The sequence below is a fragment of the Pristiophorus japonicus genome, chromosome 4 (genome assembly GCF_044704955.1).
Source record: "Pristiophorus japonicus isolate sPriJap1 chromosome 4, sPriJap1.hap1, whole genome shotgun sequence".
In the NCBI taxonomy this organism is placed as follows: Eukaryota; Metazoa; Chordata; class Chondrichthyes; family Pristiophoridae; genus Pristiophorus; species Pristiophorus japonicus.
The window spans coordinates 159,362,844-159,651,201 of NC_091980.1; the positions used below are offsets into that span (position 1 = coordinate 159,362,844).

The window sequence follows — 288,358 nt, forward strand, 5'->3', positions numbered from 1 at the left end:
TATCGCAACTCTCTGTTTTCTGTTAGTTAGCCAATCCTCTATCCATGCTAATATATTACCCCCAATCCCGTGAACTTTTATCTTGTGCACTAACCTTTTATGTGGCACTTTATCGAATGCCTTCTGGAAATCGAAATACACCACATTCACTGGATCCCCCTTATCCACCCTGCTCGTTACATCCTCAAAGAACTCCAGCAAGTTTGTCAAACATGATTTCCCTGTATTAAAACCATGTTGACTCTGCTTGACTGAATTATGCTTTCCCAAATATCCTGCTACGGCTTCCTTAATAATGGACTCCAGCATTTTCCCAACGACAGATGTTAGGCTAACTGGTCTATAGTTTCCTGCTTTCTGTCTGCCTCCTTTTTTAAATAGGGGCAATACATTTATGGTTTTCCAATCCGCTGGGACCTTCCCAGAATCCTGGGAATTTTGGTAGATTGCAACCAAAGGATCCACACTCTGCAGCCACATCTTTTAAGACCCTAGGATGCAAGCCATCAGGTCCAGGGCACGTGTCCGCCTTTAGTCCCATTATGCTGATGCAAAATATTTGTTCAAAGTCTCGTGCCATTTCCTTGCTCCCCATTATTACTTGCCCAGTCTCATCCTCTAAAGGACCAACATTTACTTTATACACTCTTTTCCTTTTTATGTATCTGTAGAAACATTTACTATTTGTTTTTATATTTCGTGCTAGTTTGCTTTCATAATCTATCTTCCCTCTCTTTATTTTTTTTTTAGTCGTTCTTTGCTGGGTTCTCAATCCTCTGGCCTCCCACTAGTCTTGGTCACTTTGTATGCCCTTATTTTCAATTTGATACCATCCCTTATTTCCTTAGTTAGCCACGGATGGTTATCACTTCTCTTACAGTCTTTCCTTCTCATTGGAATATATTTTTGTTCAGGTTTATGAAAAACGCCTTAAATGTCTGCCACTGCTCATCAACTGTCCCACACTTTAATCTATTTTCCCAGTCCACTTTAGCTAACTCTGCCTTTATACCTTTGTAGTCTCCTTTGTTTAAGCTTAGGACACTGGTTTGAGATCCAACTTTCTCACCCTCCAACTGAATTTGGAATTCAACCATGCTATGGTCACTCATTCCTGGAGGATCCTTTACTAAGAGATTGTTTATTAATCCTGTCTCATTATACAATACCAGATCTAAGATAGCCTGCTCCCTGGTTGGTTCCGCACAACATGCTGTTCAAGGAAACTATCCCGGATACACTCTGTGAACTCTTCCTCAAGGCTACCCTGGTCAATTTGCTTTGTCCAATCAATATGAAAGTTAAAATCGCCATGATTATTGCTGTTCCTTTTTTACATGCCACTATTATTTCTTGATTTATACTTCGTCCAACAGTGTAGCTACTGTTAGGGAGCCTATGGATTATGCCCACCAGTGACTTTTCCTCTTATTATTCCTTATCTCCACCCAAACTGATTCAATATCTTGATCTTCTGAGCCAATATCGTTTCTCACTAACGCACTGATCTCATCCTTTATTAACAGAGCTACCCCACCTCCTTTTCCTTTCTGTCTGTCCTTCCAAATTGTCAAATATCCCTAAATATTTAGTTCCCAGCCTTGGTCACCTTGCAACCATGTCTCTGTAATGGCTATCAGATCGTACCCATTTGTATTTATTTGTATCGTCAACTCATCTATTTTGTTGTGCATTCAGATAAAGAGCTTTTAAATTTGTTTCTTTACCATTTTACCATCTTCTACCTCAACTCCACTTTTCTGCACTATCCCCATATCTCTTGATTCCCTGGGGTAGAGAATTCCAAAGATTCACCATTCTCTGAGTGAAGAGATTTCTCCTCATCTCAGTCCTAAATGGCTGACCCCTTATTCTGAGACTGTGACCTCTGGTTTTAGATCCCCAGCCAGGGGGAAACATCCTCCCTGCATCTACCCTGTCAAGCCCTGTAAGAATTTTCTATGTTTCAATGAGATAGTAATGAGAAGGCATAATTTTAACTTGCGTGTCCCTCAATAATTCGCCTATGATGGAGATTCACATCCGTTCTCTTTTATTGCACGCCCAGCTTACTCTGCTTTCTTTTTCTTCAGATCAAGATGGGATCACAATTGTAGCTGCCTTCTCGGTCAATTCTGTTTCTCTTTCCCTCCCCTGTAATTCCTCCTCTCCCTTACCGTCCGCCATGTCCCCCTCACCCCCCCTCCCCCCCCCTCCCCCCCCCCCCCAAAATCCAAAAGCTTGTCTTTGCATTCATTTCCAATCTTTCTGTGCCTCTTGAGTTTAAGCTAGCAGATGACTGAAACCACTGAAAAGTGTGACTTTTATTAACTTGTTAAAAGTGGTAACTGAATGTAATGTAGCATATTGGTGTAGCAATGGAGTCAATCAAAGTGTGCTACAGCTCGGGTTTAAACATGTGGGAGCTCAGCATCTGGATTGTGGAATAAAAATGTACACAATGGCACTTTTGCACTGTTGATCCAGTCCCTTCCTGGTAGGCAAACCACTATTGCCTGCTAAAAAAGATGGACACGGGCAATTTTAAGTTGTTATTCAGCGGACGCAGTTCCACAATGTATCGAGTCCAAATTGCACCGTTCATACTGTGAGCAAGTTTCCGAAGTCTGTCAACGGGAAACAACTGGACAGGAGTGAGGTTCTTTCAGGCCATGGACCTCATGATGGAAGGAGGAGGCGGGAACAGAGTCGTTGATTTATGGGCTAGTAATATGGCAGGTATAAGCCAGCTGAATGCTCAGAATAGCAGCCAGACTTCTCAACGAGTCTGGTTGCGGCGCTAGTGCCACCTTACTTGCTATTCAGATATATTTATAGGTACTAGGGGTTGGCCATTTAAGGCAGAGATGAGGAGGAATTTCTTCACTCAGAGGGTTGTGAATCTTTGGAATTCTCTGCCCCAAAGGGCTGAATCTCTGAATATATTCAAGGTTGAGATCGATAGATTTTTGGAGTCTCGGGGAATCAAGGGATATGGAGATCGGGTGGGAAAGTGGAGTTGAGGTCGATGATCAGCCATGATCTTACTGAATGATGGAGCAGGTTCAAGGGGCCGTATGGTCTACTACTGCTCTATTCTTGCTGTCGAATGCAAGCCGTGGGATTAGTGCCACCTTATTTATACTGGCAGTACTGTCAAACAAGGGCCTGCCTCCACTACCATCGCTGCGATGCAAATGCAGTAACAATGGTTTTCTTAGAAGTTGGGTCGTCTACATATCTTCAGCAATTGGGAGATAGTGAATCCAGCAGATGTTCCTGGTAACTTGAAGGGAGCATATGAAATATATAAACATCAGTGTTTTTGTATATGCAGTAATGGACAATGATTATAAACTAAAATCAAAAATCAAAAAATCTTGCATCGTAACGTTTTTGACAAGCCTTCAGTGGTTATAGAATGATACAGCACAGAAGGGGGCCATTCAGCCCATCGTGTCTGTGCTGGCCCTTCAAAAGGGCTGTCCAATTAGTCCTTCCCCATAGCCCTGTAAATGACTCCTTTTCAAGTATATATCCAATTCCCTATTGAAAGTTATGATTGAATCTGCTAGCACCACCCTTTCAGGCAGTGCATTCAGATCATCAGAAGTTTTCAGTTACTTTGCAATTTTTAAACTGTTTTTACTTTAGATGGAGCAGGAGAAAAGAGAGAGAACATGAAGCAAAACTAACGAACATCTAACGCGATTCCTTTCTCTCTTCTCAGTCACACACGATTTTGCTAGTGCAGCCCACCAAAAGGCCAGAAGGGAGAACATATGCTGACTATGAGTCTGTAAATGAATGTATGGAAGGTGAGTCTCACTCCCATGTTTTGTCTACATCTAATAGCACCTTTCAGGTCATCCCAAAGCACTTGCAGCTCCGTCAGTACTGCACGGTAGTGCCAGCGTAGATCTTATGTTCAATTGCCTGGAGCAGAACTTGAACCCACAAGAGTAAGGAAGCCTTACTACAATTGTACAGGGCCTTGGTGAGACCACACCTGGAGGACTGTGCACAATTTTGGTCTCCTTATCTAAGGAAGGATATACTTGCCTTGGAGGCGGTACAACGGAGGTTCACTAGCTTGATTCCTGGAATGAGAGGGCAGTCTTATGATGAGAAATTGTGTAGAATGGGTCTATACTCTCTGGAGTTTAAAAGCATGAGAGATGATTTCATTGAAACATACAAGATTCTGAAGGGGATTGACAGAGTAGATGCTGAGAGGTTGTTTCCCCTGGCTGGAGTGTCTAGAACTAGGGGACACAGTCTCTGGGTAAGGGGTAGACATTTAAGACAGATGAGGGGGAATTTCTTCACACTCACACAGAAGGTTGTGAATCTTTGGAATTCTCTGCCCCAGAGGGCTGTGAATGCTGAGTCTCTGAATATATTCAAGGCTGAGATAGATAGATTTTTGCAGACTAGGGAATATGGAGATCGGGTGGGAAAGTGGAGTTGAGGCCGATGATCAGCCATGATCTTATTGAATGGCGGAGCAGGTTCGATGGTCTGTACGGCTTACTCCTGCTCCTATTATGTTCTTCTGACTCTTAGGCTAGAGTGCTACTCTGAGCCACAGCTGACACCTAAGGATGGGCTGGTATTTCAACTTATGGTTCTCATTTAGTGGGCACCTCATGCTGTGCCTTTCTCACACCCACCTCCCACAGTTAAACATTAAACCGAGGCCTCGTCTGCCCTCTCAGTTGGACGCAAGAAACCCCGCGGCACTATTGGAAGAAGAACAGGGGAGCTCTCCTCAGTGTCCTGGCCAATATTTATCTAGGATGCACCTTGATTTCAATAGTATTTTTAAAATGTATTAAAACAGTTAATTTTGTGTCCAAAAATTGGGACATTTCAAACTATTTGAAAGTGGTTTGCTTGTTTACAATATATTTAATGCCTCGCAGTCTCATCTAATGTTTCTCCTTGGTCAGATGATAAACTGGCAGATAGCAATACTTTTAATGGTGTCAGTTTATGCCAAGCATCCCCATTGATTTGCCAGTCATTTAATCACTAAAATCGTTTAATTTCTTGCATTTCTACCTGCTAAACTGGCCAAACATCTTCTGCCAAGTCAGCTGGTTAGGATTGTGAGCAGTGGGGTTTGTATAATTCCCTTGCATTTCACACCAACACTGCATCTGTTATGTACTCGGGTGAATTGTGCAAAATCTGACATGCATGGTGATCAATGAGCTGTGTGTCAGTGGTGATTAGTAGATTAGGGCTCATTACACAAGACTAGGGCTCCTGGGGTTTGGGGTAATATACTAGCACAGATTGAGGATTGGTTAACGGACAGAAAACAGAGCAGGAATAAACGGGTCATTTTCAGGTTGGCAGGCTGTAACTAGTGGGGTGCAGCAAGGATCAGTGCTGAGGCCCCAGCTATTCACAATCTATATCAATGACTTGAATGAGGGGACCGAGTGTAATAGATCCAAGTTTGCTAATGATACAAAGCTAGATGGAGCAGTAGGCTGTGAGGAGGACGAAAAGAGGCTGCAAAGGGATATAGATAAGTTAAGTGATTGGGCAAGGAGGTGGCAGATGGAGTATAATGTGGGGAAGTGTGAAATTATCCACTTTGGTAGGAAGAATGGAAAAGCAGACTGTTTTTTAAAAGGTGGGAGACCAGTTAATGTTGTTCAGAGGGATTTGGGGTCCTTGTACACAGAAAGTTAACATGCAGGTATAGCAAGTAGTTAAGACAAATGGTATATTAGCCTTTCTTGCAAGGGGGTTGATATACAACAATAAGAAGGACTTGCTACAATTATATTGGGCTTTGATGAGACCACACTGGGAATACTGTGTGCAGTTTTGGAACAAAAGAAATAGGAGCAGGAGTGGGCCATTTGGCCCCCGAGCCTGCTCCGCTATTTAATAAGATCATGGTTGATCCGATCTTGGGCTCAGCTCCACTTCCCTGCCCGCTCCCCGTTCTTCTTACTGAAGGAAGGATATACTTGACTTGGAGGTGGTGCAACTGAGGTTCAGTAGATTGATTCCTGGGATGAGATGAGATTGGGTAGAATGGGCCTACTTTCTCTGGAGTTTAGAAGAATGAGAGATGGTCTCATTAAAACGTATAAAATTCTTAGAGGACTTTACAGGGTAGATGCTAAGAGGTTCTTTCCCCTCACCAGAGAGTGTTGAATTAGGGGTCGGCCATTTAAGATGGAGATGGAAATGTCTTCACTTGGAGGGTTGTGAATCTTTGAAATTCTTTTACCTGAGAGGGGTGTAAATCAATGGTCCCTCTAATGTTTTCCCTAAAGGACTGGGCGGGGCGGGGTAGGGCAGGCAAAGCCTGATTGCATCCAAAGCAGAAACTCTATCCCCATATACACACACACATATATTTGATATATTTTAAAAACCAGCCTGTCTACTTCACAGAAGGACAGCAAGGCTGTGAGGTAACCTCTTGCTTAAAGTGCCTTAACAAAGCACTTCAACTTTGTCTGAAACTTCAATCCTTGAAACTTGCATCTGGTCCATCCCTGATTTCTTTTGTCCCACCTTCAGCTGCCTAGGCCCCACGCTCTGGAATTCCCTCCCTAAACCTCTCCACCTCTCCTTAAAATCTGTTTCTTTGATCGAGCTGCTGGTCACCTGTCCTAATATCTCCTTATGTGGCTCGGGTCAAATCTTATCGGATAACACTCCTGTGAAGCAGCTTGGGATGTTTTACTACATTAAAGGCAAAATCAAAATGCAAGTTATTGTTGAATATGGAGAATAGTCATTTTTGTTGTTTAACTGGTCCCCAAGTGCTTGGCTCCCGTGGCATACAGGACAGCAGTAAGTGAGTCCCACTGCCTATTGCAGGTGAGGCTCTGTTTTGTTCCTAGGGTGTATTTCAGTGTAAAACTAGGGAAGTAATCCAATCGAAGAGAAATTCATAGTACTCGCTGTATAAAATTATAATTTAAGAGATGTGCTGTAAAACCTGTAATACATTTGATGACCATTTGAAGTTCATAGAATCGAACAGCACAGCCACTCGGCCCATCATGCCTTTGAATGCTATCCAATCACTTGATGCATGGGTGTAAAAAGCTGAAGCTGCACTTAATGAGTTTTATGAGCTAATGGTGCCTCGTGTGGTACTAAACAAGGAAAGACCCAAGTTAGATCATCTTCAGTTATCTGCTCTTTGTGGAGAGGTTTTTTAAATTATGAAGGGGTTCAACAGAGTAGAGGTAGAGAGGATGTTTCCACTTCCGGGAGGAGACCAAAACGAGGTCATAAATATGAGTCACCAATGAATTTAATAAAGGAATTCGGAAGAAACGTCTTTCTCCAAAGAGTGGTGAGACTGTGGAACTCACTACCACATGGAGTAGTTTGGGCGTCTAGTATAGATGCATTTAAGAGGAAGCTAGACAAATATATGAGGGAGAAAGGAATAGAAGGATATGCTGATAGGGTGAGATGGAGTAGGGTGGGAGGAGGCTTGTGTGGAGCTTAGACTGGTTGGCTGAATGGCCTGTTTCTGCTGTACATTCTATGTAAAACTCTTTGGACTAGAAATTAGTTTGGTTAGCGCTGCTAATGGGGTGCTAAGCACCGAGCGGCGCGCTGTCGGCGCCTGCCGCTAACTTTAGTGAAGGTTTAACGGTGGCGCTGACCGTTTGCGCTGCGCTCGCTAGCCTTGCCCACTTGGTGACATCATCGAGTGTGCAACGCCTCCGTCGCCCCACATTTGCAAAATTCAGTCTTTCCCCTGTTGCTGACACTGGCAGGGGAAAGCAGTCAGTCTAGCAACGATCCCGGGGCGATATCGTCCAGAGTGCAAGGTAAAGGCTGAAATTCAACTTCTTCAACTTTTATTTATTTGTTGCAGTCATGGTGGATGAGGTTTACTGAATTTTTCAACAGGATTTTCTTTTTTATCTTTCGGCGTTAGGATCCTAGCGGCAAAAATTGAGTAGGCCTCCTGCGCTATCGCTCAGTGAGCGCCTGAAAAGGAGAGTGGAACGCTTCTCTTAGCACTCCACTCTCCTCTTGGGGCGATACAACTGAATATCCCACTTTCAGGTGGCAGACATCGCCCGGTTCTAAAGGTAGCAACTGACACCTCTAAGCAGGCGGTATCGAATTTCTAGCCTTAAGAATATTTATGTAAGTTCACTCTTTCTTTTTATTGTATTTTTCATCTTTGATTCTTGGTCTGCCTCCTCCCCTAATCTTTGTTTGGCTTGGAGCAGAGAGGATGGGTGTATGTTAGCCCCTCCCAGGCCAGTATAACCAATTCTGGGCACCACACCTTAGAAAGGATGTCAAGGCCTGAGAGAGGATGCAGGGGAGATTTACGAGAATGCTATCAGGGATGAGGGACTTCAGTTATGTGGAGAGACTGGAGAAACTGGGATTGTTCTCCTTAGAGCAGAGAAGGTTAAGGGGAGGTTTAATAGAGGGGTTCAAAATTATGAAGGGTTTTGCTCGTCAATAGGGAGAAACTGTTTCTGGTGGCAGGAAGGTCAATAATCAGAGGTCACAGATTTAAGATAATTGGAAAAAAAATCCAGAGGAAGATGAGAATTTTCTGGAATGCACTGCCTGAAATGGCAGTGGAAACAGATTCAATAATAACTTTCAAAAGGGAACTGGAAAATTACTTGGGGAACAATTTGCTGGGCTATGGGGAAAAGGCAATGTGGGACTAATGGGATAGCTCTACCAAAGAGCCAGCATAGGCACAAAGGGCTGAATGGTGGCCACCTGTACCGTAAGATTCTATATCCTGAGTTACGGTGCCCAAACACTTGGGCTGTCTGGGACAATGTTAATACTATCTGGGGGGAGCTTTGCTGCAACAGAGATTGGTGAATACCTGGATTGATTCCAACCGCTGACCTCGATGAGGCCTTGAAATGAGCTGCTTTGAAGTGGCTAATAACTAATCTTGAGTGAGGAGCACGGAGCTTAAATGATGATGTTCATGCCTCAAAATTGCTTTCTGGTTTCAGTTTAATTCTTGTTTTAATGGGAGGGCAGTGAGTTGCTCCCCTCTGATTGTTGGTGTGGGCTTGGCCAATCCAAGTGTTGTATGTTGATCTGTAATGGTAACCATGTCGGTGACAGCAGAGGATTACGATTTGGGGCGTTGACTCTGCCATCTAGCGGCTAGGTTTCCAAACTGAGGGGCACGGGAAGAGAGGTTTGAGCGGCTGATGGATTTTTATATTGGTATATTCCTGGTACTGTATCATAGAATCATAGAATTATACAGCACAGAAGGAGGCCGTTTGGCCCATCGTGCCTGTGCCAACTCTTGAAAGAGCTGTCCAATTAGTCTCACTCCCCTGGCCTTTCCTCACAGCTCTGCAAAATATTTCCCTTCAAGTATTTATCCAAATCCCTTTTGAAAGTTACTATTGAATCTGCTGCCGCCACCCTTTAAGGCAGTGCATTTGAGTTCATAACAACTCGCTGCGTACTAATTTTTTTGCCAACCGTGGTTACCTAGACACTTGAACCCATAATCCAGACTGACACTCCAGTGCAGTACTGCGGGAGTGCTGCACTGTCTTTTGTCTGGGAAGTTAATCCGAGGCCACACCTGGAGCAGTCGCTTAGGGCTTTTAATGTGGTTTGATGTAGGATGCCCCTCTTCTCCAGTTTCCAACATTGTTAAGCCTCCCCACTGGATGATGGCCCCAGAGCGTGCCTTGGGCCCGTGGAACTGAACCCCCAGCAAATTTTCAAACACATGTAAAATACTGCGGGTGTTGGAAATCTGAAATAAAATCAGAAAATGCTGGAAATACTCAGCAGGTCGGGCAGCATTCATAGTAGAGAGAGACAGAGTTAATGTTTCAGGTCGATGACCTTTTGTCGGTAATGGAAAAAGTTAGAGATTTAACAGTTTATAAGCAAGTATAGAGGCTGAGAAAATGGAGAGAGGTGTGATTTTCACACACATTCAGGATGGGGGAATGAGAGAAGGGGGAGGGTGGGGTTAAGAGAGTAGCTCGACCACCGGGAAACAAGTGCCAATGATTTGTATTGCCTGGAGTAATGGCTAACTGGCTGGTTTATAATTCTAGTGTGGCTGTCATGAACCTCCTTTAATATTAGTTCCCCACCTTGTAATACTATTGACACAGTCACAAAGTATTGAGCCAGTGGGGTTAATGAACCTTAAATCGATTTAATCAGCGGCCAGGAAAGAATCTGTCATGTATCCTACATGGCTACTGGTTGTACTATCACCAGGGGGCACAGCAATGGGAGACTTGTAGGTTACCTGTACAGGTGTGTCTGGCCTAGTATAAAAGGCAGGCCACCAAGTGTGATCCTCACTCTGGAGTTATCAATAAAGGACTAAGGTCACGACAGTTCAAGTACAACACATTGCCTCGTGGAGTCATTATCAGAGCATTCAAGAACATAACAATTGGCAACGAGATTACGGACTTTCACGCAAAAATGGCTAACCTTGGTACATTGCAGCAGTTCGCCGATGGTGATGATTGGGACGCCTTTGTGGAGAGGCTTGACCATTTCTTCACAGCAAATGACCTGGCAGGAGACAACCCGGCCACACTGGCTGGCAAGCGCAGAGCTATCCTGCTAACTCGTTGTGGACCCACCGTCTATGGCCTTGTCAGGGACTTGATGGCACCAGCGAAGACAACGAGCAAGACGTACGAGGAGCTCATAACACTGATCCATGAGCAACTCAAGCCCGAGGAGAGCATCCTCACAGCCAGACACTGGTCCTACATCCACTGACAGCCCGAAGGCCAGGAAATCGTGAAATACGCTGCAGACCTCAGGAGGCTGGCGGCACTGAGTGATTTCAGCGACCACCTCACCGGAGCGCTGTGGGACATTTTTGTCATTGGAATCGGCCATGAGGGCCTTCTTCATAAGCTACTGTCGGCAGATACCACAGTCACACTGCAGAAGGCCATCTCTGTGAGCCAGGCATTCATGACCTCGACCTGCGGTTCTAGGCAGATGACTCATCCTCAGGACTCAAACCCAGCAAGTACTGTGCACAGAGTGGCACCTTTTTGAGGCTGGACTGTAGAACGCGAACCTCCTCAGGGAAGCGAGAACAGGCCCACGAGTCCGCCGAGGGGGGCTAACAGAGTAGCCCCATGCTGGCGTTGTGGAGGGAATCACAGGGCACACCAGTGCCATTTTAAAGACTATGTTTGTAAAGGCTGCAGCACAAAGGGCCACCTCCAGCGAATGCCTAAGAGAAATATGGCTCACTGTGTCAATGAAGAGTCTGCTGATGGCCATGAATCCATAGCGGATTATGAAACGATAGGCAGAGAGGCAGCTCAGCCCCATGACGAGGTATATAGCATGTTTACCTGCACCACCGAGTGTTCCCTGTTGAGAATGGAAGTCGAGATAGATGGCGTTCCAGTCTTCATGGAAGTGGACATGAGGTCGAGTCAATGATTCAAGAAGCCTTTGAGAGGTTATGGGACAATCGAGCTGAACGACCCAAGTTGGTCCCGATTCAGGCAAAGCTGCGCACCTACACCAATGAACTTATCCCAGGCGTTGGTAGTGTGGATGTAAAGGTACTCCATGATGGCGCGGTGCACAAGTTACCTCTGTGGGTTGTTGCAGGTGATGGACCAACGCTACTCAGAAAAAGGTGGATGCGGAAGATCCATTGGAAGTGGGAAGTGGGAAGACTTCACCCTTCCAGCGATCGACATCCTCTGCGCTCAGAGGCGAAATAAGCCCTCACCTGAGGTTGGATCCGGCACCAGAGAGCAGACCAGCACAGCACCCGAGGCACAGACCGCTCAGCACGACTGCGTGGAGATGATCCAGCTGAGACGACCCGAGCGCACCTTCCAGGCTCCAGTGGTAGGACTCAGGAGGAAAAAAATCAGATCAAAAGGCGACTTCCCAGCTTTGGTGGCAGAACCCAGGGAGAAGAGGATCACCGCAGTCGACATAGTGGATGGAGGAAAGATGGCGCCCGAACCACGAGGTGATGCGCTGAAGAAAAAGATGGCGGCGGCCAGACCACGAGGGGCAGCGCTGATGGAGCAACACATGGTACCAAACGGAGAAGAGGATTGGAGTAAAGATAGCAAAGCTCTCTTAAAGGAGGCCTGCAACCCACCACACTTAAAGGGACAGTTCCACACACTCAAGCAATGTAATAGCAACTGTGAGTTAGAGGTAAAATGTGTAACTGATGATCAGAGTTGTGTACATTCAATAAGCAAGGAAAAGTTGCGCGATTGCGATCATGTAAAGTGTGTAATTGACGATCAGAGTTGTGTACATGCAACAAGCAAGGAAAAGTCGCACGATCGGAGCTACAGGATATTCACAATAAGTAATGAAACGTTGTGCGATGTAGGATTTCAACTGCACACTGCCAATGCAGCGGGCAAACACCCATCAGGAGCACATGGGTCCAGCGAGCTACCCACGCTGTAGCCTGCATTCCTGGGACCAGAGTTATGCACCATGGAGTGTGGCCACAAACAGCCAATATACACGATCTGCGGAGCAAGTGATCTCAGGAGGGCAACGGCACCGGTATCGATACCCTGCCCCTGATGGACTCCGCCTCTGAGGCACCCAATGGCACCAACCGCACGGACCTGAAAGAGAAAACTGTGCTAAGGCGGCACTTGTATAATTTGTGTTTTTAGTGCCCTCAAAAAAAAAACAAGGGGGCACTTGTTTGAAAGTGTTTGGAGTGTGCCTCCCCCCCGCCCCCCTTTAACCAGGGGGCACTTGATTAAAGTGCACAACTAAAATAGTTGTAGAGCTGTTGAGGCCTGTTCCTGGGCATGGCCAAGGTGGCCATTAACTGGTCCAGGCAGCAGGCGGTCGAGGGGGTCGTTCAGCACGACTGCCTGCCTCTCTTCCGCGGTTACATCTGAGCCAGGGTGTCCCTGGAGATGGAGCATGCGGTGTCCACCGGAAGAAACATAGAAACATAGAAAATAGGTGCAGGAGCAGGCCATTTGGCCCTTCGAGCCTGCACACCATTCAATAAGATCATGGCTGATCATTCGCCTCAGTACCCCTTTACTGCTTCCTCTCCATACCCCTTGATCCCTTTAGCCGTAAGGGCCATATCCAACTCCCTCTTGAACATATCCAATGAACTGGCATCAACAGCTCTCTGCGGTAGGGAATTCCACAGGTTAACAACTCTCTCATTTCAGTCCTAAATGGCTTACCCCTTATCCTTCTGTGTCCCCTAGTTCTGGACTCCCCCAACATCGGGAACATTCTTCCAACATCTAACCTGTCCAGTCCCGTCAGAACTTTATATGTTTCTATGAGATCCCCTCTCATCCTCTAAACTCCAGTGAATACAGGCCCAGTCAGTCCAGTCTCTCCTCATATGTCAGTCCTGCCATCCCGGGAATCAGTCTGGTGAACCTTCGCTGCACTCCCTCAATAGCAAGAATGTCCTTCCTCAGATTAAGAGACCAAAACTGAACACAATATTCCAGGTGAGGCCTCACTAAGGCCCTGTACAGCTACCATTTGCCTTCTTCACTGCCTGCTGTACCTACATGCCAACTTTCAATGACTGATGTACCATGACACACAGATCTCATTGCACCTCCCCTTTTCCTAAATGCCGCCATTCAGATAATATTCTGCCTTTGTGTTTTTGCCACCAAAGTGGATAACCTCACATTTATCCACATTATACTGCATCTGCCATGCATTTGCCCTCTCACCCTGTAGTCTCTTAGCGTCCTCCTCACAGCTCACACTGCCACCCAGCTTAATGTCATCCGCAAACTTTGAGATATTACACTCAATTCCTTCATCTAAATCATTAATGTATATTGTAAATAGCTAGGGTCCCAGCACTGAGCCCTGCGGCACCCCACTAGTCACTGCCTGCCATTCTGAAAAGGACCCGTTTATCCCCACTCTCTGCTTCCTATCTGCCAACCAGCTCTCCATCCACGTCAGTACATTATCCCCAATACTATGTGCTTTAATTTTGCACACCAATCTCTTGTGTGGGACCTTGTCAAAAGCCTTTTGAAAGTCCACTGGTTCTCCCTTGTCCATTCTACTAGTTATAATCCTCAAAAAATTCTAGAAGATTTGTCAAGCATGATTTCCCTTTCATAAATCCATGCTGACTTGGACCGATCCTGTCACTGCTTTCCAAATGCGCTGCTATTTCATCCTTAATAATTGATTCCAACATTTTCCCCACGACTGATGTCACGCTAGCCGGTCTATAATTACCTGTTTTCTCTCCCTCCTTTTTTTTAAAAAGTGGGGTTACATTAGCTACCTCCAGTCCTTGGGAACTGATCCAGAGTTGATAGACTGTTGGAAAATGATCACCAATGCATCCACTATTTCTAGGGCCACTAAGTACTCTGGGATGCAGACCATCAGGCCCCGGGGATTTATCGGCCTTCAATCCCATCAATTTCACGCCTAATAAAGATATCCTTCAGTTCCTCCTTCTCACTCGACCCACTGTCCCCTAGTATTTCCGGAAGGTTATTTGTGTTTTCCTTCGTGAAGACAGAACCAAAGTATTTGTTCAACTGGTCTGCCATTTCTTTGTTCCCCATTATAAATTCACCTGAATCTGACTGCAAGGGACCTACATTTGTCTTCACTAATCTTTTTCTCTTCACATATCTAAAGAAGCTTTTGCAGTCTGTTTTTATGTTGCCAGCAAGCTTCCTCTCATACTCTATTTCCCCCCTCCTAATTAGACCCTTTGTCCTCCTCTGCTGAATTCTAAATTTCTCCCAGTCCTCAGGTTTGCTGCTTTTTCTGGCCAATTTATGTGCCTCTTCCTTGGATCTAACACTATCCTTAATTTCCCTTGTTAGCCACGCTTGATTTTTACCTATTTTATTTTTTACTCCAGACAGGGATGTACAATTGTTGAAGTTCACCCATGTGATCTTTAAATGTTTGCCATTGCCTATCCACTGTCAACCCTTTAAGTATAATTCGCCAGTCTATTCTAGCCAATTCACGTCTCATACCATCGAAGTTACCTTTCCTTAAGTTCAGGACCCTAATCTCTGAATTAACTGTGTTACTCTCCATCTTAATAAAGAATTTTACCATATTATGGTCACTCTTCCCCAAGGGGCCTCGCACAACAAGATTACTAATTAGTCCTTTCTCATTACACATCACCCAGTCTAGGATGGCCAGCCCTCTAGTTGGTTCCTCGACATATTGGTCTAGAAAACCATCCCTAATACACTCCAGGAAATCCTCCTCCACCGCATTGCTCCCAGTTTGGTTAGCCCAATCTATATGTAGATTAAAGTAGCCCATGATAACTGCTGTACCTTTATTGCATGCATCCCTAATTTCTTGTTTGATGCTGTCCCCAACCTTACTACTACTGTTTCGTGGTCTGTACACAACTCCCACTAGCGTTTTCTGCCCTTTGGTATTTCGTAGCTCCACACATACCGATTCCACATCATCCAAGCTAATGTCCTTCCTTACTATTGCGTTCATTTCCTCTTTAACCAGCAACGCCACCCCACCTCCTTTTCCTTTCTGTCTATCCTTCCTAAATGTTGAATACCCCTGGATGTTGACTTCCCATCCTTGGTCACCCTGGAGCCATGTCTCCGTGATGCAATTATATCATATCCGTTAATTGCTGCCTGTGCAGTTAATTCGTCCACCTTATTATAAATACTCCTCACATTGAGGCACAGAGCCTTCAGGCTTGTCTTTTTAATACACTTTGCTCCTTTAGAATTTTGCTGTAACGTGGCCCTTTTTGCTTTTTGCCTTGGGTTTCTCTGCCCTCCACTTTTACTTTTCTTCTTTGTATTTTTTGCTTCTGCCCCCATTCTACTTTCCTCTGTTTCCCTGCATAGGGTCCCATCCCCCTGTCATATTAGTTTAACCCCTCCCCAACAGCACTAGCAAACACTCCCCTTAGGACATTGGTCCCGGTCCTGCCCAGGTACAGACTGTCCGGTTTGTACTGGTCCCACCTCCCCCAGAACGTATAAGATTCTGACGGGACTGGACAGGTTAGATGCGGGAAGAATGTCCCCGATGTTGGGGAGGTCCAGAACCAGGGGACATAGTCTTAGGATAAGGGGTTAGGCCATTTAGGACTGAGATGAGGAGAAACTTCTTCACTTAGAGAGTTGTTAACCTGTGGAATTCCCTACCGCATAGAGTTGTTGATGCCAGTTCATTGGATATATTCAAGAGGGAGTTAGATATGGCCCTTACGGCTAAAGAGATCAAGGAGTATGGAGAGAAAGCAGGAAAGGGGTACTGAGGGAATGATCAGCCATGATCTTATTGAATGGTGGTGCAGACTCGAAGGGCCTACTCCTGCAACTATTTCCTATGTTTCTATGAACTGCTGATTACAAACACATTTATTTTAACAAGTTCAGGACAACCTCTACACCTGAAGCCTTTTCTCTGGTGCAGACAGACATGCTACATGTTTGTAGAATGTTCTGCTTTGGAACTGAGACACTTTGCTGGGACAGAAAGAAAGAAAGACTTGCATTTACATACACCTTTCACAACCACCAAATATCTCAAAGCGCTTTACAGCCAGTGAAGTTCTTTTGGAGTGTAATGTGGGAAACGCAGCAGCCAATTTGCGCACAGCAAGCTCCCACAAACAACAATGTGATAATGACCAGATAATCTGTTTTTGTTATGTTGATTGAGGGATAAATATTGGCCAGCACACCAGGGATAACTGCACTGCTCTTCGAAATAGTGCAGTGGGATCTTTTACATCTACCTGAGAGAGCAGATGGGGCCTCGGTTTAACAACTCACCCGAAAGACGGCATCTCCGACAGTGCAGCACTCCCTCAGCACTGCACTGGAGCGTCAGCCTAGATTTATGTGCTCACTGGAGTGGGACCTGAATCCACAACCTTCTGACTCCGAGGCAAGTGTGCTACCCACTGAGCCATGGCTGACACAGGGGTAGAAGGAGTATTTTTTTTCAGATGGAAACATTGCACATATAAAATTGTAATCCTTCACTTTCCGCCTTCATTTATTAGGTGTATGTAAGATGCATGAAGAGCATTTGAAGCGAATGAACCCGAACAGCTCGTCAATCACGTATGGCATTAGCCAGCTTTTTGACTTCATCGATGATTTGGCTGATCTCAGTTGCCTTGTGTGAGTATAATACTCTGAATACATGGCTCAAATTAACCATTGAGTAATGCTCTCAAAGGAATTTCAAAATGTCGATATATGGAATAGCACTTCACTGATTTCTCTAGCCCTTGATGTATAAAAGCATCAATGCTGCTCAGAATATGGAACAGCAGTCTTCTGTATCTGGCAGTTATATAAACAACCACTGGATGGTGCAAACACCCTGCCGGGTGATGCTACTGTTGACTGAATGACAAAGGGCTTTAAATTGCGTCCTCTTTGGGTGTATGATGTGCGCACGCTCCTGAAAAGGCCCCATATGTTCCGGGTACGCATGCACCTGAACCCAGCACTTGCGATCGCGCACCTCCCAGGGAGAAGGGCCTTCGCGGGCAGAGATTTGGGCTATTTGCCCAACTCCTGCCCAGCGAATGTCCTGCAAACTCCTATGCCCGGTAAAAGCAGATATACGGCCTGCTTTTACCAGTATAAGAATTTTAAAAGATAGAAAAATTAAATGTTGTCACTAAATTTTATATTTAAAAACCCTGTCCATTAAGGTAAGTTTATTTTTTAATCCTATTAAAACATTTTTTTTTAAATCAAAAAAATAATTGTTTTTCTATATAATTTAATTTAATTCAATTTCAATTGATTTTAAATATGTTTTTTTTTTATATATTGTGTTTTTGGGGGTATCCCCATTCATAGTAATGGGAGGTCCCTACAAACGGAACTCACCATTATTATCAATGAGAATACTCCCTGTTCATTGGTGGTCCAGGCCCACGTGATCCCAGGTTGCGCTTACGTTCCTGGGATGTGTGATCCCACACGCTGGGCTTTGCATCACAAGTGTTTGTTCCTCCGGGACCACCAGGTACTTTCGTAAAAAAAATTCAGTCAGTTGCACCTGCCCACAGGAAGCTTCCGACTGCAATTTCTGGCCCAATATTTACAGCACAGAAACAGGCCATTCGGCCCAACTGGCCCAACTAGCCTCCTCCCACCCTACTTAACCCAACCCCATCAACATATCCTTCTATTCCTTTCTCCCTCCTGTACTGGTCCAGCTTCCCCTGAAACGAATCGATGCAATTCGCCTCAACCACTTCTGCATTCTAAATTACAATTATGTGCTCTCTTGAATGAAACTGTGCATTTACACTGTATCCCAAAGACAGTTAATATTAAGCCTTCTGTTTGAAGTTTTAACGTAGCCAATCGGTGCTGACTCATTTTTGTGCAGAGCAAATTCCGGGAAAGGCTGAATGCTGTTCAAAAATAAATGAATAGTGTTCAGTGTTTATGCTCCACAAGCATTGCAAGGCTGTTGTCAGAAACATAGAAAATACGTGCAGGAGTAGGCCATTCGGCCCTTCGAGCCTGCACACCATTCAATAAGATCATGACTGATCATTCCCTCAGTACCCCTTTCCCGCTTTCTCTCCATACTCCTTGATCCCTTTAGCCGTAAGGGCCATATCTAACTCCCTCTTGAATATATCCAATGAACTGGCAACAACAACTCTCTGCGGCAGGGAATTCCACAGGTTAACAACTCTCTTAGTGAAGAAGTTTCTCCTCATCTCAGTCCTAAATCCTTAGACTGTGTCCCCTGGTTCTGGACTTCCCCAACATCGGGAACATTCTTGCTGCATCTAACCTGTCCAGTCCCGTCAGAATTTTATATGTTTCGATGAGATCCCCTCTCATCCTTCTAAACTCCAGTGAATACAGGCCCAATCGATCCAGTCTCTCCTCATATGTCAGTCCTGCCATCCCGGGAATCAGTCTGGTGAACCTTCGCTGCACTCCCTCAATAGCAAGAACGTCCATCCTCAGATTGGGAGACCAAAACTGAACACAAGATTCCAGGTGAAGCCTCACTAAGGTCCTGTACAACTGCAGTAAGACCTCCCTGTTCCTGTACTCAAATCCCCTAGCTATGAAGGCCAACATACCATTTGACGCCTTCACCGCCTGCTGAACCTGCCAACTTTCAATGACTGATGTACCATGACACGCAGGTCTCGCTGCACCTCCCCTTTTCCTAATCTGCCGCCATTCAGATAATATTCTGCCTTCGTGTTTTTGCCACCAAAGTGAATAACCTCACATTTAGCCACATTATACTGCATCTGCCACACGTTTGCCCACTCACCTAACCTGTCCGAGTCACCCTGCAACCTTTTAACGTCCTCCTCACAGCTCATACTGCCACCCAGCTTTTGTGTCATCTGCAAACTTGGAGATATTACACTCAATTCCCTCATCCAAATAATTGAGGTTACAATCAGTGCACCACTGGAACTGTAAAACACACTGGATAAGGTCGGCTTGTGCTCCGTGATGCTTGGGGGGTCCAGTATATATCTCTCCCATGACACACAAAGCTTTACTCTCGAAATGCACAGCAGTTGCGATATTCCACGCAGTTGCGATATTCCACCCAGTTGACACTGGGTAACAAATCAGCATACTTGCTGAGGGGAGCGGAGTCAGTGACTGAGGTGCCATTATTCAACAGCAACCTGCATTTATATAGTGCCTTTAATGTCAGCTGTGGCTCAGTGGGCAGCACTCTCCCCTCGGAGTCAGAAGGTTGTGGGTTCAAGTCTCACTCTAGGGACTTGAGCACAAAAATCTAGGCTGACACTCCAGTGCAATGCCGAGGGAGTGCTGCACTATCGGAGGTGCCGTCTTTCAGATGAGATGTTAAACCATGGGATCTTTTACATCCACCTGAGAGAGCAGGCGTGCTTGTGTAAAGCGCCTTGGGACGTTTTACTAAGAAAGAAAGAAAGACTTGCATTTATATAGTGGGAGCTTGCTGTGCGCAAGTTGGCTGCCGTGTTTCCCACATTACAACAGTGACTACACTCCAAAACTACTTCATTGGCTGTAAATTGCTTTGAGACTTCCGGTGGTCATGAAAGCCTCTATATAAATGCAAGTCTTTCTTTCTTAATAAAACGTCCCAAGGTGCTTCACACGAGTGTTATTAACCAAAATTTGACACCCAGCCACATAAGACATTCGGCCAGGTGAGAGGTAGGTTTGAAAGAGCATCTTAAAAGGAGGAGAGCGAAGTGGAGAGGTTTAGGGAGGGAATTCCAGCACTTCGGGCCTAGATGGCGGAAGGCACGGCCGTCGATGGTGGAGCGATGGAGGAGGGAGAAATGCACAAGAGGCTAGAATTAGAAGAACATAGAGGTCTTGGTGAATTCTAGGGCTGGGCGAGGTTACAGAGATCGGATTGAACAAGGCCATGGAGGCCCTCTTCTTCAAGGCTGCCTTGCTTTGCCAATCGTGCAAACGTGAAATTCATCCAAACGTCTTTGCCAAATTCTAGACAACAGCATGTCTTGTTTTTTTTTTGGCAGCTATTTTAATCTTGTCAAGACTAAATTTGTCTTTATTTAAAGTCTGCTTAGCCTTCTTTGCTTCTTTCTGTTGAACATTTTTAACAAATGATTGCTGGTGGCGGGGCGAATGGCAATCTGCAGAGCTTCTCCCTCCCCAGTATCTGGAACATTGTAACCCACCAGGGTGCATATATGTGGGCTCTTTAAATAGTTATGAGTAAGTGCACGTACCATTAAAACTGGTCTCTTGCGTAAAATTGTGTTCCATGGCGGGAGGGGGGTTTAGTCTTCTGTGAATGCAGATGTTGTGCCAATACACCTCTAGTGGTTGCTCTTGGGTTTTTAAACAATTTCCCAATCAATCAGCCCTGCGTATAGTCAATGCACTTCTGTTCAAATTTAGATACCCAATCGTTTCGATCCAGCCCCTGATGCCACTGGCCTCCAGGCTGCTTCCTCCTCCATTTGAGGCCACTTGTGCGTGCTCCTGATCAGCTTCTGTGGCTGCTGCCAATTCCCATCCCTGTGCTCTTTCAGATTTGCAAGAGTACTAGCTACACATTTTATATATTTAAATCAGGTCACTAAAGCAATGCTAATAAACCATTTCCTGCATAAACCACACTGAAAAGTGCATTTTACAATCCACGAGAGAAATGCGGTACGCCAAGCTTCGAGGGCCTTCATTACTAACATCGTGTTGTGTGGAATTCGTCAAGCAGGTTTAGCATTGGAGGGCACTTTATAAAAGGCACTTGGTGTGCAGATAAGTACTGCTGAGTGGTACTATAAAATGTTACAATCTGATCCAAAATTACTGGCCTTTTTATCGTGATTGGTTCTGATTGAAGTGAGCTGTTGGGGATTGTGACTTTGTGCATTATTTAACTCTTCACCTGTCTAGCTATTTTGGCTCTTACTACTGGGCAAGCACCACAGAACAATGGTACCTAACTGCCGATGTTTCCACTTGTTGGGGGGAGACCAGAACTAGGGGGCATCAATATAAGATAGTCACGAGTAAATCCCAATAGTGAATTCAGAAGAAATTTCTTTTGACAAAACCAGACAATGGTGAGTTCTTTGGCAGCGTCTCCCAAACACATGACTTCTACCACCTAGAAGGACAAGGGCAGCAGGCGCATGGGAACACCATCACCTCCAAAAGTCATGCACCATCTTGACTTGGAACTATATCGCCGTTCCTTCATCGTCGCTGGGTCAAAATCCTGGAACTCCCTCTCTAACGGCACTGTGGGAACACCTTCACAACAGGGACTGCAGTGGTTCAAGAAGGCGGCTCACCACCACCTTCTCAAGGGCAATTGGGGACGGGCAATAAACGCCAGCCTTGCCAGCAACACCCATATCCCTGGAACGAATAATTAAAACGTGTGGAACTTGCTATCACAGGGAGTGGTTGAGGCGAATAGTATTGATGCATTTAAGGGGAAGCTAGATGAGGAAAAATGGAATAGAAGGTTATGCTGATGGGGTGAGAGGAGAGCACAAACACTGGCATAGACTGGTTGGGCCGAATGGCCTGTTTCTGTGCTGTAAATTCTATGTACTGTTGATGAGACACCTCTATGGATTGCTGTGACTGGATGGCAGCCTATTTCATAGATGATTGGGATCAATCTTCTTTTTTTCTTCTCCCCTCACACTAGATTTGGGTCAGACGTGTAAAATCCAAAATAGCGCAGTTCCCCGACTTCAAAATGGTAACTTCCATCCAACTTCAATCTAAACCTGATGGGCAAAGAGTCACCCAGTGCAACACTAAGCCAAACCCACCAGACTTTGGGTCTATGCAGTTTTCCTTGGCATTAAGGCTAGGGTAAGGACACCCTTGTGGGAATATGTGGGAATCCTGTACGCCACCTTCAAGAACATAAGAACGTAAGAAATAGGAGCAGGAGTAGGCCATTTGGCCCCTCGAGCCTGCTCTGCCAATCAATAAGATCACGGCTGATCTGATCTTGGCCTCAACACCATTTCCCTGCCCGCTCCCCATAACCCTTGACTCCCGTGTCATTCAAAAATCTGTCTACCTCCACCTTAAATATATTCAATGACCCAGCCTCCACAGCTCTCTGGGGTAGAGAATTCTAAAGATTCACAACGCTTTGAGAGATGAAATTCCTCCTAATTTCTGTTTTAAATGGACGAACCCTTATTCTGAAACTATGCCCCCTAGTTCTAGATTCCCCAATGAGGATCTGCATCTACCCTGTCAAGCCCTCTCAGAATCATATAAGTTTCAATAAGATCACCTCTCATTCTTCTAAACTCCAATGAGTATAGGCTCAACCTTTTTTCATAAGACAACCCCTTCATCTCAGGAACCAACCTTGTGATCCTTCTCTGAACTGCCTCCAATGCAAGTACATAATTCCTTAAATAAGTAGACCAAAACTGTACGCAGTACTCCAGGTGTGGTCTCAGCAATACCCTGTACAGTTGTAGCAGGACTTCTCTGCTTTTATACTCCATCCCCCTTGCAATAAAGGCCAACATTCCATTTGCCTTCCTGATTACTTGCTGTATGCTAATTTTTTATGGTTCATGCACAAGGAACCCCAGGTCTCTCTGTACTGCAGCATTTTGTAATCTCTCCCTACTTAAATAATAATTCAAGGTGAAAGGAGAAAACTGGATGTCAATTCCAAACTGGAAATGAGTTTGTCAATGTGGATATTTTTAAAAGAGTCGGCAGTTACCCAGTGATGCTCGTATCAGGGTCCTGAGCTTGATCAGAGCTGGGGGGAGCTAACTAAGAAGCAGAAACTCGCGTTTGTGTAACAATTAAAAGGATATGATTGCTTCAGCACATGGGCTCATGAATGCATGGCTGCTGATGGTAATTTACTTCCCCTGCATAATAACCACCGTCAGTTCATCCTAATTGCTTGGCGGGGTTACCAATCAATGCAACTATCAGAAGTGATCCCTTTTCCCATGTGGAGGGTTAGAGGGGAGAGGAAGGAGGGCACGGTATTGATCAGGAGAGAAAAATGGATGGCGAGACACAGTAATCTCCTTCCCGGTAGTTCTTGGTGAGGTCTCAAGAACATGAGAATAGATCTAGTTGAAAGGTCAAAATAGGCTAGATTCTAAAGATGGTGCATGAACAGAGAGACCTGAGGGTGTACATACACAAATCTTTGAAGATAGCAGGGCAAGTTGAAAAGGTTTAAAACTTTTTTTTAAAGTATATTGGAGCCTTGGATTTATAAATAAAGACATGAGTACAAAACCAAGAAAGCTATGCTAAACCTTTATAAATCACTGGTTAGACCTCAGCTGGAGTATTGTGTCCAATTCTCAGCACCACACTTTAGGAAATATGTCGAGGCCTTGGAGAGGGTGAAGAAAAGATTTAATTACTTACAAGAATGATTCCAGGGATGAGGTACTTCAGTTAGAGACTGGAGAAGCTGGGGTTGTTCTCCTTGGAGCGGAGATGGTTAAGGAGAGAGAGTCAATAGAGGTGTTTAAAATGATGAAGGGTTTTAATAGAGTCAATAGGGAGAAATTGGCAGAAGGGTCGGTAACCAGGGGGCACAGATTTAAGGTCATTGACAAAAGAATCAGAGGGAGATGAGACATTTATTTTACTCAGCGAGTTGCTGTAACCTGTAACGCACTGCCTGAAAGGGTGGCAGAAGTAAATTTAACGGTAACTTTCAATAGGGAAGTGGATAAAGGGAATTGTTCCGTATAATTCTATATTTTCCACTTAAGTGGGTTGTGGTACCTTTTTGGCCTGTGAGACATCCATGTAGCCAATGCCCCTGGCTGTTACCGTCATCATTATCCATCCGTTTGACAGACTCCTTGGTCTTTCAACATAAGAAATAGGAGCACGAGGAGGCCCTTCGAGCCTGCCTTTCCATTCAAAAGGATCATGGCTGATCTTCTACCTCAATTCCACCTTCCCGCACTTTCACCATGTACTTGATTCCCTTCGTATCCAAAAATCTATCGATCCCCGCCTTGAATATACGCAACGACTGAACATCCACAGCCCTCTGGGGTAGAAAATTCCAAACGTTCACAATGTTTTGAGTGAAGAATTCTCAGCTTTAAATGATCCCTTATTCTGAGACTGTGACCCTAGTCCTAGACTCCCCGGCCAGGGGAAACGTCCTCCCTGCATCTATACTGTGAAACCCTGTAAGAATTTTTCATGTTTCAATGCGATCACCTCTCATTCTTCTAAATTGCAAGGGAGGCCACTTCAAGCCTTTGCGAAGATTGGCTTCAGTGAGCATTGAAGACCAGCCTTGGCACTGCTGTAAATTCACAAACTCTCAATACCATCTTTTCCCTAATTACGTTGGCCGCAATCAGTTGCGGAGGCTATTGCGCTATTTAAATGCGCCACTGGGTAGCAGGGACAACTAAGAATTCCTTTCATCTACCATAGCTATGGTACAAATAGTTGACTTATTTCCTTAAGTTGAGCATGATTGTGGTATTCCTGCCTATATATGGATGGAGGTATTGTGCATTTCCATCATATCCGATGGGGGGATGGGCGAGCACTTAATCTTTCATTGAAACTTCGGACTTGCCACATGGGATTGGCTGATTATCAGAAATGGGGGTTCAACACAAGCCAGGGTCTGTTTTCTAGACCTTGATACCAGTCAGGTCTGGTCTGTGGGTTGGAAAATGAATTTTCCAGTCTCTGCCTCAACGTCGAGGACTAAATAGACGCAGATTACCGCACTGTCACATGTCCGCAGAGTACGAATGGGAAGTGATGGGTGGGAAAGAGAGTAATTGTTTGGGAGGTGGGGGATAAATATGTCTATCTGGAATGTGACTGGAATCGGCATCTTTTGTTTCCTGTGTTTTTTCTTATTTTGCCTCTCTCCATCCTCCCTTTTTTTCTTCCTCTCCATCTTCCTTACTTTCCAGTTCCCCAAGTGTCATTGCTCACAATCTGAGAAACAGCTATCAGGACACGGGCCAGTGAGTGTCGGCAGACTATTCAACTGTGGATGGGATTACGCTTCTGTGCGAACTCCTGACAATTGGCATCAGTGTTCCTTGCTTTTCCTACAAACCTCCCACATCCAAATCCAGGGCTACCGACAGCAGCTGGAGTACCCATCATCAATCTAACTGTCTTGTCTGCGCTCTAACCAACTGTAACCATTGGGATAGGGAGAGGGGGTGGACTGACCGGCTCACTGATCTCCCATTGCTGCTAAATTATCATTGCAGCCTCGTAGTCGATTAATGATCTTTTAATACTTCTTCTAGATCAGCACGTTGATCAATACTTTACTTACTCCCATCATAATGAATTTAGGAGGGCTGAGTCTGTGACAATGTTATTAGGCCCACCACCACCTTCTCAAGGCCAATCTACGAATGGGTAATAAATGCCAGCCTTGCCAGCGATGCCCACATCCCGAGCATGAATTTTTAAAATCATTCATCACAACAACAACTTATATTTATATAGCACCTTTAACATAGTAAATCATCCCAAGGCGCTTCACAGGAGTATTATGAGATTAAAAAATTGACACTGAGCCACATAAGAAGAAATTATGGCAGATGACCAAAAGCTTGGTCAAAGAGGCAAGTTTTAAGGAGCGTCTTAAAGGAGGAAAGAGAGGTGTGGGGAGGGAGTTCCAGAGCTTATGGCCTAGGCAACATAAGGCACGGCCACCGATGTTGAGCGATTATAATCAGGGATGCTCAAGAGGGCAGAATTTGAGGTGTGCAGATATTTCGGTGGGGGTGGGGGGGGGGGGTGCTATGAGGCTGAAGGAGATTACAGAGATAGGGAGGGAATAAGAACAAGGGACGGCACTATATAAATGCAGTTTCCTCTCTTATAGTGAAGGGAGAGCCTCTTTACGGACATCTGGTCCGCAGTTTGTTTATTTGAATTATTAAAGAAATAACTGCAAATGTTTATTTGATTGGCTCATTTCCCGTAAAGATCTACTGGGCTGTTGTTTCCTGTCCAACTCCCCACCACCCCCACTCACGTCTAGCTGTCAGTGTTCAGAGTTACTGAACCACCGAATTTTGGGTGGATTTTTCCAATTGTTTCCACTATTCTGTGATTTGGGCCTTTGGGAGTAATTGTTGTGAAATGTATTTTCTAACGCCCTCCCACCTTCAAGGTGGAAAAAGGGTTTTACATCTGACCACAATGACCGTAGTCTGCTACCAGACCTCTGGCCGTTTTGGTTTGGGTTGCAGGAAAGACACCCCTTGCTAGTTTGGTTGGCAAACCTATTACAAGTGGAGGGATTGGAATTGGCTGAATGTTTGACTTCCCCCTGACCCCCTCGTGTGTGCAGGAGACACTTGCATTTTGAAACAGGTTTCAAATTCAAGGTAATTCATGAGAGTTGGTGTAATGTCTCGTAGGGAAGGAAACCTGCTGTCCTTACCTGGCCGGGCCTTTATGTGACTCCAGTCCTACACCAACATGGTTGACCCTTAACTGCCCTCTGAAGTGGTCTCGCAAGCCCCTTGGTTGTATCAAACCGCTCAGCAGTTCAAGAAGGCGGCCCACCACCACTTTCTCAGGGCAACTAGAGATGGACAATAAATGCCGGCCTTGCTAGTGACAACCACCTCCCAAGAATAGTTTTGGTCATTGTCCAGTGAGGAGTAGATTGAGTAGACAAGGCCCATATTCTCTAGCGTTTAGAAGAATGAGAGGTGATCTCAATGAAATATACACAGTTCTTACAGGGCTTGATGGGGTAGATGCAGGGAGGATGTGTCCCCTGGTTGGGGAGTCTAGAACCTGGGATCACAGTCTCAGAATAAGGGGTTGGCCATTGAGGACTCAGAGGGTGGTGAATCTTTGGAATTCTCTACTCAGAGGGCTGTGGAGGCTCAGTCTTTGAGTATATTAAAGACAGAGATCGATATATTTTTTCGATATTAAGGGAATCAAGGGACAGTGGAGTTGAGGTAGAAGATCAGCCATGATCTTATTGAATGGCGGAGCAGGCTCGAGGGGCCGAATGGCTGACTCCTGCTCCTAATTCTTCTGCTCTTATGCATAATAAAAAGCAACCTGCTGCTTCATGAATTGCTGATCTGACTCGTTTACAATGTCCCCTAACCCCCTCTGCAAAAGATCGCTTGTTTTCGCCATTCTTGTCGTGTTCTTGGCTTATCTCGATCTGAAGTATCATCCAGTTGAATAGAGTGGGTAGGTGTCCTTTTGTTGTTTCAGTTGAGGAAACAAAGCGAAGAGTCATCACCAAGAGAGAAGACAACGTAATTTGGGAAGTAGTAATGAGGTGATGCCGAGCTTGGCCTTTAAACACTTGAAGAATTTGTGAAGAAGGGAACGCTGACTGAAATGAGGGGAAGGAAGAGCATAGTGTCAATAATAAGTTAAGGAAGGTGGTGAGGGAGTTGGGAGTGAAGATTGCCTGTCTGATGATCAACTTCTTCATGTAGCCCGTCCATGGGAGTATGGGAGATGCTCACGTGTTTACAGCATGGAAGGTTGCCATTCAGCCCATCGATCCTGTGCAGGTGCTTGCTCTTGAAGTCGGCATGGTATCCAGTCTGGGGCTTTACAGAGTTGAGAGTTGGCAGTAAAATATCGCCTCTAGTCATCTTCGGCGATGGTGAAGCTGGTCGCTCTGCCTCCTCAGTCACAAAACATAGAGCTAATCCTTCGAAAGGAAGTAGGTGTTCCTGTTGGCCTTCATGGCCAGCTCCTGGTCATGGAACATTTCTTGTTTCTGTGTGTGTGTGTTAAGCCCTATTCAAGGGATTCGTAGGTTCTCTGCTTCATAGGAACATAGAAATTGCTAGATGATAACAGACTAAGTTCGCCTTCGACCGTACTGGTAGTCACATGGTACAGCGATAATGGAGTTGTTGGCCAATCACAGCAATTGATCTCTATCAGTTGGTCTGCAACAAACCCAGGCGAGGAGGTGGGTGGGGTGGCTTGACCCATCCACCTCCACGGAGGTGTGTGGGGGACCTGACCCATCCACCTCCATGGCACGAACCTGGTATTGCAGTACTTCCAGGAACGGTGCAGTGGCTCTAGGCCTTTTGGCTAAGAGCATTGGCGCAGAGTGATCCTTGAATGGGCCCAAGGTGACCTCTGGCGTTTGTGATTTGACAAAGAATTGGAACGATTGGCTACGAATTTCAAAAAAAAAAGGCGAGGAAAGCCCCAGGGGTGGAGTGCTTTGGGAACCACAGGTCCTCAGTCACCTGTTCCTCTGGAGCACTGCACTCCCCACACGCCATGTCTCAGGTTACTGGATCCCAAAATGTTATTTTTGGAGCTATCCTCTCTGTACTTTGGTGACCGGAACTATACCAAGTATTCTAAGTCCGGCCGCACCAATGATCTATAAAATGGCAGGATTACCTCTTTGGTTCAATACTAACCTTTTAATACATCCCAACATCTGATTTGCCTTGCTCACTGCCGCCGAGCATTGCTGCGACAGCTTCCATTGATTGTCGAGCATTTTCATGTACAGTTTGAAACTCAATGTGTTGCCTTCAGTCATTGTTACGAAGCATCATTGCTGAAAGACGTGTGAAATCTAATTTGTGGCATTTTCTCTCTTCTCCCCCAACCTCCCCTCCAACCGGTAGTTATCGAGCAAACACCCAGACATACCAGCCCTACAACAAGGACTGGATCAAGGAGAAGATTTACGTCCTGCTGTGTAAACAGGCCCAGCAAGCGGGGAAATAGGTGGAGTCCCCCCCCCCCCTCAACTCATGTAGAAGGCACTTCCAGAGTCTTTGTGTTCAAGCAGAACGGCGATTCCTCACCTCACGGGAGACCAGAACAGTATTGGGCAGCAGTCAGAGTATGCGATCGGTCAACAACAAAGGTACTTTGTACTGACTTGTAAATGCAAGACAGTGGATTTAAGCGCGGTTTTGAATTCTTCATCAGTGAACATCGTACCTATAGTCTGCACTGGTTAGTGGATAAATGAAAGGTTTGGTTCGTATACCTTGTTTTAGAGTGTACTGTTTCCAGTAAAGCACAATACACAGGCACATCTCTCTCTCTCTCTCTTTCTCTTTCTCTTTCTCTTTCTCTCTCTCTCTCTCTCTCTCTTCCAATTGGCTTTCTAGTATGGTGTGTGTTTTTTTAAATCTGCGTTCCACTCTCTTACACTGGGAGCTTTTGGAAAAAAAAGTGCATGAAGTTACTTTTATGTTGAGAGCTCCTTATACTGTCTGCAGTTTAATTTATGCACGTTTTTTTGTAATTTTTGACGAGCAATAAACTTTCACACAATACCATCTCTTGTTTTTATTTTTTAAATCCATTAAATTGGCACTACTTCATGAGCCATCCTCTGGTCTCCCACTAATCCTGGCAATTTTATATGCCATTGTTTTCAATTTGCTACCATCCTTTATTTCCTTAGTTAGCCACGGATGGTTATCTCTTCTCTTAAAGTCTTTCCTTCTCACTGGAATATATCTTTGTTGAAAGTTGTGAAATATTTCCTTAAATGTCTGCCACTGTTTATCAACCGTCTTACACTTTTTAATTTATTTTCCCAGCCCACTTTAGCCAACTCTGCTTTCATACCTTTGTAATCGGCTTTATTTAAGATCAGGACACTAGTTTGAGATCCAACTTTCTCACCCTCCAACTGAATTTGAAATTCAACCATGATATGATCACTCTTTCTTTTACTATGAGATCATTTATTAATCCTGTCTCATTGCACAGTAACAGATCCAAGAGAGCCTGGTCCATCATCATCAACATCATCATCATAGGCAGTGCCTCGAAATCGAGGAAGACTTGCTTCCACTCTAAAAGTGAGTTCTCAGGTGGCTGAACAGCCCGATGCGGAAATTACAGTCTCTGTCACAGGTGGGACAGACAGTCGTTGAAGGAAAGGGTGTGTGGGGAGCCTGGTTTGCCGCATGCTCCTTCCGCTGCCTGTGCTTGTTTTCTGCATACTCTTGACGATGAGACTCGAGGTGCTCAGCACCCTCCCGGATGTTCTTCCTCCATTTTGGGCCAGGGATTCCCAGGTGCCGGTGGGGATGTTGCACTTTATTAAGGAGGCTTTGAGGGTGTCCTTGAAACGTTTCCTCTGCCCAGCTGGGGCTCGCTTGCCATGTCGGAGTTCCGAGTAGAGCGCTTGCTTTGGGAGTCTTGTGTCGGGCATGCAGATGATGTGGCCCGCCCAACGGAGCTGGTCGAGTGTGGTCAGTGCTTCGATGCTGGGGATGTTGGCCTGAGCGAGAACACTGACGTCGGTGCGTCTATCCTCCCAGTGGCTTGACAGGATCTTGCGGAGGCAGCGCTAGTGGTACTTCTCCAGTGCTTTGAGATGCCTGCTGTATATGGTCTACGTCTCTGAGCCATATAGGAGAGCGGGTATCACTACTGCCCTGTAGATCACAAGCTTGATGTCAGATTTGAGGTCCTGGTTTTCAAACACTCTCTTCCTCAGGCAACCAAAGGCTGCGCTGGCACACTGGAGGCAGTGTTGGACCTCGTCATCGATGTCTGCCCTTGCTGATAGTAGGCTTCCGAGGTATGGAAAAATTGCTAACGTTGTCCAAGGCCACGCCTGACCCTTGGTTTGTTTCACAACATACTGTTCAAGGAAACTATCTCGGATACACTCTATGAACTGTTCCTCAAGGCTACCCTGGCCAATTTGATTTTTCCAATCAATATGAAGATTAAAATCGCCCATGATTATTGCCGTATCTTTCTTACAAGCTCCATTATTTCTTGATTTATACTCCGTCCAACAGTGTAGCTACTGTTAGGGGGCCTATAGACTACACCCACCAGCGACTTCTTCCCATTATTCCTCATCTCCACACAAACTGATTCTACATCTTGAACTTCTGAGCCAATATCATTTCTTACTACTGCACTGATCCCATTCTTTATTAACAGAGCCACCCCACCTCCTTTTCCTTTCTGTCTATCCTTCCGAATGATCAAATACCCCTTGGAGCCAGAAATGGAAATGGACAATGTTGGAACTCTGCACCACTCATCTCTGTGTAATATATCCTCACAAAAATGGGCAAGACTAAAAGGACTTGCATTTCTATAGCGCCTTTCACAGCCTCGGGACGTCCCAAAACGCTTTACAGACAAAAAAGTATTCTTAAAGTGTCGTCATCGTTGGTAGGTAGGAAACGCGGCAGCCAATTTGTGAACAGCAAGATCCCACAAATCGCAATGTGGTAATAATAACCAGATGTTGGTTGAGGGATAAATATTGGCCAGGAGGGGAGGGGGGTGGGGGGTGCTCCACCTATTTCCCCGCTTGCTGGGCCTGTCTACGCAGCGGATGAAGATCTTCTCCTTGATCCAGTCCTTGTTGTAGGGCTGGTATGTCTAGGTGTCTGCTCGGTAATTACCGGTTTGGCGGGGGCGGGGAGGAGAAGAGAGAAACACTACAAATTAGATTTCACGCGTCTTTCAGCAACATGCCCCCGCTCCTCTTCGAATAGTGCCATGGGACCTTTTACGTCCACCTGAGAGGACAGACAGGGCTTCCGTTTACTGTCTCATCCGTAAGCTCCGACAGTGCAGCACTCCCTCAGTACTGCACTGGGAGTGTCAGCCCGGATTATGTGCTTGTGTCTCTGCAGTGAGTCTGGATCCCGCAACCTACTGATAGAGGCGAGAGTGCTGCCCACTGAGCCAAGGCTGACAACATAATCAACCAAAAAAGTTGTACTGGCAGTAATAGCTTGTTCTAACCTCTAACCTCAAACTGTCAGTTTATCTAAATACTTGAGGTTAAAACTGCAAAAAAACCCAATCTAATATAACTAAAGTGATTTCTCAGTTTTAAATCGGAATTCGCCACAGATGCTCCCTCCCATTCTATGCTAACACACTTTCTGAAATGAATCACATGGCACTTTACAACTAGGCCTCCTTAGAAATCATAGAAATTTACAGCACGGAAGGAGGCCATTTTGGCCCATTGTGTCCGCGCCGGCCGACCTAGAGCTATCCAGCCTAATCTCACTTTCCCGCTCTTGGTCCATAGCCCTGTAAGTTGCAGCATTTCAAGTGCACATCCAAGTACCTTTTATATGTGGTGAGGGTCTCTGCCTCTACCACCCTTTCAGGCAGTGAGTTCCTTACCCCCACCACCCTCTGAGTGAAGATATTTCCCCTCAAATCCCCTCTAAACCTTCAACCAATTACTTTAAATCTATGCCCCCTGGTTGTTGATCCCTCTGCCAAGGGAAATAGGTCCTTCCTATCCACTCTATCCAGGCCCCTCATAATTTTATACACCTCAATCAGGTCTCCCCTCAACAACCTCTTCCAAAGAAAACAAACCCATCCTCTCCAATCTTTCCTCATAGCCAACATTCTGGATTGCTTGACAATCCATTTCGAGAGGTGAGCAAAGCTACTTGATATATAACATAAGAAATAGGAGCATGAGTAGGCCATACGGCCCCTTGAGCCTGCTCCGCCATTTAATACGATCATGGCTGATCCGATCATGGACTCAGGTCCACTTCCCCGCCCGCTCCCCATAACCCTTTATGAGATTTATCATCCCATTATGGGGGGTTGTGATCGAGTAAATAAGGAGAACTTGTTTAAAGTGGTAGAAGGGTCGGTAACCAGAGGACACAGATTTAGGATAATTATTAAAGAACCAGGCGGGGGATGAGGAATTTTTTTTTTAACGCAGCGAGTTTATTGTGATCCGGAATGCACTGCCTGAAAGGGCGGTGGGATCAGATTCAGCAGTAATTTTCAAAGGGAATTGGATATATACTTGAAAAGGAAAAATGTATGGGGAGCAGGGGAGTGGGACTACATGTCTAGCTCTTTCAAAGAGCCCGCACAAGCATGATGGGCCGAATGGCCAACTTCTATACTGTTTGATTGTATAGCTATAAAGGCTTGAGGGATGACGATGCCTCCACAAGATCCTACAAATCCCCTGGGGGGACAGACACACCAACATCCCAGCATTGAAGCACTGACCACACTCGATCAACTCCGCTGGACGGGCCACATTGTTCGCATGCCAGACATGAGACTCCCAAAGCAAGCGCTCTACTCGGAACTCCTTCATGGCAAACGAGCAAAGGTGGGCAGAGGAAACATTACAAGGACACCCTCAAAGCCTCCTTGATAAAGTGCAACATCCCCACCGACACCTGGGAGTCCCTGGCCAAAGACTGCCCGAAGTGGAGGAAGTGCATCCGGGAGGGCGCTGAGCACCTCGAGTCTCGTCGCCGAGATCATACAGAAACCAAGCGCAGGCAGTGGAAAGAGCGTGTGGCAAATCTGTCCCACCCACCCCTTCCCTCAACAACTATCTGTCCCACCTGTGGCAGGGACTGTGGCTCTTGTATTGGACTGTTCAGCCACCTAAGGGCTCATTCTAAGAGTGGAAGCAAGTCTTCCTGGATTCCGAGGGACTGCCTATGATGATAAAGGTTTGAGCTGACACATTATCTGGAATGAGCCAGTCACAGTTTCATGTGTTGCCCAGCTGCCAGAGTCCAATTTATATAACGAGCGGCCTTGTGATGTCCAAGTCTTTTAGGCTGCTGCCTTAGTCACTTCAAGTGAGGCCGTTTCTTGATTGTATGAGCAGCTCTGGAGGCTGGCCAAAACGACACAGACTGACGCGTGTGTCTTGCTGCAGTGAAGGTTGAGGAATGTAGCTTGGAATCAAATAATAAATCACCCATCTCCTGTATTCTATCTTGTTTATTTTACTCGAGCACTGATTGATGATAACCTCATGGTTAAGAACTTCTGAGCAACAACTGCAAAGGTTGAATTAAAATGTATATATTTCCTGATTAAATTTTTTTCCCTGGCCCCCACCCCCAGCCGCACTCCTCCCTCTTCCCCCTCACAGTCGCTAGCCTGTGCTGTGTTTGGCATTTCAACTGTGGGAAGCATCACACCCGTACCTGCCCTCCAAGAGTAATCTGAAGAATGATCCCGGGTGGGGTTCCTGGTCATGGGGCCCCTACTGCGATGTCTGGTGTCAACAGCTGCCATGTATAGCAACTCACCGAGGCTTCTTCAGCAGCACTTCTCCAACCCACCACCTCTACCACCCAGAAGGACAAGGGCAGTAGGCGCATGGGAACACCATCATCTCCAGGTTCCCCTCCAAGTCACACACCATCCTGACTTAGAGATATATCGCCGTTCCTTCATCGCCGCTGGGTCAAAATCCTGGAACTCCCTCCCTAACAGTACTGTGCGACTGCACCACACGGACTGCAGCGGTTCAAGAAGGTGACTCACCACCACCTTCTCAAGGGCAATTAGGGATGGGCAATAAATGCCGGCCTTGTCAGTGACACCCACATTCCAAGCATTAATTTTTTTAAGTATACTAATTAACTGGGCTGATTTAATGATTCTATTTAAGCTTTAACTAATTAAATTCAGCTCCCTTGCGGTGTTGGGCAGTGGCATTGAGACATTGAGACATTGACCACGCTCAATCAGCCACATCGTCCGCATGCCCGCTGCTAAACTCCCGAAGCAAGCACTCTACTCGGAGCTCCGCCATGGCAGGCAAGTCCCAGGTGGGCAGAGGAAAAGCTTCAAGGATACCCTCAAAGCCTCCTTGAAAAAATGTAACCTGAGAATCTCTGACCCAAGACTGCTCAAAATGGAGGAGAAGCATCCGAGAAGACGGCGAACACTTTGAGTCTCTTCGCCGGGAGCACACGGAAGCCAAGCACAAATAGTGGAAGGAGTGTACGACAAACCAAGCACCCCACCCACCCGTCCCTCCAACCACCATCTGCCCCATCTGTGACAGAGACTGTCGATCCCGCATTGGACTCATCAGTACCTAAGAACTCAGATTATTGTGGAAGCAAGTCATCCTTGACTCTGGGGGACTGCTTAAGAAGAGTTGCTCAAAGCTATTTAATAAATCCTTTTGAATATTTTTTAATTGTGACACGAGATTTATCTTGGTCTTCCAATAATTCCCGGTCAGTGAACGCTTCAGCCAATCAGTGACGGTAAAGTTGTACATTTGGGAGGGAAAAAACCCAAAATGGCCATAGTAGTACACGGCACTCCAGAGAAAGGATGGTACATGTCCGTTTGTGCGTGAGGTCTCCTTTAGACAACTCCAGCAGCGCCTGTACTGAGCCGTGTTGAGGCTCCTGTCCAAACTTTTCCAGTTGCCGTTCAGCCAGCTGTCAGCCATTATTTTTTTCACCTTGTGTCTACAGTGAAAATGTATTACACACATTTTTTTTTAAATCCTTTTCCGCTTCCAAGCCCATGCAGGTTGAATGGGTGCAGTGCGGCTTCAGGTGTCACGTGACCTGCAGCAGCTCCCACTGTTGGTTCTCGAGCTGGGGCTGACAGGGTGCGGTCCCCACCCGCTTGGGTTCGGACTTGACCGCTTGGCTGTCCAGGCAGGCGCCAGTCACGAGCTGTTGGATTGCCGATCCCTTCAGCTTCCATTTCTGGAATCAACAACAAAGGCATTGTTACACACGGCGGATAAAGAAAGATCTTTAATTCTTGGAAACTACTGGGCAATTCTTCAGTAACCAGGGGGCATAGATTTAAAGTAGTTGGTAGAAGGATTAGAGGGGAGATGAGGAAACATTTCTTCAACCAGAGGGTGGTGGGGGTCTGGAACTCGCTGTCTGAAAGGGTGGTAGAGGCAGGAACCCTCATCACATTTAAAAGGTACTTGGATGTGTACTTACAGGGCTACGGACCCAGTGCTGGAAGGTGGGATTAGGCTAGGATGCTTTATTTCGACAGGCACAGACACGATGGGCTGAATGGCCTCCTTCTGTGTCGTAATTTTCTATGATTTTATGATCTTTTTACACGGTGCCTTTCATGATCTCGGGACATCTCAAAATGGTTTATAAACAATGAAGTACTTTTGAAGTGTAGTCACTGTTGCAGTGTAGAAAACGAGACAGCTAATTTGTGCACAGCAAGTTCCCACAATCAGCAATGAGTTACTGACATTTTGCTGATGTTGGTTGAGGGATAAATATTGACTGGGGCACTGGGGAGCACTCTCCTGCTCTTCTTTGAAATAGTGCCATGGGATCTTTTACATCCCCACCTGAGAGGAGATGGGGCCGCAGTTTAACATCTCATCCAAAAGCTGGCACCTCCGACAGTGTAGCATTCCCTCAGTACTGACCCTCAAATAGTGCAGCACTCCCTCAGTACTGCCCCTCCGTCAGTGCAGCAGTGCCTCAGCACTGTCCCTCCGTCAGTGCAGCGCTCCCTCAGCACTGCCCCTCCGACAGTGCAGCGCTCCCTCAGCACTGCCCCCGCCAACAGTGCAGCACTCCCTCAGTATTGCACTTCTGACAGTGCAGCACTCTCTTAGTACTGTTCCTCTGACAGTGCAGCACTCCTCAGTAATGTTCCTCCGACAGTACAGCACTCCCTCAGTACTGCCCTTCCGACAGTGTGGCACTCCCTCCGTACAGCCCCTCCGACAGTGCGGCACTCCCTTAGTACAACCCCTCCGACAGTTCAGCACTCCCTCAGTACTGCCCCTCCGACAGTGCAGCACTCCCTCAGTACTGCCCCTCTGACAGTGCGGCACTCCCTTAGTACTGTCCCTCCGACAGTGCAGCACTGCCTCAATACTGCGCTGGAGTGTCAGCCTGGATTTTGTGCTCAAATCTCTGCAGCGGAGCTTAAACCCATGACCTCTGTCTCGTATGAGAGTGCTCCACTGAGCCACGGCAGACCTCTCGTCCTGTGCTTCTATTGATAGAATCTAATCTCTGGTAAGTGAGCTCACTTTTAGGTATGTGAACTTCAAATAAAAGTGCGATAGAAAAATAAAACACACACAGTAGATAATTCTTTCATTCTATTTATTATCTTTTCAAAACTGTTGGCAACAACCTTCAACTAAGACAGTTCCATCTGTACTCCCATATTGGCATTCGTTTAATTGAAAATACCTCTCTCAAGCCTAAAACCCATTAAAATGATCTGGCCTGTCAGCATAAATAAGATTTAATATTGAATAAAATTGAAACAATGTGTGTGAGGAGAATGGGACTTGAGCACACTTGTGCAGGACTAGATTGTGGTAAGGCTAACATTAACGGGCTGAGACAAGAAACTGATGACTGCAAACTGGTCAAAACTGTTATTGGGTGAAACTGTGGATGAACCCAACACAGTGTGCTGCACTCGCTTATGATTGTAACAGAGGTAGGTGTTACAATCATAGGCGAGTACAGCACAAGAGGAGGCCATTCGGCCCATTGAGTCTGCGCCGATTCTTTCGACATGCAATACAATTAGTCCCACTCCCCCGTTCTTTCCCCACATCACTGCAATTTTTTCTCCAAGTATTTATCCAGTTTCCTTTTGAAGGCTAGTATTGAATCTGTATCCACACCACCCTATCAGGCAGTGCATTCTGAATCTTAACCCATTATTACACAAAAAATATTCCTCATGTCGCTTCTGGTTCTTTCGCCAATCGGCTTAAATCTGTGCGCCCTTCAACCATTGTGTCAGCTGTGGCTCAGTGGGTAGCACACTTGCCTCTGAGTCAGAAGGTTGTGGGTGCAAGACCCACTCCAGGAACTTGAGCACATAAATCTAGGTTCACACTCCCAGTGCAGTGCTGAGGGAGCACTGCACTGTCGGAGGTGCTGTCCTTTGGATGAGACTTTAAACCGAGGCCCTGTCTGCTCTCTCCGGTGTCCTGGCCAATACTTCTCCCTCAACCCACATCACTAAAACAGATTATCTGGTCATTATCACATTGCTGTTTGTGGGAGCTTACTGTGCGCAAATTGGCCGTCACGTTTCCCACATAACAACAGTGAGTACAATCCAAAAGTACTTAATTGGCTGTAAAGCGCTTTGAGATGTCCGGTGGTCCTGAAAGGCGCTATATAAACGCAAGTCTTTCTTCTCTCTATTGGAAACAGTTTCTCTTTATTTACTCTTTCAGAAACCTTCATGATTTTAAACACCTCTAACAAATCTCCTCTTAGCCTTCTTTGAACAAACCCAGCTTCTCCAGTCTATCAATGTAACTGCAATCCTTCAACCCTAGAACCATTCCAGTCAATCTCTTCTGTATCCTTTCCAAAATCCCTTTAAAGAATTAGACACACTGGCCCTGAAATTCCAGTCGGAGGCTTCCTGCGGGCAATTGCCTCCGACCAGATAATTTTTCTGAAAGTACCTGGTGGTCTGGGAGGAGCGTGGGATTCCGGTGGGGAGGCCTTCTCTTCCCGCGCTGCAAAGCGCGCTCCCGTCCTCCAGGTTCCCACGCGGAAGATGCAGTCACGTGTGACTGCTCAACCGATCATGTAATGTATTCTCAGTTAATAACAATGGGAATTCCGTATCTACGAGTTCTCATTGTTTTTTTTTTCTCAATTAATAACAAACCCACTAACGCCAATTAAAGAATAAAAAACACACCTCACATAATTAAAATTAATTGAAATTAAAGTTAATAAATATCTTAGAAAAAATAAATGTTTTCCAAGTTTTTAAAACGTTTTTTAAATTATGGTTTAAAATAAATTTAACGTAGTGAGCAGGGTTTTTAAAAATAAAATGTGTATTTTTAATTTTATTTTTTATTTTAAATTTTATCAGGCGCAAGAGTTTTGAGGACATTAGCTAGGCAAGATATGGGTAAATCCCGCAATCCTGCCCATGCAAATGTCCTCGCTCCCGAGATGCGGATGATCTGTCAAGCTGGAGCTTGACAGGTCGGAAAGCGGCTTTTGCGATGCCTTCCCGGGTCCGTACACACTCCGTACGGACCCGGGGAGGCTGGAATTTCTTTCAGCTGGGGCCAAACTAGTGTTTTATATAGGTTTAGCATAACATCCTGGCTTTTGCACTCTATGCCTTGGTTTATAATGCCTGGGTCCCAAATGCTTTATTAACTGCTTTGTTAACCTGTTCTGATAACTTTAAAGATTTGTGCACAAAGACCCCTCAGGGAGCTATCTGTACACTGATCAATCACACTAATAGGTGTAGTCTACCTAATAGTTGAAGGGACGTGGTGGAGGAAATGTGCAGACACATTAGGGAAATGGATAAAAAACATAGAATAATAATCACGGGGGATTTCAACTACCCCGATATTAATTGGACAGAGAGGTAGGTAAAGGGGATAAGAGAATGGAGTTCCTACAATGTGTACAGGACTCCTAACCCAATATGTAAAAAGCCCAACAAGGGAGGATTCGCTATTGGATCTAGTAATGGGGAATGAACCAGAGCAGATAAGATAAGTAAAAGTAGGGGAACAGCCAGGCAATAGTGACCATAATATAATACATTTTAAGATGATAATTGAGAAGGACCTAAGTATGACGAAAACCAGGGTAATAGATTGGAGAAAAGCTGATTTTGAGGGGTTAAGAATACAATTAGGGAAAATAAAATGGGCAAGAATATTGGCAAAACAAGATGTAGAATAGCAATGGGAAACATTTAAAACTGTGTTCAACAGAGAGCAGGAAAAATATATTCTGCTGAAAGATAAGAACAAACTAAACACTAATAAGAACATAAGAAATAGGAACAGGAGTAGGCCATATGGCCCCTCGAGCCTGCTCCGCCATTTAACACGATCATGGCTGATCCGATCATGGACTCAGGTCCACTTCCCTGCCCGCTCTCCATAACCCCTTATCGTTTAAGAAACTGTCTATTTCTGTCTTAAATTTATTCAATGTCTCAGCTTCCACAGCTCTCTGAGGCAAGAAGAAATTTCTTCTCATCTCAGTTTTAAATGGGCGGCCCCTTATTCTAAGATTATGCCCTCTAGTTCTAGACTCCCCTATCAGCGGAAACATCCTCTCTGCATCCACCTTGTTAAGCCCCCTCATAATCTTATACGTTTCGATAAGATCACCTCTCATTCTTCTGAATTCCAGTGAGTAGAGGCCCAACCTACTCAACCTTTCCTCATAAGTCAACCCCCTCATCTCCCGAATCAACCTAGTGAACCTGCTCTGAACTGCCTCCAAAGCAAGTATATCCTTTCGTAAATATGGAAACCAAAACTGCACGCAGTATTCCAGGTGTGGCCTCACCAATATCCTGTACAACTGTAGCAAGACTGCCCTGCTTTTATACTCCATCCCCTTTGCAATAAAGGCCAAGATTCCATTAGCCTTCCTGATCACTTGCTGTATCTGCATACTAACCTTTTGTGTTTCATGCACAAGTACACCGAGGTCCTGCTGTACTGCAGCACTTTGCAATCTTTCTCCATTTAAATAATAACTTGCTCTTTAATTTTTTTCTGCCAAACTGCATGATCTCACACTTTCCAACATTATACTCCATCTGCCAAATTTTTGCCCACTCACTTAGCCTGTCTATGTCCTTTTGCAGCTTTTTTGTGTTCTCCTCACACATTGCTTTTCCTCCTATCTTTGTATCGTCGGCAAACTTGGCTACTTTACACTCAGTCCCTTCTTCCAAGTCGTTAATATTGATTGTAAATGATACTCCATGGATGAATAAAGTCATAAGGGAACAATTGAGGGTAAAGAAAGTGGCATACATTAAGTACATTGACAGCAGGGGAGTGCATGATAAGGGAGAATAAGAAGAGATTAGGAGAGAGGTCAAAAAAACAATTAGGAAGGCAAAGAGGAACTATGAAATTAAATTATCAAGGAACATAAAACAAAGTAGTAAAATATTTTACAGGCACATCAATAAAAAAGGAACGTTGGGATGGGAATAGGGTCATTGAGGGATAGACAGGATAATACCATAGGTAACAATAGAGAGATGGCAGAAATATTAAATAATTATTTTGCTTTAGTATTTACCAGGGAGATAGAACAGGTGGACATGACATTGGATGATGAGATGTATAATGAGATAAATGCATTTAAAATTAAAAAGGGGATATATTAAATGAACTAATCAAACTCAAAGAGGATAAATCCCTGGTCCGGATGGATTGCATCCACGTATTTTAAAAGAATCTAGGGAAGAGATAGAGGCCTTACTACACATTTGTTAGCAAACGGTATAGTGCCAGAGGACTGGCGGATAGCTAACGCAATGCCTCTATTTAAGAAAGGGGATAGAACATGTTCAGGGAATTACAGACCAGTCAGCTTAACATCGGTGGTAGGAAAAATAATGGAATCCCTATTAACCAAAAATCTAGAAACCAAAAATATTATAATGAATAGTCAGCATGGATTTCAAAAGGAAAAGTCTTGCTTGACCAACTCATTGAATTTTTTGATTTAGACCTTGGAATCAACGATTTAGACCTTGGAATCAAAAACACAGAAGCCGAAATTGCGCCTTCCCTTAATGTTACTGCTGGAAATCGGCGGCCATGCTGCAGAATGCAATGGCGCCATTTTGAAAATTCCACTCCTGCGGTATCCCGGTGGTAACCCACTCCCCCCACTACCACTTCACTGCTGCCGATCCGTCCTAAGTGGGTCACCGTCGATGTGCCCCCCGAACGTGAAATTCCATTGAGAAAATCTTGCTGCCGCTGCTCGGTGCCACCAACAGCTTTTTCTGCTGGTGCACTGTGCTTGGAGTGCTAGCAAAATGGCGGTGCGGCCGTCATCTTATTATTGTCGTCCGACTGCCAGGTCTGGCTGACAATTATGCCTCCGGGTTCGGCCGGGCCACCAACAGGCAGCCTGGCACTCCCTCTTGGGTACCAGGCCGCTGGCCCAGCCAAACCCCTCCCTGGTGGCCCAGTGGACCGAACTTAAGAATGGCAGCGGCTCTCTCCTTTAAGTGAAGGGGAGCGACGTGACACGCCAGCGTGGTGATGTCATCAGCGCCAGGCCTGCCCCCCCAACTTCCGCCCCCTCTAGTGTGCGACCTTCCGCTCACCGCTGCACTTCCGCCCCCATTATGACCGACTTCCAGGCCGCTAGAAAAAAAAAAGCCAAGGAGCGGAATTTCGCTCAAGAGGCCACGGCATCAACTGCAACTGCAACTAAAAACAGCTGAAACAGGATAGGTGCGCCACGCATCTGGCAGTGGGCAATTTCAGCCCCACAATTTCTAAATGTGCGGATGACACCAAATTGGGGGATAGTCAATACTAAGGAGGACTGCAACAAATTACAGGAGGACATTAATAAACTTGTAGAATGGGCAAATGAAGTTCAACACAGATAAACGTGAGGTAGTACATTTTGGTAGGTAGAATAGGGAGGTCACTTATTACTTGGAGGATGCGAGTCTAGGTGGGGTAGAGGAACAAAGGGGTCTGGAGTATAAATACACAAATCATTAAAAGTTGCGACACAGGTTAGCAAGGCCATTAAAAAAGCAAACCAGGCACTAGGGTTTATTTCTGGAGGGATAGAATTGGAAAGTAGGGAAGTTATACTAAACCTGTATCGAACCTTGGTTAGACCACACTTAGTGTACAGTGTATAGTTCTGATCGGCATGTTATAGAAAGTATAGAGAGGCACTGGAGAAGGTGCAGAGAAGATTTACAAGGATGATAGCAGAATGCGAGGGTATACATATCAGGAAAGGATGAACAGGCTGGGTCTCTTTTCTCTTGAAAAAAGAAGGCTGAGGGGTGACCTAATAGAGGTCTTTAAAATTATGAAAGGTTTTGATATAGTGGATACAGAGAGAATGTTTCCACTTGTGGGGAAGAGCATAACTAGAGACCATCAATATAAGATAATCACCAAGAAATCCAATAGGGAATTCAGAAGAAACCTCTTTACCCAGAGAGTGGTGAGAATGTCGCTGTTATGTATTGTCCAGGTACATTAAATGTATGGTTACAATGGTGCGCCACAGAGGGCGCTGTGGTGGGAGACCTGAAAGTACCTGCAAGACAGAGTATAAAAGGCTGCCCACCACACCTGAGAGGCACTCTGGAGTTACACAATAAAGGACTAAGGTCACAGCAGTTACAACAACACCAGACTGTGTAGAGTCAGTGATTTGAGTGCTACATACATCACAGTCGCTACCACAGGGAGTGGTTGAAGCGAATAGTATAGATGCATTTCAGGGGAGGCTAGACAAGCACTTGAGGGAGAAGGGAATAAAGGGTTATGATGATTAAAGAGATAGATGAGGAAAGACTGGAGGAGGCTCAAGTGGAGCACAAACGCCGGCTTAGACTGGTTGGACCGAAAGGCCTGTTTCTGTGCTGTATATCCAATGTAATCCGATATAAATCTTTTATTCCATGGGCCTCAATTTTGCATGTGGTACTTTATCAAATGTATTTTGAAAGTCCATATATACTACATCAACTGCATTGCCCTCATCTACCCTCTCTGTTACATCATCAAAAAAATCAATCAAGTTAATCAAGCACGATTTGCCCTTAACCAATCCGTGCTGGCTCTCCTTTATTAGTCCATGCATGTCCAAGTGGCTGTTAATTTTCTCCCGAATTATTATTTCTAAAAGCTTCCCACTACTGACGTTAAACTGGCTGGCCTGTAATTGCTAGGGTTATTCTTCTCCCATTATTTGAACAAGGCTGTAACATTTGAAATCCTCCAATCATTTGGCCCCATCCCTGTATGTAAGGAGGATTGGAAGATTGTGGCCAGCACCTCTGCAATTTCTACCTTTACTTCCCTCAGCAACCTAGGATGCATCCCATCTGGATCGGCATGTCCACTTTAATTACCGCCAGTCTGTTTAGTATCTCCTCTTTATCTATTTGTATCTCATCCAGAATCTCAGCAACCTCCCTGTTCTACCATGGCATTGGCAATGTCATCTTCCTTGGTAAACACCGATGCAAAGTACTCACTTAGTACCTCAGCCGTGTCTACTGCCTCCATCAATAGTTCTCCATTTTGGTCCCAAATCAGTTCCATCGCTCCTCTGATAACCCTTTCACTGTTAATATGCCCAGAGAAGACCTTTGAATTCCCTTCAATGTTAGCTGCCAATCTATTCTCATACTCTCTTTTTGCCTCTCATTTCTTTTTTCACTTGTCCTCTGTCCGTTTTACATACAGCCTGATTCTCCCTTGGATTCTCGAGCTGACATCAGTCATACACTGCCTTTTTCTGCTTCATCCTACTCCTTCATCACCAGGGGGCTCTGGCATGGGTTGCCCTACCTTTCCCCCTCGTGGGAATGTACCTCGACTGTACCCCAACCATCTCCTCTTTAAAGGCCGCCTGTTGCTCCATTATATTTCTGCCTGCCAGTCTTTGAGTCCATTTTACCCGGGCCAGATCCCTCCTCAATCGCTAAAATTAGTCCTCCTCTAGTTAAATATTTTTTTCTAGATTGCTCCTTGACCTTCTGCATAACTAATCTAAACCTTACGATACCAAGCTCTCCAACTATGACATTCTCCACCTGATCCACTTCATTCCCCAGGACTCGATCCAGCAATGCCTCCTTCCTCTTTGGGCAGGAAACATACTGATCAAGAAAATTCTCCTGAACACACTTCAGAAATTCCTCCTCTTCTCTGTCCTTAACACAATCACTGCCCCAGTTCTTTACGTGTCCCATTACCACCCTCTTTCGCCCTGCGCCACCATCCCACCTGTCATCCAATCACCTTTGCCCCCTTGGTCTCCCCACCCCTCCCGGCCCCTGTACTCACCCAAAGCCTGCCGCAACTACAATGTTCTCCAGCCCTCATGAGCACCCCCAGCACTCCCTGAGTGCTATCAGGACAGGTGACCAAACCATAATTTGGCTTAATACAGGACCAATATATACTCCTAAAGGGAAGACCTCAACTTACCAAATAAAACAGCCATGATCAACAAAAGAGGTGAGAGATAATGTAAAACTAAATGAAAGAGCATATAAAAGTGCAAAGAATAGTGCAGATCCAGGACTGGGACACATATACAAAAACAGTAAAGAAAGACAAAACAGATAGAGCTGCAAAAGGGGAATTGGAACTTGGAAGGATTTCAAGATGAACACTTTTTTTTACAATTATATTAGAAGACAAAGGATAACCAACATAAGAAATAGGAGCAGGAGCAGGCCATTTGGCCCCTCGAGCCTGATCTGATCATGGACTCAGCTCCACTTCCCTGCCCGTTCCCCACAACCCTTTATTCCCTTATTGCTCAAAGATCTGTCTATCAGTTTAAATAATCTGGAAATTAAAAAAACTGGTAACAGTAATGTTGACCATGAAGCTGTCAGATTATTGTTTAAAAAAAACCCAACTGGTTCACTCTGCTCTTTTCGGGAAGGAAACCTGCCGTCCTACCCGGTCTGGGCCTATATGTGACTCCATTCCCACACATGGGGTTGACTCTTAACTGCTCTCTAGAGTGGCCTAGTAAGTCCCTTAGTTGAATCAAATGATTCAAGAAGATAGCTCACCACCACCTTCTCAGCTCGGGATAGGCAATAAATGCTGGCCTTGTTAGCGACGCCCACAGCCCGAGAATAAAGGGTTGGAGGGGGAGGAAGCTGGGATTGAACCTACCTTGAGTCATAAGAACATAAGAAATAGGAACAGGAGTTGGCCATTTGGTCCCTCGAGCCTGTTCCGCCATTTAATACGATCATGGCTGATCTGATCTTGGCCTTAACACTTCCGCCCACTCCCCATAACCTTTGACTCCCTCATTGTTCCAAAATCTGTCTATTTCCACCTGAAATGGAAATAGACTGACATTTCATCTTGGCAGGAGATGGGGATTTGGCCCATTGAGGCAGCTCAGTCTTAAAGGAATACTGCAGGGAGCTTCATGGGATCCAATAAACCAGTGATCCCTGCTGATTTATATGTTTTAACGTCTCCACTAAGTAACCATTTTCCATCGTAAACTGGAGTTTTTAAGTGTGCCTCCTGCTGCCTAACCATTGCTGCTTATTGGGCAATGTGACATTTTGTTATAAATATAAACCGCCTGTGAAAGCTTGTGTCGCAGGAAGCCTCTGGCACTTATTTTCTATTAATAATTGGCATGTACCACCACGCAATACTGTAGAGTACAGGCTTCTCTAACTTTCAGTATTAAGGCAAAGATATGAGGGCTGAAATTCGGTGGTTTGTGCCACCCATTAACGCCGGAGAGGGAGCCGCTAACGGGCCGCTAAGCACCAACCGACGCAGCGGTGTGCTGTTCTCACCTCCCGAAAACTTCAGCGGAGCGATGGGGGCGGCGCTAAGAGGTGCGCACTCTCACACCACCCATGTGGTGACGTCATCGAGCGTGCAACACCCCCCTTGGTATGGTGGCGGTGAAATGGAATTGGATGGCCTGCTTTACCGGCAGGCGCTTTTCTCGACAGGGAAAGCGGTCAGTATAGCGGTGATCCTGGGGCGGTGTCGTCCGGAGAGCAAGGTCAGTTGTGAAATGTAATTTATTTAACTTCTATTTATTTGTGGCAGCAGTGGGGAAGAGTGGGTGTAGGTCATTGATATTTTCACTCATATTTTTTTTCTCATCTTCAGACCTCAGAATGCCGGCATCCTCGTGGCAAAGAATTGAGTCGGCCTCCTGCGCTCCCGCTCCGTTGGCGCCCGAGGACGAGTGTGCAACGCTTCTCTTAGTGCTCCACTCTCCACTTTGGGGGAAACAACTGAATTTCGTACTTTGAGACGGCAGACATTGCCCGGCGCTAAAGTTAGCGGCCAGGCGGTGTCACCACCTCAATGCGGGCAGTAACGAATCTCCACCCCATCAAAACTAATTCATGGTGAATTCTTTATTCAATGAGTTTCATTTAGTAGATTCACTAGTAGTTTCTCCTTCCAATGTGTAGTACTTTCTGCCATGCTAAATTTCATCTACTATTGTCCTGCCCACTGACATCAGAAGGGTCGATGTCTGGTCCATGCCGAGTGCAATGTGCGTCAGCTGTGGCTCAGTGGGTAGCTCTCTCCCCCGAGTAAGAAGGTTGTGGGTTCCAACGGCAGAGAGCACAAAATCCATGCTGACACTTCAGTGCTGCACTGTCGGAGGTGCCATCTTTTCGATGAGACGGTCAACCGAGGCCCTGTCTGCACTCTCGGGTGGGCGTAAAAGATCCCATGGCACTATTTGAAGAAGAGCAGGGGAGTTCTCCCCGGTGTCTTGGCACAAGCAAAAAAAATGTTCTCATTGGCTCTCCATGATCACATGACCTGATTGCTGATTGGTCCCCTTGGAGGATAAGACACACCCAGCATTTTCTCTGGAATGTGTCATTAGAACTGCCCAGCCTATGGTAATCAGTGACTTTGCAAAGTATAATTCGAGCCATTCTGACTGCCGACACCAGACAGGATAGAGCTCACTCAGCCTAGCCCAAGTTCCTGAGCCGCCCCCCCCCCCTCCAGCCCAAGTTCATGCCCCCCCCTTCCCCCACCCCCACCTCATGCCCCCTCCCCCAGCCAAAGTTCCTGCCCCATCCCTGCCGAAGTTCCTGACCCCGCCCCCTCCAAGCCCAAAGTCCTGAAGATAATCCAAAAGCTAGCTCCTCACAATACCGGCCCCACTTCCGGTGTTGGGTTTGAGGAGTCTGCGTGCGCGGGGGCGCAGAAGGACGCTCAAAAAACTAATGCAAATAATCACTCTGAAAAAAATTAGAAGGAACATTGGATGCCACCCTCCCATTCCTCATGACTGGACGTTCAGTTGCTACAGGTACCCGCAGACTGTCTCTCACCTGCCTGCCATCCCCTTGGTTGCACAGTTCGAGTACGACGCGAGATCCGATGGAGAAGTTTGTAATCGCCACACACTTGTCCAGCTGCTTGATCAGAGGTCCGGACAATACCCATTCCTGAAAATAATCAAACATCCAAAACCCAGTCAGAGCTGCAGTGTTACCTGAATTATAATGAGAACATAATCACATCAATTTCTAATATCTTTGTTTATATAATATATAAACTTTTTCTTCCCAGTTTTCTTCCATCCTCTCCCGAAGGCACCAACCTGTACTGGGGAAGGTCTTGGGCACCGGGAATTCTCTGTGATTAGCAGACTATTCGCCCACAGAGCACATTACAACCGAATTTGAACCCGTTATTGCCAGTGATGAGCGAGGAGCCTATCTGATTTATTTTGCCCACTCTCCCTCACTCTCAGTGGGGCTACCAAGACTTAACTGTACTGCCTCATACGCTCCCTGGTGGAGATCTGCAAACTCAGAACAGACCAGGCCTCAAATCTGGATGGTGCCGTTACCCGCTAGGCCAACAGCAGTGTTCAATTTACTCACTCCACCTTCTTTCGAATAAGAAGTTAAACTGAGGCTGTGTCTGCTCTCTCAGGTGCACGTAAAAGATCCCATGGCACGATTTCGAACAAGAGCAGGGGAGTTCGCCCCGGTGTCCTGGCCAATATTTATCCCTCAACCAACATCACTAAAAAACAGATTATCTGGTCATTATTATATTGCTGTTTGTGGGACCTTACTGTGTACAAATTGACTGCCATAAAGTACTTTGGGACGTCCTGGGGAAGTGAAAGGTGATATAGAAATGTAAGTCTTTCTTATTCAGAGTAAGAAAAGGGAAAAATCACGTGTTCCCATTCCTGATCGCTCTGCAATGTGTAGGTATGGATACCAGCTGAGAACAAGTTCAGATGAGCTACCTGTCACAAACAATAGCCTGCTGACAGTTCCCTGGAATCTCCTGCAGCCATACAACTCTCCAACATCTCTGCGTGCCTCCAATTCTGGTCTTTCCGGCATCTTCGAGTTTCATCGTCCAACCATTGGTGGCCGTGCCTTCAGCTGCCTAGGTCCTAAGGTTTGGAATTCCCTTCTTGAACCTCTCCGCCTCTCTACCTCTCTTTCCTCCTTCAAGAAGCTCCTTAAAACATACCTCTTTGACCAAGCTTTTGGTCACCTGCGCTAATTTCTACTTATGCAGCTCGGTGACAATTTTTATCGCATAATAATAATAATTTTAATTTATATAGCGCCTTTAATGTCGTAAAATGTCCCAAGGCACTTCACAACGCGATAGATATTGACCATTGAGGGAAAGAGAGAAAAAGCGGGAGAAGGAAGTGTAAAAGAGGTAAAAGGCTTAGGTCCGAAGTGGCAGCCAAAATGCGCACGCAGAGTGACACAGACGAAAAACGAGAAAAAAAATTCAATTACATTGTAAATAATACAATGAGTATACAATAGTAAAATCAGTATAATAAAGATTAATTATAATTAAACAAAATTAAATAATATATACAATAATTATAAATTAAGTTAAAATTAGAAAATCAGCAATTGAAGCAAATTTAATAGGTTTTTTAGCTTTCTTTAAAATTCATTCCCTGTTCATTGGTTCTTCCATATTAATTGAATCAATCACCGTACTCCATCCTTGTGATGTCAATGTCATTACTTTTTATTTCTCATTTTGATCCCTTGAGAGATCCATTGAGGCTCCAGGCTCAAAACTCCTTTCAGCTGCTCCAGTCTCGTGCTGCCTCCGTTGTCAGGGAGCAAATTTTTTTTGAAACTCCCTCCAGTTGCTCCAGACTCAAGCTGCCTCCGTTGTCAGGAGCAGCTTTTTTTGAAACTCCCTCTAGCTGCTCCAGGCTTGAGCTGCTTTCGTTGTCAGGGTGCAGCTTTTTTTGAAACTCCCTCCAGCTGCTCCAGACTCAAGCTGCCTCCATTGTCAGGAGCAGCTTTTTTTGAAACTCCTTCTAGCTGCTCCAGGATGGAGCTGCTTCCGTTGTCAGGGTGCAGCTTTTTTTCAAACTTCCTCCAGCTGCTCCAGGCTTGAGCTGCCTCTGTTGTCGAGAGGCAGCTTTTTTTGAAACTCCCTCCAGCTGGTGCAGGCTCGAGCTGCCTCCGTCGTCATCTTTCCCGCAACTCCATGTTAAAACCCCTCCAGTCAGGTTTCTGTCTCTGCACAGCACTGAAATGGCCCTTATCAAAGTCGCAAAAATGAATAATAGTCCTGTGAAGCGCCTTGGGATGCTGCACTATGTTAAAGGCGCTATTTAAATACAAATTATTGTTGTTGTTATTGACTATCAAAACCCTTCATAATTTTGAACACATCTATGAAATCTCCCCTTAACCTTCTCTGCTCTAAGGAGAACAATCCCAGTTTCTCCAGTCTCTCCCCATAACTGAAGTCCCTGATACCATTCTAGTAAATCTCCTCTGCACCCTCTCCAAGGCCTTGACATCCTTCCTAAGGTGTGGTGCCCAGAATTGGCTATATTGGCCTTAGAGGGGCTAACATACACCGATCCTCTCTGCTCCAAGCCAAACGAGGACTAGGGGAGGAGGCAGACTAAGAATCAAAGATGAAAAATACAATAAAAAGAGTGAACTTACATAAATACTCTATAAAAGTAAAAGTGCTAGAAATTCGGTATTGCCCGCTTCAAATCACTTCTTAAAAACTACTTTTGGTCTCCTGTCCTAATCATCATCATCATAGTCGGTCCCTCAAACGAGATTGACTTACTTCCACATGAGTTCACAGATGTTTCAATGAAGGACCCGATGTTCCAGTCCTGAACTCCAATTGAGGGGGTGGAAGATGCCTGTGCGTGGATCTTTTTAACATGTGGTGACCATTGCACATCAGCCACCACACGGGCTTGACCGAGTTAGGCCTTTATCCAGTGGCAAGGGTTAACCAGGATGACTAGAGATCTGCTCTGCTGCATGGACCACAGTTGTATGTAGCAAACCCAACAAGGGAGGGGATGGAACAGGAATAAATGTTCTCAATTGGGGAAGAGCCAATTTTTCTAAGCTCAGATGTGATTTAGCCAAAGTGGGCTGGAAACAGCTACCGGAAGGTAAATCAGTGTCAGAGCAGTGGGAGGTATTCAAAGAGAAGATCCTGAGGGCTCAGAGCAAGTATGTTCCCTTAAAGAAAAGGGTGGGACTAACAAATCTAGAGCCCCCTAAATGTCAAGGGCTTACAGGGTAGGATAAAGAAATAAAGGAAAGCTTATGACAGATACCGAGGGCTCAATACTGCAGAAACCCTAGAGGACTATAGAAAGTGCAGGGGTGCAATTAAAAAGGAAATTAGGAAAGCAAATTAGACATCATGAAAAATTTTGGCAAGTAAAATCAAGGAAAACCCAAAGATGTTTTATAAATCCATTAAGAGCAAGAGGATAACTAAAGAAAGAGTGGGGCCTATTAGAGACCATAAAGGTAATCTGTGTGTGGAGACAGAAGATGTGGGTATGGTTCTTAATGAATACTTTTCAAAAAAAGAGAGGCAATGCAGACATTGCAATCAGAGAGGAGGAGTGTGAAATATTAGATAAAATAAATATAGTGAGAGAGGAAGGGGTTTAGCAGCTTTGAAAGTGGATAAATCCCCAGGCCTGGATGAAATGTATACCAGGTTGTTAAGAGAAGCAAAAGAGGAACTAGCAGAGGCTCTGACCATCATTTTCCAATCCTCTCTGGCTACAATCCGTTTGGCTCAGTGTCAAATTTTGTTTGATCACGCTCCTGTGAAGTGCCTTGGGACGTTTTACTACATTAAAGGCGCTATATAAATGCAAGTTTGGGAAAAGAGGGGAAGAAGGAGCTGGATTCGGCACCTCACCTGGCTGTAGGGAAGGCTGCTTTGTGTCTCCGTGCACTGCCCCAGGCTCAGGATGATGTTGCCTGTTTTGTGAGGGTCGCGAGACTCCACGCACTTTCCTCTCTGTCTCATCACAACCGTTTCAGGCACTTCCTTTTCTGGGATTCTGAAGCAAAAAAATAAAGATGTGCAGGTTGTTCAAAAGTACCGCACTCAAGTCATGACAAACTGGATAGAGCGCAGAACCTGAGCAAATAAATATCTTGTACAACATGGATACATGTGTGACACCTATAATCGGCGTGAAGAGACTTCAAAGAATCAACGGAGTGTCATTCTGGGAATGTTGAGGTATGATTCCCACACAAACACTTCTACAATATCTCCACATGCTCCCATTATTAATTACACGAACCTGAAGGATGACAAATGGTTTCTGACAGCTGTTGACTCCCAATGTTGTAGCCGTTTTGTTGCCAGCCTCTTCATTTACTGTCTCAAGGACACATTGGTACAGGTCTGGGAGTAGATCGTTTACCAAATCATCAGCTGAGCGAAAGGAAATGTTGTATAAAGCTCTGGTTAGACCCTGTCTGGAGTACTGTGTTCAGTCCTGGGTACCAAACCTCAGGAAGGATATATTGGCTGGAGAGGGTGCAGGGCAGATTCACCAGAATGCTATCAGGGCTAAAAGGGTTACATTATGAGGACAGGTTGTATAGACAAGGCTTGTATTCCCCTGAGTATAAAAGATGAAGCGCTGATCTAATTGAGGTGTTTAAGATGATTTGATAGGATAGGGATCTAGCACAAGTAGACTGAAAAAGGTGATTGCAGGGTAAAGCAGTAATGGAGCATTGGAAGGTATTCAGGAAAGATATAGTTCAGGTACAAACTGGGCATATTCCTTTGAAGGGAAAGATAGAGCATCTAAAGCAAATGCATCCTGGATGACAAAGGAAATAAAACAGCAAAAGGAGGCTTATGACAAATGTCAGGAGCAAGATTTAATAACCAGGAAGATTTATGGAAAATGCAGGAGGGAATTGGAAAAGTTAATAAGGGTGGCAAAGAGGTTACAAGAAAAGATTAGCAGGCAACATTAAATTGAACATGTAAAGTGTAAGAGATTAGCTCGGGAAAAAGTTGGGCCTATTAAGGACCCAAAGGGAAATCTTCATAATAGAGGCAGAGGATATGGTTAAAGTGTTAAGAACATAAGAATTAGGAGCAGGAGTAGGCCATTCGGCCCCTCGAGCCTGCTCCATCATTCAATATGAGTATGGCTTCTACCTCAACTCCACTTTCCTGCACTATCCCCATATCCCTTGATTCCCTTAATATCCAACAATCTATCGATCTCGGTCTAGAATATACTCAAAGACTGAACCCCCACAGCCCTCTGGGGTAAGAAATTCCAGAGATTCACCACTCTCTGAGTGAAGAAATTTCTCCTCATCTCAGTCCTAAATGGCCAACCCCTTATTCTGAGACTGTGACCCCTGGTTCTAGACTCCACAGCCAGAGGAAACATCCTCCCTGCATCTACCCTGTCAAGCCCTGTCGGAATTTTGTGTCAAATGAGTACTTTGCATCTGTCTTCACAAAGCAAGCGGATGGTGTGAAGGTTACACTAAAAGAGCAAAGGGAAGTTATGGACAGGATAGTAATAGATAGAGAAGAGGTACTAAAAGATTAGCATTACTGAAAGGCACCTGGTCCGGATGGATTGCATCCTAGGTTGCTGAAAGAAGCAAAGATAGAAATAGCAGAGGTATTGGTCACAATCCTTCAATCCTCATTGGGTTCAGGAGTAGTACCGGAAGAATGGAGGGTTGCTAATGTTACAGTACGACTCGAGAAAGGGGAGGGGGATAATCCAGGAAACCAAAGGCCGGTCAGCCCAACATCAATGGCGGGGAAGTTATTGGAAACCATTATCAGGGACAAAAGAAACATTTCATTTGGAAAAGCCTGGGTTAATCAAGGAAAGCCAGCATGGATTGTTAAAGTCAAATCGTGTCCTACGAACTTGATTGAATTATTTGATGAGGTTGATCAAGATAGTGCAGTAGATGGACTTTCGGAAGGTGTTTGACAAAGTGCCACACAGAAGACTGATTAAGAAGACGGAAGCCCATGGAATTGAGGGAAAGTGGTGGTATGGATACGGAATTAGCTCAGCGACAGGAAGCAGTGGGTGGTAATGGATGTTTTTCAGACTGGGAGGTGGTTTGCAGTGGTGTTCCACAAGGATCAGTTTTGGAACTATTACTCTTTTCAGTTTTTATAACCGACCTAGACTTGGGTGTAGGGAGCAGCATTGTAAAGTTTGCAGATGATATGAAACTTGAGAAAGTAGTAGATAGTGATGAGGAAGGACATATTTGCCTTAGAGGTGGTGCAACAAAGCTTCATTAGATTGATCCCGAGGATGAGAATAGGCCTATGAGGAGAGATTGAGTAGATTGGGCCTATACTCTCTGGAGTTTAGAAGAATGAGAGTTGATCTCATTGAAACATATGATACTGAGGGGGATTGACAGGTTAGAAGCTAAGACGTTATTTCCCCCTGGCTGGAGTGTCCAGAACTAGGGGTCATAGTCTCAGGATAAGGGGTCGGCCACTTAAGACTGAGATGAGGAGGAATTTCTTCACTGAGGGTTGTGAATCTTTGGAATTCTCTGCCCCAAAGGGCTGTAGAGCGGGGGAGGGTGTGGGGGAGGGGGTTGTCAGCGGCATGGAGTGGGTCGGCAGTTGTGTGTGTGGGGGGTGGGGTCAACATTGGAGCATGAGGGGGGGGGGGGGTTGGCATCATGGACTGGAGCAGGCGGGGAAGGTTGGCGGTTCCGGGTCAGGGGTCGGTGGCTGGGAAAAACCTGTGTTGATGACCTGCAAAAAAGGTAAGTTAAAGTTTTTATTTTTTAATTCTTTTTCAGCGATTTAGTAGATAAGGGTTTTGTGAATTTTTGTTTTTTGGCATTTTTGGGGCTGTTTTTCCCCCTCCCTAGGCAGCAGGAATTGGTTTTAACAAATGTCCGGATTTCTGAACATTTTCCAGACGACCCCACCACAGATTGGCCCGGTGTCCGGATTCCGAAACATTCCAAATTTCGGAACTCCGGATTTCGGACGCTCAACCTGTATAAGAAATATGCTTATATCAGAATACTTATAATTACCATTGAGAGAATTGTTACAGGAGGTATTTGACAATAAACAACATTTTGAATATATTACTAATCGAGCTCCCATGGCATTATACAAAGAGAAGCAAGACCCAAGTGTAATGGTTAGGTGAAGTGGGGTTAGATGTTGGATGGTTCAGCCAGGGCATGCAGCTCAAAGTCATTTAAAGTCACTGCAGCCCCGCCACTGGCAGGAGGGTGTAATTGCAGCATGACAAGCTGCCATTATAAATGTGGACATGGGATTTTACAATGGCCAAAGTTGACCAAAAAATGTGATATTGGGACAAAATACAGTTTTGTAGGCAAGAAAACCTTGCAGGAGCAAGCTTTTTAATATGTTATCTAGGCATATAAAAATATAAAATATGCTTTTCATAGAGATGGCGGGTGTAGTCTGGAGGATACAGCTTACGAGTTCTCTGCTCGTGAGCAGAGTGTGTAATGGGTTGTATTAGTGTGTTTATTAATCAGACATCTCTATCTCGAGTCCCAGGATGGATGAGTATCATAAACCCCAATAATTAGCCCTCAATCAACAAAACAAAAAACAGATTATCTGGTCATTATCACTGCTGTTTGTGGGAGCTTGCTGTGCGCACGTTGGCTGCCGCAATTCCCACATTACAATAGTGACTACACTCCAAAAGTACTTCATTGGCTGTAAAGTGCTTTGCAATGTCCGATGGTTGTGAAAGGCGCTATGTAAATTCAAGTCTTTCTTTCCACAATGGGTAAATGGAGAGCAGCAGCACCTACCTCAGCTCGGGATAGATGTTCTCCAGGTACCACTGAAAGGACTTGCACAGTAGCTTCCTGCGGAGTTGGACTCGATCGGCAATACTGAAACAGAGGGCGCCAAGTTACAGAGTGGCCAAACAGCTTCATTTCTGGATCTCCCTAGCGCAAATCGAGGGTTGGAGCTTACAGCCAAAGGATGCAACACAGCAGCTCGTTGAGCCCCACCGCTACCCAATCATGCTTGCGCCTTGTGGGAGAGAAACTAGACAGAACCCTTCCTGACTGAGCCGGAAATTCCCAGGCTCTTTCACCTTGGTCTTTCAATTCCTGGATACAGAGAGGCACCGGTGGAGCAGAGAGTTGATGAGTAGGTCATATCTGGTCAACCATGGCTCGCTCGGTAAGCACTTCTGCCTCAGAGTCAGAAGGTTGTGGGTTCAAGTCCCATTCCAGACACTGGGGGAGGGGCTGAAATTGTCCACACCTGGAAATGGGGCGCACCTCCCGTGGTTCATCTGTTTTACCGGCGTGGTGGTCTCTTGAGCGAAATTCCGCTCTTTGGCTTTTTTTCCCAATGAAATGGAAGTCGGTCATAATGGGGGCGGAAGTGCGGCAGTGAGCGGAAGTTCGCACACTGGAAGGGGCGGAAGGAGGGGGGCGGGCGGAGTGTCTGCTGCTGTCAGTCGTCACAGTGCCGCGTCACCACGGCTCTCCCCTTCAGTGAAAGGAGAGATCGGTGCGATTATTTAAGTTCGGTCCATTGTTCCACCAGGGAGGGTTTCGGCCGGGCCAGAGGGGGTGTCAGACTGCCTGTTGGCGGCCCAGCCGAACCCGGTGGCATAATTGTCAGCCCGATCTGGCAGTCAGCTGACAAAAAAAAAGATGGCAGCTGCGGCAGTGCGTCCTCCCCTTTAATGGCAGCCGCACCGCCATTTTGAGCACACGCCAACTCAGTGCACTGGCAGGAAAAGCTGCCGATGGCACCGAACGGCGGCAGCAAGATTTTTTCGGTGGAATTTCGCCATCGGTGGGTGGGGGGGGCAACATTGGCAGTGCACGCGCTGATGATGCACTTAGGACAGATCGACAGCTGTGGGGGGTGGGGGGGGGGGGAGCGGGTCACCGCCGGGATACCGCAGGAGCGGAATTTTCCAAAGGGTGGCCATTCCACGAAAAATCGGCGGCCATTGCACTCCACAGCATGGGCGCCAATTTCCGGTCATAAGAGGCCTTAAGGGAAAAGGCAATTTCAGCCCCTTGGAGTGCACACAATCTAGGCTGGCACTCCCGGTGCAGCACTGAGGAAGTGCCACATTGCCAGAGGTGCCGTCTTTCAGATGAGCTGTGGCCATTAAAGATCCCATAGCAAGTTTGAAGAAGAACAGGGGGCATTCTCCCGATGCCCCGGCCATCATTCATTGCACCAAAAGCAGATCAGAATCAGCCAATTGTGGCGGGATCGCACTGTGCACAAAATGGCTGCTGCTGTTTTCTAAATAATAAAAGTCACTGCACTTTGAAGCAACTCCTTGTTTTGTGAAGCACTTCAATAGGGTGCTATCCTGAGTCACATCCCGCATAATTATGAATGCAATGCATTTAGAAGGGAGAGGCAGAAGCTATGAATGGAAAAGAAGTTGCTTGAAGATTTTGCAGACTTACTTTCCGTAGGCCTTGCCAACAGCTGAGGGTCTGGCTTCATAGTAGTACTGTTTATAGTCATCCATCCAAACCTCCACCGTCCTCTTGGTGTTCCTTAAACACATGCAGATGCTCTTCAACATCTTAATAACTTTCTTAAGCATCAAAAGAAAGCAGAAAGGTCTGACCACTAATTACACGTTGCCACGTGATCAATGACGCCAAACATCCTGGACTAATTAGCAGTAATCTAATCATCCTATTCTCCTCGCTAAAGGCCCACCACCCCTCCCCTCTGACTCACTCACCATCTTAGGACTACTTTCTGTCTCCTCCTATGACGTGTTTGTGGTGAGGGGTGGAGGCTGCGGGCTGCGGTGGGGGGGGGGGAAAAGAGAGATCAGCCATCCCGTGGGAACCCGGGAAATTGTCTCCGGCGAGGTTAGTCAGTATTGAGGTGAGGGGGATCGAGAAACTGTTGAAATTCTCGACTTGACTTGCTGGGAACAAACCATTTTATCAGCCAGCGTCAGAGGAAGGCTGCCTCTATTCTGCCCGAACAATGTGTCTTTGCCCCACACCTTCAGAAGAGCAAACTCTCTACTACGCTATTGGTATACTTCCAGTTACCGTCTTTGTGGCCTCTCCCTTGTGAGTGAGATTGCTGGCACAAAAGGAGCATTTTAACACCCTCACCCAGCAGGAAGAGGTCAAGATGGCGGGGGAGGTGGGGGGGCAGAGGGAAAGGGTTTACATCATGTTTCTGCTCCCCCAACATCCTAACTTGCCTGACATCGGGCATGGGAAGAACACCCGCCACAGAGGAGCGAGGGGGGCCGAAGTTAAGCAACAAAGTCACATCCTGGATGCGCGCGCCAATATAACCCTCCCCTGATTGCTGAATTTCTCGATTCCACCCCCCTCCCACCTCCAATACTGACTAACTTCGGCAGGGACCATTTCCCGGTTTCCCAGGGGATGGCTGATCTCTCCCCTTACCCCCCCCCCCCCCCAACCACACCACAGCACCCCTCCCTCCCACCGCAATGCCCCTCCTCCCACTGCTGCCCCCCCCCTCCACCGCAGCTATCCCCCACCACAGCACCCCACCGGGGCACCCCCCAACCGCAGCCCCCCCTCGCCGCTGCTCCTCTCCCCCCACACCGCAGCCCCCCCTCACCACAGCGCCCCTGCCCCCCACCGCAGCGGCCCTCCCACCCCCCCCCCCCCCCCCCACCGCTTTGAGGGGAGAAAGGCGGCCGGGGTGGGTGGGGAGAAGGCGGAGTGGAGGGCAATGGGATGGGCAGAAGTGGCGGGGGGGGCGTTGAAGGGAGATTATCTCTCACAAAAGGTAGGTACAGCAAGGAATTATCAGGGCCAGAGTGATCTGGTCTAGTTTCAATCACCTTGGGGCAGGGTGGGGGGTCGGAGAGGAATTTCCCAAATATCCCCCGCCTCAAATTGGCCTAGGTTTTGACATGTTTTCTTGCCTCTCCCAGGAGATCATATAGTTTTGGTTGAGGTAGGGATTGTATATATTGTACATATACACGGTATTACAATTGTGTGGGAAGGACTGGATGGCCCAGATTGTCTTTTGTTGTCCATCATTGCTCGTATGTTCATTACTTAATTTTAAAATGTATTTATTTATCAGTTCATGGGATGTGGGCATCGCTGGCAAGGCCAGCATTTAATGCCCATCACTAAATGCCCTTGAGAAGGTGGTGGCGAGCCGTCTTCTTGAACCGCTGCAGTCCCTGTGCTGAAGGTCCTCCCACAGTGCTGACTTTGTCATAGCAGTAGGCCATTTCAGAGGGCAGTTAAGAGTCAACCACGTTGCTGTGAGTCTGGAGTCACATATAGACCAGACCAAGTAAGGACGGCAGATTTCCTTCCCTGAAGGACATTAGTGAACCAGATGGGTTTTTACAACAATCCGGTAGTTTCATGGTCACCATTGCTGACTAGCTATGTAATTCCAGATTTATTTAAGTTAATGCCAGTGCTACTCTCAGAATTGCGATAGAGGATAATGTGTCATGGTCCCACTGTGGTTGGTAGTTGGGAGAGATCTCAATTGACATCTGGGCTGAGGGCCTTTCAAAACACATCTTACACATCTCCCAATTCTTCTAAGCTGCAAATAGGAACAGTAGGAGCCTCTCCAGCCTGTTCCGCCATTCAGTTAGATTATGGTTGATCTGTATCTTAACTCCATCTACCCGCCTTAGTTCCATAACCCTTAATACCCTTGCATAACAAAATCCTATCAAAATACACCATCCTCCTCCTCCTTAGGCCCTCACTGCGTTGCAACTGAGACTTATCACAAGCCGTCCCTACTCTCACTCAGGAACCATCGAGGGTGCCGGACACTGCCTGCTTACCTTATATAAGTGAGAGCATTGCCCTCGGGGAAGTCGTATGGGTGCCGCTTGCGGAAGACATGCCCCACGCGGCTGCACGGGACAATCTCCAAACTTCCTCCACACATCCAGACACGGAACGACAGCTCTGGAAATGAGCACAGGAATGGCTGGGTGAAAAAAGTCCCAGGTCCATCTCGTTCGCCTTCAACAATCCTGGTCGTCACATGATACAGCGATAATGGAGTTGTTGACCAATCACAGCAATCGTTCTCTATCAATTGGTCTACAACAGACCCAGACACGAGGTGAGGAAAGCCCCAGTGGTGGAGAGCTTCGGGAACCACAGGCCCACAGTCACCGGTTCCTCCCCAACACGCCACACTCCCCACACGCCATGTCTCAGATTACTGGATCCCTAAAATGTTATTGTCTGAAAGAAATCTATCTAATTGGCATTTGAATGAGTCAATACTAACTGCTCCCATCGTCTCCCCAGGAAGCCCCTCGCTCACTGAAATATCGTTTCCGCAGATTAGTTTTGAATTTACCCTCTTCCAACGCAGGCCGTGTTCTGAACACAGTAACACAGCTTGTCATGGTCGACATTAACTGGTCCCAAAATGGTGCTGAGGGAACAAGATGTCACAGAACAGATTGCACCAATGGGCTGCAACCACAGCTGCCTCAGAAGCTTCAAATGCCTTGTGCAATATTTCTTTCCTTGCAAATATTAATCTGTCCCCACAATCAACTTCCAACCAAGGGGATCCTCCGACGGCCAACAACAACTTACATTATATAGCATCTTTAATGTAGTGAAACATCCCAAGGCGCTTCACAGGAATGATTATCAAACACAATTTCACACCGAGCCACTTGAGATATTATGGAAAGTGACAAAAAGCTTGCTCAAAAAGATAGGTTTTAAGGAGCATCTTTTTAAAAAATTTGTTCCGGGATGTGGGCGTCGCTGGCAAGGCTAGCATTTATTGCCCATCCCTAATTGCCCTTGAGAAGATGGTGATGAGCCGCCTTCTTGAACCGCTGCAGTCCTTGTGAAGGTAATCTCACAGTGCTGTTAGGGAGGGAGTTCCAAGATTTTGGCCCAGCGACATATTTCCAAGTCAGGTTGGTGTGTGACTTGGAGGTGATGGTGTTCCCATGCGCCTGCTGCCCTTGTCCCTCTAGGTATTACAGGTCGGGGGTTTGAGAGGTGCTGCTGAAGAAGCCTTGGCGAGTTGCTGCAGTGCATCTCCTAGATGGTACACACTGCAACCACGGTGTGCCGAGGGTAGAGGGAGTGAATGTTGAGGGTGGTGGATGGGGTGCTTTGTCCTGGATGGTGTCGAGCTTCTTGAGTGTTGTTGGAGCTGCACTCATCCAGGCAAGTGGAGAGTTGTACCTTGTAGATGATGGAAAGGGTTTGGAGAGTCAGGAGGTGAGACACTCGCCACAGAATACCCAGCCTCTGACCTGCTCTTGTTGTCACAGTATTTATGTGGCTGGTCCAGTTAAGTTTCTGATCAATGGTGACCCCCCAGGATGTTGATGGGGTATTCGGCGATGGTAATACCATTGAATATCATGGGGAGGTGGTTAGACTCTCGTTTGTTGGAGATTGTCATTGCCTGTCATTTGTGTGGCGTGAATGTTACTTGCCATTTATCAGCCCAAGCCTGAATGTTGTCCAGCTCTTCCATGTGAGCATGGACTGCTTCATTATTTGAGGAGTTGTGAATGGAACTGAACACTGTGCAATCATTAGCAAACATCCCCAGTTCTGACCTTATGATGGAGGGAAGGTCATTGATGAAGATGGTTGGGCCGAGGACACTGCCCTGAAGAACTCCTGCAGCGATATCCTGGGGGTGTGATGATCGACCTCCAACCACTATCTTCCTTTGTGTTAGGTATGACTCCAGCCAATGGAGATTTTTCCCCCTGATTTCCATTGACCAGTTTCACTGGGGCTCCTTGATGCCACACTCTGCCTTGATGTCAAGGGCAGTCACTCTCACCTCGCCTCTGGACTTCAGCTCTTTTGTCCATATTTGGATCAAGGCTGTAATGAAGTCTGGAGCCGAGTGGTCCTGGCGGAACCCAAACTGCATCGGTGAGCGAGTGCCACTTGATAGCACTGTCGACGACACCTTCCATCACTTGATATCACGTGGAGTGAATCAAATTGGCTGAAGACAGGCATCTGTGATCGTGGGGACCTCAGGAGGAGGCCAATATGGATCATCCACTCGGCACTTCTGGCTGAAGATGGTTGCAAACTTATCTTTTGCACTTAAAGGAGGAGAGAGAGGCGGAGAGTTTTAGGGAGTGGGTAGGGAAGTGGAACTGAGTCCATGATCAGATCAGCCATGATCATATTAAATGGTGGAGCAGGCTCGAGGGGTCAAATGGCCTACTCCTGCTTCTATTTCTTATGTTCTTCTGTAATCGGGGATGTTCAAGAGGCCAAAATTGGAGGAGTGCAGAGATCTCAGAGGATTGTGGGGCTGGAGGAGATTACAGAGATAGGGAGGGATTTGAAAACAAGGATGAGAATTTTAAGATAGAGGTGTTGCCAGTCCGGGAGCCAATGTAGGTCAGCGAGCACAGGGGTGATGGGTGAGTGGGACTTGGTGCAAGTTAGTACATGGGCAGCCGAGTTTTGGATGTGCTCAAGTTTATCTCCAATATTGACCCCAATCTCGAGAGGAGCATGATACCCTCCGTACTTTCATTCCACGTTGTTCTTGTCCTGTTTTGTTTTGTGCTTCGATGAGGAATGTTCGTGCTGGGGAATTGAGACACATGCCCCACCCTGCTTTTTACCCAACGTTAGTATCAAGCACTTCCAGGTCAGGTGTGGCACAGCCAGATGCCGAGTGAAGCTCCCTCTAGACTGCTCCAAGCTCTCCCAACCCTCACACCATCATCAGCCTTGGCCTTTAGCCACCAAATGGTGGACAGTTTTACTTTTTTAACAGCTATTGGGAACCCAAGTTGATCCTCCGATCAGGATCCTGACTAAAATCATTAAACCTTTCCCAGCTACAAGTGCCAGCCGTGGCTCAGTGGGTAGCACTCTCACCTCTGAGGCAGAAGTTTGTGGGTTCAACTCCCACACTAGACACTTGAGCCCCATAATTCAGGCTGACACTCCAGTGCAGTGCTGAGGGAGTATAAAATCAGGGAAGTCTTGCTACAGCTATACAGGGTATTGGTGAGGCCACACCTGGAATACTGCGTGTAGTTTTGGTTTCCATATTTACGAAAGGATATACTTGCTTTGGAGGCAGTTCAGAGAAGGTTCACTAGGTTGATTTCGGAGATGAGGGGGTTGACTTATGAGGAAAGGTTGAGTAGGTTGGGCCTCTACTCATTGGAATTCAGAAGAATAGGAGGTGATCTTATCGAAACATATAAGATTATGAGGGGGCTTGACAAGGTGGATGCAGAGAGGATGTTTCCACTGATGGGGGAGACTAGAACTAGAGGGCATAATCTTAGAATAAGGGGCCGCCCATTTAAAACTGAGATGAGGAGAAATTTCTTCTCTCAGAGGGTTGTAAATCTGTGGAATTCGCTGCCTCAGAGAGCTGTGGAAGCTGGGACATTGAATAAATTTAAGACAGAAATAGACAGTTTCTTAAATGGTAAGGGGATAAGGGGTTATGGGGAGCGGGAGGGGAAGTGGAGCTGAGTCCATGATCAGATCAACCATGATGATATTAAATGGCGGAGCAGGCTCAAGGGGCCGTATGGCCTACTCCTGCTCCTATTTCCTACTTCTTATGTTCTTAAGTGCCGCCTTTTGGATGAGACGTTAAACCGAAGCCCTGTCTGCTCTCTCAGGTGGATATAATAGATGTCGTGGCACTATTCAAAGAAGAGCAGGGGAGATCATCTAGCCATCAAATTACAACAGTAAGCGGCAATAGCAGCTCCCCAACTTTCAGAATGAATGCACAATAAGCATTCATAATAACAAGAAATAGGAGCAGGAATAGGCCCCTCAAGCCTGATCCGCCATTCAATAAGATCATGGCTGATCATCGACCTCAACTCCACTTTCCCGCCCAATCTCCATATCCCTTGATTCCCCGAGAGTCCAGAAATCTAGCTATCTCAGCCTTGAATATATTCAGAGACTCAGCATCCACAGCCCTCTGGGGCAGAGAATTCGAAAGATTCACAACCCTCTGAGTGAAGAAATTCCCTCTCATCTCAGTCTTAAATGGCCGACCCCTTATCCTGAGACTGTGACCCATAGTTCTAGACTCTCCAGCCCGGGGGAAACAACCTCTCAGCATCTATCCTGTTAATCCCCCTCAGAAACTTGTGTGTTTCACCTGCTAACAGACACCTACAAGAAAAAAAAGAGAATAAACACAAGATCTCACCAAAATTTTCACCACCCCAAATGTCCATCTGCGTGTCATACTTGCCAAGGTGGTTGAACCAGGATTTATTAATGACAAAGATCCCTCCGGCAATAACCGGAGTCCTGCAGAAATAAAAGCAGAGGTGTCACTCATGGGTTCTAATCCCAGTGGCCACAAAACCCAGGCCGACACCCCTCCAGTGCAGTGCTGAGGGAGCGCCGCACTGTCGGAGGCGCCGTCTTTCGGATGAGATGTTAAACCAAGGCCCCGTCTGCTCTCTCAGGTGGTTGTAAAAGATCCCACGGCATTTATCCGTATGATGAAAATCGATCGTCTACACTCCCATTCTCTGTGCACTCAAAGAACCTTCACGGGAGTTAGCAATTTTTGCTAAAATACAGTCGAGTATTTGAAGCGGAATCTTTCTTTTGTTACAGATCCACGACGTGGGAGGTTAAGTGGTTGTTACTCTAATGCCATCTGGTAGAGTTCACTACCCTCATGGCCATGATACGTATCAAGGGTCCATACCCACGGGAACAACTTGACTCTTTCCTCCGCAGCTGTGGCTCGATCTGGTCCGTCTGTCCACAGATTTCTGTTTTTATTTTTATATTTCAGATTTCTGCAAATTTATAGAGCCCGAATTTGGTGAAGGCCCCCGCCTGCCCAAGTGCTGCCCAAAGGACCACTGAGGTCCCTGACGGTTCTTTGGGCGGGGTTTTCATCGCCCAGGTCCCTCGAAGGTCAGCGGGTGGCAAATCTGCGATGTACGCCACCAATCTGGGTGGCAGCGGGCGAGAGGTCTCATTCTCGGCAGCAGAGGCGCTTGCCGCCCAAGTGCCGCCGAGGATGGAGTCGGGCCCAAGGAGGGTCGAAGACCTAAAAATAAAAAGCATCAAAAACAAAAAAAAACATCTGATGACCTTCAGGGGACCCCATCCAGGTAAGTCCCTGGAAAGAAATAATTTAAATAAAATTCATTAACCTTTTTTACAGCATAGCGCTGAGGACAGAGCTGCCTACACTCAGAGGTCCACCGCGTCCTGCCACTGACTCCCGCCGACTCCCGCCCGCACCAATCCGGCATCTCGGCGGGCAGAGGTGTACTTACGCGCATCGGCCGTCCGCTGACGTCGGCGGGCACTTCCCGGCGGCTCTCCCCTCCCGCCCGCTCCAGGCCACGTCGAAAGTGGCACTGGGCGGTTCGGGCAGAGGAATGTGGGTGACAGTGGACTGCAAGGCCATCAGTTTGTCTTTTTAAAAATATTTATTTAATAATATACAGAACAGAGGTGCAGAAACCAGCGGCAACAGTCTGGAGTGGGGTTTCGACCCCAATCCAGGCTCTGTTTAGATTCAGTGGGTCAGACCACAGTATCTGCAAGACGTCCATAACTGGATGACAGCCCCATGTCCCTCCCGCTCAGGGAGATCGCAGCACTGAAATAAACCCATAACGAAAGGTGCATCACCCTAAATAACCAACTATTCCTTTCGTCAACTAGAATGACAACAGTGTGGTCCGGGGAGTGGGGGGTGAGAGGGTTAGAAATGTGAGTTGCTAGAAGGCTGCGGAAGGGCTGTTGGAGGACAGCTGGAGGGCTGCTGGAGGGCTGCTGGCATCCATTGAGCCAAACCCAGGAGGGTTCCAGTACACGCCCCGGGTTCCATGCTGCCTCGAGTTCTCTCCCCCCACCCCCTCCACCGTTGTCCAGCCCGGGCCCTGGGTCACTCGGGGTCATTTTAATGTTGGGTAATGTAAAATGGGCAATATTAAATTGACCGCCTGTTATACAGCATGCCCGATTATCCATTTGATCGAAGTCAACGGAATGTAAATTGTGGGAGGTGTATAATGGGCGGCCGATTTGATATTCCCCCGGTTGAAACATCGGCCACAGTTACAATGACCCACCCATGTGCCAACCAAATACAGGCCGGCTGATTTAAGACCGTGACATCCATTTGGCCGACTGAATCCCGAAGTGAACGACGTGCGTTCCTGGCCCTCTCACCCAGTGCTTACCGGATTGATTCGGTCGGGTCCGACCTCACCATCTTCTGTTCAATGGGCATCTGTTCCCATTTAAAATGCAAACTCCAGTCAAATCCTACGAGGGGGCAGGGGAGGGAAAACAACAAGGTGAACATAATAAAACCGCGCTGAGAGACCACAAGAACTGTTGCCGAAATTACTTCACAAGATTGGCACAGCTGAGGGAGGCCACTCAGCCAATCTCTTAGCTCAACCATCCAGTTCCTTACCTTTCCCTCTTCACATCATTTAAAACAAAAATTATTCCTGGGATGTGGGCGTCGCTGGCAAAGCCGGCATTTATTGTCCATCCCTAATTGCCCTTGAGAAGATGGTGGTGAGCCGCCTTCTTGAACTGCTGCAGTCCGTGTGATGAAGGTGCTCCCACAGTACTGTTAGGGAGGGAGTTCCGGGATTTTGCCTCAGCGACAATGAAGGAACGGCAATATATTTCCAGTCAGGATGGTGTGTGACTGGGAAGGGAACGTGGAGGTGGTGGTTGGTGTTCCCATACGCCTGCTGCCCTTGACCTTCTAGGTGGTCATGAGTGTGTACCGTGAATTAATCCGAGGTTTTCTTAGGCAGTTCCCCGGAGTCGAGGATGACTTGCTTCCACACTAATGTGAGTTCTCAGGTGACTGATGAGACCAATGCGGAACCTACAATCTCTGTCACAGGTGGGGCAGGTGGTGGTTGGAGGGACGGGTGGGTGGGGTGTATCCAAGGTTTACCCCTCCCTCAGCAGACCATCACAAAACCCACGATCAGTCTGTCAACTCAAAGAGGCAGAAACCGTTGGGGAAAATGAGAGTCACATATGTCAGGTCAAATGCTGAACCGTAAGGAACTGAAATTTGGAGACATTTCCTGGTTCAATTTGGCAAATGCTTAAATTGCTTTCCGGTCCAGACCCTAGTGGTTCACGGCAGTCTACACTTAAAAAATATTCCCACACGTTGAGGAATGAGACAGAGACCTCGGATGTTCGCATTTTCTCATCCTTCTCACATTCCCAGCATGGAGGGGCCACCTTTCGAATGGGGCGTTAATCCCACACCGAGTCTAACCAGCTTAGCTGAACATAAAAGGAAAGTCACTGCCGTCTAGCTTCAGGAGATAGGAACACAGGAACAGGAGGAGGCCATTCAGCCCCACAATCCCGTTCCACCATTACAAACATAGAAATTTACAGCGCAGATGGAGGCCATTTTGGCCCATCGTGTCCGCGCCGGCCCTTGGTCAGCAGCCCTAAAGGTTACATATAAACCTATGAACAATGGCGGAAAGGCAAAGAGCACCCAGCCCAACCAGTCCGCCTCACACAACAGCGACACCCCTTATACTGAAACATTCTACACTCCACCCCAACTGAGCCATGTAATCTCCTGGGAGAGGCAAAAACCAGATAAAAACCCAGGCCAATTTAGGGAGAAAAAATCTGGGAAAATTCCTCTCCGACCCATCCAGGCAATCGAAACTAGTCCTGGCCGTATTCGATTCCCTGCAGTACTTACCATTATATCTGCACCAGCCAACAAAAGGTCATCCAGTCTAATCCCAATTACCAGCTCTAGGTTCATAACCCTGCAGGTTACTGCACTTTAAGTGCCCATCCAACCATCTCTTAAAAGTGGTTAAACAGCTTCCCCCTGGTTCTGTAGTTTAGTTCCACTCCAGCAGGGAGCTTGTTGATTGTGAGGTGGAGCATGGCGGCGAGGAAGATTGAGAAGAGGGTTGGAGTGGTAACGCAGCCCTGTTTGAGCCCGGTCCGGACGTGAATTGGGTCTGTAATGGATCCGTTGGTAAGGATCACGGCCTGCATGTCGTCGTGAAACAGGCAAAGGATGTTGACAAACTTTTGGGGCATCCAAAATGAAGGAGGACGCTCCATAGACCTTCATGGTTGACAGTGTCAAAGGCCTTTGTAAGATCGAAGAAGGCCATATATAAGAGCTGGCGCTGCTCCCTGCATTTTTACTGCAGCTGTCGCACTGCAAAGATCATGTCCCTTGTGCCCCGTAGGGGACGAAATCCGCATTGTGATTCCAGGAGGGTTTCTGCATCTGCATTCAATTAGATCATGGCTGATCAGTATCTTAACCCCATCTACCCGCCTTGGTTCCACAACCATTAAGAACCTAATCTAAAAAACTATCAATCTCCATTTTACAATTTTCAATTGACCCCCAGGCTCAGCAGCTTTTTGCTGAAGGGAGTTCCAGATTCCCACTGCCCTTTGGGTGAAGAAGTGCTTCCTGACATCACTCCCTGAACGGCCTGGCTCTAATTTTAAGATTGTGTCCCCTTGTTCGGGACTCCCCCCACCAGAGGAAATAGCTTCTCTCTATCTACCTGACCAAATCTTTCAATCATTTTAAGCATCTCAATTAGATCACCCTCAATCTTCTATACTCGAGAGAATACAATCCTCGTCTATGCAACCCGTCCGTATAATTTCTCCCATCAGAGGAAATACTTTCTCTCCAGCTGCCCTATTAATCCCACTAATCATCACCTTAAACACCTCAATTAGATCAACCCTTAATATAGTCTCACAATGCTTGGTCTTCACACCCAGTGTGTCGGAAACACCCTGGTGTGACGTGGAGTTCGAAACATAGAAAAAAACATAGAAAAAAACATAGAAAATAGGTGCAGGAGTAGGCCATTCGGCCCTTCTAGACTGCACCGCATTTACCATTGGACTGTCAGGAAACTTTACCAAACTTTCAAATGTTTAATTCTTTTCGCCAGCAGCACAACTTTCTCCTCCAACTTTAAAATGTAAGCGGCCTTCCAATGCCAGTGAGTGCAGCACCCACAGAACTCTTTGGGCCCTGTTTTGCGACACCTGTTAGTATCTCCTGGGGGGCGCTAACAGGGGGCATAAACCGTTTTCGCCGGGGTGGGGTAGTGGGCGCTACTGGCTCCTGCGAAATGGCGCGGGAGTTGGCGGAGGCGCTGCCACGATAGCACCGCATCTTGCCGGTAGCACCGCAGTCGCGATGATGTCATCAGCGTGACCCCTTAGCGCCGCGTGCCGATCCCTTTCCGCCCTTGCGGTGGAAATTCCCCTGCGTCCCGTGGGGCGCGAAGTGGGCCAATCTCCGCTCGCGGGGTGGAAGTGGAAGGGGAGGTCGGGAGCGCCCCTCGCCCCCCCCCGGGCTGCCATCTTATCTGTTTGCTTCACTCACCCGTCGGCCCCTTTTTTACTTCCTCTGGCGAGGTTCGGGTGAAGGCTGCGGCCTTGGTCGCACGCCGCCGTGGAGGCCAGCAGAGGCCTGGCAGAGTGCGCAGCGACCCTCTCTTTTAAGTGAAGGGGAGGGGCGTCGAACCGTGTAGCACTGCCAATCGCGCCCAGTATCGCCGTGGAACCCGCTCCATCAGAAAGTGGGGCACGCAAGATTGCACTCCACGCCCTGTGAGGGACAGTAACTGCAATTTCGCGGCCGGGGCGGGTCTTCCGCATCGGACGCAGCAAGTCCCGCCCCGATCCAGTCACCACCCCCAATCGGGGCTCCGGTGGAATTTCTCCCACTTTGTTTTCCATGATCAGGAAACAATGCGGAGCCAGCAGTATAACTGGGGTCTGCTGATCCTGCATTGCAATAAAGAGGAATACAGGCATATCCCAAAAGTAAATTACATATCAGCCATGGCTCCCTCTCTCCTCAGTCAGTCAGCTGAGATCATTATTGGGGCTGATACTGCAATTTGTTCATGTTTTATTGATGTTGATTGAGGTATAAATATTGGCCAGGACACCGGGTATAACTCCCCTGCTCTTCTTCGAAATAGTGCCATGAGATCTTTTACATCCAACCAAGAGGGAAGACGGGGTCTCGGTTTAACGCCTCATCCGAAAGACGGCACCTCTTTCAGTGCTCCCTCAGTACTGCAGTGGAGTGTCAGCATAGATTTTTGTGCTCAAGTCTCTGGAGTGGGACTTGAACCCACAACCCTCTGACTCAGAGGCGAGAGTGCTACCCACTCATTATCACTTCCACTCTAAAAGTGAGTTTCAGGTGAAGTGAACAGTTTAATACAGGAATTACAGTCTCTGTCACAGGTGGGTCAGACAGTGGTTGAAGGAAAGGGTGGGTGGGGAGACTGGTTTTCCGCACACTCCTTCCGCTGCCTGCGTTTGATTTCTGCATGCTCTCGGTGACGAGACTCGAGGTGCTCAGCGCCCTCCTGGATGCTCTTCCTCCACTTAGGGCGGTCTTTGGCCAGGGACTCCCAGGTGTCGGTGGGGATGTTGCACTTTATCAAGGAGGCTTTGAGGGTGTCCTTGAAACGTTTTCTCTGCCCACCTGGGGCTCGCTTGCCGTGTAAGAGTTCCGAGTAGAGCGTTTGCTTTGGGAATCTTGTGTCAGGCATGCGAACAATGTGGCCTGCCCAACAGAGCTGGTCGAGTGTGGTCAGTGCTTCGATGCTGGGGATGTTGGCCTGGTCGAGAACACTAACGTTGGTGCATCTGTCCTCCCAGGGGATTTGCAGGATCTTGCGGAGACATTGTTGGTGGTATTTCTCCAGCGCTTTGAGATGCTTGACGAGATGCTACCCACTGAGCTACAGCTGACACTCAAGGCCATGTATAAAGTTTCAGTCCAAGATCTCATTGATCTGCAGCTATCTCAAGGTCCAGGTGCTCACAGGTCTTGCTGTTCTGATTCCCCAGTGAACCAACAGTGCGGGGAAAAAAAAACAGGCCCTTCCAAACCTCCAGTTCTCAAAATTCACACAGGAGAAACAAGCAAATGAGGAATATAAACCCGAATATTGTCTGCATTGCCTGGACTTCATGGGTTGGACTGGTGGGGTCCCATGTGGACACTTTGCTCACCCCTGGGACAAACCCTACCTAGAATTTCTCCAAACATGGCACCAACAACAATATCAAATCGCTATTCTCCAGATTTATTCCTTTCCCTGTCGGGCTTGTCTCCAGTGAGTAATTTAAGTCACTTTGTGTTTACAGTCGATTCTCTGAGTCACTGCCAGGAGTCACGGGTACAATGATTGAAAGTTGCAGAGGAAAGTAAACTCAGAAAGCTGTTCCCCAGATCTTCCGGGTGCTGTTAAACAATGTTAGCAACTTGTATTTATTTAGCGCCTTTAACGTAGTAAAAAGTCCCAAGGCACTTCGCAGGAGTATTAATAAACAAAGTTTGACACCGAGCCACATAAGGAGATATTAGGTCAGATGAGGACACAAGAACGTAAGAATTAGGACATACGGCCCCTCAAGCCTGCTCCGCCATTCAATAAGATCATGGCTGAACTTCGCCTTCAACTCCACTTTCCCGCCCGATCCCCATATCGCTCGATTCCCTTAGAGTCCAAAAACCTGTCTATCTCAGCCTTGAATATACTCAATGACTCAGCATCCACAGCCCTCTGGGGCAGAGAATTCCAAAGATTCACCAGCCTCTGAGTGCAGAACTTCCTCCTCATCTCGGTCTTAAATGGCCGGCCACTTATCCTGAGACTATGCCCCGTAGTTCTAGACTATCCAGCCCAGGGGAAACAACCTCTCAGCATCTACCCTGTTAATCCTCTTCAGAATCCTATCATTTTCAATGAGATCACCTCTCATTCTTCTAAACTCCAGAGAGCATAGGCCCATTCTACTCAATCTCTCATAATAGGACAGCGCTTTCATTCTAGGATTCATCTAGTAAACCTCCATTGTACCGCCTCTAAGGCAAGTACATCCTTCTTTAGATAAGGAGACCAAAATTGCACAGTCATCATCATCATAGGCAGTCCCTTGAAATCGAGGAAGACTTGCTTCCACTCAAAGTGAGTTCTCAGGTGACTGAACAGTCTGAAACGGGAATTACAGTCCCTGTCACAGGTGGGACAGACAGTGTTTGAAGGAAACGGTGGGTGGGACTGGTTTGCCACACGCTCCTTCCGCTGCCTGTGCTTGTTTTCTTCATGCTGTCGGCAATGAGACTCGAGGTGCTCAGCGCCCTCCCGGATGCTTTTCCTCCTCTTTGGGCAGTCTCTGGCCAGGGACTTCCAGGTGTCGGTGGGGATGTTGCACTTTATCAAGAGGCTTTGAGGGTGTCCTTTAAACGTTTCCTCTGCCCACCTGGGGCTCGCTTGCCATGTAGGAGTTCCGAGTTGAGTGCTTGCTTTGGGAGTCTTGTGTTGGGCATGCGGACAATGTGCCCTGCCCAACGGAGCTGATCGAGTGTGGTCAGTGCTTCGATGCTGGGGATGTTGGCCTGATTGAGGACAATGATGTTGGTGCGTCTGTTCTCCCAGGGGATTTTCAGGATCTTGTGGAGACATCGTTAGTGGTATTTCTCCAGCGATTTGAGGTGTCTACTGTACATGGTCCACATCTCTGAGCCATACAGGAGGTCGGGTATCACTACAGCCCTGTAGACCATAAGCTTGGTGCGAGATTTGAGGGCCTGGTCTTCGAACACTCTCTTCCTCAGGCGACCGAAGGCACAGTACTCCAAATGTGGTGTTACGAAAGCCCGGTACAATTGTAGCAAGATTTCCTTACTCTTGTACTCCAACCCCCTTGCAATAAAGGCCAACATACCATTTGCCTTCCTAATTGCTTGCTGTACCTGCACGCTAACTCTCTATGTTTCCTGTAAGAGGACAGCTAAATCTCTCTCAACACCAACATTTAATACTTTCTCACCATTTAAAAAATGTTCTGATTTTCTATTCTTCCCACCAAAGTGAATAACCTCACATTTCCCCACATTATACTCCATCTACCTTCTCTTCTTCTTAGGCAGTCCCTCGTATCGAGGATGACCCACTTCCACCAAAAAGGGATGAGTTCACAGGTGTTTCAATGAAGGACCTAATATTCCAGGTCTCGAACTACATCCTGAAGGATGGAAGATGCCTGTGCGTGGATTTTTTTGACCGTTGCACACCAGCCATCACACGGGCTTGACAGAGCTAGGTCTTGGTCCAGTGGTAAGGGTTACTCAAGACGATTGGCGAGCAGCTCTGCTGCATGGACCTAGTGTGCACACATATCGCAGTGTGGGCTGACCTGTGCTGCCCTTGGGCCCTGGCCTCTTCTGGGCCCTGAACTCACGCCTCTCCTGGGCCCCAATCACATCATTCTGCAATCTCTCGCCGTTTCTTCACCCCAACCTCGCCGCTTCTGTTGTACCTGCCCACGCTCCAATCAGCGACCTGGATTATGGTGATGTCCAATCCAGTCGCCCTCTTCACAGTCTGCCACCTTATTGCCCACTTACCTAACCTGTCTATATTCCTTTGCAGATTCTGTGTGTCCTCCTCACAGCTTACTGCCCCCCTAGCTTTTTATCATCAGCAAATTTGGATACGTTACACTCGGTCCCTTCATCCACACCATTAATATAGATTGTAAATAGCTGAGGTCCAATCACTGATCCTTGTGGCACCCCACTAGTTACAGTCTGCCAACTGGAAAATGACCCGTTTATCCCTACTCTCTGTTTTCTGTCCATTACCCAATCCTCTATCCACGCTAATATATTAACTCCATGAGCCCATATTTTGTTTAACAACCTTTTATGTGGCACCTTTTCGAATGCCTTTGTGAAAAGCTTGGTCCAACAGATAGGTTTTAAGGAGCACATTAAAGGAGCGAGGTTGAGAGGTGGAGAGGTTTAGGCAGGGAATTCCAGAGCAACCGGCTCAGGCACTTGAAGGCACGGCCACCGATGGAAGGAATCAGTTATGTGCAAGAGGAACGCAGAATTGGAGATCTCAAAGGGTTGTGGAGCTGGAGGAGATTACAGAGATAAGGTGGGGCGATTTGAAAACACGGATGGGAAATTTAAATTTGAGGCATCCATGAATATGGGTCAGCGAGCACAGGGGTGATGGGTGAATGGGATTGGTGCAGAGGTATTGATGAGCATTTCTGCCCCAATCAGAGCAGCTAAATAAAGCCATTGAACAATTTCTCCAGAGCAGTCCGGAGGTGACTCCAGTCGTCCTGGCCTGTCTTTATTTTCTTACAGTTCAATGACCTCAGACGTAAAAATGTATCTGCAATTCTTCGAGAGAAATGACAAGATACCCTTGTGCAACAATTCTGTAGTTAATGCACAAATACATCACCATACGCTAGTACTTTGACAGATAATATATTTACCAGTTTTATTCTAATTCTATGGGGCCCAGCGCCCCAATCGGGGGCAGTAACTTTTATCAGCCAGCCCGGATGTCCCTCCCCCGAAGCGGAATTGGGCATACGCGCCCCTCCACGGAAGCAGAGCACTGTCTGCGATACTCTGTTACCTTGGGGACGCTTCCGGGGCGGGAGCGTGGCGGTGAGTCCAGGAGGCCAACGCTACGCGGAACAGCGTTGACGCGCTACAACGCCCATCCATGTCATTTAAAGGGGAGGGCCACTGCGTACACTGCAGGCCCTTTAGTGGCCAGCCGCTGGGCAGGCAGGCACGTGATCAACCGAGCCAGTGGCCCGGCACCCATAGCGGAGTGTCAGGCTGCAGGATGGCGGCCCGCTCGATGCGAGGGCCGCCATTGTCGGGCCGACGCAAGAGTCCGCCGACAAAATAAAATGGCGGCCCAAGGCGTTAAAGGCCTCCAATGGTGGCCGGGACTTCAGCTGCCTGATCCCGAAGCTCTGGCGTGGGGGGGTGGTAAGAGGTCGATGCGCACGCCGATGATGTAATAGCCTGCTGTGCGTCAGCCTGTGGCCCTAATCGCGAGGCGCGGCGCTATCGGCACAGCGCAATCCAAACCTCCGGGGCAATTTCCCACGAGGCGCAATGACACCCCCTCGCCTGGGCGAAAACTCCATTGCGCCCCGATAGCAACTCTCGGAGGCACGAAAACGGGGCTATAAAAAGGGGCAATTTTGGGCCACATAGAATTTATCAGCACCATGACAGTTAATGGTTCTCTGATCCTTCATTGATCTTCCAAAACTCCAACCAATCCCTCCTAAACACTCATCCTCCTCCCTGGATCCACGCTCTGGAGATGGAGACTCACCACTCTGCTCTCCACTCGTCTACCCTCTGTTATAAGCTCAGCTCTTCTGTGAAACTCACTTCAGGCCCTCTTTCTCCCCCACCGTTCAACTCCCGATTACTCCGCTATCTCTGCTGGTCCAAATCCTGGTTGTCCTCCTCAGTTCCCCTTCCTTTCAAAGCCACCATTATCAGTCCTCTGTCGGCTGAGGGGCGATCGAATCAAGATTCAATAGGGCGGATAAAGAAAACTATTGGCCCTGGAATCCCGACCTCCCTGGGTCCGTACTGAGTGTGTACGGACCTGGGAAGGCATCGGAAAAGCCGGTTTTCATCGCACAATGCGCATGCGCTGATAACCGGCTTTTCCGATCTGTCAAGTTGGAGCTCAGGAGCAAGGACATTTGCATGGACAAGATTGCGGTATTTACCCATATCTTGCCCAGCAAATGTCCTCGAAACTCTTGCGCCTGATAAAAGCCGGCGCATAGCCTACTTCTACAGGCGTAAGAGTTTAAAATCATACAAAAATATAATTAAATTTAAAAAACACGTATTATTTTTAAAAACCCTGCCCACTATGTTACATTTATTTTTAACCATAATTTAAAAACTCAAGAAAAAACATGATCTTCTCAAGATATTTATTAACTTTAATTTCAATTCATTTTAATTATGTGAGGTGTGGTTTTATTTTTTTATTCATGTGTTTATTGTGTTTGGGTTGTTTTTTTTCTCATTAATAGCAATGAGAACTCGCAGATATGGAGTTCTCATTGCTATTAATCAGAAAGCCATGGAATACTGTACCTGATTGGCTGAGCAGTCACACGTAGCTGCACCTTCTGCGTGGGAACCTGGAGGACGGGAGCACGCTTCGCAGCGCGGGAAGAGAAGGCCTCCCCACCGGAAACCCACGCTCCTCCCGGACCACCAGGTAAATTCATAGAAATGTTTCAGGTCGGAGGCAATTGTCCACGGGACGCCTCCGACCGCAATTTCAGGGCCATTAGCGATGGTGGGGGAGTCCAGAACAAATCTTAAAATTGGAGCCAAGTCATTCAGGAGTGAAATCAGGAACCACTCCTTCACACAAAGAGTAATAGAATCTGGACATTGTTCGCATGCCGGACACGAGACTCCCAAAGCAAGCACTCTACTCGGAACTCCTTCACGGCAAACGAGCCAAAGGTGGGCAGAGGAAACGTTACAAGGATACCCTCAAAGCCTCCCCGATAAAGTGAAACATCCCCATCGACACCTGGGAGTCCCTGGCCAAAGACAGCCCTAAGAGGAGGAAGTGCATCCGGGAGGGCGCTGAGCACCTCGAGTCTCGTCGCCAAGAGCATGCAGAAATCAAGCGCAGGCAGCGGAAAGAACGTGCGGCAAACCTGTCCCACCCTTCCCTCAACCACTGTCTGCCCCACCTGTGACAGGAACTGTGATTTTCGTGTTGGGCTGTTCAGCCACCTAAAGACTCATTTTTAGAGTGGAAGCAAGTCTTCCTCGATTCCGAGGGACTGCCTATGATGATGAGCAGAATCTGGAACTCTCTCCCCCAAAAGGCTGCGGATGCTGTGGGGACAATTGAACATTTCAAAACCGAGAGCGACAGAGTTTGATTAGGTCAGGATATCAAGGGACATGGAGAAAAGGTGGGAGGAGGGGGTTGAGATACAGATCAGCCGTGCGCTAATTGCATGGCGGGCCAGGCCCGTGAAGGGCACTTCCCCGGTGCCACCTCAACCCTAAAAAGACTCAGCTTACCTTCCTGCCCACCCTCGGGGAGGAGGGGAAAGGAAGACAAATGTTTCGTTGGGAAGTAATGGTATTGAAGGATTATGGAGAGAGGGAAAAAAATTGGGCTTGAAGAGAAATGACTGCCAGAGATAAGAAACTGGCAGTGCAACGCAAGCTTGCTTGGCCGAATGAGCAACTCCACTTTCTGTGAGCCTGGAACAAAAAAACATTGGAGGATAATTTAACCGAACCTTTCCGGCGGGAGACTGAGGATTGGATCGGCTTTCCACGGCTTCAATGGAAAGTAAAATCAGGCGGCCAATGCAGGAGGCTTAGGTTCAAATTAACTTGCAAGTATATTGGCCCCAAGTTTCCACATGATTTGCTCCTGATTTTTAGGAGCAACTGGTGTAGAACGGAGTATCTTAGAAATTGGAATTCTCATCATTTAGTTTGCTCCAGTTCTAGTCAGTTAGAACAGTTTCACTTTGGAACAGAATTTTTTTTCAAAAGGGGGCGTGTCCGGCCACTTACACCTGTTTTCAAAGTTTCGTCAGTGAAAACTTACTCCAAACTAACTTAGAATGGAGTAAGTGAAGATTTTTGTACGCTTGAAAAAACCTTGTCTACACTTTAAATCAGGCGTAGGTTACAAATCAGGCGTAGGGAATGGGGGGGGAGAGGTTTAAAGGGAAGTTTACAAACATTAAACACTTCAGTTTTACAAATAAAAAGCCATCATCAATAATAAATGATAAATACATAATTTAGATGTATTTATCAGTGGAGGGAGAGAGGGGGGAGCAGAGGGAGGGAAGGGGGAGGAATGGGGGAGAAGGGGAGGGGGGAGGGGGGGGAGAAGGGGATAAAGGGGATGGGGGGGGAAGCGGGAGTCGGGTCCGGTCCGGGGGCGGGGGGGGGGGGGAAGCGGGAGTCGGGTCGGGTCCGGAGGCGGGGGGAACGGGAGTCGGGTCGGTGTCGGGTCTGGTCCGGGGCATAGGAAAGTGGGAGTCGAGTCGGATCGGGAGGAAGCAGGAGCTGGCTGTGGGAGGAGCCTTATTCACGCAGCCCCAGTGAGGCCATTCGGCCAGGGCTAGGGGGCTGCGTGCTTCGGGCCCCTCCCACACAGTTTCGGCCGCCTGGAGCTACTGCAATTGCGCGCTCACTGTAGCGCACATGTGCAGAGGTCCCGGCACTGTTTTCAGCGCAGGGACTTGGCTCCGCCCCCTACAGCTCCTGCTGCGCTGCGCCGAGGGCCAGAGGACCTGCAGGGAGGTGGAGAATCTGGAGGGTTTTTTTAGGCGCACTTTGTGGCGCGAAAAACGGGCGTCCAGGTCGGGACTGCGCCGTTCTAGGCGCGGCTCGAAACTTGGGCCCAATGTGTCAGCTGTGGCTCAGTGGGTAGCACACTTGCCTCTGAGTCAGAAGGTTGTGGGTTCATAGTCCCACTCCAGGGACTTGAGCACAAAAATCCAGGCTGACACTCCAGTGCAATGCTGAGGGAGTGCTGCACTGTTGGAGGTGCTGCCTTTCGGATTAGATGTTAAACTGAGGCCCTGTCTGATCTCCAAAGTGGGCCATAAAAGATCCCATGGCACTATCTGGAAGAAGAGCAGGGGAGTTATCTTGGTGTCCTGGCCAATATTTATCCCTCAATCAACATCACCAAAAAAACAGATTATCTGGTCATTATCACATTGCTGTTTGTGGGAGCTTGCTGTGTGCAAATTGGCTGCCGTGTTTCCCACATTACAACACTGACTACACTCCAAAAGTACTTCATTAGCTGTAAAGTGCTTTGAGACATCCGGTGGTTGTGAAAGACGCTATATAAATGCAAGTCTTTCTTTTTAAAATGCCTTCACATAAATGAGTCATTAGGACTATCGCTATGGTAATGTCTACAGTCAGACTCTTAGATCCAGAATTACACAGAGCACACCAAATCTCTCACCCAATCTTTCCTGTCTTGATTTCTTTAACAGACATTTTTTAAAGCAAACAATGACAAACAATGATGCTGTGTACCTCCTCTCAGATCAGCAGATGCGGCCAGATAAGCAAAGTTGTCCAGGCTTATCACGTCGATGATGGGACTCGCCACACGTGTGTAATCCTGGGGGGTCGGGAGATTGAAAATGGGCAAGTCAGCATCAGGGAACTACTTCACACAACAAGGAAAAGGAAAATATTAACAGGGGTCTCTCTGATACACAAAAGCATGTACATTGGTAGAGCGCTTTATCATGCCCCAAAGCACTTTACAATTAATAGATTCATTTCTGAAGCAAAGTTACTGATGTCACAGGCCAGCTAATTTGTGCACAGCAAGGTCCCACAGACAACAGCTGAATGAATGATCAGATAATCTGTGCCGGTTGGGGAAGGAATGTTGGACAAGAAAGCAGGAGAACCTCTTGCTCTACTTCGAATAATGCCACGGGATCGTTTGCATCTACCTAAATAGGCTGACAGAATACGCAGCCTGAATACTGCACGGTAGTTGCCATGGCTTAGTGGGTAGCATTCTCTCCTGAGTCAGAAGGTCGCGGGTTCAAGTCCCACTCCAGAGACTTGAGCTCATAATTGAGGCTGACACTCCGGTGCAGTGTTGAGGGAGCGCTGCAATGTTTGAGGTGCCGTCTGTCGATGAGATGTTAAACCGAGGCCCCATCTGCCCTCTCAGGTGGATGTAAACGATCCCATGGCAAATATGGAACAAGAGCAGGGTAGTTCTTTCTGGTGTCCTGGCCAACATTTAACCCTCACCAAAACAGATTATCTGGCCATTGGAGCTTGCTGTGCGCAAATTGGCTGCTGAGTTTCCTACATTACAACAGTGACTGCACCCCAAAAAGTTCTTCATTGGTTGTAAAGTGCTTTGGGACTTCCTGATGTCATGAAAGGCGCTATATAAATGCAAGCCCTTCTTTCTTCTTCTATCTCAGAGTCACCTCAACCCTAAAGAGAGTCTGCTTACCTCAGTACCCACCCCCAAAGAGGAGAGGAGAGAAAGAGAATGGTGTGGGGAGGGAATGCAGAGTGAAAGACCTCTACAATCAGAAAACATTTCTGCCCTGGGCTGACTTATTCATCACCTGAAAACATTGATGAAAAACATTGGCTACATCTCTCCCTGGTATCGTCACTGAACCAGACCAGTAACAATGGGGCTGAATGCTCTGCTCCCCACAGGGAGGTTATGCTTGAACTGTATAAAACACTAGTTAGGCCACAGCTAGAGCACTGCGTGCAGTTCTGGTCACTGTTATGTATGTAATAACTCGATAGACTGAATACTGTAAACTAACACAGAGACGAACCTGGCTCTGCTTTATTCGGGTCCAAAGTGAATACATTACATTATGGCATGTCTTTTATACCTGGGCCGCACACAGCCCAATGACCTCTGACAGTGGCGCCACCTGGTGGCTAGTAACCCCAAGCATACATACATGACAGTCACCACATTGCAGGAAAGATGTGATTGTACTAGAGAGGGTACAGAGGAGATTTACAAGGATGTTGCCTGGACTGGAGAATTTTAGCTATGAGGAAAGATTGGATAAGCTGGGTTTGTTTTCTTTGGAACAGAGGAAGCTGAGGGGAGACCTAATTGAGGTGTATAAAATTATGAGGGGCCTGGATAGAGTGGATAGGAAGAACCTATTTCCCTTAGCAGAGGGGTCAACAACCAGGGGGCATAGATTTAAAGTAAAAACAGAAAATGCTGGAAATCTCAGCGGGTCAGGCAGCATCTGTGGAGAGAGAAATAGAGTTAACGTTTCAGGTCGATAACCCTTCATTAGAACTGATAGATTTAACATGATTGGTAGGAGGTTTAGAGGGGATTTGAGGGGAAATTTCTTCACCCACAGGGTGGTGGGGGTCTGTAACCCACAGCCTGAAAGGGTGGTAGAGGCAGAAACCCTCACCATATTTAAAAAGTACTTGGATGTGCACTTGAAGTGCCGTAACCTACAGGGCTACGGACCAAGAGCTGGAAAGTGGGATTAGGCTGGATAGCTCTTGGTCGGCCAGCGCGGACACAAAGGGCCGAAATGGCCTCTCTCCGTGCTGTAAATTTCTATAATTCTATGATTCCCCACCCCATTCTGAGAAACAGCAGCTTGAAGGTTGATGCAAGTTCATGTAAGCAACTGGTGATCTTATAGAAATGTATAAGATTATGAGGGGGCTTGACAAGGTGGATGCAGAGCAGATGTTTCCACTGATTGGGGAGACTAGAACTAGAGGGCATGATCTTAGAATAAGGGGCCGCCCATCTAAAACTGAGATAAAGAGGAATTTCTTCTCTCGGAGGGTTGTAAATCTGTGGAATTCGCTGCCTCAGGAAGTTGTAGAAGCTGGGCCATTGAATAAATTTAAGACAGAGATAGACAGTTCCTTAACCGATAAGGGAATAAAGGGTTATGGGGAGCGGACAGGGAAGTGGACCTGAGTCCATGATCAGACCAGCCATGATCGTATTAAATGGCGGAGCAGGCTCGACGGGCCCTATGGCCTATTCCTGGTCCTATTTCTTATGTTCTTATGTATTAACAAGGTGTTAACACAGGATGGTGCAAGCGAGTTTGGGCTGTCTCAATCCAGTTCCTCGGGAGTGTCTGCCTGCAGCACCCCACCACTTCAAATTGGACGGAAAGTCCAATCGAATTGGCACTCTCACTCACGAGGATGTCAGAGGTGGGGGCCAAGGAAAGAAATTTCCCATTAGTGGAGCAAGGGTGCTCTAGGGAACTGGGTAGAGGCAAACTGTTTGAGACAGAACCGTGCTAGCCCCCCAAACCCCCCCCCTCCCAAACTCGCGACCCCCAGCACCTAGAAGGACAAGGGCAGCAGGTGCATGAGAACACCACCACCTCCAGGTTCCCCTCCAAGTCACACACCATCCTCACGTAGACATATATCGCCGTTCCTTCATCGTCACTGGGTCTCCCTCCCTGACAGCACTGTGGGAGAACCTTCACCACTCTGTTCAAGAAGGCCCACCTCCCCCTTCTCAAGGTCGACTAGGCATGGGAAATGAAATGTTGGCCTTGCCCAAGAATGATTAATTCATCACCACTGACAGCCCTCACCTTGACAAGCACACACGTGTTTACCCTCCGACCACACCCCCATGGCCCCATCCCCCACCCCGGCCCCAACCCCCTGACCGCACTTCCTGGCCCCACCCCCTTGACCCCACCCCCTGGCCCCATCCCTCTGACACCAACCCTTGGCCTCACCCCCCCGGCCCTATCCATTGACCCCAGCCCCCTGACCCCACCCCCTGGCCCTATCCCATTGACCCCAGCCTCCTGACCCCACCCCTTGGCCCTATCCCATTGCCCCAGCCCCCTGACCCCACGCCCTGGCCCTATCCCATTGACCCTAGCCCCCTGACCCCCATCCCCTGGCCCTATGCCATTGACCCCAGCCCCCTGACCCCCATCCCCTGGCCCTATGCCATTGACCCCAGCCCCCTGACCCCACCCCCTGGCCCTATCCTATTGACCCCAGCCCCCTGACCTCAACCTCCTGACCCCAGCCCTGAACCGCTGAGGCCATTTTAGTAGAGACAACTCCCAGAGACTCACCTCGTTAACGCGTTGCAGGAGCGGTTGTAGCCAGTCCTTGTTCACCTCGCAGTGACTGTCGAGGAAGGTTAGGACCTCTGCAGTTGCAGCATCCGCACCCTTCACCCGCGAGCGGATTAGCCCTACAGACAGAGAAGCAATTTACGCTAAAGCAACAACTTATATTTATACAACAACAACAACAACTTGTATTTATATGGCGCCTTTAATGTAGCAAAAGATCCGAAGGCGCTTCCAGGAGTGTTATCAGGAGATATTAGGACAGCTGACCAAAAGCTTGGTCAAAGAGCAGGGGCTGGATTTTCCGTTGCCTGACGCCTCAGTTAGCAGCCAGAGGGCGTGTAAGAGGCTATTGACCGGAAGCACAGCTTTTAGCGTCCCGACCGAAAATTCGATAGAGGCTACCCGGGGGCAAAAACCAGTAGCGCCCAGCTGCTGACGATCACTCTGATCAAGATGTATTCCTGTTGCAATGCCCACGCTTGCGCTCAGGTCGGTAAATGAGGTGCGGCCGCCTCATTGATCGCCCGCCAAGAACAACATTGGTACAAGCTTGTAGAGTCGTTAACTGGCGGCTAATTAAAGGGATGAGGAAGCGCTTCCCATGGAGGTCACAGTCAGTGCAACATTTACACACAGCACGGTGCGTGAGCCTCAGTTTACAGCAGCAGAGAGACATAAGAGTTGAGCTTGAGAAAAAGTGATTTTGAAGACTTTAATGGGTGCATTACTATGCCACGCCTTTAAGACTTGGCTTTTCCCGGGATCTAAATCGGAGTTCGGCGCATGCGCAATGACTCGGTTAAATTTAGCGCCGGCATTTTCATTAGCGCCCCCCCAGCTCTGGTGTGCAACGGCTGATTTAGCACCTCTATCAGCTCTTCGACCGATTCTGACGAATTTCTGGACGGGAGATGCGAACATTTTCAAGGAGTCTCGATTAACACCACAACAGAGGCACAACCAAATTTCTCCCTATTAGGTTTTAAAGCGAGCCGAGAGTTGAAGCAGGAAGGGCAGTAGAGACCAGGCAGGAAGTCGGAAAGAAGTTAGAGGAAGTAATAGAGCCAACCATCAAAGAGCTCCTGGATCTTTTCCCAAACTTGGCTTCCAAATTCCCAGCCTTCTATGTACAGGCACAGCGCCTAAACTTGGGAAACCTCAGCACTGAGGCCGTTCCGGATTCCAGGCTTTTCCGGACTTTTGATTTGCTTTCTGACGTCACAAATCCGGAAACAGCCGAGCCCAGGTTCAGGTATTTCCAGATTTCAGAACGTCAGAAAGGGACGGGGGGGATTTCCACCGAGGAGTTGTTCGGGCGGGGCCCCGCGAGGAGATGTTCGGGCGGGGTCTCACTGAGGAGTTGTTCGGGTGAGGCCCCGCGAGAAGATGTTCGGGCGGGGTCTCACTGAGGAGTTGTTCGGGTGAGGCCCCGCGAGGAGATGTTTGGGCGGGGTCTCACTGAGGAGTTGTTCGGGTGAGGCCCCGCGAGGAGATGTTTTGGCGGGGTCTCACTGAGGAGTTGTTCGGGTGAGGCCCCGCGAGGAGATGTTCGGGCGGGGTCTCACTGAGGAGTTGTTCGGGTGAGGCCCCGCGAGGAGATGTTTGGGCGGGGTCTCACTGAGGAGTTGTTTGGGTGAGGCCCCGCGAGAAGATGTTCGGGCGGGGTCTCACTGAGGAGTTGTTCGGGTGAGGCCCCGCGAGGAGATGTTCGGGCGGGGTCTCACTGAGGAGTTGTTCGGGTGAGGCCCCGCGAGGAGATGTTCGGGCGGGGTCTCACTGAGGAGTTGTTCGGGTGAGGCCCCGCGAGAAGATGTTTGGGCGGGGTCTCACTGAGGAGTTGTTCGGGTGAGGCCCCGCGAGGAGATGTTTTGGCGGGGTCTCACTGAGGAGTTGTTCGGGTGAGGCCCCGCGAGGAGATGTTCGGGCGGGGTCTCACTGAGGAGTTGTTCGGGTGAGGCCCCGCGAGGAGATATTCGGGCGGGGTCTCACTGAGGAGTTGTTCGGGTGAGGCCCCGCGAGGAGATGTTCGGGCGGGGTCTCACTGAGGAGTTGTTTGGGTGAGGCCCCGCGAGGAGATGTTCGGGCGGGGTCTCACTGAGGAGTTGTTTGGGTGAGGCCGAGGAGGTCCCGAGGTCAGGCAGCAGTGGGGCCCCGAGGTCGGCAGGGTCGGCGGATCTGGATTCCCGTACATTTTACGGATTTCAGACGACCCTGCCACCGATCAGTCCGGAGTCCGGATTCCGGAACTCCGGATTCTCAATGCTGCACCTGTACATCAAGACTACGTTTCTGCACTGGACTCCACCACAAGACTCACCTGCTGCATCTCCAATCTGCTGCTCTGTTGCTTAAATGTCAAAGTAGGGCGGGGCATTCCAGAGCTGAGGGCCTTGAGAGCTGAAGGCACGGCCGTCAATGGTGGAGCGATTAAAATTAGCGATGCTCAAGGGGCCAGATGTAGAGGAGCGCAGAAATGCCAGGGAGTTCTAGGTCTGGAGGAGGTTACCGAAATACGAAGGGGCGTGGCCATGGAGGAATTCACAGAGGCGTGCCTGTCAACCAGTCCCGTCAATCCGCCGGTAATTCAGACGCGGCCCCTGCACGGAAAGACCACCTTCAGAAATGGCGTCGGCATGTCGGGGCAATTGTGGTGCTGCGGGAGATTAGGCTCGAATCTTGACACCGCCACTTGTTCTGATCTTGGCATTGTGCCAAGCAGAGACCGGGCGCCTCCCATTGGAGCAGGGAAAACCGCACGGAATGTGGTCCAGCACCAGTTTCTGCACGGATCAATAAAATCTCATCGACAGGCACAGAAAATAATCAAAAGGGATAATGGAATGCGGTCTTATAGCTAGAGAACTAGAATACAAAAGGGTAAGACCAGAAGAACATAAGAAATAGGAACAGGAGTAGGCCATACGGCCCCTCGAGCCTGCTCCGCCATTCAATAAGATCATGGCTGATCTGATTATGGGCTCAGCTCCACTTCCCTGCCCGCTCCGCATAACCCTTTACTCGCTTATCGCTCAAAAATCTGTCTATCTCCGCCTTAAATATATTCAATGACCCAGCCTCCACAGCTCTCTGGGGCAGAGAATTCCACAGTTGTACAACCCTCTGAGAGAAGAAATTCCTCCTCATCTCAGTTTTAAATGGGCTGCCCTTTATTCTGAGACTATGCCCCCTAGTTTTAGTTTCCCCTATGAGTGGAAATATCCTCTCTGCATCCACCTTGTCGAGCCCCCTCATTATCTTATATGTTTCGATAAGACCACCTTTCATTCTTCTGAACTCCAATGAGTAGAGGCCCAACCTACTCAATCTATCTTCATAAGTCAACCCCCCCCCCCCGGAATAAACCTCGTGAACCTTCTCTGAACAGCTTCCAACGCAAGTATATCCTCCCTTAAATAAGGAGACCAAAACTGTACGCAGTACTCCAGGTGTGGCCTCACCAATACCCTGTACAGTTGGAGCAGGACTTCTCTGTTTTTATACTCTATCCCCCTTGCAATAAAGGCCAACATTTCATTTGCCATCCTGATTACTTGCTGGACCTGCATACTAATTTTTTGTGTTTCATGCAAAAGGACCCCCAGGTCCCTCTGCACTGCAGCACTTTGCAATTTTTCTCCATTTAAATAATAATTTACTTTTCTATTTTTTCTGCCAAAGTGGATAACCTCACATTTTCCCACATTATATTCCATCTGCCAAATCTTTTGCCCACTCACTTAGCCTGTCTGTATCCCTTTGCACACTTCTTGTGTCCTCCTCACAATTTGCTCTCCCACCCATCTTTGTATCATCAGCAAACTTAGCTACGTTACACTCGGTCCCTTCATCCAAGTCATTAATATAGATTTTAAATAGTTGTGGCCCCAGCACCGATCCCTGCGGCACCCCATTGATTATTGTTTGCCAACCGGAAAATGACCCATTTATCCCGACTCTCTGTTTTCTGTTAGCTAGCAAATCCTCTATCCATGCTAATATATTACTCCAACCCCATGAGCTCTTACCTTGTGCAGTAATCTTTTATGTGGCACCTTATCGAATGCTTTCTGGAAATCCAAATACACCACATCCACTGGTTCCCCCTTATCCACCCTGCTCGTTACATCCTCAAAGAGCCCCTGCAAATTTGTCAACCATGATTTCCCTTTCATAAAACCATGCTGACTCTGCTTGATTGAATTATGCTTTTCCAAATGGCCTGCTACTGCTTCCTTAATAATGGACTCCAGCATTTTCCCAGCGACAGATGTTAGGCTAACTGATCTATAGTTTCCTGCTTTCTGTCTGCCTCCTTTTTTAAATAGGGGCGTTACATTTGCAGTAATTCAATCCGCTGGGACCTCCCCAGAATCCAGAGAATTTTGGTAGATTAAAACCAATGCATCCACCATCTCTGCAGCCACTTCTTGTAAGACCCTAGGATGCAAGCCACCAGGTCCAGGGGACTTGTCCGCCTTTAGTCCCATTATTTTACCGAGTACTACTTCTTTAGTGATAGTGATTGTATTAAGTACCTCCCTCCCTGTAGCCCCTTAATTATCCACTATTGGGATGTTTTTAGTGTCTTCTACCGTGAAGACCGATACAAAATATTTGTTCAAAGTCTCTACCATTTCCCTGTTCCCCATTATTAATTCTCCAGTCTCGTCCTCTAAGGGACCAACATTTACTTTAGCCACTCTTTTCCTTTTTATGTACCTGTAGAAACTCTTACTATCTGTTTTTATATTTTGTGCTAGTTTGCTTTCATAATCTATCTTCCCTCTCTTTATTATTTTTTTTAGTCGTTCTTTGCTGGCTTCTAAAAGTGTCCCAATCCTCTGGCCTCCCATTAGTCTTGGCCACATTGTATGCCCTTGTTTTCAATTTGATACCATCCTTTATTACCTTAATTAGCCACGGATGGTTATCCCTTCTCTTACAGTCTTTCCTTCTCATTGGAATATATTTTTGTTAAGAGTTATGAAATATCTCCCTAAATGTCTGGCACTGCTCATCAACCGTCCCACACTTTAATCTATTTTCCCAGTCCACTTTAGCCAACTCTACCTTCATACCTTTGTAGTTTCCTTTATTTAAGCTAAGGACACTGGTTTGAGATCCAACTTTCTCACCCTCCAACTGAATTTAAAATTCAACCATTCACTCATTCCTGGAGGATCCTTTACTAGAAGATTGTTTATTAATCCTGTCTCATTACACAGGACCAGATCTAAGATAGCCTGCTCCCTGGTTGGTTCCGCAACGTACTGTTCAAGGAAACTATCCCGGATACACTCTATCAACTCTTCCTCAAGGCTATCCTGGCCAATTTGCTTTGTCTAATATGAAGATTAAAATCTCCCATGATTATTGCCGTTCCTTTTTTACAAGCCTCCATTATTTCTTGATTTATACTCCGTCCAACAGTAGCTACTGTTAGGGGGCCTATAGACTATGCCCACCAGCGACTTTTTCCCCTTATTATTCCTTATCTCCATCAAACTGATTCAACATCTTGATCTTCTGAGCCAATATCGTTTCTCACTAACGCACTGATCTCATCCTTTATTAACAGTGCTACCCCACCTCCTTTTCCTTTCTGTCTGTCCTTCCGAATTGTCAAATACCCCGGAATATTTCGTTCCCAGCCTTGGTCACCTTGCAACCACGTCTTTGTGATGGCTATCAGATCGTACCCATTTGTCTCTATATGTGCTGACAACGCATCTATTTTGTTATGAATGCTGCGTGCATTCAGATAAAGAGCTTTTAAATTTGTTTTTTTACCACTTTTTCTGCTTTGACCCCATTTTCTGATTCACCTTTATGTTTATACATTCTGTCTCTTCCTGTCATGCTCTGGATTTGATTTCCCCCAGTGCTACCCTGTCTACTGTCTTCTCCTTAATCTTTGACTTTTTAAATTTTCGCTCACCTGAACCCTCCTCCCTACTAATCAGTTTAAAGCTCTCTCTATAGCCCTAGTTATTCGATTCGCCAGGACCCGAGTCCCAGCACGGTCTAAGTGAAGCTTGTCCCAACAGAATAGCTCCCTCTTACCCCAGTACTGGTGTCAGTGTCCCACAAACCTAAACCCATTTCTCCCACACCAGTCTCTGAGCCACGTGTTTAACTCTCTGATCTTATTTACTCTATGCCTATTTGCTCGTGGCTCAGGTAGTAATCCAGAGATTATTACCTTTGTGGTTCTGCTTTTTAATTTGGCCCCTAGCTGCTCATAATCCCTCAGCAGAACCTCTTTGTTTGTCCTACCTATGTTGTTGGACCACGACAACTGGATCTTTCCCCTCCACTCCAAGTTCCTCTCCAGCCAGAGGAGATGTCCTTAACCCTGGCACCGGGCAGGCAACACAGCCTTTGGGACTCATGCTCTCGGCTGCAGAGAACTGTATCTATACCCCTAATGATACTGTCCCGTATCACTACAATGTTTCTTTTCACTCCCCTCACTTGAATGGCCCCTTGTACCACGGTGCTGTGGTCAGTTTGCTCATCCTCCCTGCAGTCCCTGCTCTCGTCCGCACAGGGAGTAAGAGCCTCAAACCTGTTGGACAAGAGCAAGGGCCGAGGCTCCTCCATCACTCCATCCTGAGTCACACCCTCCTGTCCCTGACCACGGATCGAATTGGAATTAATTAATCTAATTGGTGTGACTAGCTTCTGGAACACAGCGTCCAGGTAACTCTCCCCCTCCCTGATGTGTTGTAGTGTCTGCAGCTCGGACTCCAGTTCATCAACACGGAGCTAACGTTCCTCGAGCTGCAGACACTTATTGCAGATGTGGTCGCCATGGACCTCAATGGGGTCCACCAGCTTCCACATGCAACAGCAGAAACACACCACCTGCCCTGCCATTCTAATATATTTAATTAGTTAAGATTTGAAGTTTTGAACATTTAGTTTATAATCCCAGCTCTTAATTTTAACCAATGCCCAAGAAAAGAGAGAAAAACTGACCAACCCAGCAGCTAGTGAAGTATCACTTACCTATTTTTACTTTTTTTAATTCATTTTAATCTTACCCCTTCTTCTCCAAATTCTCACTCTTACCAAATTCCCGAATAAACCACTCTGTTTAACTCCACTCTGGTTAAGACCTCTCTGTGCAGGGTAGAGGTTATGCTGCAGTTATACAAAGCCCTGGTTGGACCACACCTGGAGCACTGTGAGCAGTTCTGGATACAACACCATAGGAAGGATATATTGGCCTTGGAGGGAGTGCAGCGTAGGCTTACCAGAATGTTATCCGGACTCCAAGGGTTAAGTTACAAGGAGTGATTAAACAAATTAGAGTTGTATTCCCTGGAATTTAGAAGGTGAAGGGGTAATTTGATCTACGTTTTCAGGATATTAAGGGGAGTTGATAGGGTAGCTAGACAGAAACTATTTCTGCTGGTTGGGAAGTCTAGGACTGGGGACATAGTCTAAAAATTAGAGCCAGGCCTTTTTAGGAGTGAAGTTAGGAAAGACTACCACATGCAAATGGTGGTAGAAGTTTGGAACTCTCTTCTGCAAATGGCAATTATAAGAATATAAGAAATAGGAGCAGGAGTAGGCCCTATGGCCCCTCGAGCCTGCTCCGCCATTTAGAAACATAGAAACATAGAAAATAGGTGCAGGAGTAGGCCATTCGGCCCTTCGAGCCTGCACCACCATTCAATAAGATCATGGCTGACCATTCCCTCAGTACCCCTTTCCTGCTTTCTCTCCTTACCCCTTGATCCCTTTAGCTGTAAGGACCACACTTAACTCCCTCTTGAATATATCCAATGAACTGGCAGCAACGACTCTCTGCGGTAGGGAATTCCACAGGTTAACAACTCTCTGAGTGAAGAAGTTTCTCCCCATCTCAGTTCTAAATGGCTTACCCCTTATCTTTAGACTGTGTCCCCTGGTTCTGGACTCCCCCAACATCGGGAACATTCTTCCTGCATCTAACCTGTTCAGTCCCATCAGAATTTTATATGTTTCTATGAGATCCCCTCTCATTCTTCTAAACTCCAATGAATACAGGCCCAATCGATCCAGTCTCTCCTCATATGCCAGTTCTGCCATCCCGGGAATCAGTCTGGTGAACCTTCGCTGCACTCCCTCAATAGCAAGAATGCCCTTCCTCAGATTAGGAGACCTAAACTGAACACAATATTCCAGGCAAGGCCTCACCAAGACCCTATACAACTGCAGTAAGACCTCCCTGCTCCTATACTCAAATCCCCTAGCTATGAAGGCCAACATACCATTTGCCTTCTTCACCACCTACTGTACCTGCATGCCAACTTTCAATGACTGATGTACCATGATACCCAGGTCTCGATGCACCTCCCCTTTTCCTAATCTGCCGCCATTCAGATAATATTCTGTCTTCGTGTTTTTGCCCCCAAAGTGGATAACCTCACATTTATCCACATTATACTACATCTGCCATGCATTTACCCATTCACCTAACCTGTCCAAGTCACTCTGCAGTCTCTTAGCATCCTCGTCATATCTCACATCGCCACCCAGCTTAGTGTCATCTGCAAACTTGGAGATATTACACTCAATTCCTTCATTTAAATCATTAATGTATATTGCAAATAATGTATATTCCAGCACTGAGCCCTGCGGCATCCCACTAGTCACTGCCTACCATTCTGAAAAGGATCCATTTATCCCGACTCTCTGCTTCTGTCTGCCAACCAGTTCTCTATCCACGTCAGTACATTACCCCAATACCCTTTGATTTTGCACACCAATCTCTTGTGCGGGACCTTGTCAAAAGTCTTTTGAAAGTCCAAATACACCACACCCACTGGTTCTCCCTTGTCCACTCTACTAGTTGCATCTTCAAAAAATTCCAGAAGATTCATCAAGCATGATTTCCCTTTCATAAATCCATGCTGACTTGGACCGATCCTGTCACTGCTTTCCAAATGCGCCGCTATTTCATCTTTAAGAATTGATTCCAACATTTTCCCCACTACTGATGTCAGGCTAACCAGTCTATAATTACCCGTTTTCTCTCTCCCTCCTTTCTTAAAAAGTGGGGTTACATTAGCTACCCTCCAATCCAGAGGAACTGATCCAAAGTCGATGGACTTTTGGAAAATGATCACCGATGCATCCACTATTTCTAGGGCCATGGCTGATCCGATCATGGACTCAGGTCCACTTCCCTGCCCACTCCCCATAACCCCTTATTCCCTTATTGGTTAAGAAACTGTGTATCTCTGTCTTAAGTTTATTCAATGTCCCGACTTCCACAGCTCCCTGAGGCAGCGAATTCCACAGATTTACAACCCTCTGAGAGAAGAAATTCCTCCTCATCTCAGTTTTAAATCAATTGTTAATTTTAAATCTGAGATTAATAGATTTTTGTTAACCAAATATATTAAGGGATGTGGGCAAAGGGATATGTGGAGTTAGGTTACAGATTAGCTGTGATCTCTTTGAATGGCAGAACAGGCTCGAGGGAGTAAATGGCCTCCTCCTGTTCCTATGTTCCTAGCAGGCACTGCTGGGTGCAGTTCCCCGTTCCCTCAAATGAAGGAGGTGCACAACTGGGGCAAAGGAGTGGCATGAAAGGAGAGGAGTAGGGAGATGGAAGCATCGATTTTCACCCCCTTCATCTGGTGTTAATGGGTTGGTAACGGCCTCAAAATGGGTTCGGTGACATATGCACCTGAGAGTATGCTGACAGGTTTGTAGAGCTGTTGGGTCGGAAGGCCTCCTCATAGGACTGCTCCTGGGCATGGCCAAGGGGGTCATCAGCCGGTCCAGGCAGCGGGCGGTCGAGGGGGTCGTTCAGCCCGACTGCCTGCCTCTCTTCCGTGGTTACATCCGAGCCAGATGGAGCACGCAGTGTCCACCGGTACGCTCGCGGCCTTCCGCGAGAGGTGGGCGCCAGAGGGACTGGAGTGCATCATCACCCCCGGCAACCAAATTTTAATTTGATCATTAATGTTTAAAGTTTAATTTGTCTATGTTTGTTGGTTTTAGTGTCCCCCCCCCCACTTTTAGCCAGGGGGCACGTGTATAATTTATGTTTTTAGTGCCCTCAAAAAAAACAAGGGGGCACTTGTTTGAAAGTGTTTGGAGCGTGCCGCCCTTTAACCAGGGGACTCTTGATTAAAGTGCACAACTAAAATAGTTGTAGAGCTGTTGATCGGAAGGCCTCCTTGTAGGACTGCTCCTGGGCATGGCCAAGGGGGCCATCAGCTGGTCCAGGCAGTGGGCGGTCGAGGGAGTCGTTCAGCCCGACTGCCTGCCTCTCTTCCGCAGTTACGTTCGAGCCAGGGTGTCCCTGGCGATGGAGCATGCGGTGTCCACCGGTACGCTCGCGGCCTTCCATGAGAGGTGAGCGCTGGAGGGACTGGATTGCATCATTTCAACCAGGAACAGAATTTTAATTTGATTTGATTTGACAAAGGTTCCTTTTTATGTTTAGTTGTTAATTTGTGGTTTTTGCTGCCCTCAAAAATAAAAAGGGGGCACTTGAATGAAAGTTTCTAACAAAATAGTTGTAGAGCTGTTGAGTTGGGAGTGGCTTAGCCAGTCATGTGATGTTCACAAGACTCAATAAAACCCCAGACAGTTGGGTTTGGGGGATCCACGTTGAGGCAGGTGGTTGTGAGTCTGGTGGATGAACTGGTAATGTGCAGAGTGATTGTTAAACCTTTGCTAATAAGCCAACTAGTTCTTAATAGCAATGTGTTGCTGTGAATTCTTAAGCAAAGAACCCATGAAGCAAATACATTAGTGCCTCTTTTAACGCAAATGATAGGGCAGCCGCCATTTTGGAATGGTCATACTGATAGGTGTCCAAAGCACTCGCCTGTTTCAGGTGATGGGCCCCTTTTAATATGAAAATCAGGGTTCTGGGACATAAATAGGACCCCAGTTGACACTTTAGGTTAGAACTGGTCGGAACTGGTGCCGTGATCAATCAGACCAGCCCCACAAGCGATGAAAGCCAAGAGCTAAAAGTGAGCATCAAGAATAGTGTCATGGAATCTTTTCTGCCAACCCGAGAGGTGTCAGCCTGGATTATGTGTTCACATTTTTGGAGTGGGATGTGGACCCACAACTTTCTGCCTCAGAAGAACATAGGAACAGAAGGAAGTCATTCAGCCCCTCGAGCCTGTTCTGACTTTCAATTAGATCATGGCTGATCTGTATCTTAACTCCATCTTTGCACCTTGGTCCATAACCCATAATACTCTTACCCAACAAAAATCTACCACTCTCGGTTTTCAAATTTTCAATTGACATCCCCCTCCCACCATCCACAGCTTTTAGAAGGGAGAGTTCCAGATTCCCACAGCTCTTTGTGTGAAGAAGTGCTTCCTGACATCACTCCTGAACGGCCTGGCTCTAATTATAAGGTTATGCCCCCGTGTTCTGCACTCCCCCACCAGAGGAACTAGTTTCTCTGTATCTACCCCATCAAATCCTTTAATCATCTTAAACACCTCAATGAGATCACCCCTTAATGTTCTGTACTCGAGGGAATATAAGCCTAGTTTATGAAACCTGTCCTCATAATTTAACCCTTTTATCCCTGGTATCTTATCTTTCCCGAGCTGCGATGCCCAGAACTGAACGCGGTACTCCAGATGGGGTCTGAGCAGAGGACAGCTGTAACATAACGTTACACCCTTTGTATTCCAGCCCTCTTGGGATAAAGGCCAACATTCCATTAGCCTTTTAAAAAAAAATTTGTACCTGCCCACCAGCTTTTAGTGATTTCTATACTTGGAACCCTAAATCCCTCTGCGCATCCACAGTTCCTAACTTCTCGCCATTTAGAAAATACTCTGATTTATCTTTCTTAGGTCCAAACTTGATGATCTCACACTTTATCACATTGAACTGTATCTGCCACAGTTCTGCCCACTCATTTAACCAATCAGTGTCTCTTTGCATCTTTCTGCTCCCATCTACACAAGTTACTGAGCCGCCTAACTTAATGCTGTTAGCAAACCGAGATACACGGCTCTCTATTCCGTCATCCAAGTCATTTATAAATGCAGTGAAAAGCTGAGGTCCCAGTACAGATCTCTGCGGGTGCAAAAAATCGTGAATTGGAAGAAATAACTTGAGGTCAAAAAGTCTCTTCAGACTGGTGTTAGAATTGAAGATTCATTCTCGGTGCAATAGCTAAAGCGACTTGAACAGCCTGAACATAAATAACTGATAACAGGCAGCTCCAAACATCGGAAGGCCAAGAATGGCCTATCTGACTCCAACCTTGGGAGGATAAATGTGAAGAGGAGGATTTCATCTAAGAGTTGAGACAAAGAACTTGACATATCATAGGTTAAACGGTCCTGTCCATATCCTGCATCAGGCCCACCCCTAAAAAGAGAATAAAAGAAAGACCCAGAAGGCATTTCAGGAAGACGGTGAAGATAAGAACTGTTCGTACCACCAGGCGTCTGACTGATCGGGACTAGTACCAGCTCCTGGTCATGGTCATATGTCTACTGTGTCTATCCTGATCGTGTGTTGCGTTTGACTATATTTGAACTACCACTCCATTAATAAAATGCCTTATAACTCCTGAGATCCTTTGGGTATGTGTGTGTGACCTGTGATCCTAATCTTACAGGGAGACCACTAGTCACATCCTGCTAATTGGGAGTACATATGCATTATCCCTGCTCTCTGTCTCCTACCCCCTATCCAAGCCAATGGGTTGCCTCCAATCCCGTGCGCTCTCATGAATCATAAGCGAGATTGCTACCACTAAGCCACGGCTAACAGATGGTAAAGGAGGCTAAATGGGGACAACATTTGAACCAATGGGCCATGTGACCAGCAAAGTTGTATTCTGTCATAAGCTTTGAACTGAGCACGGAGAATGGGGGGGGGAAAAGAATCTTCGATCCTGACTTACCTTCCCGCCTCGTGTTCCTTAAACACTTGATCTTGGGAATCTTGGTTAAGAGCTCGCAGTCCTCAGCTGAAAGGAAAACAAGGACTGGTTAGTGTTTGAGGGATGAACTGTGCGCTTGTGAAACATGCCGGTGCCTAATGTTCTCTTTACGCTGCGCAGGTTCCAGCGTTCCTGCACAGGCGGTCAGGCGGCTTTTACATTGAAAGGATTGCGCAGACGTGGAATTTTGAGTGGGCCACGCAGCCTGTTAAAGGGACCATACAGCCCACAATAAAATTACAGGGAACATTGCATATGGCCACTTAGCTTTCAACAGTGGCTGTTATTCTCTCCCTCTGCCTCTTATAAGAACATAAGAAATAGGAGCAGGAGTAGGCCATACGGCTCCTCGAGCCTGCTCCGCCATTCAATAAGATCATGGCTGATCTGATCATGGACACAGGTCCACTTCCCTGCCCACTCCCTATAACCCCTTATCCCCTTATCGGTTAAGAAACTGTCTATTTCTGTCTTAAATTTATTTAATGTCCTGGCTTCCACAGCTCTCTGAGGCAGCAAATTCCACAGATTTACAACCCTCTGAGAGAAGAAATTTCTCCTCATCTCAGTTTTAAATGGGCGGCCCCTTATTCTAAGATTATGCCCCCTAGTTCTCGTCTCCCCCATCAGTGGAAACATCCTCTCTGCATCCACCATGTCAAGCCACCTCAGATGCTTTTGAAAAATGAAAAATGTTAAAAGTATTGCCTCTCTACCTCTCCCCTCCGTTAGGACGCTCCTTAATTACTACCTCTTTGACCAATGCCCCTGTGAGTATGCTCCTGTGAGCTTGTAGTACTGTTGCATTGTAAGTGGCTTAGCGAGTCACATGATGTTCATAAGACTCAATAAAACCCCAACCAGTTGGGTCCAGGTCATCCATGAGGCATGCAGTTGAGAGCCTGGTGGATGAACTGGTAATGTGTTGTGTGATTGTTAAACCTTTGCTAATAAACCAACTAGTTCTTAATAGCAATGTGTTGCTATGAATTCTTAAGCAAAGAACCCATGGAGCAAATACATTACAGTCACCTGTCCTAATGTCTCCTTATGTGACACAGTGTCAGATTTTGTCTGATAACGCTTCTGTGAAGTGCCTTGCGACACTTTACTATGTTAAAGGCAGCTATATAAATTGTTGTTTGTCAACAGATGCTGTGAAATTTGTGCCAATTTCTGAGACATTACTTGATGTATACGGTAGAGTAATGATGTAAAAATCTTTCTCACATTGCCTCAAGTCACAAGCAAGACCTATAAACAGTCTTTAGGTTTCAGAGTTCCAATGCTTAACTTATCCTAGGATTTGTTGAATTCCAATATTGATCACTAAAGGGATAGGTTAATTAAGATTTGAAGCAACTCAGAATACAGCTGGACTCAACATCGAGGTCAGCAATTTCAGACCATATTTTGTTACCTTCCTCCCTTTATTTTTACAAACCTCCCCCCTACCCACCCTTTTATTTTTACTTTGTTTCCCAGGGCAGCTGGTAATTATTCTGCCATTCACTCCCTATCTAAACTCATCTTTTGTTTCCTAACTTGTGCCATTACCATCTCAATTTTGGCCCATTATCCCTTATGGCTCTCAAATCTCTCCTGTCTTCCACCCAATCACAGACCTTCCCTTTTGTTCATTCCTCTTCTCCTCCTTTCCCTGCCCTTACTTAAGAATCCATTCATTTCAAACTTTTGCCAGTTCTGACGAAGGGTCATGGACCTGAAACGTTAAAACTGTTTCTCTCCACAGATGCTGCCTGACCTGCTGAGATTTCCAGCATTTTCTGTTTTTATTTCAGCATACAGCAGGTCCCACTCGCTCATAGACTCCACACTTGTCCAGTTTGAACCTGACCATCCATCCAATTGCAACAACAACAGGTTGAGGGATAAATATTGTCCAGGACACCAGGACACCAGGACTCCCTTTCTTCTTCTCTTCTTCCCTGCTCTTCTTCAAAATAGTGCCATGGGATCTTTTACGTCCAGCTGAAAGAGCAGACAGGGCTTCGGGTTAACATCTCTTCCAAAAGAACGCACCTCCGACAGGGCAGCGTTCTCTCAGTGCTACACTGGGGTATCAGCCTGGATGATGTGGAGTGGGACTTGAACCCACGACCCTCTGACTCAAGCGAGAGTGCTGCCCACTGAGTAACATGAAAAGAAAAACCAGACCCTATACCCCAATCTTCAAGACTGAACTCTACAGTGTTCCTCGTTTTGTGATGGAGTTGGTTTTTAAGTCTATGGGTTTTCATACACAGCATCAGTACTCGAAGCTGTGATTTCCCATCAACCACACTGTGCACCTCTTCCCCTTCCCACCACTGCCCAAATTTAGACACCCACAAAGGATGACACCCCAAAGGATCCTGGGTCAGTCACGCCCTCGTTATTTGGGCTGCCCCATTTGATGACGGAACAGTTACTCACGGTCACTGCTGAAGTCGTCCACGAGAATGATTTCCTGGATGAGTTGGGGCGGACTGCGGTTCAGGATGCTGAAAGAGGCAAGAAACAGGCAGGGATTAGAATATAAGAACATAAGAAATAGGAACAGGAGTGGGCCATACGGCCCCTCAAGCCTGCTCTGCCATTTAATACAATCATGGCTGACCTGATCATGAACTCGTCTCCACTTCCCCACCCGCTGCCTATAACCCCTTATCCCCTTATCGTTTAAGAAACTGTCTATTTCTGTCTTACATTTATTCAATGTCCCAGCTTCCACAGCTCTCTAAAGCAGTGAGTTCCACAGATTTACAACCCTCCTAAAGAAGAAATTTCACCTCATCTCAGTTTTAAATGGGCTACCCCTTATTCTAAGATTGTGCCCTCTAGTTCTAGTCTCCCCCATCAGTGGAAACATCCTCTCTGCATCCACATTGTCAAGCCCCCTCATAATCTTATACGTTTTGATAAGATCACCTCTCATTCTTCTGAATTCCAATGAGTAGAGGTCCAACCTACTCAACCTTTCCTCATAAGTCAAGCCCCCTCATCTCCGGAATCAACCTATTGAACCTTCTCTGAACTGCCTCCAAAGAAAGTATATCCTTTCGTAAATATGGAAACCAAAACTGCATGCAGTATTCCAGGTGTGGTCTCACCGATACCCTGTATAACTGTAGCAAGACTTCCCTACTTTTATACTCCATCCCCTTTGCAATAAAGGCCAAGATTCCATTGGCCTTCCTGATCACTTGCTGTACCTGCATACTAACCTTTTGTGTTTCATGTACAAGTATCCCCAGGTCCCGCTGCACTGCAGCACTTTGCAATCTTTTTCCATTTAAATAATAACTTGCTCTTTGATTTTTTTTCTGCCAACATTATACTTCATCTGCCAAATTTTTGCCCATTCACTTAGCCTGTCTATGTCTTTTTGCAGAATTTTTGTGTCCTCCTCACACATTGCTTTTCCTCCCATCTTTGTATCGTCAGCAAATTTGGCTACGTTACACTCAGTCCCTTCCTCCAAGTCGTTGATATAGATTGTAAATAGTTGGGGTCCCAGCGCTGATCCCTGTGGCACTCTACTAGTTACTGATTGCCAACCAGAGAATGAACCATTTATCCCAACTCTCTGTTTTCTGTTAGTTAGCCAATCCTCTACCCATGCTAATATATTACTCCCAACCCCGTGAACTTTTATCTTGTGCAGTAACCTTTTATGTAGCACCTTGTCCAATGCCTTCTGGAAATCCAAATACCCTACATCCATTAGAAGCTGGAAGCGGGTACCAGAAATCCAAACCCCGAAACAGCTCATCCATCTCCTCAACTCCCACCAGCCGCGAACCAAACCTTTTGCTGTGAACTCCAGTTAATCGACGTGTCATAGAATCATACAGCACAGAAGGAGGCCATTCGGAACATTGTGCCTGTGCCGGCTCTGTGAAAGAGCTGTCCAATCAGTCCCACTTCCAGGCTCTTTCCCCATAGCCCTGCAATTTTTCCCTTTCTAGTATTTATCCAATTCCTTTTTGAAAGTTACCATTGAATGTGCTTCTACCGCCCTTTGAGGCAGCGCGTTCCCGATCACAGCAACATTTCTCCTCAACTGACCCTGGCTTTTTTGCCAATTATCTTAAATCTGTGCCCTCTGGTTACCGACCCTCCTGCCACTGGAAACAGTTTCCCCTTATTAACTCTTATCAGTCTAGCTGGGGCCTAACCCGTGACCAGTGTCAGATAAATATGACAAAACTGAAAGAAATGGGGAAACGGTGAATGAAAAGGGAATGCACTGTGGGTTTGTCAGTATTTGAAAGGGAAAGACGACAGGTTGGTGTTTCAGCTATGACGTTTGATCAAAGACAACAACAACTTGTATTTGCATGTTGCCTTTAATGTAGTGAAATATCCCAAGGCGCTTCACAGGAGTGCCATCAGACAAAATTTGTCACTGAGTCGAAGAAAGAGATATTGGGACAGGCGACCAAAAGCTTTGTAAAAGAGCTAGGATTTAAGGAGCATCTTAGAGAGAGAGGTGGGGGAGGCAGTGAGGGTTGAGGGAGAATTGTATATTAAGACATTTAACTACAGGCCAACAATGCCAGACATCACCAAGGATGAAAAAATTACCAGAGAAAGTGAGATAACTCATAAAGTAAAGGACAGTTGTCACCCAGCAGATTGTAGGAGAAAGGAAAGGTGAGGACTTGCTCAGTTTTGAGGTCCTAGGAAAGAATAAATTCAGGAGCAGAAAGCAGGGAGATGTGTCTTAAGTTGGCCAGAGCAGTTCACAGGGACAAAGGTAGGGTGGTATATTTGGAGGCTTGGAGGATCAAGATTGCAAAGTTAAGAGAAACAGTGACTATAGTTGTACTGATTAAACAGAGATGGAAAAGGTTGTAATAGACAGGAACTGAGGGAGGAACCACCTATTCGGTTCTTTTACTGACTTGCAAAACTACATTTTTTGCACTGACTTGGCCCCATTAACTACACCAATCAACTCATTAGCACACACTCTGTCAAATGAGCCCAGCACTCACTGAATTCGGTGTTTATATTACATAGAATGACATAGAATGACATAAAATGATATAGAATGTACAGCACAGAAACAGGCCATTCGGCCCATCTGGTCTATGCTGGTATTATACTCCACAGGAGCCCCCTCCCACCTCCCTTCATCTAAACCTGCCAGCACACCCTTCTATTCCTTTCTCTCTTGTGTACCCATCCAGCTTCCCCTTAAATGCATCGATACTATTCACCTCAACTGCTCCCTGTGGCAGCGAGTTCCTCATTCTCAGCACTCTCTGGGTAAAGAAGTTTCTCCCGAATGCCTGATTAGATTTAGTAGCGACTATCTTATAATTATAGTCCCTAGTTCTGGTCTCCCCCACAAGTGGAAACATCTTCTTTACGTCTACCCTATTGAACCCCTTCATCATTTTAAAGACCTTTATCAGCTCACTCCTCAGTCTTCTCTTTTCTAGGAAGAAGAGTCCCAACCTGCTCAATCTTTCCCGATAATTATAACCTCCCAGTTTTGGTATCATCCTTATAAATCTTATTCGCACCTTTTCCAGTGCCTCTGTATTTTTTTGTGTAATATGGAGACCAGAACCGTTCCCAGTTCTCGAAGTATGGTCTAGCCAAGGTTCAGTACAAGTTTAACATTACGGGAGGGAAATTGCGGTCGGAGGCTTCCTTCAGGGGAACGTCTCAAACCCAAAATGTTATTAACGGAAATAGCTGGTGGTCCCAGAGGAATGTAGGATCGCGGTCGGAGGCCTAGTTTCGCAGTCCAGTGTATGGGAACATGTCTTCCAGGTATGTATTCATATCCTGGGATCACGCGGGCCTGGACCACCAATAAACATCTAGTATTCTCATTGAGGTCTTCCTCGATTTCGAGGGATTTCCCATGATAATGATTCTCATTGGTAATAACGGGAGCTCTGTTTGTACAAGCTTCCATTACTATCAATAAGAATACCCAAAAAAAACACAGCACAATAAATAAAAAAACACCTCACATATTTAAAATTAATTGCAATTAAATGTTTTAGAAAAAAAAATTACTTTTTTTTAATGTGTTTTAATAGGTTTTGAAATAAACTTACCTTAATGGACAGTGATTTTAATAGAAAAATGAGTGATTAAATGTAATTTTTCTATGTTTTAAAACTCTTACACTGGTAAAAGTAGGCCATATGCCTCCTTTTACCAGGCATGAGAGTTTGAAGGACATTTGCTGGGCAGGAGTTGGGCAAATAGCCCAATCTCTGCCTCACGAATGTCCTTCTCCTGGGGATGCATGCGCAAAAGCAGGTTCTCGGCGCATGCGCTTCACATGCCAAGAACCGGCATTTGTGAGGCCTCTTCAGCCACCTGCGCACATCGTACGCACTCAGCGAGGCCGCAATTTTCAGCCCGATGTGAAATGTGACATGTTGCCTGTCAGTCTGCCCACAGAACTCATCCTCTCCAGCTTGAGGCAGAAGAATCTGCTTTCTGCCCAACTTCAGAATAAACTGGACAAAGGTCAGAGCATCAAATCCCTTCGTCAGCTCAGCTCCCCGAAAGGAAAATTCCACTCTGCTTAAGAAGATATTGATTGCCAATCACTAACTGACTTTACATATCCAGTTATATTGGTTCTTGATATATTCTTCAGAGTGTCTCACCTCCTGACTCCCCAAAGCCTTTCCACCATCTACAAGAGTGTGATGGAATACTCTCCATTTGCCTGGATATAGTGCAGCTCCAACAACACTCAAGAACCTCAACACCATCCAGAACAAAGCAGCCCGCTTGATTGGCCCCCATCCAGCACCTTAAACATTCACTCCCTCCATCACCGACGTACCGTGGCTGCAGTGTGTACCATCTACAAGATGCACTGCAGCAACACGCCATGGCTTCTTCAACAGCACCTCCCAAACCCGCGACCTAAGTCCCATGGAATGCACATCTTGTGCCATGTGGGAACTCCAGGAAGTGTCGTCAGCTGGAGGAGCTCAAGCTCCAGATTTTGAGCAGAAGCTGGCATCACTGCGGTGCATCTGGGTTCTTCTGGGGAGTACAGCCTGAGCCAAGTCTAGGGCACCACGGTGTCTCAACTGTACAGGGAGGGGCGGGGGAGGAGGGAAGGAAGATCGGGAAAGCAATAGTGGTAGGAGATAAGGGAACAAACAGGCATTTCTGTGACTGCAGACGTGACTCCAGGATGGTATGTTGACTCCCTGGTACAGAGTCAAGGATGTCACTGAGCGGCTGCAGAACATTCTGAGGGGGGAGGGTGAACAGCCAGAGGTCGTGGTCCAATGATGTAGGTAGAAAGAAGGATGTGGTCCTGCAGGCAGATTTTCGGGAGCTAGGAGAGAGATTAAAAAGCAGGACCTCAAAGGTAGTAATCTCCAGATTACTACCGATGCCACAAGTTAGTGAGTACAGAAATAGGAGGATAGAGCAGATAAATGCGTGGCTGGAGAGATGGTGCAGGCGGGAGGGCTTTAGATTCCTGGGACATTGGGACCATTTCTAGGAGGTGAGGCCTGTACAGGCCGGACAGGTTGCATTTCAACAGAGCCGGGACCAATATCCTCACAGGGGGAGGGGGGGTTACTAGTGCTGTTGGGGAGGGTTTAAACTGTAATTTGGGTTTAATTTGGCAAGGGGTAGGCACCAGGATGTAGCATTAGAAAGGAGAAACAAGGGGCACAAAGGATTGGGAGAGACGGATAGCACTAAAGCAAGAAATAGTAAGGTATAGGTGGGGTCAGACTAAGAGAGAACAGAGGATGGTCTAAGATAGGTTTATAGTGAATGTATGTGAACGCACGAAGCAGAGTAAACAAGGTTGGTGAGCTGCAGGCACAAATAGCCAGATAGAAATATGATGTTGTGGCGATAACGGAGACCTGGCTCAAAAAAGGGCAGGATTGGGTATTAAGTATTCGTGGATATAAGGTGTTCAGGAAAGATAGGGAAGCAAAGATAGGAGGTGGGGTGGCAGTACTGGTTAAGGAGAATGTTACATTGCTGGAGGGGGAGGATGTCTTGGAGGGGGTCAAGGACAGAATCTATTTGGTTAGATTTAAGAAATAATAGAGGTGCCATTACACTAGGTGTATTCTGTAGGCCGCCAACTAGTGGAAGGATATAGAGAAGCAAATTGGCAGAGAAATTACAGAGAGCTACAAGAACAATAGAGTAATGATAATGGGGGACTTCAACTATCCTAATATCGACTGGGATAGTAATAGTGTAAAGGGCAGAGAGGGGGAAGAAATTCTGAAGTGTGTTCAGGAGAACTTTCTTGATCAGTAAGTTTCTGGCCCAATGAGGAAGGAGACATTGCTGGGTCTGGTTTTGGGGAATGAGGCAGGTCAAGTGGAGCAAGTGTCAATCAGTGAACATTTAGAACAGTGATCACAGTATAAGGTTTAGATTAGCTGTGGAAAATGACAGGGAGAAATTGCAAGTAAAAATATGTAATTGGAGGAAGGCCAATTTCAGTGGGTTGAAAATGGATCTGGCCCGGGTAAATCAAAGATTGGCAGGCAATACTGTAATCAAACAATGGGCTGCCTTTAATGAAGAAATTGTTTGGGTAGAATCGAGGTACATTCCCACTAGGGGGAAAGGTAGGGCAACTAAAGTCGGAGCTCCCAGGATGATGAAAGAGATGGAGAGTAAGGTGAAGCAAAAAAAGGGTGTGTGTGATGGATGTCAGGTCGAGAGTACATCTGAGAATCAGGCTGAATATAGAAAGTTCAGAGGGCAAGTGAAAAAGGAAATAAGGGCAAAGAGAGGGTGTGAGAATATAATGGCAGCTAACATAAAAGGGAATCCAAAAGTTTTCTATAGGCATATAAATAGTAAACGGGTAGTGAGAGGAGGGTGGTGCCGATTAGGGACCAATAAGGAGACCTGTGCATGGAGGCAGAGGGCATGGCTGAGATACTAAATGAGAACTTTGCATCTATCTTCACCAAGGAAAAAGTTGCTGCCATAGTGAAAGAGGAGGTAGAGGAGATACTGAATGGGATAAGAATTAATAAAGAGGAGGTACTAGAAAAGCTGGCTGTACTTAAAGTAAATAAGTCACCAGGACCGGACGGGATGCATCCTAGGACGCTGAGGGAAGTGAAGGAAGAAATCGCAGAGGTACTGTCCATAATCTTCCGATCCTCCTTAGATACGGGGGTGGTGCCAGAGGGCTGGAGCAAATGTTACACCCTTGTTCAAAAAAGGGTGTAAAGATAAAGCCAGTAACCACAGGCCGGTCAGTTTAACCTCGGTGTGGGGAAGCTTTTAGAAACGATAATCCAGGACAGAATTAACAGTCACCTGGACAAGTGTAATTAATTAAGGAAAGCCAGCACAGATTTGTTAAAGGCAAATCGTGTTTAACCAACTTGATTGATTTTTTTTTGATGAGGTAACAGAGAGGGTTGATGAGGACAACACGGTTGATGTGATCTACATGGATTTCCAAAAGGCATTTGATAAAGTGCCACATAATCGGCTTGCCAGCAAAGTTGAAGCCCATGGAATAAAAGGGACAGCGGCAGCATGGATACGGGATTGGCCAAGTGACAGGAAACAGAGAGTAGTGGTGAACGGTTGTTTTTCAGACTGGAGGAAGGTATACAGTGGTGTTCCCCCGGGGGTCGGTACTGGGACCACTGCTTTTCTTGATATATATTAATGACTTGGACTTGGGTGTACAGGAAATCAAATTCAAAATTTGCAGATGTCACAAAACTTGGAAGTATAGTGAACAGTGAGGAGGATAGTGATAGACTTCAGGAGGACATCGCAGGCTGGTGGAATGGGCGGGCACGTGGCAGATGAAATTTTATGCAGAAAAGTGCGAAGTGATATATTTTGGTAGGAAGCACGAGGAGAGGAAATAGAAACTAAAGGGTATGGGGCTAGATTTGACACTTTTGGGCTTATCGCCCAAAAATGGGTGTTATTTCCGGCGTGGGCAGTAAAAAAGGATTTTCAGATCGTCAGCTTCTCACCCATTTTCAAAGCACCTAGTCTCTATTTATGAAATTGGGCATTACCGCGAACGATATGAAATGGGCGGTAGCGTTAACATTTTTTGACCTTCTGCCGTAAAGTATTGCCATCCTTAGCAACGGCATGGCAACGCTCGATCCCCACGATTCAGGAGGCCAAGGGTCATTATGACATGCGCAGAAGAGGAGACAGAGAGAGAGGGAGCTCAGAAGGGCTGAAGGCGTGTCTGGGTGTGGTGTGGCTGCTTTGGGAGGAAAGAGGGAGAATTTAGAGCTTCACAGCAAGTAGGGAAACAAAAATTAGCTGTTACCAGCCACATATTTGCCCAAATTTGGCCTATAATGGGGAGAGAGGAGGAGGCATCACAGCACACTGTGGAGACTGACGCTGGAGAGAGCAGTGAGGTGGGAGAGGAGCACATTGGAGGGCGCAATAGAGCCAGGAGGTTCTCGGACGAGGCAAATGCCTCCTTCCTGCAGGAGGTCGAGTTACGCTGGGGTGATTTGACACAGGGAGGGCGTGGGGCCCATCCCAAAGGCCTACCAGAGGATGTGGACCAAATTAGCAGAGGTGGTCTCGTCGGCGACCAACGAGGTGTGTGAGGGCAACCAATGCCGCAAACGATGGAACGACCTTGTAGGATCCGCAAGATTATGTATTACATTGATTTACATGTACTTATGTATTTATATAATTTGATTTGTAACAGTCATGAGTGACTATCATCAGATGTGAGGTCTTACACTTTTACCGGGAATGTTTTACTCAAAGCCTGCGGTCATGCTGCACGTCTTTAGGTCAAGAATGATAATTTTCATAATAATCATGATTACATCTGTCGTTTATATGTTGTATCAGTCTCTGTGACAGTACCTAGCAATGATATCATGCAATGATCTCATGCCATGTCGCCCTGTCACCTTTTACAGAAGAAGCTATCGACGATGAGGTCCGTGCAGAGGCGAACGGGTGGGGGGCCACCAGTCCCCAGCGACATCACTGACATGGAGGAGCGAGTGCTCGCACTCGTGCGGAAGCACCCCTGGACAGCCACGGACGCATCTGCAGACCCTGAAGTGATGCCACGTGAGTAAAGCTTACACCATTGTGTGATGTAAAGTCTATAGATGCCACACCCACTCACATCCGAACAATCATATATGATAGATGATTTCTAAAAGTGTCAGAGAAATAATACTGGCTTAATGAAAATCATTGCAATCCACAATGTGTTGGTGGTCATGAAATGTGATGTCTGTGATGATTTTGAGAGCGGTGGTGCTTTTGTCGTGCATATGCTGTGTGTAGCGCTGGACTCACCTTGTGACCCTAGCACCCCGTTCTCCTCTAATAACTTCATTTGTGTTTTGCAGCTCAGCCAGCAGCGTGGCCCCAGGCAAGACCACAGAGACCAGAAGGTGGGGACGCGGGGCACGACTCTCTGGACGATCCTACATCTGATGCTGAGGAGCTCCGATTCTCGCCCGTCAATCCGCTAGGTCTGTTCTGCACGGATGAGAGCGCGGACTTCGAGGAAACTGCATCGCCACGCTCCAGAAGCCATTCCACCCCAAGGCCATCTAGTGCTCCTCCGGCCATTCCCGCCTCCACTCTGGAGGTACCGGCCCTAATCACCTCAGGGCACCCCATTTGTCCCCAGGACGGTGCCTACCCCGCGGAGGTTTCGTGGATGTGGCAGGTCTGTTCCACGAGCGCCACATGAGAGCGAAGAGATGGTACAGTTGTCCAGGAAGACTGTAGACATTGGTGACCAGCTCATCGAAGCATTGGGGGGCATATCGCGACAGCTGGCCACCATGACTGAGTACATTCTGCGGATGGCGGAGGCCCTGGATGCTGGCACAGGCCTCCCAGTGGTCCCCGAGTGCGGCACTCCACCCCTTGGTTCCGCACCACCACTGCGAATGACAGATGAGAGCAAGGACCAAGATCCTGCTTCTGCATCAGAGAATGTTGCCCCCTCGGCACCCCCAACTCCCGTACCCGTGCAACCACCGCCTCTGCCTTCATCCCCTCCAATAAGGCACTGCCTGAGGAGCTCCTCAGCCAGGCGCCATGGAGCGAGGAGGGGAAGGGGTAGAAGTGGGGATAAGAAGGGGAGGGGGGAAGGAAAGTGAGGTGCATGTCCGCAGGTGATGGCTGTGTTATATCTCTATCTGGGTGTATGCAATTTGTTGTAATGTATGGGAGGAGGGGGGCCACCCTCCTGCTTTGCCTTTGTATTTTGTGTTGCTGGACATGTTGAACATTTGATTGATGTCAATGGTGGAAAAAATGGGGTGTGGGTGGGTGCTGGGTCTTTTTGCCCGTGATACTTAGAATTTCAGAACAATGGAGGTATAAAATTTATTTTATTGAACATAACCTTGTTACGCATTGTCTCAGATAGCTGGACTGTTACACACTGGTGATTCCTTAACATGAAAGGTGTCATGTATCTCACATTACTGTATATAACTGTATCTTACCATGCTATACATGACTGTAACTGGATATGACCTGTAACAATAAGCATACCTTACCACCAGGGGTGTACTTGCAGGAGACACTCCATACCTGTCCCACTGTGGTATATAAAGGGAGGTCTCAGGCAAGTGCAGGACTGGAGAGCTGGAATTAAAGGTGCAGGTCCTGAGTGACCTTGACTTCAGCATGTGTCTCGTGTAAGTCAGTACAATAGAGTCAGGACTTAACAGTGACGACGAGTTACGGGATCACAGAATCCACAGAATGGCTACCAACAGCTCAGATGAGAAATACAATGCTGGAGACAATTGGGATGACTTTATAGAAAGGCTCCAGCAAAGCTTTGTGACCAAAGACTGGCTGGGCGACGATAAGGCAGACAAGAGAAGAGCCCATCTCTTGACAAGCTGTGGCTCGAAACCATACAATTTAATGAAAGACCTGCTGGCACCCGAGAAACCAGCAAGCAAGTCATTTGAGGAGTTGAGCACACTGGTGAGAGACCACCTGAAGCCAGCGAGCAGCCTACACATGGCCAGACACATGTTCGACAACTACAGACGCTGTGTGGGCCAAAGCATACCCGACTTCGTGGCGGAACTTTGGAGGCTGGCTAGTTCATGTGAGTTCCCCGATGAACTAAGGAGAGAAGTACTGAGAGACTTTTTTATTGAAGGAATAGGCCACGCAGGCATATTCCGAAAGCTTATAGAGACTAAGAACTTGACTCTAGAGGCAGCAGCACTGATCGCACAGAGGTTCTTGGCAGGCGAAGAAGAAACGAGGCTGATCTATACTTCGGGTACAACAACCAACGAGGCATCAGAACAAGGGGTTCACATTGTGAAACAAACCGCTACCCCCACACACAGACAAAGGCAGTAGAGCAGGCCTTCAACAGTAGACAGTGGCGCCAGAAGCCATCAAAATCAAGGGCCACATGAATGGCCGATCACACCTCATCAACCCACAATGCGAGCAATCAACAACAGATTGAGAGAAGCTCAAGGGAGATCAGCCAGACGCAGCTCATCCTTCGGAAACAATGGAAATGGTCTGTGTTGGAATGTGGGGGAAGGCACTCAACCAGGGTGTGTCGATTTCAGCATGCCATTTGCAGAAACTGCAATTACACAGGGCATCTGGCTCGCATGTGCAGAAAAACAGCAGCTCGGCTGGTATACGAATCGGAAGGGTCGGAAAGCGGACCAGAAGGCGGTTGGAACAGTGAATGGGACGCCGAGGTACAGCGGGTTAACATGATCAATGTCCACTATTCTTACACCAAGACGCCTCCAATTATGATGAGGGTTCTACTCAATGGGATACCCGTCAACATGGAACTGGACACGAGGGCCAGTCAATCCCTCATGAGCGTTCAACAATTTGAACAGCTGTGGCCGCACAAAAGCAACAGACCAAAACTCACAAAGATCGACACCAAACTAAGAACCTATACTAAATAAATCATCCCAGTCCTTGGCAGCACCATGCTCTCGGTCACACACAAAGGGATGGTGCACCGACTTTCCCTGTGGATTGTCCCCGGGGATCTCCCAGCCCTGTTGGGGAGAAGCTGGCTAGCAGAACTTAATTGGAAATGGGATGATGTTCACGCCATGTCATCAGAGGAACGGACCTCCTGCTCAACAATTCTAAGACGTTTTGAACATCTCTTTCAGCCAGGTGTGGGCACCTTCAAAGGGGCTAAAGTTAGAATCTACATCACACACAATGCCAGACCGGTCCATCACAAGACTAGAGCTGTGCCTTATGTGATGAGGGAAAAGATTGAAAAAGAACTGGACCGGCTTCTGCGGGAAGGCATAATTTCTCCCGTGGAATTCAGCGACTGAGCAAGCCCCATCGTCCCCATGTTATCTCTAGTTAAAAGATGCATTTTAACCAGTGACTGGCAGAGGCTCGCGATGCCTGCCCCAAGGAGGTCAAACCCCTCCATAGGCGCATGCATGAACTCTCACTACAGGCAGACTGCCTGATGTGGGGCAGCCGAGTAGTTATGCCCTTACGAGGCAAGGAGGCGTTTGTCCGGGAGCTCCATCACGAGCACCCGGGGATCGTCCTTATGAAGGTCATAGCTAGATCCCATGTCTGGTGGCCTGGCATTGACGCGGACTTGGAGCTCTGCGTCCGTCGGTGCACCATTTGTGCCCAACTCAATAACGCCCCCATGGAGGCCCCCCTAAGCCCCTGGCCCTGGCCCACCAAACCGTTGTCGCGGGTGCATGTAGACTATGCGGGCCCATTCATGGGCAAAATGTTCTTCGTAGGCGTTGATGCATTTTCAAAATGGATCGAGTGCACCATTTTAAACTCGAGCACCACCTCCACCACTGTGGAGAGCCTTAGAACCATATTTGCAACGCACGGCATTCCTGACATATTGGTCAGTGATAATGGTCCTTGCTTCACCAGCACAGAATTTCACGATTTTATAGTTGACCATGGTATAAATCACATTAAGACGGCACCTTTCAAGCCGATCTCCAATGGCCAGGTGGAGCGAGCAGTGCAGATCATTAAACAAGGCATGCTCAGAATCCAAGGTCCCACGCTGCAGAGCTACCTGTTGCGACTGCTGCTGGCACACAGATCTCGTCCGCATTCGTTGACTGGGGTTCCCCCCGCGCAACTATTGATGAAACGAATCTTAAAGACCAGGCTCTCGTTAATCCTCCCAGACATACATGAAATTGTTGAGGCTAAGTGTCAAAAGCTAACTGAGTACCATGACCGAAATTCGAGGCGGAGGTGGAATGAGATAGGGGACAAAGTGTTTGTGCTAAACTATGGCCGGGATCCCAAATGGCTTGCAGGGACAGTAATAGACAAAGAGGGAAACAGGCTACTGGTTGTACAAATGGACAATGGCCAAACCTGCCGGAGGCATGTAGACCAAGTAAAAAGTAGATTCACTGATAACACTGAAGAACCAGAGGCAGACTGCAATGTGGAACTCACACCACACCTGGTGGACAGACAGGTGGAACAACCTGAGGAAAAGGCAGTCTCAACAGACAGACCAGGCGAGATACCAGCAATCACACCAAACGAAACAGACAGCCCAGGCGAGATACCAGCAATCACATCGAACAGAAAACAGGCACCAAGGCAAACAACTGAATCACAACTAAGACGCTCCACACGAGAGCGCAGACCACCTGAGAGACTGAATCTATAAAGGCAATAAGACCTTGGGGGAGAGTGATGTCATGTATCTCACATTACTGTATATAACTGTATCTTACCATGCTATACATGACTGTAACTGGATATGACCTGTAACAATAAGCATACCTTACCACCAGGGGTGCACTTGCAGGAGACATTCCATACCTGTCCCACTGTGGTATATAAAGGGAGGTCTCAGGCAAGTGCAGCACTGGAGAGCTGGAATTAAAGGTGCAGGTCCTGAGTGACCTTGACTTCAGCATATGTCTCGTGTAAGTCAGTACATTAGAGTCAGGACTTAACAAAAGGGTTAAATACAACTTAACTTCAATCAACGTAAACTTTAACTGACACCAAGGTGATGGGCACCATTGATGTCTGAGCTGCACACACAAGGCAGTGTGTCAGCATCGTCACTCACATTAACGCTCTTTCAGGCAAATCATTCAGATATCAGCTCCTCACATAAGAGTCTTGCAGCTATGTAGCCACCACGGGCCCTTTCCTGCGGTCTGGAGGGGGTCATGGGCATGGTTGCATAGCCAGCCTGATTGTCTGGACCTAGGTCAGCGTCCAGCCCCTCGTCGTCCTTTTCCTCTCTCTCCTGAGGTGGAGCATCAGTGCCTTCTGGCAATTCTTAGCTCCTCCTGATAGCCAGGTTGTGCAGCATCGCGCACACAACCATGTATTTAGCTACTTGCTCAGGGTTGTATTGTGGCTCCTCTCCTGAGTGGTCAAGACATCTGAAGTGCTGCTTCAGGACAGTTATTGCTTGCTGGCCCCTTTGCATTGAAAGTATAATAGCAATTGATCAGAAGCAATGATTTCCTCACTAAAATACACCTAGAGTAAACCCCCAATAGTCCAGAGTCTGAAAATATGTCTGTTGAGATGTTCACTTCATCTGAGAAGAACTCCAGAGTCAATGCAAACTCCCCCGAAGTTGAAGCAGTCTTTTGGATGAAGCAACCTGCGATTTAAAAAATGGCAGCCACACCGCTGGCATTCGTTCAGAACAGTTCCACTTTTTCTGGGCGTTTTTTTGGTGAGTGATATTGTGGGTGATATGTGTGCGAGGTGGTGAAAGTGACAGTGGGCGATCTCCTGGGCGTTAGTTTCGCCAAATGTGCTCTTTACGACAAAAAAAATGGGTGGGCGGTATTATTGAATCTCAGCATTAATTCCGTGCGGAAAGTAACGCTGGGCGATATTATGGCCGTTGATTTCGCCCATCCTGATGATTCCGCCCAAAAAAAGAGGGCGGGCGGTAATATTTTTTCCAGGAGTGAAGCACATGGGGAAAGTAACACTCGGCAATAAGTTTCCGAAAAATGCCCGCCAGTTTCCATTTTGTGGCTAAATGGGTGATATCTGGGCGTTATACGTCATTTCAGTGGTAAAATGGACATTAAGTGGGCGTTAAGCATGCAAAAATTGTGGAGGTTTGAGCCCATAATTCTAAAGGGGGTGCATGAACAGAGAGACCTGGGGGTGTATGAGCACAAATCGTTGAAGGTGGCTGGGCAGGTTGAGACAGCGGTTAAAAAAGCTTACGGGATCCTGGGCTTCATAAATAGAGGCACAGAGTACAAAAACATGGAAGTTATGATGAACCTTTATAAAACACTGGTTGGCCTCAACTGGAGTAGTGTGTCCAATTCTGGGCACCGCATTTTAGGAAGGATGTGAAGGCCTTAGAGAGGATGCAGAAAAGATTTACAAGAATGATTCCAGGGATGAGGGACTTCAGTTATGTGGATAGAAGCTGGGGTTGTTCTCCTTGGAGCAGAGAAGGTTGAGAGGAGATTTGATCAAGGTGTTCAAAATCCTGATGGGTCTGGACAGAGTAGATAGTTCCCATTGGCGGAAGGGTCAAGAACCAGAGGACACAGATTTAAGGTGATTGACAGAAGAATCAAAGACAACATGAGGAAAAAATATTTTACGTAGCGAGTGGTTAGGATCTGGAATGCCCTGCCGGAAAGGGCGGTGGAGGCAGACTCAATCATGGCTTTCAAAAGGAAGCTGAATAAGTACTTGAAGGAAAAAAAATTGCAGGGCTCCGGGGAAAAGGCGGGGGAGTGGGACTAGCTGAAGTGCAGAGAGCCGGCACGGGCTCGACGGGCCGAATGGCCTCCTTCTGTGCTGTAACCGTTCTACGATTCTAACTCCAGTGGCATACTTTTAAAGCGCTTCATGTTTAAGAGTAAGTTGGTGCAGTGGTTATGTTACTGGACTACTAATCGCAGAAGCCTGGGCTAATAATCGCAGAGAACTTGAGTTCAAATCTCACCATGGCAGTTTGAGAATGAGAATTTGAATTCGGGGTTCAGAAGATAACTATTAGACAGGACAACAACAACTTGCATTTGTATAGCACCATTAATGTGGAAAAACCTTGGATTAACGTCTCATATAAAAGATGGCGCTCCCTCAGTGCTCCACTGTAGTGTCAGCCTAGATTATGTGCTTAAGTTCCTGGAGTGGGACTTGAACCCACGACCTTCCAACTCAAGAAGTGAGAGTGACACGACTGATCCAATCCCAACACAGACTAGGGATTGAACGTTGGGCTTCCCAGGTGGGTGCTATCATTTGGGTAGTGGAGCAACTGTACATTGTAATGTGTACACCTGAGAGTATGCTGACAAGTTTGTAGAGCTGTTGATCGGAAGGCCTCCTCGTAGGCCTGCTCCTGGGCATGGCCAAGGGGGCCATCAGCCGGTCAAGGCAGCGGGCGGTCGAGGGGGTCGTTCAGCCCGACTGCCTGCCTCTCTTCCGCGGTTACATCCGAGCCAGGGTGCCCCTGGAGATGGAGTACGCAGTGTTCACCGGTACGCTCGCGGCCTTCTGTGAGTGGTGGGCGCCAGAGGGACTGGAGTGCATCATCACCCCCGGCAAACAAATTTTAATTTGAATCACATGTCTAAAGTCTAATTTGTCTAAATTTATTGGTTTTAGTGCCCCTCCCCTTTTATCCAGGGGCACTTATATAATTTGTGCTTTTGGTGCCATCAACAAAAACAAGGAGGCACTTGAAAAGTTTTTGGAGTGTGACCCCCCCATTTAATCAAGGGGCACTTGATTACTGTGTCTACAAAAATAGTTGTAGAGCTGTTGACTTGTGAGTGATTCACAAGACTCAATAAAACCCCAGCCAGTTGGGTTCAGGGATCCATAATGAGGCAGGTGGTTGTTGTTATATCTTCAATACAACTCACAAACATACACAAGCCTTAAAATGGCAGAACACTCCAGAATTGTAGTCAGGTGACCTGTTCTCTCTTTATTTGTACACAGCACTGACTGCTGTGCCACAGTAGTCCAAAGGTGGAGCTATATATATTACACTTCTCCCTCCTTAATGAAGAAGTAATTATAATAAAATAGTCATCATACATAACTTGCATGGTTATACATAACAAAAGTATGGACTTATTTTGCCATATTTACAAATCAAACTTAACCACTTGTTTTCTGTTTCGAAGAGGATACCTTCGCTCCCAAACATGGTGTCGAATTTAAACTAATTCGAGGCTGATCCTGAGGAAAGTTTTCCTCCAAGAGATGCCCTTGATTTCCATTTGAACTCTCTCTAGCTTCAAATTGTTTGTCTACCTGACTCTGACTTTCTCTTGGATTTGTTTCCAGTACATTGGATATAGGATATGCTACTGGTACTTTAATTGTAACAAAACTATCTGATGAGTCAGAAATAATTGAATCATTCCCACCTTCAACTACTTACATGTCTGTAGGTAAAATATGATCAATGTGAACAAACCTAACTTGTCCATGATCAAACACCTTGACCAAATATGTGCGAGGACCACATATCTTCACCACTCTTCCTGGTAACCACTTTAACCATTTATGGTGATGGTTCTTCACGCTCACCTTCTGATTTAATTTCACACTTCTCTCTTTTACTCTACCTCTATCATGATTCTCTTTCTGTCTTAACTGATTCTCTTCTACAGACAGTGTCAAGTTTGGTTTTAACAACGAGAATCTGGTTCATGGCTGTCGTTTGAGAAACAACTCTGCTGGTGTTCTACCAGTAGTTGTATGAGGAGTATTATGATACGTAATTAGAAAATTAGCCAATTTGTGGTCCAATGACAACTGTCATTTCTTTGGATTTGGATCCAACATCTGTTTGATGAGAGCAGGTTTTACAATTTGTACAGTGCGCTCTGCTGCACCATTTGAAGAGGGTGGTACAGTGGAACCTTGGTATGTTTCACACCATTTTTGCTCGTGAACTGTGCAAATTCTTCTGAACAAAATTGTGGTCCATTATCAGAAACAATTTCTTTTGGGAGGCCAAATTAAGAAAATAATCTTTGTAAAATGTCTAATGTTTTACTTGTTGTTATTTTCCACATCAGAAATACCTCTACCCACTTCGAATGGCTATCAGTAACAATGAATAATTGCTGTCCTAGCTCAGCAAAATCGATATGTAGCCTTTGCCACACCCTGGGAAGCTATTTCCATGGCTGTAATGGTAGTGATGGTGGTTTCTTGCTTACCGATTGACATGTCGTACACTGACTGATGATGTACTCTATATCTTTATCTAGACCTGGCCACCATAAGTAACTGAATGCAAAACTCTTGGTCAAGCACATTCCCAGGTACTGGTCATGTGCGTTTGTGAGTTGTACTGAAGATATAACAGTTGTGAGCCTGGTGGATGAACTGGTAATGTGTAGTGTGATTGTTAAACCTTTGTTAATAAACCAACTAGTTCTTAATAGCAATGTGTTGCTGTGAATTCTTAAGCAAAGAACCCATGGAGCAAATACATTACATATATCATTTGCAAAGCAGTGAGTTAAGGATGCACGTTGACACACTGCTGGTATTGCAGTCTGTGGCCACTAAATCTGGCTCTGTAGCACCTGGTTTTTTCGGCACTATGGGGGCTGTTTTGAGTCCACACTTCAGTCGCGCGCCGCACCAGGAGCCATCTTGGGTAGGTGGTTTGCGCGGACACTCGAAGCGAGCGCCGGACGTATGCAAAGTACACCGACCGTGATGTCAGTCAGCGTGCTGTGCTGATTTGATGCCAGCGCTGTCATTTCCAACCTCAATGCTCCAGCTAATGCTTTCCTCTTAAACATGTCCGGTTGAACATGCCTTCAGCAGCAGGAAGGTCCCTCCTCCGCCAGCGCGATTTAAAGGGACCGGCCCGGAAATCGGCGCGATCCCGGCCTGCAAGACCATCAGCAGGCCAGGGCCATTGGAGGGAGCCGTGTGCAGTGGCATACCACTGCAGGGAGCAGCATGTGCTGCTGCAAGAGGGCGACGGCTGCGAAGCCAGGTCGCTGATTGCAGTGCGGGCAGGCACAGCAGGAGGGGTGAAGGAGCGGCAAGAGTTTGAAGAGGGAAGTGACCGGGGCCCAGGAGAGGCAAGAGTTTGGGACCCAGAAGAGGCGAGAGTTCGGGACCCAGAAGAGGCGAGGGCCCAGGGGCAGCACGGGCCAGCCCACACTGTGATATGTGTGCGCACTAGGTCTGTGCAGCAGAGCTGGTCTCCAGCCGTCTTGGTTAACCCTTGCCACTGGATCAAGCCCTAGCTCTGTCAAGCCCATGTGGTGGCTGGTGTGCAATTGCCACCACACGTTAAAAAAATCCACACACAGGCATCTTCCACCCTTCAACATGTAGTTCGGGATCTAGACTATTAGGTCCCTCATTGAAACACCTGTGAACTCATCCCTTTTTGGTGTGGAAGCAAGTCATCCTCACTTCGAGGGACTGCCTATGATTAAAGGGATCATCAACTGCTTTCAGGTTAGACCCTGGTTGGTTTCTACCGGCACTTGGTGAGTTTGTACAAGTGTTTGGTGGTTTGCTTGAAGTTGCTGAAGTGTGAGGGAGTGGTGCGGCAGGTTACTGCGAGGCTTCTGCTCAGACCAGTTGCTCCCAGACATGGGTGTAGTAGTTTGTATCCACCTTGGTCTGGGAGAATGACTAGAGGCTGCACAGAGGAGGACAAGCTGCTGGAAGAGGGAGGAGGAGGAGGAGATGGAGAAGGACTCTCAGCAGGAGGCCACATCTACCCAGGATCTTCAGCGAACAATACTCCTACCTCAACCTCAGCGAGGAACAGTGCGTGGGATGGATGCCTCCACTTGACGAGGGAGTGGTCACTGAAATCTCCCACCTGTCGCAGGCAGAACTGCAGCTTCGGAGCAGGGCGAGGACAGCATGGAAAGTGGCTGTGAAGATGAGTGCGGACATGAACATTTATGCATCGGGCTCCTTCCAGACTGGAGCAGGCAAGGTTTACAGCATCTCCCAGTTTGCCAAGCACTGTTGCATAAGGGAGATCACTGAGGCTGTTACACAAAGAGAGCTGACTACATTTCATTCTCTCTTGCCAGAGAGAATCTTGCAGAGCGAGCTCAGGGCTGCACGAGGAATGCATGCTTCCCCATGACGCATCATTATCCCATCATCATCATCATCATCATCATAGGCAGTCCCTCGAGTCGAGGATGACTTGCTTACACGTCAAAAAGTTCACAGGTGTTTCAATGAACTAATATTCCAGGTCCCGAACTACATCCTGAAGGGTGGAAGATGCCTGTGCATGGATTTTCTTAACGTGTGGTGGCCGTTGCACACCAGCCACCACATGGGCTTGACAGAGCTAGGTCTTGGTCCAGTGGCAAGGGTTAACTAAGACGACTGAAGACCAGCTCTGCTGCACAGACCTAGTGCACACACATATCGCAGTATGGGCTGGCCCGTGCTGCCTCTGGGCCCTCGTCTCTCCTGGGCCCTAGTCACATCTCTCTACAATCTCTCGCCGTTTCTTTGCCCCGACCTCGCCGCTCCTGCTGTACCTGCCCATGCTCCAATCACCGACCTGGATCTTGGTGACGTCACTCTTCGCTGCCGTTGCAGGGCGCCATTGACTGCGCACATGTCACTTTGCGGGCACCGCATGCGAATTCGGAGACGTACCGCAAGTGAATTCGGAGATGTGCCGTAACCAGAAAGGATACCACTCCCTCAGTGTCCAGCTGGCGTGCGGCCAAAGGAAGCGAATCATACAGGTCAGTGCCCGGTAACCTGGCAGCAACCATAATGTCTTCATTCTGCAGCAGTCCACTGTGCCATCTGCATTTGAGCCACCACGACAAACCAGAGGGTGGTGACAAGGCGTATCCACTGACTGCCTGTCCCTTGCGCAACCCACGCAAACGTGGGCAGCGCACATGTAACGAAAGCCATGCTGCCACACGGAATCTGATTGAGCGGAACATTGGTGTGCTTAAACCATGCTCGCATGGTTTGACCCCTCTGGAGGAGCCCTGCAGTATAGAATCATGGATATTTATGACACAGAAGGAGGCCATTCGGGCCATTGTGCCCGTGCTGGTACTCGCCAGAGCATGTGTCACGATCCGTGGTGGTCTACTGCATGCTGCACAACTTGGCATCGTGAGGACACAGCCCTTGCCACCATGTGTACGCTGAGGAGCTGAGGAGGAGGAAAAGAGGAGCCAACCAACACTGTCCCTTTCTGGCCAAGCTGTCCGTGGTCGACTCGTTCGACTGCGGTACCAGTGAACCTAACCCCCAATCCCCCGCTCACACACCGTCCCACACCTTACCCTCGGTAAGTAATCGACTAGGTTTATATTCACTGGAATTTAGAAGAATGAGAGGGGATCTCATAGAAACATATAAAATTCTGACGGGACTGGACAAGTTAGATGCGGGAAGAAGGTTCCCGATTTTGGGGAAGTCCAGAACCAGGGGACATAGTCTATGGATAAGGGGTAAGCCATTTAGGATCGAGATGAGGAGAAACTTCTTCACTCAGAGAGCGGTGAACCTGTGGAATTCTCTACCACAGAAAGTTGTTGAGGCCAGTTCGTTCGATATATTCAAAAGGGAGTTAGATGTGGCCCTTATGGCTAAGGGGATCAAGGGGTATGGAGAGAAAGCAAGAAAGGGGTACTGAGGGAATGATCAGCCATGATCTTATTGAATGGTGGTGCAGGCTCGAAGGGCCGAATGGCCTACTCCTGCACCTATTTTCTATGTTTCTATGTTTCTATGTTCCTCCCTCTGTTACTGCCCAGCACAGCACCCTCTGGGCCACAATGGTTCAATAAGAGCCACCACAAAGCAAACATTCCAAATCAAATTTATACATCAATCCATCCAATAACAAATACAAAAGACAACTCATCAACCTTGTGCATTCCCTTAGCGCCTGTAACTTCAGTGTGCCTTTGTCTGTCCTAGTGCTCCTATGCAGTGCTACCCCAGTGGCTGCAGCGTAGCTGGTGGAAGGCTGCTGACTTTCAATGGGGGAGACTGCAGATGACCTTGGAGGGCCACCTCGAGCAGTTCTCGGCCTGGAAGGCCCGACTGCAGGCTGCACCACCTCGTCATGGGCAGCGGCAGTCCGGGCTGGCCGGGTGGGAGGACGAATGCTGTCACCCTGAGAGAGGACAGCAGGTTTGTGCTCCACGGAGCCACTGCCCCAGTCCGAGTAATCTGTTGGTGGACAGACTGCTGTGACACCCTGCACATGCCTTTCCACATTAGTAGCAGTCTGAGCTTGTGTGGCAGAAGTCTGAACCTCCGCTGCAGCACCTGGCGGCCATCAGACACCGCATCATGGTTGGGTCGACAAGTGCGTCAATAGACTAAATTTGTAGAGGGACGTGATCGGGGCCCAGGAGAAGCGTGAGTTTAGGGCCCAGGGGCAGCATGGGCCAGCCCTCACTACGATATGTGTGTGCACTAGGTCCGTGCAGCAGAGCAGGTCTCCAGTCATCCTGGTTAACCCTTGCCACTGGACCAAGACCTAGCTCTGTCAAGCCCGTGTGGTGGCTGATGTGCAACGGCCACCCCACGTTAAAAAGATCCATGCACAGGCATCTTCCACCCTTCAGGATGTAGTTCAGGATCCGGAATATTAGGTCCTTCATTAAAACACCTGTGAACTCATCCTTTTTTGACGTGGAAGCAAGTCATCCTCGTTTCGAGGGACCGCATATGATGATGATCATGGACTTTTCCCAACACTTCCCTGATGGAAAGGATGTGCTCCAAGCTCTGCACAGAGTCCTGTGCAAGGGTCGTACTGGACACCTCCATGCTCCTTGACATTGCACCTGGGCTTTCTGGCAGGCATTCCGTTGTCAAAGCCCATCAGCTTTCTTCTGTAGGCCGCCCCGTCGAAGTCCTCATCCGATCCTCTGCAGCAGAACACGTGAGCAAACACTCCCTCTGGGGAGCTGGTAACTGCACTACCCTTTCCTCTGTGCCCGGGCTGTAGCCCGCTCGTGCCCCGTGTCTCACCAGGTGTCGATCCCCCGTCTAACCTCACTTCCCAAGTACACGGCGTGTTGGTATCTGCGCTGGTGATTGCGAGCATGAAGTCGAGTGATGATGCGTCACTTCCTTTGTGCTCTCGCACTTCCTGCTCCTCCACCACTGCCTAGCCAAGAGGCAGTTCTTGGCTCTGTGAAAGGAGGAAGGCACCAGGATCGGGTGCGGTGAGGGTTGGGGGAAAGGGGGAAGCTTGCTTACACTGTGTGCAGCTCGTGAATCAGATTGTGGGCAAGGGGGAAGTGGGATGCGAGAAAGAGGATTAGGGTCGAGGATACCAGCAACTTCAATTGTTTCAGCCGTGCTGCTGGCCACGGCCGAGAGAGAAAGAACTCCAATTTCGTTCAAAGCAATTGATCTACTCTCTCTCTCTACTGTGCCTAGTTTACAGAGCAAGGTGTTGGTCAATGCAAAACGTTCTGTTCCAGAGTATCTTAAGCTGAGATTTTCAAGCCTTTTCTCGAATTTTTGTGGCTGCTCCAATGGTGGCGAGCACTGACTTCTCCGGGGGGGGGTTAGGCCATGCAGGTGCACCTGTCTCCCTGTGGGTGGCCCCCTGCTGCCTGCGATTATGACCCACCTTGTCCTGCGAGAGACAGTGAAGTGTGTCAATGAGTGTAGTGCAGTGTGATTGGGCGATGTGCCTGTCATGGTTGAACAGCAGCATGTGCGAGCTGTGAGATGTGGTCGTGAGGCTTGCAGCAGTGCTCAATGTGTGAGGGTGAGGTATGATTCTTGATTGTTAGCGGTTGGTGGTCGGTGAGTCGAGCAGGGGGTGGTGAATAGAGCAGTGTCTGAGCCCAGTGATTCATTTGTAACAATATAGTATTTGAAGATCAATTCACCGACCTTGACCACTCGTGTCAGGTCATTAAACTTTTTGCTGCACTGCATCCGGGTACTGGGGGCTTCACTGTGGGCATTGACCATGATGGCTATCTGTTTCCACTTCCCTCTCACAGTCTGTCTGCCTGGCCTCTGGATAGAGGGCCCTGTGGATCATCATCATCATAGGCAGTCCCTCGGAATCGAGGAAGACTTGCTTAGGTGGCTGAACAGTCCAATACGAGAGCCACAATTCCTGTCATGGGTGGGACAGACAGTTATTGAGGGAAGGGGTGGGTGGGACTGGTTTGCCGCATGCTCTTTCCGCTGCGTGCGCTTGATTTCTGTATGCTCTCGGCGATGAGACTCGAGGAGCTCCACTTAGGGCGATCATTGGCCAGGGACTCCCAGATGTCGGTGGGGATATTGCATTTTATCAACGAGGCTTTGAGGGTGCCCCTGTAACGTTTCCTCTGCCCACCTTTGGCTTGTTTGCCATGAAGGAGTTCCAAGTAGAGCGATGCTTTGTGAGTCTCGTGTCTGGCATGCGAACAATGTGGCCCGCCCAGCGGAGCTGATCAAGTGTGGTCAGTGCTTCAATGTTGGGGATGTTGGCCTGGTCGAGGAGACTGACATTAGTGCGCCTACCCTCCCAGGGGACCCTGTGGATAAAGGGCCCTGTGGATAGACTCTCTGTGGAAAGACTCCCTGTGGATAGACTCCCCATGGATAGAGGGCCCTGTAGATAGACTCCCGAAGGATAGACTCCCTGTGGATAGAGGGCCCTGTGGATAGACTCCCTGTGGATAGACTCCCTTTGGATAGAGAGCCCTGTGGATAGACTACCTGTGGATAGAGGGCCCTGTGGCTAGACTCGCTGTGGATAGAGGGCCCTGTGGATAGACTCCCTGTGGATAGAGGGCCCTGTGGCTAGACTCCCTGTGGATAGAGGGCCCTGTGGATAGACTCCCTGTAGATAGAGGGCCCTGTGGCTAGACTCCCTGTGGATAGAGGGCCCTGTGGCTAGACTCCCTGTGGATAGAGAGCCCTGTGGATAGACTACCTGTGGATAGAGGGTCCTATGGATAGACTCCCTGTGGATAGAGGGCCCTGTGGATAGGCTCCCTGTAGATAGAGGGCCCTGTGGCTAGACTGCCTGTGGATAGAGAGCCCTGTGGATAGGCTCCCTGTGGATAGAGAGCCCTGTGGCTAGACTCCCTGTGGATAGAGGGCCCTGTGGATAGGCTCCCTGTGGATAGAGGGCCCTGTGGCTAGACTCCCTGTGGATAGAGGGCCCTGTGGCTAGACTCCCTGTGGATAGAGGGCCCTGTGGCTAGACTCCCTGTGGATAGAGGGCCCTGTGGCTAGACTCCCTGTGGATAGAGGGCCCTGTGGCTAGACTCCCTGTGGATAGAGGGCCCTGTGGCTAGACTCCCTGTAGATAGAGGGCCCTGTGGCTAGACTCCCTGTGGATAGAGGGCCCTGTGGCTAGACTCCCTGTGGATAGAGGGCCCTGTGGCTAGACTCCCTGTGGATAGAGAGCCCTGTGGATAGACTCCCTGTGGATAGAGAGCCCTGTGGCTAGACTCCCTGTGGATAGAGGGCCCTGTGGCTAGACTCCCTGTGGATAGAGGGCCCTGTGGCTAGACTCCCTGTGGATAGAGGGCCCTGTGGCTAGACTCCCTGTGGATAGAGGGCCCTGTGGCTAGACTCCCTGTGGATAGAGGGCCCTGTGGCTAGACTCCCTGTGGATAGAGGGCCCTGTGGCTAGACTCCCTGTGGATAGAGAGCCCTGTGGCTAGACTCCCTGTGGATAGAGGGCCCTGTGGATAGACTCCCTGTGGATAGAGGGCCCTGTGGATAGACTCCCTGTGGATAGACTCCCTGTGGATAGAGCCCTGTGGATAGACTCCCTGTGGATAGACTCCCTGTGGATAGAGAGCCCTGTGGATAGACTACCTGTAGATAGAGGGCCCTGTGGCTAGACTCCCTGTGGATAGAGGGCCCTGTGGATAGACTCCCTGTAGATAGAGGGCCCTGTGGCTAGACTCCCTGTGGATAGAGGGCCCTGTGGCTAGACTCCCTGTGGATAGAGGGCCCTGTGGATAGACTACCCGTGGATAGAGGGCCCTGTGGCTAGACTCCCTGTGGATAGAGGGCCCTGTGGGTAGACTCCCTGTGGATAGAGGGCCCTGTGGCTAGGCTCCCTGTAGATAGAGGGCCCTGTGGCTAGACTCCCTGTGGATAGAGGGCCCTGTGGATAGAATACCTGTGGATAGAGAGCCCTGTGGATAGACTCCCTGTGGATAGACTCCCTGTGGATAGAGAGCCCTGTGGATAGACTACCTGTAGATAGAGGGCCCTGTGGCTAGACTCCCTGTGGATAGAGGGCCCTGTGGATAGACTCCCTGTGGATAGAGGGCCCTGTGGATAGACTCCCTGTGGATAGAGGGCCCTGTGGATAGACTACCTGTGGATAGAGGGCCCTGTGGATAGACTACCTGTGGATAGAGGGCCCTGTGGCTAGACTCCCTGTGGATAGAGGGCCCTGTGGCTAGACTCCCTGTGGATAGAGGGCCCTGTGGCTCGACTACCTGTGGATAGAGGGCCCTGTGGATAGACTACCTGTGGATAGAGGGCCCTGTGGATAGACTACCTGTGGATAGAGGGCCCTGTGGCTAGACTCCCTGTGGATAGAGGGCCCTGTGGATAGAATACCTGTGGATAGAGGGTCCTATGGATAGACTCCCTGTGGATTGACTCCCTGTGGATAGAGGGTCCTATGGATAGACTCCCTGTGGATAGATCCCCTTTGGATAGAGGATCTCTCCTCTCCTGTGCACCTGCCTGCTCCAGTGAGGATCAGAGAATCCCCGAGCCCGCACTCTGTCCTGATCCTGCTTTGCGCCATGGGCACCTCTTCTCTTGCTCACGCTCCCTTCCGCGGCACCTGTGGCAGAGGAAATATACCTCCCCCTTTCGAGGGGCAGCCTGCCTTTAGTCTCGCACGATCTTGGGCCCCCCTTACCCCCCACCCTGCTGCACGCAGCAACAGCACAGGGTGTCAGTGCCATGCAGCACGCTGCTATTATCTGAATGAGCAGGTAGCACCCAGTCTGCGTGCTGCCTGCAGCGGCAAGAACGGGCGTGGGCCGATCTCGCTGCACCATCCGATCCCCGTGCCCGTTTTCCGTCCTTGTCCGATTTCTAGTCCCACGCCTGCAAACAAAACTGAAGCTTCTTAAACTCGGCGCTGGTTAAGAGACGCTTTTCTCATTAAAGGAGCTGCAAATATTCCCACCAGACTCTTTCTGCCTCGCCCCCAACAGCTCGTGCTCTCACATACGTCCCCAAACATATTAAACTTTAAAAAGCAGGAAGTGGCAAGAAAGTCTAATTATTGGGAAGCAAGCTCCTGCAACCATGGTAACACTTTTGCTCGGCACTCCATAACACAGTGTAAAACGTTTATACGCAAGGTTCCTCAGTGTGTTCAACGGCTGACATTAATAAAGAAAGATGTCTTGTGTTGCTGGTTCAGGCTAATGAATACCAGCTTGTGGCCGTTGGATGTTTCTGACTGAGCTTGTTTCTGTTCTCAGTAGGGGATAGTGCTGGACACATGTCAAATCCTCGCTTAATAATGAGGAGAGCCTTCATTATTCCAGGAGCCTGCTCTCCAACTCTTACATTTTACACTCACTTCCTGCTTTCTAATGTTTAGTGTGTTCGGAGATGTATATCTGACGAGATCGCGTTGTTTCTGTTCAACTTTCTAATGTCCACCTCCTCAAACTCATCTGCCCGTGTCCTAACTCGCACCAAGTCCCGCTCACCCATCACCCCCTGTGCCCACTGCCCCATGTCCTAACTCACATCTAGTCCCGCTCACCCATCACCCCTGTGCTTGCTGCCCCGTGTCCTAACTCACATCGAGTCCCACTCACCCATCACCCCCTGTGCTTGCTGCCCCGTGTCCTAACTCGCACCGAGTCCCACTCACCCATCACCCCCTGTGCTCGCTGCCCCGTGTCCTAACTCGCACCGAATCCCGCTCACCCATCACCCCCTGTGCTTGCTGCCCCGTGTCCTAACTCGCACCGAATCCCACTCACCCATCACCCCTTGTGCTCACTGCACCGTGTCCTAACTCGCACCGAGTCCCACTCACCCATCACCCCCTGTGCTCGCTGACCCATGTCCTAACTCACATCGAGTCCCACTCACCCATCACCCCCTGTGCTTGCTGCCCTGTGTCCTAACTCGCAGCGAGTCCCACTCACCCATTACCCCCGTGCTCGCTAACCCGTGTCCTAACACACACCGAATCCCACTCACCCGTCACCCCTGTGCTCGCTGCCTGTGTCCTAACTCGCACCAAGTCCTACTCACCCATCAGCCCTGTGCTCGCTGACCCGTGTCCTAACTCGCACCGAGTCCCGCTCACCCATCACCCCCGTGCTCGCTGACCTGCAATGGCTTCTGGTCCAGTAACGCCTCAATTTTAAAATTCTCATCCGTGCTGTCAAATCCTTCCATGGCCTATCACTGTAATCTCCTCCAGCCCCACGCCGGCCCCTCACCCCCCCCTCCCCGCCCTTTCTGAGATATCTGCGCTCCTCTAATTCTGGCCTTTGGCGCATCACCAATTTTAATCGCTCCACCATTGGTGGCCCTGGATTCAGCTGCCTGGGTCCGAAGCTCTGGAACTCCCTCCCTAAACCTCTCTCTCCTCCTTTTAAGACGCTCCTTAAAACCTACCTCTTTGACCAAGGTTTTGGTCACCTGCTCTAATATCTCCTGACGTGGCTTGGTCAAATTCTGTATGATAACGCTCCTGTGAAGCACTTTGGAATGTTTTACTATGTTTAAAGTCGCTGTATAAAATGCAAGTTGCGGAAGAGGGTCTGTGGGAAATATGCCAATTGGTGTTTAGGCTCTGCCAAGATCTGCCTCTCTGAGAGTCCTTCACAGCGCGACCCTTCCCATGACCAACCCAACAGATGGTCAAAGGAAAAAGCTAAGTCAGCAACAACAGCCCGTGGCCAAAGCCTGGTGGGAGACTCGAAAGGTAGAAATTGTGCCGGCTGGGATTTGTGCTCCAGTCTCTGGAGTGGGATTTGAACCACAAGCTTGTGACTCAGCGGCGAGTATGCTGCCCAACGAGCCAAATATCTGTGTGGTTGATGATCTCACAAATGACAGCTGTTCTCAGTATCTACAATTCTCCAGCTCTTTAACAGGCGTGTTTAATCTGTGGCTCACTCGGTCTGTCGATCACTCGCTCTCTCCGCTTCCTATGCAGTGGCTAATTTTAAAAGATAGTTATTTGTCTCGGTGTTTATATTACATTGAATGTATTATATATGCAGACTATAGATATACTCTCTGTGTAATCACTGTATAGTTGCATAAATGGAGACTTGTTACCTGATGTACTCTCAATAAGGTTTACACTGTGTTTATATACATGCTGGCACCACTAGAGGGTGCAACTGGTGGCAGGGTCTGTATAAAAGGGTAGCCACCATGCGGCTGCCTCACTCTGGAGTTGCAAACAAAGGACCAAGGTCATTACAGTTTGAGTACAGCACATTGCCTCGTGGAGTCATTCATAAGTACATTACAGACATAATAGAATATATAATACAGAAACAGGCCATTCGGCCCAATAGGTCCATGCTGGTGTTTATGCTCCACCTGAGCCTCCTCCTACCCTCCTTCATCTCACCCTATCAACATATCCCTCTATTCCTTTCTCCCTCCTGTACTTATCCAGCTTCCCCTTAAATAAATCTATACAATTCGCCTCAACTACTTTATGCAGTAATGTATTCCCTTTCTGGGTGAAGAAGTTTCACCTGAATTCCCTCTTGGATTTATTAGTGACTATCTTATATTTAAGGCTCCTAGTTGTGGTCTCCCCTGCAAGTGGAAAAGTCATCTCTACATTTATCCTATCAAACCCTTTCATAATCAGGTCACCACTTAGTGTGAAAAGAACCCCAGTGTGTTCAATCGTTCCTGATAGCTGTAGCCTCTCAGATCTGGTATCATACCTTCTCCAGTGTCTTTCTCCTTTTTATAATATGGAGAACAGAAGTCACATTGTCACATATTTGCAGAACCTCCCCCCATTGGTTGTCTGACATGTCAATCCTCGTAGAGCCCCGCCTCCCCAGCCCATTGGACAGCAAACATATTCCTTGTTAACCGATTGGATGATCCTGACTCTCAGTCAAACAGCCTTTCTCCCCCATCTCCAATATTTTTGTAACTAACAAACAAAAGTGTAATAAATAAAAATGAGAAACACACATTTTTTTAATGCAGCGATGTTTTTAAAAAATTTATTCTCCGGCAAGGCCGGCATTTATTGTCCATCCCTAATTGCCCCTCGAGAAGATGGTGGTGAGCCGCCACCTTGAACCGCTGCAATCCGTGTAGTGAAGGTGCTCCCACAGTGCTGTTAGGGAGGGAGTGCCAGGATTTTGACCTAGCGGCGATGAAGGAACGGCCGGTAGATTGCCAAGTCAGGATGATGGTCAGGATGGAGGGGAATGTGGAGGTGATAGTGTTCCCATGCGCCTGCTGCCCTTGTCCTTCTGGGTGGTAGGGGTCGCGGGTTTGAGACTGCGTTGGATAACCTGGACCAAGCCAGTAATGAGGGGCCTGCAATGGATCTCAAAGTGCCCCTTGATCAGGGAGGGGAGCAACCCACCAAGGTTCTCACTCCCACTTGCAGCCCAGTGCCTCCTGCTGGGAATGAATGGAGGTCGGGATCGGGTCCAGATGTTTTTCCTGCTGTCTAGACTCACAAATGTAGAATGGCTACTTGTGCTCGGTGCTGGATAACCATGTGGTTTGAGCATGGGGCCGGTGCTTTCAGAGAAATTAGGAGAGAGGGGAGAAAGTTTGGTTCTAAACGGTCTAAATATGGTAACTGTGCGCAGCTTTGCTCTTAATTAATATCATCTCTGCAACTGAGACCAGAAAAAGAGCTTGGCTCACAACTCTGCACAAAAACATGAGATGTTCCCTAATAGTGAGCATGACGCACGTGTTTGGAATGTCCAGGCACTTCAACTAAACAACCCCAACTTTATCACTTCATAAACCCTGCAGGATTAAAAAACTGGAACCTTGCAAATAACTGCTCAACATTATCTCGTACTTCCCCGTACCAACAAACACATCTCAAGCAATTAAAGGGATGACAATGTGAGTGATGGGGAAGTTTATACAGGGTCAAAAGGGAAGAGTTTTTAAGGAAGCTTTTGGAGGTAGGGTGCGATGGGGGCGAGGTGAAGTGATTTGGGTCGACAATTCCAGAGGTTGGGATGGAGTAATTGAATGATGGGCCTTTGATTGTGGAGGGAATGGAGGACAAGTAAGAAAGACTTGGATTAATATCGCGCCTTTCACAACCCCCGGAAGTCTCAAAACACTTTACAGCCAATGAAGTACTTTTGGAGTGTAGTCACTGTTGTAATGTGGGCAACACGGCAGCCAATTTGCACACAGCAAGCTCCCACAAATACCAATGAGATAATGACCAGATAATCTGTTTTTGGTGATGTTGGCTGAGGGATAAATATTGGCCAGGACAGCAGGAATAACTCCCCTGCTCCTCTTTGAATAGTGGCGTGATATCTTTTACATCCACCTGAGAGAGCAGACGGGGCCTCGGTTTAAAGTCTTATCTGAAAGACGGCACCTCCAACAGTGCAGCACTCCCTCAGCACTGCACTGGAGTGTCAGCCTAGATTATGGGCTGGAGACTCTGGAATGGGACCCAAGACCTTCTGACCCAGAGTGTGAGAGCGGTGCCCACTGAGCCACAGCTGGCACCTTGTATAAGCCACCAGAGAAAGGAAGGGCCTTAGCACCTCAGGGCACCACAGTTTAATCTGGAGTTGGAGGAGGGGATGGTGCAGACAGGGGCGGTTGGGTGAAGAGGATTGCACAGATAGTGCAGAGGTGTTCACCAAGGGATTTGGAGAGACAGACAACAATCCGGAAGTTGATTTGCTGGAGCTACAAGGTGCCAATGGAGCTGGACAGGGACGGGAGCATTGGTAATTGCGCAATCCACTGACCTTTTCACTGTGCGGAGCAGTGTGGAGCGAGCTTCGTTGTGGAACGTGATGACGACACTGGTCGCTGGCAGGTCCTTGTTGTACTGGATTGAGGGGCATCTGAAAAACCCAGAGTGGGAGCAGTTAGAAAGGAGAACTTGAGAAATGAAACATACAAATAGGATCATGGCTGATCTGTACAATCCTTTTAATAACAAATTTGTGGAAGCTAGAGACGGACAAAGCAGCCCGCTTGATTGGTACCCCATCCACCACCTTAAACATTCACTCCCTCCACCACCAGCCCACCATGGCTACAGTGTATACCATGTACAAGATGCACTGCAGCAACTCGCCAAGGCTTCTTCAGCATCACCTCTCAAACCCGTGACCTCTACCACCTAGAAGGACAAGGGCAGCAGGCACATGAGAACACCATCACCATCACCTGACTTGGAAGTAAAGCGGCATTCCTTAATTGTCGCTGGGTCAAAATCCTGGCACTCCCTCCCTAACAGCACTGTGGGAGCACCTTCACCACACGGACTGCAGTGGTTCAAGAAGGTGGCTCACCACCAATTTCTCAAGGGCAATTAGTGATGGGAAATAAATGCCGGCCTTGTCAGCGATGCCCAAATCCCAGGAATAAATGTTTTTAAATGTCTGAAAATGAACGCATTTATTGTTGTTTCAAAACATTCATCTTAAGACTGCACATAGAGCAGCCCCATGTCTAGAACCTCCGGTGTAAAGAACTCGAACGGGAATCAGGAGTGATTGTCTGCCCAGACTTTTCACAGTCGCTCTCCTTGAAGGTCGTTCAAGTCCATAACTGAGTCTTGCTTTGTCTCTCTCTTCCATACCATTTTAAAAACAGGCATACGCTGTTCAATTCTTTGTGATGTGGAACTGTGTTGGGCAGTTTATGACCCTTAGGTCAAACAGATTACTGAACATACTGAACCCAGGGGCCTCCACCTTATCAATATCCTGTTCCATGTCTCTGATCCATACAGGAGGGCGGTATTACTACAGCCCTGTAGACCATAAGCTTGGTGACAGTTTTGAGGGCCTGGTCTTCAAACAGTCTTTTCCTCAGGGGGCTGAAGGCTGCACTGGCGCACTGGAGGCAGTGTTGGATCTCATCGTCAATGTCTGCTCTTGTTGATAGGAGGCTCCCGAGATGAGGGAAGTGGTCCACGGTGTCCAGGGCCGCGCCGTGGATCTTGATGACTGGGGGGGCAGTGCTGTGCGGCGAGGACAGGCTGGTGGAGGACCTTTGTCTTACTGATGTTTAACGTAAGGCCCATGCTTTCGTACGCCCCAGCAAATACGTCGACTATGTCCTGGAGTGCAGCCTCTGTATGTGCACAGACGCAGGCATTGTCCGCGTACTGTGGCTCGACGACAGAGGTTGGGGTGGTCTTGGACCTGATCTGGAGACGGCGCAGGTTGAACAGGTTCCCATTGGTTCTGTAGTTTGGTTCCACTCCAGCTTGTTGACTGTGAGGTGGAGCATGGCGGCGAGAAAGACTGAGAAGAGGGTTGGGGCGATGACGCAGCCCTGTTTGACCCCGTCCGGACACGAATTGGGTCTGTGATGGATCCGTTGGTAAGGATCACGGCCTGCATGTCATCATGGAGCAGGTGGAGGATGGTGACGAACTTTTGGAGGCATCCGAAATGGAGGAGGACGCTCCATAGACCCTCGCGGTTGACAGAGTCAAAGGCCTTTGTAAGGTCGAAGAAGGCCATGTATAAGGGCTGGCGCTGTTCCCTGCATTTTTCCTGCAACTGTCGTGCTGCAAACATCATGTCCATTGTGCCCCGTAAGGGACGAAATCCGCACTGTGACTCCGGGAGGAGCTCCTTGGCCACGGGAAAAAGACGGTTGAGGAGGACTCTGGCGATGACTTTCCCACTGGCTGATAGCAGGGAGATTCCTCTGTAGTTGCCGCAGTCGGACTTGTCCCCTTTTTTTAAAGATGGTCACGATCTCTGCATCTCTAACATCTCCCGACATGTTCTCCTCCCTCCAGATGAGAGAGATGAGATTGAAATATCACCAACGATGTCTCCGCAAGATCCTACAAATCCCTATAGTGCCTCTACATAATCGCCCAACAGGTTGCTGTATACAGGAACATCAATCAAGCAGCGCAGAGGCACAATGGTCCAGTTGTTGCATTAAATAACTAGAGTGAATATTAACACTCTTATTAACCTCTGCCCATATTTTGTTCCCTTTCCTCCTTTTTTTTTACAAATCTTTTTATTTTAATTTTTACTCTGTTCCCAGGGCAGGTGGTAATTATTCCACCATTCACACCCGATCTAGACTCATCTTTTGTTCCCTAACTTGTGCCATTACCATCTCCATTCGGCCCATCATCCCTTTTGTCTCGCTAATCTCTCCTGCCTTCCACCCTATCACAGACCTCCCTTTTGTTGTTTCCTCCCCTCCCCCTTTCCACTGGCCACTAGCACTTCCTTAAGAATCTGTTACATCTCGACCATTCACCAGTTCTGATCAAAGGTCACAGACCCAAAACGTTAACTGTTTCTCTCTCTACAGATGTTGCCCAACCCGCTGAGTATTTCCAGCATTTTCTGTTTTTATTTCAGACTCCAGCATCCACAGTATTTTGCTTTTGTGTGAATATTGACACCACAGTGTCAGCCAATGAGTTGGAGGCGGGGGCAGGACTTGTGGATTTAACTATCAGAGTCTCGGAACCCATGACCGAAACTACAGTAAACTGTGTCTCCCGCGTACAGCAGGAGTATTTCTCCAGTAAAACGCAGTGATTGTTGGATAGCTACAACAACAACTTGTATTTATAAAGCACCTTTAACGTAGTGAAATGACCCACGGCTTCACAGGAGAATTATGAGATTCACCGAGCCGCACAAGTAGAAATTAGGGCAGGTGACCAAAAGCTTGATCAAAGAGGTTTGTTTTAAGGAGCGTCGTGAAGGAGGAAAGAGAGGCAGGGAGTTCCAGAGCTTAGGACTCAGGCAACAGAAGGCGCAGGATATTAATGATGTGAGTAAAATCAATTCCAGTTATTTATAGCAGCACGGTCTCCAGGCACGGTTGACGGCGGAAATTACCCAATCATCTCCATTGTGGCCGGGGCTTGTGGTGGCAATACAGGCAGCCTAATTAAAGTTTGCTCATAATGAATCTGATTCGCACACATTGGCGACTGTGCAGATCAAAGACCTTTGGCTCTCATGTTGCAGAAAACTCCACAACTGTCCTGCATTTTCACAGCGAGTAGGGAAAGAAATGCCTGGTTAGTTCAAAAGCACTTCTCTGAAATCATTAAAATGAAACTTGCTCGAGGCCGAATTCTGCATCTGTCAGAATCTCACAGTAGGTTTTTCCATTAACTTCGGCAGCCACCCGATGACGTCCCCCAATAAGGTCATCAATTAGTGCTGAATTATGGGCTGTCTCGGACTGGGTATTATATCCAGCTGGGATCGCGATCGAGGCTGCCCTCGGCTCCCAGTTACAGCAGAATGGCCAGAGGTAAGCGATGGTCTATGCTTCTGGTGGCAGAGATTGCTTGTTTAGCCATTCCTGCCATACTGACAAAGCTGGAAGACACTCTCCAGTGCACCAGGGCTTCACCTAGTTGTAAGGTCCTGCTGAGTATTTTAGCACTGTCATATATAGCTTCAGGCCGGGACCGCGCCGATTTCCAGACCGGGCCACCACACACTGCTTCTTGCTACTGGACCAAGACCTAGCTCTGTCAAGCCCGTGTGGTGGCTGGTGTGCAACGGCCCCCACATGTTAAAAAAATCCACACACAGGCGTCTTCCACCATTCAACATGTAATTCAGAATCTGTAATATTAGGTCCTTCATTGAAACACCTGTGAACTCATCCTTTTTCAGAGTGGAAGCAAGTCATCCTCGCTTCGAGGGACTGCCTATGATGGTGATGACATTGGCTCCTGGTCCGGCAATGGCTCGATTTTAAAATTCTCATCCTCTTGTTCAAATCCCTCCGTGGCCTCGCACCCCTCCCTATCTCTATAACTTTCTCCAATCCTGAACTCCTCAAACTCAGGCCTCTTGCCCCCCCCCCCACTTCCTTAGCCCCATCATTGGTGGCCATGCCTTCAGCTGTCGGTACACTTGCAAAATTCAGTGTTCTCCATTTTTGTTTTATTAGTTATAAAAATATTGGCGATGGGACAAAAATGCTGCCTGATTGGCAGTCAAGAATCATCCAATCGGGGGAAGGAAGAATCTGCTTGCGTTCCAGTTGCCGTGACAACGTGGGGCATCGCGAGGGAAGACGTGTCAGGCGACCAATGGCAAGCGTGTGGAGGCGGGGAGTTTGGAGGTGGGAGGTCATGTGATAGAACTTTCTGGAATAGATCCAACCAGAGAACAGCACCACCATTCAGACGCCAGCCAATGGCAGGAGCGTCGGGGGCGGAGCGGTTAGAGGCGGGAGGCTCTATATAAATATAACTTGTATTTATACAGCGCCTTTAACGTAGTAAAACGTCCCAAGGCGCTTCACAGGAGTGTCATTATAGAAAATAAATAAATTTGACACCGAGCCAAATAAGAAGAAACTAGAGCAGATGAGGTAGGTTTTAAGGAGAGTCTTAAAAGGAGAAAAGAAAGGTAGAGAGGCGGAGAGGTTTAGGGAGGGAGTTCCAGAGCTTGGGGCCCAGGCAAAGAAAGCACGGCCACCGATGGTTGAGCGATTACAATTAGGGATGCTCAGGAGGGCAGAATTAGAGAAGCATAGACATCTCAGGAGGTTGAGGGGCTGGAGGAGATTACAGAAATAGGGAGGGGCGAGGCCATGGAGGGATTTGAAAATAAGGAGGAGAATTTTGAACTCGAGGTGTTGCTTAGCCGGGAGCTAATGTAGGTCAACGAACACAGGGGTGATGGGTGAACGGGACTTGGTGCGAGTTAGGACATGGTAAACGAGCACGGGGGTGATGGATGAGTGGGACTCGGTGCGAGTTAGGACACGGGGCAGCGAGCACAGGGGGTGATGGGTGAGCGAGACTTGATGCGAGTTAGGACACGGGGCAGCGAGCACAGGGGGTGATGGGTGAGCGGGACTTGATGCGAGTTAGGACACGGGCAGCGAGCACAGGGGTGATGGGTGAGCGGGACTTGGTGTGAATTAGGACACGGGCAGCGAGCACAGGGGTGATGGGTGAACGGGACTTGGTGTGAGTTAGGACACGGGCAGCGAACACAGGGGTGATGGGTGAGTGGGACTCGGTGCGAGTTAGGACATGGTGAGCGAGCACAGGGGTGATGGGTGAGCGAGACTTGGTGCGCGTTAGGACTTGGGCTGTCGATGAGTTCCAGGATAGAACCACCTGGTGATCCTACAACCAACCCTGAGATTGTGTGCAATAGGGGGCTCCCATTGGATTTCCAGAAAGCATTCAATAAGGTGCCACATAAAAGGTTACTGCACAAGATGAAAGCTCACAGGGTTGGGGTAATATATTAGCATGAATAGAGGATTGACTAACTAACAGAAAACAGAGTCGTGATAAATGGGTCATTTTCCAGTTGGCAAACAGTGATTAGTGGGTTGCCGCAGGGATCGATGCTGGGGCCTCAACTATTTACAATCTATATTAATGACTTGGATGAAGGGACCGAGTGTAATGTAGCCAAGTTTGCTGAGGATACAAAGATGGGTGGGAAAGCAAATTGTGAGGAGGATACAAGAAATCTGCAAAGGGATATAGACAGGCTAAGTGAGTGGGCAAAAATTTGGCAGATGGAATATAATATTGGAAAATGTGAGATTATCCGCTTTGGCAGAAATAATAGAAAAGCAAATTATAACTTAAATGAGAAAAATTGAAAAGTGCTGCAGTACAGAGGGACCTGGGAGTCCTTGTGCATGAAACACAAAAAGTTAGTATGCAGGTACAGCAAGTGATCAGGAAGGCAAATGGAATGTTGGCCTTTATTGCAAGGGGGATAGAGTATAAAAGCAGAGAAGTCCTGCTACAACTGTACAGGGTATTGGTGAGGCCAGACCTGGAGTACTGCGTGCAGTTTTGGTCTCCATATTTAAGGAGGGATATACTTGCATTGGAGGCTGTTCAGAGAAGGTTATCTAGGTTGATGAGGGGGTTGACTTATGAAGAAAGGTTTAGTAGGTTGGGCCTATACACATTGGAGTTCAGAAGAAAGAGGTGTGATCTTATTGAAACTTATAAGATAATGAGGGGACTGGACAGGGTAGATGCAGAGAGGATGTTTCCACTCATAGGGGAAACTAAAACTAGGGGGCATAGTCTCAGAATAAGGAGCCGCCCATTTAAAACCGAGATGAGGAGGAATTTCTTCTCTCAGAGGATTGTAAATCTGTGGAATTCTCACAGAGAGCTGTGGAGGCTGAGTCATTGAATATATTTAAGACGGAAATAGACAGATTTTTGAGCGATAAGGGAGTAAAGGGTTATCGGGAGCGGGCAGGGAAGTGGAGCTGAGTCCATGATCAGATCAGCCATGATCTTACTAAATGGCAGAGCAGGCTCAAGGGGCTGTATGGCCTACTCCTGCTCCTATTTCTTCTGTTCTTATTGTGCAGCCGGGTTACAGGAAGACTAGCTGCACATTACAAAGTTAAATCCAGCAGAGTGGCTCAGTCCGATTGCTCTCCCCAGCCCTGGGCTTCAACGTAAATGCAGCTTTCATTTTCTTATTCTTCCTGTCTCGTTTCTCCAGCCCCCTTTCTTTTTTGCATTTCTCTCTCCAGTCTTTCCATTTCACAGCGTGTGAGCCGTGGTCTGTCGGAGGTGCTGACTTTCGGATGAGACGTTAAACCCAGGCCCTGCCTGCTCTCTCAGGTGGACATAAAAGATCCCAAGGCACTATTTCGAAGAAGAGCAGAGGAGTTATCCCCTGTGTCCTGACCATTATTTATCCCTCAATCAACATAACAAAAACAGATTATCTGGTCATTATCACATTGCTGTTTGTGGGAGCTTGCTGTGCGCAAAGTGGCTGCCGCATTTCCTATATTACAACAGTGACTGCACTCCAAAAGTACTTCATTGGCTGTAAAGCGCTTTGAGACGTCCGGTGGTCGTGAAAGGCGCTATATAAATGCAAGTCTTTCTTTTCTTTTTCTGTTGTCTCTCTCCTTGTTCCTTTCGCTCTCACTCTCTGCTCCCTCTCTCTCTCTCTCTCTCGCATGATTTCTGACGATGCCTTTGTAAAGACTAATCAGTGAGACTCAGTACACTCAAGGTGACCCTCTGGCCCTCCAGTCTAGACTCGGCAATGTCTCATATATTTTGTGTTCCCATTGTCAACAGCATTTTCTTTCTGGGGTCGGGAAAGGAGAGCTATGTAAACACTGCTCTCACTGCCCTCCCTATATCCCCCAGTACAGGAATGCACTGCTGTCAGAAACATGGGAACGAACTTCAAGACACTTAACAACACAAGTCTCACTCTGACAGCTCACAGGCAATTAAGAAATGCCACATAGAATATTCATGAGAAGTCACTGCTTGCAGCACAGGATTGTTGAGTTAGTTCAGCATCAAAGTTGAACTTCACGCTGCTCCCCTGATGCATCACCGCTGTCTACACAGCACAGCAAGCTCCCACAAATAAATATAGAAACATAGAAATTAGGTGCAGGAGTAGGCCATTTGGCCCTTCAAGCCTGCACCACCATTCAATAAGATCATGGCTGATCATTCCCTCAGTACCCCTTTCCTGCTTTCTCTCCATACCCCTTGATCCCTTTAGCCGTAAGGGCCACATCTAACTCCCTTTTGAATATAGCTAAAGAACTGACCTCAATAACTTTCTGCGGTAGAGAATTCCACAGGTTAACCACTCTCTGAGCGAAGACATTTCTCCTCATCTCGGTCCTAAATGGCTTACCTCTTATTCTTAGACTGTGACCCCTGGTTCTGGAACTCCCCAGCAATGGGAACATTCTTCCTGCCTCTAACCTGTCCAATCCCGTCAAAATTTTATATGTCTCTATGAGATCCCCTCTCATTCTTCTAAATTCCAGTGAATATAAGCCTAGTCGATCCAAATAATTGGCCTCCTGAGCATCCCTGATTATAATCGCTCCACTATCGGTGGCCGTGCCTTCTGTTGCCTAGACCTCAAGCTCTGGAACTCTCTCCCTAAACCTCTCCGCCTCTCGACCTCTCTCTCCTCCTTTAAGACGCTCCTTAAAACCTGCCCCAATAGCTCTTTATGCAGCTCGGTGTCAAATTTGGTTTTATAACGCTCCTGTGAAGTGCCTTCGGAGGCTATAGGCACTATATAAATGCAATTTATTGTTCTTGAGTGGGGCTTGAACCTACATCATCATCATCATCATCATAGGCAGTCCCTCGGAATCGAGGGCATCACTACAGCCTTGTAGACCATGAGCTTGCTGACAGTTTTCAGGGCCTGGTCTTCAAACACTCTTTTCCTCAGGCGGCCGAAGGCTGCACTGGCGCACTGGAGGCGGTGTTGAATCTCGTCGTCAATGTTTGCTCTTGTTAACAGGAGGCTCCTGAGGTATGGGAAATGGTCCATGGTGTCCAGGGCTGCGCTGAGGATCTTAATGACTGGGGGGCAGTGCTGTGCGACGAGGACAGGCTGGTGGAGGACTACGAATGTTTAGCGTAAGGCCCATGCTTTCGTATGCCTCAGTAAATGCGTTGACCCACAACTTTCTGACTCAGAGGCAAGAGTGCTGCCCACTGAGCCCAGGCTGATAACTTGATGGGTCCGACCTGCCCTTGTTAATCTGTTACATTCATACACATGGCCATATTGGAAGAAAGTCCTTGTTAGCTCCTCAGTGGATAAAGGCTCTTGGTTATATGGTGAATGCCCCGTGAAGGGCAGCTTGGCTGCTGGTAGCGTCGTGCTATGTGTCAGAAGGTTGTGGGTTCAATCCCCGCTCTGACACTCCAGTGTAGCGGATGTGCTGCATTATCCCAGAGGCCAACTTTCAGATGAGCAAATTAAAGCAAGACCCAGCCTGCTGTGTGAAGAGGCCTGGTATCAACAACGACCTGTATTTAAGCAACACCTCGATTTCAAAATTCACATCCTTAGTTTCAAATCCCTCTGTGGCCTCACCCCTCCCTATCTCTGTGATCTCCTCCAACCCCACAACTCACTGAGATGTCTGTGCTTCTCTAATTCTGCCCCCCTGAGCATCCTTGATTGTAATCGCCCAACCATTGGTGGCAGTGCCTTCTGTTGCCTGAGCCCCAAGCTTTGGAATTTGCTGCTTTAACCTCTCTGCCTCTCTACCTCTCTTTCCTCCTTCAAGATGCTCCTTAAAACATACCTTTGGTCACCTGCGCTAATTTCTACTCTTGCGGCTCGGTGTCAATTTTTATCGCATAATACGCCTGTGAAGCGCCTTGGGACGTTTCACTGCGTTAAAGGTGCTATATAAATATAAGTTTTTGTTGTTGTTGTTGTATTACTACTGGAGGAAGACTATGAATTCTCCTGGTGTCCCAGACAACACTGCTCCCTCAACCCACACCACCCCATAAAGGTTCACTTGTTCTTTGCTGATTGTAGGATCTTGCTTTGCATAAATCGATTCATGCAAATTAGATAGATTTCTTACAGTAAGTCACATTGGGGGATCCAGTATGTGAGTAATCTGAGACATGGCGTGTGGGGAGTGTAGTGCTCCGGAGGAACCAGTGACTGTGGACCTGTGTTTCCCAAAGCTCTCCACCACTGGGTCTGGGTCTGTTGTGGACCAATTGATAGAGATCGATTGCTGTGATTGGCCAACAGCTCCATTATCGCTGTACCATGTGACGACCAGGATGATGGAAGGCGAACGAGGTGAACCTGGGTCTTTTTACACCCAGCCATGCCCACACTACATTGGCTGCCACGTTTGCCTGCAGATCAGTAACCGCACTTCAAACATAATCCAGTGTCAAACCCTTTGGGACATCCTGAGCGTGCGATCAGCTACTTTACTTTCTTTGTAAACCACAGAGAATATAATTATAGAATCATACAGTACAGTAGGAGGCCATTCGACCCATCGTGCCTGTGCCAGCTCTGTGAAAGAGCGAACCAATTAGTCGCACTCCCCCGCTCTTCCCTCGTTGCCCGCACAATTTTTTCCTTTTCAAGTATTTATTCAATTCCCCGTTTGAAAGTTACTGTTGAATCTGCTCCCACCGCCCTTTCAGGCAGTGCGTTCCAGGTCACAGCGACTCGCTGGGTTCAAATAATTCTCCTTTCCCCCCTGGTTCTTTTGCCAATCACCTTAAATCTGTGTCCATTGGTTACCGACCCTCCTGACACTGGAAACAGTTTCTCCCAATCTACTCAAAACCCGTCATGATCTTGAGCACCTCCATCAAATCTGCCTTTAACCTTCTCTGCTCTGAGGTGAACAATCCCAGCTTCTCCAGCTGCTCCACATATAGGGCGGGATTTCCGTTTGCATTGCGCCTCTGTTAGTGCCCCTGGAATGGCGGTAACGGGTCTGGAAACGGTTACCGCCCGGACGGCCAGCTTCCAGCATCACGCCGGCAAATGTGGTGCTGGTTTTGTGGCGGCGCGGAACAGTACCGCCCAGGAGCACTGCGTACGGCGGTGTGCAACACCCCCGCTTTCCACAGCGACGCGATATTTGGTTTGAGCGGCGCCCGTAGTGCCCCCTGGTGAGACCGCCAGGGAAAGCGGGCGGGCAGAGCTGTCCCAGCGATGATTTGGTTTTTTGTTGCCGGGAGGCCTCTCAGGGCGCTCCGAGGCCGGCTCTTTAGCTCAGGGATTTTCAGTTGTTCACCCGGCCTAGTGACCTAGGAACCCCTCCCCTAAGCGCTCCACTGTACTCTCGGGCCACAGCGACCAAATATTGTGTCTGCCATCACAAACCATGTCACGTCACAAAATTTGCCGTCCCGCCACCATTCATCATAGGCGGAACGAGGATGACTTGCTTCCACAAGAGTTCACAGGTGTTTCAATGAAGGACCTGATGTTCCAGTCCTGAACTCAAATTGAGGGGGTGGAAGATGCCTGTGCATGAATTTTTTTAACGTGGGGTGACCGTTGCACACCAGCCACCACACAGGCTCGACAGAGCTAGGCCTTTATCCAGTGGCAAGGGTTAACCAGGATGACTGGAGACCTGCTCTGCTGCATGGACCTAGTGCGCGCACATATCGCAGTGTGGGCAGGTCCATGCTGCCCCTGGGCCCTCGGCTCTTCTGGGCCTTGTGCCCTCATTCGCCGGACCTCCGCCATGATGTTCCAGGGCCCTGCACTCCAGCTCTATTTATAGCCCTGACCTGCGGTGGTGTTCTCACACAGGTCGGGGCGGCCCATGATGTTTCAGGGCCCCCGCTCCAGCTCTATTTATAGCCCCGACCCGCGGTGGTGTTCTCACACAGGTCGGGCGGCCCACCATTAACGGCCACCATTAACTAACGGCCTGCCATTAGCGCCCGAAACAGCCTCCAACCGAAAATCCAGCCCATTGACTATAAGGTCTCAGGTTCAATCTACTGTCTACGCGGAGTTAACTGGTCCCAAGCCTGGCTGGTATCACACGATAAATATCTATTGATCAGCCGCTCTGAGGATCCAACGCGATCCTGAGTGTTTCCGTTCACTGTGGGGATAAGGTGAAATCAGATATTCCCAAAAAGGTGTGTACATTTGGGGAAGATGAGTTTGGGATTGAGGGGAATATCAACCATCTCCCTGACGATATCACCATGGCAATTACTGAGGTGCCAGGCCAGGGTTGCCAGGCAACAGGACTGGGTCATAGTCCGAGACAGGCAGCAACAGGAGGAAATGAGATGGCCGTGAATATCAGTCCCTCCAGGAAGATCAAACACTTGATTATTTTGCTCAATTCTGCCTGATTTTTTTTACATCCACACCTGAAGACTAACGCCAGAAGAATGAGAGGTGATCTAATCGAAACGTATAAGATTATGAGGCGCCTTGACATGGTGGATGCAGAGAGGATGTTTCCACTGATAGGGGAGACTAGAACTAGAGGGCATAATCTTAGAATAAGGGGCCGCCCATTTAAAACTGAGATGAGGAGGAATTTCTTCTCTCTGAGGGTTGTAAATCTGTGGAATTCGATACCTCAGAGAGCTGTGGAAGCTGGGTCATTGAATAAATTTAAGACTGAGATAGACAGATTTTTGAGCGACAAGGGAGTAAAGGTTTATGGGGAATGGGCAGGGAAGCGGAGCTGAGTCCATGATCAGATCCGCCATGATCTTATTGAATGGTGGAGCAGGCTCGAAGGGCCGTATGGCCTACTCCTGCTCCTATTTCTTATGTTCGTATTGAATTTTTCATTGAGTTTGACTGGGTTACCGAAATGGAGGATTCACTTAGTCCGCAGGGTGAAAGTTCACTGCTGTTTAATATCAATACGATATCAACAACTGTACACTAATAAAACTGCAATTTGACGGCTCGGGAAGTCAGAATTATTCGTCCCTATGTTGACAAAAACTCGTGGGGCTCACTCATGCCTTCACGGCTCAAATCCCATTGAGGTCGCACTGTTTCACGCATCGCTGTCAAGCTCGCGGTCCGTTGTAAGGGGTTTAGGTGTCAGCCGTAGCTCAATGGGTAGCACTGCCTCCTCTGAGTCAGAAGGTCGTGGGCTGAAGCCCCACTCCAGACACACTCCAGTACATAATCTATAGTTGAAGATTGAATATTGGTCAGGAGAACTCTCCCGTTCTTCTTCTCAATAGTTGTGTTGGAGAGGGCAGACAGGACCTCGGTTTAAGGTCTCATCCGAAAGACGGCACCTCCGACAGTGGTGCACTCCCTCAGCACTGCACTGGTGTGTCAGCTGAGATTTTATGCTTTTTCATTTAAATATTAATAAGATTCTGCCCCCTCTAATTCAGTTGACATAAAAACATAGAAAATAGGTGCAGGTGTAGGCCATTCGGCCCTTCGAGCCTGCATCGCCATTCAATATGATCATGGCTGATCATGCACTTCAGTACCCCTTTCCTGCTTTCTCTCCATACCCCTTGATCCCTTTAGCCGTAAGGGCCACATCTAACTCCCTTTTGAATATATCTAATAAACTGGCCTCAACAACTTTCTGTGATAGAGAATTCCACAGGTTCACAACTCTCTGAGTGAAGAAGCTTCTCCTCATCTCGGTCCTAAATGGCTTACCCCTTATCCTTAGACTATGTCCCCTGGTTCTGGACTTCCCCAACATCAGGAACATTCTTCCTGCATCTAACCTGTCCAATCCTGTCAGAATTTTACATGTTTCTATGAGATCCCCTCCAATTCTTCTAAATTCCAGTGAATATAAGCCTAGTCGATCCAGTCTTTTTTCATATGTCAGTCCTGCCATCCCGGGAATCAGTCTGGTGAACCTTCGCTGCACTCCCTCAATAGCAAGAACGTCCTTCCTCAGATTAGGAGACCAAAACTGTACACAATATTCCAGGTGTGGCCTCATCAAGACCCTGTACAACTGCAGTAAGACCTCCCTGCTCCTGTACCCAAATCGTCTCGCTATGAGCAAAAGGATTTAGTAGGATAGATACAGAGAAACTATTTTCAAGCGGTGGGGAAATCAAGAACGAATGGATATAATCTTAAAATTAGAGCTAGGCTATTCAGGAGTGAAATCAGGAAGCACTTTCCACACTAAGGGTGGTGGGAATCCTGAACTCTCTCCCCCAAAAGGCTGTGGATGCTGGGGGTCAATTGGAGCTTTTAAGACTGAGATCCAAAAATTCTTTGTTAGGCCAGAGTATCAAGGGATACGGAGCAAAGGCAGTTAAACGGGGTTGAGATACAGTTCTGCCATGATCGAATTGAATGGCGGAACAGGCTCAAGGGCTGACTGGCCTACTCCTGTTCTGAGCAACTCCATTAAATTAAATGTAAGGAACCATTTGCTGGGTGTTTGGTATTTGGCTGATTGTGCAGTGGAATGATAGAGACAGCACAGAGTTTAGTTCCTAAATACATTCCACCGATGTTCGGAAGCGAGTGACACAGCGTTAGGATTACAGAGTGCTGGGCCTCACCCCAGGGAGGTGGCATTGGACGGACACCACTGAAGCTTTCCCCTCTGACAGCTGTTACCGTTCCTGAATACAATCCGATCAGGCCTTCTCCATGTCATCAGCAAAACCAAACAATTTGCACGTACTAATCACCGCACCCTATCAGCATAACTTTCATATGCTTTCTCCTAATACACAAACACCACACCCAGACACACACCACACACACAGACACGTACGTACCACACACACAGACAGGCATACGCAGACACACACCCACACAACACACCTAGACACACACACACCACACACACAGACACAGACACGCACTGCACACAGGCAATAAAATTACCTCAAGAGCTTTGGTGCAAAACAGGGGAATGTTTAGTAAAAAAATGTCGCTCTTTACTGGGATGAAATGGAGAGAATGAATTGAGCAGTGTAGCTTTGTATCCCAGAATGTACAGCGTGCTGACAGTCTCTCTCCTCCCGAGAATGCAATCAGTGCAGCAACTTCAACCATTACACTGCTACACCGCTCAATTCATTCTGTCCATCTGATCTCAGTAATAGACACGGAAACACACACCAAACCTTGGAGGGAGAGGTGACGAGGATTAAAAAAGTCAGTGTCAGCCATGGCTCAGTGGGTACCACTCTTGCCTGTGAGTCAGAAGGTTGTGGGTTCAAGTCCCACTCCAGGGACTTGAGCTAAAAAATAAATCTAGGCTGATACTGCAGTGCTGAGGGAGTGCTGCACTGTCGGAGGTTCTATCTTTTGGATGGGACGTTAAACTGAGGCCCCGTCAGGTGGGCGTAAAAGATCCTATGGCACTATTTTGAAGAAGAGCAGGGGAGTTATCACCGGTGTCCTGGCCAATATTTATCCCTCAATCAACATTACAAAAAACAGATTATCTGGTCATTATCACATTGCTGTTTGTGGGAGCTTGCTGTGCGCAAATTGGCTGCGTTTCCCACATTACAACAGTAACTCCAAAACTTCATTGGCTATAAAGCACTTTGAGACGTCCGGTGGTTGTGAAAGGCGCTATATAAATCCAAGTCTTTCTTTCTTTTATGTGCGTGCCTGTGTCTGTTAGTTGCTAACTGTGTTTGGGTGTATTCCTGGAGCTTCCATCACAAGATCTCCCACCTCCCAGCGCCCCGGGAGAAAGCAATGGCAGGATGTGCTGATAGAGGGAGATGAAAAGGGCTGGGAGAAGGCCGGTGTGCAGCATAAACACCGGCATGGAGCAGCTATAACCTGTAATGTGGCGTGACCTGAGAAAGTGAGCGATTAGTGTAGGAATCAATGGGGCAGGAAAGGGCACCAGACTGATGGATAATGGTAATGTAAGACGCGTTCACTGCGCAGAGTCTGATGAGCTCCAGCTGCGTACACTCACATCCCATGGACACCATCCCCACATGGAAAGACAGGGTCAACATATGCAGCACACACACACTGTTCCAATTGAGCTGATGTTCACAGTGCAATCAAATGCTCCACGACACCACTCCCAAATTCAACGCACACATGTAGTTGGACTCCATTCTACCTTTAATTAACATGTGGAAAACATTTCCCAAAGATGTACAATCCGGCTGATTGTCTGCTATTGGAGCGAGGCAACAAATCACTGGTTATTCTCAACATGTTCCCTCGTCGCTGGGTTTCATCAGCGCCAATTCAATGAGAGAGAGGTGATCTTGTCGAAACCTATAAGATTCTCAGGGGGAGCGGGCAGGGAAGTGGAGCTGAGTCCATGATCAGATCAGCCATGATCGTATTGAATAGCGGAGCAGGCTCGAGGAGCTGTATGGCCCACTCTTGCACCAATATCTTATGTTCTTATCAGCCGTGGCTCAGTGGGTAGAACATAAGAAATAGGAGCAGGAGTTGGACTCAGCTCCACTTCCCTGCCCGCTCCCCATAACCCTTGACTCCCTTATCGCTCAAAAATCTGTCTATCTCCACCTTAAATATATTCAATGACCCAAATTCCACAGCTCTCTGGGATAGAGAATTCCAAAGATTCACGACCCTCCGAGAGAAGAAATTCCTCCTCATCTCTGTTTTAAATGGGCGGCTCCTTATTCTGAAATTATGCCCCTAGTTCTAGATTCCCCCACTAGGGGAAACATCCTCTCTGCATCTGCCCTGTCAAGCCCCCTCAGAAACTTATACGTTTCAATAAGATTCTTCTAAACTCCAAACTCTAATGAGCATAGACCCAAACTGCTCAACCTTTCTTCATAAGACATCCCCTTCATCTCAGGAATCAACCTGGTGAATCTTCTCTGAACTGCCTCCAATGCAAGTATATCACTCCTCAATACGGAGACCAAAACTGTACACATTACTCCAGGTGTGGCCTCACCAATACCCTGTACAGTTGTAGCAGGACTTCCCTATTTTTATACACCATCCCCCTCGCAATAAAGGCCACTCCCGCCTCTCAGTCGGATGGCTGTGGCTTCCAGCCCCGCTCCGAAGACTTCACCACATCAACCAGGCTGACACTCCAGTGCAGTGCTGAGGGAGCACTGCACAGTCGGAGGTGCCGTCTTTCGGATGAGACGTTAAACCGAGGCCCTGTCTGCCCACTCAGGTGGACGTAAAAGATCCCATGGCACTATTTCAAAGAAGAGCAGGGGAGTTATCCCCGGTGTCCTAGCCAATCTTTATCCCTCAATCAACATTTAAAAAAAAGACTACCTGGTCACTTATCTCATTGCTGTTTGTGGGAGCTTGCTGTGCGCAAATTGGCTCATGCATTTTCCTCAGTGAAACAGTGACTACTCTCCAAAAGTACTTCATTGGCTGTGAAACGCTTTGGGACGTGCTGAGGTTGTGCAAGGCAAGACAAGCCTTCTGATTCACTGCCCCTCTATTTTGCCTCGTGAACTCATAGAATAAGAGAAATTTACAGCACAGAAGGAGGCCATTTCGGCCCATCGTGTCTGCGCCGGCCGACAAAGAGTTAGCCAGCCTAATCCCACTTTCCAGCTCTCGGTCCGTAGCCCTGTAGGTTCCGACACTTCAAATGCACATCCAAGTACTTTTCTTTCCTTTCAGGCAGTGAGTACCAGACCCCCATCACCCTCTGGGTGAAAAGATTTCCCCTCAAATCCCCTCCAAGCCTCCTACCAATTACTTTAAATCAGCCTGTTATATAATTCCACAGGCCCTGGTTGCCCTCCAGTAGCTCACTCCCACGTACCCTTTGATACCAGATCATCCTACACATTGAGTGCCACGGGCTGTTTGACTGGGGGCGGCACCACATCCGATGCTGACAGCCACACACTCAACACTTTCCAGCGGTAGTGACCATGATGGGGAGCAGCAACGACTCCCTCTGCGCCCCCCCCACTCCCCCACCTCCTCAGCCCAATGGTGCGGAGACCAGTCGTCACGCCCCACACTCGCACCGACCGGCTGAGATGAGCTAACTCGGCAACCCCTGGGACCACCTCGCCTGTGCGTCCACCAGTTGTTCGAACATAGCCGGCAGCGAGCAAACTAACCGGCCCCGAGTCCACTAGCCGACCTTGCCGTCAGCCTTCCCCGGACCCACAGGGCAATCCCCTGTGCTGGCATCATTTGTCGGTACGACTGACCTGAAAGCAATAGTCAGTTTAGTACCTTCAGTAAACCCAATTTAAAAAGGATGATGCATACCCAGAGGTTTTCCTCAGCAAAACTGACTGTTGAATATTGGAAAGACCAAAGCTGTTGTGTATGGAGAAAGAGTCAGACTGAACACTGTGAGCTCAAAGTAAAGTGTGACCTTAGTTTTTTATTGCAGGTCTCCAGAGTGTCTCTCCAACCTGTGAGGCCTCCTTAAATACCTGTGCTCCCAAGGGATTATGGGATCCCTTGGGACTCCAGGGGATGAGCCCTCTGGTGGCTGTACCAAGTAAATACAAGTCCACATATATAATAGCACTCCTCCCCCCAAAGTCAATAGTGTAACTATTTACAAGGTTGATCTGCGGCCCTTCTTGCCCTGGTTGATCGTCTCGATGTGAAAGCTGGTGTTGTTGAATCATTTGTTGGGCCCTCGCTGGGCTGCTGTGCTGCTGGCTCTGCTGGGCTGCTGTGGATGATGGGTTCTGCTTCGTGGTCAACCATGGTGCCAGTTGCCACTGTTGTGTATGTTGGGGGATCTAAAAAGGTAGGGTCCAAGGTGGGTTGCTCAGGGTAGTCCGTGAATCTGAGTTTGATTTGGTCCAAGTGTTTCCGGTGAATGAGTCCATTTGAAAGTTTGACCCGAAACACCCTGCTCCCCTCTTTGGCCACGACAGTGCCGGGAAGCCACTTGGGACCTTGTCCATAATTTAATATAAATACAGGATCATTGATTTCAATCTCGCGTGACACATTTGCGCTATCATGGTATGCACTTTGTTGAAGCCGCCTGCTCTCTACCTGTTCATGTAGATCAGAGTGAACTAATGAGAGCCTTGTCTTAAGTGTTCTTTTCATGAGCAGTTCAGCAGGTGTGATCCCAGTGAGTGAGTGTGGTCTCGTGCGGTAGCTAAGCAGGACTCAGGATAGGCGAGTCTGCAGTGAGCCTTCAGTTACCCTCTTCAAGCCTTGCTTGATGGTTTGCACTGCTCTCTCTGCCTGACCATTGGACGCTGGTTTAAGCAGGGCAGATGTGACATGTTTGATCCCGTTAAGGGGCATGAATTCTTTAAACTCAGCACTGGTAAAACATGGCCCGTTGTCGCTCACCAGGACATCGGGTAAGCCGTGTGTGGCAAACATGGCCCGCAGGCTTTCAGTAGTGGCAGCGGATGTGCTAGCCAACATTATCTCACATTCAATCCACTTGGAGTACCATCCACAACCACAAGGAACATTTTACCCAAGAACGGGCCTGCATAGTCAACGTGTACCCGAGACCACGGTTTGGAGGGCCAAGACCATAAACTTAGCGGCACCTCCCTGGATACATTGCTTAACTGCAAGCGTGTATTACATCTGTGAACGCAGGACTCTAAGTCTGCATCGATACCGGGCCACCACACGTGGGAACTGGCTATCGCTTTCATCATTACAATGCCTGGGTGGGTACTGTGGAGGTCATTGATGAAGGTGTCTCTGCCCTTCTTGGGGACCATTACTCGATTGCCCCACAGAAGGCAGTCTGCCTGTATAGACATTTCATCTTTGCGCCGCTAGAACGGCTTTATCTCTTCCTGCAATTCCACTGAGATACTGGACCAGCTCACGTGGAGCACACAGCTTTTTGACGAGAGATAATAAGGGGTCCTGGCTTGTCCAGGTTTTGATCTGCTGGGCAGTGATGGGTGATTGCTCACTCTCAAATGCAGTCAGAATCAGGGGAAGTCATAACGGGGAACAAAGAAATGGCGGACCAATTGAACAAGTACTTTGGTTCGGTATTCACGAAGGAGGACACGAACAACCTTCCGGTTATAAAAGGGTTCGGGGGGTCTAGTAAGGAGGAGGAACTGAGGGAAATCCTTATTAGCCGGGAAATTGTGTTGGGGAAATTGATGGGATTGAAGGCCGATAAATCCCCAGGGCCTGATGGACTGCATCCCAGAGTACTTAAGGAGGTGGCCTTGGAAATAGTGGATGCGTTGACAGTCATTTTCCAACATTCCATTGACTCTGGATCAGTTCCTATGGAGTGGAGGGTAGCCAATGTAACCCCACTTTTTAAAAAAGAAGGGAGAGAGAAAACAGGGAATTATAGACCGGTCAGCCTGACATCGGTAGTGGGTAAAATGATGGAATCAATTATTAAGGATGTCATAGCAGTGCATTTGGAAAGAGGTGACATGATAGGTCCAAGTCAGCATGGATTTGTGAAAGGGAAATCATGCTTGACAAATCTTCTGGAATTTTTTGAGGATGTTTCCAGTAGAGTGGATAAGGGAGAACCAGTTGATGTGGTATATTTGGACTTTCAGAAGGCGTTCGACAAGGTCCCACACAAGAGATTGATGTGCAAAGTTAGAGCACATGGGATTGGGGGTAGTGTGCTGACATGGATTGAGAACTGGTTGTCAGACAGGAAGCAAAGAGTAGGAGTAAATGGGTACTTTTCAGAATGACAGGCAGTGACTAGTGGGGTACCGCAAGGTTCTGTGCTGGGGCCCCAGCTGTTTACACTGTACATTAATGATTTAGATGAGGGGATTAAATGTAGTATCTCCAAATTTGCGGATGACACTAAGTTGGGTGGCAGTGTGAGCTGCGAGGAGGATGCTGTGAGGCTGCAGAGCGACTTGGATAGGTTAGGTGAGTGGGCAAATGCATGGCAGATGAAGTATAATGTGGATAAATGTGAGGTTATCCACTTTGGTGGTAAAAACAGAGAGACAGACTATTATCTGAATGCTGACAGATTAGGAAAAGGGAAGGTGCAACGAGACCTGGGTGTCATGGTACATCAGTCATTGAAGGTTGGGATGCAGGTGCAGCAGGCGGTTAAGAAAGCAAATGGCATGTTGGCCTTCATAGCAAGGGGATTTGAGTACAGGGGCAGGGAGGTGTTGCTACAGTTGTACAGGGCATTGGTGAGGCCACACCTGGAGTATTGTGTACAGTTTTGGTCTCCTAACCTGAGGAAGGACATTCTTGCTATTGAGGGAGTGCAGCGAAGGTTCACCAGACTGATTCCCGGGATGGCGGGACTGACCTATCAAGAAAGACTGGATCAACTGGGCTTGTATTCACTGGAGTTCAGAAGAATGAGAGGGGACCTCATAGAAACATTTAAAATTCTGACGGGGTTAGACAGGTTAGATGCAGGAAGAATGTTCCCAATGTTGGGGAAGTCCAGAACCAGAGGTCACAGTCTAAGGATAAGGGGTAAGCCATTTAGGACCGAGATGCGGAGGAACTTCTTCACCCAGAGAGTGGTGAACCTGTGGAATTCTCTACCACAGAAAGTTGTTGAGACCAATTCACTAAATATATTCAAAAAGGAGTTAGATGAGGTTCTTACTACAAGGGGGATCAAGGGGTATGGCGAGAAAGCAGGAATGGGGTACTGAAGTTGCATGTTCAGCCATGAACTCATTGAATGGCGGTGCAGGCTAGAAGGGCCGAATGGCCTACTCCTGCACCTATTTTCTATGTTTCTATGTTTCCATAACCATGGCTAGATCTGCGGGCTGCGCCATTTCCACCCCCATGGTGGGCAATGGCAGCCTACTGAGAGCATTGGCGCAGTTTTCTGTGCCTGGCCTATGGCGGATGGCATAGCTGTATGCGGACAACGTGGGCGCACATCTCTGGATGCTGGCCGATGCATTGGTATTTACCCCTTTACTCTCGGAAAATAGGGATATAAGTGGCTTATGGTCAGTTTCCAATTCGAATTTTAGCCCAAACAGGTATTGATGCATTTTCTTTACCCCATCGACACAATCTAACGCTTCTTTCTCAATCAATGCTGTAGGCTCTCTCAGCCTTAGACAGACTACTGGATGCATAAGCAACTGATTATCATTAGCTTGTTGCAATACACACCCGACGCCATATGACGACGCATCACATGCTGGTACCAAACGCTTAAGTGGATCATACAACACAAGCAATTTGATTGTGCATAAAAATGTTCTCGCTTTTACAAAGGCATTTTCTTGGCTTTTGTCCCCAAACCATTTGCCCCCTTTTCGTAGTAAGACATGTAGTGGTTCTAACAGTGTGCTGAGACCCGGTAAGAAGTTACCAAAGTAGTTCAGGAGTCCCAGAAACGACCGCAGCTCTGTCACGTTCTGTGGCCTCGGTGCGTTCTCGATTGCCTCCATCTTCGCGTTAGTGGGCCAGATGCTGTCCGCCGCAATCCTCCTTCCCAAGAACTCCACTTCAGGCACCCGGAAAACGCACTTCAAGTGTTTTAACCTGAGCCCCACGCGGTTGAGTCGACTAAGAACCTCCTCCCGGTTCTGCAGGTGCTCGACTGTGTTCCAACCTGTGACCAAGATGTTGTCCTAGAAGACCACAGTGTGTGGGACCGACTTCAGTAAATTTTCCATGTTTCTCTGGAATATCGCCGCCGCTGATCCGATTCCAAACGGGCATCTGTTATAAACAAAAAGACCTTTGTACGTATTGATGCAGGTGAGGGCCTTCGATGATTCCTCCAGTTCCTGCGTCATGTAGACTGAAGTCAGATCCAGCTTCGTGAACGTCTTTCCTCCTGCCAGCGTTGCAAAGAGGTCGTCGGCCTTTGGTAGTGGGTATTGGTCCAGCAGGGAGAAACGATTGATAGTTAATTTGTAATTGACACAGATTCTGACGGTGCCATCTCCCTTGAAGACTGGGACAATAGGACTGTCCCACTTGCTAAACTCGATTGGTGAAATGATGCCCTCTCGTTGCAGCTGGCCTAGCTCGATCTCTACCCTTTCTCTCATCATGTACGGTACTAATCTCGCCTTGTGATGGATGGGTCGCGCCCCCGGAATTAGGTGGATCTGCACTTTTGCTCCTTGGAATTTCCCGATGCCTGATTCGAACAGCGAAGTGTCGTCAGTGGGCAATAGTGCTCGGACGTCGTGCCAGTTCCAGCGTATCTTTCCCAGCCAGCTCCTGCCAAGCAGCGTGGGACCTTCACCCGGTACCACCCAGAGTGTTAGCTTGTGCATCGCTCCATCGTAGGAGACCTTTACGGTAGCACTGCTGATTACAAGAATCAGTTCTTTAGTGTAAGTTCCTAGTTTTGTGCGAACTGGAGTTAAGACTGGCCTTCAGGCCTTGTTGCACCACAATCTTTCGAAAGTTTTTTTGCCCATGATGGACTGGCTCGTGCCCGAATCTAGCTCCATTGATACCGGGAGCCCATTTAGTTCAACATTCAGCATTATCGGGGATAATTCGTGATGAATGTGTGCACCCCATGTACATCTGCCTCCTCTACCTGAGGCTCTGGTTTGTCGTGATCTTCCATAGATCTGTCCTCCTCTGCAACATGGTGGTTTGCAGGTTTAACAGGCTTTGCAGCTAGCCTGCACACTCGTTGGAGGTGTCCCATTGTTCCACAGCCCTTGCAAACGTACTCTTTGAATCAGCATGAATGGAAACGATGATCACCCCCGCAGCACCAACAAGGTGTTAATGGCCTTGCATTCATCATCCTTGATGGTGGACTCTGAGTCATCTTCGGACGTGCAGCTGCAGGAATGTGTGACCTGCCCTGTACGTTACGATTCGAAAACAACATCACTTTGTTCACAATACTTTCAGCAGCACTTGTGTGCTGAGAGATTTTCTTCGTATTGTCACTGGTGGCAATGAACGCCTGGGCTATCACTATGGCCTTACTCAAGGTTGGGGTCTCTACAGTCAAAAGTTTGCGAAGTATGGTTTCGTGGTCAATGCCAAGTACGAAAAAGTCTCTGAGCATGTGTTCTAAATGTCCTTCAAATTCGCAAGGTCCTGCAAGGCGTCTTAGCTCGGCGACATAACTCGCCACTTTCTGGCCTTCAGACCTTTTGTAGGTGTAGAACCGGTACCTCACCATCAGAATGCTTTCCTTCGGGTTCAAATGCTCTCGGAGCAGTGTGCACAAATCATCGTACGATTTCTCCGTGGGTTTCGCTGGAGTGAGCAGATCCTTCATGAGGCCATACGTTGGTGCCCCACAGATGGTGAAGAGGATCGGCCTTTGTTTGGCAGTACTCTCTTCCCCATCTAGCTCGTTGGCCACGAAGTATTGGTCGAGTCGCTCCACAAAACTTTCCCAATCATCTCCCACTGAAAATTTCTCCAGGATGCCCACTGTTCTCTGCATCTTTGGGTTCGCTATCTGTATCTCATCGCCAGTTGTAGTGTATGGAGAAAGTGTCAGACTGAACACTGTGAGCTCAACGTAAAGTGTGACCTTAGTCTTTTATTGCAGGTCTCCAGAGTGCCTCTCCAACCTGTGAAGCTTCCCTAAATACCTGTGCTCCCAAGGGATTATGGGATCCCTTGGGACTCCAGGGGATGAGCCCTCTGATGGTTGTACAGAGTAAATACAAGTCCACATATATAACAGAAGCCATTGATCCAAAGCGCTTTACAGCCATGAAGTACTTTTTTGGAGCGAGGATTCGGGGCCCAGGAGAGGCAAGGGCCCAGGGGCAGCACGGGCCTGCCCACACTGCAATATGTGTCCGCACTAGGTCTGTGCAGCAGAGCAGGTCTCCAGTCATCCTGGTTAACCCTTGCTACTGGATCAAGACCTAGCTCTGTCAAGCCTGTGTGGTGACTGGTGTGCAACGGTCACCACACGTTAAAAAAATCCACGCACAGGCATCTTCCACCCTTCAATATTTAGTTCGGGACCTAGAATGTCAGGTCTCTCATTGAAACACCTGTGAACTCATCCCTTTTTGGTATGGAAGCAAGTCATCCTTGATATGAGGGACTGCTTAATACTATACTATACTTTTTTGGGGTGAAGACACTGTTTTACTGAGGAAAATGCGGCAACCAATTTGCGCACAGCAAGCTTCCAAAAACAGCAATGAGATAAATGACCAGGTAGTCTGTTTTTTTCATGCTGATTGAGGGATCAATATCGGCCAGGACGCCGGGGATAACTCCCCTGCTCTTCTTCCAATAGTGCCGTGGGATCTGTTACGTTCACCTGAGAGAGCAGACAGGGCCTGGGTTTAATGTCTCACCCGAAAGACGGCACCTCTGACAGTCCCTGCCACAAACTCCGTTCCCTCACCACTGACTCCATATCTCACCTCAACTTCTGTCTGAGGCTGAACCACACTGTTCGCAACCTTGGTGTCAAATTTGACCCTGAAATGAGCTTTTAACCTTCTGTGTCATAACTAAGACCGCCTATTTCCACCTCCGTAACATTGCCCATCTCCGCCCCTGCTTCAGCTCATCCGCTGCTGAAACTCTCATCCATGCCTTTGTTACCGCTAGACTTGACTATTCCATTGCACTCCTGGCTGGCCTCCCCCATTCTACCCTACGTAAACAAGAGGTGATCCAAAACTCGGCAGCCTGTGTCCTAAATCGCACCAAGTCCTGCTCATCCATCACCCCTGTGCTCGCTGACCTACATTGGCTTCCGGGCAAACAATGCTTCAATTTCAAAATTCTCATCCTTGTTTTCAAATCCCTCCATGGCCTCCCCCCTCTCTATCTCTGTAATCTCCTCCAACTCCACGACCCCTCCGAGATGTCTGTGCTCCTCTAATTCTGCCCTTCTGAGCATCCCTGATTGTAATCGCTCAACCATTGGTGGTCGTGCCTTCAGCTACCTGGGCCCCAAGCTCTGGAACTCCCTCCCTGAATGGGGAGAAATTACAACATGCTGCGGTGCAGAGGGACCTGGGGGTCCTTGTGCATGAATCCCAAAAAGTTAGTTTGCAGGTGCAGCAGGTAATCAGGAAGGCGAATGGAATGTTGGCCTTCATTGCGAGAGGGATGGAGTACAAAAGCTGGGAGGTCCTGCTGCAACTGTATAGGGTATTGGTGAGGCTGCACCCGGAGTACTGCATGCAGTTTTGGTCACCTTACTTAAGGAAGGATATACTAGCTTTGGAGGGGGTACAGAGACGATTCACTAGGCTGATTCCGGAGATGAGGGGGTTACCTTATGATGATAGATTGAGTAGACTGGGTCTTTACTCGTTGGAGTTCAGAAGGATGAGGAGTGATCTTATAGAAACATTTAAAATAATGAAAGGGATAGACAAGATAGAGGCAGAGAGGTTGTTTCCACTGGTCAGGAAGACTAGAACTAGGGGGCACAGCCTCAAAATACGGAGGAGCCAATTTAAAAACGAGTTGAGAAGGAATTTCTTCTCCCAGAAGGTTGTGAATCTGTGGAATTCTCTGCCCAAGGAAGCAGTTGAGGCTAGCTCATTGAATGTATTCAAATCACAGATAGATAGATTTTTAACCAATAAGGGAATTAAGGGTTACGGGGAGCGGGCGGGTAAGTGGAGCTGAGTCCACGGCCAGATCAGCCATGATCTTGTTGAATGCAGTGCAGGCTTGAGGGGCTAGATGGCCTACTCCTGTTCCTAATTCTTATGTTCTTATGTTCTTATGTTATGTTCTTATGAACCTCTCCGCCTCTCTACCTCTCTCTCCTCCTTCAAGATGCTTCTTAAAAACAACCTCTTTGACCAAGCTTTTGGTCACCTGCACTAATTTCGGTGTCAATTTTTTAAATCTCAAAATACTCCAGTGAAGCGCCTGGGGACGTTGCACTATGTTAAAGGCGCTATATAAATACACATTGTCGTTGTTGTTCCTGCACTTCCTAAAATTCCCAAATATAAGCAGCACTGAGCACGGGCATGTCTTTTAATTAGGCTTTACTGCAATGAGTAAACTGACCATTGCTTTAAGGTTAGTCTGAGTTCAACAGACCAGTGGTCACCGCTTCGAAATTGGCTTATATCTTCCCGCTTAACAGACAAAGGCTGCAGGCTACTATTACTAGAGAAGAAACCACTGCACATTAAAAGGATTCATGCACAGGCATCTTCCACCGTTTAAAATGAGTTAATCAATCACCTGAGAACTTATTTTTAGTGTGGAAGCAAGTCATCCTCGACCCCGAGGGACTGCCTATGATGATGACAAAGAGAAATCAATAGCTGTATAACATGAGCAGACATCAGGACGGTTTGATTAACCCTTTCCTTATAGTGACAGAGTTATTCAGCTATCCCGGGCTGGGGGATGGGGAAATCAGCCTGGCTTCCTGCTCCTACAAAAACAGTCTACATGGTTGATAATGAAGAAAGCTGCGGACTGCAGGAAGATATCAATGGACTGGTCAGGTGGGCGGAACAGTGGCAAATGGAATTCAATCCGGAGAAGTGTGAGGTAATGCATTTGGGGAGGGCTAACAAGGCAAGGGAATACAGGTAGAGCGTCCGAAATCCGGAAACCTCGGGACCGCAGCCAATCCGGATTCCGGATATTTACGGATTTCGGAAGGTCTTTCCAACTCTGTTCGGGGTCGTGGGGCTTTGTGATCCGATGGTAGCTCCCGATTTGCGGGGTTACATTTGGGGGCAGGCAGGGGCCGGCTGGTTGGGGGAGGTGCAGGGGGTGTGTCCGGTTTTCGGACAGCCGTTTGATGGAAATAAACAGCGATACTTCAATCAAAATTTCTTACTCACAGCACAAGTAACCCCCCCAAATAGATCGTGGACAATCGCCAGCGATTGCTTCTGCTTCCAGGACTGGGCCAGTTAACTCACAGTCTCAATCGGAGGAGCACGATGAAATTACGTTCTTTTGGATTTAATTGTGGGAGAAAATAGTGGAAAAGGTGACGGAATAAACAACGCAGGAATTGTGGGGAGCATTGTGATCAGAGTGGCAGGAGGAGGGGAGGAAAACTTGGATCATCGTCTTGTACAGAAGGGAAGTGCCATTTGGGAAGTGCCGTTTGCAGACTTTGGCCGGGTTTTGCGCCGACGGTTTTAGGTGGACCACCAACGTGCAAGCAGCGGTGTCTGTGGTTGTGAAGACCCAGGAGCACTGGTGCCTGTGGTTGTGAAGACCCAGGAGCACTGGTGTCTGTGGTTGTGAAGACCCAGGAGCAGCGGTGCCTGTGGTTGTGAAGACCCAGGGGCACTGGTGCCTGTGGTTGTGAAGACCCAGGAGCACTGGTGCCTGTGGTTGTGAAGACCCAGGAGCACTGGTGCCTGTGGTTGTGAAGACCCAGGAGCACTGGTGCCTGTGGGTGTGAAGACCCAGGGGCACTGGTGTCTGTGGGTGTGAAGACCCAGGAGCAGCGGTGCCTGTGGGTGTGAAGACCCAGGAGCACTGGTGCCTGTGGGTGTGAAGACCCAGGAGCACTGGTGCCTGTGGGTGTGAAGACCCAGGAGCAGCGGTGTCTGTGGTTGTGAAGACCCAGGAGCACTGGTGCCTGTGGTTCTGAAGACCCAGGAGCAGCGGTGCCTGTGGTTCTGAAGACCCAGGAGCAGCGGTGCCTGTGGGTGTGAAGACCCAGGAGCACTGGTGCCTGTGGTTGTGAAGACCCAGGAGCACTGGTGCCTGTGGTTGTGAAGACCCAGGAGCACTGGTGCCTGTGGTTGTGAAGACCCAGGAGCACTGGTGCCTGTGGTTGTGAAGACCCAGGGGCACTGGTGCCTGTGGTTGTGAAGACCCAGGAGCACTGGTGCCTGTGGTTGTGAAGACCCAGGGGCACTGGTGCCTGTGGTTGTGAAGACCCAGGAGCAGCGGTGCCTGTGGTTGTGAAGACCCAGGAGCAGCGGTGCCTGTGGGTGTGAAGACCCAGGAGCACTGGTGCCTGTGGGTGTGAAGACCCAGGAGCACTGGTGCCTGTGGGTGTGAAGGCCCAGGAGCACTGGTGCCTGTGGGTGTGAAGACCCAGGAGCACTGGTGCCTGTGGGTGTGAAGACCCAGGAGCACTGGTGTCTGTGGTTGTGAAGACCCAGGGGCACTGGTGTCTGTGGTTGTGAAGACCCAGGGGCACTGGTGTCTGTGGTTGTGAAGACCCAGGAGCAGCGGTGCCTGTGGTTGTGAAGACCCAGGAGCACCGGTGCCTGTGGTTGTGAAGACCCAGGAGCACTGGTGTCTGTGGTTGTGAAGACCCAGGGGCACTGGTGCCTGTGGGTGTGAAGACCCAGGAGCAGCGGTGCCTGTGGTTGTGAAGACCCAGGAGCACTGGTGTCTGTGGTTGTGAAGACCCAGGAGCACTGGTGCCTGTGGTTGTGAAGACCCAGGAGCAGCGGTGCCTGTGGTTGTGAAGACCCATGGGCACTGGTGCCTGTGGTTGTGAAGACCCAGGAGCACTGGTGCCTGTGGTTGTGAAGACCCAGGAGCACTGGTGCCTGTGGTTGTGAAGACCCAGGAGCACTGGTGCCTGTGGGTGTGAAGACCCAGGGGCACTGGTGTCTGTGGGTGTGAAGACCCAGGAGCAGCGGTGCCTGTGGGTGTGAAGACCCAGGAGCACTGGTGCCTGTGGGTGTGAAGACCCAGGAGCACTGGTGCCTGTGGTTGTGAAGACCCAGGAGCACTGGTGCCTGTGGGTGTGAAGACCCAGGAGCACTGGTGTCTGTGGTTGTGAAGACCCAGGGGCACTGGTGTCTGTGGTTGTGAAGACCCAGGAGCACTGGTGCCTGTGGTTGTGAAGACCCAGGAGCACTGGTGTCTGTGGTTGTGAAGACCCAGGGGCACTGGTGTCTGTGGTTGTGAAGACCCAGGAGCACTGGTGCCTGTGGTTGTGAAGACCCAGGAGCACTGGTGCCTGTGGTTGTGAAGACCCAGGAGCACTGGTGCCTGTGGTTGTGAAGACCCAGGAGCACTGGTGCCTGTGGTTGTGAAGACCCAGGAGCACTGGTGCCTGTGGGTGTGAAGACCCAGGGGCACTGGTGTCTGTGGGTGTGAAGACCCAGGAGCAGCGGTGCCTGTGGGTGTGAAGACCCAGGAGCACTGGTGCCTGTGGGTGTGAAGACCCAGGAGCACTGGTGCCTGTGGGTGTGAAGACCCAGGAGCAGCGGTGTCTGTGGTTGTGAAGACCCAGGAGCACTGGTGCCTGTGGTTCTGAAGACCCAGGAGCAGCGGTGCCTGTGGTTCTGAAGACCCAGGAGCAGCGGTGCCTGTGGGTGTGAAGACCCAGGAGCACTGGTGCCTGTGGTTGTGAAGACCCAGGAGCACTGGTGCCTGTGGTTGTGAAGACCCAGGAGCACTGGTGCCTGTGGTTGTGAAGACCCAGGAGCACTGGTGCCTGTGGTTGTGAAGACCCAGGGGCACTGGTGCCTGTGGTTGTGAAGACCCAGGAGCACTGGTGCCTGTGGTTGTGAAGACCCAGGGGCACTGGTGCCTGTGGTTGTGAAGACCCAGGAGCAGCGGTGCCTGTGGTTGTGAAGACCCAGGAGCAGCGGTGCCTGTGGGTGTGAAGACCCAGGAGCACTGGTGCCTGTGGGTGTGAAGACCCAGGAGCACTGGTGCCTGTGGGTGTGAAGGCCCAGGAGCACTGGTGCCTGTGGGTGTGAAGACCCAGGAGCACTGGTGCCTGTGGGTGTGAAGACCCAGGAGCACTGGTGTCTGTGGTTGTGAAGACCCAGGGGCACTGGTGTCTGTGGTTGTGAAGACCCAGGGGCACTGGTGTCTGTGGTTGTGAAGACCCAGGAGCAGCGGTGCCTGTGGTTGTGAAGACCCAGGAGCACCGGTGCCTGTGGTTGTGAAGACCCAGGAGCACTGGTGTCTGTGGTTGTGAAGACCCAGGGGCACTGGTGCCTGTGGGTGTGAAGACCCAGGAGCAGCGGTGCCTGTGGTTGTGAAGACCCAGGAGCACTGGTGTCTGTGGTTGTGAAGACCCAGGAGCACTGGTGCCTGTGGTTGTGAAGACCCAGGAGCAGCGGTGCCTGTGGTTGTGAAGACCCAGGGGCACTGGTGCCTGTGGTTGTGAAGACCCAGGAGCACTGGTGCCTGTGGTTGTGAAGACCCAGGAGCACTGGTGCCTGTGGTTGTGAAGACCCAGGAGCACTGGTGCCTGTGGGTGTGAAGACCCAGGGGCACTGGTGTCTGTGGGTGTGAAGACCCAGGAGCAGCGGTGCCTGTGGGTGTGAAGACCCAGGAGCACTGGTGCCTGTGGGTGTGAAGACCCAGGAGCACTGGTGCCTGTGGTTGTGAAGACCCAGGAGCACTGGTGCCTGTGGGTGTGAAGACCCAGGAGCACTGGTGTCTGTGGTTGTGAAGACCCAGGGGCACTGGTGTCTGTGGTTGTGAAGACCCAGGAGCACTGGTGCCTGTGGTTGTGAAGACCCAGGAGCACTGGTGTCTGTGGTTGTGAAGACCCAGGGGCACTGGTGTCTGTGGTTGTGAAGACCCAGGAGCACTGGTGCCTGTGGTTGTGAAGACCCAGGAGCACTGGTGCCTGTGGTTGTGAAGACCCAGGAGCACTGGTGCCTGTGGTTGTGAAGACCCAGGAGCACTGGTGCCTGTGGGTGTGAAGACCCAGGAGCACTGGTGCCTGTGGTTGTGAAGACCCAGGAGCACTGGTGCCTGTGGTTGAGAAGACCGAGGGGCACTGGTGCCTGTGGGTGTGAAGACCCAGGAGCACTGGTGCCTGTGGGTGTGAAGACCCAGGAGCACTGGTGCCTGTGGTTGTGAAGACCCAGGGGCAGCGGTGCCTGTGGTTGTGAAGACCCAGGAGCACTGGTGCCTGTGGGTGTGAAGACCCAGGAGCACTGGTGCCTGTGGTTGTGAAGACCCAGGAGCACTGGTGCCTGTTATTGTGAAGACCCAGGAGCACTGGTGCCTGTTATTGTGAAGACCCAGGAGCACTGGTGCCTGTGGGTGTGAAGACCCAGGAGCACTGGTGCCTGTGGGTGTGAAGACCCAGGAGCACTGGTGCCTGTTATTGTGAAGACCCAGGAGCAGCGGTGCCTGTGGTTGTGAAGACCCAGGAGCAGCGGTGCCTGTGGGTGTGAAGACCCAGGAGCACTGGTGCCTGTGGTTGTGAAGACCCAGGAGCACTGGTGCCTGTGGTTGAGAAGACCGAGGGGCACTGGTGCCTGTGGGTGTGAAGACCCAGGAGCACTGGTGCCTGTGGTTGTGAAGACCCAGGGGCAGCGGTGCCTGTGGTTGTGAAGACCCAGGAGCACTGGTGCCTGTGGGTGTGAAGACCCAGGAGCACTGGTGCCTGTGGTTGTGAAGACCCAGGAGCACTGGTGCCTGTTATTGTGAAGACCCAGGAGCACTGGTGCCTGTTATTGTGAAGACCCAGGAGCACTGGTGCCTGTTATTGTGAAGACCCAGGAGCACTGGTGCCTGTGGGTGTGAAGACCCAGGAGCACTGGTGCCTGTGGGTGTGAAGACCCAGGAGCACTGGTGCCTGTTATTGTGAAGACCCAGGAGCACTGGTGCCTGTGGGTGTGAAGACCCAGGAGCAGCGGTGCCTGTGGTTGTGAAGACCCAGGAGCACTGGTGTCTGTGGTTGTGAAGACCCAGGAGCACTGGTGCCTGTGGTTGTGAAGACCCAGGAGCACTGGTGCCTGTGGTTGTGAAGACCCAGGAGCACTGGTGCCTGTGGTTGTGAAGACCCAGGAGCAGCGGTGCCTGTGGTTGTGAAGACCCAGGAGCAGCGGTGCCTGTGGTTGTGAAGACCCAGGAGCACTGGTGCCTGTGGGTGTGAAGACCCAGGAGCACTGGTGCCTGTGGGTGTGAAGACCCAGGAGCACTGGTGCCTGTGGTTGTGAAGACCCAGGAGCACTGGTGTCTGTGGTTGTGAAGACCCAGGAGCAGCGGTGCCTGTGGTTGTGAAGACCCAGGAGCACTGGTGTCTGTGGTTGTGAAGACCCAGGAGCACTGGTGCCTGTGGTTGTGAAGACCCAGGAGCACTGGTGTCTGTGGTTGTGAAGACCCAGGAGCACTGGTGCCTGTGGTTGTGAAGACCCAGGAGCAGCGGTGCCTGTGGTTGTGAAGACCCAGGAGCAGCGGTGCCTGTGGGTGTGAAGACCCAGGGGCACTGGTGCCTGTGCTTGTGAAGACCAAGGAGCACTGGTGCCTGTGGTTGTGAAGACCCAGGAGCAGCGATGCCTGTGGGTGTTAAGACCCAGGAGCACTGGTGCCTGTGGGTGTGAAGACCCAGGAGCACTGGTGCCTGTGGTTGTGAAGACCCAGGAGCACTGGTGCCTGTGGTTGTGAAGACCCAGGGGCACTGGTGTCTGTGGGTGTGAAGACCCAGGAGCACTGGTGCCTGTGGGTGTGAAGACCCAGGAGCACTGGTGCCTGTGGTTGTGAAGACCCAGGAGCACTGGTGCCTGTGGTTGTGAAGACCCAGGGGCACTGGTGTCTGTGGGTGTGAAGACCCAGGAGCACTGGTGCCTGTGGGTGCGAAGACCTGGAAGAAGAGGTGGGTTGGAGTTTTTGTTTTTTCATTCCTGTGAGTTTTCGATTTTTGGGATTTTCCCTGGGCCAGGTCCGCAGTGGTAAGCAGTTTGGTGGAGTATCCGGATTGCAGAACATTTTCTGGATTCTGGACGACCCCACCACGGATCGGCCCGGTGCGGGATTCCGGAACATTTTCTGGATTCCGGAACTCCGGATTTTTGATGTGCAACCTGTCCACGTTAAATGGTTGGACACTGAGAAATGTAGTGGAACAGAGGGACCTTGGAGTGCAGATACACAGATTCCTGAAGGTAGTAGGCCGGGTAGATAAGATGGTTAAGAAGGCATGCTGAATACTTGCCTTTATTAGCCGAGGCATTGAATATAAGAGCAGGGAGGTTATTATTGAACTGTATAAAACACTGGTTAGGCCACAGCTGGAGTACTGCGTGCAGTTCTGGTCACCACATTACTGGAAAGATGTGATTGTACTGGAAAGGGCACAGAGGAGATTTACGAGAATGTCGCCTGGACTGGATAATTTTAGTATGCAGAAAGATGGGATAGGCTGGGTTTGTTTTCTTTGGAACAGAGGAGGCTGAAGGGAGACCTGATTGAGCTGTATAAAATTATGAGGGGTCTGGATAAAGTGGATAGGAAGGACCTATTTCCCTTAGCAGAGGGATCAACAATCAGGGGCATAGATTTAAAGTAATTGGTAGGAGGTTTAGAGGGGAGTTGAGGGAAACTTTTTTCACCCAGCGGGTTGTGGGGGTCTGGAACTCACTGCCTGAAAGGGTGGTAGAGGCAGACATTTAAAAAGTACTTGGATGTGCACTTGAAGTGTCATAACCTGCAGGGCTACGGACCAAGAGCTGGAAAGTCATCATCATAGGCAGTCCCTCGGAATCGAGGAAGACTTGTTTCCACTCTTAGCATGAATTCTTAGGTGACTGAAGAGTCCAATACAAGAGCCACAGTCTCTGTCACAGGTGGGGCACTCAGTGGTTGAAGGAAAGGGTAGGTGGGGAGCCTGGTTTACAACACGCTCCTTCTGCTACCTGCGCTTGTTTTCTGTATGCTCTAGGCGACAATACTCAAGGTGCTCAGCGCCCTCCCGGATGCACTTCCTCCACTTAGGGCGGTTTTTGGCCAGGGACTCCCAGGTGTCAGTGGGGACGTTGCACTTTATCAGGGAAACTTTGAGGGTGTCCTTGTAGCGTTTCCGCTGCCCACTTTTGCCTCTTTTCCCGTGAAGGAGCTCCGAGTAGAGCGCTTGCTTTGGGAGTCTCGTGTCTGGCATGCGAACAATGTGACCTGCCCAGCGGAGCTGATCGAGTGTGGTCAGTGTTTCGATGCTGGGGATGTTAGCCTGGACGAGGACGCTAATGTTGGTGCGCCTGTCCTCCCAGGGGATTTGTAGGATCTTGCAGAGACATCGTTAGTGATATTTCTCCAGCAACTTGAGGTGTCTGCTGTACACGGTCCATGTCTATGAGCCATACAGGAGGGCGGGTATTACTACAGTCCTGTAGACCATGAGCTTGGTGGCAGTTTTGAGGGCCTGGTCTTCAAACACTCTTTTCCTCAGGCGGCCGAAAGCTGCACTGGCGCACTGGAGGTGGTGCTGGATCTCGTCGTTGATGCCTGGTCTTGTTGATAGGAGGCTTCCGAGGTATGGGAAGTGGTCCACATTGTCCAGGGCCACGCCGTGGATCTTGATGACTGGGGAGCAGTGTTGTGCGGCGAGGACAGGCTGATGGAGGACCTTTGACTTACGGATGTTTAGCGTAAGGCCCATGCTTTCGTACGCCTCAGTAAATATGTTGACTATGTCCTGGAGTTCAGCCTCTGTATGTGCGCAGATGCAGGCATCATCAGGAGGCCAGTGACTCACCTCCTGACTCCCCAAAGCCACTCCACCACCTCCAAAAAAGCACAAGCCAGCAGTGTGATGGAATACTCTCCACTCGCCTGGATGAGCGTAGCTTTCAACAGCACTCAGAAAACTCAAATTATTCAACTTAATCAGCAGCCCATCCACCACCTTCAACATTCCCTCCCTCCACCACCGGCGCACCGTGGCTGCAGTGTGTACCATCTACAAGATGCACTGCAGCAACTCGCCAAGGTTTCTTCGTGAGCATGTGCCCACAGCACTGAACCACTTAGGATTTGGCAGAACGTGAAACTAAATTGGCACTCTCACATACAAGGATGCTAGAGGTAGGGAATGGAAAAAAACATCCCGTTAGTGGAGCAAGGGTGCTCTGGGGAATTGGGCAGAGGCAAACTGTTTGAGACAGAGCCATGCTAGCCCCCCAAACCCACGAGCCCCCCCAAACCCACGACCCCCGTCACCCAGGACAAGGGCAGCAGACGCATGGGAACACCATCACCATCTGCAAGTTCACTTCCAAGTCACACACCATCCTGACTTGGAAATATATCGACCATTCCTTCATCGTCGCTGGGTCACAATCCTGGAACTCCCTCCCTAACAGGAGTGGGAGTACCTTCACCACACGGACTGCAACGGTTCAAGAAGACGGCTCACCACCATCTTCTCAAGGGCAATTAGGGATGGGCAATAAATACTGGACTTGCCCACATCCTGAGAGTGAATAGAAATATAGAAAATAGGAGCAGTAGTAGGCCATTCGGCCCTTCGAGTCTGCCATTCAATATGATCATTCAATATGATCATGGCTGATCCTCTATCTCAACACCATATTCCTGCATTTTCCCCATACCCCTTGATGTCTTTTATGTCTAGAAACCTATCTCCTTCTAAAATAGATTCAATGACTTGGCCTCCACAGCCTTCCGTGGTAGAGAATTCCACAGGTTCACAATCCTCTGTGAAAAAATATAACGAGAAAATTCCGGGTCAAGTTATGACCTTGGGGAGAGGAAGGCAGTGGGGAGGGGGATGAAGTTGGGGGGGGCGGTGTGGCAGACACGGTCTGCCTCCTATTCACAGACGGTTGCTCGGAGTGCTTCCCGCTACCTGTAATGCCTGGTGTCGCGAATCGTCCGGTCACTGGCCAGCTTGTCACTCTCCTGCTGGTTGAACGCATGGTGCCTATAGGGGTCATCGCCAGGATTCAGGAGCCTGCTGGAAAGATAGGCCTGTTCGTCAAAGCCCAGCCATGGGGCTGTCTTGGTTACCTGAAAAACAACGAACTTGCATTTAGATAGCGCCTTTCATGGCCCTCAGGACATCCCAAAACGCTTCTCAGCCAATGAGGTACTTTCTGAAGTGCATCACTGTTGCTGTAATGTATGCACTGTGTGAGCATGCCCACAGGTTTGTAGAGCTGTTGAGCGCCTCAAATTCTGGTTGCACTTCAGTCCCACGCCCCTGATCTTTGGGCACTCTGTGCGGAGGGGAGCGGGCAGGTCAGAAGGCCTCCTCGTAGGACTGCTCCTGGGCATGGCCAAGGGGGCCATCAGCCAGTCCAGGCAGCGGGCGGGTCGATGGGGTAGTTCAGCCCGACTGCCTGCCTCTCTTCTGCAGTTACATCCGAGCCAGGGTGTCCCTGGAGATGGAGCATGCGGTGTTCACCGGTACGCTTGCGGCCTTCCGCGAGAGGTGGGTGCAGGACTGGAGTGTATCATCAAATTTTAATTTGATCAAATAATGTAAAAAGTTTAATTGGTTTAATTTGTCAGTTTAATGTCCCTTTTCAGGGGGCGGGGGGCACTTGGATTATAGTTTTCACTAAAAATAGTTGTAGAGCTGTTGAGTTGCGAGTGGCTTAGCAAGTCACGTGATGTTCACAAGACTCAATAAAATCCCAGCCAGTTGGGTTTGGGGTATCGACGATGAGGCAGGTGGTTGTGAGCCTGGTGGATGAACTGGAAATGTGTCGTGTGATTGTTAAACCTTTGCTAATAAACCAATGTGTTGCTATAAGAACATAATAAGAAATAGGAGCAGGAGTACCCTCGAACCTGCTCCGCCATTTAATACAATCATGGCTGATCTGATCATGGACTCGGGTCCACTTCCTTGCCCGCTCCCCAGAACCCCTTATTCCCTTGCTATGAATTCTTAAGCAAAGAACCCATGGAACAAATACATTACAGTTGCCAACTGTGGTTGGGATGCATCATTACTAGGCCTCCCACCTCCAATCGCCCCACCCGCTCAAACTGCCTCGTTATAACTAGTCAATGAAAGTGCTCAAAGGAAATGAAACTAAAAACACAATTGTTGATAATGGCCCGTTGATTTTTCTCCTGGGGTGCCTGCAATGCTGTCCTACAGATGAACCTTCAATTCCTGGAGATCCAGAAGAATCCTGGAGGGATGGCAACCCTGATGCTGTGATGTGCGGAAACACAGCAGACAAGTTACGCACAGCAAGATCCCACAAACACAAGTGACCAGATTGTCTGGTTCTTTTTTTTAAAGTGATGTTGGTCAAAGGATAAATATTGGCCCTGGACAGATAAAGGGAGCAGTTATAAAAGGAAAGGGAGATTAGTCAGGCGATGGATTGTGCCTCAATCAAGATGACTGCCAAGTGACCTGCTCCCGAGTCTTTGGTCCCTGCCACCTTCGTCATGTGACTCAGCTCTGGTTGTTGCTCCATCAGCCTGGCTTACCCTCGCAATGTGGCTCCCATTCTGCAGGCAAGTGGCCACTCTGCTAGAGGTTTAGACCAGACCAAGATCAGCCAAGGTCTCGAAACAGCCCTGAATATATGAACTGGCCCGGTTAAATCTGATTAATTATCCTACTCTCAGAAAGATCTCGAGGGCAGGGAGCAATCACAAGGCCAACGGAAGGCAACGTTAATGTAACTTTAAATCTCAGCTAACTTTTAACTATTCTGGGAAACTGAATAAACAGCCGTGTAAAATAATCAGGGCGGTATACTGACATTGTCACAACGGCCAAAACAACGTCTGAAATCCGCAATCCTTGGGACGGAATCCGTAGCCCGATTTCGGACCTCGCCGATCCTCCGCTCCTTGCTGTCCGCCGAAATGTCCGGTTTTCGGGCAATTCCAGTTTTCAGAATTCCGGATTTGGGACGTTGCACCTGCATCATGTAGAATTTGCAGCATTCGGCCAAACTGGTCTGTAACCTCCTCCAGCCCCACAACCCTCCGAGATCTTTGCTTTCCACCAACTCTGTCCTCTGGTGCATCCCACACTCCCATCGCCCCACCATCGACAGCCGTGCTTCAGCTGCCTAGGCCTCAGGTTCTGGGACCGTCTCCCTGAACATCTCCGCCTCTTCCTCCTCCTTCAAGAGACTTGTTGAAGCTCAGCTCTTTGACCAAGCCTTTGGTCACCTGCCCTAATGTTTCTTTCTTTTCGGGAGAGATTCCCACTACCCTGCGTGTGAAAACGTGCTTCCTGGAAAGGCCACAGTCCTGTGCCTGTATTAATGATGAGTTCAAGTATGGGGTCAAAATTGCTTGGAGATTTATTAAAGATTAAATGGATCAACAAATTCACGGCCAACACCGGGATTACTTAAAGCCCGGCTGCATCAGAACAGCCACTCCCAGCTCAACATTAGCAAGAAAGACAGACTGGCATTTATATAGCACCTTTCACAACCTCAGGATGTCCCAAAGTACTTTACAGCCAATGAAGTACTTAGGAAACATGCTAGCCAATCTGCACATAGAAGATCTCACAAGCAGCAATGTGATAATGACCAGTTATTGTGCTTTTTTAGCAATGTTGGTTGAGGGATGAATATTGGCCAAGACACCAGGGAGAACTCCCCTGCTCTTATTCGAAATAGTGCCGGGAGATCTTTTACGTCCACCCAAGAGGACACATGGGGCCTCGGTTTAACGTCTCATCTGAAAGACGGCACCTCCGGCAGTGCAGCACTCCCTCAACACTGCACTGCGGTGTTAGCCTAGATTTTTGTGGATTTAAGTCCCTGGAGTGGGACTGGAACTCACAGCCTTCTGACTCAGAGGCGAGAGTGCTACCCACTGAGCCACGGCTAAGGGTGGTGCCAAATGGCCCTCCTCGTCTGCACCTCCCATGTTGATCATGGTGAGATTGTAAAGCCAGCGTATATTTTCCTCAACAATTATTCCAGCACTCCACCGCTCTCAGTCTGAATCTACCACATCCTACAGCCCATCCATCAGGATCTTAGCGTAAAGAACTCACGTCCTGGCCAATATTTATCCCTCAACCTACATCACTAAAAGACAAATGATCATTGCTATTTGGGAGGAACCATCCTTTATACAAATTGGCTGCTGCGTTTCCCACATTACAACAGTGACTATACTCCAAAAGTACTTCACTGGCTGTAAAGCGTTTTGTGATGTACTGAGGTGGTGAAATGCGCTATATAAAGGCAAGCCTTTCGTTTCAATCTTGACCCTTGAAATGAATAACACTCTCTTATTAAAAAAAAGGCAAATCAGTTCCCACCGGTCGAGCAGGATATTTTATTGGAAACATACTCGGAAAAGCATTGAATTTGGAACATGTTTTACTGGAAACCAAATCAGATTCGCTCCTCATGTTGAAGGGAGATAAATCTGAGTGGATTAGGTGGAACAGCCTCCTGCCATCAAACTCTAGATTTAAAAAAAATTTCCAAGCAAATATTTTCCCTCTGTAATGGTCTTGGCAGGAAAGTTGTCTGATTTCACTAACTGACTCACTGACATACATAATACATCTCATTAGATGTAAAAATACACAGTGTTAAAAATGTATACAGTTCACCTAGACACTCTAGCGCTCTCTCTCTCTTGTTTGCTCTGTTCTCATTCTCTCGTTCTCTCACTCTTTTGTTATCTCTCTCTTGTTCTGTCTGGTGTACGGTTCTCTCAAACTCACGCTTCAAACACTCGTTTTTGCTCTCAGTCTCTGATTCATTCTCTCTCCCTCCCGCTCGGTCACTCTGACTCCTGTTCTCTCTTTGTTTTGTCTCAAATAAAGCAATGTGACTGAGTACTGTAGACTAAGTGTGACCTTAGTTTCTTTATTCTGACTCCAGAGTGGTGGTACAGCATGGGAGGACTGTGCTCCCAAGGGATGCTGGGATCCCTTGGGACTCCAACAGATGCGCCCTCTGGTGGCGGTAGAATCTGGTTACAAGGTGTTGCATACATAACATCACTCCCCCCACCCACCCCCAAAGTCAATGGTACACTTATTTACAGGGTGAGACGATCTGGGGCTTTCCGCTCCCTAGTCCATCGTCTCGGTACAAACACAGGTGCAGGTGAATTGGTTGGGCCTTCGCTGGGCTGCTGGGCAGCTGGCCTTGCTGGGCTGCTGGGGATGATGAGTTCAGCTTCGTGGTCAACTGTGACATCGGTTGCCACTTGTGTGTGTATCGGAGGATCGAAGTTGGTGGTGTCCTCTTCAGGTTGCTCGTGGCTGTCTGTGAATCGCAGTTTGGTTTGGTCCAAATGCTTTCTGCAAGTTAGTCCATTTGCAAGTTTGACCTCAAACACCTTACTCCCTTCTTTAGCTACGACAGTGCCAGCAAGCCGTTTGGGACCATGTCCATAATTGAGTACAAATACAGGATCATTGACTGCAATATTGCGTGACAAATTTGCGCAATCATGGTACATGCTTTGTTGATGCTGCCTGCCCTCGACATGATCATGGAGATCAGGGTGGACTAGAGAGAGCCTTGTTTTGAGCGTCCTTTTCATGAGCAGCTCGGTTGGGGGAACCCCGGTGAGCGAGTGGGGTCTAGTGTGGTAGCTGAGCAGGACTTTGGACAGGCGGGTCTGCAAGGAGCCTTCAGAAATGCATTTCAAGCTTTGCTTGATGGTTTGGACTGCCCGTTCTGCCTGGCCATTAGATGCGGGCTTGAACGGGGCAGATGTGACGTGTTTGATCCCATTGCGGGTCATGAATTCCTTGAATTCAGCGCTGGTGAAGCACGACCTATTGTCGCTAACAAGGACATCAGGCAGGCCGTGCATGGCAAACATGGCTCGTAGCTTTCGATGGTGGTAGTGGACGTGCTTACAGACATTATTACACACTCAGTCCATTTTGAATAAGCATCTACAACAACCAAAAACATTTTGCCTAGAAACGGGCCCGCAAAGTCAATGTGCATCCTAGACCACGGTTTGGAGGTCCATGACCACAAACTTAGCGGTGCCTCTCTGGATGCATTGCTCAGTTGAGAGCAAGTGTTGCATTAGCGCACGCAAGACTCCAAATCTGAGTCGATGCCGGGCCACACATTGGATCTGGCTATAGCTTTCATTATTACTATGCCTAGGTGGGTTCTGTGTATGAACGTTTCCCTGCCTTTCTTAGGCAAAACCACGTGATTACCCCACGAAAGGACATTTCGTCTTTGCGCTGCTGGAACGGCTTGATCTCTTTATGCATCTACGTTGGGATGCTGGACCAGCTCCCATGAAGGACACAGTTTTTTTTACAAGGGACAGTAAAGGATCCTGGCTGGTCCAGGTCCTGATCTGGCGGGCCGTAACGGGTGACTTTTCGTTTTCAAATGCATCCATCATCAAGAGCAAGTCTGCAGGCTGTGCCATTTCCACCCCGGTGGTGGGCAATGGTAGCCGACTGAGAGCATCAGCGCAGTTCTCTGTGCCTGGTCTGTAGCGAATTACATTGTTATATGCAGACAGCGTGAGCACCCATCTTTGGATACGAGCAAAGACATTGGTATTAATACCTTTGCTCTCTGAGAATAGCGATATGAGCGGCTTATGATCAGCTTCTAACTCAAACTTGAGACCAAACAGATACTGGTGCATTTTTTCACCCATAAACGCATGTCAGAGCTTCTTTTTCAATCATGCTGTAGGCCCTTTCGGCCTTGGACAAACTCCTGGACGAATACGCGACCGGTTGCAATGTTCTCAATTCATTTGCTTGTTGTAACACACATTCGACCCCGTACGAAGATGCATCGCAAGCTAGCACTAAACGTTTACATGGGTTATACAGAACAAGCAGTTTGTTAGAACGTAACAGATTTCTGGCTTTCTCAAAAGCAGCCTCTTGTGATTTCCCCCATACCCAGCCATCTCCCTTGTGTAGCAGCACATGTAGGGGTTCTAGCAAGGTGCTTAACCCGGGTAGGAAATTACCAAAATAGTTGAGGAGCCCCAGGAACGACCGCAGCTCCATCATGTTCTGTGGTCTCGGCGCAATCTTGATGGCCTCCATCTTGGCGTCAGTGGGTCTGATGCCGTCTGCCGCGATTCTTCTCCCTAAGAACTCGACCTCTGGCGTTTCAACCTGAGTCCCACGCGATCTAGCCGACTTAGAGCCTCTTCCAGTTTCTGCAAGTGTTCGATGGTGTCCCGACCTGTGATCGATATGTCGTCCTGGAAAATCACAGTGCAGGAAACCGACTTTAGCAGACTCTCCATGTTCCTTTGAAAAATAGCCGTGGCCGATCGAATTCCAAACGGGCATCAATTACAGATGAACAGACCCTTGTGCATGTTGATGCAGGTGGGACCTTTCGAAGATTCCGCCAGCTCCTGCGTCATGTAGGCCGAGGTCAGGTCCAACTTCGTGAACATCTTCCCTCCTGCCAGCGTTGCAAATAGGTCGTCTGCCTTAGATAGCGGGTACTGGTCCTGCAGCGAAAAACGGTTAATCGTTTCTTTATAGTCCCCACAAATTCTGACCGTGCCATCGCTCTTGAGAACCGGAACAAATTGGACTGATCTCCACCGGCGCAATGATGCCCTCTCGTTGCAGCCTGTCCAGCTCGATCTCCACTTTCTCTCGCATCATGTTATGGCACCGCACGTGCCTTGTGGTGGATGGGTCGTGTACCGGGAACCAAGTGGATCTGCATCTTCGCCCCAGAGAAGTTTCCGATGCCTGGCTCAAACAACGACGGGAACTTGCTCAAAACCTGGGCACGAGGCGTCGTCGATGGACGACAGCGCTCGGATGTCGTCCCAGTTCCAGTGGGTTTTTCCCAGTCAGCTTCTGCCGAACAGTATGGGGCCATCTCCTGGTACAATCCATAATGGGAGTTCGTGCACTGCTCCATCATAGGAGACTTTTACTGCTGTGCTGCCAATTACAGGGATCAGCTCTTTAGTGCAAGTTCTCAACTTGGAATGAATAGGGCTCAGCTTGGGCCTTTGTGCCTTGTTGCACCACATCCTCTCGAAGGCGTTTTTGCTCATGATAGACTGACTCGCACCCGTGTCCAATTCCATGGATACTGGAATTCTGTTCAGTTCAACTTTTAACATGATCGGTGGACATTTCGTGGTGAAGGTCTGTACCCCGTACACTTTTGCCTCCTCAGTTCGAGTCTCTAGTTCAGTTTGATCCGTCATGGATCGGTTTTCCTCTGCAACGTGGTGGTTTGCAGGGTTTGCAGCTCATCTGTACATTCGCTGGAGGTGTCCCATTGTTCCACAGCCTTTGCATGCATAGTGTTTGAAGCGGCATTGATGGGCTCAATGTTCAACTCCGCAGCGCCAACAAGGTGTTAACTGCCTCACATTCACACTTGAGTCATCTGAGGTCGTGCAGCTGCAGACGTGTATGTTCTGCCATATGCATTCCTGCCTGAAAACGACGTTACTTTGTATACAGTACTTGTCGATGCATCTTTATGCTGCGAAATTTGTTTGGTGTTATTGCTGGTGGACATAAATGCCTGGGCTATCGTTATGGCTTTGCTCAGGTTCAGTGTTTCAACAGTCAATAGTTTGCGAAGGATAACCTCATGGCCAATGGCAAGCACAAAAAAGTCTCTTAGCATTTGCTCCAGCAATCCACCGAATTCGCAATGTCCTGTAAGGCGCCTTAGTTCGGCGATGTAGCTCGCCACTTCCTGGCCTTCAGACCGTTGACATGTATAAAATCGATACCTTGCCATCAGAACACTCTCCTTCGGATTTAGGTGCTCCCAGACCAGCGTACACAGTTCTTGGTACGATTTGGTTGTTGGTTTCACCGGAGCAAGAAAATTCTTCATGAGGCCACAGGTTGTTGCCCCGCAGATGGTGAGGAGGAGCGCCCTTCGTTTGGCAGCGTTCTCATTCCCTTCCAGCTGGTTGGCCACGAAGTATTGATCGAGATGCTCCACGAAGGCTTCCCAATCGTCACCTTCTGAGAATTTCTCCAGGATACCAACAGTTCTCTGCATTTTCACTTGATGGTTCGTTATGTATTACTCGTTGCCAGTTGTCATGTCTCAAATAAAGCGATGTGACTGAGTACTGCAGACTTGAGTAAGTGTGACCTTAGTCTCTTTATTCTGACTACAGAGTACTGGCACAGCATGGGAGGCCTGCTTATATACAGTGCTCCCAAGAGATGCTGGGATCCCTTGGGACTCCAACAGATATGCCCTCTGGTGGCGGTAGAATGCTGGTTACAAGGTGTTGCATACATAACCCTCTTGTTCGTGTGATCTCTCTCTCTCACTCACACACACAGTCCTGTTCTCTCTCTCAAACACACACACACAGTCCTGTTCTCTCTTTCTCTCTCTCACACATACACACAGTCCTGTTCTCTCTCTGTTATGCATGCAATAAAGGTACAAACTGAGTACTGTTTAACTAAACAAGGTACAACCTTGGCTCTGTTTTATTTCGGCCCAAATTGCCTGACTAACAAAATGGCTGGCCTTTTATACCTGACCAGCACCATGTGCGTGCTGCCAGTGGCCTCCAACAATGACGCCATCTGGTGGCTACAAACAGAATGTACATACATGGTAATACCCTCCTCTGAGATCTTATCACAGTCTTTCACAGGTTGAGACGGTCCGGTGCTTTACGCTCCCGGGTTGATCGTCTCAGTTCGATTCCGGCCTTGGGTGAATGTGCGGAGTCTGTTGTGGCTAGTGGCTGGATGGCTGACTTGTTGGGTGTGGCAGTGGCCATGTCAGGAATTGCAAGTCCATTTTTATTGAACAAGTCCGTGATAGAAATTCCAGGTTCACTGATGACCCTCGAGTCCACTGAAGGCTGCTGGTAGGTTGGTTGGTTGGTCATCGATGGTTTCTTCGTCCGACTGCTCTGGCTCATCTGTATACCTCAGCTTTGTTTGATCCATGTATTTCCTGCAAGTTTGCCCGTTCTTGAGCTTAATAACAAATACTCTGTTGCCCTCCTTGGCCATGACTGTACCAGCGATCCATTTGGGACCCTGACCATAATTCAACACATATACAGGATCATTAACAGAAGTCTCTTTCTTCTGTATTCAACATGATTACTTAAATCCGGGTGTACAAGAGATAACTTGGTCTTAAGTCCCCTTTCATCATGAGTTCAACAGGCGAGACCCCTGTGAGTGTGTGGGGTCTTGTCCTGTAACTCAGCAGTATGCAAGACAAGCGGGTCTGCAGTGACCCTTGGGTTACTCTCCTCATGCTTTGCTTGATAATTTTTACTGCACATTCTGCTTGCCTGTTGGACGCATGCTTGAACGGTGCTGACCTTACATGTTTTATGCTGTTAAGTTTTACAAACTCTTGAAACTCCTGACTGGTGAAACACGACCCATTGTCGCTCACCACTATGTCAGGCAGACCATGTGTCGCGAACATGACATTGAGATTCTCTATGGTTGTCGTGGACGTACTGGATGACATCATTATGCATTCTATCCACTTCAAATAAGCATCCACCACCAGTAAAAACATCTTGCCCAGGAAGGGACCTGCAAAATCTATATGGATCCTGGACAAAGGTTTGGATGGCCATGACCACAGATTCAGCGGCGATTCCGCTGGTGCTTTGCTGAGCTGCATGCAGGTATTGCACTGATGCATGCGTGCTTCCAGCTCAGAATCAATTCCTGGCCACCATACGTGGGACCTGGCGATGGTCTTCATCATCACTATACCAGGATGTGCGCTGTGTAAGTCACGCACAAACTTCTCTCTCCCTTTCTTAGGCATTACAACTCGATTGCCCCACAATATGCAATCTGCTTGAATAGACAGTTCATCCTTGCGACGAATGTACGGTTTGGCCTCCTCGCACATTTGCTTAGGTATGACAGACCAATCCCTTTTGAGGATGCAACCCTTTACCACCGATAATATTGGGTCCTGGCTGGTCCAGGTCTTAACTTGTTGAGCCGTGACAGGGGTACCTTCACTCTCAAAAGCATCCATGATTAACATTAAATCTGCCGGTTGTGGCGTTACTACATCCGGTGTGGGCAACGGCAACCGGCTCAAAGCATTGGCACAATTCTCTGTGCCAGGTCTGTGGTGAATGACATAATCATAGGCAGATAATGTCAGCGCCCACCTTTGGATGCAGGATGAAGCGTTGGTATTAATACCTTTGTTCTCGGAAAACAACGAAATGAGCGGCTTGTGATTGGTCTCTAATTCAAACCTCAGACCGAACAGGTATTGATACATCTTTTTAATACCGTACACACACGCTAAAGCTTCGTTTTCTACCATACTGTAGGCTCTTTCTGCTTTAGACAAACTTTTGAATGCACATGCGACAGTTTGAAGTTTCCTCGACTCATTGGCTTGTTGTAACACGCAACTAATTCCATATGACGATGCGTCACAGGCCAAAACTAAATGTTTACATGAGTCATAATGTACCAGCAGCTTGTTCGAGCAAAGCAGATTGGTGGCTTTCTCAAAAGCTCTGTCTTGCAATGCGCCCCACACCCAGTTGTTGCCTTTTCTCAATAGCATGTGCAGTGGTTCAAGTAAGGTGCTCAATTTAGTTAGGAAGTTACCAAAGTAGTTGAGTAGATCCAGGTACGAACGCAGCTCGATCATGTTCTGCAGCTTAGGTGCATTTTTGATGGCTTTGGTTTTCACGTCAGTAGGTCTGATGCCATCAGCGGTGATTTTCCTCCCGGGGAATTCGACCTCCTGTACCATAAAGACGCACTTCGAGCGGTTAAGTCTGAGTCCCACTCTGTCCAAATGCAATAGAACCTCTTCCAGGTTGTTCACATGTTCCTTGGAGTCATGACCGGTAATCAGGATGTCATCTTGGAACACGATGGTTCTGGGAACAGACTTCAGTAGACTTTCCATATTCCTCTGGAATATTGCTGCAGCCGAGCGTATTCCAAATGGGCACCTGTGCTAAATAAACAGTCCTTTGTGCGCATTAATGCACATAAGTCTCTTCGACATCTCGACCAACTCCTGCATCATATAGGCTGATGTCAAGTCCAGTTTTGTGAATAACTTCCCTCCGGTTAGCGTCGCAAACAAGTCATCGGCCTTCGGTAACGGGTACTGATCTTGTTTCGAAACCCTGTTGATTGCAGCCTTTTAGTCTCCACAGATTCTGACTGTGCCATCACTTTTCAGCACAAGAACAAGGGGGCTGGCCCATTCATTAAATTCGACCAGTGATATGATCCCTTCACGCTGGGGTCTGTCCAGTTCAATTTCGACCTTCTCCCTCATCATATACGGCACTGCCCGAGCTTTATGATGGACGGGTCTTGCATCTGAGTCCACGTGGATACCCGGTTCGAACAGCAAGGGGAACGTGCTCAGTACTTGGGCACATGTATCTTCCTCCGACGACAATGTCTTTATGCCATTCTAGTCGCATCTGATTTTCTCCAACCAGCTCCTGCCGAGCAGCATTGGGCCATTGCCTGGAACAATCGACAGCGGTAACTCGTGAATCGCACCGTTATACAACACATTAATTTGTGCACTGCCAAACACCTTTATCAGTTCTTTGGTGTATGTGTGCAGCTTGGCGTTAACAGGGCTCAGCCTGGGTCTCACAGTCTTAGTATCCACAGCTTATTAAATGCCCTCTCGTTCATGATCAATTGACTCACCCCTGTGTCCAGTTCCATCGATACCGGTATCCCGTTAAACTTCACATTAATCAAAATTGGTTTACTCTTGGTTATGAAAGACTACAGTCCATACACTTCCTCCTCTGGCATCTCGGATTGCGTATTTGGATCCACGCTAATCTGACTTACATCCTTCACGTGGTGTGTCGCAGCTCGCTTGCTCACCTGTGGACACTTGCGCTGGAGATGCCCCACTCTCAGACAGCCTTTGCAACGATATTGCTTAAATCGGCACTGCTGGTGCCGATGATTTCCCCCACAATGCCAACACGGAGAAGTCGGATACATTCCCGCTGGTGGACTTTGGGCAGCCACAGTTTTCGTGAACACAGCCGGATAGGCCCTGCCATGTGCCGCTCTGCCGAACGCCGAATCAATCACATTTACAGTACTTGCCGAGGTTCGGTTCTTCACCGATAATTGCTTTAAGCTCCTGTCTGTCGTCATACATGATTGAGCGATCTGGATGACCCTTTTTAAATCCAACTCCTCCACCGCCAGAAGTTTGCGCAGGATCACCTCGTGGTTGATACCGATAACAAAGAAATCCCGCAGCATGTCTGCCAACACCGTCCTGAACTTGCACGGTCTCGCTAGACATCTCAGGTCGGCAACGAATCCCGCCGCGCTCTGGCCCTCCGATCGAACGTGTGTATAAAACTTGTATGTTGAGATGATGATGCCGTCGTCTGACTTGAGGTGCTCTCGTATGTTTTCTCTGTTGGATCACTCGGCATGAGTAGATTCTTTATCAGACCGTAGATCTTTGAACCGCACACAGTGAGGAACACAGCCTGGCGCCGATCTGCATCGTCGACCCCCTTCATTTTGTTGGCCATGAAGTACTGGTTCAAATGGCTCATAAAGTCTGCCCAATCTTCTCCCTCCACGAATCACTCTAAAAATCCAATCGTGTTCATTTTGCAAACAAGGTTCTTGTATTCTCGTCGCCAAATGTCATATATGCAATAAAGGTTCAAACTGAGTACTGTTTAACTAAGCAAGGTACAACCTTGCTTCTGCTTTATTTAGGCCCAAAGTGCCTGACTCTCAAAATGGCTGGCCTTTTATACCAGAGCAGCACCATGTGCGAGCTGCTCAGTGGCCTCCAACAATGACACCATCTGGTAGCTACAAACAGAATGTACATACATGACAAAATAGGAGCAGGAGTAGGCCATACGGCCCTTCGAGCCTGCTCCGCCATTTAATACGATAATGGCTGATCTGATTATGGACTCAGGTCCACTTCCCTGCCCACTCCCCTTAACTCCTTATCCCCTTATCATTTAAGAAACTGTCGATTTCTGTCTTAAATTTATTCAATGTCCCAGCTTCCACAGCTCTCTGAGGCAGCGAATTCCACAGATTTACAACCCTCTGAGAGAAGAAATTTCTCATCATCTCAGTTTTAAATAGGCGACCCCTTATTCTAAGATTATGCCCTCTAGTTCTAATCTCCTCCATCAGTGGAAACATCCTCTCTGCATCCATCCTGTCAAGCCCCCTCATAATCTTATACATTTCGATAAGATCACCTCTCATTCTTCTGAATTCCAATGAGTAGAGGTCCAACCTACTCAACCTTTCCTCATAAGTCAACCCCTTCATCTCTGGAATCAACCGAGTGAACCTTCTCTGAACTACCTCCAAAGCAAGTATATTCTTTCGTAAATATGGAAACCAAAACTGTGCGCAGTATTCCAGGTGTGGCCTCACCAATACCCTGTATAAGTATAGCTAGACTTCCTTGCTTTTATACTCCATCCCCTTTGCAATAAAGGCCAAGATTCCATTGGCCTCCCTGATCACTTGCTGTACCTGAATACTAACCTTTTGTGTTTCATGCTCAAGTACCCCAGGTCCCATTGTACTGCAGCATTTTGCAATTTTTCTCCATTTCAGTAATAACTTGCTCTTTGATTTCTTTCTGCCAAAGTGCATAACTTCACACTTTCCAACATTATACTCCATCTGCCAAATTTTTGCCCACTCACTTAGCCTGTCTCTGTGCTTTTGCAAATTTTGTGTGTACTCCTCACACATTGCTTTTCCTCCCATCTTTGTATCATCAGCAAACTTGGCTATGTCACACTCAGTCCCTTCTTCCAAGTCATTAATATAGATTGTAAATAGTTGGGGTCCCAGCACTGATCCCTGCGACACCCCACTAGTTACTGATTGCCAACCCGAGAATGATCCATTTATCCCAACTCTCTGTTTTCTGTTAGTTAGCCAATCCTCTATGCATGCTAATATATTACCCCCAACCCCGTGACCTTTTATCTTGTGCAGTAACCTTTTATGTGGCACCTTGTCAAATGTCTTCAGGAAGTCCAAATACACATCCACTGGTTCCCCTTTATCCACCCTGTTCGTTACATCCTCAAAGAATTCCAGCAAATTTGTGAAATATGACTTCCCTTTCATAAATCCATGCTGACTCTGCCTGACTGAATTTTACTTTTCCAAATGTCCTGCTACTGCTTCTTGAATAATGGACTCCAACGTTTTCCCAACCACAGATGTTAGGCTAACTCGTCTATAGCTGCCTGCTTTTTGTCTGCCTCCTTTTTTTAAATAGGGGCGTTACATTTGCAGTTTTCCAATCTGCTTGGACCTCCCCAGAATCCAGGGAATTTAGGTAAATTACTACCAATGCATCCACTATCACTGCCACTACTTCTCTTAAGACCCTAGGATGCAAGCCATCAGGTCCAGGGGATTTTTATCTGCCTTTAGTCCCATTATCTTACTGAGTACCACCTCCTTAGTGATTGTGATTGTGTTAAGTTCCTCTCCCCCTATAGACTCTAGACTATCCACTGTTGGAATATTGTTAGTGTCCTCTACCGTAAAGACTGATACAAAATATTTGTTCAGAGTTTCTGCCATCTCCATGTTCCCCATTACTAATTCCCCGGTCTTGTCCTCTAAGGGACCAACATTTACTTTAGTCACTCTTTTTCTTTTTATATACCTATAGAAACTCTTGCTATCTGTTTTTATATTTTGTGCTAGTTTACTTTCATAGTCTATCTGCCCTTTCTTAATAATTTTTTTAGTCATTCTTTGCCGCCACCTTCTCCATAGGTGGAAGATTAAAGCATCCCCATCATGCGACTGTGGAGCTCCTAATCAGAGCATGGAGCACATCTTTGAGCACTGCCCTCAGAGGGAATTCACAGGCAACCTACAAAATATCCACACTGTTACACTGGAAGCTTTGGCCTGGATATCTGACCTAGATTTTGACATTTGATTTACTTTTCCGCGACCATAGGAAAGAAGCGAGGGGCACCACCTCACCGATGGATGGAGCAGGACCCCATCTACCGCCAAGATGGCGGACTCTGTTGCCCAATCAGGGGCGGGCACATCATGCCTGCAAGCGCTGGGCTCGCCAACCCTCCAGGATTGCCCAGGAATGAAAGACTATTCTCCTGGTCACTGCAGCCAGCAACCCAGGAGAGAAAAACATCACCGGGGCAATCAAACTAAATTCTCTTTGGCCGCTTCTGTTTGTTGGGAAAATATTAGAGATGGAGGGAAAAAAGGTGATTTGGCAGGCAAGACGGTCGGAGGTGAGAGGTCATGTGAGGAAACCTCCAGGAATACATCCAACCAGAGTTGGCAATCCTAGCAAGTGTGCTTCAGTGCCGCGTACCCTGATTGGTGGATATTGGAGCAGCACCCAGCTACTCAAACAAGAGGGTTCCTTCACGCTGGCTGGAGTTGGAATAAAATAGTGAATGGCCGTTTTGCTCCTACTTTGGGAAGCACTTCAAAGAGGATCCATTTTCTTTCATCACTGGAGCCTGGGGTCTTTTCTGGGCCTGGACTCTCACGCAGCTCAGAGCTCAGGTAACTTTCCCTTGTGAACCAGTTGGGTTTTGACAACAATCAACACTTTTCGTGGTCATTTTCCATTGCTAGAATACAATTGACCAGTTTGATTGTAATGGGCAGGGTCTTAGTGCAATTCTGGCCTCTTGAACATCCTTGATTTTGGTGGCCATGTCTTCAGCTGCCGAGGCCCCGAGCTCTGGAATTCCCTCCCTAAACCTCTCCACCCTCCTTAAAACCTACCTCTTTGACCAAGCTATTGGTCACCTGCCCAAATATCTCCCTTTATCTGTTCACACTCTCATGAGGCACCTTGGGACGTTTCGCTATGTTAAAGGCGGTATATAAATGCAAGTTGTTAATTAATTCAATTTCACCACTTGCCATCGACAGGGGTTTGAACTCACGACCTGCTGGAGTCAAATACCAGAACCGCCAGGCTACCATATCCAGTGAGTGCAGCACTCCCCCTCAGTACTACACTGGAGCGTCAACTCAGATTACATGCGAGTAATTGAAATCATCCCAACTTGTTTTTGTCCCCATGAACTTTCTCCATCTGTCTCTAATAAAGAAATTCTTTGCTTTATTCCAAGGTGATGGATGAATCTAAATGTCAGCCAACAGATTGACTGGAGAAATAAATCTGTCCATAAATCTTCTCAGTGGGATTCACCCTCATTCCCTCTTCAACACTGGCATTTTGAAAGCGTTTATTTCTTTAACTAAAACACATGAAACCGATCGGACTGGGGTTTTATCAGTTATGGTTCCTTTCCGGATGAACAACTTCTCCCAGTATCCCACATTTCTCTGGGTCTTGGTTTTACACGCTGTACTGTTTAAAACTGAACTCACACGCGTGCGCACAATCAAATGACTCTTCTCAGACGTACATTGGCAATGGGTGTCGGGTCAGCCAAGGTAAAACACACAGCTATCCTTTACGACCACTATCCTCTCCCATCTCTCCTGAAGGCTTTGGCCCATACTAGGGTACAGTTCCTTACATGCTGACAGTCCTCCAGTATCTTGCCCAAATCTACATAGAGTCTCGGCAGACCATTATACCATAGTCGAATCCAACCCTGTCCATCGTAAACATGTGCACTGGGTAGTGATCAGAAACTGTGCTGTACTATTCTATGATTCTATGATTCTGGATTTTTGGTTCTGCTGATTTTGGGGCAAAGTCTGCGCCCAGGAACAGTTTGCGCCTCAGTCAACAAAATTGGTCAGCCGGGCCCAGAGTGTGGGGCGGGGCAGGGCACTAAGGGAGGCGTTACACACCTCTCTCAGGGCGCTAGGCCGGCTGAGCAAATGCAAATCCAGAGCTACATAGCCAGCATGGGAGCGCTCTGAGAGAGGCCTGGGGGAGAGAAAACCTGAAAATACCCCACCAAAAACATTCCCAATACATAGCCCACATCACCTCAACATAAATCGCAAAAAAAAGGAAAACCATACACACTACCCTGAGATGGACATTACTGACCTCACTGCGGCCGCTACAGGTCGGGCCGCCCACTTTCACAGGTGGTCCCAGCAGGGGGCGCTGTGGGGCATACGGTTCACAACCAGGGGCATTACACACCGGCTCGCCTCTCCCGGGCGGTAATGCCCCGCGCCCCGCCGACACCAGCCCCGAAAACCCCGGCAGGGCGCTGGAAGCTGGCCGCCCGCCCGGAACAGCTCACCGCCGCCATTGCGAGCCCTCCCGGGGCACAAACAGAGGCAGACAGGGCCGGAAAATCCAGCCCTATAAGCGGAAACTACCTCCCAAGGTGTCAGCCGTGGTTGCACTCTTGCCTTTGAGTCAGAAGATCGTGTGATCAAGTCCAACATCGCTAAAACAACCTATTTGATCATTATCACATTGCTGTTTGTGGGAGCTTGCTGTGTGAAAATTGGCTGCCGCATATCCCACATTATAACAGTGACTACACTCCAAAAGTACTTCATTGGCTGGAAAGAGCTTTGGGACGTCCTGAGATCGTGAAAGGATCTATAGAAAGGCTCTTTCTTTGATAGAACAAAAGTCATCCCTCCATGTAAACACCCCAACTCATATTCATGGCCACCCCCTGGACCTGGTCATCTCTCGTGGCCTCGCTACTCCCATCGTGTCAGTCACAGATAAGGCCATCTCTGGCCACTTCCTCGTATTGCTCTCCACCCACATCCCCCTTCCCCCTCTCAAACCTACTTCTTTCTGTGTCCACCCCTGGAAAAATCTCTCCCACTTCACTTACAACTGCACTTTCAAAATCCCAACTGTCCAGCCTTTGGCCTCCATTCACATTGACATTTCTGCAGTCTGCTCAATCACACCCTCACCATCATCCCTCTCACCCTGGTCCTTGCCCCTGGTACAGCCCTCATCTCCGCTCCCTCAAGTCCAAGGGATGCAGACTAGAGCGGATATAGTGGACAACGGGTTTAGCCATTCACCGCCAGATCTGGCTTGAACACATAAAGCACTATTGGGTCCTACTCTTGTCTGCCAAAACTGCTCACTATTCCAGGATCATTATGGAATGCAAAGATAAACCCCGGCTACTATTCTCTACTGCTAACCGTCTACTTTAACCCCGCTAACTGTATCTCTTCCACTCTCACGGACACTTTTGTCTCTAAGAGTGAGACCACCCAATCAGCTGCCTCTACCACTTCCTGTCTGGCGTAAAAATAAAAAAGGGAAGGTGGCTCAACTATGGATATCTAGGGAAATCAGGGATAGTATTAAAGCCAAGGAAGTGGCATACAAATTGGCCAGAAATAGCAGCGAACCCAGGGACTGGGAGAAATTTAGAACTCAGCAGAGGAGGACAAAGGGTTTGATTAGGGCAGGGAAAATGGAGTACGAGAAGAAGCTTGCAGGGAACATTAAGACGGATTGCAAAAGTTTCTATAGATATGTAAAGAGAAAAAGGTTAGTAAAGACAAACGTAGGTCCTCTGCAGTCAGAATCAGGGGAAGTCATAACGGGGAACAAAGAAATGGCAGACCAATTGAACAAGTACTTTGGTTCGGTATTCACTAAGGAGGACACGAACAACCTTCCGGTTATAAAAGGGGTCAGAGGGTCTAGTAAGGAGGAGGAACTGAGGGAAATCCTTATTAGTCGGGAAATTGTGTTGGGGAAATTGATGGGATTGAAGGCCGATAAATCCCCAGGGCCTGATGGACTGCATCCCAGAGTACTTAAGGAGGTGGCCTTGGAAATAGCGGATGCATTGACAGTCATTTTCCAACATTCCATTGACTCTGGATCAGTTCCTATCGAGTGGAGGGTAGCCAATGTAACCCCACTTTTTAAAAAAGGAGGGAGAGAAAACAGGGAATTATAGACCGGTCAGCCTGACATCGGTAGTGGGTAAAATGATGGAATCAATTATTAAGGATGTCATAGCAGCGCATTTCGAAAGAGGTGACATGATAGGTCCAAGTCAGCATGGATTTGTGAAAGGGAAATCATGCTTGACAAATCTTCTGGAATTTTTTGAGGATGTTTCCAGTAGAGTGGACAAGGGAGAACCAGTTGATGTGGTGTATTTGGACTTTCAGAAGGCTTTCGACAAGGTCCCACACAAGAGATTAATGTGCAAAGTTAAAGCACATGGGATTGGGGGTTGTGTGCTGACATGGATTGAGAACTGGTTGTCAGACAGGAAGCAAAGAGTAGGAGTAAATGGGGACTTTTCAGAATGACAGGCAGTGACTAGTGGGGTACCGCAAGGTTCTGTGCTGGGGCCCCAGCTGTTTACACTGTACATTAATGATTTAGACGAGGGGATTAAATGTAGTATCTCCAAATTTGCAGATGACACTAAGTTGGGTGGCAGTGTGAGCTGCGAGGAGGATGCTATGAGGCTGCAGAGTGACTTGGATAGGTTAGGTGAGTGGGAAAATGCATGGCAGATGAAGTATAATGTGGATAAATGTGAGGTTATCCACTTTGGTGGTAAAAACAGAGAGACAGACTATTATCTGAATGGTGACAGATTAGGAAAAGGGGAGGTGCAACGAGACCTGGGTGTCATGGTACATCAGTCATTGAAGGTTGGCATGCAGGTACAGCAGGCGGTTAAGAAAGCAAATGACATGTTGGCCTTCATAGCGAGGGGATTTGAATACAGGGGCAGGGAGGTGTTGCTACAGTTGTACAGGGCCTTGGTGAGGCCATACCTGGAGTATTGTGTACAGTTTCGGTCTCCTAACTTGAGGAAGGACATTCTTGCTATTGAGGGAGTGCAGCGAAGGTTCACCAGACTGATTCCCGGGATGGCGGGACTGACCTATCAAGAAAGACTGGATCAACTGGGCTTGTATTCACTGGAGTTCAGAAGAATGAGAGGGGACCTCATAGAAACGTTTAAAATTCTGACGGGGTTAGACAGGTTAGATGCAGGAAGAATGTTCCCAATGTTGGGGAAGTCCAGAACCAGGGGTCACAGTCTAAGGATAAGGGGTAAGCCATTTAGGACAGAGATGAGGAAAAACTTCTTCACCCAGAGAGTGGTGAACCTGTGGAATTCTCTACCACAGAAAGTTGTTGAGACCAATTCACTAAATATATTCAAAAAGGAGTTAGATGAAGTCCTTACTACTAGGAGGATCAAGGGGTATGGTGAGAAAGCAGGAATGGGGTACTGAAGTTGCATGTTCAGCCATGAACTCATTGAATGGCGGTGCAGGCTAGAAGGGCCGAATGGCCTACTCCTGCACCTATTTTCTATGTTTCTATGTTTCTATGTTTCTATGTTTCCCTTCCTACCCCTAGCCCACCAGGTCCACTTTCTCCAAGGTTCCCCCCTGCCCTATCCCTGAACTCACATCTCTCTCCAGTTTCTCTCCGATCTCCCCTCATGCCCTCTCCGAGCTCATCCTGTCCATGAGACCCACTTCCTGCTCCTTTGACCCTATTCCCACCAAACTGCTGATCACCCAACTTCCCTTCCCGGATCCCATGTTAGCCGACATTGTTAACTCTCTCCTCAGGTACTGTCCCCCTCTTCTCCAAATCACCCCCCCCCCCTCAAAAAAGCATTCCTTGACCAGCGTTGCCTCTAAGCAGCAGGGCTGCCCAGCTCTCCGCCCATCCCGCGCACACTGCGACCTGCTGTTCCAATGTTCATTTCTGTGCAAGCGCAAACTGTAAATGGAATCGCGCAGTCCCTTAAAGGGACCACACACCCCCCAAAATTAGGGGGCACATTGCCCTTAACCCCTCCATCTTTACAAACACCCACCCCATCTCCAACCTGTCATTGAACATGTTGTCGCCTCCCAAACCTGTGCCCATCTTTCCCACAATTCCATATTTGAATCCCTCCAATCCGATTTCCGCCCCTGCCACAGTACCAAAACGGCTCGTCAGAATCACAAATGACATCCTTTGTGACTGTGACAAAGGCAAACGATTGCTCCTCGACCTGTCTGCAGCCTTTGTTGACCACTCCATCCTCCTCCAACGCCTCTCCACCATCGTCCAGCTGGGTGGGACTGCACTCGCCTGGTTCCATTCTTATCTATCTAATCGTAGCCAGAGAATCACCTGCAACGGCTTCTCTTCCCACTCCCGCATCATTACCTCTGGTGTCCCCCAAGGATCTATCCTTGGCTCCCTCCTATTTCTCATCTATATGCTGCCCCTTGGTGACATCATCCGGAAACACAGCGTCAGTTTCCACATGTACGCTGATGACACCCAACTCTACCTCACCACCACTTCTCTCCACCCCTCCATGGTCTCTAAATTGTCAGACTGCTTGTCTGACATCCAGTTCTGGATAAGCAGAAATTTCCTCCAGCTAAACATTGGGATGACTGAAGCAATTGTCTTCAGTCCCCGTCACAAACTCCCGTTCCCTAGCCACCAACTCCATCCCTCCCTAGCATTTGCCCGAGGCTGAACCAGACTCTTCGCAACCTCGATGTATATCTGACCCCGAAATCAGCTTCTGACCACATATCCACAGCATAACTAAGACCGCCTATTTCCACCTCCGTAACATCGCCTGTCTCCAACCCCGTCAACATCTGCTGCTGAAACCTCATCCATGCCTTTGTTACCTCTAGACTTGACTATTCCATTGCACTCCTGGCTGGCCTCCCACATTCTACCCTACGTAAACTAGAGGTCATCCAAAACTCAGCTACCCGTGTCCTAACTCGCACCAAGTCCTGCTCACACATCATCCCTGTGCTCGCTGACCTACATTGGCTCCCGGTGTAACACCTTGATTTTTAAAATTCTCATCCTTATTTTCAAATCCCTCCATGGCCTCGCCCCTCCCTATTTCTGTAATCTCCTCCAGCCCCACAAGATCCCGAGATGTCTGTGCTCCTCTAATTCTGCCCTCTCGAGCATCCTTTTGTAATCGCTCAACCATCGCTGGCCGTGCCTTCAACTTCCTAGGCCCTAAGCTCTGGAACTCCCTCCCTAAACCTCTCCACCTCGCTACCTCTCTCCTCCTTTAAGACGCTCCTTAAAGCCTACCTCTTTGACCAAACTTTTGGTCATATGACCTAATTACTCCTTGTGTGGCTCGGTGTCAAATTTTGTTTGATAACGCTCCTGTGAAGCACCTTGGGGCGTTTAGAGGTGTTATACAAATACAATTTGTTGTTTTTGGCAATGAAGAGACATTAGAGGAACAAAAGAATGTGCAAGTAGGCTGACAGGAACAAAAAGTGGGAAAATGGGGCCAAGAGAAACCAAATCAGACAAACGCAGGTGATTTGAAATCGAAACAGAAGATTCTGGAAACACGAAGTTGGTCTACCATCCCCAAAAAGGGAAAGAACAGCCCCTGCCCGCCCCGTGTACAGACCGCCCCCCCCAACCCCCCAAAATCCCCCCCCAAACCCCCCAAATCCCCCAACCCCCCAACGTTGTGTTCTAATAAAGGGTCTATACCAGACATGTCACACAAACCCCCGCTCCTCTCCACTGTTACTCTCTCAATTACCCTGAGAAACAAGAGATAAAGTGTCAGCTGTGGCTCAGTGGGTAGTGCTCTCGCCTCGGGGTCAGAAGGTCATGGGTTCAAGTCCCATTCCAGGGACTTGAGCACAAAAATCTAGGCTGACACTCCACTCCAGTGCAGTGCTGAGGGAGTGCTGCACTGTTGGAGGTGCCGTCTTTCAGATGGGATGTTAAACCGAGGCCCTGTCTTCTCTCTCAGGTGGATGTAAAAGATCCCATGGCACTATTTTGAAGAAGAGCAGGGAAGTTCTTCCTGGTGTCTTGGCCAATATTTATCCCTCAATCAATATAACAAAAAACAGATTATCTGCACATTTTCATATTGCTGTTTGTGAGAGCTTGCTGTGCACAAAATGGCCGCCGTGTTTCCCACATTACAACAGTGACTACACTCCAAAAGCACTTCCATTGGCTGTAAAGCGCTTTTTGAGACGTCCGGTGGTCATGAAAGGCGCTATATAAATACAAATCTTTCTTGCTACAATTCAAAAGCTTTATCTAGAGAAATCAGTGTTGAGGGACATGGAATTCCCAATACACGATGACCAGAAGCTGACGTGTGGACAAAGGGACCTGTCGACCAGATTGAGTGACTGGAGGAGAAGCATCCAGGAGGGCGGGGGCGAGATTGTGCCCAGTCTGGACATCAGGAGGATGGTCAGCTTTGGAATACACCACCGAGTGCTGCTTACAAATCCTTAAATCCAAGGACAGAATTACTAGATTGCCTTTCTTGATAGAAAAAAAATGAATTAATAAGTGGGCCCCACAATTTGCTTTTCACCCTTTGTTGGGGAAGGGTATCGAGGGATATGGAGCAAAGACAGTTAATGGGGCTCAGGTAGGGATCAACCATGATCACGATCTGGTCCTAACTCGCACCAAGTCCCGCTCACCCATCACCCCAGTGCTTGCTGACCTATATTTGCATCCGGATAAGCAACGGCACGATTTCAAAATTTGCATCTTTATTTTCAAATCCCTCCATGGCCTCGCCCCTCCCTATCTCTGTAATCTCCTCCAGCCTCACATCTCCCCGAGATGTCTGCGCTCCTCTAATTCTGCCCTCCTGAGCATCCCTGATTATAATCGCTCAACCATTGGTGGCTGTGCCTTCTATTGCCTAGGCCCCAAGCTCTGGAACTCCCTCCCTAAACCTCTCCATCTCTACCTCTCTTTCCTCCTTCAAGACGCTCCATAAAACCTACCTCTTTGACCAAGTTTTTGGTCACCTGCCCTAATTTCTACTTATGTGGCTCGGTGTCAAATTTTTATCTCATAATACTCCTTGGGACGTTTCTCTACAATAAATGCGCTATATAAATACAAGTTGTTGTTGTTGTAGCTGGCACAAATCTTTTCCATTGTCCTCGGAGTTTACTGATTGAAGAGCTCGCGCAATCACAAACGCTAATATCTGCAGCGCGATAAGCAAACTGAAGTCCCAATTAAATTAATGCCCAATCCCTGCACTCTCTCACCCAGGGATGGGACTGTCTGGAGTGGGGTTCAAACCCTGCACGACTGACCCACAGATGGTCCATTTGGCCCCTCAAGCCTGCTCCGCCATTTAATAAGATCATGGCTGATCTGATCTTGGGCTCAGCTCCACTTCCCTGCCCGCTCCCCATAACCCTTCATCCCCTTATCGCTCAAAAATCTGTCTATCTCCACCTTAAATATATTCAATGACCCAGTCTCCACAGCTCTCTGGGGCAGAGAATTCCACAGATTTACAACCCTCAGAGAAGAAATTCCTCCTCATCTCAGTTCTAAATGGGCGACTCCTTATTCTGAAATTATGCCCCCTAGTTCTAGAGTCCCCCATGCACAAGGGCCCCCTAGGTCCCTCTACTGCAGCATTTTGTAATTTCTCTCCATTTAAATAATAATTTGCTTTTTTATTTTTCCTGCCAAAGTGAATAACCTCACATTTTCCCACATTATACTCCATCTGCTAAACGTTTGCTCACTTAGCCTGTCTATATCCCTTTGCAGATTTCTTGTGTCCTCTTCACAATTTGCTTTCCCACCCATCTTTGTATCATCAGCAAACTTGGCTACATTACACTCGGTCCCTTCATCCAAGTCATTAATATAAATTGTAAATAGTTGAGGCCCCAACACCGATCCCTGCGGCACCCCACTAGTCACTGTTTGCCAACTGGAAAATGACCCATTTATCCCGACTCTCTGTTTTCTGTTAGTTAGCAAATCCTCTATCCATGCTAATATATTACTCCAACCCCATGAGCTCTTACCTTGTGCAGTAATCTTTTATGTGGCACCTTATTGAATGCCTTCTGAAAATCCAAATACACCACATTCACTGGTTCCCCTTTATCTACCCTACTCGTTACATCCTGAAAGAATTCCAGTAAATTTGTCAAACGTGATTTCCCTTTCATAAAACCATGCTGACTCTGCTGGATTGAATCATGCTTTTCCAAATGTCCTGCTACTGCTTCCTTAATAATGGATTCCAGCATTTTCCTAACGACAGATATTAGGCTAACTGGTCTATAGCTTTCTGTCTGCCTCCTTTTTTAAATAGGGGAGTTACATTTGCAGTTTTCCAATCTGCTGGGACCTTCCCAGAATCCAGGGAATTTTGGTAAATTACAATCAAAGCATCCACTATCTCTGCAGCTGCTTCCTTTAAGACCCTGGGATGCAAGCAATCAGCTCCAGGGACTTGTCCGCCTTTAGTCCCATTACTTTACCGAGTACAAGTTCTTTCGTGATGGTGATTGTATTAAGTTCCTCCCTCCCTATAGCCCCTTGATTATCCACTATTGGGATGTTTTTAGTGTCTTCTACCATGAAGACCGATACAAAATATTTGTTCAAAGTCTCTGCCATTTCCCTGTTCTCCATTATTAATTCCCCAGTCTCATCCTCCAAGGGACCAACATTTACTTTAGCCACTCTTTTCCTTTGTATGTACTTGTAGAAACTCTTACTATTTGTTTTTATATTTCTTGTTAGTTTACTCTCATAATCTATCTTTTCTCTCTTATTTTTTTAGTCATCCTTTACTGGTTTTTTTAAATTTCCCAATCCTCTGGCCTCTCACTAATCTTGGCAACATTGTATGTCCTTGTTTTCAATTTGACACCATTCTTTACTTACTTAGTTAGCCACGGATGGTTATCCCTTCTCTTAAAGTCTTTCCTTCTCACTGGAATATATTTTTGTTGGGAGTTATGAAATATCTCCTTAAATGTCTGCCACTGTTTATCAACCGTCTTACACTTTAATCCATGTTCCCAGTCCACTTTAGTCAACTCTGCCCTCATAGTCTCCTTTATTTAAACTTAGGACACTGGTTTGAGATCCAACTTTCTCACTCTCCAACTGAATTTGAAATTCAACCATGTTATGGTCACTTTTTCCTAAAGGATCTTTTACAAGGAGATCGTTTATTAATCCTCATATCTAAGATAGCTTTCTCCCTGGTCGGTTCCGCAATGTACTGTTCAAGGAAACTATCTCGGATACACTCTGTGAACTCTTCCTCAAGGTTACCTTGGCCAATTTGCTTTGTCCAATCAATATGAAGATTAAAATTGCTCATGATTATTACCGTTCCTTTTTTACAAGCCCCCATTATTTCTTGATTTATACTTCGTCCCAGCAGTGTAGCTACTGTTAAGGGACCTATAGCCTACGCCCACCAGTGACTTTTTCCCCTTATTATTCCTTATCTCCACCCAAACTGATTCAACATCTTCAATTTCTGAGCCAATATCATTTCTCACTAATGCACTGATCCCATCCTGTATTAACACAGCTACCCCAATTCCTTTTCCTTTCTGCCTATCCTTCCGAAATGTCAAATATCCCTATTCAGTTCCTAGCCTTGGTCACCTTGCAACCACGTCTCTATAATGGCTATCAGATCGTACCCATTTGTATCTATTTGTGCCGTCAACTCATCTATCTTGTTACAAATGCTGCGTGCATTCAGAGAAAGAGCTTTTAATTTTGTCTGGAGTGGGGTCTGATCCTGAGATGGGACTGTCTGGAGTGGTGTTTGATCCCTTCACCCTCTGACCCAGAGACAGGACTGTGTGAAGTGGGGTTTGACCTCTGACCCAGGGACGGACTGCCTGGAGTGGGGTTTGACCCCTGCACCCTCTGACCCAGAGGTAGGAAGCTGAGCTTAAGGCCCGCTCCTTCCCTGTGGTAAGAAACTAGGGGCTGGATTCTCGATCTTCCACTGCCCCTGTTCGCGCCCCCGAAGGGGCGTCAATGGCGGTGGGGAATGGTTTCCGGGCGGGCAGCCAACTTCCAACGCCCCGCCGGGAAAAGAGTTGCCGGGTTTGCAGGGTCGCTGAGCAGCAGCGCCCGAGAGCGTCGAGCCGGCATGCAACGGCACCGGTTTCAACTGCCTTTTGATTTTTGGTTGACGCCGACCCTCTAGCGCGCCCTAGTGGGACCACCTGGAAAACCAGGCGATCAGAGCTGTCCCGGCGATGGTGACTGCAGTCAGTAATGAATGAGGGAAGTGTGATTGTCTTGTTTATTTTTATGTTTGCGGTTTACCCTAATGTGGGGTGGACAAGGTAGTGGGAATGTTTTTTGTGTGTTTTGTGCTGATTTTTTCTTCTTCAAGTAAGCCTCTCTTCGGGCGCTCCGAGGCCAGCTCTTTAGCTGGGGATTTTCCGTTGCTCAGCCGGCCTAGTGCCTTCCCTTAGCGCTCCGCCCCGCTCAGGGCCCACCTCATGCATTTTGTGGCTGCAGACGCAAAGCATTTCCCAGCGCAAACTTTACCGTGCCCGCCGCCACTATCGTCTCGAAATGACCAGAACTGAAAATGCAGCCCCTAGATCCAGATGCAATGTTATCGCACCGTGTGTTTGAACTCAGCGAACAGAGAGAGCATTGATTTGACTGATTGACGATGACTCCACACTCGCTGTTGTGTTATTCCCTTTCATCTCCCTGCTGGAATTAGCATCGCCTGATCCCTTTAATAATCAATTCCTCACAGCTCTAAACAAGCTGGCAAAGCAGGCTGCATCCAGTTATCTGCAACAGACTGGCGACCCTTCCTTCTGCATTTAAACAGCACTGTCCACACATCCCCTCAGTTAGTCACGGCGCTGTTCCATATAATTAATGTTACAGCAATGGATTTGGTCCAGTCTTGCATTCATTATAACAGATTTTCAAAGCCAGACCAATACATGGACAAAGCAGGATAGGTCAACAATGAAACCACAAAACATTTTAGTGCGGCATTAGCTTCACCAACCCGAGATATGAAATCTGATTTTTTTTAAAGACTTGCATTTATGTAGCGCCTTTCATGACCTCAGGACATCCCAAAGTGCATTACAGCCAATGAAGTACTTTTGAAGTGTTGTAATGTGGGAAACGCGGCAGCCAATTTACATACAGCATATTCATATCTGAATTAACTTGAGACAACCCTGTTCTATTTTTAGATCCCCCCTCCTATAAATTAACCCTGAGGGTTCAGCTGGATTTTTGGTTCTGCTGATTTCGGGACGGTAATGGCGGCGGGGCGGTAAAGTTTGCGCCCGGGAACAGTTTGCGCCTCAGTCAGCAAAATTGGTCAGCTGGGCCCTGAGTGTGGGGCGGGGCGCTAAGGGAGGAGTTACACATCTCTCTCAGGGAGCAAGGGAAAATCCCGAGCTAAACAGCCGACCTGGGAGCACTCTGAGAGAGGCTTGGGGAGAGAAAAACCCTGAAAAACACCCAAAACATTTCCAATAAGTAACTCACACCCCCCACAACATAAATGGCAAAAAAACAATCACACTTGCCTGAGATGGACGTTACTTACCTCTCGGCCCATTTCCCCAGGCGGTCCCAGCAGGGGGCAAATCGAGGGGGAGTCACAAATCGAGCCGGTATCACAACCAGGGGCGTTGCACACCGGCTCGCCTCTCCCGGGCGGTAATGCTCCGCGCCCCGTCGACACCGGCCCCGAAAATCCCGGTGGGGCGCTGGAAGCTGGCCGCCCGCCTTGAGGAGCTCACCGCCGCCATTGCCGCCCCTCCCGGGGCACAAACCGAGGCGGACAGCACCAGGAAATCCAGTCCCGAGGTGTTATTAACAGGAGTATACTTGACGCAGTCCCATAAAACATCGTTGTCTGGGTTTAAATCCAATATGTCGGAATGTCCCAAATCGCTTTAAAGCCAGTTAAGAACTTTTAAAGTGTAGTCACTGTTGTGGGAAATGCTGCAGCCTATTTGCGCACAGCAAGCTCCCACAAACAGCAATGAGATAAATGACCAGATCCGTTGTTTTAGTGATGTTGGTTGAGGGATAAATATCTCCGCTGCTCTTCTTCCAGTGGTGCCATGGGATCTTTTACATCCACCTGAGAGAGCAGCCGGGGCCTCGGTTTAATGTCTCATCTGAAAGACGGCACCTCCGACAGTGCAGCGCTCCCTCAGCACTGCACTGGAGTGTCAGCCGAGAGTAGGAGCTCCAGCCTCTGGAGCGGGACTTGAACCCACGACCTATCCTGGCCTTGAGACCAATGCTGACTGATTGCAGCCTCCCGCACTCCGTCCAGCTGAGCCCAGCGAGCTGGGGACGATTTTGGCCAAGTCCTTCAGCAGCACATGGCGTCACGATTTAGAGTTTTGTACAAGGTTTGAATTGTGTGTCTTTGGAGTGCAAGGCAACGGGCGATCACAGCTCCAGGCCATACATAAATTTAAATCAAAAGTAAATTCACAAAAGAAAATCTCAAATCAGCTCTGGGTTTGGGTGGGGAGGGGGGCGCGGGGGGCTGGGGGGGGAGGTGGAATTGGAGAATAAGGCTTCAGTCTTGCACATGATTCCTGCTCTGCTTCTCATCATTCTGACTTGTTTATCCAGCTGCCTTGTTAATTTGACCGAATTTGCTCAAAATGGAACGGGGGGCCTCTTGAGAAACTTGCAATTTGTTCATATTTTTGGGAACAGTCACATTCCCGCCCCTCCCCCACTCTCAAGGCTCGGAACTCATTGTTAATAGTACATGTTTAAAGTTTGCTTTGCTTCTGGGACAGTTTCCATAAAGAAGCGTCTAAACTAGTTCTTTTGGCACATGGGGTGAAGTGCTTCCTCCGGCAACCCCCTGGAGCAGCCAGTACGGCAGCAATCGGACAAGGTGGTCTCCAAAGGTCAACTTCCTCCATGGCCGGGAATGTTCACCAGCCTCTCCTGTGAGGAAGCGTTGGCAGCAAGAGGTGTTCCTGTCCGTAGAAAGATCCAGAAGGAGTGCTGTTGGTCTACCTCCTTACGGATAACAACATCTTGCATTTATATAGCGCCTTTCATGTCATAAAACGTCCCAAGACGCTTCACAGGAGCGTCACTGAACTAAATCTGATACCGAGCCACACACAGGCGAGAAAATGTTTGGTCAAAGAGGTAGATTTTAAGAAGCATCTTAAAAGGAGGAGAGAGCGCTAAGAAAGCGCTAAGCATTTATATAGCGCCTTTCACGGCCACCCAATGTCCCAAAGCGCTTTACAGCCAGTGAAGTCACTGTTGTAATGTGGGAAACGTGGCAACCAACTTGTGCACAGCAAGCTCCCACAAACAGCAATGTGATAATGACCAGATAATCTGTTTTTTGTTATGTTGATTGAGGGATAAATATTGGCCCAGGACACGGGGGATAACTCCCCTGCTCTTCTTCAAAAGACTGCCTTGGGATCTTTTACATCCACCTGAGAAAGCAGACAGGCCTCAGTTTAACATCTCATCCGAAAAACGGCACCTCAGACAGTACAGCACTCCCCTGGAGTGTCGGCCTAGATTTTTGTGCTCAAAGTTCCTGGAGCAGGACTTGAGCCCATAATTTTCTGATTCAGAGGCGAGTGTGCTGCCCACTGAGCCATAGCTGACATCTGGTGGAGAGACTGAGGTTTAAGGAGGGAATTCCAGAGCCGAGGGCCAAGGCAGCTGAAGGCACGGCCGCCAATGGCGGAGCGATTAAAATCGGGGATGCTTGAGGCCAGAATCAGAGGAGCGCAGAGATCTCGGAGGCCTGTAGGGCTGGAGGAGGTTAGACCGATGGGGTGGAGTGAGGCCATGGAGGGATTTGAACAGGAGGATGAGAGTTTTAAAATCAAGGCATTGCTGGACTGGAAACCAATGTAGGTCAGGAGCACTGGAGTGATGGACTCCTTTGTTGCCAGAACGCAAGCGAACTAAGTCAAGATATGCAACCTGGTTTGATTTTCAGTGAAGACTCTCACCATTTGGACACTGCAATCGGCCTGAGTTTCAGAGAGTGTCGCACACTCTGACCACTTACTCTAATGAGCAGAATGATTGTGCTACAAACTGGAATCAGTTCAAACAAGCATCGGTTGAGTTCAGCTATATCAAAGCGCAGCAGACAGCGGGACTTAGACAGCTCATTAAACCGTAGCTAATGAAAGCCAGCCTGTCATGGACTCCACACGTTCCGACTTAATCCCGAGGGAATGGTTCCTGCCACACACTTAAATCAAATTCCAGGATATTCCTGCAATTACTAAAGAAGGAACAAGTATCCTCTGCCTCTCTCTCCTCCTTCAAGATGCTGCTTAAAACCCACCTCTTTTATCAAGCTTTTGGTCACCTGTCCTTATGTGGCTTGGTATCAAATTTTCCCTGCCAACGCTCTTGGCAAACGCCTTGGGACATTTTACTACATTAAAGGCGCTATATAAATGCAAGTTGTTGCAGGTTGCTCCTGAATCTAGAAGCGGCTCAAGGAACAAGGACATCAGCCAAACCATCTCTTTGCCCTCACACACACTCCCCTGCTACAGGAATATTAAAACAAATGGAATGCACACTCACCAATTTTATGTTAATTTTTTTATACTCCACATGTTGCAACAGGAGGTGCTGAATCTGGGCTCACTGTCTGTGTGATAGCAGTGATAGAATTATAGAGAATGTACATAAGAAATAGGAGCAGGAGTAGGCCATTTGGCCCCTCGAGCTTGCTCCGCCATTTAATAAGATCATGGCTGATCTGATCATGGACTCAACTCCACTTCCCCACCCTCTCCCCATAACCCCTTATGCCCTTATCACTCAAAAATCTGTCTATCTCCACTTAAACATATTCAATGACCCAGCCTCCACAGCTCTCTGGGGCAGAGAATTCCACAGATTTACAACCCTCTAAGAGAGAAGAAATTTCTCCTCATCTCAGAATGGGCAGCACAGAAACAGATCATTTGGCCCAAATGGTCTACTCTGGCTCCTTCAACCCTCCTCCCACCCTATCAACATATCCTTCTATTCCTTTCTCCCGCATGTGTTTATCCAGCTTCCCCTTGAATGCATCTCTGCTATTCACCTCAACCACTCCCTGTGGTAGCGAGTTCCACATTCTCACCATTCTCTGGGTAATGAAGTTTCTCCTGAATTACCTGTTGGATTTCTTAGTGGCTATCTTATATTTATGGCCCCTAGTTTTGGTCTCTCCCGCAAGTGGAGACATTTTCTCTATATTTACCCTATCAAACCGCTTCATAATCATAAAGACCTCGATCAGGTCACCCCTGAGCCTTCTCTATTCTAGAAGAGAGCCCTGCCTGTTACGAGAACCCCTGCCTCCCGAGTTATACCATCAGGCCTTAGTGTTGCCCCCCCCAAATCAGGTTAGGGGCACAAGTCCTATGCCCCATGTAGGGCATTCCTGGCACAGTTGCCGACTGTGATACACTGAATTCGAATGGTTTGTAATATTGAGCACAAAATCCAGACCGACAATTCAATGCTGTACTGAGGGAACGCTGCACTGTCGGAGGTGCCAGCTTTCGGATAAGACTTTAAAGTGAGTCTGCTCTCTCAGGTGGATGTAAAAGATTCCATGGCATTATTCAAATAAGAGCAGGGGAGTTATCCCTGGTGTCCTTGCTGCCTCAACTGAAAGACAGCACCTCCAACAGCGCAGTACTCCCTCAGCAGTCCGCTGGGAGCATCAGCCTGGATTTTTGTGATTAAGTCTCTGGAGTGGAACTTGATCCCACAACCTTCTAAGTCAGAGGCAAGAGTGCTACCCACTGAGCCACAGTTGACACCTAACTCCCAGAGATTAGACGGTTAAACTGTGAGGACGATACATTCTAACACCACAGTGTAACAGCATCGTTACAGGACTGTCATATGAGGAGAGATTGGGTCGACTAGGCCTGTATTCACTGGAGTTTAGAAGAATGAGAGGGGATCTCATTGAAACGTATAAAATTCTGACGGGGTTGGACAGACTGGATGCGGGGAGGATGTTTCCATTGGCTGGGAAGCCTAGAACAAGGGGTCACAGTCTCAGGATACGGGGTAGGAAATTCAGGACCGAGATGAGGAGAAATTTTTCACTCAGAGGGCGGTGAACCTGTGGAATTCTCTACCACAGAAGGCTGTGGAGGCCAAGTCACTGAATATATTTAAGAGGGAGATAGATAGATTTCTAAACACAAAAGGCATCAAGTGGTATGGGGAGAAAGCAAAAATATGGTGTTGAGATAGAGGATCAGCCATGATCATATTGAATGGTGGTGCAGGCTCGAAGGGCCGAATGGCCTACTACTGCTCCTATTTTCTATGTTTCTATGTTACCGAGGGGACTGTTCTCATTCTGAAACCACCATCAAGTTAACCTTGTAAAGTACAAACTTTATTAAACCCACAGACTTCACCGCAAATCTTACGACAATATTGAGGGTTTCGGAACTCCTGTGGATTAGTTAGTTTTGGGGCGTTGATGTGTCTTTGTCAGAACTTCTTGTTTTAGCTAAAATTTCGACAGAGCTGGCATCCAGCAGTGCATTCGGCCTGGCCCGGGTTCAGCAATACTAAGCTACCTGGAATGAGCTTGGAGTCAATCCCAAAATTGCAATAGAGCTGCTCTGTGCACCATTGGTCTGTTCCAGGCAGTGAGAACCAGCAGTCAGAGCAAAGAATGACATACATTTATACAGTGTCTTTCACAATCTCAAGGCGTCCCAAAACCCTTTAGCTGTGAAGTACTTTTGGAGTGTAGTCACTGTTGTAATGAAGGAAACACAACAGACAATTTGCGCACAGCAAGCTCCCACAAACAGCAATGAGATAATGACTGGATCATCTGCTTTTAATTATGTTGGTTCAGGAATATATATTGGCATTTATATAGCATAGTAAAACATACCAAGGCTCATCACAGGAGTGTAATGAGACAAAAAAAAATTGACACCAAGCCAAAGAAGGAGAAATTAGGGGAAGTGACCAAAAGCTTGGTCAAAGAGGTAGGTTTTAAGGAGCATCTTAAATAAGGAAAGAGAGGTAGAGAGATTTAGGGATGGAATTCCAGAGCTTCGGGCCTTGGCCGTTGAAGGCACGGCCGCCGATGGTGGAGTGATGGAAATAGGGGAAGCTCTCGAGGCCAGAATTGAAGGAACAGAGAGATCTCGGAGGTTTGTAGGGCCAGAGGAGGTTAGAGAGATGGGGAGCGGCGAGGCCATGGAGGGATTTGAACATGAGGAAGAGAATTTTTCAATCAAGGCATTGCCGGGCCATAAACCAATGTAGATCAACGAGCATAGGAGTGAACACAATTTAGTGCAGATTAGGGTATGGGGAGTAGAGTTTTGGATGAGCTGAAGTTTACAGAGGATGGAAGTTAGGAAGCCAGCCAAGGAGAGCATTGGAATAGTTGAGTCTTGAGGTTAGAAAAGCATGGATCTTTCCAGCGAGTAGCTTGAGAAATCGGTCACCGTTAGCCATACGGCCCAGGAACACATTCACTCCACACACAAGCTGTGTAAATGTCACACCATTGGAGGTGCACGGAAAGAGTTTGATTCAGTGAGCATAAAGTAGCCCAAAATGTAATTGAATTTGGAGACAATACAACAGTTCACCAGCCAAGAAATGCATCAAACATCGGGTTGGCCTGGTTACAGACTCAAATTTAACAAGACATACCCTTGGCTCGATGTATATTTACTCTTGACCATGGGACTGTTAAAACAGGCTAGTAAATTCCATGCCACCCTAGGCACTCGCTTCCTCAGACACACAACTTTCTTTGTGTGTTAGTCCTGCAATGTTCTTTCAGCTGCTTCATCCTTCGCTGGTCGGTATCATTTCCCAACATTCGGCTCCCGGCTCGGGGCATGAATCACAAACCCAGGTACGCACTGCCCACGATTTCTCGACTGTGTAATGGAAAATTGTGTGGAGTGCATGCTCCAGTTTCTGACGGTCACGCAATTTGAGAAAAGCTGGATATAAAACTACGTTAAAAGTGACCATGAACCTAACCGAATCGTGGTTAAAAACCCCATCTGGTTCACGAATGTTCATTAGGGAAGAAAACCTGCCGTCCTTACCCGGTCTGGGCCTACATGTGACTCCAGTCCCACACCATCATGGTTAACTCTTAAACTGCCCTTGAGGTGGCCCAGCTTGACACTCAGTTGTACAAAAACTGCTACAAACTGCAGCAGTTCTGCGCGGAGGGGTTTCCTGTACGGGCTGCTCCTGCACACTCTCAACTTTGCCATCCTCGTCTGCCGTCCGGACACGCCATGGCGTACCATCTTGCCGTCCGGAGGGGACGGGGGTCCCCGATGGAGTGCACTCTACGCGGGAGTCCTCCCACTATTTATTGGGAACTTGGCCTGGAGGGTGGTGCACGGAGCAGTCCCGTGCAATAAGTTTTTTAAGTCAGTTCACGGGCTCCCAGGCCGCCTGCAATTTCTGTGGTCTGGAGGAGTCCGTGCTCCATGTTTTTATTGAATGGACGAGGTTGCAGCCCCTCTTCCATTATTTGAAGGGGCTGCTCCTCAATTTCTGGTTGCGCTTCAGTCCCACACTCCTGATCTTTGGGCACCCTGTGCGGAGGGGAGCGGGTAGGTCCGAGGGCCTCCTCATAGGACTGCTCCTGGGCACGGCCAAGGGGGTCATCAGCCGGTCCAGGCAGCGTGCGGTCGAGGGGGTCATTCAGCCTGACTGTCTGCCTCTCTTCCGCGCCTACATCCGAGCCAGGGTGTCCCTGGAGATGGAGCACACGGTGTCCACCGGTACGCTCGCGACCTTCCATGAGAGGTGGGCGCAGGAGGGACTGGAGTGCATCATTTCAACGGGGAACAGAACTTTAATTTGATTTAATTTGATTTGATTTGATAAAGGTTCCCTTTATGTTGAATTGTTAATTTGTGTTTTTGGTGCCCTCAAAAAAAAACAAGGGGGCACTTGATTGAAAGTTCTGGAGTGTGAGCCTCCTACTCCCTTTAATCAGGGGGTACTTGTATTAATGTTCCTACACAAAATAGTTGTAGAACTGTTGAGTTGGGAGTGGCTTAGCCAGTGATGTTCACAAGACTCAATAAAACCCCAGCCAGTTGGGTTCGGGGGATCTACGATGAGGCAGGTGGTTGAGGGCCTGGTGGATGAACTGGTAAGGTGTAGTGTGATTGTTAAACCATTGCTAATAAACCAACTAGTTCTTAATAGCAATGTGTTGCTATGAATTCTTAAGCAAAGAACCCATGGAGCAAATACATTACAAAATGGTCGCATAGTGGGTGTGTTATTGTGACTGGTAATCCAGAGACCTGGTCTAATGATCTGGAGACACAAGTTCAAATCCCACCATGGCAGCTAGGGAATTTAAATTCAGTTATGAAAGCTGGATCTTAAAAAAAAACCGTCTGGTTCATGAATGTCCTTTCGGGACGGAAATCTGCCGTCCTTTTCCTGGTCTGGCCTACATGTGACTCCAGACCCACAGCAATGTGGTTGGCTCTTCACTGCCCTGTGAAATGGTGGCTCAGCACCACCTTCTCATGGCCAATGAATGCTGGCCTCGCCAGCGACACCCACATCCCGCAAATTAATTTATTTTTTAAAAAAGAGGCCATCGGGTCCCTCCACCCTCTTCTGCTAATTGACCCCCAGCATCTGCCACCTTTTGGGTGAGAAAAATCCAGATTTCCACTGATGGACGGACAAGGAGCCGAGCGGGTTAGGAGCTGTTGCCTGGAGTATAACCTCTGTGCTCTGTCAAATCAGCCAAAAGCAAGCTAATATTGGAAACTGCTCAACATAAAAAGGCCGTTCCAGTCCGCGTGTGGAGAGCGAATCTGATTGCCCAGTTGCTTGGAGAACATGATTCAATGCCCATTGTTTGATCTGTGAGCAGCCACATCGACAAGGCAGGAAGCCAACACCAGGCTGTCCGTGGGAACCTGATTACTGAGGGAGCAAGCGCTGCACTGTCGGATGGGTTGTTAAGCCGAGGCCCCCACCTTCCCTCTCAGGTAAACGATCCCATGGCATTATTTCGAGGAAGATATGGAGCATGCCAAAACTGTAGAGAAGGATGCAGAGGAGAGTTACCAGAAGGATATCAGGGATGAGGGACTTCACTTATGCGGAGAGATGACAATAGCTGGGATTGTTCTCCTTGGAGCAGAGAAGACTAATATACTTGAAAAGGGGAAAAGGGGAAAGAGCAGGGGGAGTGGGACTAATGGGACAGCTCTTTCAGAGAGCTGGAACAGGCACGATGGGCCGACTGGCCTCCTACTGTGATACATAAAGTACTGCAAGATTCGATGATAACAGTAGGGGAGTTCCTCCCAGTGTCCTGGCCAATATTTATCCCTCAAAAAATATCACAAACAGATGATCTGGTTATTATATTGTCAGCTATGACTCTCTGGGTAGCACTCTCGCCTCTGAATCAACAGGTTGTGGGTTCAAGTCCCACTCCATGGACAGGAGCACAAAGAAATCTAGGCTGACACTCCCAGTGCAGTGCTGAGGGAACGCTGCACTGTCGGAGGTGCTGTCTTTTAGATGAGACGTTAAATTGAGGCCCCGTCTGCTCTCTCAAGTGGATGTAAAAGTTCCCATGGCACTATTTCGAAGAAGAGCAGGGAAGTTATCCCCGGTGTCCTGGCCAGTATTTACCCCTAATCAACATAACAAAAACAGATTATCTGGTCATTATCACATTGCTGTTTGTGGGAGCTTGCTGTGCACAAGTTGGCTGCCGCGTTTCCCACATTACAACAGTGACTACAGTCCTAAAAGTGCTTCATTGGCTGTAAAGTGTTTTGGGACATCCGGTGGTCGTGAAAGGCGCTATATAAATCCAAGTCTTTCTTTTTCTTTTTAAAAGGTCAGAAACTGGCTCCCAGAATTCAAAACAAAAGGAGACTAAAAGCAAAGCAGCGTGTAAGCCTTTAAGAGCTCAGAAGCAGATCGAATTAATGGCTGCATTGATAAAGTGACTCAGCAAGAGAAGGCGAGAGCTGGAGATCAGAGGAAGAGGCCGCTCCTGTCTAGCAATGACGGATGAAGGGCCCATTGGTCCTGATCCTGAATCCTGCTGCTCACAATCAGAAAATGGAGGAAAGGTGGAATCTGAATATTCCAACGTCACGCTGCCAGCTCGTCTGAGAGAAGTTCATTTCAATCAAAAGGAACTGGACAAATTTTCATGGAACGGTTCCAGGATGGAAAATGACTATTAAGATGGATCAATTAAAAGTAATGCGCATTTGTGGGAAACTGTGCAAATTCGGATGATCAAAGGATTGGCGAGGGTAATTAGAGAGAAACTGTTCCCTCTGGTGGGGCATTCCACAAGGGGGTATAACCTTAAAATCAGAGCCAGGCCATTCAGGGGTGATGTCAGGAAGCACTTCTTCACACAAAGGGCAGTGGGAATCTGGAACTCTCTCCCGCATAAAGCTGCTGAGGCCAGGGGGCAATTCTAAATTTAAAAACTGAAATTGACAGATTTTGGTTGGGTGAGGGGATTGAGGGTTACAGAGCCAAGGCAGTTCGATGGATTTAAGATACAGATCAGTCATGATCTAATTGAATGGTGGAATAGGCTCACGGGGCTGAATGGCCTCCTCCTGTTCCTGTATAACAGGCTCACGGGGCTGAATGGCCCCCTCCTATTTCTGTGTAATAGGCTCACGGGGCTGAATGGCCTCCTCCTATTTCTGTGTAACAGGCTCGAGAGACTGAATGCCCTCTTGTTCCTGTGCAACAGGCTCGAGGGACTGAATGGCCTCCTCCTGTTCCTGTGTAACAGGCTCGAGGGGCTGAATGGCCTCCTCCTATTTCTGTGTAATAGGCTCAAGGGGCTGAATGGCCTCCTCCTATTTCTGTGTCACTGGCTCGAGGGGCTGAACCGCCTCCTCCTGTTCTTGTGTACAGGCTCGAGGGGCTGAATGGCCTCCTCCTGTTCCTGTGTAACAGGCTCGAGGGGCTGAATGGCCTCCTCCTGTTCTTGTGTAACAGGCTCGAGAGGCTGAATGGCCTCCTCCTATTTCTGTGTAATAGGCTCAAGGGGCTGAATGGCCTCCTCCTATCTCTGTGTCACTGGCTCGAGGGGCTGAACCGCCTCCTCCTGTTCTTGTGGAAAGGCTCGAGGGGTTGAATGGCCTCCTCCTGTTCCTGTGTAACAGGCTCGAGGGGCTGAATGGCCTCCTCCTGTTCCTATACAGGATGACGGGTGTCCATCAGCAAAGCAGGCGAGGAAGGAGGGGTTTGATGCTTGGCAGTGTTCGATCACTGCGAGGTTCTCAGTGAAGCTAATCGAACACCGGGAGTGATTACAAGCCAATACGGTATCTTTTAACCTTGTGGTTAAGTGGTTGGCAACAGCACAGCTTGTGATATTGTTGCAGCTGTGGGAATTCTATTTGCAAAAGACTCGGTCATTGTCGTGGCTTCAGGAAACAGCAGTCATGAGATTAGGAAAGGACCTGCATTTACATAGCGCCTTTCACGACCTCAGGGCGTCACAAAGCATTTCACGGCCAACGAAGCACTTTTATAGAAGTGTAGTCACTGCTGCAATGTCGGAGACGCGGCAACCAATTTGTGCACAGCAAACTCACAGAAACAGCAAAGATAATCTGTTTTACTAATGTTGCTGGAGAGGTGAATGTTGGCCAGGACACTGAGGTGAGCTCCCCTGCTCTCCTTTGTGGGATCTTTTACATCCAGTTGAGGGGGTGAACAGGGTGTCGGTTTAACGTCGGTGAGCGTATTTTCTAAAGCTAATCCGGGGACACACAGGGTGGGAGCACGGCAAAGGAGCCACGACGGAAAATGTAGGTTACATAGCGAGGCAAAATTTTAGCAGCCTATATTTGAAACAGTTGCACTGCTACAATACAAATGGAAAACAACTGTGCATTGTGCATGAAACACAAAAGGATAGTATGCAGGTACAGCAAGTGATCAGGAAGGCCAATGGAATCTTGACCTTTATTGCAAGGGGGATGGAGTATAAAAGCAGAGAAGTCTTGATACAGTTGTACAGGGTATTGGTGAGGCCACACCTGGAATACTGCGTGCAGTTTTGGTTTTCATATTTACGAAAGGATATACTTGCTTTGGAGGCAGTTCAGAGAAGGTTCACTAGGTTAATTCCGGGGATGAGGGGGTTGATTATGAGGAAAGGTTGAGGAGGTTGGACCTCTACTCATTGGAATTCAGGTGATCGTATCGAAACCTATAAGATTGTGAGGGGTCTTGACAAGGTGGATGCAGAGAGGATGTTTCCACTGATGGGGGAGACTAGAACTAGAGGGCATGATCTTAGAATAAGGGGCCGCCCATTTAAAACTGAGATGAGAAGAAATTTCTTCTCTTAGAGGGTTGTAAATCTGTGGAATTCGCTGCCTCAGAGAGCTGTGGAAGCTGGGACATTAAATAAATTTAAGACAGAAATAGACAGTTTCTTTAATGATAAAGGAATAAAGAGTTATGCGGAACGGGCGGGGAAGTGGAGCTGAGTGCATGATCAGATCAGCCATGATCTTATTAAATGGCGGAGCATGCTCAAGAGGCTGCATGGCCTACTCCTGCTCCTATTTCTAATGTTCTTATGTTCTTATGATTACTGCATCACACTACTGAAGCGCATTCCGACACGGTTTGTAAATGAGACAGTAACATTCTTCTGGAACCACAGTTTTTGGTACCCACTGCTGCAGGCTCTTGCTAACACCTGTCCTCTGTCCCTGCTGTGCCCGAGCGTCATAAATAAAATCATTAGGCGTAACAGTCACCAACCGACCAATCGGCTTCCGAATTACGACCATTTCGAATTGTGGGGAGACGATGAAACTGAAGGGCACCAGCCAATCGGTTCTGCGATTCAAACTGGTACATGCAGTACGAAGGGGGGAAAGTGGGTTGTGGAGCGAGGCTGGTTCAGGAGCATGGCTGACCTCACTAGTGGCATGTGCCCGCCGCTCAGCGCTCGATTGACATGGATGCTGACCAATAGCCCTTTCACCGCCAAGCACGCCTCGGGGCTGGCCTCCCGACCAATCAGCACTCATGGTGGGTGTGACTAACGTCATCAAAACCCAGGTCGCCGTTTGGAGCGTGGGCAGGAACGTCGGTGGGGCCCAGGTACAGCGGAGGAGCAGGAAGGTCGGGGCGGATGAGCGGCGAGAGATCGAGGCAGAAATGAGGCGAATGATCAGGACGGAGGAGTGGTGAGGGATCGTGGCTAAGATTCGGCGAGTGATCGTGGCGGAGGTGCGGCAAATATTTGATGCGGAGGTGCAGTGAGAGATTGTGGGGAGGAGGGGCGAGAGATCGTGATGGATGTGCGGCGAATGTGGCTACGGGGCCCAGAGACAGCACGGGCCAGTCCACACTGCAATATGTGCGCGCTCTAGGCCCGTGCAGCAGAGCTGGTCTCCACGCGTCCTGTTTAACCCTTGCCACTGGATAAAGACCTAGCTCTGTCAAGCCCATGTGGTGGCTGGTGTGCAACGGTCACCACACATTAAAAAAATCCACGCACAGGCACCTTCCACCCCCTCAATTGGAGTTCAGGACTGGAACATCGGGTCCTTCATTGAAACATCTGTGAATTCATCCCTTTTGGTGTGGAATCAAGTCATCCTCGTTCGAGGGACCGCCTTTAATGATGATGGAGTGACAGGGGGTGCCGAGGAACGAAACGTATAATCAGGTTAGGGTCAACGGTACAGTGTGTGTGTGTTGTACGTCATATTCCAGCATGAGAAATTAAAAGCCCAGTGTGCCGATTTGCCCCACGCAGGGTTTAGAGTTGTTGGACTCTTTGGCCAAAAACAATGGTTGATGCGCTAATGGAAAACTCAGCGCGTACACCTCACAACGCCCCTCCCCTTCAGTTAAAGGGGAGGGCCGCTGCGAATTCTTCAGCCTCTTCAGTGTCACCCACTGGGCCAAAGAGGGGGCTGCTGGTCTGCATGTTGGCAGCCGACTGAAAAGCTGACAAAAGATAGCGTCCGCTACGCTACCATCTCCCCTTTAAGGAGCGGCCAGAGCGCCAAAGCTACCACCTTGCCACGCACCGAGAAGCTAGCGGTCACATCGCCCCGCCCCCTCACACCCGCCCCCTGCCGAACACACGTCCCACGGTGGACAATTTCCCGAAGGGACGCAAAAGGGTTGGCGTGGGGCAATCAGGGATCGGCGCAGCGGTGCGCTAATCACATGGCCCGGTGCAAACCACTTTTTGCTGGCGGAGCCCCGGGGGGCAAAACCTGCGTGGGCCGCTGTGGTCGCCACACCAGAGCACTAACTCGTTAGTGCACCGTGATCGTTATCACCATTATCGCCTAACTGGCTCTTCGCAAAGGGGCAATTTCGGCCTCAAGGTATTCAGGGATGAGTTTTGGGGATGCTTCCGGGAACATTGATTGGCCAGGGGCAGAGGACCTCATCCGGGGACTGTCCCCAGAAAACGGGGACGTATGGTCCCTAACACAACGTCTCTCCGACAGACGGCACCTCCAACAGTGCAGCACTCCCTCAGTACTGCCCCTGCAACAGTGCAGCACTCCCTCAGCACTGCTCCTCCGACAGTGCCGCACTCCCTCAGCACTGCCCCTCCGACAGTGCAATACTCCCTCAGTACTGCCCCTCTGACAGTGCAGCACTCCCTCAGTACTGCCCCTCCGACAGTGCTGCACTCCCTCAGTATTGCCCCTCCAACAGTGCAACACTCCCTCAGTACTGCACTGGGAGTGCCAGCCTAGATTTTGTGCTCAAGTCTCTGGAGTGGGACTTGAACCCACAACCTTGTGACCCAGAGCACTAACCCCCTTATCTCTCTAGCCCTGCTGCTATTGGATTCAGCCTCCCATGGGCTAGAGAGACAGGGGGTTGCGGGCAATGACCCGAAAACGATCCGCGCCTGCGGGCCGCAGAAAGCCACGGCCCATCATTTAATCGTTGCCAGCAATCACTCCGGAAAAAAAATCGGCTCTGCTTTCTGTCCTCTAAATCCTGCTGGAAATTGTGACGGTGTGGATATCAAGGCAGCATACCATCAGCTGAATAATCTGTCAACACTATCTAGACCACCAAACAGGGCTGTGGTTACAGGACTAGACTACTAACCCAGACGGTCATCAGTCCAAATCATCCAATGGCAAGTCACTGAACCACGGCAGGGCACCAGAAGATGATTCAAACCTGTCAGATTGTCCCAAAAACCCAAAGGATTCCCTGAGGGAGCCCGCCACTCTTCCTGGTCTGGCCTACCTGCGACTTCAGTCCCGCACTACACGGCCCACACCATGTCCAGAGGCCCACTGGGGATGGGCCATGGTGTCTGTTATGTATGGAGAAAGAGACAGACTGAACACTGTGAGCTCAAAGCAAAGTGTGACCTTAGTCTTTTATTGCAGGTCTCCAGAGTGCCTCTCCAACCTGTGAAGCCTCCTTAAATACCTGTGCTCCCAAGGGATTGTGGGATCCCTTGGGACTCCAGGGGATGAACCCTGTGGTGGCTGTACAAAGTAAATACAAGTTTACATATATAACAACACTCCCCCCCACCTCCCAAAGTCAATAGTGTAACTATTTACAATGTGAGTCGATCTGGGGCCCTTCTTGCCCTGGTTGATCATCATTTCTTGGGCCCTCACTGGGCTGCTGTGCAGCTGGCCTTGCTGGGCTGCCTGGTGTGTTGGGCCCTGCAGGGCTGCTGTGGTGGATGGGTTCTGCTTCGTAGTCAACCGTGGTTGACATTGCCACTGTTGTGTATGTTGGGGGATCAAAAAAGGTAGGGTCCAAGGTGGGTGCTCAGGATAGTCCGTGAATCTGAGTTTGGTTTGGTCCAAGTGTTTCCGGTGAATGAGTCCATTTGAAAGTTTGATCCGAAACACCCTGCTCCCCTCTTTGGCCACGACAGTGCCGGGAAGCCACTTGGGACCTTGTCCATAATTTAATATAAATCCAGGGTTATTGATTTCAATCTCGCGTGACACATTTGCGCTATCATGGTATGTACTTTGTTGAAGCCGCCTGCTCTCTACCTGTTCATGTAGATCAGGGTGAACTAATGAGAGCTTTGTCTTAAATGTTTTTTTCATGAGCAGTTCAACAGGTGGGATCCCAGTGAGTGAGTGGGGTCTCGTGCGGTAGCTAAGCAGGACTCAGGATAGGCGAGTCTGCAGTGAGCCTTCAGTTACCTTCTTCAAGCCTTGCTTGATGGTTTGCACTGCTCTCTCGGCCTGACCATTGGACGCAGATTTAAACGGGGCAGATGTAACATGTTTGATCCCATTACGGGTCATGAATTCTTTGAACTCAGCACTGGTAAAACATGGCCCGTTGTCGCTCACCAGGACATTGGGTAAGCCGTGTGTGGCAAACATGGCCCGCAGGCTTTCAGTAGTGGCAGCGGACATGCCAGCCGACATTATCTCACATTCAATCCACTTGGAGTACCACAAGGAACATTTTACCCAAGAACGGGCCTGCATAGTCGACGTGTAATCTAGACCACAGTTTGGAGGGCCAAGACCATAAACTTCGCGGCGCCTTCCTGGGTACATTGCTTAACTACGAGCATGAATTACATCTGTAAACGCAGGACTCTAAGTCCGCATCAATACCAGGCCACCACACGTGGGATCTGGCTATCACTTTCATCATTACGATGCCTGGGTGGGTACTGTGGAGGTCATTGATGAAGGTGTCGCTGCCCTTCTTGGGAACCATTACACAATTGCCCCACAGAAGGCAGTCTGCCTGTATAGACATTTCATCTTTGCGCCGCTGGAACGGCTTTATCTCTTCCTGCATTTCCATTGGGACCCTGGACCAGCTCCCGTGAAGCACACAGCTTTTGACTAGAGATAATAAGGGGCCCTGGCTTGCCCAGGTTTTGATCTGCCGGGCAGGGATGGGTGATTGCTCATTCTCAAATGCTTCCATAACCATGGCTAAATCTACAGACTGCGCCATTTCCACCCCCGTGGTGGGCAATGGCAGCCTACTGAGAGCATCGGCGCAGTTTTCTGTGCCTGGTCTGTGACGGATGGCATAGTTTTATGCAGACAACATGAGCGCCCATCTCTGGATGCAGGCCGATGCATTGGTATTTATGCCTTTACTCTCGGAAAACAGGGATATAAGTGGCTTATGGTCAGTTTCCAATTCGAATTTTAGCCCAAACAGGTATTGATGCATTTTCTTTACCTCATAGACACAATCTAACGCTTCTTTCTCAATCATGCTGTAGGCTCTCTCAGCCTTAGACAGACTACTGGATGCATTAGCAACTGGTTATCATTAGCTTGTTGCAATACACACCCGACGCCATATGACGCCGCATCACATGCTGGTACCAAACGCTTACATGAATCATACAGCACAAGCAATTTGTTTGAGCATAACAATTTTCTCGTTTTTACAAATGCATTTTCTTGGCTTTTGCCCTAAACCCATTCATCCCCTTTTCGTAGTAAGACATGTAGTGGTTCTAACAGTGTGCTGAGACTCGGTAAGAAGTTACCAAAGTATTTCAGGAGTCCCAGAAACGACCGCAGCTCCGTCACGTTCTGTGGCCTCGGTGCGTTCTCGATTGCCTCCGTCTTCGCGTTAGTGGGCCAGATGCCGTCCGCTGCAATCCTCCTTCCCAAGAACTGCATTTCAGATGCCAGGAAAATGCACTTCGAGCATTTTAACCTGAGCCCCACGCGGTTGAGTCGACTAAGACCCTCCTCCAGGTTCAGCAGGTGCTCGACTGTGTTCCGACCTGTGACCAAGATGTCGTCCTGGAAGACCATGGTGTGCAGGACTGACTTCAGTAAAATTTCCATGTTTCTCTGGAATATCGCCGCCGCTGATCGGATTCCAAACGGGCATCTGTTATAAATAAAAAGACCTTTGTGCGTGTTGATGTAGGTGAGGCCCTTTGATGATTCCTCCAGTTCCTGCTTCACGTAGGCTGAAGTCAGATCCAGCTTCGTGAACGTCTTTCCTCCCGCCAGCATTGCAAAGAGGTCGTCGGCCTTTGGTAGTGGGTATTGGTCCTGCAGGGAGAAACGATTGATAGTTACTTTGTAATCAACACAGATTCTGACGGTGCCATCTCCCTTGAGGACAGGAACGATCGGGCTGGCCCACTCATTGAACTCGATCGGTGAAATGATGCCCTCTCGTTGCAGCTGGTCCAGCTCGATCTCTACCCTTTCTCTCATCATGTACGGTACTGCTCTCGCCTTGTGATGGATGGGTCGCGCACCTGGAATTAGGTGGACCTTCACTTTTGCTCCTTGGATTTTCCCGATGCCTGGTTCAAACAGCGAAGGAAATTTGTTTAAGACCTGGGCACACAAATTGTTGTCAACGGGCGATAGCGCTCGGACGTCGTCCCAGTTCCAGCGTATCTTTCCCAGCCAGCCCCTGCCGAGCAGCGTGGGACCATTGCCCGGTATCACCCAAAGTGGTAGCTTGTGCACCGCTCCATCGTAGGAGACCTTTACGGTAGCATTGCCGATTACGGGAATCAGTTCTTTCATGTCAGTTCTTAGTTTCGTACGAATTGGATTTAAGACTGGCTTTGAGGCCTTGTTGCACCACAATCTTTCGAAAGTCTTTTTGTCCATGATGGAGTGGCTCATTCCCGTGTCCAGCTCCATTGACACCGGGAGTCCATTTAGTTCAACATTCAGCATTATCGGGGGACAATGTGTGCACCCCATGTACCTCTGCCTCCTCGGTCTGAGGCTCTGGTTCGTCCTCTGCAACATGGTGGTTTGCAGGTTTAACAGGATTAGCAGCTCGCCTGCACATACGTTGGAGGTGTCCCATTGTTCCACAGCCGTTGCAAACATACCCTTTGAATCAGCATGAATGGAAATTATGTTCATCCCTGCAGCGCCAACAAGGTGTTAATGGCTTTGCATTCATCGCCCTTGATGGTGGACTCTGAGACATCTGCGGACGTGTAGCTGCAGGCATGTGTGACCCGCCCTGTATGTTGTGATTCGAAAACAACATCACTTTGTTCACAGTACTTGTAGCAGCACTTGTGTGCTGAGAGATTTGCTTAGTATTGTCACTGGTGGCTATCGCTATGGCCTTACTCAAGGTTGGGGTCTCTACAGTTAAAATTTGCGAAGTATGGTTTCGTGGCCAATGCCAATACAAAAAAGTCTCTGAGCATCCAAATGTCCTTCAAATTCGCAATGTCCTGCAAGGCGTCTTAGCTCGGTGACATAACTCGCCACTTCCTGGCCTTCAGACCTTTTGTAGGTGTAGAACCGGCACCTCGCCATCAGAATGCTTTCCTTTGGGTTCAAATGCTCTCGGACCAGTGTGCACAAATCATCGTATGATTTCTCCGTGGGTTTCGCTGGAATGACCATATTCTTCATGGGGCCATATGTTGGTGCCCCACAGACGGTGAGGAGGATCGCCTTTTGTTTGGCAGCGTTCTCTTCCCCATCTAGCTCATTGGCCATGAAGTATTGGTCGAATCACTCCACAAAAGTTTCCCAATTATCTCCCTCCGAGAATTTCTCCAGGATGCCCACTGTTCTCTGCATCTTTGGGTTCACTATCTGTATCTCGTCGCCAGTTGTTATGTATGGAGAAAGAGTCAGACTGAACACTGTGGGCTCAAAGTAAAGTGTGACCTTAGCCTTTTATTGCAGGTCTCCAGAGTGCCTTTCCAACCTGTGAGGCCTCCTTAAATACCTGTGCTCCCAAGGTATTATGGGATCCCTTGGGACTCCAGGGGATGAGCCCTCTGGTGGCTGTACAGAGTAAATACAAGTTTATATATATAACAGTGTCCACCCCATCTCAGGAAGAAAAAGAAAAGACTTGCAGTGGTTGTAAAAGGCGCTACAAAGTGCACTTATAACAATCAGGGGCAAGAATTGCTGTTCTTTGTTGTGCGCAGATTGGCTGCCCGCGTTTCCCACATTACAACAGTGACTACACTCCAAAAGTACTTCATTGGCTGTAAAGCGCTTTGAGACGTCCGGTGGTCGTGAAAGGTACTATATAAATGCAAGTCTTTCTTTTCTTTCTACGTATAGATAGATTGTTAACATGGTTCCTTTTGATACAGTTATAATCCTGCAACGCACAGTGGGCCAGATCTTGCTGTAGCAGGGTATCTCAAGGCCTCTGTTGTTCGTTAGACTTCTCCCCGCAACCTGAAGCTCAAAATTGTTTCTCCCACAAAGCTGCTGAGAGCGTCGCAGCCAGGGAAAACCAAGCATCTGGGACCCCAGTGAACAACCGTGCACCTCCTTAACCAATCAAATTGAAGGGTTGTGAAATTAACAGCGCAGGGACTGAGAAGGAGAGTGAATTCAAAGCCATATCAGGCACCAAAAGAGAAACAAAGAGAGGAAAAAAAAGATTGGATGAAGAGAGAGAGAGAAAAAGGAAAAAAAGTAGGGGCATAATCTTAGAATAAAGGGCTGCCCATTTAAAACAGAGATGAGAAGGAATTTCTTCTCTCAGAGAGCTGTGGAAGCTGGGACATTGAATAAATTTAAGACAGAGATAGACAGTTTCTTAACCGATAAGGGAATAAGGAGTTATGGGGAGCGGACAGGGAATTGGACCCGAGTCCATGATTGGATCAGCCATGATCGTATTAAATGGCGGAGCTGGTTCGAGGGGCCGTATGGCCGACTCCTGCTCCTATTTCTTATGTTCATATTTAGTAATTTAAGTTTGACATGAAGATCTCCAACAACAATTAAAACCTGAAGGAATGAGATTCCACACTTGCAATAGTTAATTTTCAGTGCCAGAGAGGTTGACTGGCAGTAATGAACATTTATTATGTTGTTAAAAGGGTACTTACACTACTAATTGCTAGCCCTAAATATCTGTGACGAGTTTAGTGCGTATCTGCCACGCAAATACAGCAACTGTCATGTATCTCACATTACTGTATATAACTGTATCTTACCATGCTGTAAGAACATAAGAACATAAGAACATAAGAACATAAGAATTAGGAACAGGAGTAGGCCATCTAGCCCCTCGAGCCTGCTCCGCCATTCAATAAGATCATGGCTGATCTGGTCGTGGACTCAGCTCCACTTACCCGCCCTCTCCCCGTAACCCTTAATTCCCTTATTGCTTAAAAATCTATCTCTCTTTGACTTGAAAACATTCAATGAGCCAGCCTCAACTGCTTCCTTGGGCAGAGAATTCCACAGATTCACAACCCTCTGGGAGAAGAAATTCTTTCTCAACTCGGTTTTAAATTGGCTCCTCCGTATTTTGAGTATGTGCCCCCTAGTTCTAGTCTCCCCCACCAATGGAAACAACCTCTCTGCCTCTATCTTGTCTATCCCTTTCATGATTTTAAATGTTTCTATAAGATCACCCCTCATCCTTCTGAACTCCAAGGAGTAAAGACCCAGTCTACTCAATCTATCATCATAAGGTAACCCCCTCATTTCTCGAATCAGCCGAGTGAATCGTCTCTGTACCCCTTCCAAAGCTAGTATATCCTTCCTTAAGTAAGGTGACCAAAACTGCACGCAGTACTCCAGGTGCGGCCTTACCAATACCTTATACAGTTGCAGCAACACCTCCCTGCTTTTGTACTCCATCCCTTTCGCAATGAAGACCAACATTCCATTTGCCTTCCTGATTACCTGCTGCACCTGCAAACTAACCTTTTGGGATTCATGCACAAGGACCCCCAGGTCCCTCTGCACCACAGCATGTTGTAATTTCTCCCCATTCAAATAATATTCCCTTTTACTGTTTTTTTTCCCAAGGTGGATGACCTCACACTTTCCGACATTGTATTCCATCTGCCAAACCTTAGCCCATTCGCTTAACCTATCCAAATCTCCTTGCAGCCTCGCTGAGTCCTCTACACAACCCGCTTTCCCACTAATCTTAGTGTCATCTGCAAATTTTGATTTCCTCTGACTCCGCGTACCTTTATCTTCTGCAGTAACCTTTTGTGTGGCACCTTATCGAATGCCTTTTGGAAATCTAAATACACCACATCCATCGGTACACCTCTATCCACCATGCTCGTTATATCCTCAAAGAATTCCAGTAAGTTAGTTAAACATGATTTCCCTTTCATGAATCCATGCTGCGTCTGCTTGATTGCACTATTCCTATCCAGATGTCCCGTTATTTCTTCCTTAATGATAGTTTCAAGCATTTTCCCCACTACAGATGTTAAACTAACCGGCCTATAGTTACCTGCCTTTTGCCTGCCCCCTTTTTTAAACAGAGGCGTAACATTAGCTGCTCTCCAATCCGCTGGTACCTCCCCAGAGTCCAGAGAATTTTGGTAGATTATACCAAATGCATCTGCTATAACTTCCGCCATCTCTTTTAATACCCTGGGATGCATTTCATCAGGACCAGGGGACTTGTCTACCTTCAGTCCCATTAGTCTGTCCAGCACTACCTCCCTAGTGATAGTGATCATCTCAAGGTCCTCCCTTCCCACATTCCTATGACCAGCAATTTTTGGCATGGTTTTTGTGTCTTCCACTGTGAAGACGGAAGCAAAATAATTGTTTAAGGTCTCAGCCATTTCCACATTTCCCATTATTAAATCCCCCTTTTCATCTTCTAAGGGACCAACATTTACTTTAGTCACTCTTTTCCGTTTTATATATCTGTAAAAGCTTTTACTATCTGTTTTTATGTTTTGCGCAAGTTTACCTTCGTAATCTATCTTCCCTTTCTTTATTGCTTTTTTAGTCATTCTTTGCTGTTGCTTAAAATTTTCCCAATCCTCTAGTTTCCCACTAACCTTGGCCACCTTATACGCATTGGTCTTTGATTTGATACTTTCCTTTATTTCCTTGGTTATCCACAGCTGGTTATCTCTTCTCTTGCTGCCCTTCTTTTTCACTGGAATATATTTTTGTTGCGCATTATGAAAGAGCTCCTTAAAAGTCCTCCACTGTTCCTCAATTGTGCCACCGTTTAGTCCTTGTTTCCAGTCTACTTTAGCCAACTCTGCCCTCATCCCACTGTAGTTCCCTTTGTTTAAGCATAGTACGCTCGTTTCTGACACAACTTCCTCATCCTCAATCTGTATTACAAATTCAACCATATTGTGATCACTCATTCCGAGAGGATCTTTTACGAGGAGATCGTTTATTTTTCCTGTCTCTTTACATAGGACCAGATCCAAAATGGCTTGCTCCCTTGTAGGCTCTGTTACATACTGTTCTAAGAAGCAATCCCGTATGCATTCTATGAATTCCTCCTCCAGGCTACCCCCTGCGATTTGATTTGACCAATCGATATGTAGGTTAAAATCCCCCATAACTACTGCCGTTCCTTTTTCACATGCCTCCATTATTCCCTTGATTATTGCCCGCCCCACCATGAAGTTTTTATTTGGGGGCCTATAAACTACGCTGACCAGTGACTGTTTCCCCTTACTATCTCTAATCTCCACCCACAATGATTCAACATTTTGTTCATTGGAGCCAATATCATCCCTCACAACTGCCCTGATATCATCCTTTATTAACAGAGCTACCCCACCTCCTTTCCCTTCTTGCCTATCTTTCTGAATCGTCAGATACCCCTGTATGTTTAATTCCCAGTCTTGGCCACCTTGCAACCATGTTTCTGTAATGGCCACCAAATCATACCCATTTGTAATGATTTGTGCCATCAACTCACTTACTTTATTTCTAATGCTGCGTGCATTTAGGTAGAGTGTTTTCATCCTAGTTTTTAAACCATGATTTTTAGTTTTTACCCCTCCTGCAGCCCTTTTATATTCAGTGGCCCTTTTTGTTTTTTGCCTTTGGTTTCTCTGCCCTCCACTTTTACTCATCTCTTTTCTGTCTTTTGTTTTTGTCTCCTTTTTGTTTCCCTCTGTCTCCCTGTATTGGTTCCCATCCCCCTGCCATATTAGTTTAACTCCTCATCAACAGCACTAGCAAACACTCCCCCTTGGACATTGGTTCCGTTCCTGCCCAAGTGCAGACCGTCCGGTTTGTACTGGTCCCACCTCCCCCAGAATCTGTTCCAATGCCCCACGAATTTGAATCCCTCCCTGCTGCACCACTGCTCAAGCCACGTATTCATCTGTGCTATCCTGCGATTCCTACTCTGACTAGCACGTGGCACTGGTAGCAATCCCGAGATTACTACTTTTGAGGTCCTACTTTTTAATTTAACTCCTAGCTCCTTAAATTCGTCTCGTAGGACCTTATCCCTTTTTTTACCTATGTCGTTGGTACCAATGTGCACCACAACAACTGGCTGTTCTCTCTCCCTTTTCAGAATGTCCTGCACTTGCTCGGAGACATCCTTGACCCTTGCACCAGGGAGGCAACATACCATCCTGGAGTCTCGATTGCGGCCGCAGAAACGCCTATCTATTCCCCTTATGATTGAATACCCTATCACTATCGCTCTCCCACTCTTTTTTATGCCCTCCTGTACAACAGAGCCAGTCATGGTGCCATGAACTTGGCTGCTGTTGCTCTCCCCTAATGAGTCATCTCCCTCAACAGCACTCAAAGCAGTGTATCTGTTTTGCAGGGGGATGACCAGATGGGACCCCTGCACTACCTTCTTTGTACTACTCTTCCTGCTGGTCTTCCATTCCCTAGCTGGCTGTGGATCCTTCTCATGCGGTAAGACCAACTCACTACATGTGCCACTTATGTCATTCTCAGCATCGTGGATGCTCCAGAGTGAATCCACCCTCAGCTCCAATTCCGCAACGCGGTCCGTCAGGAGATGGAGGCGGATACACTTCTTACACACGTAGTCGTCAGGGACACCGGAAGCGTCCCTGAGTTCCCACATGGCACAGGAGGAGCATATCACGTGACCGAGCTCTCCTGCCATGCCTTAACACTTAGATACCCTTAAATTGGTAATAACAATGTTACAGTTTACTTACTGATATAAAAATAAAAAGAAAAGCTACTCACCAATCACCAGCCAATCACTTACCCCATTGGCTGTGACGTCACCTTTTGATTCCTTTCTACTTCTTTTTTGCTTTCTCTCCCGCTGTAGCTGCACCGGTACGCCTTTGATAGGCCGCTCCGACGCTGCTCCCACCTCTCGCTAACTGCCGCTGACTCTCGAGCTCCCGCTGGGCCTTTGATAGGCCGCTCCGACGCTGCTCCCACCTCTCCGCAACTGCCGCTGACTCTCGAGCTCCCGCTGGGCCTTTTATAGGCCGCTCCGACGCTGCTCCCGCCTCTCGCCAACTGCCGCTGACTTTCGAGCTCCCGCTGGGCCTTTTATAGGCCGCTCCGACGCTGCTCCCGCCTCTGCCCAACTGCCGCTGACTCTCGAGCTCCCGCTGGGCCTTTTATAGGCCGCTCCGACGCTGCTCCCACCTCTCGCCAACTGCCGCTGGCTCTCGAGCTCCCGCTGGGCTTTTATAGGCCGCTCCAACACTGCTCCCGCCTCTCACCAACTGCCGCTGACTCTCGAGCTCCCGCTGGGCCTTTTATAGGCCGCTCCGACGCTGCTCCCACCTCTCACCAACTGCCGCTGACTCTTGAGCTCCCGCTGGGCCTTTTATAGGCCGCTCCGACGCTGCTCCCACCTCTCACCAACTGCCGCTATACATGACTGTAACTGGATATGACCTGTAACAATAAGCATACCTTACCACCAGGGGTGCACTTGCAGGAGACACTCCATACCTGTCCCACTGTGGTATATAAAGGAAGGTCTCAGGCAAGTGCAGCACTGGAGAGCTGGAATTAAAGGTGCAGGTCCTGAGTGACCTTGACTTCAGCATGTGTCTCGTGTAAGTCAGTACATTAGAGTCAGGACTTAACAGTGGCGACGAGTTACGGGATCACAGAATCCACAGAATGGCTACCAACAGCTCAGATGAGAAATACAATGCTGGAGACAATTGGGATGACTTTATAGAAAGGCTCCAGCAAGCTTTGTGACCAAAGACTGGCTGGGCGACGATAAGGCAGACAAGAGAAGAGCCCATCTCTTGACCAGCTGTGGCTCGAAAACATACGCTTTAATGAAAGACCTGCTGGCACCCGAGAAACCAGCAAGCAAGTCGTTTGAGGAGTTGAGCACACTGGTGAGAGACCACCTGAAGCCAGCGAGCAGCCTACACATGGCCAGACACAGGTTCTATAACTACAGACGCTGTGTGGGCCAGAGCATGTCCGTCTTCGTGGCGGAACTTCGGAGGCTGGCTAGTTCATGTGAGTTCTCCGATGAACTAAGGAGAGAAGTACTGAGAGACTTTTTTATTGAAGGAATAGGCCACGCAGGCATATTCCGAAAGCTTATAGAGACTAAGAACTTGACTCTAGAGGCAACAGCACTAGTCGCAAGACGTTCTTGGGGGGCGAAGAAGAAACGAGGCTGATCTATACTTCGGCTACCACAACCAACGAGGCATCAGAACATTGTGAAACAAACCGCTACCCCCCACCCACAGACAAAGGCAGGAGAGCAGGCCTTCAACAGCAGATAGTGGCGTCAGAAGCCATCAAAATCAAGGGCCACATGAACGGCGGATCACACCTCATCAACCCACAATGCGAGCAATCACAACAGATTGAGAGAAGCTCAAGGGAGATCAGCCAGACGCAGCTCATCCTTCGGAAACAATGGAAATGGTCTGTGTTGGAGATGTGGGGGAAGGCACTCAACCAGGGTATGTCGATTTCAGCATGCCGTTTGCAGAAACTGCAACTACACAGGGCATCTGGCTCGCACGTGCAGAAAAACAGCAGCTCGGCTGGTATACGAATCGGAAGGGTCGGAAAGCGGACCAGAAGTCGGTTGGAACAGTGCACGGGACGCCGAGGTACAGCGAGTTAACACGATCAATGTCCACCATTCTTACACCAAGACGCCTCCAATTATGATGAGGCTTCTACTCAACGGGATACTCGTCAACATGGAACTGGACACGGGGGCCAGTAAATCCCTCATGAGCATTCAACAATTTGAACAGCTGTGGCTACACAAAAGCAACAGACTAAAACTCACAAAGATCGACACCAAACTAAGGACCTATACTAAAGAAATCATCCCAGTCCTTGGCAGCGCCATGTTCTCAGTCACACACACAGGGATGGTGCACCGACTTTCCCTGTGGATTGTTCCTAGTATCTCCCAGCCCTGTTGGGGAGAAGCTGGCTAGCAGAACTTAATTGGAAATGGGATGATGTTCACGCCATGTCATCAGAGGAACGGACTTCCTGCTCAACAGTTCTAAGCCGTTTTGAACATCTCTTTCAGCCAGGTGTGGGCACCTTCAAAGGGGCTAAAGTTAGAATCTACATCACACAGAATACCAGACCTGTCCATCACAAGGCTAGAGCTGTGCCTTATGTGATGAGGGAAAAGATTGAAAACGAACTGGACCGGCTTCTGCGGGAAGGCATAATTTCTCCCATGGAATTCAGCGACTGGGCAAGCCCCATCGTGCCCGTCATGAAGCTTGATGGATCCGTGCGAATCTGTGGGGATTACAAGTCTACCATAAACAGAGTCTCCCTACAGGACCAATACCCGCTGCCCAGAGCGGAGGACCTATTTGCCACGTTGGCTGGAGGAGAACTTTTCTCGAAACTTGACCTCACATCTGCGTATATGACGCAAGAACTGACCGAAGAGTCTAAGCTACTCACCACCATCAACAGACATCGAGGCCTTTTTGTGTACAATCGATGCCCATTCGGCATCAGGTCGGCAGCTGCTATATTCCAGTGCAACATGGAAAGTCTGCTCAAGTCCATCCCGGGGACGGTTGTGTTTCAAGATGATACACTCATCACGGGCAGGGACACCGACTCTCATCTCCGCAACCTTGAAGAAGTACTAAGTCGATTGGATTGGGTAGGCCTAAGAAATCCAAGTGTCTGTTTCTCGCACCTGAGGTTGAATTTTTGGGCGGAAGGATTGCCGCTGATGGAATCCGCCCAACCGAATCCAAAACCGAAGCGATTCGCCTGGCACCCAGGCCCCGGAATGTCTCGGAACTGCGAGCCTTTCTCGGGCTACTCAATTACTTTGGGAACTTTATGCAGAACTTGAGCACGCTGCTGGAGCCTCTCCACGTGCTACTCAGAAAGGGGTGCGATTGGTTTTGGGGGAATGCCCAAAAACGCGCCTTCAATAAGGCAAGCAACCTTCTATGTTCCAAGAGTGTTTTTGACCCAGGTAAAGAGTTAGTCCTTACGTGTGATGCGTCAGCGTACAGGGTCGGGTGCGTTTTACAGCACGTCAATGAAGAGGGTAAATGGCAGCCTGTTGCTTATGCCTCCAGGTCACTTTCGCAGGCAGAGCGCGGGTATGGTACGGTTCAGAAGGAGGCGCTTGCGTGCATGTACGGTGTCAAAAAGATGCACCAATACCTTTTCGGGGCCAAGTTTGCGTTAGAAACCGACCACAGACCCCTCACGTCCCTACTATCCGAGTGCAAGGCAATCAACGCCAACGCCTTGGCGCGCATTCAGCGGTGGGCACTCATGCTGGCGGCTTACGACTACACGATAAGGCACAGACCAGGCACAGACAACTGTGCCGACGCGCTTAGCAGACTACCCCTGGTGATCACAGAAGGGTCCGACAAACAGGACTGTGAGATGGTCATGGCAATCAATGCCTTTGAATCCACAGGTTTGCCCATGACGGCTCACCAAATCAGAGCCTGGACGACCAGCGACCCCACGTTATCTCTAGTTAAAAGGTGCGTTTTAACCGATGACTGGGCAGAGGCTCGCGATGCCTGCCCCGAGGAGGTCAAACCCTTCCATAGGCACATGCATGAACTCTCACTACAGGCAGACTGCCTGATGTGGGGCAGCCGAGTAGTTATGCCCTTACGAGGCAGGGAGGCGTTTGTCCGGGAGCTCCAGCGCGAGCACCCGGGGATTGTCCTTATGAAGGCCATAGCCAGATCCCACGTCTGGTGGCCTGGCATTGATGCGGACTTGGAGCTCTGCATCCGTCGGTGCACCATTTGTGCCCAACTCAGTAATGCCCCCAGGGAGGCCCCCCTAAGCCCCTGGCCCTGGCCCACCAAACCGTGGTCGCGGGTGCATGTAGACTATGCGGGCCCATTCATGGGCAAAATGTTCCTCGTAGTCGTTGATGCATTTTCAAAATGGATCAAGTGTACCATTTTAAACTCGAGCACAACCTCCACCACTGTGGAGAGCCTTAGAACCATATTTGCAACACACGGTATTCCTGACATATTGGTCAGTGATAATGGTCCGTGCTTCACCAGCGCAGAATTTCACGATTATTTAGTTGACCACGGTATAAATCACATTAAGACGGCACCTTTCAAGCCGGCCTCCAATAGCCAGGCGGAGCGAGCAGTGCAGATCATTAAACAAGGCATGCTCAGAATCCAAGGTCCCACGCTGCAGAGCTACCTGTTGCGACTGCTGCTGGCACACAGATCTCGTCCGCATTCGTTGACTGGGGTTCCCCCCCCCCGCAACTATTGATGAAACGAACCTTAAAGACCAGGCTCTCGTTAATCCTCCCAGACATGCATGAAATTGTTGAGGCTAAGCGTCAAAACCTACTGAGTACCATGACCGAAATTCGAGGCGGAGATGGAATGAGATAGGGGACAAAGTGTTTGTGCTAAACTATGGCCGGGGTCCCAAATGGCTTGCAGGGATAGTAACAGGCAAAGGTAGAAACAGGCTACTGGTTGTACAAATGGACAATGGCCAAACCTGCCGGAGGCATGTAGACCAAGTAAAAAGTAGATTCACTGATAACACAGAAGAACCAGAGGCAGTCTGCAATGTGGAACTCACACCACACCTGGTGGACAGACGGTGGAACAACCTGAGGAAAGGGCAGTCTCAACAGACAGCCCAGGCGAGATACCAGCAATCACACCGAACGAAAAACAGGCACCAAGGCAAACAACTGAATCACAACTAAGACGCTCCACGCGAGAGCACAGACCACCTGTGAGACTGAATCTATAAAGGCAATAAGACCTTGGGGGAGGGTGATGTCAATTATCTCATATTACTGTATATAACTGTATCTTACCATGCTATACATGACTGTAACTGGACATGACCTGTAACAATAAGCATACCTTATTGCACTTGCAGGAGACACTCCATACCTGTCCCACTGAGCTATATAAAGGGAGGTCTCAGGCAAGTGCAGCACTGGAGAACTGGAATTAAAGGTGCAGGTCCTGAATGACCTTGACTTCAGCATGTGTCTCGTGTAAGTCAGTACATTAGAGTCAGGACTTAACAGCAACCTCCCGCCATTCACTGCACATCAGCGTGAGCCAGACTCCAGATGCTGTTTTTGTGAAGCTCACGGTGGAGCGGTGCAATGCGGACAGCAGCGTTCGGATATTCGCGTTTAACCGTGCATTTGCCCCATGGCTGAAGCTGCGGTATCGTTTACCCGTAAATAACAGCCATTAGTCTCACCGTTATTTTGACAGCAAAATTCCGGCCCAAAATGACTAAAGGGGCAATGGTCCTAGCATTTCTTTTCAGGGAGAGTGAAAATCAGCAGGTCCCTTGAACTACAATAATGGACCAGCAACAATACAACAGGCTTCACACAAAATATCATCGTCTTAAAACAAACAACGAAAGGTTTGCCAAACCACTTTTTCCAGGTTCTCTCGAAGAAGACAGTGTGACTCCACCACAGTAGTGTGACATATTCTTCTGTCCGAATTCAGATTGATACAAGCGATTAAATAAATTTGCATAGAATCATAGAAATTTACAGCACGGAAGGAAGCCATTTTGGCCCATCGTGTCCGCACCATCAACAAAGAGCTATCCAGCCTAATCCCACTTTCCAGCTCTTGGTCCATAGCCCTGTAGGTTACAGCACTTCAACTGCACATCCAAGTACTTCTTAAATGTGGTGAGGGTTTCTGCCTCTACCACCCTTTTAGGCAGTGAGTTCCAGACCCCCACCACCCTCTGGGTGAAGAAATTTCCCCTCAAAACCCCTTTAAATCTTCTATCAATTACTTTAAATCTATGCCCCTGGTTGTTGACCGCCCTGCTAAGGGAAATAGGTCCTTCCTATCCACTCTATCCAGGCCCCTCATAATTTTATACACCTCAATAAGGTCTCCCCTCAGCCTCCTCTGTTCCAAAGAAAAATGTACAATATAACCCCGAATACAAGACGTTTGAGGCAATGGTTCTATTCTCAACTTCAAAGTGCACAACTCAAAGCCTCCCTGAAAAAATGTAACATCCCCACCAACTCTTGGGAATCCCTGGCCCAGGACCGCTCAAAGTGGAGGAGAAGCATCCGAGAAGGCTCCGAACACCTCGAGTCTCTTTGCCGGGAGCACGCAGAAGCCAAGTACAAACAACGGAAGGATCATCATCATCATCCATGGTGTCCAGGGCAGGGCCATGGATCGTGATGACTGGGGGGAAGTGCTGTGTGGTGAGGACAGGCTGGTGGAGGACCTTTGTCTTACAGATGTTTAGCGTAAGGTCCAACACCGCCTCTGGTGCGCCAGTGCAGTCTTCGGCCGCCTGAGGCAAACAGTGTTTGAAGACCAGACCCTCAAAACTGCCACCAAGCTCATGGTCTACAGGGCTGTAATAATACCCACCCTCCTGTATGGCTCAGAGACATGGACCATGTACAGTAGATATCTCAAGTTGCTGGAGAAATAACACCAACGATGTCTTTGCAAGATCCTACAAATCCCCTGGGAGGACAGACGCACCAAGATCAGCGTCCTCGTCCAGGCCAACATCCCCAGCATTGAAGCACTGACCACACTCGATCAGCTCCACTGGGCAGGCCACATAGTCCGCATGCCAGACACGAGACTCCCAAAGCAAGTGCTCTACTCGGAGCTCCTTCACGGCAAATGAGCCAAAGGTGGGCAAAGGAAACGTTACAAGGACACCCTCAAAGCCTCCCTTGTAAAGTGCCACATCCCCATTCCCATCCCCATGATGCATCAGCGGAAGGAGCGTGTGACCCACCTGTCCCTTCCCCCATGGTCTGTCCCACCTGTGACAGAGCTATAGATCCTGCATTGGTCTCATCAGTCACCTGAGAACTCCTATTAGTGTGGAAGCAAGTCATCCTCGACTCCAGGGGACTGCCTAAGATTCTCAATTATCGTTATGAGCTGCAGGGATCGGTTTTCATGGTGTCTTGGCACCTTCATTAGCATAAGTGGTTTTCAGATGATGTTGATGATGATGATGAAGTGGTTTTCAGCTCCCTCCATCATTACTGACCAGGTTTGTTATCTCACTGTCAATGAAATACTGCAGCAACATACTCTCAGAACAACTGACTCCTGACCCTAACCCGACACATAATTACTCGCTCTAAGGTCAGGTTATGCTTTGAATATTCCATTCCCCCAGACACATATTGCATTCCAAGTGTTTCTCAGCTCTCGTTTCATCCCAATATCCTACTGCCAATATATAAGCAAATGCACGCACACACACACACACACACTTGGGAACCTTACAACTCTCCCGAGATCTCTGCGTTTCTCCATCGCTGGTCTCTTGCACACCCCCACTCCATTCATCTCCACCATTGGCGGCCGTGCCTTCAGGCATTGAGGCCCTAGGCTCTGGAATTCCCTCCCTGAACCTCTCCGAGTCTCTACCTCTCTCTCTCTCTCTCCTCCTTTAAGATGCTTCTTAAAAGCCACCCACCTGTCCCAATATTTCCTTTGACACAGTGTCAAATTTCTGCCTGATAATGCTCGTGAAGTGCCTTGGGACATTTTACTACGTTAAAGGCACTATATAAATCCAAGTTGTTGTAGGAAAAGACTTGCATTTATACAGCACCTTTCACGACCACCGGACATCTCAAAAGCGCTTTACAACCAATGAAGTACTTTTGGAGTGTAGTCACTGTTGTAATGTGGGAAACGTAGCAGCCAATTTGTGCACAGCAAGCTCCCACAAACAGCAATGTGATAATGACCAGATATTCTGTTTTTGTTATGTTGATTGAGAGATAAATATTGGCCCAGGACACCAGGGATAACTCCTCTGCTCTTCTTCAAAATAGTACCATGGGATTTTTGACATCCACCTGAGAGGGCAGACGGGGCCTCGATTTAACGTCTCGTCTGACAGTGCACCACTCCTTCAGCACTGCACTGGAGTATCAACCTAGAGTGGGGACTTGAACCCACAACCTTCTGACGCCGAGACAGGAGTACTACTCACTGAGCCACAGCTGACAGGAAAAGAGGAGTTGTTAACCAAGCCCCTAATGGCCAATGACGATATCTACCAAATTAATTAAATTCATCTTTTTTCCCTTATTCGTTTCCAAAAAAAACCTTCCTTCTCGCAAGGTAAATAAATAAATACAGGAGGCAGCTAAATAAAGGATGCTAGCAATACACCGTTCCCATGCACCATTTGCACAGTGAGAGTTTAGGAACTGGCCAGTCTCTCGGTCCTTGCACAGTGCAGGTTAGGACTGGCTCAGCAGATTCGATTCCCAAATCACATCCAACCTCTAAACCACCGCAGAAAACAAGAGATGTTCTGTGAGCACTGTGTCAAAAAAGTGTGCTTGTGAACTGGATTCAGCACAAAAACTAGGATTAAATATATATATATATTTAAAATGCAATAATCACACATTTACGTGATACAATATTAAAAGGATATTTTTAATAAAATATTTAATTAATTTAAACAAATTAGTGGAATATGTAGATCTAGCAATCGCACATGGCAACTATTTACATTATTGAAAGAATCCTTAGAATCTGACGTGTGTGTGTATAGATTTTATTTCCCCTCCTGTTGCTAAGCAGCACTCTCAGTCATCACCAGCTCCGAACACACTCTGTGCACTGCAACCAGCTCCAGGCTGCACAATGCTTCCCATCTCATCCCCTCACCCTCTCACCCTTGTGGGGGACTGGGTCCACTTCCACATGCATCCTTTTCAATAAATGTTATGATTCTAGGGAGATAGAGATATAGAGAGAGACAGAGCGAGAAAGAGACAGAGCGAGAGAGAGACAGCGCGAGAGACAAAGAGCGAGAGAGGTGTAGATTGGTATAGTTAGAGAGGTACAGATAGAGAGAGAGGTATAGGTAGAGAAAGAGATATAGAGGTACAGAGGGATAGGGAGGTATTGAGAGAGGTTTAGAGAGAGAGAAAGAAGTATATATAGAGAGGTAATAGAGAGCGAGAAAGGTATAGAGAGAGGTGTAGATAGATCAGAGATAGAGAGGTCTAGAGAGAAGTAGGTATAGAGAGGTATTGAGAAAAGAGAGGTATAAATAGATCATAGATCGAGGTACAGAGAGAGAGAGAGAGCTGTAGAGAGGTATAGCGAGAGAGGGAGATCATAGAGAGAGGTACAGAGAACGAGAGAGGGCTATAGAGCGGTATAGAGAGGGAGGTATAGATAGAGAGAGAGGTATATACAGAGAGGTGTAGATATCAGAGAGAGAGGTGAGGATATCAGAGAGAGAGGTGAGGATATCAGACAGAGGGGATATCAGAGAGAGAGGATATCAGAGAGAGAGGTGTAGATATCAGAGAGGAGGATATCAGAGAGGTGAGGATATCAGAGAGAGAGGATATCAGAGAGTGAGGATATCAGAGAGAGAGAGGTGTAGATATCAGAGAGAGAGAGAGGATATCAGAGAGGAGGATATCAGAGAGGAGGATATCAGAGAGGTGAGGATATCAGAGAGAGAGGATATCAGAGAGAGAGGTGTAGATATCAGAGAGAGAGGATATCAGAGAGGAGGATATCAGAGAGAGAGGTGTAGATATCAGAGAGGAGGATATCAGAGAGTGAGGATATCAGAGAGTGAGGATATCAGAGGGCTGATACAGAGGGTCAGACACACATTGCCTGACTGACACACACTGCTCCCTTGCCGCACTCACCGCCTGCAGACTGCTCCTGCCCTCCCGGAGGGGCTGTGGCTGTGGCTGTGGGCCGGCGGCGCGGTGCCCCCGGGTGTTGCTGTGCTGGGGTAGCGCCCTGCTGTCCTGCCACAGGTAATACACCATGCCCACGATCCAGGTCACCGCCAGCAGCGCCGCCGCATTGCCCCGCACCCTGCGCATCGTCCTTGGGCTGGCGGGGGAGCCCGTGTGTGTGCGAGCCGGCTCTGTCCCTGTCTCTGTCCCCGCTCCGACTTCGGCTCCGGCTGCCACCGATCGCCCCGCCAGCCCCGCCGCACACAGCCCGCTGCCCGCAACTCGCCGGGTCCTAGAGCCCGCCGGCCTGGCCCGCCCCCAGACCAGCCCCGCCCTATGTGTTCCCTCCCCTCCCCGCCCAATGTGTTCTCCCCCAGCCCAATGTGTTCCCTCCCGTCACCGAGTCAATGCACAACCTGTCCCAGAGTAACTCAGCACACAGCATTCCAGTGCCCAGGAATAACCTGTCAGCATTCCCTAATCCAAGGAGGCAGACAAAAAGCAGGAAACTATAGATTAGTTAGCCTAACATCTGTGATTGGGAAAATGCTGGAGTCCATTATTAAAGAAGCAGTAGCAGGGCATTTGAAAAATCAAAATTCGGTCAGGCAGAGTCAGCATGGATTTATGAAGGGGAAGCTCTTTGAGGATATAACGAACAGGGTGGATAAAGGGGAACATAGAAACATAGAAACATCGAAAATAGGTGCAGGAGTCAGCCATTCGGCCCTTCGAGCCTGCACCGCCATTCAATGAGTTCATGGCTGAACATGCAACCTCAGTACTCCATTCCTGCTTTCTCGCCATACCCCCCGATCCCCCCAGTAGCAAGGACCACATCTAACTCCCCCCGCCCCCCGAACACATCCAGTGAATTGGCCTCAACAACTTTCTGCGGCAGAGAATTCCACAGGTTCACCACTCTCTGGGTGAAGAAGCTTCTCCTCATGATGAACCATGGATGTGGTGTATTTGGACTTTCAGAAGTCATTTGACAAGATGCCACATAAAAGGTTACTGCACAAGATAAAAGTTCAAGGGGTTGGGAGTAATATATTAGCATGGATAGAGGATTGGCTAACTAACAGAAAACAGAGAGTCGGGATAAATGGGTCATTCTCTGGTTGGCAATCAGTAACTAGTGGGGTGCCGCAGGGATCGGTGCTGGGACCCCAACTATTTACAATCTATATTAACAACTTGGAAGAAGGGACTGAGTGTAACGCTGCCAAGTTTGCTGATGATACAAAGATGGGAGGAAAAGCAATGTGTGAGGAGGACACAAAACATCTGCAAAAGGACATAGGCAGGCTAAGTGAGTGAGCAAAAATTTGGCAGATGGAGTATAATGTGAGGTCATGCACTTTGGCAGAAAAAATCAAAGAGCAAGTTATTATTTAAATGGAAAGATTGTAAAATGCCGCAGTACAGCGGGACCTGGGGGTACTTGTGCATGAAACACAAAAGATTATTATGCAGGTGCAGCAAGTGATCAGGAAGGGCAATGGTATCTTGGTCTTTATTGCAAAGGGGATGGAGTATAAAAGCAGTGAAGTCTTGCTACAGCTATACAGGGTATTGGTGAGGCCACACCTGGAGTACTGCATGCAGTTTTGGTTTCCATATTTACGAAAGGATATACTTGCTTTGGAGGAAGTTCAGAGAAGGTTCACTAGGCTGATTCCGGAGATGAGGCGGTTGAGTAAAGGTTGAGGAAAGGTTGAGTAGGTTGGGCCTCTACTCATTGGAATTGAGAAGAATGAGCAGTGATCTTATCGAAACGTATAAGATTATGAGGGGGCTTGACAAGGTGGATGCAGAGAGGATGTTTCCACTGATGGGGGAGACTAGAACTAGGGAGCATGATCTTAGAATAAGGGGCCGTCCATTTAAAACAGAGATGAGGAGGAATTTCTTCTCTCAGAGGGTTGTAAATCTGTGGAATTCGCTGCCTCAGAGAGCTGTGGAAGCTGGGACATTGAATAAATTTAAGACAGAAATAGACAGTTTCTGAGCGGTAAGGGGATAAGGGGTTATGGGGAGCGGGCAGGGAAATGGAGCTGAGTCCATGATCAGATCAGCCATGATCTTATTGAATCGAGGGGCCGTATGGCCTACTCCTGCTCCTATTTCTTATGTTCTTACGTTCTTATGTTCTTATCCCTCTGTCCCTCCGCTCCATCCCATTCTCCAACCCCCCCCCCACCCCTTCGCTTCCACTCCATTCCCCACCCACCCCTCTGTCTCTGTCCCATTCCCCACCCATCCCTCTGTCTCTGTCCCATTCCCCACCCACCCCTTTGTCTCTGTCCTAATTCTAATCTAAAAACCCAAGCTGGATCAATATCGGGGGCAGTCTAAACATAAGTAATGATTGCCACCGGCTTCTTTCACTGCTTAAAGGGGAGGTCCACTGATGCTGCAGCCCCTCATTCTCAGCATTGTTGGGTGAACAGCCGCCTCAACAACATACGAAGGACAAGGAGAAGGAGCGCTTGTTTACAAATGCTGAGGCAGATCGCCACCCCAGGGGAAGAGCCCGGGGGTTTTCCGGGGAAGATTTGGAGGCCTTGGTTTTCGCGTTGGGGAGAAGGTGGGCGGTCCTGTACCCACTGGCAGAGGGCCCTCGTCACAGGTCTGCCCCACTGTGTGGAGGGAGGTGGCACCACGTCATGGGCAGCACTGTGCTTCCCAGAGCCCACTCCCAGTGCAGGAGGAAGTTTAACCACCTCACACGGGGGGGGTCAGGGTGAGTGACATTTCAACAAATGCTACATACCACCATCTGTACATTTATTAATGGTATTTGGAATATTTTGTGGTCTCTCTCAGTTCATCTTTGTGCCCAGGAGGACGCTGTGATAGGCCATGAGACAGGAGGGTACGATGGGGATGTGCTGAGCTACGGGGATCGGGGGTTTCATTGCTGGGGATCGGAGTCCGAGAAGCCGGTCACGGTCGGTCCGTCCAGAAGGCCGATTGTCTCGCTGCCTCCTCCTCCTCCTCATCCTCTTCCTCCTTCCCCTCGTCTTCCTTCTCCTCCTCCCCTCCTCCTCTTCCTCTTCATCCTCCTTCTCCTCTTCATCCTCCTCATCGTCTTCCTCCTTATCCTCCTCCTCCTCATCTTCCTTGTCCTTCTCCCCATCATCCGCCTCTTCCTCCTCCTTTCCTCCTCTTCCTACTCCCTCCCTCCTCCCTCTCTCCCTCCCTCCTCCTCCTCGTCCTCCTTATCCTCCTCCTCATCTTCCTTGTCCTTCTCCCCATCATCCTCCTCCTCCTCATCCTCCTCCTTCCTCCCTCCTCCCTCTCTCCTCATCCTCCTCCTCACTCCCTCCTCCCTCCTCCTCCTCCTCCTCCCTTCCTCTTCCCTCTCTCCCTCATCACTCCTCCTCCTTCCCTCCTCCCTCCCTCCCTCCTCCCTCCTCCGCCCTCCTTCTCCTACTCATCCTCCTCTTCCTCGTCCTCCTCCTCCTCCCCAGTCCTGCAGCCCCCATGACAGTCAGGAAGCGTTGTGAGCAGAAGTCTTTAACACTTCTGCACTTGAATGAACACTCCTGTCACCAAAAAATCCGAAAATAACTAAAGAGCTATTTCAGTTGCAGGAAGTAGCAAACGGGCACTGAAACTTCTAAACCCTGTCAGCTAACCAGCTGGTTGGAGATGGTGCCTTTAACTATCACTGCTGCAGCCTGCTTTCTGCTTGTAGATGCCAGCTCGCCCAGTCATTGATCTGCGCTCCTGTTGAGGTAAGTGGCTAAATCCAATGTTGGAAATCGGCCGTCCAGTGAGCGCTGCACACTCACTGCCGTCACAATCCCCGTCATGGCGAGCTCCCTGGCGATCGAAGTCAGCGGCAGTGTTACCTGTCATGTATTCAACCAGCATTGTAACCCATGTATAATCTGACCTAAGTTGCCCACTGTGAGAAAAATGACCACTAGGTGGTGAACGTGTGGGAGACACTCCTAACCTGGACCTTCAGGTATAAAAGTGGAAGCTCCACCCACTTTCATCACTTGAGTGCTAAGGAATAAAGGACAGGTCACAGACTGACCTTCTCTCAAGCATGGGCCTCGTGTGCATTTATACTGTGTAGTAAGGACGTATCAATGGCGACGAGAAACTGGGATTTAAACCACGCGAGCATGGCCACTAGCAGAACAGACGAGAGGTACTGTGTTAAGGAATGGTTGGAACAGAGATTCAACATTGTTAAAGCAGCACACAATTCTCCAGGCAGACAAGGGCAATCGGGCATGCCCCAACATGTAGTCGAACCCAGAGGGGGAGTTCGACAGAGACAATGGCAAGCTGAATGGTGATTCACGCCATTGCAAGGGACAATGCGGCCAGTAATGGGGCCATCAACACCTGCTAATGGCGCAATCAAGGACAGTCACAGGTGCAGTCAGAGACGATCGACTGGCAAGGGACCTTTTGTTTCCAACAACAGCTCATGTTGGAGGCGTGGAGGCACACACTCAGCCGGTGTTTGCAGAGATGAGCAAAATACCTGCAGAAATTGCAGAAATGAATGCTGGGGGAAATCGCTGGAAGCTGAATTCAGCGAGTTCATGTGGAGCTCGTATACAGTTTATACACCAGGACAAAAACCGATAATGATGAAAGTGCTCCTCAATGGCAGCCCAGTATCAATGGAGCTAGACACGGGGGCCAGCCAGTCCCTGATGGGTATCAAACAGTTCAAAAAGTTGTGGGCGTCCAAGGCCAGGAGGCCAAAATTATCGCTGATTGACGCACAGCTACGGACATACACAAAGCAGATCATTCCGGTGCTAGGCAGCACCACGGTAGTCGTGACCCACAAAGATTCGGAGAACAGGTTGCCACTCTGGGTTGTCCCGGGGGACGGTCCCGCACTACTGAGGAGGAGTTGGCTTGCTGTCATGAACTGGAAATGGGGCGATGTCAATGCAATTTCCTCTGTGGAGCGAGTATCATGCTCACAGATCCTGGACAAATTTGACTCATTATTTCAACCCGGCATTGGCACTTTCATGGCAGGCCAGTACACCACAAGGCCAGAGCGGTGCCGTACGTGATCCGGGAAAAGATAGAAGGCGAATTGGGCCGCCTGCTGAGGGAAGGCATCATCTCGCCAGTCGAATTCAGTGATTGGGTGAGCCTGATTGTGCCGGTGCTCAAGGCAGATGGGTCGGTCAGGATATGTGGTGATTACAAGGCCACCATCAATCGGGTGTCACTCCAAGAACAGTACCCGCTACCGAGAGCAGAGGACCTCTTTTCAAACTTTTTTCAAAATTGGACCTGACCTCAGCATACATGACCCAGGAGCTGGCGAGTGAGTCGAAGAAGCTGACCACCATCACGACACACAAGGGGTTGTTTGAGTACAACAGATGTCCGTTCCGGATTCGCTCGGCCGCCGTGATCTTCCAACGAAATATGGAAAGCCTCCTCAAATTGATTCCAGGGACGGTGGTTTTTCAGGATGACATCCTCATCATGGGTTACGATACTGAAGAACACCTCCACAACCTGGAGGAGGTGCTACGCAGACTGGACCGGGTAGGGCTGCGACTGAAAAAGGCGAAGTGCATTTTCCTAGCTCCAGAGGTAGAATTCCTGGGGATGAGGGTAGCAGCAGACGGGATCAGCCCTGCTGCATCCAAAACGGAAGCGATCCAGAGAGCACCCAGAGCTGCGTTCGTTCCTGGGGCTCCTGAACTATTTTGGTAACTTTCTTTCCAAAATGAGCATGCTGCTAGAGCTGCTACACGTGCTCCTACGCAAAGGTCGCGAATGGGTCTGGGGGTACAGCCAGGAAAGGGCTTTTAATAGAGCATGCAATTTATTATGTTCCAACAATCTGTTAAGGCTATATGACCCATGTAAGAAACTTGTGTTAACGTGCGATGCGTCATCCTATGGTGTCGGGTGTGTGTTGCAGCATGTCAATGCCAAGGGTCAGTTACAGCCGGTAGCTTATGCCTCCAGAAGTCTGTCCCAGGCAGAAAGGGGCTACGGGATGGTAGAAAAGGAGGCGCTCGCATGTGTATATGCGGTAAAGAAAATGCACCAGTACCTGTTTGGCAGGAAATGTGAGCTGGAGACAGATCACCTCACCCCCCCCAAAGCACGCAATGTAATTAACCATGTCAGAACGGCACCGTTCAAGCTGGCCTCAAACGGCCAGGCAGAACGAGCAGTGCAGATAATCAAACAGGGGATGCTCAGAATCCAAGGGAGTTCCCTACAAAGCCGCTTATCATGCTTCCTGTTGGCCTACAGATCCCAACCACACTCATTCACAGGGGTTCCACCCGCAGAGCTGCTAATGAAAAGGACGCTCAAAACCCGGTTATCCCTTATACACCCCACCATGAAAGAAATTGTCGAGAGCAGGCGGCAATCACAATATGACTACCATGACAGGAATGCGAGGGCGCGATGTATTGATGTAAATGACCCTGTTTTTGTCCTCAACTACGCTGCAGGGCCCAAATGGCTCGCAGGCACTGTGATTGCCAAAGAGGGAAATAGGATTCAGGTAGTTAAACTTACCAATGGAAAATCTGCCACAAACACGTGGTTCAAACAAAAAGGAGGTTCAGCAACCCCATAGAAGAAGCAGAGGAAGAACACGATATAGAGTTCACTCCACCACAGGTGACCGAACACCGGAACCAAAGGGAGAAGAGCCCAGTCACTGTGGGCAGTCTGAATAGGCCTGAGGCACCGCAAACAGCAGACTCTCAGGCCAGCGCCCAACAACCAGAGCCCCAACTCAGGCGCTCTACAAGGGAGCGTAAACCACCAGAGAGACTCAACCTGCGATCCCAATAAGACTTTGGGGGGGAGGTGATGTCATTAATTGAACCAGCATTGTAACCCATGTATAATCTGACCTAAGTTGTGCACTGTGAGAACAATGACCACTAGGTGGTGAACTCCTAACCTGGACCTTCAGGTATAAAAGGGGAAGCTCCACCCACTTTCATCACTTGAGTGCTAAGGAATAAAGGACAGGTCACAGACTGACCTTCTCTCAAGCATGGGCCTCGTGTGCATTTATCTTGTATATATCCATATATCATTACCGAAACCGGTGGTATAGCCTGCGGTGCTGGAACCGGCATCACCTGTCGTTACATTGCCGTTAATGTGTGATGCAAGCCACACGAATTTCTCCCCCAGGGAAACGATTTCCTCTGGTGTGTGAGTCCAGAACAAGGGAGCATGATCTTAAAATTAGAGCCAGGACATTCAGGAGCAAATTCAAGAAGCACTTTTCACACTAGGTGTAGAGGAAATTTGAGATCTCGCACCCAAAAGGCTATGGATGTTGAGTGGTCAATAAGAGCTTTCAAGGCTGAAATCGATAGATTTTTGTTAGGTTAGGGAATATAAGGATAAGGAGCAAAGGCAAGTAAATAGAGTTAAGGTGCAGATCAGCCATGATCTATTTGAATGGAGGAACAGACTCAAGGGGCTGAGAGGCTTCCTCCTGTTTCTATTAAAGGACATGATCATATTTTACCAAAAGCTACACAATAAAAATATCGCTACGAAATAACAACTTACAGTTATAAAGCGCCGTTAGCATAGTAACGTGTCCCAAGCTGCTTCACACGAGTGTATTCAGACCAAATCTGCCACTGAACAAAAGAAGGAGTTTTTAAAAATTCATTCACGGGATGTGGGCGTCGCTGGCAATGCCGGCATTTATTGCCCATCCCTAATTGCCCTCGAGAAGGCAGTGGTGAGTTGCCTTCTTGAACCGCTGCAGTCCGTGTGGTGAAGGTACGTCCACTGCTGTTAGGGAGGGAGTTCCAGGATTTTGAACCAGCGACGAAGGAACAGTGATAGATGTTCAAGTCAGGATGGTGTGTGACTTGGAGGATAACTTGGAGGTGGTGGTGTTCTTATGTGCCTGCTGCCCTTGTCCTTCTAGGTGGTAGAGGTCGCGGGTTTGGGAGGTGCTGTGAAGAAGCCTTGGCGAGTTGCTGCAGTGTATCTTGTAGATGGTACACACTGCAGCTACGGTGCGCTGGTGGTGGAGGGAGTGAATGTTTAAGGTTATGGATGGGGTGCTAATCAAGTGGGCTGCTTTGTCCCGGATGGTGTCGAGTGTTGTTGGAGCTGCACTGATCTAGGCAAGTGGAGAATATTCTATCATATTCCTAACTACCTTAGAAAGGCTTTGGGAAGTCAGGAGGTGAGTTAATCGCTGCAGAATACCCAGCCTCTGACCCGCTCTTGTAGCCACAGTATTTATGTGGCTGGTCCAGTTACGTTTCTGGTCAATGGTAACTCCCGCAAGATGGTAGGGGATTCGGCGATGGCAATTCCATTGACTATCAAGAGGAGGTGGTTAGACTCTCTCTTGTTGGAGATAGTCATTGCATATCACTTGCGTGGCATGTACGTTACTTGCCACTTATGAGCCCAAGGCTGAATGTTGTTCAGGTCTTGCTGCATTTTGGCATGGACTGCTTCATCTGAGGTGTTGTGAATGGCACTGAACACTGTGCAATCATCAGCGAACATCCCCACCCCTGACCTTATGATGGAGGGAAGGTCATTGATGAAGCAGCTGAAGATGGTTGGGCCTAGGACACTGCCCTGAGGAACTCCTACTGTGATGTCCTGGGGCTGTGATGATTGGCCTCCAACACCTACAACCATCTTCCTTTGTGCTAGGTATGACTCCAGCCAGTGGAGAGTTTGCCCCCTGGTCCCCATTGACTTCAATGTTACTTGGGCTCCTTGATGCCACACTTGGTTAAATGCTGCCTTGATGTCAAGGGCTGTCACTCTCACCTCACCTCTGGAATTCAGCTCTTTTGTCCATGTTTGGACCAAGGCTGTAATAAGGTCTGGAGCCGAGTGGTTCTGCATAGCCCAAACTGGGCATCGGTGAGCAGATTATTGATGAGTAAGTGTTGCTTGATAGCACTGTCGACAACACCTTCCACCACCTTGCTGATGATTGAGAGTAGACCAATGGCGTGGTAATTGGTCGGATTGGATTTGTCCTGCTTTTTGTGGACAGGACATACCTGGGCAGTTTTCAATATTGTCGGGTAGATGCCAGTGTTGTAGCTGTACTGGAACAGCTTGGCTAGTTCTGGAGCACAAGTCTTCAGCACTACAGCCAGGATGTCCAGTGCGTTCAGCCATTTCTTGATATCACATGGAGTGAATCTAATTGGCTGAAGACTGGCTTCTGTGATGGTGGGGACCTCAGGAGGAAGCCAATATGGATCATACACTCAGCACTTCTGGCTGAAGATGGTTGCAAATGCTTCAGCCTTGTCTTTTGCACTCACCATCATTGAGGATGGGGCTGTTCATGGAGCCTCCTACTCCCGTTAGTTGTTTAATTGTCCACCACCATTCACGACTGTATGTGGCAGGACTGCAGAGCTTTGATCTGATCCGTTGGTTGTGGGATCGTTTAACCCTGTCTATAACATGCTGCTTCTGCTGTTTAGCATGCATGTAGTCCTGTGTTGTAGCTTCCCCAGATGGTAATCAGCAGGATATTTCCTTGCCAATGTTTGACCTGAAACCTTGAGACTTCATGAGGTCCAGAGTCAATGTTGAGGACTTCCACGGGCACTTCCTCCTGACTGTATACCACTGTGCTGCCACCTCTGGTGGGTCTGTCCTGCCGGTGATGAGGGAGGAGTCTGGAACATTGACTGAAAGGTATGATTCTGTTAGTATGACTGTGTCAAGCTGTTGCTTGACTGGTCTGTTGGACAGTTCTCCAATTTTGGCACAAGTTCCCAAATGTTACCGAGGAGGACGTTGGAGGGTCGACTAGATTGGGTTTGCCTTTGTTGTGTCTGTATCTGGTGTCCAGGTCGATGCCGGGTGGTCCGTCCTGTTATATTCTTATTATATCTGTAATATAGTTCCATCTAGTGGACTAGTGCTCCACCTAGTGGACGACTGTGGTAATGCAACCATTGATGGAAATACAAAAGCACCTGACAAGTTCCTGAGTTGAAGCCATCTTGTAAGTGTGTGTTTGTGATGTCATAGAGAAGATACCACATTGGCGATGAGGATAGGATTTCTAGATCCCCTAGCTGAAATTTTTGTTGGTGGGTGATTCCAGCCAAACAACAGAGAGATTAGAGAGGTCCTTTGCATTGCAGAACAGTTAAAAATCCAAGGTAAATTACAAGCACACTTGGCTGAACTGAAGAGTCCAGATGGCCGCTCCTATGGGAATAATAAGGCGCTTGGCTGAGTTTCATCGTGACCGAGAGGCTTTCGGAGTGTATGTGGAGCGGCTAGAAATGTTTTTCACCGCAAAAAGTATCATCGAAGTCCCCAATGATGAAAACCGTAACCGGGTGGTATTAGAAAGAAAACGGGCTATTTTCCTGACTGAAGCAGATCATGAGGTGTATGATACCCTGAAAAATTTGCTTGTTCCCATCAAGCCAAAGGACATATCACTTACAGAGATTCTACGCAAGTTAGAACAGCACTACAGTCCTGAGCCCCTGGAAATTGCTGAAAGTTATCGTTTTGGAACACAAGATCAGTTAATTGATGAAAGTATCAATGAGTACATAGTAGCATTAAAAAAGCTATCCATTCACTGTCATTTTGGAAACTTTCAGGACTGAGCATTGCGTGACCGCTTTGTTCATCGGATGAAAAACGAAGTGATCAGAAGAAAGTTATTGACGAGTCCTAACTTGACTTTTGATGTAACTTGTCAGACAGCTATGTCAATGGATCTGGCCGACCAATATTCCCGCGAATTTCGTACCATTTCCAGTCATCAGACAACTGAGGTGAATCGCCTGCAGGTTAAAAGTAAAAGGCAGTTGGGCCCCAAGGCCTCAGCAACTGACCAAGGTTGATCTACACATTGATTGGGCTAACCTAACTGGTAGCAATGCAGTGGAGGAGGATTTCCTGGAGTTTATTAGGGATGGTTTTCTAGACCAATATGTCGAGGAACCAACCAGGGAGCTGGCCATCCTAGACTGGGTATTGTGTAATGAGAAAGGACTAATTAGCAATCTTGTTGTGCGAGGCCCCTTGGGGAAAAGTGACCATAATATGGTAGAATTCCTTATTAAGATGGAGAGTGGCAAAGTTAATTCGGAAACTAGGGTCCTGAACTTAAGGAAAGGTAACTTTGAAGGTATGAAGTGTGACTTGGCTAGAATAGACTAGCAAACGATACTAAAAGGGTTGACGGTGGATAAACAATGGCAAACATTTAAAGATCACATGGATGAACTTCAGCAAATGTACATCCCTGTCTGGAGTAAAAATAAAACTGGGAAGGTGGCTCAACCATGGCTAACAAGGGAAATTAAGGATAGTGTTAAATCCAAGGAAGAGGCATATAAATTGGCTAGAAAAAGCAACAAACCTGAGGACTGGGAGAAATTTAGAATTCAACAGAGGAGGACTAAGGGTTTAATTAAGAGGGTGAAAATAGAGTACGAGCGGAAGCTTGCAGGGAATATAAAAACTGACTGCAAAAGCTTCTATAAATATGTGAAGAGAAAATGATTAGTAAAGACAAATATAGGTCCCTTGCAGTCGGATTCAGGTGAAATTATAATGGGGAACAAAGAAATGGCAGAACAATTGAACCAATACTTCGGTTCTATCTTCACGAAGGAAGATACAAATAACCTTCCGAAGGTACTGGGGACAGTGGGTCTAGTGAGAAAGAGGAACTGAAGGATATCCTTATTAGGCTGGAAATTGTGTTAGGGAAATTGATGGAATTGAAGGCCGATAAATCCCCAGGGCCTGATCGTCTGCATCCCAGAGTGCTCAAGGAAGTGGCCCTAGAAATAGTGGATGCATTGGTGATCATTTTCCAACAGTCTATCGACTCTGGATCAGTTCCTATGAACTGGAGGGTAGTTAATATAACACCACTTTTTGAAAAAGGAGGGAGAGAGAAAACGGGTAATTATAGACTGGTTAGCTTGACATCAGTGGTGGGGAAAATGTTGGAATCGATCATGAAGGACGAAATAGCAGCGCATTTGGAATGCGATGACAGGATTGGATCAAGTCAGCATGGATTTATGAAAGGGAAATCATGCTTGATGAATCTTCTGGAATTTTTTGAGGATGTAACTAGCAGAGTGGACAAGGGAGAACCAGTGGATGTGGTGTATTTGGACTTTCAGAAGGCTTTTGACAAGGTACCGCACAAGAGATTGGTGTGCAAAGTCAAAGCACATGGTATTGGGGGTAATATACTGACGTGGATAGGGAACTGGTTGGCAGACAGGAAGCACAGAGTTGGGATAAACGGGTCCTTTTCAGAATGGCAGGCGGTGACTAGTGGAGTGCCACAGGGCTCAGTGCTGGGACCCCAGCTCTTTACAATATACATTAACGATTTGGATGAAGGAATAGAGTGTAATATCTCCAAGTTTGCAGATGACACTAAACTGGGTGGCGGTGTGAGCTGTGAGGAGGATGATAAGAGGCTGCAGGGTGACTTGGACAGGTTAGGTGAGTGGGCAAATGTATGGCAGATGCAGTATAATGTGGATAAATGTGAGGTTATCCACTTTGGTGGCAAAAATACGAAGGCAGAATATTATCTGAATGGTGGCAGACTAGGAAAAGGGGAGGTGCAACGAGACCTGGGTGTCATGGTTCATCAGTCACTGAAAGTGGGCATGCAGGTACAGCAGGCGGTGAAGAAGGCAAATGGTATGTTGGCCTTCATAGCTAGGGGATTTGAATATAGAAGCAGGGAGGTCTTACTGCAGTTGTACAGGGCCTTAGTGAGGCCTCACCTGGAATATTGTGTTCAGTTTTGGTCTCCTAGTCTGAGGAAGGACATTCTTGCTATTGAGGGAGTGAAGCGAAAGTTCACCAGACTGATTCCAGGGATGGCTGGGCTGTCATATGAGAAGAGACTGGATCAACTGGGCCTTTATTCACTGGAGTTTAGAGGGGATCTCATAGAAACATATAAGATTCTGACAGGACTAGACAGGTTAGATGCAGGAAGTATGTTCCCGATGTTGGGGAAGTCCAGAACCAGGAGACATAGTCTTAGGATAAGGGGTAGGTCATTTAGTACTGAGATGAGGAGAAACCTTTTCACTCAGAGAGTTGTTAACCTGTGGAATTCCCTGCCGCAGAGAGTTGTTGATGCCAGTTAACTGAATATATTCAAGAGGGAGTTAGATATGGCTCTTACGGTTAAGAGGATCAAGGGGTATGGAGAGAAAGCAGGAAAGAGGTAATGAAGGAATGAACAGCCATGATCTTATTGAATAGCGGTGCAGGCTCGAAGGGCCGAATGGCCTACTTCTGTACCTATTTTTCTATGTTTCTATGTTTCTATGTAACAGAGCATTGAAGTCGTGCTATCGGTGTCTGGGACAACATATTGCTCAAAGTTGTCCATATGTGAAGGCAGAGTGTTTTTTCTGCAAGAAAACTGGGCATCTTGCGAAAGCATGCCGACTGAAGAGTAAATCAACTTTCAAGGTTATAATTAGAAATCCCCAGAGACTACATAGTATGGAAGAAAAACAACAGGACGAGGCGGTTTTAGAGCTACACATCATCAGGAGCACGAGGGTATCTAACAGAGATTTGAAAAGTATCCTCATCCACGTAAATACCCATGGAAATCGACACTGGTGCATCCATGAGCGTAGGACCAGAATCGCTATATCTCGACAAGTTCAGTGATTTTCCACTGGAGAAGTCAAAGATAGAGCTGCGAGGCTACTCAGGAGAGAAAATCCCTGTGGTAGGATGTATCACCATCCCAGTGAAATTCAAGGATCAGTTTCAGAGCTTGCCTTTCTTAGTAATGGCAGGAGACAAGCCTGCCTTGATAGGTAGAAATTGGTTGGGATCACTGAAGCTGGATTGGAATGAGATTTTTTGTGTTGAAATGAGATTTGCTTCGAAGAATGATGTCATCAAGAAGTATCCAAAGGTGTTCTGCGAAACAGGCAGTCCAATCCAAGGCTTCAAGGTGAGAGGCAGGGTACTAAAGGATGCTAGACCAGTTTACTGCAATCCACATCCCATACCATATGCACTCAAGGAAAGAGTTGAGCAAGAACACAAAAGGCTAAAGACTGAGAACATTATCTCTAAGATAGATCTATGTAATTGGGCTACACCCATTGTTGCTGTACCTAAGTCAGATGGTAAGGTAAGGTTGTGTGGTGATTATAAACCAGGTTCTAGATGGTAATCTCCCCAATACATTGCTAAATGTAGAAGATTTGTTCACAATGATGACAGGTGGTCAGATCTTCACAAAGTTAGATCTACAAATGCCTACTTACAACTTGAACTAGATGAGGAGTTCAAGTCATGCTTGACTATAAACACTCATCTAGGCCTATAGCAATTTAATAGGCTACCATTTGGAGTGTCTTCTGCCCCTGCCATATTCCAAAGGGTGATGGACCAGATTTTGCAAGATATTGAATGGGTCGTATGTTATTTAGGTGATCCCCATCACTAGTTACACCCAATAAGGAAGAACTGTTTTATTTTTCATACATTGATGAACTGCCAGTCACAACTGAAGAGATTGATGGAGCAACCAAACATGACCCAGTTATGCCAAAAGTTTATGATTACATCACAAATGACTGACCAAACCAGGTATCAGAGAAAGATATTCATCCATACTTCGTTCATAGGAATGAATTATCAGTGGATAAAGATTGTATCATATGGGGTGCAAGAGTGGATATACCAAATAAATTCAGGTCCAAATTTATTAGGAGATCTTCATGACCAGCACCTGGGAATGTGCTTGACCAAGAGTTTTGCGAGCAGTTACTTATGGTGGTCAGGTCTAGATAAAGATATAGAGCATATCGTCAGTCAGTGTACAACATGTCAACCGGTAAGCAAGAAACCACCATCAGTACCATTACAGCCATGGAAATGATCTCCCAAGGTGTGGCAAAGGTTACATATCAATTTTGCTGAGCTAGGACAGCAATTGTTCATTGTGATTGATAACTATTCGAAGTGGGTAGAGGTGTTTCTGATGCAGAAAATAAGAAGTAAAATACTAAACAATTTGCAAAGATTATTTTCTTTATATGGCCTCCCAGAAGAAATTGTGTCCGATAATGGGCACAAATTTGTTCAGAAGAATTTGCACAGTTCACGAACAGAAATGGTGTGAAACATACCAAAGTTCCACCATGACACCCTACTTCAAATGGTGCAGCAGAGCGCACAGTACAAATTGTAAAACGTGCCCTCATCAATCCAAAGAAACAGCAGTTGTTGTTGGACCATAAATTGGCAAATTTTTTAATTACTTATCGTAATACTCCCCATACAACTACTGGTAGAATGCCAGCAGAGTTGTTTCTCAAACGACAGCCACGAAACAGATTCTTGTTGTTAAAGCCAAACTTGGCACATTCAGTAGAAGAGAAACAATTAAGACAGAAAGAGAATCATGATAGAGGTAGAGTAAGAGAGAAAAGTGTGAAATTGAATCAGAGGTTAGAGTGAAGAACCATCAGCATAAATGGTTAAAGTGGCTACCAGGAAGAGTAGTGAAGATATGTGGCCCTTTCACATATTTGGTCAAGATGTTTGATCATGAATAAGCTAGGTTTGTTCACGTTCATCATATTTTACCTACAGATGTGGAAGGAGGTGAAAGTTGGAATGATTCGATTATTTCTGACTCATCGGATAGTCTTGTTACAAGTAGAGTACCAGTAGAAAATCCTACATCAGATGTACAAGTCCAAGAGAAAGTCAGAATTTAAGTCTGAGTCCAAGTCAGGCAGACAAACAGTCTGAAGTTGTAGAGAGTTCAAATGTAGATCAAGGGTTACCCTTGGAGGAAAACTCTTCTCAGGTTCAGCCTAGAATGAGTCTAAATTCGACACCAAGTTTGAAAAGTGCTGTTCGAGAGCAAAGGTATCCTCTTCGAAACAGAAAACAAGTGGTTATTAATAACAATAATAACTTTTATTTATATAGCACCTTTAACATAGTAAAACATCCCAAGGTGCTTCACAGTAGTGTTACAAGACAAAACAAATAAATTTTACACAAAGCCACAAAAGAAGAAATTAATGCCGACATCTTGTGGGGTTGTGAGGCTGAAAAAGATTACAGAGATAGGGAGGGGCAAGGCTGTAGGGGGCGTTGGGTCTGTCAGCTTGCCTTCCTGACAAGAATGATTTCGAGTCGCTCCCACTCCCTGGTTCTCGACCTTGGATTTATTAATCAGGGTATGATAAAGTGCAGCAGACAACTGTTTTGTACAAAGAAAGTTTGTGTTTTATTCAAGAAAGCAAATAACACAAATACACTCCAATAAAACTGTAAAATCTTACAAAAATGTTCTAAACAATGGGGAATACTTTATTACAGGTAATAAACACAACAGAAATACCTCCCACCTTTCACTTACTCTCTAACTAGGTCAAACTCTAGAGCCCCAGGGATCATGCTCACCAAATCCTTCTTTTGACAGCTAGGGCGGTTTCGCAGTTTTGGGGTTCTTTGTTTCTATCCAGTTTGCCTTGCCATACCCCGGACGTGGTAGAAGACCTCTGCAGCGTATTGAAACCAGTTGGGGTGAGTCCGCTGATGCGGTTAGACGCGTTTTGGATTTATCTCTAGTGAGTACCCAATTTCCTTTGTTAGCAATAGTTCTCTCAGTCATTTTTACCCGCTGGATAGTCGAGGCACAAATTGTAGAGTGGAAAATTGCGTGGACCCCGGTTTTCTTGGTGGTTGATTTTCCTGGTTGATTTCGTCGGTCGCGGTGGTCCGGTTGATGGCTGTTACTCAGTCAGTTGGTATTGATGTTCCACTGATTGATTTTTTTGAAGTTCTTTTCTCCGATATCGCTATGTTTCTTCCGGTGTTTTCTCGCCATGTGCTCTCAATCTTAATCTTGTTGTTCTTAAATTATGGTCAGAATAGTTCTCTCTTCTTGGTACAATAGGCCCTCAGTTATACTCTGAGAGGCTGCTTAATCTTCGCGCCAAATCTAACGTTTCTTTTGTTTGAGTTTTGCTGCCCATTGATTTCAAGTGGTCTTCTTTGTTTAAGTTTTGGCGGGCTCGCTAACTGAAACGTGATTAAATGTTTTAATCTGGCGTTGATCACGGTACTCCTTATTTATGAGCTGATAAGTTCTTATCCATTGTAGTATCACTGCTTTGGCTTCAGGAAGTCTGGGTTGAGCCAGATATTTCCATGCATGTCGAAAAGGTGTTGGAATATGTATGTTCTACTTGGGTCCTGTGGGTGGGGTGGATAATGTTTCTTCCGTGGTCGATTGTATAAATGCCAATGTTTTCTGGGAGCCTGACTATGGTTAAACAGCTCCACCAGACAAACTGATTAGCTGCAATATCCAAATTCTAAAGGTAAAGGTTGATCCCACCCCTCTGTCTCTGCAGCTTTTCCCCACAGGCCCAAACATGGCTTTTAAAATCCCAAACGTGGTTAAGACTCGTAGATTTCTTCCATATGCATTTTAGGATCTCAAACTTTCTGTTTAATAGGCCCAAATCGAATTTCCTTTTCACTGAGTCCAAACACTGGGGGGTTTCCACAAATTTTGGAATCTTACAAGGCCATGGAGTGATTTGCAAACAAGGATGAGAATTTTGAAATCAAGATGTTGTTTAACCAGGAGCCAGTGTAGGTCAGAAAGCACAGGGGTGATGGGTGATCGTGACATGGTGCGGGTTAGGACACGGCTGCTGAGTTTTGGATGACCTCAAGTTTACGTAGTGTAGAATGTGGGAGGTCAGCCAGGAGTGAGTTGGAGTAGTCAAGTTTAGAGGTAACAAAGGCATGGCTGAGGATTTCAGCAGCAGAAAAGCTGAGACAGGGGCGGAGGGAGGCAATGTTACGGAGGTGGAAAAAGGCGGTTTTAGTTATGCCGTGGATATGCGGTTGGAAACTCATTTCAGGATCAAATATGACACCTTAGTTGTGAACAATCTTGTTCACCCTCAGATTGAAGCCAGGGAGAGGGATGGAGTCAGTGGTTAGTGAACGCAGTTTGTGGCGGGGATCAAAGACAATGGCTTCGGTCTTCCCAATATTTAATTGGAGAAAATTTCTGCTCATCTAGTACTGGATGTCGGACAAGCAATCTGACAATTTAGATACCAAGCAGGGGTCGAGAGACGTGGTGGAGAGGTAGAGCTGGGTGTCGTCAACATACATGTGGAAACTGACTCAAACTGTTATGTTTGATTTGTAAATATGGCACAATATGTCCATCTTTTGTTATGTGTATAACCATGCAAGTTTTGTATGATGATTATTTTGTTATAATTACTTCTTCATTAAGAAGGGAGAAGTGTAATATAGTTCCATCTAGTGGATTATTGCTTGACCTAGTGGACTACTGTGGTAATGCAGCCATTGCTGAAAATACAATAAAAGCATCAGGTGACAGGTCACCTGACAAGTTCCTGAGTTGAAGCCATCTTGTAAGTGTGTGGTTGTAATGTCATAGAGAATATACCACAATATCTTTTTGCAGTGGTTTAATACAACTGAGTGGCTTACTCAGCCATTTCAGAGGGCAGTTAAAAGTCGAGCACATTGCTGTGGGACTAAAGTCGCATGCCGGCCAGACCGGGTAAGGAAGGCAGATTTCCTTCCCTAAAGGACATTAGTGACCCAGTTGGGTTTTCCCAACAGTCCAATAGTTTCATGGTCACCATTGCTGATAACAACAGCAACAACAACAGCTTACGTTTATAAATCACCTTTAGTTAAATAACTGAATTCAAACTACCATGGTGCAATCTGAACTCCAGATTAATCTAGTTTAGTCGTCTGCTATCATAACCTCTGTGCTACCGTACCTGATATATAGGGACCGGTGACCAAAAGCTTAGTCAGAGAGGTCGTTTTTAAGGAGCGCCTTAAAGGAAGAGAGAGAGGCAAAGAGGTTTAAGGAGAGAATTCCAGAGCTTAGGGGGCTAGACGGGTGAAGGTACAGCCGCCAATGGTGGGGCAAAGGTAGTGGGGATGCAGAAGAGGCCAGCGTTGCAGGAACACAGACTTATTAGAGGGTTGTAAAGGGTGCGTTGATCTCTGCAGAGATAAGTACACTTCTGAGAGTCATTAGTATCTATAAAAATCACTCTGTGATGTAATGTTTGGACTCGCACTTCTTGCTTAAAGCAACCCACCCATAGCCCCTCTCATTCAGTCTCACAGAACCGCATCGGACTCAATGTAGCCATTGTCCCCAGCTACCCTGTGAATGCAGTCTCACAAGCCAGCTCTAAAATACACTTTAAAATGCGTGTTTCATACACACGAGACTGCTTCCCATTGCACAACAGTCAGAAGATCAGTCAGGTTAAACTTCCGAGCCTTATGAACCAACCAAGGAAAATCCATCGTCAAGTTTGATAGCAATGCCCTGCCTGCGTCCGAAAGTCGTGGGTTCCAGTCCCACTCCACAGACTTGAGCACACAATCCAGGCTGACACCCCCAGTGCAGTGCTGAGGGAGGTGCCATCTTTCAGATGAGACGTTAAACTGCCCCCTCATGTAAAAGATACCACTATTTTGAAGAAGAGCAGGGGAGTTCACCCCGGTGTCTTGGCCAATATTTGTCTCTCAATCAACATCACTGAAACAGGTTATCTGGTCATTGTTGTGTATGGAGAAAGAGTCAGACTGAACACTGTGAGCTCAAAGTAAAGTGTGACCTTAATCTTTTATTGCAGGTCTCCAGAGTGCCTCTCCAACCTGTGAAGCCTCCTTAAATACCTGTGCTCACAAGGGATTATGGGATCCCTTGGGACTCCAGGGGATGAGCCCTCTGGTTGCTGTACAGAGTAAATACAAGTTCACATTTATAACAACACTCCCCCTCCAAAGTCAATAGTGTAACTATTTACAATGTGAGTCGATCTGGGGCCCTTCTTGCCCTGGTTGATCGTCTCGGTATGAAAGTTGGTGTTGTTGAATCATTTGTTGGGCCCTCGCTGGGCTGCTGTGTAGCTGGCCTTGCTGGGCTGCCTGGTGTGTTGGGCCCTGCTGGGCTGCTGTGGATGATGGGTTCTGCTTCGTGGTCAACCGTGGTGCCGGTTGCCACTGGTGTGTATGTTGGGGGATCAAAAAAGGTTGGGTCCAAGGTGGGTTGCTCAGGATAGTCCGTGAATCTGAATTTGATTTGGTCCAAGTGTTTCCGGTGAATGAGTCCATTTGAAAGTTTGACCCGAAACACCCTGCTCCCCTCTTTGGCTACGACAGTGCTGGGAAGCCACTTGGGACCTTGTCCATAATTTAATACAAATACAGGATCATTGATTTCAATTTCGTGTGACACATTTGCACGATCATGGTATGTACTTTGTTGAAGCCGCCTGCTCTCTACCTGTTCATGTAGATCAGGGTGAACTAATGAGAGCCTTGTCTTAAGTGCTCTTTTCATGAGCAGTTCAGCAGGTGGGATCCCAGTGAGTGAGTGGGGTCTCATGCGGTAGCTAAGCAGGACTCGGGATAGGTGAGCCTGCAGTGAGCCTTCAGTCACCCTCTTCAAGCCTTGCTTGATGATTTGCACTGCTCTCTCTGCCTGACCATTGCATGCTGGTTTAAACGGGGCAGATGTGACATGTTTGATCCTGTTACGGGTCATGAATTCTTTGAACTCAGCACTGGTAAAACATGGCCCGTTGTTGCTCACCAGGACATCGGTTAGGCCGTGTGTGGCAAACATGGCCCGCAGGCTTTCAGTAGAGGCAGCGGACGTGCTAGCCGACATTATCTCACATTCAATCCACTTGGAGTATGCGTCTACAACCACAAGGAACATTTTACCCAAGAATGGGCCAACGTGTACCCTAGACCACGATTTGGAGGGCCAAGACCATAAACTTAGTGGCGCCTCCCTGGGTACATTGCTTAACTGCGAGCATGTATTACACCTGTGAACGCAGGACTCGAAGTCCGCATCGATACTCGGCATCCAAACGTGGGATCTGGCTATCACTTTCATCATTACGATGCCTGGGTGGGTACTGTGGAGGTCATTGATGAAGGTGTCTCTGCCCTTCTTGGGGACCATTACTCGATTGCCCCACAGAAGGCAGTCTGCCTGTATAGACATTTCATCTTTGCGCCGCTGGAATGGCTTTATCTCTTCCTGCATTTCCACTGGGACACTGGACCAGCTCCCGTGAAGCACACAGCTTTTGACTGGAGATAATAAGGAGTCCTGGCTTGTCCAGGTTTTGATCTGTCGGGCAGTGATGGGCGATTGCTCACTCTCAAATGCTTCCATAACCATGGCTAGATCTTCGGGCTGCGCCATTTCCACCCCCGTAGTGGGCAATGGCAGCCTGCTGAGAGCATCAGCGCAGTTTTCTGTGCCTGGCCTGTGATGGATGACGCAGTTGTATGCGGACAACGTGAGCGCCCATCTCTGGATGCGGGCCAATGCGTTGGTATTTATCCTTTTACTCTCGGAGAACAGGGATATAAATGGTTTATGGTCAGTTTCCAATTCGAATTTTAGCCCAAACAGGTATTGATGCATTTTCTTTACCCCATAAACACACGCTAACGCTTCTTTCTCAATCATGCTGTAGGCTTTCTTAGCCTTAGACAAACTCCTGGATGCATAAGCAACTGGTTGCAGTTTCCCGAAATCATTAGCTTGTTGCAATACACACCCGACGCCATATGACGACGCATCACATGCTAGTACCAAACACTTACATGGATCATGCAACACAAGAAATTTGTTTGAGCATAACAATTTTCTCACATTTACAAAGGCATTTTCTTGGCTTTTGCCTCAAACCCATTCGTCCCCTTTTTGTAGTAAGACATGTAGTGGTTCTAACAGTGTGCTGTGACCCGGTAAGAAGTTACCAAAGTAGTTCAGGAGTCCCAGAAACGACCGCAGCTCCATCACGTTCTGTGGCCTCGGTGCGCTCTCGATTGCCTCTGTCTTCGCATTGGTGGGCCTGATGCCGTCCTGCGCAATCCTCCTTCCCAAGAACTCCACTTCAGGCGCCAGGAAAATGCACTTCGAGCATTTTAAGCTGAGCCCCATGCGGTTGAGTCGACTAAGAACCTCCTCCAAGTTCTGCAGATGCTCGACTGTGTTCCGACCTGTGACCAAGATGTCGTCCTGGAAGACCACGGTATGCGGGACTGACTTCAGTAAACTTTCCATGTTTCCCTGGAATATCGCCGCTGCCGATCTGATTCCAAACGGGCATCTGTTATAAACAAAAAGACCTTTGTGCATTTTGAGGCAGGTGAGGGCCTTCGATGATTCCTCCAGTTCCTGTGTCATGTAGGCTGAAGTCAGATCCAGCTTCTTGAACGTCTTTTCTCCCGCCAGCGTTGCAAAGAGGTCGTCAGCCTTTGGTAGTGGGTATTGGTCCTGCAGGGAGAAACGATTGATAGTTACTTTGTAATCGCCACAGATTCTGTCGGTGCCGTCTCCCTTGAGGACTGGGGCGATAGGACTGGCCCACTCATTGAACTCAATCGGTGAAATGATGCCCTCTCGTTGCAGCCGGTCTAACTCGATCTCTATCCTTTCTCTCATCAAGTATGATACTGTTCTCGCCTTGTGATGGATGGGTCGCGCCCCCGGAATTAGGTGGATCTTCACTTTTTCTTCTTGGAATTTCCAATTATAAGGAGCCTGATTCGAACAGCAAAGGAAATTTGTTTAAGACCTGGGCACATGAAGTGTCGTCAGCGGGCGATAGCGCTCGGACGTCATCCCAGTTCCAGCGTTTCTTTCCCCGACAGCTCCTGCCGAGCAGTGTGGGACCATCGCCCGCTACTAACCAGAATGGTAGCTTGTGCACCGTTCCATCGTAGGAGACCTTTACGGTAGCACTGCCGATTTCAGGTATCAGTTCTTTCATGTAAGTTCTTAGTTTCGTGCTAACTGGAGTTAAGGTTGGCTTTGAGGCCTTGTTGCACCACAACCTTTCGAAAGTCTTTTTGCCCATGATTGACTGGCTCGTGCCCGTGTCCAGCTTCATTGACACCAGGAGTCCATTTAGTTCAACATTCAGCATTATCGGGGGACAACTCATGGTGAATGTGTGCACCCCATGTACCTCTGCCTCCTCGATCTGAGGCTCTGGTTCGTCATGATCCTCTGTGGATCGGTCCTCCTCTGCAACATGGTGGTTTGCAGGTTTAACAGTTTTTGCAGCTCACCTGCACACTCGTTGGAGGTGTCCCATTGTTCCTCAGCCCTTGCAAACGTACTCTTTGAATCAGCATGAATGGAAATGATGATCACCCCTGCAGCGCCAACAAGATGTTAATGGCCTTGCATTCATCACCCTTGATGGTGGACTCTGGGATATCTGCGAACGTGTAGCTGCAGGAATGTGTGACCTGCCCTGTACGATACGATTTGAAAACAACATCACTTTGTTCACAGTACTTGTAGCAGCACTTGTGTGCTGAGAGATTTGCTTCATATTGTCACTGGTGGCAATGAACGCCTGGGCTATCGCTATGGCCTTCTCAAGGTCGGGGTCTCTACAGTCAAACGTTTGTGAAGTATGGTTTCGTGGCCAATGCCAAGTACAAAAAGGTCTCTGAGCATGTGCTCCAATGTCCTTCAAATTTGCAATGTCCTGCAAGGCGTCTTAGCTCACCGACATAACTCGCCACTTCCTGGCCTTCAGACCTTGTGTAGGTGTAGAACCGGTACCTCACCATCAGAACACTTTCCTTCGGGTTCAAATGCTCTCGGACCAGTGTGCACAAATCGTTGTACGATTTCTCCGTGGGTTTCGCTGGAGTGAGCAGATTCTTCATGAGGCCATACGTTGGTGCCCCACAGATGGTGAGGAAGATCGCCCTTCGTTTGGCAGCGCTCTCTTCCCCATCTAGCTCGTTGGCCACGAAGTATTGGTCGAGTCGCTCCACAAAAGTTTCCCAATCATCTCCCTCCGAGAATTTCTCCAGGATGGCCACTGTTCTCTGCATCTTTGGGTTCGCTATCTGTATCTCGTCGCCAGTTGTTGTGTATGGAGAAGGAGTCAGACTGAACACTGTGAGCTCAACGTAAAGTGTGACCTTAGTCTTTTATTGCAGGTCTCCAGAGTGCCTCTCCAACCTGTGAAGCCTCCTTAAATACCTGTGCTCCCAAGGGATTATGGGATCCCTTGGGACTCCAGGGGATGAGCCCTCTGGTTGCTGTACAGAGTAAATACACGTTCACATATATAACAGTCATTATCACATTGCTGTTTGTGTGAGCTTGCTGTGCGTAAGGTGGCTGCGGCGTTTCCCACATTACAACAGTCGAAAAGTAAATTGCCTGTAAATTGGACGTGCTGCAGTCATGAAAAGCGCCATATCAATGCTGGCCCTTTTTTTCTGAAGTCGATCAAACTCTATCATAGCTCCGAACATCGGTTAAAGCCACCTGGTGTGACAGTTAACAATTTTACCTCTCATTACAATTAGGGGTTTCTGCTTACTATTTTCATTTCCGTTCCAGTTTAATAACAACATATGATTCCATTTAAGCTGCGATTGATTTAACCCAAGTGATCCCCCAGGGTGAATGGGGTTTCAGGCTGGTCTCTGTAATGATCTAATGTAGAATGTAAATCTTACAGCGCTGTGGGATTTATCATTTCTCTGTTTGCCAACTAATGATGTTGTAAGATACCCATTTCCTTTTCTTTGTTCCGTTTGCTTTTTGTTTCTCGTTTCGCCGACCCCCTGAGTTGGGGGTCCAGGACTCTGGGTGATCGATGGGTAGGGGAGGGGGAGGGAGAAGGCATGCAGTTGTTGTACAGTGACTCTCTCTAGTCTATTATGCATCCTGTACATTAGCCTCACTGGACTGAATATTTTAAAACTGCAAAAACAGAAAATTGGAATGTCGTCTTGTGCGTTCCCTGGGGTCAAGATTAAAATATGCATTGGATGCATTCAAAGATGGAATAAATGTGCTGCAGGAAATCTTAGCATCTCACAACACAGAAGGAGGCCATTTGGTCCAGTGTGACTGTGCCGGCTCTTAAAAAGAAAGTCTTGGAATTACATAGTGCCTTTTACAACTTCCAGATGTCCCAAAATGCTTTACAGCCAGTGAATTATTCTTGAAGTGTGGTCACTATTGTAATTAGGAAACACGGCAGCCAATTTGCACACAGCAAGCTCCCACAAAGAGCAATGAGATCATGTGTTTTAGTAATGTTAGTTGTGGGATAAATATTGGCCAGGACACTGGGTTGAAGTCCCCTGCTGTAATAGTGCTGTAGGATCTCTTACATCCACCTGAGAGAGCCGACGGGCCTTGGTTTAACATCTCATCTGAAAGACGGCGCCTCCGACCGTGCGGCGTTCCCTCAGCACTGCACTGGAGTGTCAGCCAAGATTACGTGCTCAAGTCCCTGGAGTGGTCCACAGAGCCACGGCTGACGCCTCGGCGCATATTGCCGAGGAAATCGCTCACGCAAGACAATTCATTTCTTTTTAAAGTTGCACCTGGCCGCAGACAGGTCCCTCTGGGTTGATTTGCCCAGTTATTCTCTTCCTGTGGTGAGGTACTTACTTCCCAGTTGGAACCAGCCATTCATCACCAAGCTCAGGTCATGACCTGCCAACATGGGACATTGGGTGCAAGTCTGTGCCATCATCATCATAGGCAGTCCCTTGAAGCGAGGATGACTTGCGTCCACAACAAAAAAGGGATGAGTTCACGGGTGTTTCAATGAAGGATCTAATATTCCAGATCCCGAACTACATCCTGAACTGTGGAAGATGCCTGTGCGTGGATTTTTTTAACATGTGGTGGCCGTTGCACAGCAGCCACCACACGGGCTTGACAGAGCTAGGTCTTGGTCCAGTGGCAAGGGTTAACCAGGATGACTGGAGACCAGCTCTGCTGCACAGACCTAGTGCGCACACATATCACAGTGTGGGCTGGCCCGTGCTGCCCCGGGCCATCACCTCTTCTGGGACCCGAACTCGCGCCTCTCCTGGGCCCCGATCACGTCCCTCTACAATCCCTCGCCGCTCCTTCGCCCTGACCTCGCCTCTCTTCCCCTGCTCTTCCTCAAAATAGTGCCATGGGATCTTTTACGTCCACTTGAGAGAGCAGATGGAGCCTCGGTTTAAAGTCTCATGTGAAAGACAGCGCTCCCTCAGCACTGCACTGGGAGTGTCAGCCAAGATTTATGCGCTCAATGCCCACTTTCCAATTCTACTAATAAATCGATGTTCATTCTGGAGCTTAAAACAGTCTCAAATCAGCTTGAACCACTGCCCCCTCCTTCCCTCCCCTTCCCCCCACCTCCACTCAAGTCGGTGGACAGGAATTTCAGGAAGAACCGGAATTCCTTTCAAACAGCTCAGCTTTGCAGTGCCACTAATCGAGTGTGGGTGGAGGTGCAGTAAGAAGGTCGGAGGGGAGACAAGGGGGTGGGGAACCCCGCAGGAGTGGAACAGAGTGCATTTTGAAGGACTTGCATATGAGCAATACAGACCAGAAGGGTCAAGGTTGAATCCCCAGTCCATGCTGGGTGAATTGATGTGAGACGGACATCTGTGCCTGAGAGGACAATCCCTGACTGCTAGCAGTGACCCGTGCTTCGAAGTGCAGCTAGCATTGAGCCTGGTTCTCATAGTCCAGTAACATACAGAACTTATAAGGGTTGGAAGGTATGTTACAGCTGTGCAGAGCTCTGGTGAGACCCCTTCAGAAGTGCGCTCAGTTCTGGGCACCACACCTCAGGAAGGATATTGACCTTGGAGGGGAGCAGCGCAGATTCACCAGAATGATCCTGGGGACTAAACGTGGCAAATTATGAGGAGAGGTTGCACAGATTAGGCTTGTATTCCCTTGAGTATAGAAGATTAATGGGTGATCTAATTGAGGTGTTTCTTCCTCTTCTCTTTCTTCTTAGGCTGTCCCTCGGAGTCGAGGATGACTTGCTTCCACACTAAAATGAGTTGTAAAGTGACTGATGAGACCAATGCGGGATTTACAGTCTCAGGTGGGGCAGGTGGTGGTTAGAGGGACGGGTGGCTGGGGTGCTTGGTTTGTCATGCTCCTTCCACTGTTTAAGCCGTTTAAGCCCGAGATGTTTAAGCCACAATTAGATCACCCATTAAGGTCAATCAACTCAGCCTCAGGACATCAAGGCAGTGTCCTTCAGCTGTTTCATCAATGACCTTCCTTCCATCATTAGGTCAGAAGTGGGGATGTTCGCTGATAATTGCACAGTGTTCAGTTCCATTCGCAACTCCCCAGATAATGGAGCAGTCCGTGCCCAAATGCAACAAGACTGAGACAACATTCAGGCTTGGGCTGATAAGTGGTAAGTAACATTCGTGCCACACAAGTGCCAGGCAATGACTATCTCCAACAAAATCCTTCAACTCCCTCCCTAACTGTGGGAGTACCTTCACCATATGGACTGCAGCGATTCAAGAAGGCGGCTCACCACCACCTTCTCAAGGGCAATAGGGATGGGCAATAAATGCTGGCCTTGCTAGCGATGCCCACCCAAAGAACGAATAAAAAAAGATTATTATAAGAGTTGATTGGGTTGGTAGAGAGAAACTATTTCATCTGGTGGGGAGTCCAGAACAAGAGAGCATAATATTAAAATTAGAGCTAGGTTGTTCAGGGGTGATGTCAGGAAGCACTTCTTCACACAAAGGCTAGTGGAAATCTCGAAAACTCTCTTCCCCAAAATGTTGTTGGGGCTGGGGGTCAATTAAAAATTTCAACACTGAGATTGATTTGTGCTCTGGATTTGGTGCTCAAATCCCTGAAGTGTGATTCAGAGGCCAGAGTGCTACCTACTGAGCCACACTGACACAGAGGTAGAATGGCTGCCTGGAACCACTCCTCAGTGTGAATCAGAATCTTCATCTTCAGGAGACAAGTGGTTCAATAAACCTTCCCCACAACAGATAAAATTAGGCATGGTAAATTTTCACACTGAAGCAGGTAGATCGTCTGTTGCCCAGAAAGGCTTCCCCTCGTAGTCCAAATGGTACGGATCGTACTGGCAGTCAGAGGACCTGAGCCTGTTCAACGATCTCCCAAGTGACCACCACCACCCCCCCACCCCCACTCCCCCCCTCCCCCCCCCAATCTGAACTGTTATGATAGTGTCAGCTGTGGCTCAATGGGTAGCACACTTGCCTCTGAGATCAGAAGATTGTGGGTTCAAGTCCTACTCAGAGTGAAGGGACACTTCTTCTTCCCCAGCAGCCCCCTGGAGTCGAAGATGACTTGCTGCCACACTAAAATGAGTTCTAAAGTGACTAAGGTGGGGAATTAATAATGGGAAATGGCAGAGACTTTGAACAAATATTTTGTATCGCTCTTCACGTTAGAAGACACTAAAAACATCCCAATAGTGGATAATCAAGGGGCTATACGGAGGGAGGAACTTAAAACAATCACTATCACTAAAGAAAAAGTACTCGGTAAAATAATGGGCTTAAAGGTGGACAAGTCCCCTGGACCTGATGGTTTGCATCCGAGGGTCTTAAAAGTTGTGGCTGCAGAGATAGTGGATGCATTGGTTTAATCTAGCAAAATTCCCTGGATTCTGGGGAGGTCCCAGCGGACTGGAAAACCGCAAATGTAAAGCCCCTATTTAAAAAAGGAGGCAAACAGAAAGCAGGAAACTATAGACCAGTTAGCCTAACATCTGTCGTTGGGAAAATGCTGGAGTCCATTATTAAGGAACATTAGCAGGACATTTGGAAAAGCATAATACAGTCAAGCAGAGGCAGCATAGTTTTATAAAAGGGAAATCATGTTTGACAAATTTGCTGGAGTTCTTTGAGGATGTATCGAGCAGGGTGGTAAAGGGGAACTAATACATGTCATGTATTTGGATTTCCAGAAGACATTTGATAAGATGCCACGTAAAAGGTTACTGCACAAGATAAAAGTTCCTGGGGTTGGGGGCAATATATTAGCATGGATAGAGGATTGGCTAACTAACAGAAAACAGCGAGTCGGGATAAATGGGTCATTTTCCAGCTGACAAACGGTAACTAGTGAGGTGCCGCAGGGATCTGTGCTGGGGCTTCAACTTTCTGCAAAATCTGCAAAGGGATATAGACAGGTTCAGTGAGTGGGCAAACATTTGGCAAATAAAGTATAATGAAGTGTGAGGTTATCCATTTTGGCAGAAAAAATAAAAAAGCAAATTATTATTTACATGGAGAGAAATTACAAAATGCTGCAGTACAGAAGGACCTGGGGTCCTTATGCATGAAACACAAAAAGTTAGTATGCAGGTACAGCAAGTAATCAGGGAGGCAAATGGAATGTTGGCCTTTATTGCAAGGGGGATAGAGCATAAAAGCAGAGAAGTCCTGCTACAACTATACAGGGTATTGGTGAGGCCACACTTTCATAATTGTGTACAGTTTTGGTCTCCTTATTTAAGGAAGGATATACTTGCATTGGAGGCAGTTCAGAGAAGGTTCACTGGGTTGACTCCTGAGATGAGGGGGTTGACTTATGAAGAAAGGTTGAGTAGGTTGGGTCTATATTCATTGGAGTTTAGAAGAATGAGAGGTGATCTTATTGAAACACATAAGATAGTGCGACAAGGTAGATGCAGAGAAGATGTTTCCCCTTGTGGGGGAATCTAGAACTAGGGGGTATAGTCTCAGAATAAGGGGCCATCCATTTAAAACTGAGACGAGGAGGAATTTCTTCTCTCAGAGGGTCGTGAATCTTTGGAATTCTCTGCCCCAGAGAGCTGTAGAAGCTAGGTCATTAAATATATTTAAGGTAGAGTTAGACAGATTTTTGAGCGATAAGGGAGTAAAGGGTTATGGGGAGCGGGCAGGGAAGTGGAGCTGAGCCCAAGATCAGAACATCCATGATCTTATTAAATGGCGGAGCAGGCTCGAGGGGCCAAATGGCCTAATCCTACTATTTCTTATGTTCTTATGAGATCTACAGTCTCTGTCACAGGTGGGGCAAATGGTGGTTGGAGGGACGGGTGGGTGGGGTGCTTCATTTGTCGTATGCTCCCGGCGAAGAGACATGAAGTGTTTGCCGCCTTCTCGAATGCTTCTCCTCCACTTTGAACGGTCCTGGGCCAGGGATTCCCAAGAGTCGGTGGGGATGTTACATTTTTTCAAGGAGGTTTTGAGGGTGTCCTTGAAGCTTTTTCTCTGCCCTCCTGGGACTCGCCTGCCGTGACATAGCTCAGAGTAGAGCGAGTCTAGTATCGGGCATGCAGACAATGTGGCCCGTCCAACGGAGCTGATTGAGCGTGGTCAATGCCTCGATGCTGGGGATGTGGGCCTGAGAGAGAATGCTGACGTTGGTGCGCCTATCCTGCCAATGGATTTGCAGGATTTTGCAGAGACAGCGTTGATGGTACTTCTCCAGTGTGTTGAGGTCGCTACTGTACATAGTCCATGTCTTTGAAGCATATAGGAGGGCGGCTATCACTACTGCTCTGAAGACCATGAGCTTGGTGCCGGGTTTGAGATCCTGGTCTTTGAGCACTCTTTTTCCTCAGGAGACCGAAGGCTGCACTGGCACACTGAAGGCGGTGTTGGACTTCGTCATAGATGTCTGTCCTTGTTGATTGTAGGCTCCCGAGGTATGGAAAGTGGTCCATGTTGTCCAAGGTTTCGTCATGGATCTTGATAATCGGGCGGCAGTACTATGTGGCGGGGGCAGGTTGGTAAGAGAACTTTTGTCTTACTGATGTTTCAAGTAAGGCCCAGACTCTCATTCGATTCAGTGATGGTATCATCGATGGTTTGGAGTTCGGCCTCCAAATGTGCACAAACGCATGCGTTGTCTGCATACTGTAATTCAGTAACAGAGGTTGGGACAACCTAGGATCTGGACTGGAGACGTCGGAGGATGAACAATTTCCCGTCTGTCCTGTAGATTAACTCCACTCCAGCTGGGAGTTTGTTAAAGGTGAGATGAAGCATTTCAGCGAGGAAGGTTGAGAAGAGAGTTGGTCCGATGATACATCCTTTGCTTGACTCCGTTCTGCACTTGTATTGGGTCTGTGGTGGATCCGTTGGTGAGAATCACGGCTTGCATGTCATCGTGATGCAGGCGGAGGATGGTGACAAATTTTTGAGGACAGCGAATTTGAGAAGGACACACCATAATCCCTCACGGTTGACAGAGTCGAAGGTCTTTGTGAGGTCAAAGGCGGCCATGTCCAGAGGTTGATGCTGCTCCCTACGTTTTTCTTGGATTTGTCGTGCAGTGAAGATTATGTCCGCTGTGCCCCTTAGTGGGCGGAATCCGCATTGCGACTCTGGGAGGAGCTCTTCAGCCACTGGGAGGAGACGATTGAGGAGGATTCTTGCAATGATTTTCCCTGCGACAGACAGCAGGGAAACTCCTCTGTAATTACCGCAGTCGCACTTGGCACCTTTCCTGAAGATGGTCACAATTATGCCATCTCTGAGATCCCCTGGTATGCTCTCCTCCTTCCAGATAAGAGAGACAAGGTCATGGAGTCATGCCAAGATTACATCGCCGCCATGCTTTAGTAATTCGGCAGGAATTCAATCAGGCAGGAATGCTCCTGAGACCTTGTTGTTTTTCAGTCATCAGAAGGCTTTTTCAACCTCATACTGGGCTTAGGTGGTGACGGGTAACATGCTGTGGGATGGAGTCAAGGACACTCACATTGCAGACAGAGATTAATGCACTCACCTACATTGATTAATACTGAGGGAGTGCTGCAGTGTCAGAGGTGCCATCTTTCGGATGAGACGTTAAACCGAGGCCCTTTCTGCTCTTCTAGGTGGACATAAAAGATCCCAGGGCACTATTTCGAACAAGAGCAGGTGAGTTATCCCCGGTGTCCTGGCCAATATCTCAATCCCTCAATCAACATAACAAAACAGATTATCTGGTCATTATCACATTGCTGTTTGTGGGAGCTTGCTGTGCGCAAATTGGCTGCCACATTTCCTACGTTACAACAATGACTACACTCCAAAAGGGGGGGAGAGAGAGACTGGGGAGAGAGAGGATGGGAGGAGAGAGAGAGCAAGAGAGACTGGAGGAAGAAAGAGAGAGAGCGAGTCTGGGGGGAGAGAGAGAGGCTGGGGGAGAGAGTGAGAGAGGCTAGGGGAGAGTGGGAGACTGGGGGAGAGAGAGAGACTGGGGACAAGATGGGATCACGTTCTTCCAACCCCCGACAAGGGACATTGTTGGACTGGATGAAATCCAGAAGTCACGACACTGTCACTATTCACTTCATACCCAATAAACCTGTTAACAATCCGTACACAATGCCTGCCCCATCTATGGTGGGGTGGGTGGGGTGGGGAAGGATGCACTTGGACTGGGATAAGGCACTTTGACTGGGGGAGGCATGCACTTGAACTGGGGTAAGACACTTCGACTGGGGGAGGCATGCACTTGGACTGGGGTAAGGCACTGTGGCCCTTGCTGTCTTCTGGGGAGCTCTGCCCTCTGTCGCTTCAGGAAGTCAAAGTGGATCCAGTTACAATTTGCAAAGTCAGTGAGACCGTGGGATGGGCGGTTCCAGTTACGCATTCCTGTGAAACTCAGAGTGTGGCAAATCCTCTGAGGAAAACAATCATAGACAAAGGGTGGAGCATGGTGGCCAATTTGGCAGTACAAATAAGCACATCCTCGGTTTAATGTCTCATCCGAAAGATGACACCTCCGACAGTGCATGTAAGGGGCCAAATGGCTGTGACGTAGCTGAGCGGTGATAGATCACCAGCTGCCTTTCAAAGAGCTAGAGGCTGTGCAGTAGTTAATAGAATGTAAAACCCAGGTTCATGTACAGGTACTGTAAGGGCAAAAAACCTTAATTAGAGGTAAAGTAATTTGGTGTAATTAAAATAAAGTAAGAAAGACTGAGAATAAGGTTTAAAATGCGTTCATGGTAGAATAGCTGAATTAGGCAGAAAAACTAAGGTCAGAGAAATTCTCTTAGGAGATAAGAACACCCACAAGATTTATGAAGACAGCTCACAGAAATAATGAGAGAAGGCCACGATGTTCCAGACACAGGAGATAAGAGGGACAAAAGCCTCTTTAAAGCAGAGTGTAACCAGACTCTGCCAAAGATAACAAGCCTGGGAAGACGTTCCCAGGAAAGTACACATAACATGCAGGGGCTGTTCCCTAGCGACAGCAGTCAGAACTGAATGTACCAATAGAATCATCAGGAATTATTGTAACCAATGAAATTGCCTGTAACTTGTATCAACCAATGTATTAGTAGTAGGTGGGGGTGGACTGGTGGCAAATAACCAATGGAACACTTCCCCATCTAGTTTCTGTATTTCGATTCTATAAACATGTAATTGCACTGACTGTCCTGGGAGATCAGCGTGGAGAGCATCCAGTAAAGGTACTGATGCGGCCAGATCTCCCTTGATTAATCAGGTTTTAATAAACAACTCTTTTCTCTATAAAAGACCTTTCGTGTGAGTGTTATATTTTCAATACTCCACAACATTTGGCGTAGTTGGCAGGATACAACGGGCAGCCTACAGACGAGCATATACGAATCCATCACAAGTAAGTATCTTTAACTACCATTCATAATCCGATGTGAGACGTTATGAGACGTGTCTGTTGCCTGGGGTACCAGAATCTGGGAAAGGTCTGTTATGGTGTAAAAGACTTGGGGGAATTGGGAAGTCACGATAGACACTATCAGAAGGCATCGATGTGGATGTGGCCTCTGAGTTCAAGGGGAACCGGTTAGAGGCACCATCAGTACCTAGAATACAGATAAATCGATAAGGGTATCGATGGGACTGCAGGCTCTAGGAGTAGGGGAAACCGATTAGAGGGCCAGTCGGTATCTAGAATACAGTTTAAAATGAACAGGGAAATCTTGGGGCAGGATTAAAGTCCCGTGAAGGGGCCAGTCCGGTGGGACCACCCGTAGTCGGATCACAGAATGGCGTCGGGGAAAGAATTAGACTGGGGTGAAGAAGGGTACCCTTACTAGATTCTATGCAGGCGACCAGAAGGGCTTAATCGACAAGATAATAAAATCTGATAGTGACTATCTTAAGTGACGTATGGATCCAAAAATAGAGCCGGCCAAACAATTAATAAGCTTTGTTGAATGAAAAGAGACTTTTGTGAATGTCTGTCTTTGAATGAAAGTACTTTTGTGATTTTTTTAATATCGGACTTCCCGGGGGGGGGGGGAGGAGGCGCCCATTCTTTCCCGCGGGGGGGGGGGAGGCGCCCGTTCTTCCCGTGGGGGGGGGGGGAGGAGACGCCCGTTCTTCCCGCGGGGGGGGGGGAGGAGGCGCCCGTTCTTCCCGCGGGGAGGGGGGGGAGGAGGCGCCCGTTCTTCCCGCGGGGAGGGGGGGGAGGAGGCGCCCGTTCTTCCCGCGGGGGGGGGGGAGGAGACGCCCATTCTTTCCCGCGGGGGGGGGGGAGGCGCCCGTTCTTCCCGTGGGGGGGGGGGGAGGAGACGCCCATTCTTTCCCGCGGTGGGGGGGGGGAGGAGGCGCCCGTTCTTCCCGCGGGGGGGGGGGAGGAGGCGCCCGTTCTTCCCGCGGGGAGGGGGGGGAGGAGGCGCCCGTTCTTCCCGCGGGTGGGGGGAGGAGGCGCCCGTTCTTCCCGCGGGGGGGGGGAGGAGGCGCCCGTTCTTCCCGCGGGGAGGGGGGAGAGGAGGCGCCCGTTCTTCCCGCGGGGGGGTGGGGGGAGGAGACAGTGAGAAGGCTGTAAGTGCTGATGTGCTGATGGCAATGTGCTTTTATTATAAAATTTTCAAAAATTAAACAGCTAAAAAGAACTACAAAAATTTCCGAGTGCCAATGTTTCCTTCACACTGAGCATGCGCGAACGCTCCAACGCGCACCGTTGCCGGCAGGAAAAAAACTAATTTAAATAGTACCCGCCCCCTCCCACTTACAAAATTGGCGCGAGTGTAGGCTCCACCCCCCTGGGCGCCGCGCCAAACAGACAAGGAGCTGCAGAACGCTCCAGAATCGCGATTATTTTTTTTAGGCGCCGTTTTAGGCGCGAAAAACGGGCGCCCAGCTGAAGCTTAAAAAGATGTAATTTATGAGACACTGTATCACAAATTTGAAGTTACAGCGCGAAAGATTAGAGTTTTTGATGTTCAGTTTCTAAAACAGAAGTTAGGCACATAATTATAAAACATGTACTTTGCATTCTGTGATCTGTGAATCACTATAAGCATAAGCATGAGAAGTCCGATATTAAAAAAAACAGTATTACCATATTTGACATTTTGTAATTCAGCAATAAATACAAATACTGCAAAAGGGGAGCAGAAATTAGGATGGGAACAGTGAAGAGCTAACTTTGTTGTGAAGGTTTCAAGTACCACTGGTTAAGAAAAGCCACAACAAAATACAATACATTTAAAATAACTGAAAGGTTTGGAAACAATCCAGAAATACCTTCAGGGGTCAGGTCAAACTCCTGGGCAAGTGGGGAGCTATCTGCGAAAGTGTAAAAGGGATTTTGGAAAAATTAAAATGTTAAAATGGCAGGCTTTAGCAGTTTAGAACAAAGGATAACGTAATGGCCTTGAAACTGGAACATTTGAGATAACAGAAAGCTGCTTTCAAAGCCTACGTGCTAGACTCTGTTCTAGTTATGGAAAAGATACTTGAGATAACGGAAAGCAGGATTTAAAGTAAATCCCAAAAAGGCACAAATCGGACAAGCTGTGGTACAGTACCTGGGACACGAAATATCCCAAGGAACTAGGACCATGTCCAATGACAGGAAGGAGGCCAGTAAGATTATGCCCCGCCCAAAACAGTCCGAGGGGTGCGCGAGGTACTGGGGTTCTTTAACTATTGCAGGAATTTTGTACCTAACTTTGCGGCAATGGAAGCACTAGTCCCAGCTGAAAGAATATAAAGGTACGACAGATGGACTTTTTAGAGGATTAGGATGAATATTTGCAATATTGGGGGTACTGGCTATAATAAAATGGATCTGGAAAAGGGCACATGCCCAGAGAAACGGTGCAAACAATCTAGTTGAAATAGAAATGGTAAGACTCTAACTAAAAAGCTGGAATATCCAGGATGTGTTTTATCAACAGAATATAAACATGATCACCACAGCCCTTCCGATTCTACAAGGATAAGCTACAAGGCTGCCCCTAGGGGGCCCAGAAGCATATACCCACATTGGAGGGTACAACAACTACATAAAGCAGCCCCTAGGGGGCGGCATCTGAGTGTCAGGAGCGTTTATCTTGAGGCCACAAGATAGGTGGGTAACAAAATGTTACCTGAATATTATAAACCAGGCGAATTAACCTTGGGAAAGTGCGTGGTAATTAAACCTGGAACAGAAGTAATGTTGTTATTTGACAATGTGCAGCATGAAATGTTACCTGTGAGCATAAATTAAACAGCCCAATACCTGCCAGAAAAGTTTAGCCCCAAGACTAAAGCGTTGTACACACGATTGCTAGACACAATCCTGAGAAAAGCTAGTGACACATCAGGAGCAAGGGAGATCACAAGCAGCTGAGACACAAAGGAGAAAGACATAGAAGAACTATAGGGAATGACGTATTAACTGGAGTAAGTACAGGGACCTCTCTACTAGATGCACTAGATATACAGGCGATCCAGGCAGGAGTAGATAGTTTGAGATGTACGATGGAGGTACTAATGAGGAAACAGGCCGAGATAGGGATAGAATCTTCGGAGTTAGGATCTAAAACATCCAAAATACTGCTAGAGGGTATATTCATATTGGAAGGCCATGCACGAATAATTAATGAGGTAAATAAGCAGGAAAGACAGGACATAGAAACATAGAAGCATAGAAAATAGGTGCAGGAGTAGGCCATTCGGCCTTTCGAGCCTGCGACACCATTCAATAAGATCATGGCTGATCATTCCCTCAGTATCCCTTTCCTGCTTTCTCTCCATACCCCTTGGTCCCTTTAACCGTAAGGGCCACATCTCACTCCCTTTTGAATATATCCAATCAACTGGCCTCAACAACTCTCTGCGGCAGGGAATTCCACAGTTTAACAACTCTCTGAGTGAAGAAGTTTCTCCTCATCTCAATCCTAAATGGCTTACCCCTTATCCTAAGACTGTGTCCCCTGGTTCTGGACTTCCCCAACATCGGGAACATTCTTCCCGCATCTAAACTGTCCAGTCCCATCAGAATCTTATACGTTTTTATGAGATCCCCTCTCATCCTTCTAAACTCCAGTGTATAAAGGCCCAGTTGATCCAGTCTCTCCTCATATGTCAGTCCAGCCATCCCTGGAATCAGTCTGGTGAACGTTCGCTGCACTCCCTCAATAGCAAGTATATCCTTCCTCAGATTAGGAGACCACAACTGAACACAATATTCCAGGTGAGGTCTCACCAAGGCCCTGTACAACTGCAGTAAGACCTCCCTGCTCCTATACTCAAATCCCCTAGCTATGAAGGCCAACATACCATTTGACTTCTTCACCACCTGCTGTACCTGCATGCCAACTTTCAATGACTGATGAACCATGACACCCAGGTCTTGTTGCACTTCCCCTTTTCCTAATCTGCCGCCATTCAGATAATATTCTGCCTTCATGTTTTTGCCACCAAAGTGGATAACCTCACATTTATCCACATTATACTGCATCTGCCATGTATTTGCCCACTCACCTAACCTGTCCAAGTCACCCTGCAGCCTCTTAGCGTACTCCTCGCAGCTCACACCGCCACCCAGTTTAGTGTCATCTGCAAACTTGGAGATATTACACTCAATTCCTTCATCTAAATCATTAATGTATATTGTAAAGAGCTGGGGTTCCAGCACTGAGCCCTGCGGCACCCCACTAGTCACTGCCTGCCATTCTAAAAAGGATCTATTTATCCCAACTCTCTGCTTCCTGTCTGCCAACCAGTTCTCTATCCACGTCAGTACATTACCCCCAATACCATGTGCTTTGATTTTGCACACCAATCTCTTGCGTGGGACCTTGTCAAAAGCCTTTTGAAAGTCCAAATACACCACATCCACTGGTTCTCCCTTGTCCACTCTACTAGTTACATCCTCAAAAAATTCCAGAAGATTCGTCTCAAGCATGATTTCCCTTTCATAAATCCATGCTGACTTGGACCGATTCTGTCACTGCCTTCCAAATGCACTGCTATTTCATCCTTAATGATTGATTCCAATATTTTTCCCACTACTGATGTCAGGCTAACCGGTCTATACCCGTTTTCTCTCTCCCTCCTTTTTTAAAAAGTGGCGTTACATTCGCTACCCTCCAGTCCATAGGAACTGATCCAGAGTCGATAGACTGTTGGAAAATGTTCACCAATGCATCCACTATTTCTAGGGCCACTTCCTTAAGTACTCTGGGATGCAGACTATCAGGCCCCGGGGATTTATCGGCCTTCAATCCCATCAATTTCCCCAACACAATTTCCCACCTAATAAGGATATCCTTCAATTTCTCCTTCTCACTAGACCCTCGGTCCCCTAGTACATCGGGAAGGTTATTTGGTTCTGTCTTCACGAAGGAAGATACAAAGTGTTTGTTCAATTGGTCTACCATATCTTTGTTCTCCATTATAAATTCACCTGAATCCGACTGCAAGGGACCTATGTTTGTCTTCACTAATCTTTTTCTCTTCACATATCTATAGAAGCTCTTGCAGTCAGTTTTTATGTTCCCAGCAAGCTTCCTCTCATACTCTATTTTCCCCCTCTTAATTAAACCCTTTGTCCTCCTCTGCTGAATTCTAAGTTTCTCCCAGTCCTCAGGTTTGCTGCTTTCTCTGGCCAATTTATATGCCTCTTCCTTGGATTTAACACTATCCTTAATTTCCCTTGTTAGCCACGGTTGAGCCAGCTTCCCAGTTTTACTTTTACTCCACTCAGGGATGTACAATTGCTGAAGTTCATCCATGTGATCTTTAAATGTTTGCCATTGCCTATCCACCGTCAACCCTTTAAGTATCATTTGCCAGTCTATTCTAGCTAATTCACACCTCATACCGTTGAAGTTACCTTTCCTTAAGTTCAGGACCCTAGTTTCTGAATTAACTGTGTCACTCTCCATCTTAATAAAGAATTCTACCATATTATGATCACTCTTCCCCAAGGGGCCTCACACAACAAGAATGCTGATTAGTCCCTTCTCATTACTCATCACCCAGTCTAGGATGGCCAGCTCTCTAGTTGGTTCCTCGACATATTGGTCAAGAAAACCATCCCTAATACACTCCAGGAAATCCTCCTCCACCGCATTGCTACCAGTTTGGTTAACCCAGTCAATATGTAGATTAAAGTCGCCCATGATAACTGCTGTACCTTTATTGCACACATCTCTTATTTCTTGTTTGATGCTGTCCCCAACCTCACTACTACTATTTGGTGGTCTGTACACAACTCCCACTAGCGTTTTCTGCCCTTTGGTGTTCCAGAGCTCCATCCATACCGATTCCACGTCATCCAAGCTAATGTCTCTCCTTACTATTGCGTAATTTCCTCTTTAACCAGCAACGCCACCCCGCATCCTTTTCCTCTCTGTCTCTCCTTCCTAAATGTTGAATACCCCTGGATGTTGAGTTCCCAGCCTTAGTCACCCTGGAGCCTTGTCTCCGTGATGACAATCACATCATCATTAACTGCAATCTGTGTAGTTAATTCATCCACCTTATTCTGAATGCTCCTCGCATTGAGGCACAGAGCCTTCGGCTTGTCTTTTTAACACACTTTGCCCCTTTAGAATTTTGCTGTAATGTGGCCCTTTTTGTTTTTTGCCTTGGGTTTCTCTGCCCTCCATTTTTACTGTTCTCCCTTCTATCTTTTGCTTCTGCCTCCATTTTATTTCCCTCTGTCTCTCTGCATAGGTTCCCATCCCCCTGCCATATTAGTTTAACTCCTCCCCAACAGCACTAGCAAACACTCCCCCTAGGACATTGGTCCCGGTCCTGCCCAGGTGCAGACCATCCGGTTTGTACTGGTCCCACCTCCCCCAAAACTGGTTCCAATGTCCCAGGAATTTGAATCCCTCTCTTCTGCACCACTCCTCAAGCCACGTATTCATCTGAGCTATCCTGTGATTCCTACTCTGACTAGCACGTGGCACTGGTAGCATTCCTGAGATTTCTACTTTTGAGATCCTACTTTTAAAATGATAAAAAAGGATTCATTGGGTAGATATGGAAAAACTATTTCCTCTGGTGAGGGAGAGTTCATAACACGGGGGTGTAACCTTAGAATTAGCGCCAGGCCGTTCAGGAGTGAAATCAGGATGCACTTTTTCACATAAACAGTCGCAGAAATCTGGAATTCAGTCAGAAGGCTGTGGAATCAAGTTCCACTTGAGCACAAAATCTAGGCTGACACTCCAGTACAGTGCTGAGGGAGCGCTGCACTGTCAGAGATGCCATCTTTCAGATGAGACGTTAAACCGAGGCCCCGTCTGCTCTCTCGTGTGGACGTAAAAAATCTCACGCCATTATTTTGAAGCGAGCAGGGGAGTTCTCCCCGGTGTCCTGGCCAATATTTATCCCTGAAACAGCATCACTAAAAGAGATGATCTAGTCATTTATCATATTGCTGTTTGTGGGTGCTTGCTGTGCGCAATTTGGCTGCCGCGTTTCCCACATTATAACAGTGACTACACTCCAAAATGTACTTCACTAGCTGGGATGTCCTGAGGTGATGAAATGAGCTATATAATCTCCATCAGATTAAGGGGAGGCTAGATAAAGGGAGAAAGAGAAGGATATGTTGATGGGGTACGATGAAGAGGGGTGGGAGGACACTTGTGTTGAGCATAAACACCGGCATAGACCTGTTGGGCTGAATGGACTGTTTCTGTGCTGTAAATAATATTTTACACTATTTGGTATAAATGCTGTCCCGTGAGGTTGCTCACAGTGGCTTGGTGGATGTAAGGTAAATTATTTTATCAGGGCCATGATTTACTGTGATTAAAGAAATGAAATGATGTCTTTGTTATGAGGCATTATTGGAGTGTTCGTGGGGTTTTCAAGGTGAAATGATGTGGTTGTTGTCATCCTATCTTCGCACTCCTCCCTCGCAGAAGAGTGGGAGATAGTGGGAAGATTCTCAAGTTCAGTAACCACTGCTCAGGATATACTTGCAATAAATATCCCTCCGGCTCTCAGTTACTGCAGACTATCTAACACCATGTAAAGGCTGCTGTTGAAATTGGATAGAATTTAATGAGCTTGTTGTCAATTATCCAAAGTAATTGTGTGCATAATATATTCACACGAATTGGTAAACACAGCATGTCTCATTGTCCTTGTTTACTGCTTTCATCTGTAACTTTATTCGAAGGTCATTATTATTCACATACTTTTCACAGGCCTCTCTTTCTCTCTATCTCTCACTTTCTCTCTCTCTCTATCTACCTCTCTCTCTGACTCTCTCTCTCCCTCACTCTGTCTCTCTCTCTCTCTCTGTCTACCTCTCCCTCCCCCTGTCTCTCCCTCTCTCTTTCTCTCTTTCTATCTCTCACTCTGTCTCTCTGTCTCTCTCTCTCTCTCTCTGTCTACCTCTCTCTCTGTCTACCTCTCCCTCTCCATGTCTCTCTTTCCATCTCTCTCTTTCACTCTGTCTCTCTACTTCTCTCTCTCTGTCTAGCTCTCCCTCTCTCTGTCTCTCTCTGTCTAACTCCCTCTCTCCCTGTTTCTCCCTCTCTCTGTATCTCTCTCTGTCTACCTCTCTCTCTGTCTACCTCTCCCTCTCTCTCTCTCTCTGTGTGTCTCTCTCTATCTACTTCTCTCTCTGTCTACCTCTCTCTCTCCCCCACTCTCTATCTCTGTCTCCCTCTCTGTCTCTCTTTCTCCCTCTCTGACTCTCTTTCTCCCTCTCTCGCTCTGTCTCTCTCTCTCTCTCTCTATCTCCCTGTCTCCCTCTGTCTCTATTTCCCTGTCTCCCTCTGTCTCCCTGTGTCTCTTTCTCTGATCCTGCTTCCCCCTCTCTCTCTCTCTCTCTCGCTCTCTCTCTCTCTAACTTTCTCTGTCAGTCACTCTCTCTCTCTATTTAACTCCCTCGATCTCTCTATCGCTCTCGGTCTCCCTCTCTCTGTTTATCTTTCAGTGTCTCTATCTTCCTGTGTTTTCCTGTGTCTCTATCTAACTCTTTTAGGGCTAGAAATTCGTTATAGCTAAGAAATGGGCAGTGCTTAGACTAAAAAAGGATAAGCTGCGCCACCTGAAAATCGTCTAGGCTGCACGCAAATTTCGTCCTCTCATTAACATGATTGCAGTCCTGATTCTCGTCTAAAAACCCAAGCTCATTGGTGTTACACTGAAAAGCTGGACCAATATCGGGGGCAGTCTAAACATAAGTAATGATTGCCACCGGCTTCTTTCACTGCTTAAAGGGGAGGTCCACTGATGCTGCAGCCCCTCATTCTCAGCATTGTTGGGTGAACAGCCGCCTCAACAACATACGAAGGACAAGGAGAAGGAGCGCTTGTTTACAAATGCTGAGGCAGATCGCCACCCCAGGGGAAGAGCCCGGGGGTTTTCCGGGGAAGATTTGGAGGCCTTGGTTTTCGCGTTGGGGAGAAGGTGGGCGGTCCTGTACCCACTGGCAGAGGGCCCTCGCCACAGGTCTGCCCCACTGTGTGGAGGGAGGTGGCACCACGTTATGGGCAGCACTGTGCTTCCCAGGGCCCACTCCCAGTGCAGGAGGAAGTTTAACCACCTCACACGGGGGGGGTCAGGGTGAGTGACATTTCAACAAATGCTATCTGGTTCACTAATGTCCTTTAGGGAAGGAAATCGGCCGCCCTTACCCAGTCTGGCTGATATGTGACTCCAGACCCACAGCAATGTGGTTGATGACTAACTGCCCTCTGAAATGGTCCAGCGAGCCCCTCAAGGGCAATTGGGGATGCAATAAATGCAGGCCTTGCCAGCAACGCCCACATCCCAGGAATGAATTTTAAAGATCATACCACCATCTGCACCACAAACTTCACAGACTGCTCAATGCACCACACCCCCAGCACTCACCCACCAGCAATCTCTACCTCGCAAAGCTCACACCCACATCTCACACCTTGCACACAATGGCAGCTATTCAACCATAGTAGGTACACCACCCAAACACGTTGCTCCACACTCACCCACACAATAACAGCTATTCAACCATGGTAGGCACACCACCCAAACACGTTGCTCCACACTCACCCACACAATAACAGCTATTCAACCATGGTAGGCACACCATCCAAGCACATTGCTCCACACTCACCCACACAATAACAGCTATTCAACCATGGTAGGCACACCATCCAAGCACATTGCTCCACGCTCACCCACACAATGACCTTCCTCTTTCAGGCCCAGGCGTCTGACGACCGGCACGAGCCAGAGCGGACAGGCAGGGGCCAGGCCCAGATTGAGGAGCTCAGCCAGCTGCAGACACGAGTGGTCACTGGGTCGCCGTGGGCCACCGGCAACATTGAGCCCCTTGGGGACAACAAGGGTTTGTTCATTCCCAATCCCTCCTCTCACATCCCCCTTCCCCCTCCGCCGACAATCCTTTCTCACTGTCAGGCTCCTCGTTCTATGGGCACACATTTCTGCCACCCTGCCCCCCTCCCCTCACCGTAACCCCACCCTCCTGCTTTCAGCAGGCACCCGAGCCGCCTGTCCCTGGGGGCACTGCAGAGAGCGAGGGGGGAGAGGGGGAGGAGGAATACACCACGACACTGCATGTCTCACCCACAGACACCCGCTCAGACACTGGCACCATGCGGTCTTTAGAGGCTGGTTTTGTAGTGGGATCTGCACAGGACGAGGCACCAGACACGAGCGGGCTGCAGCGTGTCCGGGAGGAAAGGGCAGTTTGGGGGCCAGCTCCCCGGAGGGCCAGTTCTGCTGCACAGGTCTCAATGAGGACCTCGATGGGGAGGCCTTCAGGAGAGGGTGATGTGCATGCGCAGGGAGATGACAGGTGCAATGGCAGGGTGCCCCAGAGCCCCTCTGTAATGGGTAGGATGCCCCAGAGCCTCTCTACAATGACCAGGGTGTCCCAGAGCCTCACTGTAATGGGCAGGGTGCCCGAAAGCCTCTCTGCAATGGGCAGGGTGCCCCAGAGCCTCTCTGCAATGGGCAGCGTGCCCGAGAGCCTCTCTGCAATGGGCAGCCTGCCCAAGAGCCTCTCTGCAATGACCAGGGTGCCCCAGAGTTTCTCGGCAATGAACATGATGCCCCAGAGCCTCTCTGTAATGGGCAGTCTGTCCGAGAGCCTCTCTGCAATGGGCAGCGTGCCCGAGAGCCTCTTGGCAATGAGCAGCGTGCCCGAGAGCCTCTCTGCAATGGGCAGCGTGCCCGAGAGCCTCTTGGCAATGAGCAGCGTGCCCGAGAGCCTCTCTGCAAAGGATAGGGTGCCCGGGAGCCTCTCGGCAATGGGCCAGGTGCCCGAGAGCCTCTCTGCAATGACCAGTCTGTCCGAGAACCTCTCAGCAATGGCGAGGAGCGTGGAAGAGTCGGTCTCCAACATTGCACAGGGCTCAGCGCAGAGCTTGAAGCCCAGGATCTCCAGCCTGGAAATCACGGTACACTCCCAGACAGACCATGGTAACCCCAGACGTGATGATGCATGTGACGGGCGATGTGGCAGCTTCCATTACAACACAGGCGGAAGCGACCCAACGTCTTCGTGCTGCAGCGGAAGCTCAGATTGCTCTCGTGCAGTCTCAGTGTGATGTCGCCCAAGCTCCGACTGCTGCCATTGTGGCTGGGTCTACCACCATCGACCGAGGCTCTCACGGTGTTGCAGCAGGCCAACGTTCTATGCTCCAACAGGTTGCTAGGGATGCTCAGGTACCTCTCCCGGGGCAGTGGCAGTGTCTGTGGAGCAGGAACTTTCTGTCCTCTCTCAGGGTGATAGCACTCCTGTTCCCACTGCCACTCCGCCGTTGCCCTAGCAGCTGCCTGTCAACCCAGACTGCTGCCGCCCATTCCGAGGTGGTGCAGTCTACAGCCGGGCCTTCTGGGCCCAGAGCTGCTCGAGGTCATCCTGCAAGGCCGTCTGAGCTCCTCACTAAGAGTCAGCAGCCTTCCATCAGCCTTGCTGCAGCCACTGGGGACACACTGTGTAGGATCACTGGTGCAGGAACGGGCTCACGGACTACAGGCACTAAGGGATTGCACAAGAGTGACTGGTTATTAGAATTCGTGTGATATATTTATAGATAAATGTGTTAATTGGGTTTGGAATCCTCTGTGGCATTTCTCATTCCAGCTTTATGCCCAGGAGGACGCTGAGACGTGGTGTGAGACAGGAGGGTATGATGGGAATGTGCTGAGGTTCAGGGGTTTCATTCATGTGAATCGGGGACTGATGAGCCGGTCATGGACAGCCCATCCGGATGGCCGATTGGCTGCCTGCCTCTTCCCTCCCTCCTCTTCCTCTCGTTCCTCATCCTTTTCCTCCTCATCCTCCTCATCCTCCTCCCTCTCCTCCTCCTCTCCCTTGTCCTCCTCATCCTCCTCCCCCTCATCCTCCTCCTCCCTCCCTCCTCTCCCCTCCTCCTCCTCCTCTCCCTCATCCTCCTCCCTCCCTCCTCCTCCCCCTCATCTTCCTGATCCTCCTCTCCCTTCTCCTCCCTCCCCCCTCCTCCTCCTCTCCCTCATCCTCCTCGTCATCCTCCTCTCCCTCCTCCTCCTCTCCCTCATCCTCCTCATCATCCTCCTCTCCCTCCTCCTCCTTCCCGCCCTCATCTTCCTCCTCCTCCTCCTCATTCTCCTCTCCCTCGTCCTCCTCCTCGCCCTCCTCCTCCTCATCCTCCTCTTTTTCCTCATCCTCCTCTCCCTCCTCCTCTCCCTTATCCTACTGCTCTTCCTCTCCCTCGTCCTCCTCCTGAGGTGGTCCCACAATCGCTGGTAGCATGGGCTGTGCCCTCATAATGGCCAAGTTGTGCAGCAGGCAGCAGACCACCCCGAAATGGGACACCCGCTCAGCCGAGTACTGGAGGGCCCCTCCCGAATGGTCAAGGCAGTGGAACCGTTGCTTCAGTCGGCCAATGGTCAGCTCGATGATGTTCCTGGTGGCAGCATGGCTCTTATTTCAGAATTTCACTGTGGCCACAAAGAAAGTTGTTTTTTTCCACCATTTAATAGGTTCGTTAACCACAGTGGTTCCAATTAAACTCAGACCAATGTTTCATTAACTACAGAACAGATACAATAATCAAAATAGAATGTGCTTGCAAAAAATGACAACTTGCTGCAGGCATCTTTCCAAATGACTGTATTATAATTGAAGACAAAGTTGGCTTTCACAGTTAAACAAATCCTTTGTGACATTCTTACACAATAGGGGGCGGAGCCACAGTCAGCGGCACCAAAACAGTCTCACAGGCTTTTTAAAGAGACACCATACTGATATCTTGCTGCCTTTAAGAGCAGAAAACGGACCGAATATTTCCCTTTCTCCTTCTTTATGATAACATAGACTCATTTATCCTTTTTCTCTCCAAACAGATTTTCAATTTCTGATCGTAATATATTTCTTTCATGGGTTCTTTGCTAAAGAATTCATAGCAACACATTGCTATTAAGAACTAGTTGGTTTATTAGCAAAGGTTTAACAATCACACTACACATTACCAGTTCATCCACCAGGCTCACAACCACCTCCGGACCCAAATGGCTGGGGTTTTATTGAGTCTTGTGAACATCACGTGACTGGCTAAGCCACTCACAACCCAACAGCTCTACAACTCTTTTGTGGGGGGGGACAAAATAAACATTAGATCAAGTGCCCCCCCCGATCTGGGGGACACTCCAGACACTTTTAACTGCCCTCTTTTTAAAAAAATGTTTTTGTTTGTTTTTTTTTGTGGGGTTTTTTTGTGTTTTTTTTTTGGGCATTAAAATCATATATTTTACAAGTGCCCCCTATAAAAGGGGAGGGCGACACTAAAACCGGCAATTAAAACAAATTAAACTTTAAAACATATAAAATCAAATAAAAATTTGGTTGCCGGGGGTGATGATGCACTCCAGTCCCTCCGGCGCCCACCTCTCGCGGAAGGCCGCGAGCGTACCGGTGGACACCGCGTGCTCCATCTCCAAGGACACCCTGGCCCGGATGTAGGCGCGGAAAAGAGGTAGGCAGTCGGGCTGAACGACCCCCTCGACCACCCGCTGCCTGGACCGGCTGATGGCCCCTTTGGCCGTGCCCAGGAGCAGTCCTACAAGGAGGCCTTCGGACCTACCCGCTCCCCTCCGCACAGGATGCCCAAAGATCAGGAGTGTGGGACTGAAGTGCAGCCAGAATTTCAGGAGCAGCCCCTTTAAATAATTGAACAGGGGCTGCAACCTCGCACATTCAGTAAAAACGTGGAACACGGACTCTTCCAGACCGCAGAAATTGCAGGCGGCCTGTGAACCCGTGAACCAGCTTAAAAAATTAATGCACGGGACTGCTCCGTGCACCACCCTCCAGGCCAAGTCCCCGATAAATAGTGGGAGGACTCCCGCGTAGAGTGCACTCCATCGGGGATCCCCGTCCCCTCCGGACGGCAAGATGGTATGCCACGGCGTGTCCGGACGGCAGGCGAGGATGGCAAGGTTGAGAGTGTGCAGGAGCAGCCCGTACAGGAAACCCCTCCGCGCAGAACTGAAAGGCACGGAGGGGATTTCCCCGAGGTGGCTCAAGTTGTGAGACGCCGGCTCCCGGGGGAGGTTCCGGGGTTTGGCGCCGATGAGGAATTCCGTCCGGACGGGGGTCAGTCGGACGGGGTCTCCCCACGTGCTTGAGCCTCCTCGACACACCTAACGGAGTCAGGGCCCAGAGCTCCCAACAGCTCTACAAACCGTGAGCATACTCTCAGGTGCACACATTACACTGATGTTTTCAAATCAGCTCATTTGGAATACCAGTCAATAGGCAAGACGTACTGGTTCCCTCTCTGGGAAATGTGACCAATCTGAACATTTCTCCACAGTCCATGGGTACTGGGACATGGCTAGAGGGAATTTTAACTCTTGGCCCAGGATCATACTGGGCACATGTCAGGCAGTCATTAATAATGGTCTGATCCATGGAATGTTTCCATATCTGCTGCACAGTCCGATGTTGACCCCCCCCAGCTTTCCAAAAAAACAAACTTCAAGACCAGGTTGTGGTTGGCTCGCCAGATGTTGGTAAAAAGACTCACTTTTGTCTTTTTACTTGAGTAGTAATGAAATTAGTCATTGCTTCAGGCTCAATATCTTCATATCTTCAATCAGCGGGCAAAGCACTTTACAAGCCAAGCAGATTAAACAGACAGGGTGCAGAATATGCAGTCCATCAATTCACTAAACGATCTAAGCACAAGACATCGCCTGCAATATAATTATTTTTCCCCCGAGTAAGCTTGACGCTGCTCCTTTCCCTTTGATTAGCTTCCTTCTGCCACCTGATCTAACATGGCTCCTCCCTCTCAGGACTTTTCCACAAGGCCGAAAGCCCATGGCCCCGAACTTGGTGGCCTCACCACCTGCTGCCGCCGAGTTTTCTGGGCGGTTTCCCCTCCAAGCAAGTTTGGAGGAGGCCTCCCGCCGGCGGGGAGGGAAAACCGCTGGGAACCGTCTGCTGGCGTGCCACGAGTGTACGTGTCCTCCCGCCCACCGAGCTGCCAGTTTGGTCCAGGCGGGAGTCCGCTGCAGCACATGGAAGGACCGCCGCGTGGAGGCAGGTCTAACCTCAACGGTATGCAAGAAGACCTGCAAAAAAAGGTTGGTAATCTTCTTTTCTTTATATTTTTCCAAACGATTCAGATGGATGGGGTCCCCTGAAGGTTTCCCAGTGGTTTTTTTGTACTTTTTGAAAATTTTGAATTTTATCAGTTCCCCTCTCCCTGAACCCGACTCAATCCTCGGCGGTACTTTGCCGAGGATTGTATTTGCCGCCGATATTGCCACCAGATTCATGGTGTAAGTCACTTTTTTGCCGCCAGCCGATCTTTCCCAGACTTTTCCACGAAACTCCCGCCCAAAGTACCGTCAGGTATCTCACTGGTCCTTTGGGCGGCACTTGGGCAGAACTTAGCTTCCACCAAGTTCGGGGCCCATGTTTCTCCTGCATATAGCCTACCATTATCTGCCTGGCTTCACTTTATATCTGTCTGTTGTTCCTGTGTGAACAGTCAAGTCTTACTTATTACACAGTCTGCAGCTGTGTACAGACCATTATCTGAACCGGTGCTAGCTAATGGGACACGAGTCATTGATCAATGAGTGCGTGATGAGGAACACACCTCTGTCTGAATAGTAGTGAGGTACAGCCCTCTATCTGAATAGTGGAGAGATACAGAACTCTATCTGAATAGTGGGGAGATACAGACCTCTATCTGAATAGTGGAGAGATACAGAACTCTATCTGAATAGTGGGGAGATACAGACCTCTTTCTGAATACTGGAGAGATACAGAACTCTATCTTAATAGTATAGAGATATAGCCCTCTATCTGAATAGCAGAGAGATACAGATCTCTATCTGAATAGTGGAGAGATACAGCCCTCTATCTGAATAGTGGAGAGATACAGCCCTCTATCTGAATAGTGGAGAGATACAGCCCTCTATCTGAATAGTGGAGAGATACAGCCCTCTATCTGAATAGTGGAGAGATACAGCCCTCTATCTGAATAGTGGAGAGATACAGCCCTCTATCTGAATAGCAGAGAGGTGCAGCCTTCTATCTGAATAGTGGGGAGGTACAGCCTTCCATCTGAACAAGTGCTACATAATGGGACATGAGTCATTGATCAGCGATCCTTATTCAGTGGCAGTAACCTCCATCCTCAATTCTCTACTCTTCAAATAGATTTTGGATTTCACTCGCCCGCTACACCTGTCTCTCAACTTGGACAACAGTTCATCGATGCTGCATGGGAACTCTACCCTCCCAACATCAACTTTGTCCCACTCTGACTTTGACTCTGGTCTCCCTCTTATTGTCCCCTATTAATTACTTATCCGACCAGGAAATATGGATGCTAATAATTGCTGTATAACCAGGCCTATATAGCCTGAGTTTCCCCTGTGTCTCTTTGCGTGAGCATTTTGGCTGCCGCTCCGGACCCGAGCAGATCGCTTTTATTTCCACGTATTTCTCACCCTTTTTCTTTTCTCTCCAGCCTTCCTTGACTGCTCTTGTCATCATGCCTCCATTCATCTCTCCTCTCTCAGATACTCTGCCCTCCCCAATCCCTACCCCAACCCTAAAGACAAATGTAGGTCCCCTGCAGTCAGAATCAGGGGAAGTCATAACTGGGAACAAAGAAATGGCGGACCAATTGAACAAGTACTTTGGTTCGGTATTCACGAAGGAGGACACGAACAACCTTCCGGTTATAAAAGGGGTCGGGGGGTCTAGTAAGGAGGAGGAACTGAGGGAAATCCTTATTAGCCGGGAAATTGTGTTGGGGAAATTGATGGGATAAATCCCCAGGGCCTGATGGACTGCATCCCAGAGTACTTAAGGAGGTGGCCTTGGAAATAGTGGATGCGTTGACAGTCATTTTCCAACATTCCATTGACTCTGGATCAGTTCCTATGGAGTGGAGGGTAGCCAATGTAACCCCACTTTTTAAAAAAGGAGGGAGAGAGAAAACAGGGAATTATAGACCGGTCAGCCTGACATCGGTAGTGGGTAAAATGATGGAATCAATTATTAAGGATGTCATAGCAGTGCATTTGGAAAGAGGTGACATGATAGGTCCAAGTCAGCATGGATTTGTGAAAGGGAAATCATGCTTGACAAATCTTCTGGAATTTTTTGAGGATGTTTCCAGTAGAGTGGATAAGGGAGAACCAGTTGATGTGGTATATTTGGACTTTCAGAAGGCGTTCGACAAGGTCCCACACAAGAGATTGATGTGCAAAGTTAGAGCACATGGGATTGGGGGTAGTGTACTGACATGGATTGAGAACTGGTTGTCAGACAGGAAGCAAAGAGTAGGAGTAAATGGGTACTTTTCAGAATGGCAGGCAGTGACTAGTGGGGTACCGCAAGGTTCTGTGCTGGGGCCCCAGCTGTTTACACTGTACATTAATGATTTAGATGAGGGGATTAAATGTAGTATCTCCAAATTTGCGGATGACACTAAGTTGGGTGGCAGTGTGAGCTGCGAGGAGGATGCTGTGAGGCTGCAGAGCGACTTGGATAGGTTAGGTGAGTGGGCAAATGCATGGCAGATGAAGTATAATGTGGATAAATGTGAGGTTATCCACTTTGGTGGTAAAAACAGAGAGACAGACTATTATCTGAATGGTGACAGATTAGGAAAAGGGGAGGTGCAAAGAGACCTGGGTGTCATGGTACATCAGTCATTGAAGGTTGGCATGCAGGTGCAGCAGGCGGTTAAGAAAGCAAATGGCATGTTGGCCTTCATAGCAAGGGGATTTGAGTACAGGGGCAGGGAGGTGTTACTACAATTGTACAGGGCCTTGGTGAGGCCACACCTGGAGTATTGTGCACAGTTTTGGTCTCCTAACCTGAGGAAGGACATTCTTGCTATTGAGGGAGTGCAGCGAAGGTTCACCAGACTGATTCCCGGGATGGCGGGACTGACCTATCAAGAAAGACTGGATCAACTGGGCTTGTATTCACTGGAGTTCAGAAGAATGAGAGGGGACCTCATAGAAACATATAAAATTCTGACGGGGTTAGACAGGTTAGATGCAGGAAGAATGTTCCCAATGTTGGGGAAGTCCAGAACCAGGGGTCACAGTCTAAGGATAAGGGGTAAGCCATTTAGGACCGAGATGCGGAGGAACTTCTTCACCCAGAGAGTGGTGAACCTGTGGAATTCTCTACCACAGAAAGTTGTTGAGGCCAATTCACTAAATATATTCAAAAAGGAGTTAGATGAGGTCCTTACTGCTAGGGGGATCAAGGGGTATGGCGAGAAAGCAGGAATGGGGTACTGAAGTTGAATGTTCAGCCATGAACTCATTGAATGGCGGTGCAGGCTAGAAGGGCCGAATGGCCTACTCCTGCACCTATTTTCTATGTTTCTATGTTTCTATTACTCTTCGACCTTCCTAATCTCCTGCCGCTATCCCAGGCTTGACTCCCTCCTAGACAAGCCTGCAGCTTCTCTCTGTGCCTCGCTTGGCATCCTCCGAAGGACCATCGAGGCACTCATCGCTGCCTCCTCACGAGCAGCAACACCAACTGTCCCATCCGACTCTCTCGCCAACCTTCCCACCCAGCGCGCCCACTGGGGCCTAATCTCGCCAATCTCCTCCCCGTCCAACTCACCCCTCCCTCCCGGTGCTGACCCTGTGAGCGTTGGCAGTGGATCAGCCATCACCGGCCCTCTCTGCATCTTCCTCCAGTTTGTCCGTTCAGTGTGTTTCTATCCTCCCTCAATCTCTCCCTTCATGTAAACTCTCCAACACATATTCACCGCCGTCCCCTCGACCCTGCCCTCTCTCGTGGCCTTGCTACTCCCATCGTGTCAATCGCAGATAAGACCATCTCTGACCACCTCCTTATATCGTTCTCCACCCACATCCCCCTCTCAACCCTACTTCCTTCTGTGACCACTCCTGGAAAAAACTCTCTTCCAACTCACATACAATTGCACTTACAAAATCCCAACTGTCCAGCCTTCGGCCCTCCATTCACCATGACATTTCTGCAGCCACCGATCTGCTCAACCATACCCTCACCATAACCTTTGATGCCCTAGTCCCGATTAAAACCGTTACTCTCTCCCACCCTGGCCGTTCCCCCTGGTACGGCCCTCAGCTTTGCTCCCTCAAGTCCAAGGGACACAGACTTGAATGGATATGACAGACGACTGGTTTAGCCATTCACCGCCAGATCTAGCTGGACCCCATAATAGCACTATCGGGCCCTGCTCTCTTCTGCCAAAATTTATCACTATTCCTGGATCATTCTGGAATGCAAAGATTAACCCCGGCTTCTTTTCTTCACTGCAAACCATCTTCTTAAACCCCTCTCCCCTGTCTCCTCCACCCCCACCTCCAACAAGTGCGAGGAGCTCATGGACTTTTGTCTCTAAGATTGAGACCATCCGATTAGCTGCCTCTGCCACCTCCCATCCTTCCCCTAGCCCACTGGGCCAAACTTCCTCTAAGGATCCCCCTGCCCTAGCCCTGAACTCACATCTTTCTCCAGTTTCTCTCCAATCTCCCCTCATGCCCTCTCTGAACTCGTCCTGTCCATGAGACACACTTCCTGCTCCCTTGACCCTATTCCCACTAAACTGCTGACCACCCAACTTCCTTTTCTGGTTCCCATGTTAGCTGATAATGTTAACGGTTCTCTCTCCTCAGATACTGTCCCCGCCTTCAAATCTGCCGTCATCACCCCTCTCCTCAAAAAAACAACCCTTGACCCCTCCGATCTTGCAAACTACTACCCCATCTCCAACCTCCCTTTCCTTTCTAAAGTCTGTGAATGTGTTGTTGCTTCCCAAATCCACGGCCATCTTTACCAGAACTCCATGTTTGAATCCCTTCAATCTGGTTTCCGTGCCTGCCACAGTACCGAAACGGCTCTCGTCAAAGTCACAACAAAATCCGATATGAATGTGACAAAGGTAAACTATCCCTCCTCGCCTTCTCGACCTATCTGCAGCCTTTGACACGGTTGACCACTCCATCCTCCTCCAACGGCTCTCCACCGTCATCCAGCTGGGTGGGACTGCACTCGCCTGGTTCCATTCTTATCTATCTAATCGTAGGAGGTTTTGGGTGATAAAATGGATGGTCAGAGATGGCCTTGTCCATGACTGAGACCATGGAAGTAGTGAGGCCAGGAGAGATGGCAGAGTAGAGGGGAGGCCGTGATGGGTAGGAGTGTTTGAGGGACAACAGGGAGGCAGTAAAATGGGAGGAGAAAGGATAAGGGGAGTTGAGAGGGAGATTGAAATGAGTGAGGATGAGGAGTCACTGAGTGCAAAGGCTGAAGGAGGAAAGGAAGGAGCATGTGGGTGAGAAATCTGGGCTAGTCGGCAATCGACAACAAGGGTTTTAAACCTCTCAAACGGCTCTGACATCACAACAACTTCCTGATGACATCATTAAGCAGCTTCAATCCCTGACACATGAACAATTTGGGGCAATTCTGCTCGAAATGTCTCTCCGACACTCCCATTTCGACACATTGTGTCACAAGTACTTTGAGAGTCTGGGGTGCGGTGGGTTCATTATTGGGAACAAACAGCTGCTGAATCCAATATGGCTGTGCAGGGTTGTGAATGTTGCCTTGTCTGTAAGGTCTGTATCTCAGGTCTGGGCTTAACACCCAACATCCACTTTAAACTGACACACACAGCGGGCAGGACAATATGGGCCCATTTCACAACTGGGGGTGATGTAACCGGAATTCACAATGGAAACCATGGCAACACAGAAACCCAGGGGTGCACAAAACACAGCACAGTGGTACAAACTGTGCATTTCTGCATCAGATGGCTGATGTGGCAGTGTAAAGTGTCTCGGGCTAAAATCACCAATGGACAACCTGCTTAACCAGCTCCAGCGGCAGATTGGTGCTTGGCTGGAGTCTACTGATGGTCTTGCTGTGAAGAACCAGACTGAGATCCTTCGTAACTGGGATTGTGTGAGGATCAATGGTTTGACGCAGAATATGTGACGATCAATGGTGTGACGGGGATTGTGTGACGATCGATGGTGTGATGGGGATTGTGTGACGATCGGATGGTGTGATGGGGATTGTGTGACGATCGGATGGTGTGATGGGGATTGTGTGACGATCGGATGGTGTGATGCGGAATATGTTGCGGAGCTGGAGCTGCGGGTGGATTCACTCTGGAGCATGCACGGTGCTGAGAATGACGTGAATAGCAAGTTGAGTGAGTTGGTCTTACCACAGGTAAAGGGTCCACAGCCAGATAGGGAATGAAAGACCAACAGAAAGAGCAGTGCAGGGAGGGTAGTGCAGGGGTCCACTGCGGTCATCCCCCTGCAAAACAGATACACCGCTTTGGGTACTGTTGAGGGGGATGACTCATCAGGGGAGAGCAGCAGCAGCCAAGTTCATGGCACCGTGGCTGGCTCTGCTGCACAGGAGGGCAGGAGAAAGAGTGGGAGAGCGATAGTGATAGGGGATTCAATTGTAAGGGGAATGGATAGGTGTTTCTGCGGCCGCAACCGAGATTCCAGGATGGTATGTTGACTCCCTGGTGCAAGGGTCAAGGATGTCTTGGAGCGGGTGCAGGACATTCTGAAAAGGGAGGGTGAACAGCCAGTTGTTGTGATGCATATAGGTACCAACGATATAGGTTAAAAATGTGATGAGGTCTTACGAGACGAATTTAGGGAGCTATGAGTTAAATTAAAAAGTAGGACCTCAAAAGTAGTAATCTCAGGATTGCTACCAGTGCCACGTGCCAGTCAGAGTAGGAATCGCAGGATAGCTGAGATGAATAAGTGGCTTGAGAAATGGTGCAGAAGGGAGGGATTCAAATTTCTGGGACATTGGAACCGGTTCTGGGGGAGGTGGGACCAGTACAAACCGGATGGTCTGCACCTGGGCAGGATCGGAACCAATGTCCTAGGGGGAGAGTTTGCAAGTGCTGTTGGGGAGGAGTTAAACTAATATGGCAAGGGGATGGGAACCTATGCAGGGAGACAGAGGGAAATAGAAGTGGGGCAGAAGCAAAAGATAGAAAGGAGAATAGTAAAAGTGGAGGGCAGAGAAACCCAAGGCAAAAGGCAAAAAGGGCCACATTACAGCAAGAGTTAAAAGAGGCAAAGTGTGTTAAAAAGACAAGCCTGAAGGCTCTGTGCCTCAATGCGAGGAGTATTAGGAATAAGGTGGATGAATTAACTGCGCAGATAGGAGTTAATGGATACGATGTGATTGGCATCACGGAGACATGGCTCCAGGGTGACCAAGGCTGGGAACTCAACATCCAAGGGTATTCAGGAAGGATAGACGGAAAGGAAAAGGAGGCGGGGTGGCGTTGCTGGTTAAAGAGGAAATTAATGCAATTGTAAGGAAGGACATTAGCCTGGATGTTGTGGAATCGGTATGGGTGGAGCTGTGGCATTCCAAAGGGCAGAAAATGCTAGTGGGAGTTGTGTATAGACCACCAAATAGTAGTAGTGAGGTTTGGGACAGCATCAAACAAGAAATAAGGGATGTGTGCAATCAAGGTACAGCAGTAATCATGGGCGACTTTAATCTACATATAGATTGGGCTAACCTAACTGGTAGCAATGCGGTGGAGGAGGATTTCCTGGAGTGTATTAGGGATGGTTTTCTAGACCAATATGTCGATGAACCAACCAGGTAGCTGGCCATCCTAGACTGGGTGATGTGTAATGAGAAGGGACTAATTAGCAATCTTGTTGTGCGAGGCCCTTTGGGGAAAAGTGACCGTAATATGGTAGAATTACTTATTAAGATGGTGAGTGAGAAATTTAATTCGGAAACTAGGGTCCTGAAATTAAGGAAAGGTAACTTCGATGGTATGAGGTGTGAATTGGCTAGAATAGACTGGCAGAGGATACTTAAAGGGTTGACGGTGGATAAGCAATGGCAAACATTTAAAGATCACATGGATGAACTTCAGCAATTGTACATCCCTGTCTGGAGTAAAAATAAAACTGGGAAGGTGGCTCAACCATGGCTAACAAGGGAAATTAAGGATCGTGTTAAAACCAAGGAAGAGGCATATAAATTGGCTAGAAAAAGCAACAAACCTGAGGACTGGGAGAAATTTAGAATTCAACAGAGGAGGAGGACTAAGGGTTTAATTAAGAAGGGGAAAATAGAGTACGAGAGGAAGTTCGCAGGGAACATAAAAACTGACTGCAAAAGCTTCTATAAATATGTGAAGAGAAAAAGATTAGTAAAGTAAAACGTAGGTGCCTTGCAGTCGGATTCAGGTGAATTTATAATGGGGAACAAAGAAATGGCAGACCAATTGAACCAATACTTCGGTTCTGTCTTCACAAAGGAAGATACAAAAAACCTTCTGAATGTACGAGGGGACAGTGGGTTGAGTGAGAATGAGGAACTGAAAGATATCCTTATTAGGCGGGAAATTGTGTTAGGGAAATTGATGGGATTAAAGGCCAATAAATCCCCGGGGCTTGATAGTCTGCATCCCAAAGTACTTAAGGAAGTGGCCCTAGAAATAGTGGATGCATTGGTGATCATTTTCCAACAATCTATCGACTCTGGATCAGTTCCTATGGACTGGAGGGTAGCTAATGTACGCCACTTTTTAAAAAAAGAGGGAGAGAGAAAGTGGGTAATTATAGACCGGTTAGCCTGACCGGTAGTGGGGAAAATGTTGGAATCAATCATTAAGCGTGAAATAGCAGTGCATTTGGAAAGCAGTGACAGGATCGGACCGAGTCAGCATGGATTTATGAAAGGGAAATCATGCGTGACGAATCTTCTGGAATTTTTTGAGGATGTAACTAGTAGAGTGGACAAGGGAGAACCAGTGGATGTGGTGTATTTGGACTTTCAAAAGGCTTTTGACATGGTCCCGCACAAGAGATTGGTGTACAAAATCAAAGCGCATGGTATTAGGGGTAATGTACTGACACGGATAGAGAACTGGTTGGCAGACAGGAAGCAGAGAGTCGGGATAAACGGGTCCTTTTCAGAATGGCAGGCAGTTACTAGTGGGGTGCCGCAGGGTTCAGTGCTGGGACCCCAGCTCTTTACAATATACATTAACGATTTGGATGAACGAATGGAGTGTAATATCTCCAAGTTTGCGGATGACACTAAACTGGGTGGTGGTGTGAGCTGTGAGGAGGACACTAAGAGGCTGCAGGGTGACTTGGACAGATTAGGTGAGTGGGAAAATACATGGCAGATGCAGTATAATGTGGATAAATGTGAGGTTATCTATTTTGGGAGCAAAAACACGAAGGCATAATATTATCTGAATGGCAGCAGACTAGAAAAAGGGAAGGTGCAATGAGACCTGGGTGTCATGGTTCATCAGTCACTGAAAGTGGGCACGCAGGTACAGCAGGCGGTAAAGAAGGCAAATGGTATGTTGGCCTTCATAGCTAGGGGATTTGAATATAGGAGCAGGGAGATCTTACTGCAGTTGTACAGGGCCTTAGTGAGGCCTCACCTGGAATATTGTGTTCAATTTTGTTCTCCTAGTCTGAGGAAGGACGTTCTTGCTATTGAGGGAGTGCAGCAAAGGTTCACCAGACTGATTCCAGGGATGGCTGGACTGTCATATGAGGAGAGACTGGATCAACTGGGCCTTTATTCACTGGCATTTAGGAGAATGAGAGGGGATCTCAAAGAAACATATAAGCTTCTGACGGGACTGGACAGGTAAGATGCGGGAAGAATGTTCTCGATGTTGGGGAAGTCCAGAACCACGGGACATAGTCTTAGGATAAGGGGTAGGCCATTTAGGATTGAGATGAGGAGAAACTTCTTCACTCAGAGAGTTGTTCACCTGTGGAATTCCCTGCCGCAGAGAGTTGTTGATGCCAGTTGATTGGATATATTCAAGAGGGAGTTAGATATGGCCCTTGTGGTAAAGGGGATCAAGGAGTATGGAGAGAAAGCAGGAAAGGGGTATTGAAGGAATGATCAGCCATGATCTTATTGAATGGCGGTGCAGGCTCGAAGGGCCGAATGGCCTACTCCTGCACCTATTTTCTATGTTTCTATGTTTCTATGTGACGACCGATGGTGTGACGGGGATTGTGTGACGACCGATGGTGTGACGGGGATTGTGTGACGATCGATGGTGTGATGGGGTTTTGTGACGACCGATGGTGTGACGGGGATTGTGTGACGATCGAGGGTGTGACGGGGATTATGTGACGATCGATGGTGTGACGGGGATTGTGTGACGTTCGGTGGTGTGATGGGATTGTGTGAGGATCGATGGTGTGACGGGGATTGCATGATGATCGATGGTGTGATGGGATTGTGTGAGGATCGATGGTTGACGGGGATTGTGTGACGATCGATGGTGTGACGGGGTTGTGTGACGATCGATGGTATGACGGGGATTGCGTGACGATCGATGGTGTGATGGGATTGTGTGAGGATCGATGGTGTGACGGGGATTGTGTGACGATCCGTGGTGTGACAGGGATTGTGTGACGATCGATGGCGTGACGGGGATTGTGTGACGATCGATGGTGTGACAGGATTGTGTGAGGATCAATGGTGTGACGGGGATTGTGTGACGATTGGTGGTGTGACGATCGATGGCGTGACGATCGATGGTGTGACGGTGATAGTGCGACGATCGATGGTGTGACGATTGATGGTGTGACGGGGAATGTGTGACGATCGATGGCGCGACGGGGATTGTGTAACGATTGATGGTGTGACAATCGATGGTGTGGCGATCGATGGTGTGACGGGGATTGTGTGACGATCAACGGTGTGACGGGGATTGTGCGACGATCGATGGTGTGACGATCGATGGTGTGACAGGGACTGTGTGACGATCGATGGTGTGACGGGGATTGTGTGATGACCGATAGTGTGACCGGGATTGTGTGAGGATCGAGGGTGTGACGGGGATTGCGTGACGATCGATGGTGTGATGGGATTGTGTGAGGATCGATGGTGTGACGGGGATTGTGTGACAATCCTTGGTGTGACAGAGATTGTGTGACGATCGATGGTGTGACGGGATTGTGTGACGATCGGTGCTGTGATGATCGATGGTGTGACGATCGATGGTGTGACGGTGATTGTGTGACGATCGATGGTGTGACGATCAATGGTGTGACAGGGACTGTGTGACGATAGATTGTGTGACGGTGATTGTGTGACGATCGATGGTGTGACGATGGATGGTGTGACAGGGACTGTGTGACGATGGATGGTGTGACGGTGATTGTGTGACGATCGATGGTGTGACAGGGACTGTGTGATGATCGATGCTATGATGGGATTGTGTGACGTTCGGTGGTGTGACGGGATTGTGCGAGGATCGATGGTGTGACGGGGATTGCGTGACGTTCGGTGGTGTGACGATCGATGGTGTGACGATCGATGGTGTGACGGTGATTGTGTGACGATCGATGGTGTGACGATTGATGGTGTGA

General features: G+C 48.1%; 2 protein-coding genes across 3 annotated transcripts in view; one reads left to right on the forward strand and one right to left on the reverse strand.

Annotated features, from left to right (window-relative positions):
• The window catches only part of LOC139263134 (enhancer of rudimentary homolog), a 41,899-nt gene extending 12,079 nt beyond the window's left edge, over positions 1 to 29,820 (forward strand). The window contains exons 2-4 of the mRNA XM_070878731.1: positions 3,731 to 3,818; positions 17,045 to 17,165; positions 29,144 to 29,820. Coding sequence (XP_070734832.1) covers positions 3,731 to 3,818; positions 17,045 to 17,165; positions 29,144 to 29,246 — 312 coding nt within the window. The 3' untranslated portion in view covers positions 29,247 to 29,820. The remainder of the gene's footprint in view (positions 1 to 3,730; positions 3,819 to 17,044; positions 17,166 to 29,143) is intronic.
• Positions 29,821 to 35,348: 5,528 nt separating this feature from the next.
• Positions 35,349 to 228,533, reverse strand: galnt16 (UDP-N-acetyl-alpha-D-galactosamine:polypeptide N-acetylgalactosaminyltransferase 16). 2 transcript variants are annotated; one of them, XM_070878733.1, is made up of 15 exons: positions 228,275 to 228,533; positions 165,472 to 165,632; positions 129,594 to 129,692; positions 98,062 to 98,129; positions 95,587 to 95,652; positions 82,683 to 82,804; positions 79,108 to 79,195; positions 66,353 to 66,437; positions 64,342 to 64,445; positions 59,963 to 60,089; positions 57,594 to 57,686; positions 55,950 to 56,033; positions 52,024 to 52,168; positions 48,144 to 48,260; positions 35,349 to 35,995 (listed from the first exon to the last, which is right to left on the reverse strand). In XM_070878733.1, the coding sequence occupies exons 1-15, from the start codon at positions 228,455 to 228,457 to the stop codon at positions 35,843 to 35,845; spliced, it is 1,695 nt and encodes a 564-aa protein (XP_070734834.1). In that variant the 5' UTR covers positions 228,458 to 228,533; the 3' UTR covers positions 35,349 to 35,842. The 2 variants fall into 2 exon arrangements, with proteins under 2 accessions (XP_070734834.1, XP_070734835.1); XM_070878734.1 differs by lacking the exons at positions 64,342 to 64,445; positions 66,353 to 66,437.
• Positions 228,534 to 288,358: the final 59,825 nt, after the last annotated feature.

Bases quoted from the DNA above. Each gene is read 5' to 3' on its own strand.
- galnt16 (XM_070878733.1), bottom strand. From the start codon at position 228,457: ATGCGCAGGGTGCGGGGCAATGCGGCGGCGCTGCTGGCGGTGACCTGG. The intron at 82,805-95,586 runs GTAAGTCAGGAT...CTCTGTCTGTAG, and splicing joins AAGGAACACGAGGCGGGAAG to GGCTAATCCGCTCGCGGGTG. The intron at 64,446-66,352 runs GTAAGCACTGGG...TTATTTCTGCAG, and splicing joins GACCCGACCGAATCAATCCG to GACTCCGGTTATTGCCGGAG.